This window comes from Atractosteus spatula, chromosome 19 (assembly GCF_055471065.1).
Source record: "Atractosteus spatula isolate fAtrSpa1 chromosome 19, fAtrSpa1.hap1, whole genome shotgun sequence".
Taxonomy (NCBI): domain Eukaryota; kingdom Metazoa; phylum Chordata; class Actinopteri; order Semionotiformes; family Lepisosteidae; genus Atractosteus; species Atractosteus spatula.
In genome coordinates this window covers 9,549,857-9,838,214 of record NC_142724.1, presented here as the reverse complement: position 1 = coordinate 9,838,214, position 288,358 = coordinate 9,549,857, and the positions used below count along the sequence as shown (strand labels likewise).

Here is a 288,358-nt window from a genome sequence, read left to right as displayed (position 1 = left end):
AGTGACTCATATCTCACCGTGGTCAACCAATCAGGGACTGGTAGGGCCGAGTAACCCACGTGGGACTCTGATGCCCATGGAACTTTCAGCCAATCAACGAGCTGAAGTTCCTCCAGGTAAAAACAGGCAACACAGGCCTGGAGACTCCAGATTCAACAAGATTCAGATTCGGGAGATTCAGTAAGATTCTGGAGAGGATTCTGTGGACTGTTCTAAAGGGAATTCAAAGGAGAATTCCAGGGCAGGACGGCCCAGGAGCAGAAGGCTCCCAAGGGCAGGACATTCTCGCAGCGCGCCTCCTGACCATCCATAGACTCAGCCCGGACAACCACGGAACGGCCAGTGTGTCCGAGTGCCAGAACTTTCCTTTGTTCTAAGAGTCTAGAGTGGAGGTTGCCAGAGAGTAACCAGCAGCAGGCCTCGTGGACAGGTCAGAACTGTGGACAGCTGAATCACTATTCAGAACTAGCTCTTCATCAGGAACGAACCGGTCCTCTTCCTGACTTGCTGGGATCCACAGTCATCTTTTCTCCTGTGCACAAACTTTGCTAGTTAAAGCCAACACTAACTAGCCGGTCAGTGAGCATCAGCAGCGCACCGTCGCAAGCCGCACAGCACAGCCTGGCACGGAGCCAGAGAGCGCGGATTGGACAGCAACAAGCCTGCAGCTGATTGTTTGTGCCTGCAGGAGATCTGAATCCCCAGAAATTGGATGAGTATTCAACTTCAATGCATTACAGCTCGAGAATTCAATTGTTATCCCAACCAGTTGATATCAATTTAATTCCTAAGAGTTATGTACTTGTTTTGAGTATCTAATGTAGATGTTATAACCAAGTTCATTTACGAAACGGTCTTAATGAATGATATACTGAACGTATGTCCTCTTGATGTGTAACACTTCGTAACTGATTGAATATATACCTTTTGTATTCTGATAACCCTCTCGATAAGATCTGTTAGGTTTACATGCATATTCTATGTATTAATAAATGTATCCTCGTGTATTAGTACCTGTGTGTGTGCGTTGTTTGAGTTATGTCGCATGGTTGGATTCTAAAGCCATCAAAAGAATCAATTTTGTGATTTACTGCTACAATTAATAATTGTCTCAGTAAATGCCCAAACCCTACAGAACTGGTGCCTTCAGAGAGCCACTATGATTACATATTTGGCGTCCCTGAACGGCTATGAAACACTACACCTCTAATAAAAGAAAAACATTCAAATGACTGCTATCTATACCACAGAATCCACAATTGTTGGAGGCAAACAGTCCAATTATCCCGCATTTAATAATGCTGAATTTAAAATATTCCTATTGCATTGCAGCAAAATAAAGTGGTAGTGAAATATGCTAGGCACAAGTCTACAGTACAGGAACATAATGTGGGGATTCACCATCTTTTGGTAGGCTGGAGAGAAATGGGCATTGTCACCAACCCAAAAACACAGGCTGCATGGTAAATTAAGCCAACCATTTCAGTAGCAAATTACAATGAAAGACTGCATTGTGAAAACTTTCAGATCTGAATGGAACAGAGTACCTGATCCTCTTGACTTTCCATTCTCCATTGGGCCGATTCATTTCTTTTTTTTTCAGAAAACCCACTCAAGAACAGACAGATTTTTGAAAGAATCCTTCCCTTCTACGGGTGTTAATAGGCAGATGAGACAGGCACTGGAGCAAATGTAAATGAACTGCCGGGGAGATTAAACACTGGAAGTTCTTTTTTATGTCGGTGTTGCTCCTACTGAATCACTTATTCTTTATTTGTATTCTAAATGTGTTTATAATTTCCATGTAAAATCGTTGGGGGGAAAAGAAAGCAAGAAGAAAAAAAGCCTCATCAAAGCATATTATATGATGAGAGAATTCACAAAACTCATGGCCAAACTCTCATCTGGCCGGGAATTAACAAACCATCTATCAAAATTTCTGTTCTTGTGGTGTTACACGCATGAACAGGCCTCAGTGAATGTGTTCTATTAGTGTGCTTGGGGCTGGAAATTGAGTTTTTTTTTTTTGCTGGAGCTCAGTAATGCATGGTACTTTGAACACAATCACATTAATTAGCTTTCTTTATCTATAATGTTGTTAGTCAGTGCAGACTTTTTGAAAGGAAATTAATATGAGTATTTCTAAACCAACCTGTTTGACTCCTGAAATGCAGAATGTGTTTTGAGGTATAAGTTACTTAAATGGCCTAATTATTTCATTATTGAGATCTATTTAACTCACCAGGATTCAAAGTATTTTACAAATTACTGCATTTACAATACATTAAGTCCTTTATTTGAATAATCAACTAACATAGTTTTGTCTTTTTTTAGCATAATAGTAACACATTGACATAATCTCTGCAAATGCATGCGGCCAAATTTAACTGGATTAACTGGATTAGTTAATTGTATCTCTATTAATTTCTTATATATTAATAGAACAAGATGTTCAGAGTGGAAAGAATATAGTGCTATATTGATGCTATAGCTTGTATTCAGGGCAGGGTGCTGACTGATGCCATACACAATCTTTACAGTAGACATCTGCCACCCTGCTTTCAGGTCTTATGAGTTCCCAAAACTTATGAGTTCAAAAACTTATGAGTTTTTGGAAAAACATGTACTGTACGCGAGAGGCTTAAGAACAGCTTCTACCCTACTGCAGTACGCATCCTTAATGCAATGCCTCAGACTCAATGCACATCTAACGGTCTATTATGTTTTTTTTTCACTTTGATTTGTCATTATTTATGATGTTTGTAATGTACTGTCTACATTACGTGGTCTTGTCTGTGGTATTGTCATCTGCTGTACTGTGTACAGTATGTCCCAAGAGTTCAGTGGGAATAAGAATTCCAATGTACCTGTACATGTACATATGGCAATAAATTCCTCTAGCACTCTACTACTCAACAGAAAAAAAAATCTTCAATCTTTAAGCTTTCCAGGACTAGGGTTACCAGACCCCTGCTTTCTAGAATCTTCTGTCTGTAAACCAGGAGTGATAGAAGATCCGGCTTGGCGGTTCTCCAGCAGCTAAAAAGACTGTCAGACAGACAGCTGCCTTCAGGGCAGAACCCTGCTGCATGAATTCAAGAAGGCATGTCAGTGTCTTGGACCTTCACCTTTCTCACAAAAAAGTCACAACACAAACAATGCAAATAAAGATACAAGAATGTTGATTAAAACGCTTTAATTATTGGAACTCGGTAGCTTGCTCCAAATTAACTTTACTTGTCAATGAGCTCTTACATTTCTCTTTACTTCCCTTTACCCCTTAACTTTTAACTGCAGAAAACTAAAACAATCATTTTAATGTCTTCTGAGTTCAATTGAAATTATAGATGCTTAGTGGAAAAGCCAGTAGACCACCCTGTTAAATGAGAGCAGAACTATTTTAGAAAACAAACTGTATTTATTATATCCTGTATCGCCTAACTCATTTCAGAGCACAGTCCTCGGAGATTCAGCTTGCAGAAAGTGTGCACTTCATAACCAGTTAGTCAACATTCTAATTGAGAACACCTATGAAATTTTTAAAATTCAGAAGGAGAAATGAAAAAAGCTCATATTCCCAAAAGGGTTTTTGAAAGAGAGGCAAATTTTTTTCTAATAGTTAATATTACCAGAGAAGAAGGAATAAACAAGGAAATGCTATCTAAGAAATAGCAAGCATATTTTCTGAGCTTAAAGTAATATCTAATAAACAACAGCAGACTGTGGCAAAAATGTAGCATAGCACACATCATGAAATGGATATTATAACCAAATCAAGCACTCTTCAATATTGTATTTTTTCAATATTGCATTTTTTGTGGGGAGTAGATTTAATGGGATTAGGCCATAGATGCCATCTGACTACTTCACTGAAGTCTGTCAGTAGTTTAACACTTTGAAGACTCATCTCATCAGAGCTCAGAAACTAAGTAAGGTTGGGTCTGGTCAGCAGAGGGATGGAAGACCTCTAGATGACATTGCTCCTATAAGTGGTGAAAGTGGACTAATTGGTATTGCTCTTTCCTCTGAAATTACAAAGTAATGCCCCATTCAGGTGGCTGGAGATTCAGTGCTTTAGGATGTATGCTGTAGTTCAGCTAAAACAGAGATAAATTAACCATTAAACTGAAGCTCTGAATGCCTGTGGTAGTTGAAGACTTGTTAAACTCTTGTCTGCTAACCCCAATTTCCTGGCTAAATTCCACTTACAATTAGTTCAGTTATACTGTCAGGACCACCCTTGCATGCATTCAAGCTAATAGTTTGCAAGTATATCCATTGGACCTGTAACAGTGAAGAATTCAGGACAGGAACATCCAGGTATTGTTGGTAGGGTCGACCAATACGTCATTTTGGGAGACCATTCAGGCTGGTGCTTTTTCTGATTTCATGATTTTGATCTCTTTCTTTACCTTGGAGGGTGAGAACCCCTTTAAATCAGGATTTAAATCAGGACTGGAGCAAGCTAGCATTGATGTAGCAGCGGGTTACATCATCGTTCAACCCATCTCCCAGGGCTGCTTGCTATAGAAACCATTGACTGGAGACTTGGGTTACCTGGAGACGATTTACGACCACGTCTGTTTCAGGTGATTTAGACGCTAAATACTCAGATGTGACAGAGCTCAGGGCTCTGTTATAGAGGTTCGTCAATGAGCCCCTCAAGTTTTGCTCCCTAGTTTCCCTAGCTTTGTTAATTCTGACCTCTCCCTTGATTTGTACCTGGTCTCTCAGATCACCCCCTGCGTTGGTTACTTCTCTGTTCTCTCTTCTCGGCTCTGGACCCAAAAATTGTTATTATTACTACATCTCTTGGATTTGCCTTTTGCTTTGATCTGTGCTTCTCTATGTTCCCTGAATCTGACCCTCTCTTTACTCTGACCATGCTCACTGGATTCCCTTTTGTGCTTTGGACTCTGCTTAGCTTGCTTTCACTATCTTTTAATCCCGCCATATTATCCACGATCTTGGACTGTGCTCACACCCTGGTTTCCCATCCTGCTACAACATGCTGTCTGTCAGTTCACACTTCACAGTTCTCCTCTGAATGTTCTGCCTGCTCAGCCTGATCTCTGTGTGCACGCAGCACTGCGCAAGTCTCTGTGTGTGTGCTGCCTGCTTAGTACCCTGTCTGTGAGCTGTCTGCTGGTTTCCCTGTCTCAGCTGCCTCTTGCCTAGCACTTGGGTTCACTCATCTCCTCATAGATCAACTGCTAGTCCCACCTCAGCAGCAGATCATTACAGTCTCTAGGGTATGATTGCATATATTCCAACAATGAAATATACAGTAGGTGGGTGACACATTTTGACAAAATGCTGGTGTTATCAAATAGAAAGTTATGGATTGTATAGAGAATTTATAGAAATGTGTAATTTTAACTGCAACAGAACTCACTCATGTATTTTTACACCTTGCCAGGTTGTGAACAATGACAAGCATAGTTGCAGGCATGTTATGTGAACAGATGTGGTTCCAAGTTGTGCCCATAACACTGTCTTTTAGTGCCTCTCCACCTGCACTTCAAACCAGCATCGCCTGTCAGCTTATTTCGTTCATGTATTGTGTTCTTTTTTTCCAAAACTGCAGGAAAACCAGTGAACACAGGATGCCTTATGAATTGTGCAGGTCTAGGGTTTGTAATTTGAAAGGCAGACCTATGTTTTTTAAACAGTTGTGGCAACATATGGTGATGTGTAACAATTTCCAAACCCCGCTAACGTGCTCTTGGACAGTCACCTGCAAAATTCAGTCTTCTTCCTGCTCACCCCAACATAGCAACATAATAAAAAAAAAAACCATCTTGAAGTGTTTTTATAATCACTCATTACACCCCACCCCCCAGTGAACTGCTGTTACGATGCAGCCAGCTTTGCATAGTTAAGGCCTATTAATCTCACCCAGCTGAAGCCCTGTGAGTCTGACTAATGCGATTATTGTGTTTCAGGGAAGGAAAGGGGGACAGCAGTAGGGGGTAGCTAGGGAATTGTATTAGGGGACACTACCAGCTGCTACACCAGAGAATGGCTTATCTTCACACTTTAGAGAAACAGGCTCCCAAACAGTTTTAGATGGAAATGAGATGCTGGAAGATAGCATTGGTTGTCATAGAGGTCAGAGCAAAGAATGGGTTGCCTGTTGACTTTTCACAGATTAACTGCATCAACAGAGATGCAAAGCTAGAGCTACAGTGTTTCTGCTCTACATTTGATTGAAGATACTGTCTCCTCTTGCAAAGCCCAGAGGGAGCCCTTACTGGTTCTAATGAGACCATTTAACGATCATTCATGTTTAGCAAAATAGTCATCTAGGACCCTGGCTTTTTTACTCTTCTCCAATATACATATTGAGATCATATTATAGATAATATATTACTGCTCTGCAACCAGTCCAGAGGAACAACCAGCGTTTAGAATATTCAAAATATTGTGCAGAATTGTGGTCATCAAGTTACAAATAAGATGACTCCACTCTGGAATCGGTAAAGAGAACAGCAATCAGATATGTTCTTGGTACAGTCTAGATCATAAGGGAATGTTCCATACTGACAGTTTTATACACAAAGAGTTTTGTCCCTGCTTCCAGTGTTGCACAAGAAATCTATAATGCACATTTGATTACTTTATGCAACCTTCATCATTGGAATGTAAGATGCAGCAGTAAGTAAACTCAGCTTGAGCCACTACATGCTCAATGCTTCTGATCTTCTAATTGTAAGAAGCCATTTTTTTTTAATCTGGAACAAAAGAAGATAATATCTCTTCAGCTCCACTCCATAAATCTGTGCAGAGTATTTCAGTAATTAATTATTTGAGATGGAATAAAGTACAATGCCTTATAATAATATAATATTATTATATAATATATAATAATAATGCCTTATAACTGCCACAGAGGATCCTGGTAAGACAAGTGAGGATGAACTGCTAATACATTCATCTTCTCATTTCCTGCCAAGTTGATCAAAGTAATTTAAGAATAAACCCCACTACTAAAGGTAGTTTTCAAATGAAGAAGCCAAAAGTGGTTTGTGAACTGCATTTTCAGATATTTAATACATGGTGCCTGGTAGTTGGTTTTGATGTCTAACAGCTACAATGTCCTGTCATTTCAGGTCTTATTAAGTACCTTTTTGTGCGGATTATATGATTCTGATTTTTTTTTCTCTGGGCACTTCAGTTTTCCTTTACCTCCCAGCTATGGTACACAATGTAAAGTAGGTGTAATTGACTTTTTTTCAAGTGGCCATAGCTGGGTTAATTTACTGTCTGATCTGTATGAAAAAAAACAAGACACTTCTCTGCCCTGTGTTTGGAACAATTTACATTCAAACAGATGGATGCATTTATACAAAGTAACAAGTGATAGGTTTATTCCACGCTGAAAAAAGAAGAAAGAAAACACAACGATTCGGCCGTGGAGCCTTCTTCAGGTGTGAGAAAGACAAGGCAGTAAGCAAAGGTAATGTAGCGGGAGAACAAAAGCTAGGAGAGAGGAGGAGCAAGGGGCAGGAGCACCTCTGACGGCCATGACCACTCTAATCTCTCCGTCTGTGTTCTCAAAGACGGTTTTCAAAACTCATACGTTAGAAAGACTTCAGAAACAAAATTATCCTGCAGCTAGGATCACACCTTCGCCCTTCTCTTAACAACAGACTACTTCTCTTCTAAATTCTCTCTATTCATTGTAGGTTTCATTTCACACCTCTCTACACCTATTCTGACTTCACACCTCTTGATTGGCCTCTCTTTCTGTCCCCTGCTCCCACCTCTCGCTCCTCCTCTCTCCCAGCTTTTGTTCTCCCGCTACATTACCTTTGCTTACTGCCCTGTCTTTCTCACACCTGAAGAAGGCTCCATGGCCGAAACGTTGTGTTTTCTTTCTTCTTTTTTCAGCATGGAATAAACCTATTACTTGTTCCTTTGCAGCCTACGCTTGCTGATGCAGCTACCCACCTTTATACAAAGTAGTTATGCATCAATAACTAGTGCTGCAGAACAATTTTAAAGGATCTCAATTCTACACCTCATCCCAAGGATAGAACATATAGATGTTGTGTAATATACTTGACTGCTACACAATATGTTAGGGACAGAGATAAGATGTGAACCAGAAACCTTTTGGGAACAAATTTCTTTACCATTTTCCTAAACACCTGGCAACACCTTGTTTCCTGAAACCTTAACCCTCCGTACAAGACAGGCTGAGGTTAGCTTAGTGTTTTTTCTTTCATAAGCAGATGCACAAATATTGTTAAAAATAATTTAAAAAGTTCTATATATCTTTGGAGATCACAAAATTAAGAAAGTAAAGCTTTTAAGATGATCAAGAGGCTCTGAGCTTTTGATGAGGAGAGAGGGGGCTGAGGAGAAGAGACAACCACTGATTTTCAAGGCAACAAAGGGATTCAATCTCAATGGGCAGCATCCACTGTTCTCCTCAATACAGATTAGATAAAAAATGGTTGCCGTGCCATCTAAATTCTTGATTTCATTGCAGATGACATGAGTAGATCAGTTGCTGAGCTGTGGGTGGGCATTTTGTTCTTTTTAACTTTCATCTCTAGAAATAAAGATTTTCTTTTTTCACTTTCAAAGTGGCTTTGAACCGCACTGTTTCTTATTATTAATTTATTGAACCTTGTATTTGTTTGTTGTGCTTGTTTGCCATAATAAATCATCTCATTATTCCGGATTTCTGAGGAAAAAACAACTGTTTTGAGCCTCGGAGAGCATCAGAAAGCAACTGTTTTGAGCATCAGGGAAATTCTAATTCTTGAAGCTAAGATTATTGCTACAGTTTTAAAAAATGGTATCCATGCACCAGTAAGGTCTAAGATAAGGTCATGGCTGAAAAGGGTGTCATTAAAATATTGCCGTGATAAATAATTTCACATGTTAATCATAGGTCATTGAATTCAGGGTTGCTGGTGAGCTGGATCTTATCCCAGGAAACAACAGGCACAAGGCAGAGTACTAGACAGGATGCCAGTCCATCACAGACAAACACATTCACGCCAAAGCCAGTTTTCCCAAAAACCAATTAACCTGCCAGTATCTTTGGACTGTGGGAGGAAACCAAGCATCCAGAGGAAACCCACAAACACATAGATAGAACATACAGTACAAATACCACGCAGAATTGAACCCAGTGCTGCAAGGCAGCAATGCTAACCACTGCACCACCATGCTGCTTTTGATTGATTTGTTTATCAAAACCAACATGGACTATGTGCAGTGTGACTGACATTTAAGTGTATTAATATTATGAAAAATATATTAAGGGATTTATACATTTTTTTACTTACACTATGTAAAGATTATTCTGTTAATTTCAACATCTGTCATTCTGAAAGGGTTTGTGATGTCTGCTCATTTTCTGCATTCAACAGACAAGTTAGATTTTTTTTTTACTTTGAGACACAGATGATTTTGGGATCTGGTGGGGATCTTTTACAATCCCTCAGCTCATGACTGTATTTTCGACTGGTTTGAGTCGCCACATTCAGAAAAGTGCATTCCTCACATTCTCACAGGGAAATCAACGAATTGCTTGCACCTGGAGTCACCAGATCCCTATAAAAGCAGAGCAGTCAGCTATTGTCTCTTGAAAGACCCACTTGCTTAGTAGGCACAGTGAGCACTAAGGATCTGAAAAAGCTCAAATGTTTGAGGAGAGTTTATTACTTATGAATTACAGTGCTCTGGCAGAGTATACAGTATGCTAGGTTACAACCAGCAGCCTTGATCACTTTTCTGTATTGTGACACCAGTAAAAGGAAGGCATGAGTGTACCTGGCCAAGCAGGATTTACCAGGAGAGGGCATTGCCACAACTACAGAGATAATGATAGGCTTTGGTTTGGGGCTTCCATGCGTTAGACCCTATGCCACACTATCATTTAAGGTGGATCTTTCCCAAATATTTTCAGTGGTGTTATGGTGGATTGTATGGCAAATGAAATGGTCAGGAATCTAAAAAAACAGGTCAACACATTGGGTGTTGTCTGTTGGTAATAGCTATCGGCAGTGCTGTAAATGAAATGTTTTTTTACAGTGAATAACACAATAAAAATACGTCAACTATTGCTTTGAAGCAATGGTGGTTTACCAAACCCATAAGCAGTTACAGTACATGTGTTTTTAACAAAAACTTTAAGGCATCTGTTTCTCGGAGCATCCCCAGGCATCAACTTCAACAACAAGTCGTGGAGCTTTACTCTGGATGCCAATGAGTTTTGAGTGAGAAAAGGCCACTCAGTTTTCAATCCTCATGCTCTTAATGCTTACTTGTGATCTTGTGTCCTGTGTGTCATGGCTGACGCATGACCTTTTAACAAGTCTGTGCATCTGAATCAAATCCCTGATCAACTCATTTGTTCAAGAGCAAAGATTTAGCTCCTTTAGGTGTGAGTATAATATTCAGTGTCAGAGGAATTTTTCTGGCCACCACTCTCTGAAATTCTTGGCCGCATTAGATCTGCATCCCTCATTGATGATTGATAATATTAACACCTTCCACAATATTGCTGCTGTTGCTGTTGTGTGGAGAGCAAGAGTGCAGTTCAAGGGCACAGCAAGGCCTTTTATTCCACTGACTAGACACTTGAAGAACAACACAGGTCTTCCCACACAGCTAGCCAGCTGGCAGCCCGTGTCATTTACTTTCCTTTTCCAATCCATCTCTGCATGCTTCATAAGTAGAGACTTAACTTCCTAGTGTGAGGCGGATGCTTTTGCACACCATGTTAACCAATCTGGCAGCTGTTTAGGGACCCTGATTGCAGAGGGCTTTTTGCTTGTTGAAGCACATTGTCGCAAAGGGCAACAGTACATAATGTACAATTTGTTTTCCCCACAGTGAAGAGGTCAAGATGACTTGCAGGAAAGGAAACATACAGAGAATAATCCAAAGGGGGCTTTCTTCTGTTTTAAGTATTGAAAATGAGAGCACACTTGGATGGGTTACTACAGGCAGTGCTATCTAAGCTTACCTAAAACCTTATCTGTAAGCAACAGCTTTCACAATGAGTTGAGAAAACACTGGGGAACGTGGGTGAGGTCAAATCACTAAACTGAAAAAAGTGCTCTGATCCTAGTTGAATCTAAAACCGTGTCACAGTCAATAACCTGTCAATTCTAAGCTAATATTTAAAGTACCATAACGGTACATCATTCCTTCATGGTGTGGCTGTGAGGAGCATGCTAGGGAAGATGTACTTGTTTGCTACACTGTGATATATCTGTGACAGATTTGATCGGGATCGGGATCACTGCAAAATCAAAGGCTGAAGCCAGAAAAACAGATTATGTTGAGACTCAAACCTGCATGCCTATTAGAAATAGAACAGCTGTAATTACAATAGACTTTCACAACTCTACCAAAGCCAGAGGAGCTTTCAAAAGTCCACTGGTTCAGAATTGCAAGCTACAGCATTTGCATGACAATATTTGACCAATTTGACATTGCTTCTCATAAACTTGTAACCGTACGCCTGCATTGCTTTCATGATGTTTCAATGGGCTTTGCCATATTCTGCCCATATTTTCACTCTGTTAGAAAAACCTGTTGGAAAGCTGAGGAGTGGTTTCTTGAGTACTAATCACCTACTATGATGTTTCCACAGCCAGCTGAAGTGCTCTCATGCAACAAGCAGAAAGTCAATCAGCCAATACATCAAACAAGGTCACAGAGAAGTCATAGTCTTGTGAACTGAACTGTTTTTGAAGACTCTTGCAGTGGAACAATGGAGAGTAATGGTTCCCTTATGAAAACCATCAACAATGATCCCCTAGTTTGCTTGAAGCACAACCCATATACACACCTGTGCTTTAGCTGAGTTGAGCACGTCTTAAAAAAAATAAGAGAGCTCTACTTAATTGTTAATGAGTTGTCATTGTAGGTTTTATAAAAAGTCATAGAATTTAAAAATGTTGCAAAGTGGCACTTACAGAAAGTGAACTTTTGTGAGTGCATTTCTAAAAGTTTACAGTAAACTGAGTAACATTTACAGTGAACTTGTCAGGTATTTTTGGTAATGTTTTATTTGAACGTTGCTTCATGATGGCTCCATAATCCCTTCATAACTGCTACATAAGACGTTATAATCACATGTCTAATGCTTTTTAGGAACATGTGCAAATGACATAACATGCATTAGCATAATTTGTAGTGTTGGTATAATACAATGCCATATTCTTGCAGTTTTACTAATCTTTTTGTTTGTTCCCAATGGTCTGTTGAGTCCCCGTGGCCACTGTTTGCAGGGTTTCTTGATCACTTTCATGTAGTGCACCCAACAAAGTTGGTAAATTGGTTAAAAAACAATAATATGATGTACATGATCTACTGATGAACTTAAAGTTAAGATCTGCAGGTGCCCTAGCTTTCCAAGACTGCAGCTGGACCTCCCTGGTTTATACCAAGCCTTAACATACCACATTATTTGCATCACTTAATGCTCTTACTATGTTTTCTTGCTTCTTGTTAATATACTACAGTTTATTCTGGATTTCCTGTGGTGAGCTTTTATAAAAGAAACAGCAGACCATTTCCTGTGTTCTCCTACTCCTCTCAACAGTGAGTGTTTTCAAAGTGAATGAATCACTCAACTTAAAGCTCTCCACCTTGTCCTTCATTCTGAGAGCTCATCGATGTCTATGTAGCCCACTCAATGCCGACAAACAAATAAGGTCAGCGCAAAGTAAATCCAATTCACTTTCGTATGGAGTTAAGAGAGAGCATCAGATCTATTTGTTTGTGGGTTGGCAGCGGCAGTCAGCCAAATGGATGAAGGCAGAAAATGTTAGAAGCAGAAGTTGTTGTTTGCAGCCCAATCCTGTTAGAACTCTCAGAGTTTAGTTTTTTTTATTGCATGTTTGCTGCTTATTAGATGAGAATTTATAAGGTATGGTGAGACAATTATTATGCATATTCCCATGGACAGTATGGGTGACAACAATTTTGTGGTTATGGTCAGTGTTGATAGAGCTAATAATCTGTTTTGTGTAGAAGCAAAGGGAATATCTGCAAAATCTTTACACATGAGGTGATGTGAAAGGGGGCTATTGGGCCCCATTGGGCTCATTTGTTTGCTAGTAGGTCAACGATGCAAAGATCTCTATTTTTTTCCATGAATACTAGGCAGTCTGCATCAAAAGCATTGCTGAACAGTTTGTTCCAGACACCCACATCCATTTGTGTAAAAACATGCAACCTGTTTTCAACGCTCTTAGTTTTCACTTGTGTCCATGGTTTTCTTATTGGTCTTGAAGTACTCCTCTGGATTGGTTTGTCAATACCATTCAGGTTTTTAAATACTCATATTGAATCCTCTTGCCTCTTCCTTTAACACAATAAAGATCAAAATAACAAAAGCAAAGTGAGTTACAATGGAATAAGCAAGAAACTGAAATAATAGAACACAACAACTGAAGCTATGAACAGCTCTCATTCTCAAACATTATCTCACTCTCCAACAAGGACACCTGGGTTACAGACAAGTGCAGGCAGCTGTGGTGTATTCCAATACAGAGGCCAGAGCGCACACAGCACGCAGTGTGTGTTAGTAGGCTGCTCTTTTGAAATCCCCCAGCCCTAAAAGGGAAAAGCAGATCAAGAGAGATCGGGAAATCCGAAGACAAAAGGCAAACGAGATCAAGCAGGTTATGGCACGGGGACTCAAGAAGGATTGAGGCTGATGTTGCAGCCCTGGCCGGCTCTTCCCCAGAGGTGCTCGTCAGCTCCTGATAACCCTTATCAGGGTTCAGCCAGTCTTTAACTACAACAATAAGGAAGCTCTGAGCCACTGAGAATGCCTTCTTTGCAGACATTACTCTAAGCTCTGGAGAGTGGAAAGGGGGCCTGATCTCCAGTGTCATTCCCCTTTCTACTAAGAGGACTAGCTGGGTTGAATTGGAATGATATTACACTGTAACCATGTGTAAAGGGCATGTGTGCTTCTGGAGCCTCTGAGGCTTGTGTTCTCTGTGGACAGGGCTTGGCTCAATAGGCCAGTAATACATACTGTAATACTGCAGATTAAATCGTTTTGCAAAGAGCCAGGATTGGTGGATCAGAAGCACTCCCTAGCAGAGTCAGAAATCTGTAAAACTAACTAGTAAAATTAGAAGCCTTACAAGAAATGTCCCAATGATAGTCTTGAACTAAAACTACTCCCCTTTTAAAGTTCTGTGTTAATTAATGTCATGAAATCAGAAAGGAAACATACAAATTCAGTCTCTTAGTGTTTTTCTTTGGTAGGAATATATACATCAAATATACTGTACATCAGCAATAGCTCTCTTAACTGATGTATCAATGAATGCTGGCAAGTTTATTATCTTTGAAGTGCAGTGCAGTGTTGTTGAACGAATAAATCAGGAATCAAGGTGCTTTAATCTGTGGACAAGGGCTGTCACCACCTTGTAAAATATTCACATCACACTGTCAACATTATAGTACAGATCTCCACCTAAAATATCAATGAAGCCCCAGGAAACAAATTTAGTATCAACAAAAAGCTACTGAAAACAAAGTCTTGTAAGTTCATGCAATGTATTCAGTTAATGGGCACAGCTCTAAAGGGTTCTAAACGTCACATTTTTTAAATTGTAATCCTGGAATACATCCATTTTATATTCTGATCGTTTTTCTGTTATGTCCAGTGAAAGTTGAAAGAAGAAAGTTTGAAAACAGCTGCAACTGCTCATGTTAAACAATATTCATTTTGGCTCACAAAAGAGACATTATCACAACACGGTATCTCTTTCAAAATGAGAATCATAAAGACAATATTGCACCCGTCAGGCTTTCAAATGACTCTGCACTCTGCTAATCAAAGAAGCTGTGTTTCCTTTGATTGTGGTGATAATCTGTCTCCACACCCTTGCACTGTGAAACCAACCAGTACCCTTCCTGGCCTGCTATTAAGATACCTTTCAATTAATAGTTTATCAGGCTGATTTGATTTGAGGAGTTTTCTAATCTTTTCCTTGATCAAATATAAAAGCAACAGTTTCATAATGCAATTATGTGGTCATAATTTAAATTCTACATTGTCATGATAATATGGTTGTGATGTTTTTATATTATTTAGTATTGCAGTATTTTATTTTTTTGCAAAAAATACTCAGAATATCAATTAATCAAGTAATATTGCACAGTAGTTCTATATGTTATCACCATTGTATAGAAACCACACTTTTCTATTTATCTGTTTTGCCTTGGAACTAGATTGTTTTACTCTGTTTCAAATTCTTATGCTACCTTTTAGCAACATGAAGAACATTTCTTAATTCTTAAGTCTTTATTATTAGTTGTTCCAATTGAACCTTCTCTTGCTCTTATTCACCTTTTTAAAATGATGACAATATGGAGTAATTTGTACACTTGTGCTCTTCTCACTCCTCCACCAAAATTAAAAAGATGTTCCTACATTCCTTCTCATTAAATCTTCTGGGACCCATCACCCTGCATGTCAACAGGTTTGTTCTCCTCTTTACTGCTCTAATTCACTGGGCTCAGGCTTTAATAACCGCCATTAGCATTTTCTCTCGGCAGGACTATGCAAATAGAAGTGCTCTGTTTTTTGTGGGGTTTTTTTCAAAGAGTCACCTTGGGCACCTTTAGCTGTTTCTTGAAGTATCCCAGGGAGTTCACTAAATTATTACATGTGTTCCAGACACCCAATACTCTCAGCACCATTTTCAAAATGGGTATGAATAAGCGCCTGACAAAAGCACAATCACAGAATGTTATATGTAATAGAATGTCTGTTTAATTTCTTACAGTTCCACAAGTTGATAGTGGCCCGTGTCATAAAAAGCTTCAATCTGAGATTAGATTCTAGAAGAAACTACTTTATGACCTGGATTTTTGCCTCTTTTGGAAATTTCTCTGTGTAAAGAAGTGCTTCTCTTGTTCACTCCTGTGCATCCACTGCAATAATTTCTTAATCTGTCATATGGCCAGCTTCTTACAAGAGCAAAAGATATGTAACTAGCAAGAGTCTTTTTTGTGTCATGTTGCTTGTTTGGCATATTGCAATTTATTGATGCAAGGGTCTCATTCAAGCATTTCATTAAGTATTTCAGGGAACCATCTTATAGTATACAGTATAAATTAATAATTTATTACTGACTCTCATTAACTACCTTTCTTCTTTTCATATGAGGTATGGTCTCTCCTATAGCTCAGCTGTCTTCTTGGAAAAAATGGTATCTACTGTCTGTCATTAGTTTCTTCTTTTGAGCAGTGTTTCCTGTCTGGCTTTTTGTTTTTATCACCCCTGAGGCTGTCTGAATTGACACATGAGCCTGTTCTGCTGTTGTCATCAGTAACTAACAAGAGGCAAGCTCGCCATCATGACTCTGAGGTCATTTGCATCAGCTTTTCTTTCCTATGGCTCAGCACACTGAGAAAAGGCCTGATCTGCTAGTACTTTACAGTCTATACTTTATTTTACTGTTATACTTTATAGCAATAGCAGGACATGTCACATGCTGTCCATACCCCTGCTTTGTACTGCACTATAATATTGTTACTGGAATTATATTCAAACTTGCTTAGCTGTTATCAGAGCAGGCAAAAAAGAAGAAACATACCAAACAAATCAGCCTTCCAATTAGGTGGAAGTGCACATGGCGGTATTGTATTCCCAATCAACAGATACAAAGGGGTCAATTATCAAATTTGCAGCACTGAGCCAAATCAAACCTGCCGTTAGGAGCATTGGAACATCTGCCTCATTGAGTGGCACACGCTTGGTTAAATATAGTTAAATTCCTGCTGGTTTATTACAGGGGTAGCTATGCTCAGTGCACTGGGGGTACAATAAAACCTAATTGGCAGGGGTATACAACCTGTGAAGGGAGAAGATAATAGCTCCCTGATGCATAGCAGATAAATTAAACAGACTGCACCAGTACAGTACTTGAGAAGGCAGGTACCACTGTGGACTATTATTGTGTATATTCAATTCAATTTACAGAAATACAGTGGTGTGCAAATTTTCTTAGTACATCTCTTTGCTTCTGTGGTTTCGATTTTGTGCATATAAAATCCTAGATAACTGGCAGAATATTGATCCGAAAGGTTGCCAGTGTAAATGGGGCTTGAGCAGCAGCAAGCTTCATTGTAGTTCTGGCGACAGATGCATTTGCAATTTTATTAATCCTTCAAAACAGAAATCTATGCATTGTGAGCTGTAATATAGGATACTGATGTAAATATTGTTTTTTTGCACTATGTAATCATTTCACCATTCAAAAATGTAAAAAAAAATCATAAGACCACAAATCTACTGATAGAATATGAAATGGAGATGCATTCAATATGTACTGTATTAGTATGGGGATGAAATTCTCCATTTGGATAAAGAACCAGAGAGAAAGGTGGGTGTTTGCTTTTTGCTTTCGCTGACCCAATGAATCTTTTGGGGTCAATGAAGACTGAAAACTGGAAATGCCTTATAGGTGGAACAGCCACCACGTCTCTCTTATTTTGTTAAGTCATCAGTAAATGGAAGTTAGTTAATAGCTACTGTCATCAAATATTAACTTTTATTATTTTAAACTGTATGTAATACACAAACATTTCCCTTAAGCTCTTAATTTGTCCTTTGCCATTTTTATGATAGTACTGGGGTATAAATATAAAAAGGGACCTTGTGAGATTATACACTGTTCATCAATCTGCTTCATATATATGTTTTCTCCAGTATGTGAGATGAAGGAAGGAATCTAAAATTCCTTTAAGGCACAAATTCTTACTTAATCAATACATATCCAGATCATATCAAAAGATATTTTGATAATCAACTGATCCTGTTTTAACATAACCTTAACTATAACCCATTTATCCATCTGGTCTCATTTTAGCAATGTTAGCAATGTTTTATTTTGTTACCTAGTATAACAGATGGGAAACATCTCTGATATACTGTAGATGATATATCATGTAATTCAGCTACAATGGTATTGTATCATTAACATAAACTACAACCCATGTTATAGAACATAGTGGTGTACACAGTTGGTATACAAAGATTATTAGAAATCTTTAATAACACTCTTAATTCTAAGTGAATTAATAGGCATTGCACCAGGTGATATAGATGGCATATATGTTTAAATTATCATATAATTAATGTTGCAAATAAACATAATGTTTAGCATTATGACAGAAGAATATTAGAATGTTTGAAATAGAATATTTGAAATAATTGGAGAGTACTATACTATCCTTGATTTTGACAGTGTGCACTGAACAGTGGCATTCCTCAGCAAATTATAGCAGTTGATGTGAATGAGCTGGTTCTGTGCCATTTGGAACAGAGTGTGTTCCTCAATCATAGTCTCTTAGACACAATCCTTGTCAGTGCTGGACTTTACTCATCAACGCCTCCTGCAGTGCTAAAAGAGCTGAAATCAGGGAAGCTGTACAGAGATCAATGTTGTGATTAAGTGAGCCCTGGGAGTCCTCTACCTTGTAGCTTTTGTGTCTTATCAGCCATCCATCTTATCCACTGTCGGCCACATGGACTGAGGCCAAAGCCTGTGGGAGTAAGACTGACCAAAAAAAAGAGAGAGAAGGTACAGAAAAGTAGGAGAGGAGCAATTATATTAACCCGAGTTTCACCAATTCTCATACACAACATAGAAGGAGATCGGGCACTAAAGCAATAGTACTATTTAATCCTTTGACAACAAGGAAGAGGGATTTCAAAATATCCCCCCATGTTAAACACATTCACAACCCCTAGAAACATCTAGGAGAAATCTATTAAACACTTCCTGGTTGCAAGATGGAATTCCATGCTTTTCCAAACTGCATACACTGTTTGATGTTTTCAGTTGCAAGCAGTGGGAACAAAAATAAACATCTTCTACATTGACTCAAAGGTCAATGGTAGCTTGTATTGTGTGGCCCCCAGGTGCATGTTACATCCCGTTTTCCTGGGAAAATGGGCAGCACAAAACAATCCCTGGAGATTCCTGCAAAATGAAACTCCTTTTGGGATTTTGAAATCCTGCAGGGTTTTTTTAAAAAGAAACAAAAACTTCCTCAAGGAAGGGCTGCAGGATTGAAAGCCCACTATGATGCAGAATCTGCCTGTATCCTGCTGGACTGATATTAGCAGGGTATTATGCAGATCTGTTTTAACTAAGGTTTTTGTGTTTGAAAAGTATTCAAAACTAAGTATGCCTGATTAAGTCAGTGTTGGACAGTAGGTTTCCATAAAGACTGAACTAAAATTTGGCAGTAGGAAGAACCCCCCCCCCCACACACACACCAATCTTGTCTTTCACAATAAATTAAAATCAAGAGCACAACAGGGGGTCTGCTTGGCTGAGCCTGAAGTGCTCTTTAGGCTGGCTGGGCATCTTCACTTGAGAAAGCAATTGCTGTTGTCAGAGACAAATTGGTGACAGCAAGCAAGCACAAATGCAAAGAGCTATATTTTAAGAGGTTAGAATAGGTAGGTGGGGTAGGGATGTGGGAAATGGGGGTTTGGACAACCTGATAGGCAGGCTCTCCCCAAATGAAGATTAATCAGCACAGACCGCAGCTTCATTTGAAGGTAGGAATGGGTGATTGAGGGACATAAAGTCATAAGGACATCCCACCCTCCTTGACACCTTATTTACTGATCCATTGGTAAAGTGAGAAAAAAGCAGTTCATAAGAAATAAATTGGAACAGTATCATTTTTTCTGTTTTAAAGAGACCCTTTTCTGTTTTACACGATACCTTTTCATAATAAGAACCATCTCAAAACCCTACACATAGATCAGTTCTAAAAGGGTACAGCAAATGTACCTTAAAAAATCAAGGAAACTTGTATTAACTTCAGAAAAGCACTGAAATATAGTGTTTAATAAATGATTCCATTCATTATATATTTAGTATTTTGTATATTCAACAACCGTAACTATATTTTTTAATCCATTGTAAGAAGGTTTGAGATGTTTTTATAATTAAGGATTCACAAAGCATCCCAGCATCACCAGGAGAAAAGAGCAATGATTTCTTGTTTCTTCCTCACCCCTGCTGAGGTGAAGCCCCATACTGTCTCTTCCTCTGCTCAGAGGGGGTAACTGGATGTGCTGGTGCTGAGGATTGAGTAACACAGTCCCGACAGTTCCCATGGATTATCAAGATTTCTGCCAGTTTATGTTAACACATAAACCGCTTTTTTTCCATGTATTTAATTTATATATGTTTAAAATATTCATCTTTTTCATTCTCTCAGAAAGTCTTGAGCATCCTTATGATTACATAATTATTTAGATAGCAAACACCAGTCCTCAGAACCCTGGTGTATTCTGGTCTTCCTCCAAGTTGAGTTTTTAATTAACTCAGTTCTTAATTTAATGTATACCCATCCATCCATTTTCTAACTGCTTAATCCTAGAAATGGTCACAATGGTAATTGGTAAACAGGGCAGTCCAGACAACAATCCCCTAGTCTGTAGCTGCTCCTGGCAGGCTCCCAGGCATTCCCAGGCCAACTAAGAGATATAATCCTTCCAGCAGGTGGCACCCTAGGGGAGACATCCTTACCAGATGTCCAAGCCACCTCAACTGGCCCCTCTTGATCCAGAGGAACAGTGACTCTGCTCTATTATCCTCCTGAATGGCCGAGCTGCTTACCCTGTCACAGTATGCTCGCATCCCTAAGGAGAAAGCTCCTTTCTACAGTTTGTACCCATGATCTCACTCTTTCGGTCATGACCATCAGTTGGGATGGGCACATTGATCGTCCTGGAAACCAAGAGCTTTGTCTGAAAACTCACCTCCTGCTTCACCACCATGGTTCAGCCCACATTACTGTAGCTGCTCCTCCAACCCACAGGTTGATCTCTCGATCCCCTCTTTCATTCCTGAACAAGACCCCAAGGTAATTTGATAAAAGCATAAATAATGTCCTGTAAAGGGATGGATTTCAAGTTACATAACGTATTCCAACTCTTAGCGTTAAAAACAATTTAAAAAGTTGCGAAAAGGCATTCGCAATTGCGTAGCTACTCAACTGGAGGATTGGCTGAGCCAGGACCCTCTCCCAGCACCTTGTCTCTACAGTCCAGACATCGCTAGTTAAGCCTTGGCTATGTTAAAACCCAATTAACATAGCAGATGTTGGATAGGATGAGAGTAGTGCCCCTAATTGGCCGGTTTGACTTTGTCAGTCAGCATATCCAGCAAACTCCTGATTGCCTGTGGCTTTGCAGTCAGAGATATACAGTTCTCCTGTGCACTGTGGAAGTCGCATGATGTCAAGCGATAACCTAAAAATTTTGAAAGACAATGATCAGAGTCCCTATCATCCCAACGATAAATCAATAACAATAAGACAAGCTACCTGCTGCAGTAAGTACTGGTGAATCCAAAAAGCAAATGTACTGTATAAATGTCAAAATTATTGGTCATTAAAAAATTAAATATGAGATATTACAGTAGGTAAATCAAATATTAATGTAAGTAACTGAAAGCACTGATTAAACAATAAACAGATGACAATGGAGTCCTACACAACCAGACTTGGGAAACCTGACCTAGATTAAAGATGATGGTTTTCACCCACTAGCCCATCAGTAGCATGTTCTTAATATATTCAATCCCAGCTTTAACCTGAATCTGCCTTGCTTACAGTATCTTGTGATGCCTGAGAAAAGCAGGCTTCAAGGTATGTAGCTACTGGCTGCTCATACCTTTTCAGTTCAGAGAAATCACTTAAAGCTTGTCAGACCACTGCAGATACAGTTGTGCCTTTAGTGCTAAAAATAATCTGCAAGGCTTAAATAATTGCTACAGGGTCATTTGTTTTAAAAGATCTCTCATCAACTTGTCTCACCATCAGCCAGAGACAGCAGTTGTCTTGTGCATTAGACTTCATGGTAAGAAAGTGATAGATAATGGTTAGAGGTCAATTGGTTGCTAAGCAATCTCTGCAGGTGATCAGGTACAATATGAACATGCTGCCTGCATTATTAGGATTTGCCTCTTCTATAAGATCACTAAGAGAATAAACATTTTGTTCCAAAGATGTAATAGCTTATAATACTTTGCTGCATTAGATAGCAGTGCTGTAAACTATTAAACGTTCAATGTCTAAAAAACACCAAACTGAAAGAGCTCTATTAGTTTTGCAAATACTGTAGTCAACTGCACAACACACTGAAAGGTCAAACTGGGGCTTGGCTTTCAAAATTCAAAACACTTTACTGTGATCTTTGAGTGTAATCTTTGCATCATGCACAGTATCTTATAATTTACATTGCAATTCAAATGCTCTGCAAAACATTAATATTTGTATCATAAAATATACCACACAGCCCTGTAACCATAATTTATGTGCCTTAGGACATGTACAGGGTACCTTCTGAAAACTGCATATGAATATAAAGTCGGTGTCTGTGTTATATGTAGTCCAGACAACTTGCCAGATAATTATATTATAGATTTGTCCTGTAATATTCAAATTTAGCACATTTGAAAGAAGGTCAAGAAGTACACAGACACACGTACTGTATATCAAGGAATACCATAATTAAGAATAAACTTTCTTATATTTAAAGGGGAGTTTATTCTAAGAACATAAGAAAGGTTACAAATAAGAGGAAACTATCTGGCCCATCTAGCCCACTGAGTTACGTTTATGTAAGTGATCATTCCTCAGCCTAAGGCATGTTACAGATCTCTCCCTTGGTAAACCCCTCAGTGGAATATTCCAGGTTCCACATCCTGTTTACAAAATCCTTTTTGCAACACTATTGCAATCATCATTATTTCCCTTTGGCAAAATCTCTGCTTTTGACAAAAATGTTTCTTTTGACAGAGCAAGGATCACCAATGCAAACAGGGTGAAACATTTCACAATTTAATATTTAATTTAATCGTTTCACGAATCCATATAACTGAGCCCAGGACTGACAACAGGAGACACTCCTTCGTGATAAAATGTTGTATTTTACTCAAATGAACAGAGGCCCTTTGAATTCAATTATTCATTTGTTTGCTAATAGATTATTGATCTAAGAATTTAATCCTGGCATTTCATGGAGGATTTCAGGGAATCAAGTAAAAGTAAATCCTGAAAAGTTTTTTTTTTTTCTTCATCCATTTTCTAGAGACTTCAACCAATTCAGGCTCTCAGGGGAGCTTGAGCCTGACCTGATAAACGAGGGGACCAAGGGTACACCCCAAGAATCCTAGTCCATCAGAGGGCACATACTCACACCAGGCCCAATTCTTCCAGAAGCTAATTTATCTACCAGTATTTTTTGGACTGTGGAAGGAAACCCACACAAACGTCCAGGAAGCTCCACACAAATAGCACCCTAGGTCTGGAATTAAACCCAGGACCCCAGCACTGCATGGCAGCAATGCTAACTATCAGTACAATTACTATTTTTATTATTTTATTTTTTTTAATTTACCAATCTCAGTCCTTTTTGCCTGCCCTTCGGAATTTTAAATCTGTCTCATTCGATCCTTCTTTCATTGATGTGTTCGAATCAGTCCTTTAGGTTGAATTTGTCAATACCTGACTAAACTTTAAGTCCACTGCAGACTTGAAGAATTTAATTCCTTAAATCTGTTAGCACATGGATAACAAGACTCATTTTACCACTTTCAGTGGTACTCATTACTCCAATCAATTATTCCTTACCTACAGTACATTTTGATGGACTTTTTCATTTTTCATCATTTCATTTGCATTTTTGCCTTTATAATCTGCAGTATACCATTTGAATGACTTAAATTTGACTTTTATTTAACACATTATTGCAGATTTGGTGAGTCCACTGTATAATGGTGTCTTCTTAACAACTAATAATAAAAGCTCGTTAAAGAGACACAACCCTCTGAAAAAGTGAAAGATGTCCCGAACCCCCTGAATAGCCTGACCAGACTTTTGCTCCAGCAGATTTAATACTTGTGGTGGGGATGCAGCTCCAGGTCTTACAGGAGTGCAGAAGAAATGGCTGAAACCCTGACTCTGACTGTCTCTGCCAAACATAGTGTATCCAAAAGACAAGGAATTATACTGGAATTAAATTGCAAGTCTCTTCATTAATCAAGGGCCACAGTGGAAGAATTCAAAAGAGGGATCAATATTCAATGGGCAAAGAACAAGTTCCATGATCATTAATAGTAAATACAAAAGCAAGACAGGGTGAAAAATGTTCTTTTGCCTGTAACACCATTGAATTCTTTTTATTTTCCAATTAATATTCCTTGATCTTAGAAATAGTTGGCAGGATATATTAGTTTCAAAGTGAAAGGAGTAACCGAAAGCTATGCAGCGGCATGTACAAACTGTAATACAGAAAAAAAATTGAAAATAACATATGTTGCTCCTTTACAAGTTTAATTTCATGCACAATTATCAGTCCTTAAGGCTAACCCTGTAAAGCGCTATCTCAAATTCTTAATTAATGTGTCGATGTTTGTCAGTACAGGGAATTGTCTGAAGTACTTTGTGAAAAAGAATAAAACAGGATTTGCTTTCATTTCATGTCCAGATCACATAACACCTGTTTCATTAAAGCACCTAAGTTCTTTCTATACAGTAGATAGAAAATAACACAAAAAAGATTTTCTGTGATGTTTGTATTTACCCGAGGCCAAGGAAAAAAATAACACATTGTATGTGCCTTGCTGGTTGAGGAGCAAGTTGAGATTTTGAAGAATACAGTATATCACTATACACTGCATTATGGCTCCTGTGTACAGTAAGTACCATGCACAGACCTTTTCTGTGTTCACATCCCAAGGGTTTTTATAATCTACCTATATTAATTTGTATTCTGTATATTAACGTGAGTGTTAACAGCCTAAAGGTTGTTGTTTGGCTGATTTTACTTACCTCAAATAATATAGTATTTTGAAATCAGGTTTAAAAGGAACAGAAATCAATAGGCTTTTTTAATCCAGGGCCAACACATGCTGATTAACAATCCCATAAACTCTATAGGTTACATTCAAATTATCATTTTGTAAAGGCATGGAATACACTTTCAATAAGTTACAAGTCTTCTTTCAAGTTAGTTATTTAATAAACATTTTTTATTACAAGTTATTAAAACAAGTTTTTTGAAAACTTTAATGCACATTCATCTTATGAGGGCCAGAATTGTTATTCTTGTTATATATTTGTAGTAGATCAGTCACAGATATTCACTTGTTCCAAATCTTCAGATATTGATCTAAGGCTGACTTATATTTCTGTTGACTATGGGTCCCCAGGCACAGAAGTAGGTATCCCTGTCACATAGCATCTTGTATAAATGCATTGAAATGTCTGTCTTGCAATTTTGTGCACACTGTATATCCATAACTGTCATTATGCAAGCTGCAAGATACTACCTCCCAAACAGCTTTGTTATGCATCTTACATTCAAAACAACTGCAGTCTGCATTGCTTGCTAAACCTATCTCAAGCAAGTGAGAACATTTGTAACTCAAAGTTTTCTGTAAAATAACAGTAGTCATTCTGGGGCCTGCCTGTTTACACAAAATGGCCACAGGAAATGAGCCATAGAAAGGTCATTCTCTAAACTCTACCAGTTATAGGTATGAATTTACAGTGGTATTTGTCACAACAGCAAAAGTGCTAAGCAAGGTTGGGCCTGGTCAGTACAGAGATGAGAGAACTCAGAGGGTAAAATGCACCTGCAAGTGGTGTTGATGAGCTGTTGGGTATGATGCCCAGAGATAAAAAATAAACCTGGGGTCCTAACTGTTTTTTTCATTGAGGATTCCTTGGCATTTTTCAAAAGTGTCAGTTTAGTCTGGTGTCCTAGCAAAGCTGGGTGTAGCCCTGCTTGTTTGAAGTAGTGGAATTCTCGAACTTTGCACTTTTATTTAAAAGGTTCTGCAATAAATTGGCTCTGCTGCACCCTGCAGAGGTTCATGGTAGGCCATGTAGCACGCACATGATAGCATTTCCCTTCCTAACCACTACAGTTTGTAACCCAGGGGTGGAGCTGTACACTCTCCATTATGCCCAAATAGAAATACACGATTTACACACAATAACACACACAACAAAGTCAAACAAGTCAATAATAATACATTTCCTGGTACAGTATGTCCTTGTCCAAATATGTACTGTTAGACAATCTCAGAGCTGTCTCACTGCTTTTTCTGCCAACATGTGGTTGCTACAACACATTTAATTTACAGAATTTATTTATGATATTCCTTAATGTAGAGTTTTCTGTGTTTTGTTCCAAATGAGTGTTCATTTAATGTTGTTTACCTCCCTGAAAAAACCATGAAGGAGTTTAAAGAAATAAACTAAAATGTTGTAGTCTTATTTAAATACAGACTTGTGGAGTCAGGATATGTGTAAGCACAAATGACATGGAACTAATCATGAAGAGCAGGGATTTCAAGAGCAGAAGGGGTCACCATTAATCAAAAATGATTTCTCATCAGATAAGGGGGGGGCATGAAATGACATGCTGCCTTGACCTTGAGTCAAGCTACAAAAGACCTCGGCATGTTTATTAAAATTGCCTTTAGAGAAGATGCCATTGCATGCTTTGTTATGGTTAAATGAACAATAACAAAAAATCCAGGAAAAAAATTGCCTTGCTTGGCCTCTCATCTATATTTCCACTCTATAAAACTCAGAATGAACTGTGTAACCTATCAAGCCAATACCCATTTAAAAGAAGCTAATCTCTTCTCACGTCACCAGGCTTTCGGCCCGTTGTCCATTCTGGTTCAGAGATTCATATTCAGCCAAGCTCCTGAAATTCATTACGCTCATTCCATTACGACAAGCAAACCGTGAGGCAGGGGTGGGATGAGCTGCTGATCAATACCGTCAGTATCTGCCGGGTGCAATTTCTGTAGCCCCCTGTCAGTGTGCAGTCTGTAATAGAACTGGGGAGGATGCAGCAATTCATATAGCAGCGAGTCAAGCTCAGGGGGCAGGCAGCGCTTGATGTTATTGGTGTGAGGGGAATGCTAGTGGAAGGCAGCCAAGCTAAGGGCAGGAAGGAAGGTGGAACACATGTAGTTTCTCTAATCCTTGTGGCATTTAGCCTTTGCAGGCTGATAAAAAGAAATACATATCCCGGATGCACTGTCAACCCTTTGAGCATATTCAGCTCTTGTGAGGCATCAAGCACTGGGCTTCGACATGTTGGATCTGAGGAGCTCTCACTCAAGACAAAATACCCACATTAGCTGAGCATACACCACAGTATTTTTGCAAAGAAACTGGTTTCTGAAACATCAATTACTGTCAAGATGCTGGGTTACTTGTGTGTTGGCTTGTATTTTTCCGTACTTACAAATTAATTTGTCGGCCATGAGAGAAAAACACTTATAAACTCAGCTAAGTTTACTAAGTCTTTCTGGTTTTTTTTTCTCAACACTACATTACCTTAGTCTGTACTTTCCAAAACATATGTTTTAATATTATTTTCTTCCTGGGTAAATGTGTGAAGATAAAATTTGATTTTTATAGCTCTGTTTTATGTAGCGTAATTTCATGCACCAGGGATTTCAAAGTGCTGCACACTATCAGAAAAGTATATCCTTTCTCAAATCATGCAAAATCAGTATCACAAATGTAACCACAATAATGAAATATTGGAAAAAAATAAATATAAATGTAACAGTTCATGTAGGAAATAATCAGTCGGGTAAAGTAAATATTTTAGAGACGATTTAAAAGCACGCATGACATTGACCACATAAACATTGTTAGGAGTACAGATCTACACGCTATCTAAAAGCATAGTAAATAAATCCACTTAGTAATGTGCTTTTGTTCAGCTTAATCACCTTATGTTAACTTTCCCCTTAGTTTTTCATTCAATTGTTGCTTTAATTTAAGGGAATTACACAAATACCCTTAAAGCTAAACAAATTGATGTTTGTTCTAGGAACTTGTGTCCTTACTTAATAGGTGTTTTATGTAACAAGACCCCAAAACAATAAGGTCTTCAGGGTACCAAACTCAGTAAAGCAAAATGGTACTGCACTATGCAAATATTATTTATATATACAGTAATATACTGAAATATAGGGGAGTTTTCTACCTAAACATTTAACTGTCAACTGGGAGAGTAAGTCATTTTCAATCCCCTCATCTTCCTGCTGAAAACTTTGTAAGCTTAATCATGATAAAACTGCCGGTGCCTCGCTATTACACTTGCTTGAATATCGGAACACAAGCACTGCTTTTAATTACCTTCTAGCTGCAGTTAAAATAAAATTCTCCTAAATGTTTAATTAGATTAATTGATTAGGAGCATAGTGTGATACCCTAGCCATCTTTTATCCAGATAGCGATCAGGCTAGGATGTTTCTGAAGACAATTTTTCTTTACTGTCTCTTTCATTTCCCTATCTTTATTGTGTACCGTTCCTAACTCTATGTTTTGAGCTAGCCTCTGACACCTTGATAATTAGTTCTGGCATTTCCTTTGCTTAATCTGTTTAAATGTGCTCTCTTCCTCACACCTTCAATACACAGTCTTAGTCTTAGCCTTTTAACTAGAGTGCTGTCTGCTGAGTGCTGGTTATACCCTCTCACTGATTCTTTCCTCTGGCTGTGAGTCTCTTGGTCAGCCTCCTCTTTTTCTCCTAACTCCAGACACCTTCATTCAATAACACCTTACCATGTGCAACAGCTGATTTCCATAACAACTTTTAAAAATGCCAAATATTGTCTTGATTACACAGTCTCTAGGTGCCACAGTAGTGCAGTGGTTAGCATTGCTGCCTATCAGCGGTAGGGTTTCTGGCTTCAATTCTAGTCCTGGGGTACTGTGTTCACATGGGTTTTCTCAAGATGCTTGGGTTTCTACACAGAGTCCAAAAACATACTGTTTTTTTATTATTATTAAAGACAAATGATTACAAAATGGGTTGTAAACTCCCTCTTTATTTTGAGAGAGTATGGCCCAAATCCCCTTTACCAAAGCATCCCTCTGCAAAACTAATCCCTTATTAAAATTAAGAACAATTAATTATCTTTAGATATGGTTTCTTTCATGTCCCTTAATGCAGTGAAAGTGTAGGGATCCCAGTGAGTTGTGTTTGGAATATTTGCCCTAGTAAGGTCTATGACAGTATCATCACATTCCAAAAACCGAGGTGTAAAGTGTTGCTAGTGGCTGGTTACTAATTGCTTGAGCTTTTCTACTTGAGGTCCAAGACATTTAAATACTGTTTTTAACAACACATTTTTTTTTTTAGTTTTTAAGTACTGTTTTGGACCCCTGATGTCTCTGTGAAAAGGTTGACCTCAGGTTTCTCATCGAATACCCTGAAGATTAGGATTGAGTAAAATCAAGTCGACATTCCTCCAGATTCACATGTACAGTACACCTGATCTTCTTTTGACTATTTGATAGTCTCTACAGAGCGAAGAGACTGTAGTGGTGGTACCTCCGACAAAATCATTGAATGTCTTCACTATTCCTGGTCAATGATACCATAAAAGAATTTGCTCCCTAGTTTTACCTACTAAATAAAAAAGTAGAAAAGGAAGAAAAGGAACAAAACAAAGGAGAAAAGAACAGTCACATGATCATAATCAGAGTAATTTCTTAACACCATCGCCTTTGTGCAATGTATATTCATCACAACCACACCATTAGCACTGAGAACATCTTATGATATGTTTTATATTGTAGGCCAAAGGGTGATTAGGATATCACTTACAAAAACATCCTATATTCATTCTTACAACTCATGTTAGACATCTTCACACAGACCAGTCACAAAATATTATACTGCATTTTTTCTGGGGTTTTTTGTTTTTTTTGCAGAATGACATTGGATGCTGAAATTCAAAATAAAATAATAAATCAAGCTCACAGTTTTGTCACTCGAGAACACTGAAACAAGGGAAATGTGCAAATGTGTGTTGCAAAGTTTCCTCTGGTGTATAACTATATATTCTGTGACAGTAATAGGCACGCCTTCTGAGTTCTCAAATAGGAGTTCTCCTTGCAAACTCGATTATAGCCCTTTTTGTTCATAAAAACATTCTAGCACTCCTACTGTGGAGTGCTAAAAATACAAATCAAAAGTTGTAATTTTGAAGGACTTACAAAAATACAAATACATCTGTCTACAGCTGTCAGCTGAATACTGTGTCATTTCTGCTCAGGTTTGCTTTACAAGAACCAGATCTGCAGTAAATCACTTTCATTTATCACCACAGAAATAAAACGATGCCTGGGTATTCTACTGGCTTCTCCCTAAAGTAATTTGCCTGATTGCAAATATAAAGAAGGGTTTATATGTACAAAATTAAACCTTTCATATTCATGTTTGCAATATAAACATTTCACTGGACATAATTAGAGTAACCAAGTTCCTCACAAATGGGTACTAGCACAAAGCTTGATAAAAGGTTAAATAGCTTCCTTACAATACAATCATGATTGAGACATTTAATAAAATAGTAACTTAGTATAAGGTACAGAACTGTCCTCAAAGAAACACAAGCAGAGGACTGTCACACACTTACTGCATAGCATTCCAGCTGAGCTTACTGTAATTAAACCCTTATTATGACAAATACTTTGCTACGTTAAATGATTTTCATCAGAACTAGTTAACATCTAGCTGGATTTTTGTTGTGGTTGCTTGTAACAAGATATTTTTAAGCACTGCACACGAGTTGACAGTGAAGGCTTCTGGTTCAACAGCCAGCAGACACAGAGGTTCCAGGAACTAGAAAACAGCAGATGAGGTAATAAACACAATCACAAAAGAAATTCAGAGGCTACAAGAAAACAGCACTCAAGCAGTCAAGTTCACCACATCGACTGCTGGCATGTTGCTTCAGTTCTGCTGGGCACAGTTTCTCCTGTAATTGATTAAGTTGTTTTTCATGGTTTGTGATTCTGTTAATTTATCATTACAAGCATGGTATTGGGAGGCACTGAGGTGCTGTGGTTAGCAGTGCTGCCTGAAGTCAATAATGGGTGCTGTCTGCATGGAATGTGCATGTTCTCCCCATGTTCTTGTGGCTTCTGTAAAATTACCCCTGGTGTGAGTTTATGCGTGTTTGTGTCTCGAGATGTGTTGACATCTATTGCAACATGTCTATACAAAAGGATTATTGCAAAGTTACCTAAACCTGTTGAATTGCTATTCTCAAGGATCGCAGTGGAGTGCAATATGTTAGATCACATCTACAGTAAGACAATAAGTATGTGCTATCTGATGCATAGATCAGGGCTATTTTATCAACCAGTTTCCTCTCTTCTAATTGCACTGTCTATCTATTCCTCCTATTAAGAACGCAGAGTGAAATTGAGACGTCATTGAACCTCATTACTTTGTCAATATTGTTGTTGCTGCTTGTTTGTCACAAGGCCACATAAAAATAAAGTTCAGCTTGCATCTTGCACCATCTTGCGTTTCTTTATCAGACACAGCTACATAGTTTGCTATTTATTTCTGCCTTCTGTCAATTTATATTAAAATCCCCAAAATTTGCATTAAACTCTTTGCCAAGTTTTAGCAATATTGATAGACCATTAATGCACTCTGATTAGCATCTTTTATTTAATCCTGCTCAATTCGCATTGTAATCCATTTTATTTTAGAGGCAGCTTGTCAAACCATCATCTCGAAGAATTTAGTTAATCAAGGAAGACAAGCTTTCCTAATATTAATGTTCGGTGTCCCAGGTCCTTTTTTGGATGCTGTAACCCTGAGGTAATCAAATACTAGTTTTTATTGTTATTTTATTGCTCATCTTTCAGCTTCTTAACTGTATTTCTACAGAATACAGGTGAGAGAATTAAAAAACAAACCATTTCTTACTTCTGATAAGAACAAACACTTTCACAATTAGTAAATTGTTCTTTAACAGCTCTTAACAAACAGTGTCAGCATATCTTAGTCTGCACAGAAAGAAAGAGTTTATAATCTATCCTCAACCATACAACAAGGAGGCAGTGAGTGGAACATTGCTGAAAAATAAAATTACTTTCACTCAAAAGCTATTTGCGGGTAGAATCCTTCTTTTGTGATTTATAAGCTGTGTTTCAGAAGACAAATATCTTGGGGAATGGGATACATTTCATGCTGGTGGCTGCACAAGCAGAGAACTGGAGAAGCGATTTATGAAAGTCATAATGTTTCTTTGTCTGAATTCTAAATCCACTCTGGCAAACTTTCTATTTCCATCCCTCTGTGTGGCTGGATGATCCTTATACTATTGTAATCAGACATAAGTGGAAATTAAAATTACCATAATTTACACTTTCAATTTTTAAAAATAAAATGTATCTTCTGTTGGTTGTCAAACACATCAACTAGTAAACGCACTTATGCAAGGGTAGTTTGGGTTCTGTGATCCAGAAGTCATGAGATCAAGACTCAGTGTCTATAAGGGTAAAAATGGGATTGGTCAGACAGGAATCTCAAAGCTCTTGGTAAATTGTGACTTATCAGATGCCTAGAAGCATGCAGTGATGTCATTGAGAGACATCCCTCTCCTCCAATCAGTGATGACACACCTGTACATCACTGCAGAGCCTGCAATGTGTCAACAAAGGAATGACTCAATATGACACTACTGACTCAATAAGACTCTATACTACACTCCATTAAATTACAATGCCTCTCTCATATGTGCTTCTCTAAATAGGCAGTGTTGTCTGGCCTTTGTGGTTTAATTTGGAAGTCCATAAGGAGCCCAGAAAAAGAAAGCCCTTAACACTATGGACATTATTTTTTTATATACTGTATGTACTTATAATAAGCCTTAAATCTGTTGTGAGGGGTGAATGCTCAGATTAGTTCTTTTAGGCCCAGATTAGGGTGATTTAATTAACAGAGTGCCTTAGGGATCTGTGTAAGGATCTACACAGATCGTACACAGAACCAGTGAAATCAGCAGATTACTGTGTATTATAATATGAAGATCAAGCAAACACCGTAATACTGCAAAGGAAAGGGAACAACCAGGTACTTTCTCTGGCTCAAAGTAATGACCTATACTGATAGGCAAAAAGAACTTAATCTTTGTAATCCTGAATAGGGGAAACAACAAGGGGACTTGATTAAAGCGTTCAAAATCTCCAAAGGCATTTGCTAAGCGAGTAAGCAAGTAAACAGGAACCAAAGGATACAAATGGAAACCAAGGGGAAGTAATGTAAAATGGTGAAAAGGAGGCACTTATGCAGGTTTGGAACAAACCACCCAGCCATGTTGTCAAAGCCGATATCATCAGTTCTTTCATGAAACAGCAGGATGAGATCCTTGGGTAGAACGGCTTTTTACCCAAACAGCCAAACAGGACAGGAGGACCAAATGGCCTCCTCTCGTTTGCAAACTTTATGTTCTTATGAAAGTAAGGGGCTCTGGAGGAATTCTTAGATTCTGTGTGGAAGAATCCTTGAAACTGTCAAACCATTTTTTTTCTGTAATAAGTTTTCTATGAAGAAAACCTCTACACAGGCTCATAAATATTCCATTGCAAATAACACTGCAAAGGCAAAATCCAATTTATATCAGCTGTGATTACCATTACCCACAACAGCGATAAATACAGAAAAAGACAGTGAGTCACAACAGCAAAATAAAAAGTTCTGTTTTATTGGTTTTCTTGCTTGTTTGATGTGGTGGGAATTGGCTTCAGAAATTACTTCATGACTTCTATTGTATATTAGTTTCCCAGATCTGCCTGTCAGAATACCACTCATTACCTCATGTGAGTGCTCAAAATATATCTCTTTTATTACTTAGCAGCAATTCTTCTAGTACAAACTTTCTAACAATCTCAATTGCAGGGACTTCCTATGTCATTTACATTTCTCTCATCTTAGTTTTCACAGTTGCTCAGTCAGCTCTGCTGCTCCAAAGCTGTGTCCCTACTCCATCTGCACAGACTGTGGTGTTGGACTGACTCAAAGCAGAAAGGTAGCCAGGGTCTGGTGAAAAAGTGCCAGAAGCACCAGATATCCCCATTTCCCACCTTAAATAAAATCCCTGGGAACGCCCTCCTAGTTTAATCAGTGGAGCATTTGTTCGATTTGCAATTGAATAACAATACTGGTAATAGCAGCTGTTGTCCACATTGATCAAAACTTACAATAGACAATGTGTGTATTACTAATGAATTCTGTCATGTTTTTTATGATGAGTTTGCCATTTACTGTAGTTAAACTGATTTCAGTAGGGACAACAATATCCAAGGATTGAATGCTGTGTGAATGCTTGGAATATTTACTGAGAAAAGTTTGGCTTAAATTGCTTGGTTAATGGCCACAGGACAAGGAGGCTCAAATCCCATTCAAACTGAGTGAACCAATGGGTAGCTGCAAAATGGAGATGGGATGGAGCAGGGATGCTTGAGACGAAATACAAACGGAGGCATTTGTGTTGAGTACTGTACCTGTAGCTAGTATCATAACAATGGTGATTAGGTACAGCTGTGTAAGAATGACTTGGTGTTGTTATTCCTCCTGAACTGAAATGACTTCCATTTCCGAGACCAAAATGACCAGTCATTTTAACTAATTCATCAAATTGAGTCAAAGGGAGTAAGCAAAAGCTTTCACAACATCAGTCTTTAGATTCGCTAGATCTCAGTCTTAAGGCTTTTTTGTGTAAATTAAGCATGAATTAACTAAAATTAACACAGCTTAACCTAACAGTTAAAAAAGCAGATAAGACTCAGGAATATGAATAGAAAAAACTTTTTGATTGCTAACTTAGCAAAAACAAACCCAGACTCCAGGTTTTTGGAATTTTATTCTTGTGGGTGGGGAGTATAAATGCACCAAATCATTTATAAAATGACATCTCTGTCCCACATTCACAAATCAGCTGCTTATTAAAAATACTGGTAGTAAACCATTATCAACCCAGGAGTTAGGCGTTTACAACGCCTCCATCTCATACTTAGGCTTTTGATCCAATTAACACCAGAACAAGACTATCCAAACCAGAAAAAAATCTATATTCACAGTTATGGGGTTAACTGAATCAATTTAATTTCTTTAACGCAGAAATATTTTCATTTAAATGAATTCTTGGACTGAGGTGCACATACTGTATCAGACCTGTGTGGGAACCTATAGGTATAACAGTTCCTTTCTCGGCCTGAAGGGTTGAACAATTCACAGCATTTGAGGAGGATCTTCTCAGCCTCAGCAGACCAACAGCTGTGGCAGTTGTTGTTGATGACTGTTTAGCAGTGTAGGAGTCCCCTGAGTTGCTCAGTGTCTTACCAGGGGGCTCTGCATGACAGAACAGGAGAAATAGCAGCATTTGTTTATTATATATATTTCCAGGCTGCTCATCCATCAACAAGAGCGTGCTACATGTTTGTGGGGGGTGGGGGGCAGGGAATGGGGTGCTGTTAGGCAGTGATCCATCTCTCCTGACTTCCCCCTCTTCACTCCCACTTTCTGTCACTGTCTCCGCCTTGTACAAAGCAGTGTGCTCATGCTGCATTATTATTGCAGATCAGTGTGGCATTTTGGACATAGCCCATCATTCAATCATACAGAATGAGTGTCACGGGCTACAGGTGGGGAGCTGCAGCATTGGCCCTATGCAAAATGATCAACTGCTCAAAGTTAGCAATTCCTACAATCCAGCCCTAGGGCACAGGTTTCACTGGTCTCTAATCCATCACCTACCCTGGGCAAGAAGTCATTACCACCAATTAAGTATGCAGATAACTTCAGGGTGGAACGGAAGTACTGTATACACGCTCTAGAAGACCAGGTGATGAGTTCTCTGCTCTGAACCTTCTGTCATCCATATCATCTGTCCCAACCTGTCTGTCACACTTTCTTTCACATTTTCTTTTTCCAACTCTTTCAGTGCCTCTTTTCTTGTGTGTCCCCTGCTGCCATTGAAGATTAATTTTCACTGCTTTTGTATTGCGTGGGTTAACAGATTGAGATCTCTGCAATTTGCATGAGGCTTGATGAAGTAAATTCAGGTGAATTTCTTCTGTAGGCTGATTTCTCTTGTCCATCAACCTTACATTTTTCTTCTAATTTCCTTTACAATATGTTCTACCTTTGCAAATGAAGATTGAATTCACATTTCCACGTTGTTTGCAGTCTTGAGTTTTGTAAGGATTCTGTTTTAGTCAAATACGTTTTGCATCACTTGCATGATGACCTCAAAGGAGAATGCAACCTAAAACCTAAAAAGAATTAGAGAGATGAATAGGATGAAAATTCATGCAATGAATAATATTGGTCAAACAGTTCATCCAAATTGTTCATCATTATTTCAGTCAGTGTCACATTACAATTTTATATTCTTATCAAATTAACATTACAAAAATATGTACATTGATTTTAATAACAGTAACTGTTATAGTTGTTGTAGTTTATTGTAACCTGTTTTTTGACAAGATCTGTGGGTTGTCTGCCTTTATTGTTAGTGAAGTCAGTGTAAGCAGGTAGACTGTGCTGCCAGTTGCTACAGTAACTGTTCATTAACTTACAGCGAAGAGTGTTCAAAGTTCATTAATAGTTGCTTATTGAAAGTTACTACAGTGACCACAAAATATTAAATTAATGAGAATAACATCAAAGTGTTTATCTGTCTGCACTATTCTGCAGGTACTCAGATATCCAGATCACTGTCTTCTTGCCCCTAAATCTCCTCTATCAGGTAGTCATAAGATGTTTCTCTCACACGGCTGGATCAGAAAGCCAGGCTCTGATTTGCTTGTGTTTGTAAACCAAGATGTGGATTTAGTTAGAAATGCACGTACAATCACTTCCACATTTACATAGAACCAGCACGGTGTGTGAGTCAGATCAGGACCCAGATGTACCTTGCAAAAGAGGAAATTCGCACATTTCTGACCAGTTCTAATGTAGGACTGTAAGGGGTTAAGCCTGCCACCTGTCTAGTTCATGACACCATTCCCCCAAGCTGTGCTGAATCAGCAGACCAAGGAGGCATTGTGCCCAGACTTGGGTGGCAAACACTGGCAAAAGGTGAAAGATTAAACTAATCCTTTACCCATCACAAATTAAGCATTAGGCTCTGTAGCCAGACACATAAATAGTTTGGCGTGCAACACTGTTATAATATTTTTAATCACTTCTTTCATGTTGTTGGTGTTGGCCACATAAATTAATGTCTGATGACTCATCATTTTTTTTCCCCACAGAGAATAATGTCTGCGAGAATTACAGCCCATTTCTCTTGGGATCCTGTCTGTGGACATGATTAATTAAGACACTTTTTAACTAATTTCTTATTTATGCTTTGTAACGAGATGTCCCATGTTTTTTTTTTCCTGGCATTGTCAGAGATGATAATTCAGATCTTTTAGGCCCTTTACTGATACGACCTCATTTTATTTTTTTTTTCCAAGAAGCTGTTTCAAATGCGTTCCATTTATTTCGAGACTCACATGCCAACCACATCCTTTCCATTCATTATTTGTCCAGCTGATATCCAGTGGTTTTTAAGAACGATGTGGAATTGTCACCTTTTTTTCAGACATAACTGTCTGGTGAGAACTCCTGTGCCAACAGGGGAGAGAATGAGACACAGTGACCCCCTGGAGAGATCCCAACAGCTGCTGACTCAGTGGAAAGTTCTGATGTCCACAGTAATAGGATGTACCTGAGTCAATACTGAAGGACTGAAACATTTTCGCTTTTATTGTTCCTTCATGAATGTAACAGAAGTGTAATCCACAGTGTTGAAATCCCTGTGCTGTCTATTAACTGGTCTTGTAGCTGCATGCTGAGGGTATCTATTTTGCACGCATTGCTCAATTGCTGTATGTGACACCAGTATGAATCTTTCCTGTGTTACCTCCCAGTGAGGTTTTGAAAACCCTTTTGTTTTGTTCTGCAGTTAGAAAGTATGAAAACCATCAGAAAAATTCTAAAAATTGCGTGTTATTAGGTAAGTACAAAGACAAGTGTTGAAAAATGAGGAGAGGATTCAGCCATCCACCCCTTCATTTTTTAAACACTATTCAATTCAGGGTCACGGGGGAGCAAGAGCCCATCCTGGCAAGCAAAGGGAGCAAGGCGGGGTACACCCTGGTCAGGAAGCCAGTCCATCATAGGGCTCACCTAGACACACACACAACAGGGTCAATTTTCAATTAACCTACCAATTAACCTACCAGTATGTCTCTGGACTGTAGGAAGAAATCGGATTACCAAGGGAAAACCCACACAAACACAAACACATGGAGAAGAGTCAAGCTCCACACATATACAGTAGAACCCCAGGTCTTTAATAAAACCCAGAGCCCCAGTGCTGCTAACCTCTGTGCCATGGTGCTGATCTGAGAGGATTTTCTAACTGCTTCATCCAATTCGGGGGCGGGGGGGAAGGGTAGCATTCCTGTTTTTCTAAAAAAATAACCTATTAGGAAGTTTGTAAGTAACTATGTAGTACATACAGTATATTGAAGATATACTGTACATCAGTCAGCTATGAAGAACAGTGTCAGCTATGTTTGAAGTTGAAAACATGAAACTCTGATGGCACAATATTACTACACCTATATCTGTACTCATAGGTAATGTGGGCTTCTAGGTTTTAACAGTGATACTTTTTTAAATAAAGTTTCTATGACAAAACTGAAAAACCACACTAAAATAGTTATTTTTACTCCTGCCCCTTCTATAATTAAGCATATATTGAAGCTTCTACAGTTGAGCTTCTTGCTGCTATTCCTGTAATAAATGCATATTAGATTTGCTTGGTTTTTTAGTGTAGTGTCTTAGAGATATATTGCTCAATGATCATTTTTATTGGATAACAATCAGTAAAACTGACTACCTCTACTAAATTATGTTTGGCTTTAAAGTCAGTTTCTACAGTATTTCAGCAGAAACTTTAGTATAATATTATACTTTGTTGTTTTTTGTTCTGTAAAAGGTCTGGGTTAGCCACACATTACGACTCACAGAACACTCCACAATACCTGCTGCTGTGAATCGACTGAATAAAATTATAAAAACAGGTTCCTGCGGCCACCAAAATTTTTATGTTATCTTTTGGGATATGTAAAACAGAAATTATAGATCAAGATAATGAATGGCAAACAACTGGAAGCGCAGATGGTGCACTGTAATCTCAATTTAGAAGGTCGGTAAATAATCCTAATTTACAAAAGTGCTGATCAGAATAAATAGAATTAACAGCAGAGGTAGAGGGTTGTATACCATGATGCCTTTGTATTTGTAAAACTTGTATAAATCCCTGAAAAGCATGCTGGCAGTAGAAAACACAGGTGTCTTAGTTTATGGATTGTCTTAAAACAGTTATTGAAAGAAAAAGAGTTTAAAAGAATGTCGACAGCTGAAAACATGTCCCATGACTGAAGTTTATATACTGATTATATACACTGTTACAATGCCCAATCCCAGTTTGAAGCCTCCTGGAGTCATCATCAGTAACAGTACAACAGAACCTGAGAAAAGTCTACAAACAGGGGAGTCCGATAGGCCTGTCTTGCTTGTCTGCGGCACCTTAACAATTCAGCGATTACTTTGGACTGTTTCCAAAAGGATCCCACCCCAAGCAATCAGATTCAACAATGTAGTTAGGCAGTTCACCAGATGCTCACCAATCTCTGTGTAAAAAGCCATGTCTTGTTCTCTGAACTGAAAGATCATACATATAATACTCTTCTCTTTTAATGCCAGCAACTTGCTTTGTTGCTGATCCCGAAGGAGTTCTTTGGATTGACTTATTCCTGCAGATGTCCGAGCACATTTAAGTATTCTAGCCCTAGCTCTGATGAAAATCCTAATGTTATTCTTTCATCTGACCATAAAACCAATCAAGTGTCCATACTTAAAAATGTACCTTGGCAAACAATACTTCAGTGGTTCACAATCCTGTTCCTGGTAACCCGCACAACTGTTGCTTTTTATTCCAATGGAGCCCTCAGTTACACAATCAAACCCTTCATTGACTTTATAATAATAAGATTAATCTAAACTGTTTGTTCCCAGCTCTTAAACATGTTGGAGCTTTAACTGTGGCATTTTGTAAGTGAAATAGAATCCCAAACTTGTGACTAGAATCAAAATGCACAAATTCAATTAAAGCAACTTCTTAGATCAATTAAGTAGGTTTATGGGTCACTGCATTGGGTGAGTCCCATGCTGATAACGGCACCATAAATTGCATGTCAACCTATACCTGTTACGATCTTGGTCTGTTCGTTTTTGTCAATCCAAACCTAGGTGCTATGCTACACACACTGCCGAAGGTGCCAGAAGTGTCTAGAAAGTCAGTGCAAAGGAGGAGATGAGCATCAAAATGACTAATGTGACATTTATGTTCATCCCAGAGGCTCAGCTGGATTTTCCGACCTCTTGTCTGGGCAGATGACTGATGCTGTGAAGAAGTGTTGCTTTCTGACAGCCCTTTCCCTCAAACTATGGCACCTGCTCCCCTCCAAGTGACTCCTGTTATCGTGCCCATTCCTCACATTGTCAGACGGTTACATTTGGTCTCCCTCTTTCTTCTCGTTTTTTACATTGCTCCCAGATCCAGGGATCACATGCTATGATCTATCTGTGCTTCAGCTTGATGCCAAATTTGAAAAGGTAACCAGGATTTTAGTAAAATGCCCAGGCTTTTTAACAGGGTGCCTCAAACATCCTTATGCTGAAACAGCCATGTTTTATTTCTCTTACAACAGACAGATCAGTGACAGAAACAAGTACAGAAGATGTAAATTGATCATGAGATTTATTTTGCACAGTGCTGAGCACTGCACTTGCAGGCTCAGAGGACTGACATGAGTGAGTGCCATCATTTGCCAGCAGAGAAGGGTCTCTTTTTTTTTCCATGTACTAAAATGTTCCGTAATCCGGGTGGAGAGACTTTGCAAAATGCGTCCCTGGCAGCTTGATTCAATTCCCCTGGAGGGAATCCCACCGTTCCTTCACGAAACTAGGAAGCATAATTAAAGAACTATATAAAGACTGAATAGAAGGATATGCAGAGACTCTATACATATAATAATGATGTCCAAATAATGTCTACGGCTGGACTATAACGCCAATAGTATACACAGATCTTAATCAAATAACATCGGTGGATATTAAATGAGACAATCGGGCCCTAAAGGGAGCAGGCAGAGACTACTAGAGCTCCCTGTATTATGGTATTCAGACCTGCTTCTGTTGCCTAGTGAATTTTCATTTCTTTTTAATGGATTGCACTGAAAAAAACTCAGAAGAGCACATAAAACTACTAAAACCTAATTACCTACTGGCTAGCAGCATGGCACAGTGCATTAGATGTTATACTGCCGAGAGGTGTGACCTTACCCAGGCAGGCATATAATGCTAAGAAAAATTAACCATGCACACAATTAATAAGAATAATTAGAGCAATTACAATGCAGAAACAAGCATGGATAAATCACATTTGTTAGTCTGAGTGGGAGATTAGTTTCAAGAAAACAACAGCCTTTTAAGCTGTGCATACAGGACACTCCTTTCATTTCTAAGACAGAACAAAACTCATTTTCACTGGGCATTTTCCAATTAACCTGCACAACCTTGGGTCAGGTAATAGCTGTAAAATGCAACACTGAAGCTGTCATTTCTCTTTTTTAATGAGTTAACACTGCATTTTCTGCTTAAATCCATTGGGTAGTGTGTTCAATACAGCCTTGCATAAAAATACCAAGCAGAGTGATTAACATGGCTGACTAGCAGCACTGGGGTCCTGGGTTGAATTCTGGAAGTGGGGTGCTATCTTTGTAGAGTTTGTTCTCCCCGTTTCTGCGTGGGTTTCCTCCCAGTAAGTAGCCAGGAAAAAAATGGCCATGGTATACAGTAAATGCGTGTGTTTGTGTCTGTGTGTTTGATTTGCAATGGACTGGTGTCCCATCCAGGGTGTATCCTGCCTTGTGCACATTGTGTGCTAGGATAGGCTCTGGCTCCCCTGCAACCATGAATTGGAAAAAGCGGTTAAAAAATGAATTGAAGCATAAACTACCAGCTGGCCCAGGCGGTTTTGGGGACACAGAGTTGCCCCTAAACTGAAAGAAGTGAAGTGTTAAACCTTTGTTAAATTGATACTGAAGCTTAATTACGCAAAAGGGAGGCCATTCTGGGGCACATGAAGGATCTCCACCAGCAGTTTCTTAAAGGATATCAAGGAATTTGCCTGTGCAAGGAGTGGCCTGGCAACTTGTTCCAGTCTCAAGACACTTTAGAGTGTGATGATATCACACCAGCTCAATGAAAATCTTCTTTGATTTGTTGCGGATATGAAATCAACCTTCTGTACATTAAAATCCAGTGAAACGTACACATCACACTAGAAACTCACACTGGACTATTTTCAGGATGCAACTAAATCTGTACTTAAAACTGCAACTAGACAGGTGTGTCCAGGTTAAGGTACAAGTATATTTTTTTCTAAACAAATGTAAGTAATGTTTATTGTTCCTCTATTTACTGTATACCTGTTTTACATTTACTGTAGGATGCATGTCATTAAATATTATTGTAAAAGTGAGAGCTCTGTTTGCAGCAACTTTGTGACTATGGGCGCTAATGTAACTATACGTGATTGCAACTGTGCCACTTCTGTAGCTCATTCACAAACACAAACCAAATAGCATGGGTAGTTTGGTACTGGTTATGTTCATAGCACTATTTTGGGATTCTGGGATTGCCGTAAGTACATAATAATTGAGCCCAACATGCAACTTATCTACTGAAAATAACAGCAAATCCTATGTGTACAGTATGTGGCTGTTTCCTTCATCTAAAATAAGCTTCCAAAAATGGATAGGTAATTTTTAATCTGGCCATAACTGCATACACACTTTGCTTGCAAAAGCTCTTGAAAAACTGTACCGGGTTTTAAGACGTGCATGCTAATTGCTCACAATAAAATGAGCAAAGAGGAAAGAAAATTAAAAAGTAGTAGTGAAAAATGTGGGTGGGAAATTTTTCTTTCTTCCTGGTTAGAAGGCTTATGACTGTTAAGTCCAACAAATTATATCTAAAATAAGGACACATTTATAGATTGCATTTCCTTCTCATTAGGTGCTGTCTAAAAAGTGCTGAATCAAACCAAAATCTATAGCCTCCAGGGGGTCTTCAGTGTAAAGTTTTAATCCGATGTGTTATTTTAGGTGTCACTGTAGCACCTTCCATTCTGTATGACCAAAAATGTGCCTCCTGCAAATCTACAACGAGAACATTGATATGACTCAATTTGTCATAAAAAAGCACTAAACCAAAGTCTCACTTTTTAAGCTGGAAATCAATTAGATTAGAGCTCAAAATGAAGGTTGTGGTGGCTGGGAAAAGGTATTCATGGACCCCTGGAGACACAAATTCCCTGTGAATTTTAGAATAGAACTAAAAAGAACTGCAGAATAGTTTGAGAAAACGGAACTCTTCACACTTTACATTAAAATAAAAAAAAAACTGGCAATTTTGTGTCCGAGTGCGACTACAACAGATAAATAGAGAATGCATAAACTCTAAGCAGTAAAGTGTTTCAGTTTAATTGCTTTTTTTACATCGATTAGATCAACATAAAAATGGTAATAATAATATCACACACAGAGAGCTCTGTGTAGGTGCATAAATAGACAGCAGGGCATCTATCTCTGTGACTCCACTAACTAGAAAATCCTTGGTGCGGAGTTAGAAGTGCAAATTAGCTTCCTCTCAATCAGATGAGTTAGAGAGAGGAAACTAACCTTCCACCATTCCAACTAACCTTCCACCATGACCCTCTTGGCCAGCAAAAAAATAAAAAGCTGTAACACCGTTCATACAGGCATAGCTTCCAGAACATCTCAATAGCTCTTCTACAAAAAAAAAGGGAGCCACAATACAGAACTCATTTTCAGCCATGACTGAGAAAATCACAAGGAGATTTTTTTTCTTCCTTGATTAGAAAAGTTTGGTTTCTAAGATACTGGTAAATGTTTACCCTTTTAGTAGGCGTTATACACAGTCTGTGGTCTTTTGATTTCATGTGTACTGTATGTTTCCAAGTAGGTCATTATTTGATTGTACTTTCTGTGTCATTTGTACCCATTCCGCAAAACAACGTATAGAACCATAACCCATTGTTATGACAAAAAAGGGTAGATTGATTGATTTTAACATCACAAAGGCGGACAAGTCTTACCAAGGCCCTGTTTCCAGCTGCAGCTATTGACTCAGACGTTCTGTTTAGCAAGAGGACATACTATAGTCACTGTGCCATTCTTTTCATCCACAGCCTGACAGTCATATGCAGAAGACATTCTAGTGCATTCCGTATTGAAATCCTAAGGTTTGTCACATTTTGAATCAATTCATGATTTAACTCAGTAAATACTCTGGTTCTGCACTTCCACCATTTTGCATTTTCTAGATTTTACATTAACTTACCATATTTTCTCTAAGCTATCATGTGGTAGTTTACAGTGCTTTAATACATTACACTCGAAATGTATCACGATTAGCCATATAAATGGTAGTGCTGACAAATACACACCTGGGTAGCATGTATTTGTTTTTTACGGGTTATTCTGGACTAGGGCACCTTTTGTGTGGAGTTTGCATGTTCCCCCAACATTCTGATGGATTTTTACTGGCTGCTTTCTTCCTTTCTACCTTTCAAAAGCTTGCTGGCTGGGTTAATTGATATATTTACATTTTCCCTCTGTGCTTGCATTTGCATGCCCCGCATGTCCTGTTCAGGCTGAAATCCTGTCTTGTAGCCTGTGATTTTGGGATAAACTCCAGGTACCTGCAGAATTCTGATAGTGGACAAACGTATGGCCTGGGTGTCAGGTCTTAGAAACAGGTCTGAGTGGGTTTGTGTGCTAGAAAATATTGTATTGGACACCAGTGAAACCCCTCCACTGATAGTGCTTGATTGCTGCAGCTTTCTTGCTTGCAGACATCTCCTCCCCTCTTTCTCTTGCCCCCACTCCTGCAGTCCCTTGTGGTTTCCCCAGCTCTAACAGGATTAATCTTGAGAAATTGAATGCTACCGATGGTACGTCTGTTTTACTGCAGGCAATCTACAGCTTGACTTAATCAACTCATGCTGCTCTCGCAGTCTCTGGTCCTTGCACTGAATCTCTGTCTCTCTTTTTTTCTCCGTATCAGTCTTCCTGTTTCCTCCTCCATTCCCTGTCTCAATTTCTCATATTCCGTCTCTCTCCCTTTTTCTTTCATCTTCAGTGTGTTGGGGGTGTTGGTCCCAAACTGAAGATGTAATACAGTGCTCTGAAAAAATCCCAAGGGGTAAAAAACCAAAATGTGTTCAGTGGATTTGGGGGATTAGCAGCATTTGGGAGGTGAATATTGGGAAATGAACATTGTTTTGTTATCAAACCTGGTTTAGAATCTCCATAGCCCAAGGGTCTGAAGTTCCAGCCTCAGACACCTATTTATGTGGAGTTTGCATGTTCTCACTGTGTTTGTGTGAGTCACTGGGTGCCATGGTTTCATAGTTATACTGTCTACAACCGATTAGCTATTCTAAGCTGTCCCTTTCTTTGTTGCTCTGCAATGGACTGGTATCCTTCCAGGGGAGTAGTATTGATGTGCTTTCACTCCTGTCTTGCTCCCTGAGCTTGCAGGATAGGCTCCATTGTGCCCTAACCTTGAACAGAATAAGGTTGTGTGATAGTCAATGGATGGGTCGAACAACAAGGATAAGGGGGTGAGCTCCAGCTCAGTGTGGTTTCCAGTTTCAAAGAAATGAGTATATTCCTGAGTTTGAAATTTTGCCATCTTCATCCTACAGTTTCTCTCAGGTGCAGTTTTCTTTTAGACTATTCTCTGCCAAAATAATCTTATATGATCGGCTTTAACCTGCTTTTTAGGTTTGGAATTCACTCACATAGTACTTTTGCAAAAATGTAGATGACCTAATCCTCTTGCTGAAGATGAATCTTGCTGTATCTGCTGTAGAAAATAGCAAAGGATAATAATTTTTCTCCATTACTGCATAACCCCTTCACTTAATCTACTGTATCAGCTCTGTGAAAGACAAATAGCTTTTCAATTTCCTGGTCTCTGCTAGTGTAAACTACAAGCTCTCCTCTTTCCTTTCTCAACAAATCTCCATTAACTGAAGAAAGGCAGCCACTGTTGTTTCTTGGTAATGGCAGCAATGTTAAACAGAGCCATCAGTCAGGGAGCTCTCCAGCAGGCTTGACAGAAGGTCTATAGCAGCAACAGGGTTGTGCTAATCCCTTTGGTTAAACACTTCACATCCTTTTTCTTTTCCAAAACAAATGGCTGGAGTGTGTTTATCTTGCACAGCACAGAAGACAAAGAGGGAGGTGAGAAGGATGAGGCCATGTTAAATCATTCGGTGTTGTGCTGGGGATCAGAGTATGTGTCTTTGAGCCTCATTTGCTCTAATTTCTGTGAGGTGATACTTTTCTTCGAACAGGTGTTTAGCTCAGCACCCCTGTTCACTTGAAATTGAAAGGAAAAATGCCAAATTCTTTGATTATAACACTGTAAGGCTCAAAGTTTCCTGACCACAGCTTTTTCTATTGTTCTGGCAGTATTTTCAATATTCTCTTAAAAAGTTTGATACTAAAAACTATCACTCAAAACGGTAACAATATTACTAAAATGTTTTAATTGCATGGAATGATCTGCTGATTTAACTAGTTTAAATGCATACAGGGTTTTTAATGATGAAGTTGTCTTGCTGTAAGTCATATGTGTTTTTTAGCACTAATTCTGAGTAAATAGTGCAGTGTGGCAGTAAGCACTGCAACCTCACAGCTCTAAATGCAGGTCTTGCATTTGATTTCACCTGCTGTGTGGATTTCACTTGTTCTCTTTGTATCTGCATTGGTTTTCTCCAAGTTCTCAGGTTCCTCTCACTTTCCAAAGACGTGCTGGTGACTCTTAATTGCTTCCCATATCCATGGTGGATATGCCCGGTGATGGACTGGTATACTTTACAACTCTTTACTTTACAACAAGCAAATTCCCAAGGATAAAGTGGTTTCTACTTTAGATATTGACGGCTGTGACGCCTCTGAAAAATAACACCACAAGCATTGACGTGCAGTGAAACCAATAAGTGTGGTTTACTGACAAGGGGAACATCAAAAGGCCGAGTTTCTAGTCCTCTTACAAAAGATTTCAAACTTCTCCCAGCATTCTCAGCTGCCCCAACAACTAACAAGTGTTACAAACCCATATTTAAACACAATCCTCCTCCCACTTGCTCAGGTTCTGCCGATGACGCAATTAATTCTTCCTATTTATACATCCATCCATCTTCTAGCTGCTTCTTCCAATTCAGGGTAGTGGGGAACTGGAACCTATCCTAGCAAGCACTGGGCACAAGACAGGATACACCCCGGGAAGGTAGTCATTCTGTCACAGGCCACACGCAGATACGAACACACACACTCACACCAAGGCCAATTTTCCCAGAAACCAATTAACCTACCAGTATGTTTTGGGACTGCCAAAGGAAAGCACCCAGAGAAAACCCACACAACCAGGGAGAGAACACAAAGTCCGCACAAACATCACCTCAGGACTGGAAGTGAGTGTAAGGCACCAGCACTATGAGGCAGCAATGCTAACCACTGCACTACCTATTTATTCACATGGACCCTGAAACAAAAGGACAATATAAAGACTAACGTAATTTGCAAAGATTATTTAAAGAATTTAAGATAGGCAATACGGTTCTAATATCAAACAACTCACAGTGAAAATAAATGGAATTTACCACAGTATGTTAAACAATTAAATCTTTTTCTATCATTCTAAATGGGGGACAAAGAACTTGTGAGTTAAAGAGAAAGTTTGACAACCCTTTTGTATCTGTTCGTAAAGCACAACCATTAACAGGTGATGTTGTACAGCCAGTGTTGTATTAAAGAAATGTAACTTTGCCTAAACTATGTAAAAGCCATTCATAAGGCAATGCTTGCCCTTGACAAATTTGGGTCAGTATTACACATCCTGGTCAGTCTCAATAAGTCAATATGTCATCTTGAAATTATCTGCAATGATCACCGTACATCCTGTAATGTTAAAGTTCACTGTAGTTCAATGGATAGTTAAAGTGTGTCGATATGACTGGTTGTAAGCGGTATCAGTAAAGACAAGCAGAGAGAGATCAGCAGCTCTGTCAGCAAGTGCAAAGCCTGTTTATCAACATAAATAAGCTGACCCATAAGTCACTGGGTCCGCTTTGCTGGGGAACTGTAGAAAATGAATTAAGATATCTGCATAGGCACAGATACTGATATTATGCTACAACAGCAAAAGATTCCCAAAGCAGGCTTGAACACAGAAACAGAAATTCACCATGTCAAGTCTTTCCTTCATCACATTGTCCACACTCCTGGTTTACAACACTGACTCACACGGACTCTCACTTTATGAAGTGAGCGTCTGTACCAGAACCGGTACGATTCCATTGCATCTGTAGCAATATCTGCCTTAACAGTATAAGAGGGGTTACAATAAGAAGAGGCCATAGACCCATGTAGATTGTTCAGATGCCGATAGCTAATTGATGAAAGCATCTTATCTAGACACTTTTCTAAATAATGTCCTTTTTAGCCTACTCTTTTTAAAAATAAAATATTTTGCCTTTTGGTCTGTCAGCACAGAACATTTCTTTGAGCTTGGAATGTATTGAGTCCCTCTTCTCTAGGCTGAAATTCTCCAGGAAGAAATATCTGTTGAGTAATCTAAAATCCTTTCTTGTTGTTTAAATTCTTCACTTTAAATGTACAAATCTAACACTCTGCTTGCCTTTTCATGGCACCCCAACACTGTCTGGAAGATGAAAATTATGTGTCAACGTAAACATCTGTCTTTTTCATAGTTTCTTCAAGCTCTGAATTGCTCCGTTTTCGGCAACCTGAATTCAACACTCCACACTTGTGAAATGTCAGGTGCCCAGACTTGTAATTGTTTCCATTTTTGAACATTCTTTTCTGCTTTGACACTATTTGCTCACTCTATATTGGTATTATTACCTGCAAGCTTGACAGGTTTATTAACTACATCAGAATCTAAATCATTGATAGAAATGAAGAAGAGCGTTAATCATATCATAGATCCCTGTAGTACTTCACTTTGGTAATTATATCAGTAATTTCTTATCTATACTCTCATTTTCTATCCATGATCCAGTTCTCAGTCTATGTGTGCTTTGTGCATACATTACCACTTGAAATTTGGGAAATCATGTTTTACAAGGAACTTTTTCTCAATGTGCTCTGTTTATATCATTTTCTGATCTTTTTCTTCAAAGCCCTCTAACTAGTTAATTCAGCAGGGTTTACCTGCAGGGTGTACTTTTTCTAAATCCATGCTGACTATCCCCTTGAATTCTATTGCTTTCAGGTAATCCTCCATTTTAGTTCTAATTATTTTTCTATATCCTTGTAATATGTGTAGGATTTATTAGTCTACAATGACTTGGTTTGTTTTTGTCACCCTTTCATGGATCCCTTAAGTACAATTAGTAGAATACCATCAGGCCCTGGATATCAGTTTAAGTGTTTCTAACATCTGAAACACTTCTGCCTCTTCTACATTAATATTATTACCGTAAAACCTGAGGCATATAGTCAGTTTCATCCCTGTTGAACATCTGAGAGGAAAAGAAATACTTTATTCATTTAATACATCATATATTTCACTTTCATTGTCTAAATGTTTAACATTTCTATGTCTAAGACACTTCACTTTCTTTTGCTGCTGTAATACTGGGAAAAAGCTATTTTCTTCCCGATTTCTCTTTGCTTTTCAAATATTCTTTTTCACCTGTACTTACAATTCACTATATTTCTTTTATTTAAAGGATTTGGATCCTGGTCTTTTTGAATTGTTTTACAAAGTGTTATTTTTTTCTGTGAAGTTTTTTTGATGGATTTATTGCATCATTAGGACAACAGGTTCCTAGACTTGGATGTAGTTTACTCTACCCTAGATTTAGGATGAAAGTGTACTAGCAGTGACAGCTGGTTGAGTGTTAAATGCTGCTTTAAAGGGCTTTCAGATAATCAATTCCTTCAGATACTTTTTCAACCAGTTAAGAGAAGAAATCTTAAAGGTTGTTTATTACAAGAGGAGATTCCTTGTGTTTAATTCCTTTTCTTCACAATCATAGTTTTTTTTTCTATCATTGTCCAATAATGCAAAAAGCAACTTGTGGCAAAGTGAATCTAGCTAAAAGCTTATGATAAAGAATAGACAGAGATTTGAATACTATTCTATTCAGATACCAGCAAACTTATTTCGCTTTTGATTTGTGTGTGTGTGTGTGTGTGTGTGTGTTTGACAGGATATGGATTGTGTTTGTGGAGGTTACACAGCCACTTTAGCAGGTGAAAATAAACTTTCCTAATAAAATAACCTATCTTGTCAGTTGGCAAGTTTTTATTAGGTTTCCTACATATTTAGTGAAATCTATCAACCTAAACCATGTTTGTGGTAATTTATTTGTCCATTGTCTGACTGTTTCTATCGATTCAGGGCTGTGAGGGAGCTAGAGCCTAGCCCAGCTAGCAAATGGGTCAAGGCAAGATACGCCCAGTATGGGATGCCATCACTCACAGATACGAACATACGCACACTCACACCAAGCCCAATTTTCCCATAAGTCAATTAACCTACCAGTATGTTTTTCAATTGTAGGAGGAAACCAGAGTACAGTACCTGGAGAAAACCCACACAATCATGGGGAGAACACAAACTCCACACAGACAGCACCTCAGGCCTGGAATTACAAGCACTACACGGTAGCAATGCTAACCACTGCGCCACTGTGCTGTCCTGTTTAAGGGGATTAAAATTCCCTATAAAGTACCATTTGCCCCACTCCAGGAGGTACCATTATGTATAGACATGTCAGGCTCTGCGTGATCTATAAGGCCAGGGTACTTGATAATGCATGCTTGTGTGTGCTCCATTTTCTGTCTGGTGTGGAGTCACATACAGTAAAAATGATCTCAATAAAAAGTCCACTATGCACTTTAAAATTATAAGTTTTATCATCACTGTATATACTGTGCTGTGTATAAGCTCCATTTTCAGAGGATCACTGTTCCATTTGCCAAGCTTGTACTGGCCCACCCCTCCGTATTCCATGAAAGCTCCTGATGGGTTTTAAGAATCTGGTGACAGCTTGCTTCTTTAAAGATGTCTGACACAAAGCACACCAGTTGCAGATTTTTTTTTTCGAGAGGTGACGTAACCGCCTTTCCTTTATCTGTTCCCTCCTCACTCTTTTCTTCTTTCTTTTGCCATCTTCCAAGAAACAAAATAATCACCTAATGACATCCTGTCAGCGGTAGATCGCATTAATCTCGGGATAAGCAGCAGTTATCGACAGAGCCATTTTTAATGAAAGGCAGCAAAAAGGCAGCCGGGCCGCTGTAATTGTTCTAATTTGGAGAAGGATCGATAAGTTGGCTAGTGTGCAAATCAGGCAGCAAACGACACAGAAGCATACAAAGTCCTGTTTGCTCGTGAGGAGGGGCGTAAGTCTTTGCATTCTCAAGAATCTGCTGTACCTTGATGGCATGACTCTCCTCACACACATTTTGCTTGAATAATGAAAAAAGAAGTTCTTTTCTTGATACACTATGTACAACTTCACGGGATAACTTACTAAAGTACTTATGGAGGAACTACAGATTTACTGTATAATGCTAATATAACATAATCGATATTAAAGCACAATAAATGGAATACATTGTTGTTATAGTTTTAATACAGGCCTACTTGTGTTCAAAGAAAATGTAATTTCATTAAATATTTACATTCATATCTTTACTGCAACTGTTGATATTGTGATATTCTAGCGCTAAGAAGTGCTGGTCACAGTTCTATGGAGGAGCAGTAAACTGAAAATTAAAGTACTGAAGTAGGGAGCTGCGTCAGCATGCGTAGGCTGCAAAGGAACAAGTAAAGGCTTATTCCACACTGAAAAGAGAAGAAAAGAAACACAACGTTTTGGCTTTGGAGCCTTCTTCAGGTGTGGCACCCCTGTGGAGTTTGTGTTTCTTTTCGGCAGTGTTGTTCTCTTTTCAGCATGGAATAAATCTTTACTTGTTCCTTTGCAAACTGAAAATTTACTGTTTATTAAAAGATGCTGCTCTCCTGTTTTTGCCCTGCAGGCTGCCTCCTAGGGATATCAACCCCATTACACACCACCAGAGAGAAACCTGGCACTCAGCTATTGAACTGAAGGTTCCGTTCCTTAGGTCCCAGAAACAATATTAATTCTAATATTAATATAATTAATATGCATTTAAATGCATTAAAGGATCACAGACACAAGCAACAGAATGTAGAACATGTGCAGATTACAACTTGATTTAGAAGCACCCGTCATTAAATTTAGCTAGGTCTTTAACAAGGGCCGTGGGCTATTTGTGCCATTTTAGCCCTCCTGACAAAACAGTGCATCTGGCTGGCACTAGGAAGCATTAGTCTCCACCATTTGGCTTTGTGTATCATTTGTATTTGTACTACTTAATCTCTACTTTTGATCTGTAGCCAACAATGACTATTAAACTCTAGATAAGGAATCTGGACGTATTTACACAGCCTTAGTTTTGTTCTGGCTGTCATTACATTATGCATTTTATTATCATTGAACCTAAGATCAGACAGTGCAGTGTTTAGCACTGCTGGCTCATTGCTCATGTGTCCTGGTTTCAATCCCATATCCCATTTTCTCCAGATGCTCCAGTTTCCTACCACAGTCCAAAGATATGCTCTCTAAGTTAATTGATCTCAACAAATGTCTCTCATGTGTGGCTCTCAGACTGCAATCCTATCCAGAGTGTATCCTGCCTTGTCCCATATTCTGTCAGGCTTGGCTCCGACTCTAAACAATTGTTTAACAGTGAATATTAGTTATGAAGTGAGCAAAATGCAATACTGTAAATTATGGAGATCAAAGCAAACAAAGCAGTACGACACAAGATCCATCAATCAGTTAAACGAATTACAGAATGACTTTAACAATGGAACTCCGCAACTACAAAACAATATATGAACAACACGCCACTACTACAAAAGAAAATCATGTAAAAGGTGATTGAATTGGAATCAGCTGCAGTAGGTAGTACTGCTGTGGTGATGGCAGTTCAGTGTTTGAATTAATTTTTCTTTGTTCAGAACTCCACCTTACTTCCTCCCCCAGAAAAACTAGAGAAAGGTGACATCTTGCTCCACTCCCTATCAGTGAATAACTGGTTATCTAGGATGCGAGTCCTCCCACAATATTGTATTGTTCTGAGTTCCGTAAATAATGATCTAATGGATATTCAATGAATTTGTAGGGTGACCTTTAATGTCGTGTAAATGAACACAAATGCAGTGTTTAATGACTAGCACGTCTTGTAATTGCAACAGTATACAGATGGATACTTTTGATGAGGCACATCTCTATTACTGGGAGGAAAATGAATCTCATCTATTGGTTTCGTTTTATATGTCATAGAGCACTACATTGTGAATTCATTAAATATCAGTTAAGCCCCTATGTATGCTATTTAAAATAAAGTGGCACCTTGTATTATTGTTTACCTGACTGGGCTGAAATAGGTTCCCTGAAGAGAGCTGTGACCTTGGTGGACTGTTTACAGTCATATTCAAATTTTTGTCTCATTATTATGTCAAGTTCCACTTTTTTACTTTCAAGCGTCAGGTGTGTGTCAGGTTCATATATCATTTAAAATAAATGTAAATGCATATAGGACATACGGTGTTGTATTCATTTTGATTAAATTAAACCTGAAGATATGGTGCTGTCTGTGACCCTGCTCAGGAAAACTGCTTCATTTCAGGCACTAATGCAGTGGCTGCAGGTGTTCTCAAAATGAGGCTCAATTAAACTAAATTGGGTTTCAGAGATTTATTCAAATTAGTTTCGAATTACGCTGGAGTAAATATGCTTACTTGCTCCAGTTTTTTTTTTTTTTAAATGTCAAGAGACTGCAGCTAAGAGGTGGTGCGAATGAAAACGGCTCATCCAAACAACTTCTCGACAAACCGTCTGGGAAGTTAATAAGGGGCTCAAACAGATGTGGGGCTGCTTCTCCCTCTGCCATAAAGAGCAACAGCAGATACAGAAAAATCAAGCTTAGTGCATCACCATGTGTTACTAGTACAACTAGTCAAAGATCTGATTAGCACTCTGGTTTAATGCATCAACCCCAACCACTCCATTCTCTTAATGGCATTAATTATCATCGTGTGCTATTTGTTTACTTTATTGCATGAAGGTTCAATTGTAATCCATCCATCCCTGATCAGAATGGAGAATTCCAAAGCCTATCCGGGATTAATTGAGCACAATATTCAGTATGCTGTACACACACAGCGACATTTGAGACACCACTTAACCACAGCACCAGAGTAAACCCATCTGGACATGGGGAGATCATGTAAATGTCACGCAACAGGTGCCCTAACCCGGGACCCAAGAGCTGTGAGACAGCCCTGCTTACCTCTAAGACACCCTCTCATGTAATAATTATGAAACATATTTTTTTAACTTCACTAACAAGTTTTAATTTCATCTTAAAATCAAGTGCATAGCCTTTCAATATATTAGTTTGCATTCTGCTAACCAGAGGTGTGCTTTGTTCTTTCTTTATGTCCTTTTCTATAATCTGCTCCTTGCTATTGGTTACTGCGTGAGCACAGCTATACTGGCATATACTGCACATATCATCAATTCTGCAAGCCCTCCCAAATAGACAACACCTGTGCTCAGAGTACCTGCAGCTTTGGGACACCCCTCTCCTTCATTGGCTTGCCTGGGCATTGCTGAGGGTGCATAAAGTGTTGATTTTCTGGACAGGTGAGAGTGCATTAGAGATGATGTGGGGAAGACAGTACAGCTTCTTTGGTCCTTTTAAAGTAAACTTCTGAATACTCGGTATTAAACCTGGATCACTTAGTAAGGTAGTAATTAGCTGCACTCTTTCACCCACACCACAGAATCCACAATTACAACACAGTACACGGAGGTAAAAGGCAACACGTATTTTCCATATGAAAAGGAAATAATACACTCCACAGTCTGAGTCCACTGGTTTTTGGGCAGAGAAGGAAATTGGGGTAAATCAGTCAGGGGCTGACTGTCAGCTGGGGTTGGGGCTGACATGAGTTATTAAGCAAGGACTTGAACTGAAACATATGATTTTTTACATAAAATGTAAAAGAATTATCTTACCTTAGATGTGAGTTGTGACCTGTTTCGGTAATCTGCCAAAAACCCAGTGTGCACTCAAAGTTGCTGCAAAATGTCAGACATTCAAGGCAGAGGACTTTGGTGGCTTTAGACCTGGGAAAAATAGATAGTGTCCAATTCATTAAATGATAAGTTTGGATAAGTAGCTGAGAACTTAGGGAGGTGATAGAAGATGGCAGAGTTGACAGAAGAGTTTCACATTTAGTGCATTAAATCAGGCTAATCCATATTTTAGAGACTTACATGCTTCAGATTATAGCTAATCAATCATTTTTGCCAGTTTACAAAAAATGACCCATATTTCTGAGGCTGGCATATCTTATCATCGCACTGACAGTATATGTCAAAGAAGATTTAATCTGCAGTGTGTAATATTGAGTTTTGTGTTATGAGAGCCTACAAGGATTTATGGCACATTCCATTAAAAATGGCATCATTGATACAGGAGTGAAAATGCTCATATGATTTAGGTTAATACGAGAGATTTAATGGTGGTGAGATTCTAAATTGAGAAAGGGAGTCAACACAAGCAGCTATGTCAAAATCAGCACAAAGACCAAAACTCGACAACACCCATGGAAAGTAATTCAAGCTCTTGAATTTTCCTGAATGCACAGTACAGAAAGTATTCTGCTTTCATTGTTGATTTTCTATGTATTTTTCACAAAAACCACATGATAAACAGGAACAAAAGCCATTGTGACTTTTCTCATGATCTTATGCTCTTCTACACCACACAGAAAAAAACAGCATAAAGAGTAAAATCTGAGGAAGATTATGAAGATTATTCGTGTCAGATTTCATTTTTGCATTATGTTATCCTAGCCTATTGTTCTTTTAGGGTATTTTGTGCTTATGCACTTGCTCCAGTTAATATTGATACAAAATCAAATATGTGAGATTAAATGTACTGGAGTCTTCAACCCTGGAGGGCCACAGTTTGATCTTATACAGTAGGTCCTATTATACTATATCTCTGGCTCCTGACGAATTCAGGCAAGGTGTTAACATGGACTTGTTAAGCCAAAGCATGGATCAACGAAGTAGCTACAAGCTCAGCTGAATTGTAAACATGCAGAGACTGTGGGACTTGAGCAGTCTACTCCTGTGTAAGGATGTAACAAGACTATGACATTGAAACATTGTGGTAGCAAAAAATCTATACAATAAATCAAGTCAAAATTATTGCCAGATTTGTTTTTCCCGAAACTCAGAATGTTTCTATAACTGCTCCACTGCAAAAAGGTGGGTGATACTCAGGTATAGCAGCTAGCAAATCTTTCTTGTTTACTGTTTGGTTATGTTTACTCATAATTCCAATGATTATTATGCATAGTATATCAAACATAGTGACAATTTCATGTCAAATGTCAGTAGGGTATTTGTAACTACTGTACATGTTTGCTGTGAAGTACCAATGACAATCATAAATTTATTACACATATATAATTGCACATACTATTAAAATAAATACCAATTAATTGCGTTGCAACTATGCTTAATAATGCTGGAATTACCTGTAAGTACCTATGCAAATGCTAAACAAATGTACACTTAAAACTAGACTAGGACAATGGGAGAGGGTGAGTGCAGTGTCGGTATAAGTTCAATGTTAAAGTGTTGGTGCTGTGATGCACAACCCCAGTTCTGGACAGACAAGGTGTCTGCATGTTTTAATTTCACCTCCACAGCTAATCATTGGTTAATTTGACCATTTTAAACATTTTTCACAGCCTTCCACTGCTGATCATTTAAAGTGAGCTTAGAACACTTGCCAGAATCTGTCCTTTGGGGGCTCGAGTGGTACTGAATATGCAGCTGTATAGTTAAGTGTTACCTCAGCTCACATGGATTAGAAAAACAGAAAAACTGGAGGCAAAAGGCACCGCAAAAGAAGAAACTCCAGAAAGAAGTCAGAAGGAAAATTCTTCTGTGAAAATTCTGTGTGTTCAGCTCCTGTAGACGCCAGTCCCCAGGGACACAATATTACATGTATTTAAACCCCTGACAGCCCTTCACTCACTCCCTGCTCTCTCTCCCCAGAGAACACGGCTGCATGCTGAACAGCGCTGAGTCAATGAGAGGCACTCAGGGCATGGAGTCGATGTAAGGCAATGTGCTGATGGACAGGAGAGGCAGTTCTTAATAAGCTGGAAACAGCAGGGGCTGAATAAACAAAAGATCTCAAAATAAAATGAATTTTAAAACATTTTCTAGCATATTAACTTTACAAATAGGTGTAAGTAATGAATATCATTTTGGACCTGCCATACGTAAAGTGATCCAGGTTCTGTAGCCATGTGTATACCCTGGCCTACTGTATACTGCATTGATCACATCAACCCTTGAATACATTAAACCAATTTAAAGCTATAAAAATCTTGACTTGCTATTCCTAAATGAGATGTAGGTTTTTAACTATATTTTTATGTGTATACAATACTGCTTCATTGCCTTGCCACTTTTTATTATTTTACATGATTATTGAATGCATGTTTATCAAATAGTGTGATATTAATTGTTGTATATCTAAATATTGTAATCACAGCATAACATATCAATTTCATATAAGGGAAATTAAGAAATCACCAGATGAGTGCAATCACAAATCAGGAGTTGGCTATCAAAAGAAAACAGCTTGACTCCATTTTATGTGCTTACACATAAAATCCACAAATGCAGTGGATTTAAATTACATTTATTCTCAGCAATTACTTTGATCAATATCATCTTATCATATCGTTTAACACTTTCTTAACTTCACTTTATGCAGATTCTCATTCATCTCATTTTGATCATTTGGACTCAATTTGAACTCAACTACCTAACACTGAATGAATACTTGGTGCTTTTATGAAATTACAGCAGTTGAGCTAAGTGTTGTGTTAGTCCAAAGAATAAAATAAACTGCTAAAACCAGTTTGCTCACTATTGCTACTACCGAGGACCTGTCTTCCTTTCTTCCCTCTCTTTCTCTTCTCCCTTTTGTGCTTATGCGTGCCCTGCCCTGCCATTTAATAGCATGAAAGATACAATATGTCACGGCAACTGCTGTCAGGAGTTTAAAGCCAGTCTAGGAGTTCGTGAGGACCTAGAAAGATGTTTATTACCCAGAGTTGCTAATTATTAGGAAATATTGTCTGAGGTTTTATGTCACCTCCCATGTTTAGTTCTACTGTCAGCACAGCATCTAGAAGCCCATGACAAAGTCCAGCCCAGTGCTTCAGGGCTCCATCACTGAGCAACAATACGACTTAGGTTCATTTAGCAAAGAAGGAAAGATTTGGAAAATATGGAATGCAGAGAATTATATTCATCCAGCATGAATAAAAATGATCACTTTTGGGGCCAGAATCCCATAAGGACCTCCAGTCCTGATTTACTAAATTGTCCTTATCCAACTTTTTAGTACACAACAAGCTCAATCAACAAACATCTACTAAAGTCCACAAAAATAGTATCATGTTATCTTACTTAAAATTACATAAAGTGCTCAACTTATTCTCTCTCAGAACAGAGCTTTTTTTTTAAGTTCCCACATTATGTTTTCAGTAGTTTGGTCACACTCTGATTAAGGCAGTGAAGAGGCTTTACTTGAGTAACTCACCTGCCTGAGGAGGATGACTTTCCAAGGAGAAGGCCCTCAGAACCATCCTTTCCAAGAAGGACAAGTCAGGGAGCCGCAGGATGAGTCAGAAGGAAATCCAAGAAGCAAAGCTAAATAAAGCTCAGTCAAGAACAAAGTAACTCACAGAGAATGCCTAGGATAAATCCTAGAAGGACTAGGATAAGTGGCTAAAATGATCCCATAGGCTGGTCTTAAATAGTTCACACAGGTGGAACACCCTGATCTGGTAGTCACAGCAACTGGTTGAGTGACAGGTCTGGCGGTTACTGTGGTGATTCTAGTGCAGTTGGTGATACTTCAACGAGAGAAGGTATGACAGTTTAAGTCTACAACACACCTGTTTTGTCTCCTGTTTGATTAAAAAGTTCATAATATTATATAAGCCTTTCAGCGCTAGCCCTGGGGCAAACATTTTCTCTGTAGGCTTTTTTTTTATAAAAACAAGTTTTTCAAAAAATAATTCTTATTTCCTGCTCTGGGTTATATTATTAACATCCTGCATAACTGGTATGTAAGGACTTCAGTCTGAACCTTCTTGTTCAACTAGTAGGGATAAAACAGGAAATCGGTATAGTGTATTTACCTTCACACAACTATGTATGCAGATTTACTAAGGTCAAGATACCAGATTTAGAGGTATCTCTAGCACCTGGTCTCAGCTTACATAGGAAACCAGAGTGCAGTGATCGAACTGCTTTGCTTTAAGGGTTTTCTGTATGCGTGGACTTTTGAAATTGATCGGTATGGTAGCTGTAAAACACGACCAAATCAGCCACATCATGGTCATCCAATTACAAAAGCCTCACAAATCCCAGGATCTCATCAAGCCTTACTTGATAGATCCCCATGAAACAGCAGCCACAGTAAGGTCTGGTTATTTGTTTCAAACACCCACTCCAGCCTCAGCATAAAGAAAATGCCTCCTACTGTGTTTTCACTCCTGAATCAGCATCATACATTTCAGAGAACCATCTTGTTTTTGTGTGGTGGGTGGTTTTGACAAAGTACTAAAGGAAATGAGTCGTGGTCAGGAAATATGGTTTTCCATCAGAGTGTAACATTTGCAGTTCGACACCATTTGCAGGCTAAATTCATTTTGCTTTGCACAATTTAAAAAGCAAGTGATAAGGGCTAAGTACAGAACCTATAGTTTTTCTCCCCATTGTTCGTGTCCTGACACAGTTCAAACTGTTGGCGGCTGAAGTAGGTTGCTTCATTTGCAAGAGCCCAGCTTGCATGGAGCTGCAGATCGGTTCAGGAGGTGTGTCATCAAATACAGCAGTTAGAGAAATGCCTTTCTCTAGTCCCTGTTTCAATGGAAACTCCTGTAGTTATCATCCTTGAAAGTGATATAAATCTTACACTCTTTTCTGAACTCCGTTCAGTCATTTTAGGCACAAGGTAGCCACAAAATCATACCCCTTGTGAGCTGAAATCCATCCTTCCATCCATTTTCTAACTGCTTTATACAATACCGGATCACAGGGGAGCTGGAGTCTTTTCCATCAAGCAATGGGCACGAGGCAGGATACAGTCCATCACAGAGCACACATAGACACAAACACAGATATGCACAAATTCCTGCAGAAAAATGCACATACGGATGGGAAAGGTACTGTAGATGACAGAGAGAAATGTTAATAAATGAGGGAAATTTTCAAAGCATTTCAGAGACAAGTTAAGTTCTTAAGTTCAGAAGGAATGATGACAACCAAACCTTTCACCCTTACTGCTATTGAAGATAAATATATAGTATAGCCATCCATTTTCTAACCACCAATTTTCTTCCACTTAGGAGTGCCAAGGGAGCCGGAGCCTATCCTGACAAGCAACAGGCTCAAGGCACGATTCACATTGGAAGGGACACCAGTACATCACAGAGCACACATAGACACACAAATTCACACCAGGCTCATTTTTCCTGGAAACAAATTAATTAGTATATAGGACTGGGGGAGGAAACCTGAGCACCTGAAGGAAACTCATGTGAACAGGGGGAGAACATACGAACTCAACTCAGACACCACTCCAGAAATTGAACCCAGAGCCCCAGTATTGCAAGGCTACAATTCTAACTGCTGTGCCACCATGCTTCCCTGTGAACTGACATATTAAAAATATGTATAATTATATATATATTTATTTTGACTGTGACTTCTAGATTGTTTCTGCATATGTTGTAATATCTATATAATATGTTTAATTATACCATACTTTTTGCATTATGTCACGTAAAGTTACTTAAAAATAACTACAGAAACTTAACTATGCTCTTTAAGCTCCTATCATGATAATTGGGATACACTTCAAAATACACTTACCTTGTAATTATGCGGATTTTACATTTTGAAATACATGCATTTACATATGTCTCATGTGATCAATATTGTAATTTATGCAATTATTGCTTAAGATGCACAAGTTTCAAATTTAGAATAGCATGCTGTGAAAAAAGTTATTTATAGTGCAGTTACTGGTTTAGGTAGAGGATCATTATGTGCAATTACACATGTAGAAAGGTTTAACTGCATGTTTCAAAATGCAGGTACACCTCTCAACTTACAATAAAGTAAATAATGCATTTAAAAATCAGTCCAACACAGTTACATTTAAATGTAGCTTTACATGTAATTGTAAATACCATACAATTATAAGGTAATTTCAGTGTTAGTACACCATATTGTGATTTATGGATCACAAAAGGGAAATATAAAAGCAATTAACACTGAGAGCTGGCCATTCTTTGAGCCACATTGTCTATTTGCTGCCTGTAGCTGTTTCTACTGGTCATGTCATGATGCTTTTCAAGGGGTTCTGTGACAACGTTAAATTGCTCCAAACAGTAGCTCTGCAGAGAATATAATCTGAGGTTGTCAATATACTTGAATACAATGTTTATCTTTGTCCTCTGGTTCTAGTTTCTTATTTCTCCTGAAACAGTTATTTTGGTGAACAAACTTCAAAATTCATATAACTAGAATTCTGTGAGCAGGTGGCTGACAGCTTTTAATGTTTTATTCGGCTCCAAACTACGTGCCATAGAATGTCTCTCGTGTTGACAAAACAAAACGACTGACAGCACAATTGATTTCAATGAACCTTTTTATAACGCTGTAGCCTACGGAAAAAAAGCAGTAAGCTGATTATTTTAATACTCTAGCAGCAGCACTGTTGTGTGGCACTGATATTCACTCTTGGACCTGTAGGGCATGTGTGTCTTTGGGTTTTCACTCCATTTTATACTCTGAAAGGCTTTGTTTGTGATAATACAGACAAATCAAGAGAACAATTCAGTTTCCTCATTTACGCAATGAGAATTCTATGATACCTAGAAACCTCAAGACTTGCTCCAGGACCTGGAGTGAATATTGTTGCTGTGTAACATCAAATTGCTGTTGATTATTAAAATCACATTCAGCTCATTAACAGTGTCGAATGAATCGTACCAGTTGTTTCTTCACTTTTCATGCATTTATTTGTCAGATTATAAAATGTGTCTCTGACAATGAGGAAGAAGGCAATAGCTACAAAAACAGAAGAGCTGATATCATCGCCACTGATTTACAACTTGTCAGTTTAGGAGGTGCCGATGTCTAAAATTAATTGCAATGCTGGTTGCAGGCATTGCCCCTTAAAGTGCTATCAAAGTATATAAGTGTCCTGATAGGTAGGGTAGGCAATGGTCCAGATTTCTCCCTGGCGTGTAAGATCTAGGCACTTGGTGCTGTACTGTAAAGGTCCCTTTTAACATAGTGCAAGCTTGCTCCAAAAGTCATCGGAGTCATCAGGCTACACTGAAGTGCCCTTCGTTGGATATTTGACAAAACAGGCTTGACTCGATTTTCATTGCTTTTTGGTTCATTCAAGCAGATCCAGACTCAGCAGCCTTAAGGCTTTCAATCAAGACAGAGCTATATTCTGCAGGGGTACCAGAAGTGAAATATCGTCTCTCCAAGGACACAATGAATGGAGAGATGTTCATGGTGGCTATGTGCAGGAAAAAACAGGAGTGATGATGTGAACATCCCTATATCGTTGATAGGAGCACAGACAGCATGTACTGTATACATTTATGCTTTGTTACATTTTCTTGAAAAATATTTTAGCGAAAATTACACCAAGAAAGGTAGACAGATATAAACCATGATTTTTTGCCGCCTTTATAGCTTACTTTTGTCTCTGAGGAAAGCACATTTATGTCAAGGATATAAAGCTTTTGTTTTTAAAAAAGGCAAAAGAATTATTAGATAAAAGTTAAAGGTTAACAAGAAGTTGGTTATACCAGTACACAGATTTTCTCTTCCCAGCTGAAAGGAGTGGGTTTAGAAAAGGTCTCACCAGTTGATGCCCACTGCAAACACCAGTTCATTTATCAAAGAGACACTGGGCTTCAATCAATATGAGTTCAGTTCTTTAGCTGTGGCGGCAGGGACAGTCACAGATACCATGAGGCTAGAAACAGATAGAAACTGTACTTTTACTTGCACTCATCAATTAGAATTGCAGACATAACTAAGTAGACTTCAGAAGCCCTGGTTTTCTTCACTTTTCTCCCCTTTGATTGGTTTATTTATTGTTTAATTTTCTTACTTCAACAAGAGCAATGGATTGCTGCATGTTGCTTTCACATGTTCACTGGCCTGACACAGCCTGAATGGCTGGTTTACTGAGAGGTCCTGCAGAGAATCCAAGTCCCTTGGGAAGTCCCTAAGGGAAAGCAGAAATAGATACAGCAATATGAAGTATGAGGAGAGCTAAAAAATGACTGCACTAAAAAAAAATAAAAATGTCTATTATGACAGTGCTTTTAAAATTAACATGAAAAAGAAGGCACTTCTTTGCAGAGAGTTGTGGATGTCCAAAACAAACTTCTTGGGCACACTGTTGAAAAGGCCTCGGTGTGAGTCGACTGTGAAAGGGGTTGAGGTGAATCTCAGGTCAAGAGACTAGAAACCAAAATAGGACTGAAAGCCCTTCCTCTCCCCTACAGCAACCCTTATGCTATTTAAATAGATTGAAGTTTATTGGCAAGCATTATATGGATTTCTAAAAGGGTCTTTTGATTACCCAAGATGTGTGTAAATGAATTCAGTTTGTCCACAGAAGGTCTGAAAAGAGTATAGCTGTGGGCGTGCAGCACTCTTCCAGCACCCGATGGGGAGAGAGTGTGGGTGGAGAATGGGGGTCTCGCCATCACCCAGGATGACCAGTGGAGCCAGTGCGGCCAGCAGCAGCAGCACTGGGGAAGAGACGCTACATGGCGCACAGTGAACAGGCGCTGCTCCTCTCTCTCGGCTCTACTATCTCTTCTCACTTCTTGCCATAGAAATAAAACAGCAGACCCCCGTGGCAGTTTTTAACAGCTCAGAAATCAGAGGTTTCATTCAAATCTAGGTTCCCTGTCCTATTAGAATATTAGATAATTGTATGCTTCACAGGAGTGACAATTCCTGTTCTAAGTAGTGGAAATAACCCACCCAAGTGGTGGTAAGTCCTGTGATTTTTGTGAACTGCAAGAACAGGACTTTATCTGACTGTCCTGAGAAGACTGATGAACAGTAAGAGACAATAATATTGGTTTCCCTCTCTCTGCTGCAACAGCACACCTGACTGAGAATGGTTCAGTTTTCAGTGTTTACCAAGTTGTACAAACCCGTGTACACAACAGTGAGCTCGGGAGTCCTATATTTCCGCAAACATCACTGAGCACCTAATGGAATCAATGTACTGTATTTGCTTAGATAGGTTTAATTTAGATTTCAAAGATATAATGGTCAATGATGTCAAACACCTATACTGTATAATAAATTGAAATTCACAATCCACATTCCTCATTCTCAGCTCATGTCTTTACAAAACTGAACAATAGTTCAATTTGCTTCCTACACAAAACAGCAGTATTCAAAAACAAGCAGCAAGCAACAGAACCCACAAAGTACCAAGAAATAAATTAGTCATAATTTTTCAAACACAGAATTTCTCCAATAACCCATCTTCAATAAGAAGGCACATCACTCAAATCAATGAAGAAAATTAACTTAAATTAAAAGTAATTTCTTTAATAAATAATGGAAAGATGGATGGATAAGCAGATGGATATATACTGAATAAACATTACAGACATGAGATTAGCAATTTGTTGATGTCATACTAGTTTTATAATTTAATTTGTAATTTAGGGCTGTTCTGAAGATTGTAAAACAATGCTGAGTTTATTAACAGTATTGCAATTGTTGGGCAGTACTTGCAATAAAATGCCACCTGCTATTTGTGCTGCTAGTAATTATCATAAAATAAGATTAGCACATAAAGATCCTTTTATATTTTATAATGTCATAAAAAGAAGTGTTTTCTTGGGTAAATGTGTGTTTGAGGTGTTTTATTAATATAACTTGGGGATGGTCTGAGAGGCAGATGATGGGGACTCAAAGATTATCTTAAATTAGGGCAATAAAATGAGGCATCTCATTTTATTATACTCATATACTGTATATTATACTCATATACTCGAGGTTTTCATAAACTTTGTCTTCATGCTGCCCAATGTAAAACCAAAAATCCTAGGGCCCCCTGGTTTTGTGATCTATCTGTTATTAATGGAGTTCTAATGAAAGTTCAGAGGGATAAGGGCAGTCATACTAATTAAGGTTACATGCTGCAACCCACATCAAATCCTGACGTAATTCCTCAGATTCCCATATATATATATATATCACACGTCACCCTCTCCTCTGCCCCCTCTCTACCTTGTTCACCTTTTCACCAGGCATGGGGATCCTAGCCTTCCTGTCCTATGGCCGAGAGGTTTGCTCTCAGCCAAGCGGGTTAAGCCTATTTTCCACAAACCCAAAAAAACAATTCTCCTTTCACACAATCTTTGGCTTACATCATTCCTTTGTCTTTGGCAGTTATTATAATAATAAACATTATTTTGGCAAGCCAAGTGGGTGTGGGGGGGTGGCACAGTGGTGCAGCAGAGGCCTGGGTTCCATTGTGCACCTGCAGTGCTGTCTGTGTGGGGATTCTATGTTTTCCCTGTGTTCACATGGGTTTAGTTCATAGCCTGCAGTTTCTTAGCCTGTCAGCACAGTCTAAAGACATACTAAGAGGTTAGTTAGCTTCTGGGAAATTTGGCAGACATTGTGCAAGAGCATGTGTGCCCTGTCATAAGCTATCATTCTGTCCAGAGTATATCCTGCTTTCTGCCTGTTGCCTGCTGGGATAGGCTTAGATGGAAGATGCCTTAATCATGGATGTCAGTATTAAATTCCATTTGCAAAGTTTTTAGGGAACACAGGAGATTATTGGATGGATTATTAAGCAAATGAAAAGCGAGTTAAAAACAGAAGAGCAAATCCTAGCAGCTCGTAAATTTGTGAAATCATACCTTTCAGTGCTTGCTACAGCAGGCTGAGACATGGTGCTCTGCTGTCATCTACTGGTCTGAAAATTAATGTGCATTCCTGTGTCTCATCATAAAAGCATAATTTTATCATATTTTTAAAAGTCTGCCTATTTTTTATTCTAATAAAGTGGAACTTTTACGATTGGGTGTATTTTCATTGTATGAGGGGGAAAATTAAAGTCTATTTAAATGGTGTATTGAAGCATAAGTATCTGTAATAAGTTTCTAGTGCTTGAAATAGAATGGTTTGTTCTTTAAATTAATAGAGACTAGGGCAAACTGTGTATGGAAAACTACTGATGCAGAGTGACTTTCAAGAGATTTCTGGCTCATATTAAAGGATCATAAATACATTGCTACAGGTTCTACAGAAGAGTCAGTGTCAAGGTTCAAATGGAGATCACAAAGGGCTTATTGTGTTTGAAAAAATCTGCCCAGCTGTGTTGTTGAAGCTGATACCCTGGGATCTTTCAAGACACAATGATAAACCAGGAAGGACCAATTAATTAACTATCAACCAGGCTATGTGAGTGAAATGGCCTCTCATTTGTAACACTTCTTAAATCCTTAATAATCCAGATGATCCAAGAACACAATGTACACAATAAGGATTTGAAGAGCAGTAGATCAGTCTTGGATCTCATTCACTCAGAACAAAATGTTTCAATATATGACTGAAACCCCAGCAGCTATGCTTGGCACTGTGTAGTCACAAATTATATTCTAGGGGTCGTTTTCCCATTGCAGGCATTGCTCCCATTCTTGATGCAGTGAATCAGAAAAAGAATGTTATCAAAACGATGCTTAGACAAGTGAGCAGGCCAAGCTTCTTTTAATTTTAGATATTCCTAAACCCTCTGTCTTGACTTTTTATAGGACTGGATGAGATAGAGCTTCATTGTGATCTGCCTTCAACTATTGAGTTCACACACTAACAGTAGAACTTTTTGGAACCTGCTTAGATAGATAAGACTTTATTGATGTCCGTAGGAAAATTGTGCTTAGTGCACTGAATAGAGAGTCCCCACAAAGACCTGTTACTATGTTGTTGATCTGTGATGCAACTATGGATAAGCTAATCACACATTTCATTCAATCTGCACATTACAGAAGAGGTCACATGGATGAGGTGACGGATCTTGTCTGCTACAGAAATGACAGCACTCAATTACATTCATCCTGCAATAGCACTCATTGTTCCCCTTTGGCAGTTGTGGGCCAAGTTGTGGTAGAAAAGGAAAAACAGTGGTTTCTGAGACTACAGTTATGAACCAGCAGGTGGGCTGCAATAGAAGAGGGAGGGTGGTGGTCTGTGTTTCTTTGTGATGAATAAAGTTTTGGACCATGAATAAAGTTTGGATCTGTGTCTTCCAAACAGTAATTTTATTATATTAGAATTGATTTTGTAAACACCTGTATGAACACAAATACATACAGTAGAAGGGTGGACCTCCACCTACACTTTTCAGAAAACATAGATTTGATATTTCTTCTTACAGTGGCATACTAAGGAAAGAGGCAAGCATTTCACATAGTCCTGCATACTTCATGTGAGCCATTCCAAAACCATTATATTTACATGTTATTCGAACACATCAAGGTTCTTATAAAATGCTCTCCAGCTCTTATTTCATGTTCTATATGCCTCCCATCCCATTTCATTTATTACCTGAAATAATATAAGATAGTAAATGATTAGTGGTAATCAGGGTCTAAAAACCTCTTGGAAAAAGTATCATTGTGTTTACATATATCAATACATACTTCCCCTTGCTAAGGTGCTTTCTTTAAATAGAGTATGTCAAATTGCTTTGTTAAAAACCTTTGAAATTAAGCAATATGTAAGGGATTACCTATAAGAAGGCAAAGAGATTATCTCATCTAATATCTCATTTTTTACCTCACTTCAATCAATTGGATATCACAATGTTTTTGGAAAGGGACATGTTAAAACAAAATAAGAATCACCATTCCTATTCATCCTCATTGCCAAGAATCACCACCAAAAATCAATTTCAGTATCAGTATTTTATTCTGACAATTAGAATCGTAAACATGTAGGAAAGGTTGCCAGTTATCCGTGTGCCTGCTATACAGGAGCAATCAGACATTCATCCCATGCAGAAAAAGAGAGAAGATAAATACGATTGTGTGGGAGAACAAGGAACAGAGCAGGAGAATAAGGGGAAAAGGTCACTAAGGAAGATAAAAACAATGAAATGTGAGAAAGAAGATATAAGAGGACGTACAAAGAGAGGAAAATCTGGATATTAATTTCTGGGGAATCTATAAATAAATGGCAAGATGTAAAACTAAATGAGTAGAACACTGAGAGGTGGAGGAAAGTGTAAACCCAGTATTAGGATAATTTTAGCTTCTCCTGTCTTCTGGAGTAGGCGTTTTTGAACGCCTGTGAAAAGATCCAGACAGAAAAAATGAGCCTGTCTGCGCCCTTTCAAGGGGATTCAAAGACTACACTTGTAGCAGGCTATAATCACTACAGAGAAAACAAAAATTGTTAAAGAGCTAAATTCCTGTCCACTGGTACAACTGTCACATCTCTAGTCCTTCTTATTTGATCTAGTCATACACCATTAAAAGTTAACTTAAAGGTACTACTTCAATGATAGCCTATAACTTGCTACAACAGTGTTAATACAGAATGTGTGAAGAAGCCTTCTGAAAAGAGTTTTCAAATGGCTTTTTAAAAATTGCAACGGCAATATTCTTCTTTATTGCAAACCCAATGATTATGTAATTGTCCATCACACAACAATATGCGCTTCAGTCATCTTTACAGTTCATGAATTAAAAGGCACTGGTTCCTTGATATAAAAATCAAACTAGCTGTATGGTGAAGATCAAATATATGAATAGATACGTTCATAGAGTTGAAAATTCTAATTCTAAGTGTTTTAAACTCTCTCTGGGAGTTCACTCTCTTAATGAATTTCAGAACTTTAGAGAGATGCTTTTCAAATCATTTCTCTTCTCATTGCCTGTGACTGACTGTGGTACAAAACTATTCCAGCAATTTTAGATTTCCTTAATCTTAACATGTCTTCTCTGTGGTGTACTAAACTTGTCTGGAGTGGTGCCAATCCATTACTATAGTACAGGCTTTAAATGGCTGTATGATAATATATTCTGGCATCGTAACACATAATGCAAGCATAGTAAAACGTAAGAGAGAACAAAAGGTATAGCATATAAGATAAGATCACTTTATTAGCCATATTTTTGCATTAGGAATTCATCTTTTCGCGTATCCCAGCTTGCTCTCCATGAGACACAGACACACAGACAGGGAGAGAAGCTTGGGGTCAGAGCGCAGGGTCAGCCATTGTATGGAGCAGTTGGGGTTAACGGCCTTGCTCAGGGGCCCAACGGAGTAGGATTCCTCTGCCGGCTGCGGGATTTGAACCGGCAACCTTCCGGCCACAGCCACAGATCCTTAGCCACAGTGCCAGCGCTCCGCCCAAATAGAAGTAAAAAAATAGAACTGTACTCTAAAAGTCTGAAATCACCATTGGGATTTAACCTGCTGACCGTTTCCATAAACCTACTGACAACAAATCAGGCATTTCTGACTTGTGTGCCAGTGGAACAGCTCCCCTGGACATTTCCCCTAGTTTGCAAACATTTGATTTTTCTTTTTTAGAAACAATCTGTTCATAGAAGCAAAATATATAATTCTCAAGGACGAATACAACAAGCAACATAAAATATGAATAAGTGCAAGTCCAAAGCTGATGACTACAGCTTTCTGTTTATATAACTGTTCCATGATCTGTGGGCATGTGGCTTGTTATGTGTAGATGCCATAAAAGAAGAAGAACCAGCCTGATAGCAAGAATTTACTTTTATGACAGCTATAAGTTTCACCTCTTAACTTCAGCAGACAGAGGGCAATGGCTGACAAATACTGGCTACACAGTTTGGAAGACAAAGAGAGGAAACAGCTCCCTGATTGTGGAAACAGGTGTATTATGCCCATGATTTTCACTGACTGGCCTCGGAAAATTCACTGGACTATCAATGACAGTGCATCTATAGTGTCACCTCAGCATGAGAAAAAAGATACAGACAGCCAGCAGAACAATCTGTGACACAAAGGAAACTAACTTTAGTGCAAAAGCAACTGTTTAATTGCTCAATCATTGCACTACAGATGCATGTGGAGGTTATTTATTTTGTGGAAGAATTCAACTAGGAAGTGCAAAGATTGCAACTACAAAAAAACAAAAGAGGCTGTATTGGGGAAACCTGCAGCACCAAGACTCCAGATGTGAACATCTGTTTTCCCATTGGACCTACTTGTGGGACACTATTTCCATACCCCTATATAAAGGTCCAGAATGATTACGAACAGGAGATCACTAAAGAAAAGTAATTTCTTTTTAATTTTTCATTAGCCATTCCAGTGCTAAACATAAGCTGAATATTTTTTTTAATTTTATTTATATTTATTTATGAAATGTATGTTCTTAGTTGATAGTCTTATGCGATAAAAAATGGAGACTCCTGGCCTAATTTTAAGGCTGTCTAGCTTCATTTGCATATTGCCACCGTGCTGTGCTTACTGTGAGGATGTAGGTTTAATCTCAGCAAGGGAACAATAAAACTCCAGACTTAACTGCATGGAATTGAGACATGGTCATCACCAGAAACATGCAGAAATACATTCCAGCTTTAAAGAAAACTCAGAATTCACTTAAAATAATCATGTTAAAATTTTAAAAGTTAAGAATAATACAACCTAAGCAGTAGACCTTTAACACTTTTTTTTCTGTGCACAGTTATTAATGTCTTCCACTATAAAGTTAAAAATGATAATCCAGCAACCCAGCTGAGAGCAACTTCTCTCTGCTCTCTCTACAGCTTTATCCTGTATCTGAGAGTTTAAACCAGTGCTGCACAGGACCACATTCATGGTGGCCTGGGCCTTTAAAATACTAACTGCTCAAGTCACGAGAGGGAGAAAAGGGCTCAACAGCCCCTCCTGCACAAATTCTAATCCACTCACAAGGCTAAAGCCCCATGGGTAAAATTAAACCGGTAGTCTATAAGGATCAGCTGAGGTCAACACAGGCATTTCAAATGGCCACCTGAGTTTTCTCAGTCTACTGAGGATGAATCTACTGATGTGAACTAGGTGAAGTGCAAAGAAGAAAAAGTGCAGGACCACAAAGTCAGAGATAAATGAAAATCTGAAATTGGGTATAAACGTGCATGGCGGCAGATGCAGCCATGTGGTCACAGATATTATTGGTGTTTATCACTTACACAACTGGATCAGTGTCTCATGTGAGGTACAGAAAAAAAGGAACAGCCCTTCTGCCATTCATGTGGAAAGGCGCGCAAGGATCAGTGCCTTCTGATATAACTAAGAAAATACAGAGAGGATTTAAAAGAAGTTAAAAGATGGATAGTTGACTGCAATATATACGCTTAAAATGAAGACCCCTTCAAAGATTGACCTAGCTTGAAATGACACAGAGCCTTATCATTCTATGTATTAATTAATTTGCTTAACTGAAAAAGACATTTCACATTTATTGCAAATCCTAACCTCTTGATAATTCAGATACCTTGTTATATTGTGACCTTTAAAGGCCGGTGCTGTGAGAAGAGCCTGAGAAAAAAATCGATCCTCACACCTGACACCTGTCCACCCGACAGATCACAGCCTGAGTCTCTGGAAGTCATGGTCCAGCACATTGGCAGCATTAGACCAAGCGGCGTGCTGAGCCCCATCCATCTCGGATGCCACATCATTGCCACTGGCTAAGCTGTGGTTGGCACCACCGATGGTGGCATCACACTCGGGGCATATCCTGCTAACCATTGCCCCCCCGCAGTCTCCAATGGCATAGACATGACCATTAGGGCACTTGTACCAGTGTCCCTTGGGAAGTCCCATGGCCTTGACAATCATAACTCGCTCTCCATCAGAGATACCCAGCCCACTGCGTGGCAGCTGGGCATCCAGATCTTTCATGGCCTGCTGTGCTTTCTGCTCATCTTCCTGAGTGAATGGCGCGGTGCCCTCCAGAAGCTGTCGAAGGGACAGCACTTGGGCATGAACCGTGGCACTCAGCACATTCCTGCCTGCATGCTGGCAGCGCAAGTTCAGCTCTGCCAGATAGGTAAGCCTCTGGATCTCAGCCTGAAGGTCAGATGCCTGCTGCTCAGAGAATGTCAAGTTCGGGTGCTCCAGCCACTCCAGACATTCACCCACCCGCTTGAAGAATCGATCCATATCGTCACCAGACATTTTCTTCTCTGCTTTGCACAGCTGACCAATGCGATCATAGAAGGCAATCTTGTTCTCCAGTATTCCCAAGTCCCTTAATGTAAGGCTCGTCTCCTCCAGCTGTTCCTGGAGCAGTCGATACTCCACATGGAGATAGAGCTGTAGGGCCACCTTGTCTTTGAGGAGCCTCACCAGAGCCTTCTGCTTCTTCTCGATGGCGAGTGGAGAGCCATGAACCTGGGCTTTCACCTTCTCGATCTCGGCCAGGCTGCGGTTGACAGCAGTGCCGTAGCGCAGGCTCCTGCGGATGGGTGTGCGACACCTGGGGCACTCTTTTAGTTTGATGGACACATGCTCGTTGTCTTCCCCTGGCCCTTCATCCATGTTCATGTAGTGGTCCATGGCGGCGGACTCCACCAGATGACCACAGTCTTCCAGCTGGACAAAGTAAGCTAAGGGGTCATCCTCATTGCCAAAGAAGATCTCTGTCACTTCATTATGGTGGCAAACGCGGCACTTGTCCGGGCAGGGTTCCCCGCACAGTCCGATACAGGGGTGCCCACAGGAGAGGGCCTTGTTGCAAGGCTCATTGCAGGGTGGGCGATCACAGGGCTCATGACAGAGTTTGCTGCAGCGCAGGTGCTGGCAGGACCAGGAACAGGGTTCCACGCAAGGTGCACAGGGCAGGCCACATTTCTTCTTGCAGGCACTATGCACACAGCGGTTCTGGCAAGGCAGCCGACAGGGGGGGCATTCTTGGGTGCAGGGCTCCCTGCACTCATGAGAACAGATGAGTGGGCGCCGACAGGCCTGACGACAAGCCTCGTGGAAGCGGCCCTGGTAGCAACGACCGCAGGTGCCCGGGCAAGGGTGGCCACACTTCAGTTTCTCACTGCACTTGACCCTACATGCAGGGTGCCTCTGCCCCTGCCCTCCCTCTTGCTTGCTGAAGTAGCAGGCATCTTCCTGCTCATGGCCGCACTGTAGTTTTATAGTCACCATCACCAGGCAACGGGATGTGCAGGTCTCCCCACAGACGGAGTCACAGGGGTGACCACACCTCAGTATCTTAGTACATGGAACCTGGCAGATAAAATCCAGTGGGTCCTGGTAGCAGGGCACCTTTTGCTTGTGCCCACAGTACGGGATCTCCTTTTCCACAAGGACCTGGCACTCCTGGCATTGCTGGAAGCACAGCCCTGGGCAGTGGTGGCCCTGCTCACAAAGCACCTTCTGGCATTGCTTCAGGCACTTGAACTTCTTGTGATCCGCGTCATACGGGTGGCACGCACGGGTACAGACGTGGCCGCAATCCAGGCGGAACTCGCAGGGCCGGCTGCAGCCCCCCTCGGGCGCCTGCTGGAAGTCCTGGGCACAGGAGACCATAACGCGAGTGTCGGGATGATTCTGGCAGCACAGGATCAGTGAGCGGCCAATCTGCCCCCTCTCCCGCAAGGTGTGAAGGATGTTGCTCCACAGTTGAACTTTCCCAAACATGCCCATGTTTCCGATGCAATAGAGGCCCTTCTTGGCACGGGACAGGGCCACACAAACCCGATTGGCGATCTGAAGGAAACCCACTCGCCCCTCTGGGTTGCTCCGGACCAGAGAGAGCAAGACAATGTCGTTTTCCTCCCCCTGATACTTGTCTACCACATGGACCTTCACCCCAGCGAACTGGCTGGCCGGCAACAGCTTGCGCAGGCAGTGCAGCTGCCCGGTGTAGGTGGTGAGAATGGTGATCTGAGAGGGCTGGTAGTCCTGGCACATGAGGTAGCGGCACAAGGCGACGAGGAACCGGGCCTCGTGCGGGTTCTGGTGACTGCGGCCATCCTGGATCTCCTGCTCTGGGAACTCGTGCTCCACAAAAAAGAGGTTGGAGAGCAATCCCTGGCACAGAGACAGACAAGTTTTGAGGTCAGGGTGACCGAGCTTCACATGTTAAACCACCTAACAAGAGGTTCTTCCGGCAACTCTTCACACACCGATTAAATTTTAAATAATAAGAAGAATACATTAAAACTGAATTGCCAGTTCCTTACAATCTTATTTTTTATTTGTAAGTAGAAAACAGTATTTGAACCATAAATGTTATTTTTTGTAATTCAGCCATTAGTAATAATTGTTCTGGACAACTGAATGACTCACGACTCAGCATCTCAGACACAGTGATTTTTAACTGGGATTAATGATAAGCAAGGGATATTTAAACAGCAAATTTAATTTGAAGACATTCATGCATTCTTAAGAGAGGATTTCCTCCTCAAGCTGAACAAACTACAATTAGTATTTTTTGTTATAAACAATCACCTATTTTCTGCCTCTATGAAAAGTTCTAAAGCAGTGTGTGACAGGCTGGATGTGACTGTATTGATGCGATTAGTTTCAGGTATTTTTTTTTATTTGGATTTGAAATAGTGCAAAGTGCCATAGCAGTTAGCACTGCTGACTCATTGCTCCTGAGTCCTGGGTTTAATGTCCACCTCAGGAACATACAGTGCTGAATTTCCATGTTCTACCGCGTTCTTCATGGACTTTCTCCAGGTTCTCCAGTTTCTTCACAAAGACGTGTAGGCTAGGTTAATTATCTTGCTTGTGTGTGTGTCCTGTGATCTGCTACCTGGTGGTTTACTGTTACCCTTACCAGGAATAAGTGTCTTTATGATAATAGATGAATCAGAACATAATCACCTACTATCAGTTCTGGAAACGGTATACTAAAAGTGACAAACAAGTGGACAAGTAATGCATGCCCATCTCTGCAGCCCACAATCCCTTTTGGAACTTGTAAACTGACCTTGATGTTGTCATATTCCAGTACACTGGGATGGTTCTCCAGCTCCGAGTAAATGTGGGGAGTCAGAAGTCGAGCGATTTCTGGCCTCATGCGGTGCTGATTGAGTGAAAGAGAGAAACAGTTAGGGTAAATAAGGATCAGGATAAGAAAGATCATGCAGATTGACATAAACAGAAGCATTCTTTCTGAGCTAATTGCCTTGTAAAAACATCCACAAGGCCCAGTCAATTAAGGCCTTGAATTTTTGTGAGCTAGAGAGGTCACAGAGAGAAAACATTTCTTATTTTTTGGTTTAAAAAGTTTGCAAATGAAAGTGGCCAAATGGAAGAAATATTACAGAATCTAATAGTTTATAAAAGTATTGAAAAAGACTGCTGTGAGAATTGTGACATACCTAAAATACCTTGGTTTCCATTTCCACACATTCACAAAAAAATTACTTTTCCAAGCATTTAAAGTGAAGACTGCTGAGATCTAGAAACTCACAAATACTCCCTCACAATGTTACAAAACTCACAAATGTTAGAAAAAAAAACACTTTTTGACCTGAGGAAAATCCATCCTGTTCTAAAGAATTGGATACATAATTCAAGTTTTCAACTAAATGAAAAATAAACCAAGCATAACCCAAGGTAAAATGACATGAGACTACATGGAAACCTCTGTGGTGCCTGTAAAAGAGGGAGAAGGTTGGATGACTCTGCCTGAAGTTCCTTGTTCTCTCCCCTAAGCCAACACATGATTCAGTGCTGTGAAAAATTAATTTCAAACTGGGTCGATATAACCCAATATCACCCTCTTCCCTCATTTTCATTTTCAAATATTTCACTAAAGGTTAAGACATAAAATATGATTTTGTTTTCTTTTGTAATAGGTTGCTTATTTGCAGCACAGTCCTTTTCAGAATAGTTTCATCATGACGCTAGCTGGCCAGATCTTTTGCTGGCGTCTCTGGCCCTGAACAATGTGGGTCCGAGTGACACTGACCTGGTAGTTGAGTCTGACGTAAGGGAAGTCCAGCTTGACCAGCCTCTCAAACAGGGACACCTCCAGGTTGAAATTCTTCGCCAGCTCGTACACTGTGGCACTGGGGCGCAGCTGTGGGCACGAATGGCAAAGGTTAAATGTAACTGCAGCTGAGACTCAGAAAAGCTTTCCTGTGACCTCAGCATGCTAAATGTACATGGTGTCACGCCCTGTACACCTAGAAGGCGCTGCTCTTCTGTCCTGTTCCTAGTTCCCTGTGATTATTCATGTCTTTCCGGTGTGTCTTGTGTAGCCTATTTACTTCCTGTGTCTGCTCTGCTCCAGGCTCAGCAGGGAGGGTACGGATATCCTGAGACCCACCTAGTACCAGGTCGCCCCACGTCCGTGGCCTGAGGGCACAGGTTTCTATACCGACATTGTCTGACCCCCTGAGCCTGGGCTAACCTCCGTGTTGCCCCCTTTTACCGCAGCGCATAGGGTCTCTACTGCTCTCCTGGCCATTCCACGGCTTGCCCTTCCGACATCCGTGACACATGATATTTCAGCAAAGGTTTTTAATTTACATTTATTTATCTTGCTTTTGTTTATAGGTTACTTTCCAATTCCATTTAACTTAATTACTTTTACAGTCTTTTACTATTGTACAGTACCCTGGTTTACCAGTGCTATGGTTTATTATTGCATATGCTGATAAATTGACTACTTACAGTCTATTATTGTTACAAGCTATAATGGTATCAGCACTGCAGTAAATCGCAGTAAAAGCAACAGGGAGCCCATTGAATGCAGCATCAGACAATGAAACATGAAGGTGAATAATTACATTATAAACTTTAATGGCTTCAACATTATTTGCACAGAAATCTATATGTAATAATATCAATCCATAAACCATAGTTCTTTTCACACCGAGGTACAGATTTGGCAATAGGGAGTGTTACTACTGCACAGCACAGCAAGTGTAAGCCATTGATGTCTTCCCTTGATCCACAGTTTCAGCTGTATTTACCTGTCTGTGCTCTCTGATCAATAGAGATGCTCTGTGAGGGGATCTGTGCTTTATGGTCCTGGTGACAATAGGAAGAATTTTGTACCAGCTCTGGGCACCCTCAAGGTAACTCACAGCAATAAATAAGCGTTAATGAGGCTTACAGCTCATCTGCACTGTTATTCAATACTGCCTGAGCCCAGGGAACACTTTACAATTTTCTTTACAAGAGGTTAAATACAGGTCTCTTCTCCCTCAGCTCTGGTTGTTAGCACAAACCTGTTTCTCTGTTACTTTTAGAATCTCTCAGCTCTAGTGACTAATCTACAATTACTGTATTACCTATCTTCCTCCCTCAATGTCTCTAAGCTCTAACAATTTGGTGCATCTCTCTGCTTCTCTCCCCTGGTGCCTGAACTGTGTCCAAACCCTACATCCACCTGTTATTCCAGCAGATAAAACACATAAAAATCACTTTTTATCACTGAAATATGTTAAGTTTGAGTCTCATTTGTTTGTATGTTCAGATTTCAGTTTAAGAAATCTGGGCACTCAATGTCATATCAATTGAGAAAAATACACATTTTATATTTACAAATTATCAGATTCTCTGAGATATGGTAGGACCCAGGACATCTTCATGTTTGTAAACTGTTTTTTAACTGCTTTTTTAAGAAACCCCAGAAACTAGAAAATTGAGATGGAAGCAATGATATTCACCTTAGCCATGAGACCTTTAAAGGTCAAAAGCCAGGTTGATAAAAAAAACAGTGAAATATAATTTCTAATATTTCAAGTCCTGTTTCCTGACACAAGTTAATTTGTTCCTCTAGAATGTGTTTAAAAGCGTACTTTAGCTGGACAAATACAGATTAAGTGAGGAAGCCACTTTTAAAGGCACTATTTAAAATGTTTTTTATTATTACCGTTGTTATAATTATGAATCTGAAACTATTGAAATGACCTCTATTAACAAGGGAGCAGTGGATTAGGCCAACACACTGGGGAACTTTGCCTAATATATGATTAGTAGCCTGAAGCTAGCCCTGCAGCTTTGGAACAGGACCGGGCTCTACGGGGCCTCACCTGCTGGTGGTCTCCGATGAGGATGAGATGCTGGCAGGCCTGGCTGAGCGTGGTGATGGTGTGGGCCTCCAGCACTTCGGCTGCCTCCTCCACAATCACCAGGCGGGGGCGCACCTCCTGCAGGGTCCGGCGATACTTGGCGGCTCCGGTGGTGGTCATGCCGATGACCCGGGCCTCCTTCAGGATGCATAGGTCCTCCCGCAGCCGGATCTCCGCCAGCCTTTCGGCCGCGTCCTGGTAAACCTGCTCGGACTGCAGGGCCCGCGCCCGCATGTCCGTCTGGTAGCGGCTCAGCCAGAGCCTGGGGCACAGAGACGAGAGAGGAACAGCGGGCAGTGCCGTCAATGTCCTTGTAGGCCTTGGGCACTTTTGGTTCGAGGCCTCTTGGGTAGATACATTTTTATGGGTATATCAATTTCTATGGGTAGATGGATGATCAATATGATCTTGGATATTTTATTTTTTTCCGGACAGCCCATCCTCGCTATGCATGTATGTCTTTTCAAGAAGAGATCTTTGTTACAGTCTTTTTTCTTCATTCAAATAAAAAAAGGTCAAGATTTTTTTCAAGGGCCCTTTAGTTGTCATGGGCCTTGGGCACAGTACCTACTGTGCCAACTGGATAATATGCAGCACATTCGTCTCTCTTTGAGGAAGCACTGCTTTGTCCTAATGCAGAGCAGTGGCTGTCTGAACTGCCTTAGCCATGGAGTTCAAGCTGTATTTAATTTGCTACCAAGTGAATGGGTATAGTTCTCCGTCAATGTTACATGCACTATACAAACGTCTGTACAACATTGTGACTACAATGCATTTTCTGGAACTCAATAATGTGCATCATTTAAGTTACAATTTTCTTCCTCATAAGACATTTTTCTTGCCATTCATTTCAACTGTACAGACATGTTGATGTACCCTGCTGTAATGTCTTGGCTGAAAGACTAGTTAGTATAGTAACCCCTGTCACCATCCTAGGATGGACTCAGTTTAAGAAGTTCTGGTCCAGAGGGAGGTGTCTGACTGAACTGACGATACCACCCTAACTTCTCTTAAAGCAACAGTCTAGCCCTCACTGTACATTATAGATTGAACATTAATCATCGCTAACAACTCTACTGCTGTTAAGTGTATTTTAATTTGAGTGGTGTACTGAATTTAATTTTTGCACTCTGAATTAGGAGGCAGAGGTGTACCTTGCAGGACCAAGAGAAATGTAATACCTGTCTGGGTCGAGGAGCTATTTTGTTGGTATCTGACCCTCCGTAGTGCCACACTAGCACAGATCACTATTTGGAAGAATTCTGCTTTGAGATGTGCAACTGACTGTTCAGCAGTTCCACGTGTGTGTTGTTGGCCCTACATTGTGCCCATGTGGTGAGACTGTCTGCACTCCTACCTGTACAGCCTCCAGCGGTCCTTCAGGTTTAGCCTCCAGATATCCCACACTGCCATCTCCTCTTGCTCACTCATGGCCGAGCTTTTCGACAGTTCCCAGCGCACACGCTGCTTCATTTTTTTCTTCTGCTCACGTGTTATCTGCACACACACAAACTCACACAGTCAGGCACACATAATCTGGAGCTGTAAAACCTCACCAACTCCCTCTTTTCTGCTGCTCCCTTTCTCCCTCTAGTAGGCTGGACAATTATGCTAAATAAGACAATAATAGTTACTGCAAAAAAAAAATACATTGCTACACCACTATAGTCCATCCATTTTCTAATCTCTTTATCCAGTACACCAGTACAGGCTGGCAGGACTACTGTAGTATAAAATAAGAGATATCTGAGCAGACCCAGAGAGACACCGTTCTCCTGTTGCATTACCTACACATACCTCAGGCTACAAAACCTCCCTGTCTGACTGAATAGATTGTTCAACATGCAAAATACCAAAGGTTTAAAAGTGGTCTGGCATCAGCACAATATATGATTTTGGTAGTGTTTTTTTCTACCAAAATAAAAAAACTTTACATGATCTTTATTCCAATTCAAAACAATGTTTGACAACATTCAATGACAATAATGTAATCTGTACTGAAATCTTATAATAAAAAAACACCCAACCATATGCTATAGCTTCTTTGGGCAATTGGCAAGTGTTCTGCCTGGGGTCAATACCTGCCAGCCCTCCTGGCTCTGTGTTGGCCCTCTTTCCTCATTCTTGTCCAGGTTCAGGGCCAGCAGCATGCCCGCCAGCTCTTTGATTGCGAAGTCTGCTTTCTTCTTTTTCTGTGCATGACCACGGAGCTCCCCCTCCTCGATTATGCGCTCTGCCTGAATCAGCTCGGCTTCCTCCTCCACCTCTATCAGCTCTTCCTCTTCCTGCCCAGGCTCCTCCTCTGCCTCCTCTGAGAGAGGGCAAAGACGACACAGAGGCTGCCATGCTGTGCTTCAAATGAGCTCCTTCCTGAAAAGCAGTGCCCTACTCTGACCATAGCCACAGTAGTTAATCCCCCACCCATCTTGCAGTCAGGTTACCCATCATTTATCAGAGCTGAGGGCTGGTTCCTTACCAGCATTGTCAGCACCTGCCTCTCCTCCAGTCTGCTGGAATTCCGAGGACCCCAGGCCGAGCCACTCCAGGATTAAAGACTGCTTCTTTCCATAGCGCTGGAACCCATCCCACAGCTGCACACAGAAGCAGACACAGAAGAAATCAGTAAGTTGACACATCTAAAGAGCTGCTTAGACAGATGCCCAGAACATTATTATTCAAGAGTATGAAACTCCAGACTTTTGACATACCCAGTAAAGTGTGCAGTTCCAACAAATACCCCAATGCAGAAATTTGCATGGCCAAAGTACAAGGGTCAATAAAAAGGGGGATGAAAATCAAAATCAAATCCCAACCAGAACCAAAAACCGAACCAAACCATAGGAACTTAAAATAATTAAATAGAAGTCAATCTGAAACAGTTTGTGTGCTAGGATTTATATGGCTTAAAAATCGTACCTACAAGAACTATATTCTTAACAGACAATTGTAATTAAGTTTGAGTGTTTTCACTCATGCAAGCCTTTTTGGTGATGATCAGAAACACGCTGCAGAGGGGCACAGACACTTGTACATACACATAGGGCACACAACAGCACGCCGACAGACCATGCCAACATGTTTGCCACAAGTATGCTCGCCCTAGCGCAGTCTGCTCACTGGTTGCTGGTTGAGGCTGTTCCAATGTCTTTCGGAGATGAACCTCTCCAGGAACTGCTCGTGCATGATGCCTTTGAGAGTGCACTCCAGCTGTCCCGCCTCCTGTCGAATCCGCTGTTCTGCCTGTGCCAGCTCCTTCGTAATCTGGGAGAGGAAGGGGAAAAGAGGTAGACGGACAGGTCACTGTCTCTCAGCCATTTATGTTGCATCAAATAGCCCTTTCCCGAGGAAGAAACGGTGGTGTAGAATACTTTACTAAAGCACAGTGCTTCTCCACAGCTCCAACCGGTCCAGAATTCTGCAGCTCGCCCTGTTCTTTTTCTCTTCCTTGCTTTTCTCATGCTGCTGAAGTATAGTACTTCAGTTCTTCCAAAGGCCCCTTGTCAAGGCACTCATCCAATTCAAAATCCTTGATCTTACTTCTGTCTTCGGTTTCTTATCTCTCCCTTCACTTCCTCTCAACCACCTCTCCTTTCTCCCACTTCCAGATTCCATGCATTCTCCATCTTCGCCCCTCAATGGTGAAATGAACTACCCTCATTGTTCCAGACTGCTCAATAACTGACCACCTTTCTGCACCCTCAGACAGCACCTGTGCATAGTAGTGGGTAAGTCTTTGCATTAATGACTGACAGGCTATATTAGTGGGGACCAGTAGTGCTGGGGGTAAATTCCTGTGATGGTCTGATGTCCCATCCAGGGGGGAGTCATGTGCTCTCTAGTCTTGTTTCTCAGATTTGTAATTTCCAGACTGTTACATGTTCTATTTTAATAATGCTAATCTGCAATTCAAAAAGTTCTGATCCTAATACAAAAGGAGGCGGCCACATACAGCCTATATCTTGAGTACATTGTTTTGTAACATTGACTTTTTTTCCTTGAATATTTATAATGTGACAATCTTAGAATTTTATATAATTGTATTTACATCACACTTTGAAGTAACAACATAAACAACACACAGTTTTACATTTGTGAACAACAACTGAGTCTTGCCCAACAAGGTCTGATCTTGATGTGTCTGTTTGTAGGCAGAGAACGGGTCACATGAGGCCATTTGTTTTTGAAGTATGTAGGCTTCAGGCAGTGTGCAAACCTGGACACCAGAAACACTTTTTTTCACAGCCATTACCAACAGCATAAGGCAAAATGTCAATGTTATACCTTGTGTGTTGCATACCTCACTTTGAAGTTAGGAAACATTAAGAACTAAAAAAGATTAAGTGGCACCTAAACACATTCACATATTAATTGCTCCATATGTCTGCCTTTGAATATCTTTACTGCAAAAGCTCTTGATCCCAACTTTTATGGCAATTAAACTGCTTCTTGAGGACAGATTATCAGAACTGCCATTGTGATATATGAAAGAAAGTTCAGTACAGTAGGTGAGTACTAAAGAGGATCAATCAATATGAAATGAGTCCATCAGGGAATACTGTAACACAGTCTGACGTTTCCTATGCAGAATACACTCTTTGTGAGATGCCTTTTATTTAGTCTACCCACTTTTAAAATCAGACGCCATTACTGGTGGATGCCAATTGTGACACACTGTGTATGGTAGAGCCAACCTCCACGGTGCTCACCTCGAAATATGCCCGGCGGAGGTGTGAGGGTAGGTTCCTGCGGAAATTGGAGCCCCCTCTCAGCTCCCTGAGGGTGAAACGTTTTAGGATGTCGCTGTTGCTTCGGCCGCCCACCCTTACAATCCCTGAATCCAGGAAACCATGGATTCCTGCAGAAAGCAGAGAGGGGAGTCTGAGGTGCTACAATTAATTTCATTCACCTGACACCCTTACATTAACATGGGCTACAATGAGGAAAAGTACTTTTCTATTTTCATCCTATTAATCTGAGCTGCAGAAGTGTCAGTCACAAGATACAAAGGTTAGATAGAAGAGGGAACAAAAGATACAATTAGCCCAGTGAAGCCCAACTGCAGATGTCCAGGGAAATGGGTATAGAGTATAGACAACAGTCAACTGGCATGAAGCAGGAAAAACAGTAGTTTCTACTCGTGCTGTCTGCACACCTGAGCTTCAAGGGTGCCATGGAGATAGTGAGAGAGAGTGCAATGAGGATTGGGGGTGACTGTTTCCATCAAAGACAGAACTGAAAGAGAAAGGAGCTGGAATACCAGAAAGAGATAGACAATGACAGCCAGATATGGAGGAGAGGAGACACAGGGGAGAGACTGAAGACAGGACGTGTGAAGGACCAGAGTGCCAAACGAGGAAGATGTGGGCCTTGTATATGAGCATAAGAGCAGGGAAGAGAAGCACTAGAAGTGTGAGGAGCAGAGGAATCACTTGGGAGAAGTGACCTGATCATCCCAGAAAGGACAAGAGAAAGCAGGGGAAAAGGAGATGATCAGCTACCATAAAATGTTTCAAGCAAAATGATGAGAAGCAATAGACTGGTAATGAACAATGAGAGCTTGGTAAATAAATTAAGATTTTATTTTCTGGGTTGCGCTTAGAATGACACAGTTGCCAGGAATTGTATGTTTTAACAAACATTCATCAGACAGGAAATGTTTCAAAAACAGAGTAAGCCTAATAGAATATGATTATGATATTTTAAATTACTAACAAAAAATATTTTTAAGTTACCCTGTCAGCGTGTTATCAACAGTGAAGGCCTGAGAGTGTTTTGAACGTGGGTGACAATGATGTCCTGCACAAGTCATGTTTAAGCTCTCCCTTTTCCTTCATAGGCCACTCCATCCTATTTAAACTAAGCTCCAGAACCACATGGTTTACACAATAAGCACTGCTTACACCCCTATTCCCTGAATTCCCTAAGTTTCCACTCCTGAAGAACAGCAGCTCTTACCTTCCAAGAACTGGTCGAGCGCATGGTTGGTGTAGCAGACCACCAGGATGGGAGGGGTCTCCAGGTCACGCTGCCACACCTGGGTGTTATTCAGCAGAGCACGAGCGATCTTCAGACCCACATAGGTTTTCCCTGTAAGTGATCGAGACACACTAATCACTAAAACTTCCAGTATTATTATTCATGACTGACTTGGTGATATGGCTAATAATTTCACCCATGACAGCTTTGTTACTAGGGAGAATGCAGAGCGAGCTCTGGCTCAAAATTAAAACAATTAAACAGCAGAACTGTTCACTTTTTTTCACAGTGTCAGTGTCAGAGGACCATGGTGGCTAAGCTATGAGGTACAGATGTGTTTTGTTTCCTAGATTTCCCAACACCAAGTTTTGTGTTATATCTCATTAGTCCTGGAAACAGCTGCTCATGTTCCTCTGAACTGTAGCCTTCCTATTGTACTTGAACTCCAGTATATATGGGAAACAGGTCCTGTATTGTTTCCTCTGCCACTAAAGCTCTCAGTTAAAGTAACTGATCAAATTATTGCCTCAGCTGGATAGATGTAACAAACCCTTCCAAAGCCCTTTGCAGCTAATGATTTAAAAGGCTCACTTGATCCACTTTACAACAAAAAACTGCACAGTCTTAAAAGAGGGTTAAATCCATCCACATAAAAACAGAGAACAGAGTGAAAATCAAGAAGGCGCATGGCACTGCACAGCATTATGAAGCACTATGAGCTTTTCCATTTTAAAAGTGCTGCAGGCTCCAGTACAAACTGTGGAGAAAAAAAAAACTTGAGAAGACAAAAATCAATTCAATGTTATTTCAACTACATGTATCCATCTCCTTATAACCATGTATATGCCAATAAAAACACATCTTGGCAAAATTTGCAGTTTAAATAAAAACAAGTACTTTTTTTTATCTTGAGGGTTTTGGAACTATTCGATATGTGCTTTGATCAGTGCAAAATGTAATATGTTAACAGTCTTCCAGAGCTTGGTACTGGCTAAGACAGCAGCCTGCTGCCCTTACAAAACCTGAATACTCTGCAATGTGTCTCTTATTTGTTTCCATTAAATCAATCTGGGATCTTTGTTCTGAACACTATGGCACTAAAGTAGTACCCAAATAATTTCCTAAAGGCAGCATTTAGGAAAAGCATCTCCAGACTCGGTTTGTGTTCCCGTCACTTTGTCATGCACAAGCCACTTGGTTTCTCTGTCCATTTACCATACTTTACAACCAGTGTTGCAGTGTGAAACATTTACTATGTTAAATACTCTGGTACGGTATTATTGTAGACACGTGATATAATGCCACAAACTGCAGTTTAAATGGAAATAAGAAAGTAAAGCAAAGCTTATTTGAAAACCGTCCTACTGGCATTGCTTACCAGTGCCTGGAGGACCCTGTATGATTGCCAGCTCCTTGGTGAGAGCCAGTTTGAGTGCCCTCATCTGTGATTCATCAAGCCCCAGCTGCTCCATGCTGGGCCAGGCAAGGGGATCCAAAGCATCGAAGGGCATCAGAGGAGCCTTTGCACTTTCCTTGGGTACTGCAATGGCTGACAGGTCATAGTTCCCTCCCATAGGCAAGTAGGCAGGTGGAGACACGTCAGACTGGCACTCGACAATGTACCTAGATGAGGATACGAGCAGTCTGGTAAGTACAAGTACAAGTACAGTCTCAGTCTTGTTAAACAATCCAGAATGGCTTACTATAGGGAAACTAGCCAGTGCTGCCTCATCTGGGACACGTGATGGAAAAAGATGGGGCTGAGCCTTATCAGGATTGATACACTCTTTGAGAATCCTAATGCAACCATAAATGCTGGACTCCAGTGATTATCCCTGGCATTGCTAAAGACACCAACTTGTCCAGTTTTCTAGGTTTGTTCCACTTGACTAGATTCATATATATTTTAATAATTACACTTTTTCATTTGTTTCCAACTCTTAAAATTTTAGAAATAACCACTAGACATATTAGGAGTCACAATTGCCCTTACATTGGCATATTATGTCAATAGGTAATAAGTTAATAGGTGACCGGGTCAACAATACACCAAAGCAGGCTGGGATGCCACCTTTAACATTTAAAAATTCAGCCCTTCAACCATGCAATCATATTTTGTTCAGACTATATTATTCAGTTGCACCCAAACAACCAGCCAGGAAAGCAAAATATCATCCATGTGGTAAACCTTAAAGATGGGTGCTTTTTAATTTCACATGTTGCACTGTGCCTTAATAAGCAAAAGCAGCTGGTATTACTGAACCAGCTTTACTGGGTTTTGCACTGGATAACCCAGCCCTGGTTAAAGATGAAGAGTATCTGTATCTGCAGATTTAAATGCAGTAATTAAGTCACCAGTTGAACAGAAGGCTAGAACGAAGCAACCTGACAAACCTCTGGAAAGGCATGTCATCTCCGGTCATTTCCTGCAGCCCCTCCAGGACATGACGATAGGCCTCAAAGTAGGCAGTGGTTTCCACCATGAGGAAAGAGTGGGAGGCCTGCACCCCTGCCAGTGCCGCCCGGCTCTCCCTGACAAAGCTCAGCTGCACCTGGCCCTTGCACAGCTCGGCAGGGTCCCGATCTGACACCGTGGCAAAGAGGAAGGTGTCGAAATTGTCACGGGACATGCAAACCAGTGACCCATACAGCAGCCTCTTGGAGTTCTGCCACCGGACAAACTGAAGGGGGAGAATTAAAAAGAATTCATGACTGACGAATGATGGTTCTACACTTTTGCAGAACAATTGCTGGTCTCCTTTAATCTGGCCATTGTCAACTGGAGGGTGTTAAAATGTCCCCAAGGTACAGGAGTATGCTGTGTAATGGCTAACCCTCCGTATGTGCCTTTTAATAATCGTACTGACCAAATGGTTAACTGCCTCTTTAGCAGAAGGTAAAGTGTCTGACTTCCAAGTTTGTATAATCAAATTAAAAGCCCATTTAGACTAATTCTAGTCCTACTCCTTATATAGAACACTACAATGATATCCTGGTCTACAGGGAATGCTATTTGCTCTGGCTGTTTTGTCTGCATTGATAAGAGTGCTGAATTTCAAAAGAACAAATAATGGTAAATTCTGCATTTTTCCTTTGTCATTCCAAACGAGACAGCTGTATGTGATGTGTGCTTGCCAAGTGACCAAAATGGAAAGCCCTCTCCATGACACTGACTCCTTAAACCCCAGGTGCTGAACCTGACTCACCTTCAGTGGATGTGGGTCGAACTGCACTTTGTAGGCAGTGCCTGTTGGGGTGCACAAGGGAACAAGCAGCCGGGTGTCAAAGTAGACTCGGATGTCATCAAAGCGCTTCTTCTTTAAGGGTGCCTGAGCCAGGGTGTGTTCTTGGTAACTCTGAAGGAGTTCCCGGATGCCCTCGCGCAGGGGGCGGACAAAGTCTTCTCGCAGGAGACGGAAGTGCGTGTCCAGGTACAGGTGGAGATTAGGATATCTCTGGGAGGTGACGTTGGGACGCAAGAAGGGCTTCTCTTCCTGGTGGATCTCATCAGGATCAGGGTAGATGGTCATAGTACGGTAGTCCCCCTCCCCAGGTGGGGCGTCCTCGTCAGGAGTCAGGAAGGTGTAATTGTCAGAGCGTAGGGTACCGTCCCTAGCCTTCTCCTGAAGGTGAGCAGTAAGTCCTTGAATTTTATCCAGGTTCTGCTCTGTCTGGTCAGGAACATCCACCCCAGAAGCCCGTAGGCCATTGACTGTTGGCTTGAGAAGGGCCACCAACATAGATGCCACCTGGACAGAACTGGCCGGGAAGATACTGACCACGTCTGACAGGAGACTGACAATATTGTCTAAGTGCTTTGGGTATTGTGCCCGTCGAGCAGGGATGTGATCAGACATCATGCCAACAACATAGTGGGGCAGGACAGTCCGTAGAAAGCCTGAGTCCTTTACAGCCCCAGCTAAGTGCTGGACAATCCTGCGATCAGTTCGTGAGCCAATGGCTTTGCTCAGGACCTGGACCAGAAGCTGCACCATGTTGTGGCCCATTTCTGGCTCCTCCAGCAGAGCCCGCAGCCCTGCACTGGACGACAGAGTTATAGCCACCTCCGAGGCCTCCTTTCCAGACAGTTCTTCCAGGGTCTTGTACCCTAGCTTGCGGACCTCTTTGTCAGCTTCCAGTCCCCCTTGATCCCTCCCTCCTCTCCCTCTCCCACCCCCTCTTCCTCTTCCTCGCCCCCTACCCTCACCTCCCTCTCCCCTACCCTCATCTGCACCCCTGTCCTCTCCTCTTCCTCTGTACCCATTCCTGTTCTCTCTCCCTCTACCTCTATCTCCTACCCTTTCCCCTCTTCCTCTCGCTGCCTCCCCATCCCTGTCCGCTCGCCCTCTACCTACATCCCCCACCCTCTCCGCTCTTCCTCTCGCTCCAAGTCCGTCCCTGTCTACTCGCCCTCTCCAACCATCTCTCTCCCTCCCATCATCCTGTTGGTTCCACCTTCTCTCTCCCCCAACTCTTCCTCTTCCTCCAGGGGCCTGGTTGGGCACCCGGTGGTCACCAGCACCTGGACACAGACACAGTGGAAACAGGGGGCTGATGAGTGGAAGCAAAAAACCCTTGCAAGTATGGCAAACAGATATAATGAAATAAAAATCGTTCAAATATATTTGAGAAGCATTTCATTATTATCTTTTCATAAAAGTATTGAATTGCAACTAAGAAACAATGGTCAACTTAACAATGATGTAGCTCTTAATTTAAATGTGGAATTATTTCTGTTTAATGGCTTCTTTAAAATCCCTTTCTGTCTCATAGTACCCCAAGGATTATGAAACCATAAGGTCATCCCAGAATTGTTTGGCCATGCATCATTTTTTTTCCTCCAGAGAGGATGCCCACAGCACAAAGTGACAGAAATACAATACTAGACAGAGGGCTTGACACTTCCTACACTGACCTCCACTGATTACACAGCAGGCTCACAGGCACTCTAGCTGGCTTCAGACCTACCTAACTTGCAAGAGCGTTCATCCAATTGTGCCAATGTCCCTGGATAATCCTGCCACTACCAGCTAAAGATTTAGCACAGATTAAAATCGGTCATCTCCGACCTGCAGTGCTAAATCTCTGTTTCAGATCTAGATGATATACAGATCGAGCCATGTGGAAAAAAAAAAACAATTCTAGCATGAAGTGTTTTTTGAAACCACAATTACCTCTTCTGTGCTCCACATTGCCTCTTCCTCTCCCCCATCTCCTGTTAGGGTTGTCACCATTCATATTTTCTGACACCCCCTAAATTAGGCAGTAGGAAGATCAATTCAAAGACTGCTCCTAGGCGCTGATCAGCAAGGCAATTCCTGCAGAAACCGAGGGAGAGAAGAGAGATTATATTGTTCCAGACGAGGTTAAGAATATAGACAACAGACCGAGCAGGATAATCAATAAATTAATTAAACAATCATAACCCCGCAACTGTAAAGATTATGCTATGAATATATCTGAGCAGTTGGTATAATTACAGGTGCATGAGATCTTTGTTCTCTAGCAGAGATTTAGCATAAATAATAATTTGGTAATAAATCAGGCACACTGAATTAAACACATTTATTAATAATCACAATGACACGTACCAAACAACATACCACAGAAAATACAACATACATGTTACTCTATTTACAAACAAGGCATCTCGGAGATCTACATCCTTCCGACCAGAAAAACTCCAAACTGCTACCATGTATTCAAAATCCTATACAACACCTACACAGGCCAACAAGAGAAACATACCTGCCTTCTAAACTAGACAGAATATGACCTACAGTTAAATACCTCTACATATATATACAAATCTGGATGCTATGAAACCAATGGAAAACCAATCTCCCTATTTTAAAAATGCATCCACTAACCAGGAGATACCAAGGGATTCTATGTACAGGAAATCAGTTTAGTTAAAACAACCGAATGGCAAGCTCTTTTAAAAAGGCTCAAATACTTCACCCGAATCTGTTCTTAACAATTGCACCAGACAAAGACCTCCCTCCTCCAGTATCTCACTTTTCTTGCTTCTGTGTTCTTCCTTCCTCTCTCTGTCCATCCTCCCCTCTGTCTCCTGCCTCTTCTCTTTCCTTTCTCCCCTCTCGCTCTGTTGATGAGTCTTGTCTGAATGATTTACCAGAACTTAATTAACTAAGGTAAACCTTACTATTTCTTTGATCAATCGGTTACAGACGCCCTACAACTCACTGTTGCTTCCTTGCCCTGACGTTCCTGTGAACTGCAAATGCTGACATTAGCCAGGTGTTTGACCATTGTCTTTAAATAATAAACTTTATTTAATATAGCGCCTTTAAAGGTGGCTTCTCAAAGCACTTTATAGAATGAGAATAATTTGCAAGAATAATTTAAATCCTAATACACCTCAGACACCCACTTCCACAGCTGTAACAACACAAAAATATCAAATATATACAGTACCTCTGCATTAAACTAGCCTAAAATACTAGACAGAGGAAATGACACTTCCTGCACTGATCTACACTGATATCACAGCAGGCTTGCAGGCCTAACGATTTCATGCACAGGAGCGTGTTTTTAACTTGTAACTCTTTCTTGGGTCATATGATTAGAGATAACAAATAGTTGTCCTTTTCTAAATTATTTCATCAAACATCTCTTCGAGCAAAATAATTTTTAAATTACTCAAAACTTAAAAGCCTACTGTCTAAAACCTTTCCGTTAAGTGAATTAAAACAAGAACTGGATAATTACAGCAATAAACTATTGCAGACTAATATACAAGTGAAGGCTAGAACATTTTACAACCTTCTTAATGCAAGGTCAGACAAGTCTTTTGATAGGTGTGTCTTTTGATAGGTGTATAGCAGTCGACAGCTGATCTCTGTGTAGGGTCAGAGGACATAGACTGGGATACTGTGTGGCATAATGTTAGTTATCCATTTAGAGCTATACATAACAAACTGCTTCAGTACAAAATTTTAAATAAACTCTATTATACCCCAGAAAAATTGAAAAAGATGAAATGGCATAAAACAGGAATGTGTTCCAAATGTAACACACGTAAAGGATCATTATTGCACTTATTATGGTATTGTCAGCACATACAGTCATTCGTGACCTTCTCCACAATGGGAATGCTCTCGGGCACCTAAATATCTCAATTCCACTTACTCCCATTTCATGTATCCTTGGTGTTTTATCAAAGGTTAAAGTAGAGATTCAATATAAAATTACCTTTTTGAGTCTTTGTATTATTGTTAAAAAAATATATATTGCGAAAATGGGTGGACATTACAGGACCGTCGTACAAGAATGGATTAAAGAGGCTGTATCACAAGTTAAATTTGAAAAGATTTAATATAATTTACAGGGGAAACGTAATGAGTATAGGAATGCTTGGGGTCCATTAGAGAGATATTTGAATGGCACTGGTTGTTAGGAATATTAGTTCGAAGTTTTTTTTAATTTTTTTTTTGTGACTGTAATTTTTTGTTGTTGTTATTGTCTAATAAGAACAAAAATGAGAGAGTGAAAATAAAATACAAAAAAATTCAAAATAAAGAAGTCCTCCAAAGTTGGGGGGGTGGAGGTGGGTTAAAGAAAAAAAAAACTTCTAACTCTTTCTTTATAAAACATAAATCAATGTCAGTAATCACTTTAGGAGTCAGTATCAGATGAAGCCCAATCTATTAAAAACACCAATAAGACCTCTTTAGCACAGCAAATTATTTTTTTATTTTCTTATGACAAGTAGTGCTTCATGAAAGAAAGGTTTATGCAACCTTAAAGACATGTTTACCTTTAAATGTAATGATTTTTCAACACTGGGTACTGCTTAGTGTGAGAGAAAGCATTTCATAAACACATTCATTTCATGATTGTATCATTTTCAACGTTTCGTTTTGACTGTTTTTTTTTCTGTAACAGTTGTAGAAAGGCTAACACATAACTCAAAAATGCTAAAGTAAATAACCAAAATGGAATGCAGGATATGGAATGCAATAATCAGGATCAATAATCAGCCAATATATTGGCTGAAATGTATTGATATTATAGTAAGGAATAAATAAACCTGATTCTTTTTTTCCATGTACAAAAACCTTCCAATGTTTTCTTAAGGTAAACTTGATGGGTCACTGCATCAAGTTGGTAGAGTCTCTGACTACCCCATTTTACTGTAACATACTGTATTACATAGTTTACTAAACAACACATACTTGTTGGATAAACCAAGGGCAACATAATAATCTAAACATTCTATTAAGATTTAAGCCTATAAAATAATATGTTTATGTTTTACAAATAAGTTTTTAAAATATGTAGGTAAAGCTTATTTAGGATATGGAACAAACACAGTTTGACCTCATCTTGTTATACAGAAAATGGCATTCAAACTATCCAAGGGCAGGTACATTATTTAAAACGATTAAAAAGAATGGTCTTATTCTCTGCTAAAAGTTGAAGAGAGGTCCAACTGGGTAGTTTGTCAACTTTTCTTTTCAGCTTCTAGAGCACAGAGTGCAGACACAAATATAACACAAGACAAAAATGCACGTTTTGTTTCATTGCACTGAAATTGATACCACTGGTTGTTGACATGTGGCTTTTACTAACAGTATAATTGGGTCCAATATATTAAATTCACATTTATTTATTTTTTCCTCTGAAAGACGTAGCATTTTATGTGTGGTGATGATTTATCATTGACCTCTCTGCTAAATTGTGTCTTTTGCACTTCCAAACATTCATCTCCAAAAGTTCAGAAGATAAATATGTCATCAGAATAAATGGCAATTGACAGATTGCAGGTCTAATCTAGATAAACATGAGCTGCTGTAAAAATAGGCAACTTCAAGCTTAGCAAATTAAATAATATTTGAAATGCACCGATGTGTAATGATCAAATTTAAAATGAAATATGCAAATAATTATATTTAACAATCAAATGAAAACTTTATCATTTGGATTAAGTGTATTTAAACCCATGCCTCCCTGCCACATTAACATCTGCACTTTTTATCAGTGCTCCAGTTAAACCGGCTATAGGTAGTCTACAAACAAGCATCCTGAAATAGTTTTGTGGCATTTTACAGTATCAGTCGCTTGCTTTCAGCATGTTTCAGCAACGCAGGTGAAAACTTTGTGCTGTGGTTATTGTTTTATCAACAAATTTGTTTGGGGGGGGGGGGAAAGTCTAGTTAAGACGAGAAGAAGCAATACCAACATCTTTGATAGAAGTTGCATTCTGATCAAAATGAAAGTTTAACAAATCCAGCTGATCTGACAGATTCTTACAAGGCAGCATGGGAAAACTATCTGTTCAAGAGACCAACACCATTTGCAGCAAAGACAGAATTACAATATTTTCTGCTGTTTTCCATTTTTGTCCAATCACGCCCTCAGTTCTTTGAATCTTACACCCACTCTTGCACTGACTCATTAGCACACAGAATCTCCCCATGTGTGCACATCAGACAACAAACCATTCCCAGACATATAAAACAAAAGCATATGAACTGAGCTCAGCTACACAAAGGGAAACACAAGCAAATATACGCTTAAATAACTTCAGACCTCCAGTCCTTGAGAACTCAAAGACACAAGACAGGAACAAAACAGAATCTCACAATTTGTTTCACTTTCCATTTCTCAAGAACTGCTGTCAGTGTATCTGTTACAAGGAATTTCCAAGTAAGGAAACCCCCTCCTCTACATAAGCAGAATTACTGTGCCTCTTTGCCTCTTAAAAATTCATTTGATTATATTGTTACAAACTACGGGAAATCAAGAAAGAAAATAATTAAAATAAATAAACCTGTATTTGTACCTGAGCTATAGCAAACATTTGAGGTACATGAGTTCTTTCTTCTCTTTCACAGCTCAGCCAGAAGAGTAATAAAACCAGAGTGAAACTTGTCAAGCCAAATGTTTATCGGCATAACACAACTGCACAACACAATTACTTATTTAATTGCTGGTTCATGCTGGTACAATAGTTTCCTAGTTGCTAACATTATGTTCATTCTGTCACACGCGATGTTGACATAATTAAACATTTTTCCGCAGACGTATATCAATGCATTATAGCAAGATTCCCTTTTTATCATTTAGCAGAAATAACACGTACAATTGTTTCTGAATCAACGTCGGCGTCTATGGTCCCGGCTAATGTGTCTGTACTGTCAAGCTTGCTATGCAATGAGTGTTAAAAGCTACTCTGACGCGTACTGTACCCAATAGGGTGAAAGGATTCAAAGTGGAAAACATGAACATTAGAACACCATCAAATAACGTTATCGCTATGTCGCTGAAAACAATAACTAAACACATTATTTGAAGTACAGAAACGAACTGACTAACGCTTCTTAAGGGTGAACCGGTGCCCAGCCCGGTTATGCTTCCGCAATGCACTGCCAAGTACCATGCAAAAACAATGCATACTCATCTCAGAAGCTACATAGACCAGAACAAGTTTTTCCTGTTTCTCTCGATGCACAGAAACAACTACTAAAGTCTAACCCAGTACGGCTCGGCTCGGTCTCCACGTTGGAGTTAAAGCATTAACGGGATAAATTTGTTAGCTTTGACCCGAACACAGAAGTACATTCTGCCAAGACATTAATAAATAACATACCTGTTTAGAAAGATCTCGTGTCGAGTGAAAAAAACCAAAAAGTGTCTGAGAGTGTACTGTTCAGATCCCCCATCTAGGCTTCATTTTTCAATAGCCTAAATTTAAGTTTATATATTTAGCTGAACCTTACATCGGGCACTCCAGGTAGCAACAGTAAAACAAAGTAGCTTTAATGATTCCGTAAACAAAAAAAAAAAGTCTCCGACATTAGCCGGGTTATCATGTAGTGGGCTGGTTTCTTCTCTCCTTCTCCTTTTCTCGGATATCTCATATATTCATTCGAAGCTGTGGTGTTGATCTAAAACTCCTCGTTTCTGGCTGGGGATATAATTAGTTGTCTATCCGGGATATTCGTCTTCTGATGCTCCGTGCCTGTCCGGTTCAGTTTCGGTTTTCTTTTTTCGTAAATTGCGTAACAGCATCGTCTCACTCCCAACCACATGCTACTGTGACAACAGCCAATCGACACTAGAGCCTGTATTCTTAAAGAGCCCCATGTCATTAAAAAACATTCGGGAAGTTTATTTCTCGCAGAACACTCTCGGAAAAAACAATTCTACCATGACATTTTTGGTTAGATCAATCATGTAAAACTGCCATCTGTATATTTTTAGAAGCAGACTTTCGTAAGGTTAAAAATTAAGGGATGATCCAAGTGTAGTAGAGACTTGAATTAATAATTTAGTTTAACGGAACTGCTCTTGGCAGTGTTTTAAGGTATGTAAAATTATTTGACCAATAATATCTTGTAGTAAGAGCTTTTTCGATTGTCATTAGGTGGAAATGTACATGTATTTTTCATTAGCACAATCAGTGTATGCACTGAAGACGTGATTTCATTTCTAAGCGTATTGAATGAGGATACCAGAAAGAAAAATACTGTAGTGTCAATTTAATAACCTTTAATATACTTTCCCAATACAGCATGGACCTCTGCAGCTTCATTGCAACATCCCAGAATCTCCACTGAATATAGATGTTTTCTCACTTGATCTTACTCTTTCCAAGCAATGCAGATTCTTGCTGTTCTACAGTTTTAGGGATGAATTGTTTGCTCCAGTCAAGGTCATTCTGATCCATTTATCTCCAGCACTCAATCCCATCATTTCACATGCCTCCAACACCCTGTCCCTGAAGACTGCATGGACCTTCTTGTTCTCATCCCACCTCCGATCTCTAATCACCGCTACACAGTTTGGAATCGGATTCTATTTAATCATGCACTCGTCAAAATTTAAAGGAATATAGCACATTAGGAACGAAGACATCCCTGAATTAAAAACTATACCATTTGAAGGAAGGGGGGCTTCTCTTTCTATCCAAAATACTTGAAGGAGCAGGAAGAAGCAGACATTTTAAAAGTGACCACATTTTTAAATGATCTGATTAATAATGAATCAATAAACAGCATACCAAGGGCGTGTCCATCTGTATAAGATGTGACTCAGTTTGATCCAGTCAGGATTTGTCACCTGACTTGATTTACTCAGAACAGAAAGGCACACATTATCGGTGCGGTGGCTCTGTGCCTAAGGATCTGCACCTGTGGCTGGAAGGTTGCCGGTTCGTATCCCGTGGCCAGCTCAGGAATCCTACTCTGTTGGGCTCCCGAGCAAAGCCCTTAACCCCAACTGCTCCAGGGGCGCCGTATAAATGGCTGACTCTGCGCTCTGACCCCAAGCTTCTCTCCCTGTCTGTGTGTCTCATGGAGAGTAAGTTGGGGTAGGTGAAAAGACAAATTCCTAATACAAGAAATTGTGTATGGCCAATAAAGTGATCTTATATTATCCCAACAAAGCAAGTTCCGTAACTCCAGAAGGAAGCACAAAAAACAGTGGATTATAGGCCTTGCATTTGGAACACTGCAATAATCAAATAATGTATACCTCTATTAACTTTTCTGAAAACATTTATTTAACAGTGGGTCTTTCATGGCTAGAACTGCCTCAAAGCTCAGTTGTGAGTCTAGATGGCAGTGGATTAACTGTGAACTGGCGGCCACACTGAGTCACTGGCAGACCAAGGAACTGCAGACATAATGTAAAATAAGGATTTTCTCAGGTCTTATTGTCCACCATTGAAAAACACTCTTCTTTCTCCACTCTGAGACTCTTCTTCATGGTCAAAACATCACTTCTTTATTTCCGTCGGTACCTGAAACACCGAAATGGCAAAGAGGATATTTCAGAGAAGAACAACCTTGCCTACTTGATTATGTCAATAATCTGAACAGAGCACACCACGTTTCCTAGTCAGTGAAAGATCTTATGAAAGTCCTGCCTTCAAAAGCACCGTAAAAGGTTACCTATACTGTGACATTCATAGCAATGTTATGAAAAAAACAAAACCCAATGCTACTTAAAATCATGCTGTAAACGCTACTGAAAAATACCCTACTTGGACAAAATACCAGTTGCTGCATGGCTACAGCACTGAAGAAGAACCACTCTAGACATGCTTCATGTCTCTGCCTCTGCCTTTACAATTGTATAGTGACTCTAAAAAACATAATACCTCCAGTTCTGTAGCTTTGAAAATTTAAGAAATGGTATAAAGAGGCTCAATTACATTTTACTGAGCAATGTCAGCAATGTGAATGCTATAATCACAGTCTGGTCAAAAAATCAGGATGAAAAAAATCCAGCAAATAAAAAAAATTGTATCATTAAGCCTTAAGACTTAAGTGCTGGGACCTAACATGAGAAATGATGCAGAGCAGAGCAGGAGATCATAAGTTTAAAAATTCTTACAACCCTCTATATAACATGGTTTGAATTCACTGCAGTGAGAAAACATGGCAATCTACACTTTTGTATGTCGCAGATTATATATCAAAAGAAAACACATTTCTGCCTGATTCATAACTAGATGGCATCGGAAATCTCAAACTTCATGTCCTGTCATGCTCTGTCCCATGTGACGAAACCATTTCACTGACAGGAGCTGGCTGTGTGGAACGTACTTGGCTTTGGACTTGAAACGACCTCCCTTCTTGTGGGAGGGCAGGCCCAGCCTCTTCCTGTCTTCAAAGGAGGGCCTGGGAAGAGAGAGATCATGCAGTGAATACCGTCATTCCCCCTTCTTTAAATATATGAAATAATTATTTCCATCTGCAATTTATCAAGCTTAACCGCTAAGCATTTATCTAACATTTTATTGGCAAGGAAAGAAGGGATTTTCTTTCTGTAAAACAAACTTGCGTGTCAATCGCAAGAGATCAAGATCCAGGATGTCACCAGATCTGAGCTGTGGTACAACGTCAGTGTAGCATCTTGAGATGCATTTACAAAAGTGTGTTGAAATGATACCCCAGTGTGCCACAATTCGAAAAGGAACAAGAGACATTAAAATTAATGAGGGAGTCTGTTATGCAACTGAGGTTATATTTTGTTTCAAGATGAAACTCTTAAAGAGATACAAGCAAGTTGTGCATAAGCAGTAAAAGTTAACACATAAAACATAAAATGTTGTATGGGCCACTCCTAGGTAATTATGATGATCACAAGTTCAAGAATATCTTCACTTCTGTACTTCTCCTTTTGGACAAAGACACTTCTTTATTTTTAAGATTTGCTACTCTGTGCCAGCTATTTAAAGAAAAACAATTCTGGACTGTGAACCGTGTGGGTGCACTCTGTCTTCTTACAATATAATCTCTTACTCAAAACTCAAGCTGTTATGAACAAAATGTAATTCTGGCCAATATTTTATCTGAATTTCTGTTGTAATTTCTGCCTTTTAAGGTGAGGGGATTTGCCAGAAAGAGTCAACCAAATGAAAAAAAAATGAAATTTTGAGTAATATGAATATAAATAATATGAAAGCTAACTTTGACTTTGATTTTCATAGATGTAGTCATAAATTGATGATTTTACTTTCGCCAACACAGTTACTATTGATTACAGTACTCATTCCGTGCTACTAAAGTGCCTTCTGATATTAGTCATTAATAGTATTAAAGAAACATAAAATGGCCGTAGATAATTAATATTGAAAAGCTCTGGAGCTGATTTAGATACAATTGGTTTCACATTCTGTTACCTACCCCGCACGGTATTGTTTCAGAGCCTTCTTGCTCGTGTTAGTCAGCTCCTTGTCAAACACAGACTTCTTCCCAGACTGGCGGGTCTTCTGCTTCTCTGCAAGAGGTCAAAGAGCAAAGACCATCAGGGATATTCACTCAAGAGACCTCTCTGGACAATCTCAACACTTCCCATATGATTATATGGCATTAGGGAGTGTAGGAAACATAGCATGGTGGGAAATACTTCATTATTGCAGTTCTATATGTGCGTGGAGGTATTTCCCTATGGCTGAGGATATATTCCTTTCCACCAAGATCCACCTTTCTTCAAAATTTTCAAAGACATCTTGAAACCGACCAACTAATTTTCAACAGGAACAAAATTGTGACATTCCTACAGCCCTTTACCTGTGAGATAAAGAACAAGATTCTCTTAGTCCACAAAATTATACCCAGGAAGTGAACTGAAAGGTGAAAGAGACACTTACCATTTTGCACTGGCTCATCTTCAAGAATGGCCCTAGCTCGTTTGGGCTTGCGATCTCGTTTGGCCACCCTCTCTGCATACATCTGCGCTTTCAGTATCTCAAACTGGGCTCGGTCTTCTGCCTGGAGATGAGGGGAGAGATGCACGGAATGCTGGGAAACTCGTAGACTTCAAAATCTACAGGACAAGACTGTTTAGGTGGCAGAGTCAATGCAGACAGCAATGTGGGTCAGTGGTTAGAGACAAAAGAGAGAGAGAGGGTAAGGAGGCTGGTGGATAGAGCTGAGAGACTAGAAGAGAAGATGAAACCCAGAGGAGGTGTGGACTGGTTGTTAAAGGTTATGTCAGCTCAGCCTTATGGGAAGAAATCTTACTGTCATTTCTTTCTTCTTGCTCTCCTTGACGAACTTCTGTCTCTTCTTCTTGCTTCTCAAAGCTAAATCGAATTCCTGTAGGACTTTTGTCACTTAGAAAGAGGGAGAAAGAGAGGGAAAGGAATAAGCAGAGACCTCTTTAATTCATACAGAAGTAGCATACAGCTGCTTCAGCCCCTGAGTTTCATCTCCTAGGTATAGGCATGTCAGACATTTCTGATCATTAACCTGCTCAGAGTTGTTTAGACAACTACAGAAGGACAGCAATTAAATCAACAACTTGAAGACAGGCTGAAAAGTTTCCCAATTTACTTGTCAACAGTACAAAGCTATTTGCATGGCCGCTCCAAAGAAACCCTGTATTAGACAAAATAAGGATTTCCAGGAGAACATCACATTAGCCTTTGCGCTGTCAGCAGGAGCAGGTGCTTTAAAATACACCTTGCCCCCAGCCTGCAAATCGGAAAAGCATCAGCTCTTTACTTCCCAAAGTGTGCTCAAATGGAGTTAGTGAATGCTCAAAATGAAATACTTTAACAGCTTTTAACAGAAAACGCTCAAGTAGAGGGCAGTATTTTCATGGAGAACACAGATGGTCTCCATTTCTAAGCAGCAGTGAAATCCGGAGTGAGTGACAGCAGTAGGTTTGAAGCGAAAAGAAAGAAGAACTGGCAAATGTTTCCACACCGCTGTCCATCGGATTTCAGCACGCCCTCCTACAAGTTTGCCTCAAAATCCCCTCGCCTGCTCTCCTTCTCCTGACTCATGTCCATCACCAGTGCTGCCCCCTCCTCCCCTTGCCTCTCTCCAGACTCACTTCGCTCCTTCTTGCGCTCCTCATGGGTCTGAAACCACGTCCTCTGTGGCTGTGTCTCCTCGCTGGCCTGGGTCAGACGCTTCTGAGCTGAACTGATCTAAACCAAAAGCACATACATACAAGTACATAGAGCCATAATTATTGGTGCACTTCGAAATCTTAACGAAATACTGTTATGCTACCTTATCTTGTATACTACAAATTTGATTGTGGAGCTTGATTGCAATCGTAATATTTTTATCAAAAAATATCATTGATCTTCATTCAATGCCCTTGGATATGAAGGATCTCCCGGATAATTATAAGTTCATATTACTGTCTTATACATGTACACTCCTCCTCTCCTTTCTTGGATTCACTAAAGAAAACGCTAGCTAACCAGCCTACCAGCCTAATAGCCTCCTAACATTTGTAACCTTTCTTATCTTACAGTATATCCCAAATTTGAACATTTCTCTCATCCACAGCACTCCTGAATATCTTGGCGCCACATGGAGGGATGATGCCTCTCTCCCTGATGTCACTGCAAGCTTGCAGGCACCCAGCAATGTTGCAGGAGGAGCTGAGAGACTACCCAACTCATGCCAGCTCCACCCTGGCAATGCTCTGCCAATACTGCACCAACACCTGGAGTCCAGGTTAGTCGATTCATGCTCAGAGTGCTGCTGCCTGGGCTGTAAAACTCCATCTACACTCCAAGAGAGAGTCTTAGTGCCAGGCACTCAGGAGCCTACTGAGTATTTGTTTTTTAACCCACACCCAGAGATGATATGTAAAAAAACACTAAACAGCAAAAGGCTTGATTTCATGTTTTGATGAGTTAAAGAACTTCATAAATGATAACTGTGCTGGAAGAAAAATCAGAAGTGATGAGGGTTCCCCTGAAACAACCAAAGAAAAGCTACTTAGGATAGCTGCTCCAATGCCCTACCTGAGCCTCTGACTTGATCATCTCGCGCTCTTCTTTTTCCAGTTGCATTACTGAGTAAATGTCTTTCTCCAGCTTCTCGATCCGGTCGCGGAATTTAACTATGACCTCTGGAGGACGGAGAGAGAGGCGGAGAAAGACAGGAAGCGGGAAAAGACAATAAGGGAGTTTTACAGCCGAAAGGAGGAAGGCAGTGTGGGGAATTAAAGGACAAAGACGAGAGAGAAGATGACAGGAAGAGTAAAGAATCCACAAGAGGAATGGGACAGCACACGAAAAAAGAAGGAATGAAGGAAGAGTAAAAAAATGTGCAGAAGAGAATTAAAGGTGAAAAGGAGGTAGAATGGGACAGGAAGAGAAATTCATTATAGGATAACACAGCTAATTTACATGAAACATACATCATTCCTAATTGCAAATGTTAGCAAATAGCACCATGCATCATACAGCACAGAATTAGCTAAGCACAGTTATCCCTAAAGAAGACTCATAACTCTACAAAGCCCTGGAAGATTCAAGAGACTTTGAAAAATAAACTACCTGGTTTATTTTTGAAGGAATTGTTATAAATGGGGTGTCATCCAGGTACTGAGTGAATACAACACATCACTAACAAAATAAAGGTTGATCAGCCATGATTTTCAAGTAATGAATCAATTGGGTTTCTCCTTACATACCACTTACTTTTTTTCAGAAAGGGGAGCTTCTAAGGAGAGAAAGTGTCCAAAATCAGAGGATTGCACCAAGAGGTACAATTTTCACTTCTTCTGTCTTTACTAATAGAGAGCTGAAACTCAAGCTGCACTTAAAACTAGTCAGGATGCGAACCCTGACGAGACCAGAGACAGAAATGAAACAGCTGAAGATCCTGTGACACAGTGGGCAATAGTGCTGTAAAGAGCAGAAAAATGGCTATAAAACTCAATTTTTCTGAAACGCAAGATGGAATTAGTGCAACTCTTACCCTGTGGCACCACCCGGGCTTTGACGGGGGCCTTGGCTTTCTTGACGATCTCCTTCAGCATCTTCCTCTCTGTCTCCCCCACCAGCGAGACGGAGCGCCCCGTCTTGCCCGCGCGGGCTGTGCGCCCCACCCTGTGCACATAGTGCTTGATGGTGTTGGGCATGGTGAAGTTGATCACCTGGCAGACCAAGGAAACAGCAGCTGGCATCAGCCTCTTCTCCTCCCCACATTCCAGGGCAAGAGTCGATTATTTTACTCAACAGAGTCTACGCAGCATGGTGCTTAAGTCTAAACAAAAAGGGTCACTATCACCAATTAAAACTACCAAGATAAACCATACACCACTGAGTGCTTTAGAACAGAGAAACAAATGCCACATAAAGACATCTTTAATTCCATAACAAGTCACTTTCCATGTTTACAAGTATTTTTATATCCCTCCTGCTATCCACCTCACTCTACCCAGCCCCTCCATCTTTAAGATTAACCACAATTGTCATCTCTGAAGCAGGGGACTGAAGCACAGCTGTGCAAGACATTTTGCAAAAATAAAAAGCATTTCTGCCACTTTTGCCAATATGACACGACTTCTCAGACCTCATTGTTGGACGTCCCTTGTATTAGTGTACCGTCAGTTTACCCTTGCCAGAGGTAAGGGGTCCATCAGTAAGAGAGCAAGAGAAAATCTCACCGTCTTCACCCCATCGATGTCCAGCCCTCTGGCTGCTACATCTGTGGCCACCAGGATGTCAATCTGCTCATCTTTAAAGCGTCTGGGGAAGGAGAACAAAAGGCACTTCAGAGTGTAACCAAACAGAAAAACGTACCTACCCAGCAGGCTGGGTTGGAACAACAGATAAACGCTCCCCAGTGCAGAAAAAAAAGAAATCGGCACGAGTCCAGTACGTGCTTAGGGCAGGTGTGCGTGGAGGATGCTGGGATAGGTGGGCAGCTTCTTACCGCAGGGCCTCCAGCCTCTGGGTCTGCGACAGGTTCCCATGCAGCTCCCCCACCTTCAGCCCCATCAGCCCCAGCAGGATGTGCATGCGGTGGGCCTGCTTCTTGGTCTGGATGAAGAGCATCACGTGGTCCTGGAACGTCCGGGTTAGCAGGGCTGATTGAGACAGACACGCAAGGGGTCAACAAACACACACGCAGCGGGTCAATGCAGTCACACTTAGCAGACACACACAACTACAGAAAGCAGCGATACTCTTAACTCAAAACTCTGTACAAAACACAGGTGTGCCCCAGAAGAGCCAATAGGGAGCAGTACTACCCTCTCCTACCCCGAAGCTGTCTCTGTCTCCCCCCACCACCTATCCTCACCACACACGACAGCCTCTCTGTCCCCCTCACGGGCCGGTCTGATCCGCACAAACTCCTGCCGCAGATAGGGGGCCACATCAGTGTTGCTGTTCACAAAGATCCTCACTGGCTGCTTGAGAGACACTGAGGCCAAGTCCTTGACCTGAGATGAAGAAAAAAAGAACAATGTCACTGAGACACAGCTCAAGTCATCTTGGGGCATATGAATTGTCCGTTGTGAAAAAAGAAAAAAAAAAGAGAACAGATGCACAATGTCCATCGTGACCCATGCTTCTCTTTTAAAAGCATTTAAACGTAATCAAGTAATGCCACAAGTAACGGTTGTGAACTATAACCCAGCATCTGTATGGTAAAGTTCAGAGGTATGTCAACTTGGTTTCAGGCTACTAATCTAATTTAAATGGAATTGGATAGCCAATATATCTTAACATTGTTCGTCCTAATGAGTACAAAATCCACAGCGACCATCATATGATACAGGCACAAAAGTGCCTCATCTTTAATGGGGAATCCGTTTCTCTCTGCGTGACAGATGTCTGTGTCTCTTAGTCTGTGCCTGTGACTGGCCAGCCAGTACCTCTTCGCTCATGGTCGCAGAGAACAGCATGGTCTGGCGCTGGTAAGCACACAGCCTGATGATCTCCTTCATCTGCTCCTCGAAATACTCGTCCAGCATCCTGCAACACAGCACAGTGATCACAAGCTCCATGAGTCGTACCCTTGGCCAAAGGCTTGCTGGCGTGGAGCATTCAGGAACACCCCAAACCGAGCTCTCACACTGCTACACGACCAAGATTACTACTTCACTTCCAGTCAACATAACGGTGCATTCGCTCTTGATTTACGAGTGGTGTTGAAGACATTATGCAAATAGTTTTATATTAAGACAGATCCGCATTACAGAACATAATCCTAATCCTTACTTTTGTCTTTGTTTTCTTAGCCAATTATCTAATTTTAAACAGAGTGATGCAATCTTCTATATCATGCAGTCTAAATGTGAGAGAGAAACTTTTAAATTATGCCAGACAGACTGACAAAAGGCATTATGAAGAGCTGATATGATTGACCAGGAACATTTGTTTTGTCAGGCAACACTATCATTGTGACATGAAAATTGTTTTAACGAAACTACATTTGTTGTTAAGGTAAATAACTAAAACCTGAAAATGGTAGAATGCTTAAAGCTCTTTTTTGCCAAATGGTTCACCTTTCACTTCTTCCCAAATCGCCAGTTTACACAATACAAAAACTGCTGCAGCGGTTCTTCAGTGTTTAACCGTTAATAAGAGCGTCCTAAAACAATCTAATCCCAAGTCCATCACAAAAAAACACATTCCATACAATCAAATCTGTTTCAAATCAAAGCTACAGAACACTTAAATAACAGAGACAATAACATCAGGAATTCCACTATAACAACTCCAAGCTGAAGAACCAACCCTTCACTCAGATTAATACTGAATAATGTACTCGTGGGTGACATTTCTTGAATGAATACAAAACATTAAAAAGGTAACGAACTGTGACACATTCAGATTTCCTTCCCCTCCTGCCACTCAAACATACCGGTCGGCCTCGTCCAGGATGAGGATCTCAATGTGGCTCAGCTCGAAGCTGGGCGTATTGTGCAGGTGGTCAATCAGTCGTCCAGGTGTGGCGATCAGCACGTCTGGTCCAGCCCGCAGCGCGGCCTCCTGGGACTTCAGGTCCAGACCACCTGACACAAAGGAACAAGACACAGGTTGAGAGCAATCTACGTCTGGAATAAAAACGTGAACATCCTCAAATATGAGCCTTGTGACTCCAGACTTGGAGCGTGTGTGCTGTGGAGAGGAGGATAAAGGGTGTGTGATTACTCCAGCTTACCCACTGCCAGGCAGGTGGTGACGCTGGTGAACTGTGCCAGCTGGCGGGCGACTGAGTGCACCTGGATGCCCAGCTCACGGGTCGGCACCAGGACCAGCACCCGGGTCACCTGTGTCTGGCGGGGCTTGTAGATCAGTCGCTCCAGGACTGGCAGCATGAAGGCAGCCGTCTTACCTGAGAGAGGGACAGAGGGGGAAGGAGGAGTAGGAGGGAAACGGACCAGGAGCATGGTGAAAGATGGTAACGGAGTGTGAGAGAGCGAGCATGTAGGCAGGAGAGATAAAAGAGGGCAGGAGCAGGGAGACAGGAAGACAGAAAGCAAGACATGGAGGAGAAGAGAGAAAGAGACAGGGGAAGCAGAGAGAATTAAGGAAGGAAAGCGAGCAAAGAAGAAGAAAAAAGGCAAGAGGAGGAAGGAAGACAGAGAGATGATGAACACAGAAAGAGCTTCAATATTTACTGCAAAAAGTCAGAACAAATATCAGAAAAGAATTACATGGATGATATTTAAACAAATGGGTAAATCTCAGTGCTATACTTAAAAGTTATGTTGGTTATTCCTGAACATGCAATTTGCTAATCAGCCATGTTGGTTTTTTCATAGTCCTTAAACTGCTAACAAAAATGTAACATCAGTATAACCCCAAATTGCAAGGTGACTAACTGCTGAGTCAGCCCTACAAAGCAGAAGCAGAAAATAACCCTATATTTCACACCTACAGAGAAACCCGTGCCATACAAATGTCAAGAAAGCATTTCTCCCTAATGCAGTTTGCTACGCCTAAACCTCCAACACAATTTTACACAGAAAAATTAAATTTTACTTTCATGCACATGCAATCTGATCTGTGCCTACACTTTTAGAACACTCAATGCAGCTAGCTGCAGATTACGAGTGAGACAATTTGGTCAGGTCCTTTTTTCCAGAATGGGTTTATGGTAAAGTCCTATTTATATGCACATCATCCTTCAAGGCTTCTAGTGGTACTCAGTTAGCGGTTTCATTCCCATCCTGCTCCCAAGTAACTCACCTGTCCCAGTGGCTGCGCAGGCACAGATATCCTTGCCCAGGAGGCCCACAGGCACACAGGCTTTCTGAATGGGAGTGGGCTGCTTAAACCCCATTGCAGTGACAGCCTAGGAGAAATAGTCAAAAGGCTTTTTATTGGTCAAACCTGGATCTGTGCTTTGCAAACATGCAGTGACGTTTTGTGTTCATATACAGTATCTGCAGTGTGTGAGTATTAAGAAAGGGTTGTGGGGATGAAGCGAGTAACCCAAGACACTCCTTAAATGGTGTGAAGTGTGAAGGACTGATGCTGAATCTGGATGGAATGTGTATGGCGCAGAGAGTGCAAACGCTGATAAAGTGTGCATTAGGATCTAGATCTGTTTATGTGGATGAATAACCCGATAAGAGATGGCAGTTTCAACAGCCTGGAAGGGAAGCAAGGAAAGAACAAGAAGGACCGCAGTGAAAAATGAAACAAAGGACAAGTACTGCATGGCATAAGCAACTCCTTGAAGAAGTGTGTAATAAGCGCAGGAGCACATGTGAAACACATGTGTGACAGCATGTGTGAAAGGTGCGAGTTACAGTGCATAATGAATTAAGAGATAAGATCACTTTATTGGCCATATATAATTTCTTGCATTAGGAATTTTTCTTTTCGCATACCCCAGCTTGCTCTCCATGAGACACACAGGCGGGGAGAGAGACGCTTGGGGTCAGAGCGCGGGGTCAGCCATTTATACGGCACCCTTGGAGCAGCTGGGGTTAAGGGCCTTGCTCAAGGGCCCAACGGAGTAGGATTCCTCTGCTGGCCATGGGATTTGAACCGGCAACCTTCCAGCCACAGGCACAGATCCTTAGCCACAGAGTCACTGCTCTGCCCCTAATTGGTGTATTTGCATTTCAGTTAAAGCGCTGTTCAGGACACATTCATGTCTGTGTTATTGTGTGCAGGTTTTTAAATCAACAGCAAAGATAGGAGTGCTTTCACGTGGACCCACAGGAAAGATGTGTGCCACAGGCAACAGCCTGCTGGATGTGTCTGGGGGGGGTAGGTGATCCTCACCACACAGCACACCGCACACCGAGCATGCGTGGCTCACCTTGAGCAGTGGCCTGGACAAGTTCATCTCCTGGAAGGTCAGGCTCTCGTCGTACTGTGAAGCATCCTCAAAGAAGGCCTCAGGAGGCTAAGGAGAAACATTAAAAAAAAAAAATCATTCTCAGTGTTTATGTAGGCCATTTCATCCCGAAAGTTCCCAAAGAGCTGTAGAGGCAGTAGAGGGACTCACATCATTAACAACCGAAGTGCAGCACACGGTGGAATGTTACACAGCAATCATTCCGTGCAAGACTGCACTGAAGGCCTTATTAGATACAGAGGAGGTAAGTAATTAAACTACAGTGAGACATGCAGATCTTCTAGACTGAAGTAGCCCAGGGAAAAGGGGACAGCAACCCTACTCCGTGACACAGTGTGCAAGATATTTAATGACTACAAGTCGCCATTAACTCTGGACTCAAACAAAAGATAGCTATTATAGCTCAGGGTCATTTGTCACTATGCAGAGGCACTGGAGTGGAATTTCTGAAGGAATAGTGCCACCTGCTGGTCAAGCCACATTACTTTCTGCAGCAACTCGCCCCTTCTTGGTGGATGACGACGCAAGAGCTGACCAGTTCAGGTTTTAACAGCAGGCAGACTCAGTACGCTGGGGCACACTCTGCTTTTTCAGGATTTTAACAGTGCGAGTTATTTCATCGACACCTACAGGGCAGATATGTGCTGCCAGAGCCCAGCTGTGTCGGGTCTGCTGACGTAGACCAGGGGAGGTGATCTCAGCTCACCCAACAGCAGCAGCCCAGGTAGCTGTGTGGGACAGCTGTGACCCTGTGGTGTTTTCAGGAGGACTGGCGTCAGTCCACCTATCGCCAAATCTCCTATATCTCCTAAGGTAAGTAAAACAGCACAAGGTCTGACAGCATACGTCAGTCAAGGTGTGTACCACTCCAGGGCTGGCACCGATCACTGCAGTATAAAGTAACTGGCTGGTCCTGGGTATAAAGAGGAGGGAAAAAAACTATTGTTCGATTTAAAGGGGGGAGGTTGGACACAGCTCCTCTCTTACCTCTTCTCCATCCTTCTTCTTCTTTTTCCGACGGTCCTTCTCTCTCAGGGTGTCTGTGAGAGGAGCAGGGAAGGTATGCATTAACTCTGTACCTGATGCTAGATTTGAACACCGCTTAGGCATTACTCCCTCAGTGACACTTGTAAGCAAAGATGTTGAGTACAAAGCAGCCAATGCATGTAGAATACCCTTTGATTACTCTTCTACATGCTGTCATCTGAGAACCCATCACCCCAGAAAAGGAAGGGAGCTGTATATCATCACCACTCTCAAACTAGACTGCTGTAATACCTCAGTGGCATGTGTACATGACAACAGTACTAAAAGACACGAATATCAGAGCGTTTGCAAGCACTCTGTTTGGTCCAAGCACTCTACCTTAACTACTGGACTAACTACTAAATACTTCTCGTCACATGCATACGTACACGAAGATGCACCAAAATCCATAACGTAACGCTGAAACACCACCCAGCTCCTACCTGATGTGCACAAAACACCTTACACTGACAAATAACACACAACCCCACACATCCTCAGCTCTATGCAAATGCAATGTAACACACATATCATTAATTTGCTAACATGTTATTTACCGGCTTTGGTCAAGACCTCTTCATCAGCTGAAGAAAATTCTTCCTCCATTTCACTGTCATTGCTGGCTCCCTCCTCCTCTTCCTCCACCTCCTCATCATCGTCTGTCTCTTGCTCCTGACTTTCTCCTTCTTGCTTGGCCTCTGACTCCTCAGCATCTTCTTTCTCTTCCTTCACTGCTTTCTCCTATGCAAACAGATGATACACACAGATACACACAGTTTTCCCCTGCTTGATAAAAGATTCCTGTGCACCACAAATGCAGTAAGAGTGGAAGTTCAAAGGTGAGACGAGGATTTCTTTGGAAAGTGGAGCCAGTTATTCAAAACTTTATTACTGCCACTGGCGCTGCTACTATTGTTGAGACGGCTCCTGTCATAATTGTGAACAATCCTGCCCTCCCGATTCAAAAAGACCGGCCACTCACCTCAGTTCGCCGTTTCTTACGGACTTTCTCGATCTTCTCATCCAAGGTCGTAGGAGCTTTCTGCGGAGGAGAGGGGGAGGATAAGTTTGCCACCTTGCGCTCGGTTCCAATTTCTAACTCTCATCCTGGACTACGGTCAATGGATCCCCCGACACAAGCACTGTCCACTTTCTATCATGTGACAAGCCCCCAGTGCAAACAAAAGAGCCAAGTGTGAGAGGAATGACTGACGTAACCTTCAAGAACAACCTCAGTGCTGCCTGGACAGGCACAGAGGGCTGCTGTTGTGCCACCAGCTAAGAAATACCCTAGTGCATTTCAAAGCCCCTGTCTGGCAAATCCCCATCAAAGTTACGCATTCACAGCCACAGGGAGTGCTACTGCACAGTAAAATAACACCCTGAACCCAAACCCCATATCACATTCAGACAACAGCAAGCCAACGCACTCACCCTCTTCTTCAGCTGCGCCATGACGTCTGCCATAGCCCAGTCCTCGCTGTACAGGCCATCCCGCTCCCCGAACTCAAAGTCGGCGCTGAAGTCCCCCTGGCCGTGCTTTCGAAGGGCCTGCCGTTTCTGTGCCAGGACAATGGGCTGCTCCTGGCGGAATGGAACAGAAGAAAGATACACATGAGAGGAGGCCATTATACCGGGTGATACTTAGTAGTCAATCCACTAGTAAATAACTTGTCCCTGGTTCTCATCCAGCCATTACTTGAAAGAAGCCTGGGTATCGGCTTTGACAAGATGGCTGGGTAGTTTGTTCCACACTCCCGCAACCCTTTGGGTAAAGATGTACTTCCTTTTTTTAGTTTTAAACCCATGACGTTTCTACATGTTTCACTCTTTGCTCTGAAGAAGTCCACTCGGGTGAAGGGAAAAGCAGGACCTCGGAGCACTTTACGGAAGCTCCTAGCCACTAGCCAGGACCCCCTGAAAACTCTCACAGCTGATGCACTGCCTGGCCAGTCTGCTCGACCTTCAGAGACCTCTGGTTCTAACTCCCTAGCTTGTTAACGCATCTTCAGCCAATGTATCTTCTTGTTTAAAATCAAAGAGAAAGCTAATAAGTCAAATTCACTTCAGTGGCTTCTGCTCTTGAACCTGAATAAGCTTTTTTAGTTATAATGACACACAACAAAAAGGCACTATTGGTTAATTGAAATAAATTTATTACATTGGCGATATGTCACTTTTTTGATAGAGAAGACGGTTACCCGCACAAATGTGTACTTAAAGTAAGGACACAGCTGAAATTAAAAAAGAATAGATACTGTATAGCAAATGCTATGGTACACATGAAGTGTTTGTAGCGCAAGTCTCAAAATAAAGTTTAAAGACTTTTAATGACCACCCTACCATTTATATATAACATATACAAGGGGGTATTTTATATACAAAATACATTTCAATATTGTTAAAAACTGGATAAAACGAAGATACTGCTACCTAAACTGACTGTTAACTTACAAAAACAAAACGTGAATATTTTGCCATTCTTTAACTGGGAGTTTGTTTTTAATTTTCACTAGCTGTGAAAGTGGCAGTTTTATATTACATTAGCATGCACATTGAATATATTGTAACGCTTACGGCCGTCAGGTACTGTGTAAGAGCCGGCGTACCAGAGCAGGTGACGTCACCGCCCTTCCCTATGATAGCAGGACTACAGCTACTGGGCTGGAGAGAGATCTCTCTTTAGCTCACGGGGCTAGGTCGCTGCAGAGAGACGCGGAAGTCCCGGGTTCGAGCCACCTATACTTTGGGCCGACCAGATGCGGCAAGGGCGCCCGCCTGAGCCCCCGTTGCGTTACATTGGTGTCAGAAGCGGGGTGGGATAGCCCTTCGCCGGGGACGGCGATTTAAGCGGGGGAGAGTGTAACGCTTACGGCCGTCAGGTACTGTGTAAGAGCCGGCGTACCAGAGCAGGTGACGTCACCGCCCTTCCCTATGATAGCAGGACTACAGCTACTGGGCTGGAGAGAGATCTCTCTTTAGCTCACGGGGTTGGGTCGCTGCAGAGAGACGCGGAAGTCCCGGGTTCGAGCCACCTATACTTTGGGCCGACCAGATGCGGCAAGGGCGCCCGCCGGAGCCCCCGTTGCGTTACAATATTTTTGATACAGGGAGTGTCTATTTATGCCTTCAGCTTCATTGGTTTCTATCAATGGGCTATCCTAGAACTAGTTAGGATTCAAATCAATTAAAATTAGGTAGCCTAGCTTTTAATCGAAATTGCAAACTGTATTTGGCTAGTACGGTAATATCACCAACCCCTCAAAAAAAACATACCGTCTCGTCTTCAGATTCTGTTTCGGGTTCCTCGGGTACTTCATCCTCATCAAGAATGGTTCCGATCAGATCCAAATCCGCCAACATGGTCTCGCACCAATCTGGCTGCCCTTCAGATTGGTTAATCCAACAGTAATGTATATTTCAAGCAATTTCAACAGGTTTTGGGATGCAGATCTATAGTACAAAAACGCGAAGGTGGGACGATAACAGCTGAACCCGAGAGCTACTAAACGTGAATTCTAATCGTTTCCCCACCTCATCGAATACAAATATAAATCAACGCCCAACTTTCTCAGAACCTCGTCGTGTAGTTTATTTAATTCCCGGTCCCGATCCACGTCGTTTCTGCTCGCTCCCCAACTACACATGCAGTACTGAAGAGGGTACTGCTTGGGAGACGCACACGTGTGGCTCACTATACGGAAGTTGGTCCGCCTGCTTTATCATTCCCCTCCGAGGCTGGCCCAAAACCGGTCCTGAAATACTATCGTTCCTACAGCAACAAATGGGACTGAGATATCTCACGACACCTTTTACACTTTCCGTTCTACGTCTTGCACACATTACGAAATCCATATGCTTTTAAGTAGAACTTGATAAAGTCGCTTTCCATCGCAAAAGTGTCCCATTTAAATCGGAAAAAACATGTAACTCGATTCTTCCGAAATTGCGTGCTAATCAGTCAAATTAAGATCGGGAACGGACAGGAACCCATTGTCTCAATCCCATCAATGTCTATAAAATGTTTTACCCATGTTCATTATTCATAAACAAGATCACATTAACAATAACAATGAGTCACTTAAAATTAATATTCTATATATAAAGCTATGTAACGTGTTAACCATGAACAAGCTTGCCAAGAAAGTCCCTCATTCACCAATAAGAGAAGTCACTTAACCAAATTAATAGGATTGCAAGTAGCTCAGTTTAAGAATCAAAACTCACCTTTGTCATCAGAGCTAGGGAGCAACTTCCAGAATCCTCTGACAATTTATACTCATTTATTGTTGGGTAAAGATCAGTAACTAGAAGAAAACCCATGCATTAACTTCTTTCACCTTTACCAGCAGCAAAGGGCACGCTCCTGTTCTCATTCATGTGGGAACCAACGCATGCTCCAAACCACAACCCTTTTGGCTTTCAAACCACTCGCTCACACAAAAAATGTTTTGGTTAGTTCATACCTAAAATGAAAACATTGCATATTACTATTGACCAAAACAGTTTAAATCTTTGAAAAAGATTGTCTTTGAGCTATGAAAAAAAGCCATTCTGTTGGCAATGACAGCAATTACTGCAGCTTGTCCCCCATCTCTCGTGTGTTACTCCAGGTGCACATTTCCAACACATGGCAACTAGGTTAGCTGGTGCCTAAATAATCTGACAGCATTATGAATGACTGGCACCCCTACCAAGGTGCAGTGCCATCTTGTGCCCTTTTCTCCCAGGATAGTCTCCACGTTACCATGACTCTTAACATGAATTAGCAGCTTTCTGGTGATAGGTGGGAGGACCGCACTCTCATCTGGCACTACAACCACTTACTCCAGGTGTTGGTAGCAGAAGGTCAAGCAAATTCACAGTTTCATACACAGAGTAACAGAAATCTTGAAAAGAGAACCACTTCATGAAACAGAAATGTCCAAAACAATTTATTTAAAAATATTACACCAAAATAAAAAAAAACACAACTATACAAGAACTTGACGCAAAAAGCAGAGTCCTGGTGCAGGGGGGTTCAGCTCCGGGCGTCAAGCGACAGTCTGTCCGAGATGCTCAGGGCCTGGGGGGGCGCATTCCTGGAGGAGGGGGTCCTGAGGCAGATACACAAACAAGAATGTTACTGATGGCAACATGCAAGCCCTATATCTATGCAGCATTGCAGTTGTACAGGGATTTTTGTTTGAAAAGTGCTGTATTTGTAATTAAAGCTGTTACAAAGCTTAGAGGAAGATAGGGCCCCTCAAGGAATTGAATTTCAGACAACAAAATTCATTCAGTATTAAAAGACTTGAGATGCTCGGAAAACAAAATTAACTGGATGGCTGCTGGATGTCACAGGCGGGACTGATCTTTAACCACAGAGACCACAGAACCCAGAAAAAACTAAAGCACAACTGGAGGAGCCCAGACAGCGAGCAGGGTCCAGCCTCGTTGTTTGTAAGGACACGGCGGTGCTGTGCGCCTAACCTCTCATCCCAGGGGGGGGTGGTCTCATCCCCGGCGGGGGCATGCCCATGGGGGCTCCGCGGCCAGGAGGCATGCCCATCGGTGGGCCCATCGGGGGCCTCATGCCAGGTGGAGGGCCCATCATACCTGCGGTGGAAGAGAAGCAGGATCTTCAGACTTCAAAACGGAGAAGGATGTTTTCATATGATAGTTAAGAGACTTAATACGATACACATAGATGTCTTTTCTGAAGTAGCCTATATCCTATAGAGACCCGAGGACAACCAAGTCACACACTCCTGGCCTCTGCAAGGGACTGCTCGGTTATTCTAGCACATTTACATCGATAAATCCCCAACTCCTAACCTTAAACACTGCAGTATAGCCACTGCAGACAATGATATCAGCACCACATTTATATCAGCCCTAGATTTTGTGCTCTAAATGTAAAGAAGGCAGGAGCTCAGTGTAATCCTGCTTCAGTAGACTCAGCATCAGAATCAGCTCGATAATGAAATCATCACAGCTCCTGCCCACTTAGAAAAACCTCCCTTCGGCTTCAGTGCAATACTTCAACATGTTCACACCAGTGAAAAGCCCGTGTATGAAACAAGGGTTTCCCCCCCCAAACACCCTAGACTTCAAGGTCACCCATATTATTCCCCGCTACCAACTTTTAGTAAGTAGAACACTACTCAGTAATTAGTCCAATAAAAATAAAATGACTTTCCCTGGCAAACTGAGGCTACAGCGTCTTGGCTTTAGCACAACCACACACAAGCTGAAAAAAGCGTGTACCTGGTGGGGGTGCTCCGCGGCCCATGGGGGGTGGGGGTCCACCTCTTCCTGGGGGATACTGGGTAGGGGCCCCTGCAATGCTGGCACCTGCTGCTGCCGCCGCTACCGTCCCCCTGCCCTGTGGGGTCATCACCTGGAAGAAGACCGGGAAGAGCATTCAGAAAGAGCACGCCATAACCTCAACAAAAATGGACCCCTGTCAAGGAAGTCTTATGTGTGAGCAAGTTATCCATTGAGATCCTGGCCATTTAACTGAAATCAGCAAGCTTTTATTTCTGACCCTTCAAAAATACTTCGGCCAATCAAACCAAGACTGAACACCGCAGGAGAGTGAAAGTTCTTATTTGCTCGTAACCAATCCATAAAAAATTAAAACAAATTCTATAGCTCGTGAAGCAGGTCTCCAACTTTGGCCCTGGAAAGCCCCACTTCTGAACATATTAAATCATTACTTTCTAAAGTAGATGACCTGAAGGTCACAAACCTCTCTAAACCTCAAAGTATTAATGTTTCTTGAAAAAAAAAAATCAGTCAATTAAACAAATCCAAATGTTCCTAATCATGAGAAATAGGTACACTGGGCTTTACCAGACCAGGGCTGACTTTAGGATTTATCAGACTAATTTAATTCCATCATATCTGACCTCTAATCACTACAAGAGCCTCTATTACTTGAAAGAGCAGGCAAATATATGCAAACTATTAAAAGTGCTGGACATTGTTACTGCAACCAAAACTAAAAAAATGAATTAATTCTAAGAAACCATTAAGGAGCTGAAATGAACGGTACAAAATGAGATGCTGGGGAATCAAAGGTAATTCAGTTTGAAACCAGTTTAAATCCAGTTTAAATCCAAAGATTAAAATTTGCACTATTTTAGGGACGACTAAATGAAAATCAAATCAAGAGCAAAGTGCACAACACAAATTCTAAGCAGCGGTTAGCAAGGAAAACTAACTGCCTGACAAAAAACCCTGAAGAATCCCACAGGCGGATGGTATGTGCTGTCACATACGTTGCAGTTGCCTCCAGTGGGCAGTGGGAGAGGGAACAGGGATGCAGGGATTTATTACCTGTTGCGAGGGGCCTCCCACGCCGCGGACAGGGCCTGCCAAGCCAGCGGGTGCTTGTGGCATTGGAGCTCCTGCAGGAACCCCCCTGCCTGCCGCACGGCCCACACCAGGACCTCCGGCCACGCCAGCCAGGGGCACACGGGCAATGCCAGTCTGCAACACAGAAGCACAGGAACCCCATAAAACAGCAGCCTTACACAGGAGTGGACCGAGTGCAAGAAAAACTCACATATGCAAAGTCACGATTTACAGAAAATAAGGATTCTGCACACCGTGCATCGCAGGTTCAGCAATCCTGCCAGCTCCACACAGATTGGCCTGAGGCCCTGATCCGTTCCAGGCTGGAGCAGGATTGAAAACACTGAACGATTCTGGCAGGATGACCACAACAGGAGGTCAACCTCTTGCAATTTTAGAACACAAACAAGCCTCCTTTAATTTCTTAACTTTTAGAACTAGAGTTATACCAGCTAATGGGATCTTGGCATTAAGGGTAGGGAGACAGACAGACATATGCATCCTTTAAAAAAAAATGGAGAACAGCATCTTGACTTGAAAATGTGATCTTTAGTGCAGAAGAGCTCACAATTGTTCTCTATGGGGGCACATTTTATTGAGCCAATTCAATTAGAAAGAACTTAAAAGGGAGTGCCATTGTCTAGAAGCAGTGCTGCAGATCTGCTGAGCAAAGGGACAGACTTACGTCTTTGGGTGGGGGACCCTCCACGGTCATTGACACCAGGTTCTCACCACGAAGCAGCACCAGCCCCAAAACCCTCTTCTCCTCGCGCTCCGGCTGCTTCGAGTTCTTTGGCCTAAAAGGAAAAGCCGTCAGGTGGGACTGGACTGCACATTTTGCAGCGTCACACACTTTAAACTGATACAGATAAAAGTTGCATCCACCCCCCCATATGAGCTGCTATTAGGCAGAACAGAAAACTATCACCATCACCACAGAACAGATCAAGACAATATACAAAAGTCCATCTGAATGGCAGCTTTATAAACATCTCAGGTTGTGGATGGAAGGACGCAGAACTCGCTCATAACACTACAAACTTCAGATTAAGCCAGAGGAGGCTTACTGTTGGACAGTTGGCCAGGAAATCCCAGACAGACACTTCAAACCTACTTCAGTGAGGCAATTATCCAAGATGAATCTTAACCAGTTTCAGCTAATAATATGAAAAGGAGTGGTGAGGTGAGAGCAGTTCACTGGCAATGTACTGGGAAGCAGATGCCCTCCACACACTAGGTTGAACATAAATTGGAGATCTAAGCTTGTTATACAAGAACTCAACAAAAAATGTTTATTTGTGACCATTATCTTCGCCAATATATTTGTAATATTATCAGAAGCATAGTGGTGCATGAGAACACCAGAGACTATAAAGCCACCAGAGCCTCTTACTTGATCTTCCTGAACTCGTCGCAGTCACACAGGATGAGGTTCATGTGTTTGTCAAAGGCCTTGAAGGTCCCAATGAAGATGCGCCCATCCTGAAGAATACAGCGCATCCTGTAGTCGATGTGCTGCAACATCTTGCTGCTCTTTCCCACCGTCTACAAAGAGAGAGAGAGGGGAAGCGATCACATGAGCTGTGAAACTACCAAAACAAAAAGGGAAACTTCGGGCCTAGAGCAGTTCAGGTCTTCTCAGAAACAAAGAAGGATTAAAAGACCAGAGAAACGAGTATACTGCACCTTTACCTGGACAAAACACAGATTTCACACCACTTTCCCAGGGAGCTATAGTTAAATAAGCTTTGCTTACTCAAACTTCACTAGGTAATGGACAGGAGCATAGAGTAGTAAGTCCACTTTACTCCCCAATACACAGGGATTTTAGCCTTAAATCCGTATTTTTAAAGTTGGCTTGGCCATCAAAATAACTTCACAAAGGAGCACGCTAGAAGCAATATGACCATATTATGTGATGTATTATAGAACTGATCCCACATCTAAATGAAACCTATTTTAATTAACCACCTGGGTTGTTTGCAGCCAGAAGTCCCTAGAACGAACAACCATTGCTAGCACATACAACCGTGGTGTTACGATGCTTGCTCGCTTCCTTCACTCCACGGGACACGGTGTTTGTGGCATGCCGTGCAGACTGAAGACAAAATCGGTTATGTCGAAGACAATGGTTGTACAACCCAGCTCAACGGTGCACCGCTCATCACCACAGGCCTCATTTCAAGTGAACACTTAACGGCGTGAAAGACTATATATTGTAAGCTGTATAATTTAATGCATCGAAGCCCAAAACGTACCGAGCTTTCTCCACTGACGACGTGGAATAACCAAAGTCACCGTTTTGCAAATACACATGTAACAGAACGGCGACGAATCGAAACAGTTTGGGCGACCGTGCAAGATTTTGTATTCAACACAACACGCATCGGCTTCATTCATTACAAGTTTCTGGGGATGCCGAGGCCGTACTTTCGAGCTAACCTGTAGTTAACTAGAACCCAGGTTCCGAGTTACAGTTCAATACTGTGTACTCGGGAAACGACAGAGCGGCATAGACGGGGTTTAATCAAACCCAACACAAGCGCGCCCAACAATGGCCTTTCCCAAGCTAAAGGTAAGTGACTTTAACAAACCCATCAATTTCCTAAAACCCAAATACCTCGGAATTACAGAATATATGTTAACCTAGAAAATGTCTAAGACAGTCTTACCATGATTGCGGTTCTGATGGCTCCGATTCAGATCGGATTACACCAAACGCTTAAAAAATTGATCCGCGGAGCTAGAGCGCCGCCAGGACCTTCTTTTAGGGGGACATAGGCCGGAAGTGAGTGAACGGGTAGAAGAGGGCCCCCTGGAAACACGTACCACATCATCGTGGTTCCTACGGTCATGTAAAAACAAGTTAATTTTGTGACTCATCAGTTCTGAAAAGGTCAACATACACAGAAAATTAAAGACGTTCAGGACTTTGTTTTCTTTCTGCATTGGTGAATATCATATGCACAGACTTGAAAAATAATATTTTGGTGAAGGAGAGGCTTCCGCCGGAACCAAATGCGGGAGCAAGGAAGCGCAGCAGGTGGTGTCGTATGTGTGGCGCAAACGGACAAAAAGTAATTGGAAGGCATTGGCGCAAAAACTGGCTTCTGTGTTTATTATCAGCAATACTGGAAGTGTTCTTGGCTTTTACGTACTGAGCGTCTCTGTCGAGATTTTTTAGCAATTTTAACATTAATATTATGTCCATAATTTTTACTGCTCAGTAAGCTTAAAGCCAATATCGATACTATTGTCACTTTTATATTGTTGTCACGTCTTGGCACTCAATATGCATAGCTGACCAGTCTCTGAACCTGCACGTAAAATGTATCAGATATAAAGGACATGGAGACTGACGGATGTTTTAGAAATACTGTAGATGATTGCGGTCATGTTATTGATTATTGTAAAAGGTGTGCTTTTGCGCATCTTTCCTAGTCATACCCTATATCTTGCCTGTGTCCCTGTTTGTTTCATCTGGTATTTAGTTGTGGTTCTGGTCCATCTGTTTTCTAAGCGCTTTATCCAATACAAGGTCACGGGGGAGCTAGAGATTATCTCGGCAAGCAACAGGCAACCCCAATGGGACCCCAGCCCATCACAGGGCACACACAGACACATACACACAAGCTAACACTTGGGTTAATTTTCCCAGAAGCCAGTGAACCTACCAGTATGTCTTTGAAGCGTGGGAGGAAACCAGAGCACGGAGAGAACATACAAACTGCACATAGACGGCAAACCAGGTGTGGGGGTTGAACCAGGGCAGTGTTGCCCTTGTTTTAAATCTCACCCTGTGAATCGGTACCGACCACAGAGCTGACAGTCTAAGTGAATGTTCTTGCTGTGTAACCAGTATTCAAACACCCGGGCTATACTGTTGCATATACTAGGACTGGAGCTATGGAATAATGTAGTGGTACTGACATGAATTAAAATAAACAGCAAATTATTCATCTTTATAGTATATCAATCACCCACTAAAAAAGCTCCAACACTGTGTTGTTGTACTCTTAATCTAGCACAGTACTTACAGAGTGCACTACACTAGCCCTCTCGTAGTCTTATCTGTTCAAGACTTAGAAGGTACAAATCTTTCTATACATCATCTAACTGAATGTCCTATCGTTCAAGGAAAAAAATCCTCCTGGTCGTTCTTTTCTGAACAATTCCTACCATATCAATTTTTTAACTGATTTACTGAAGCATTTAAGTTGTTATAAAACTATGGCTGCAATGTGACTGCAAGAAGGTTTCTCACCAATTGCCGCGCTTTAGAATATGCAGTCTGTCCAGTAAGTACATGATCACAATAGTAAAAAGAATTACAGGTAGTCTCATCCACATTCTTATCTTCTATTTATTCTTGGGAATATTCTAAAAACACAGCCACTAGACATAAAGATGAAACTACTGCACCTACAACCCATATTGTATGATTCTCTGTTCGGTCTTCTGTTATAACCCTCTATCCACAGGTTACTGCCGATTCCCAGAGAAGGACAGCAAGGACAACGGTGATACCTTTCACTCTCTGTTTATTCACACAAACTCTTTACAGTTGCCTCTGTAAGGCAACATAAAGTATACAGATATTAATCATTTATTTATATGTATATTTTGTAACACTTTTATTTCCTTTTATTAACAGGTCATTCACTACCGTCACTAGCATTAACACAATCATAGCTACTGCGAAGATTTCATATGAAACGGTACCAATTACAAACACCCCTTTCCAGGCTCCCCATATACAAACATCTCTCAATCCACACACTCTGTGGCAAACAGCAGTGCTTAAACTGTTGAGGGCAAATATTAGGCGATTGTCTTAGGATTTGGCAGTAGCATTGGTTGTCCAGCAGAGGACACTCCATTCACTTTATGGCCCTGCATAACCGCGGGTAGGAGAGGTAATGTTCATCCCAAGCTACATTTGTTTTAAGTTGTGCTCTCAGTCAATTAATTGCACCATTTATTAACTTGATTAAATGTGGCTGCTAGGATTGAGACAACTACTGTATCTTCTCTTGTTTTCTCTGGATGAGATGTAGTCTGTAGCAGGTACCCAAATGGGTGGACTGAGGCAACTGGGGTAAAGTACCATGCTCAAGGGTACAACAGCAGTAACCACAGCAGGGACTCAAACCCACAACCTTGCAGTTGTCAGCCTGGACCCCTAAGCACTACTGTATGCTGTCCCTTCCCATATAAACCGACATTAAAACGACAATATGGCAGTGTTCTATAGCCTTTCTATTTGGGTTACATCGGAAACACTAATTTATACAAACTACGCCCCTTCTAATAGTTTTGTCTGGGTCAGTCTCTGAAAGGGAAAGCGGAATCAACAATGTCTGTATGTTGGAAAGCCGCATGAAAACTTTTTTTCTTCACGTTTCTAGTTCAGATGAAGTCTTGTGCAAAACTCTGCCGAGAGCTGCTGCTTGCTGTGTCGCAGGCAGTACGCTGCATCATGCAGTTAGATGGTACAGGCTTCTCAGGGGAAGGGATACAGCACCCTTCTGATTCTACACAACTACCCGAGAAGAAGTTCACTTCGATTTGCACTTGTGTATCAGCTATCCCACTTTGAAGATACATCACGGAATTAGAGAATGGATTTGGAGGAGCTATCCCTACACATGTGAGCAAGGGTATACAGAATTCCCATTCCCAGTAGGTGTATTCCAGATACTCTGGTATTTAGAAAACTATCTCCATGGAAATTTACTGAGTGACATGAGCAGTTTGGTGCTCCTTCCATGTGCAAGAAAAGAACCAAACTGAACATAGATCTCCCAAACCAGCTGTCATACTGGGGAGATTTTTGAATTGCCAGTATTAGTTAAAGGTTTGCCTGCCAGATGCCCCTTTAAGAGCTCAGAACAACTTGACATCTTCAGTTACAAAAATAGACTCTGTTCTCAATTACAAATAACAATAGTGATACTGAAACTGAGAGAGGGAGAAGAGAGACTGGTCAAACTAGGCAGGCAGCCCTAGCACACCGCTTCTTCTTAAACATCAGTTCATCATGACTCTAAATTTTCTTTAGTAGGATGTTTAAGATTGAGCGTTGGATTTCTGACTTTTCTTCAAGATTGTGTTTTCTTTAACTAAAATTTGGAACAGTATAGCACAGTTCACAGAGAGTGTGCAAGCTGAAAACATCTTCTTCTGTGAACAGGAAATTGCACTCTGAAAAACAGAAAACACACACACATTTCCACAGTTGAAACACTGCTGTGGTCTACATTCTCTCTACTTCTCAGTGTGGAATTAAGCTCTGTTCAGAGGAGGGGCTGGTTGGTTCTCAGAAGGCCTGCTGTTGTGGATGAACTGAAATCAGACAACATGTTCCAGTTATGAGGTCCTGCAAAACAGCTAGGTTAGACGATTATCAACCGGGATGCAACATCTCTTCAAACGGGTTACATCCTTTCCTGTGCCATCAAAAAAGGCATAAAAGCTATTTTGCCAAACCACCCTCCCTGACAAGTAAAGCCAAGTTCTGATGTGGTCAGCTGACAATTTCTTTAGTGTTGAAGGACACATCAATATGATTTACAGCCCCTCTTAAAGTAGCAGTGCTGGGTGTATTGTTATATTGTCATTAAAAGCTGCCTTTATTCTTTCCTCACCAGTTCTCCCTTCCTCCCTTTCCCTTTGTCTATTGATCTCCCTCTCCCTCATCCCTCCCGACCCCACCATCCCTCACCTGTCCCCGTCTTCCCTGTTGCCCATTACCCCTCCCAGATCCATAAAGCTTCCTCTACATGTTCCCTTCCATCTGCCTCCCTCCCCCACCCTCTAGAACTGCTTGGTTCCCACTCCCCCCCCCCCCCCCTCAGCCATAGTGATAGGTGAAGTTGTAGGTGCTGGGCTCCTTGGGCACGGGGGGCGGGGCCTCGGGGATGGTGATGTTCTCCAGGTCGAGGAGGCGGAGCTTCATCTCCATGCTGATGAGGGTGTCAAGGTCGCTGCGGGTCAGATCGCTGCTCATCTCCCGGCCGAGGAGAGCACACAGCCCGTCGGTCCAGATACAATACTGATGACACACGCACACACAGGGAGACAACACCCTCCTTTCAGATTCAAAAATCTGTAATGACCCACGAGTCAGAAACATGAGTTTGGATTTGTGTTGAACCCATGTAAGGGCGCAGAGGAGGTGGAGATGAGATCTGCATCCGGTCAGTGAGCACTGCCAGGTCATCTGGGTTTTTTCAATGTATGCACACAGGGCAAAGACACTGTATGGAGGACTGACACAGTTACAATACAGAGAAGCTCACAAGACCCTGGCCAGCCAGTGGGTTTGCTGTTCTGCCAAACACAAATGAAACACTCCCTCAAACCCAGTGCTGCTTGTGAAATCCTGGCAAGTGATACTGCCCTCTGCAGCCTAGAAGACGTCATGTTATGTGCATCTGTGACACTATTTGATGTGCATCTAATGAGAAGGACTTGAATACACATTTCACAGGTCATCGCTGACACAATGGCAGGACGTGCCAGAGTCCAGGGAAGACTGAGGGGGAGAAAAGAGTGAGGTAGCGTTTGCTGTGTTGTGCGTCAGGGTCTTACCTCATACTTATTGGGTGCAATGAAGTTCAGAGCCTCGTCGGGATCGTACAGGATGGAGAAGGCGAGCTCCACAACTTCCTACACAAATCACACGTGTGTTAGAACAGACCACCCCACTGCGCAGTGGCTGCAAGCAGTCCTTTTCATCTCTTTATACAGTACATGCATGAATACAGTACATCACACATGTATTTACACACACATATTGTATAAAAATATATTGCATGGTAGGGAAGTACAGAACTGATCCATTTTACAATGTAAAAAAACAGTCAGAATACACCAATCAGATATATGACTTAAGGTGCCTGATTAGCGTATACCACACATTGTTAAACTGCACCTACTCGTAAATGTTGTTGACTCTCTGATTACAATCTTCACATGTGGAGCATAAAATATTATTCTGAACTGACTTCCTGAAGATAAAAAGCTTCCACAATCTGTTAATGTGCACACAAGGGGCCAAAGAGAAACATGCAGCTTTTGTGCCAGTAAATTCTCCAATTAATGGCTTTATCACTCAATTCCTACAAATGCAACAGCCTTCATATTTCATAGTTACAGTACTTAACCCTGAAAGAAGGATTTCTTTCAAATCACAGGGTTTAAAAGAATTTGAAGAACTGATAAACACAGCTGGTCAGAAGAGCTCGGGCTGGGAGTAAAACCCTGGACAAACTGCGGCCCTCCAGGAGGGGATATAAACATTTTCCAGACACCCTGTATAACCTACAGGACGATCTCAGTGATTTACTGAGCAAGGCAAATGAACCCAGATCCCCCTTTCCTCCTCTTTAGTGCGCCCGCTGTGTCCAGCGTGAGGGTGGCACCTTGTTCTGTTTCAGGGTGCTCTTCTCCTTCATGTGAGGACAGTCTTTTCCTGTCACCACTGACTTGATGTCAGCTACCGGAACTAAGAGAGAGAGAACATGAGGACAGATGAGAGGGAGAAAGAGACACACAAGGGGGAGACTGCCAGACTGAGAGAGATGCTAGAAAGGCTAGCCTTGCTTTCCTTCCCCAGTATCTACAGATCCAGACGCTAGTCTCTACTCCCCTATAATCACCCATCTGCTCCCCCATTCATCCCAGCTGGAAATAAGCTCATTATTTACACAACCCCCCCACCTCCTTTAACAAAACCTCCCTCCCTTCTGTTAGGGAACTTACTCTTGTCAGTGAGCAATTCGAAGGGCACCTCCCCCTGGGGTGGCTCCTCCAAGTCTCCGTAGTGCAGAACTTTGTGATTCAGAGACAGACGGCAGAACCAGAACTTCTCTGGAGAGGAAGACAGGTGGTCAGTGCCGTGTGTATGAGCATGGTCAGTGTTGTGTGTATGAGCATGGTCAGTGCTGTGTGTGTACAAGCATGGTCAGTGCTGTGTGTGTATGATCATGGTCAGTGCTGTGTGTGTACGATCTTGGTCAGTGCTGTGTGTATGAGCATGGTCAGTGCTGTGTGTATGAGCATGGTCAGTGCTGTGTGTGTACAAGCATGGTCAGTGCTGTGTGTGTACGAACATGGTCAGTGCTGTGTGTACGAGCGTGGTCAGTCCTGTGGGTGTTTGAGCATGGTCAGTGCTGTGTGTACAAGCGTGGTCAGTGCTGTGTCTGTACGAACATGGTCAGTGCTGTGTCTGTACAAGCGTGGTCAGTGCTGTGTGTATGAGCGTGGTCCGTGCTGTGTGTACGAGCGTGGTCAGTGTCCTGTACCAACACCATACAGTATGTACGGCGACAGCACAGTGATCAGGATGCACCTTGTCTCCGCCGGTTGCCAATCTTGCGGAAACAGCTCCCCTCACACAGCCTGTTCAGACGTTGCTGCTTTATTAGTTCCAGGATTTCCGGTTGGATTCGCTCCCGCAGCTCACTGGAAAGTGGACAGAAAGACACTATATCCACTGACTGCAACAGACAAAGTCACTGAGCTCACAGGGGGTCACTGGTGCATAGCTGTACAGAGATGGAAACAAAGGCACAGCACTTTCAAGCATTCTAATTACCTGCCAGCCCCGGACACAAGCTAAACACCTGCGTCCTTCACCCCTTTCGTTTTATTTGGAAGCTAAACTTTAAGTTCCTTAAAATATCTGTAATTTGAAAATGTCCTTTTTTGACATGTTTTAAACCAACAGATACTGTATAACCTAAAACTGAACTTTTAAAATGTGACCATTCTACCTCGTTTGAAGAATAAAATTTTAATGTGCTCTGTTTCTCTGGTTTGTGGCCAATCTGAGAAAGATAACTAACTGCACATTATCATTGGTGTTATGGTTGATCTTATATGTCGCACATTAAATTAAATATTCTCTTCTTAAGAAGAGACCTGATATCATCTGAGAAAAAAACAACGTTTTAGTCTTGCAAACAACTGGAGTCACATCTCCATCAGTACTGACGAAAGGACTCCAGCAGCAAAGACATTATCCTTCATAAAATGCTCGTTTATGGGATCTGAACTATCAGAATATGACTGAGATGATTCCATGGTGTGAACGGAAAAACCATGTCTGAAGGGAAACGTGAAAATAAGAGCTGGGTCCCCCCCAGGAGACTCTGGCTCAGGCAGGGGAAGCTCACATGATGGGGGGGGACTGGAAGTCGTCCTGGCTCATCCTCTCGGACTGGCGCAGCCGCAGGATCTCAGAGTAGCTCAGCCCCCGAAGCTTGCTCTTCAGCTGGTCCAGGGAGGTGGGCTTCATGGCCAGGGCCCGGGTGATCTGCTCCCGGACCACCTGCATGACCTGGGCAACACGAACAGCACCGGATCAGGACGGGCAGGCCCCCCCTGACAGTTTCATGACGGCCTGCTTGGATGAACGAGAGCCTGATAAAATCCGAAACCATGACATTAATAAGCTAATATTAAAATTTGTTAATTTATCTAAAAAATATTTAGTTAAACTGAATGAACTAGTGAAAAACCATTCAAATGAAGTGCGATGATACTCTCCGTTTCCAATGCAGTACATACATATACCCACACTGGCCAGAACGCTAGGACTCTCCGCCTCCACTCCAGTCAGATGAGAAGGCTCTTTCAGCAGTAGACTGTGTGCTTGGCTAAAGAACATGAGACAGCCTCACATTTCCAGTCCTGGCCAGGACAATTCCTAGATCCCAATCCACTGAAAACTGGTAGACCCAGTGGAAAGTACAGTTCAATCCCACACACCATCACCTTCTTCACAACATCAACTCAAGGCAATCCTGCTAGAAAAATGGGATGGGACAGGCCTACATCTTTCTTAGATCTCACATCTTGTTTGTGCTGTTTGCACTTGTTGGGCATTCTGAATATTTTAGCACTTAAAAGATGTATACTTTCTGTCTTAATCAGTATTACAGTGTTTACAACTGTTACAGTGTATGTAACAGCTTTCAGTTCAATGTACCAGCCTCATAATGTGCTACTACACAACACTCCACTAAGAATGTCGCAGTGCTGTACAGAAAGGAACTGATAACATATTATGCCACTGTACTTTGCTTTCTCTCCACTTTTAACAGTGTAACACACACACAACGCTGGCTCCTCACAGCTCCAGCGCAGGCGCTGGGAGCTGACCTTATTGAAGTCCTCTGATGTGGCCCTCATCTCTTTCCAGGTCTTATTGAACAGCTGGATGCAGACGCAGAAGAACTCCTCCCAGGCGCGGTCGTGGGTGAAGAACATGGGGTGGTAGTCATTGCAGCCCTCGTTGGCTGAAAACAGAGACAGATGACTGCGTCATTCCAGCCCTGCCTTCATACAGGGAGGCAGTGCCAGGGGGCCAGTGAGATCCTGGCAATGTTGTGAGCTGCTGCAGGCTGGCACCCCTGCTCCTGAAACACGCAGAGCTCAGACCTGGATGGAGGTATTCTCTGCAGCACGGCAGCGATGAGTGTGGTCAATATTCAGTTTCAGTGACGATCTGGGGATACCTATTAACTGGAATGTTTGATGCATTCCAGTGCAGCTGGATTGATTACACAACCTTCACTTAAATTACATACTGTAACAATAGGGCTATTTGTGTTAAAATCCTGGAGTGGCTTGGAATGTGTCAGATTTCACTGTCCCTGGTAAAGGGCATCAGTTGGAGCTGTCAATAGCCATGTAGGGGGAATTGGCAGAACTCATGTAATTGGGCTTCAGGGGTGTGTTCTGTTTGAGTTCTTAACTAAGTGAAACAATTTTTTCTCAGAGTTCTGCCCATTTGACAATGACCGTCACATATGATCCTCTGCAGGCTGTGGCTCTGACCGGCAGATTTTTGGGTATAGAGCAAACTCAGACTGCAGTAGGAATTAATAGTCTCTGAGGCATGCCGCCCTGCAGCGTGATATTGCCAGACCTCAGAAGAATCAGAACACTTGGTGTGGTACTCGGATATGAAGCAACTGAGAAAAATAAGTGTTGTTGGTATTTGGTGCAAGGGGCCTTGCAAACTTGCAAACTCCCTTGAATTTTAGCGGGGATATCATTGTAAATAATGGTTAGAATAAAAAAAAAATCAGTGTAGTCCAGCACAGAAACCTTTCATCAGTGTGGAGCATAAAGCTGTGCAGCAGTGAGTACCAATGTATCATCAGTCAGAGCTGCACAAGCACTAGTACAGAGTGTAGCACTGGGTTTAGTATGAGGTACAAGCCCATCCTGGCACAGGCTATCGGGTGCTATGGGGAGTGGGCATCGTTAGCATCCCGGGTGGTAGAGTGTGGTACTCACGTAGTTCTCCGACCTGCAGGATCTCACACAGCATCTTGGTCAGCTCAATGGCACAGCGGCCGAAGGGACACTCATGCTTGTCCTCTCGGCTGCTGTTCTCCAGGACAATCTGGGCACAGAGACACAAAGGACAGTAACACGCTGCTCAAGCACTGCTGTACCGGGAGGGAGTGCTGAACCCAGCACCCAGTGGTGCTCCTACTTTCCCACACTGATCTCCACAGAGACCCACTCCTGGCCATTAAGCAATGATATTCATTTCTCAATATCAATGTTAAATACCAACGCTCTTGAGTAACCAATGTTACTGCTTTGATTCTCATCTGATGACCTATAATAAGGTAGAGAAACTTAGAAATCTTACAGGAGTAAACAAACTCACATACCACTCAACAGTGAAATTGTTCTGCCTCTTTAGTCCAGATGTTTTCCAGTAAAAGCACACATACTGAGTACTGTAACACGATATACTGTTAGGATGAAATACTAACGCCTGAAATTATTCCTCTGTGGAAGGGAACTGCAGGAACGCAGCTAACAGTAAACAATAGCTGTGTACAAGCTGTGGCAAGATGTCTATGTCTGCTCCATTGAAATCTCTAACTTTTCAACAGCAAAACAGCTCATTCCCATTCCAAATATGTAAAGAAAGTCCAGGTACCCTACAGCTCATTCTTTATGGTGCATTATATTTACATATTTAACAGCTATATCACCCTTCAACTCACATCTGGGAACCCACTGAAGCTCAACGGGTATGAGCCTGGCCAGACTCTGGCTGGGAGACCTCATGGGAACACTAAGGTTGCTGCTGGCAGAGGTGTTAGTGGGACCAGTCCTAATGCCCCAGTATAGAATGGGAAATCTATATAGTAAAAATCAGATGTAAAACCAAAGTCCTGACTCTCTATGATCATTAAAAATCTCAGGGGGATTCTTGAAAAAGAGTAGGAGTGTCACCCCAGTATCCTGGCCAAATTTCCCATTGACCTTTACCAAACATGGCCTCATAATAATCCTCGTCTATGAACTGGCTTCATCACTCTGTTCTCCTCCCCACTGAGAGCTGGTGTATTCCACTATGGCTGCCATTGCATCATCAAGGTGGTGGTGGAGGGGAGTCCCCATTACCCTTAAAGCGCTTGGATTTCCAGAAAAGTGTTAAGTATAAGTAATTATTTCTAACAGCATTCTAGATGCACCATTCACATCTCCACTGAACAGCACTTGATTTTTTATGTCAGCCTTGTCTTTTCCCACTTCAAAAAGAACACAAAACTTTCTAAGTGATTGCAACACAGAGAGAATACTGCTTGTTCTGTAAGAGTCAATTTATGTACATCTTTGTGTTTATTATTTTCAATGCCTGGAAGTGTTAGTGCTGCAAGCCTACCCTGATGTAGGTGTCCTGGTGAACTTTGGCGAGATACAGCATGTTGTCTAGGGCCAGCATGCCTGGAGGGGTCTGGGTGAAGTCCATGGCGGGGTTGATGTGGTTCTGTGGAGACGACACAAAACACGTCTCAAAATCTGTCTGTCTGTCTCAAGAGCTCTGATCACCTTCCCCACAACGTCAGAACTTTCTCTTAAAATGTAACTGAATTGGAGCTTTATGGTACAGCAGGGCTTAAACATCCATGACAATGAATCCCACTGTTAATTCTGCTCAGTGTTAATCAAGCCACAGTACTAATTAGATCTCGGTGATAGCGCTCTCACAGTGAAGCCCAGCATTTTGTAGTCCTTGGTGTACATCGCCTTGCGTTTCTCTGTGCTGCTGTTGGGGTCATTATCACCATCGAAAGCAATCCTGCGCAGCTCAAAGATGACGTCCCTCTGTGCCTGGGGAGGAGGAGAGGCAGGGAACAGCTGTTCAAGCAAGAGCAAGATGGAGAATCCCCAGCCCTGGGAACTCTTCAGCTGCTCCTACTTCTGACCTGGCCATTCATCTTCGAGGTCTGCACTATTTCACACTGTGAATGAAGCGCTCATGTCCCGATTTCCTCTGAATCACAGAATACAGAACCTACAGATGAGTCTCAGACTGCTCCAGCATGCACTGGTAGGAAAGTGAAAAGCAGATACAGTATGTCATCTGAAGTTAAATAAAGGCAACAGAATGCGTTTTTTGCTAGTCCGCCTCTATGCACAGCAGGGGTCCAACTCCATTTTGCATTTGTGTATCTAAAAAGCGCAACGAATTGTAGGCACAGTTTTTTAAAACACCTGATCACTGGGGTCCATCTTGGTCATCATGCGCTCCTCCAGAAGGTTAAAGGTCAGGACCTGGAGCACATACAGCTGGTGTGCCATCTCTGCTTTGATGGGCCGATTCCCGCGAATGATGTGCTGCAGTGAGAGGGCAGGAAGATGTCACTCAGCATGCGTCAAGTTTGACAATGCAGTTGCATGACTGCAAAACAGGTTTTATGCACCTGCTAAGCATTTATACAGACACAAAACACACTAATGTGAACCGGCACCAGAAAACAGCTACAGCTGAACAGGATGGCACATACAAAGATAACCATATAAACAGACACACGCATATTATCAGGGTCTTCTGATTTACATTGCAATCTAAAATAAGAATAACTCAATCAGGTTATTCATAGGCTGTGTGGATTTTGTAAAGAATTGGTTTCTGGGGCACTCTTATGCATGGCTTAGGGATTTATCCCTCTTGTGAACTACAATCATCAACGTTGAGAGATGACAAGAGATTTCCTATTGTTGTACTTCTGGTCTGCATTGTCTGGTTTGATATAATCCCAGACTGCTGGTCTGTCTCTGATAGTGAGTGGACACGTAATGTTTCCTGTTGGATTCATATTTCTTAATAGTGACACCTGAGGACTGTGATTCTTCCATGAAGGGTAATTTCCTGTATATACTAATATATTGGAAACTAGTAAACATTTAAAATCAAGACCCAGGTCACAAGATTTTGAAATGAGATGTTTATATACAGTAATTAGAGTTTACTTGCTGTAAAAAAGTTTTTTCAATATTACTGCAGATGTCCTACACTCAGAATGTATATTCATTAAATGATTGTTTAACTATTATGGTGGATACATGGTCCAGAATCATGTATTTCTTCAGCAATCTGGCAGCTCCAAACAGGTCTACAAATACACAGACAGTTGGGCAGAGAGAACTGGTGTCCTTCTGCACCTACACTCACATTGAGGATGATTGACCTGAGATGTTTCTGGGCTAGGGTGCTCGCCATCTCCTGGAGACAGAAAACAAACACACACACATGTACAGTGTCATCGGGGGAAAGGGGTTGCTGGTAGAGAAATGCAGACTGGGAAATGTAGTTTACAGCTGTGCACCTCACATCAGCCACCTTGTGTCTTGTTTTAAATGTAGTTACAAAAACAGAGGCAGACCTTTTTGTCTGGGGTCTGCTTTACTAAGGAAAGATGAAACCTCATCATAAGGTAAGCAGAAAGAATGACAAGTCTACAGTAATTATACAAATTTAACACAAATTATTTTTTCCACAATGGAATAGGGCTGGTTAAACTGTCATTTTCATGTACGAACAGCAGTCAAACTACTAACACAGGGTGAAAGGCTTTCTCTTGATTGTTATCTTTATTATGTTTGTGGCACTGGAATATTTGTGGCTATTTCGCTGACTGGCCCCTGACAACAGTGTGAAAATGTTCAATTTCTGTCCTTTAAATGTACACAGCGGTTCACAACCGCTGATAGTGAAGGCACTAAGGGATGTCCACATATTTCACTTCAAATGTCTAAAATAACAACATTTCACTTAAAAAAACTTCCTTGTTTGTGATGTATTAATTGCAAGATGAGATCAACCTTTTTAATTTAATTTTCTGTCAATGGATTGTTATCAGTATAATCTCCATCAGAGAAAAGAGGAAACATATTCTCAGGATCCTAATCAAAGAACATTTCATGAGCTGATTTACAATCTATGGAGGTTGAGGTTTTGGCTGAAATTTTAATGTACTGTATCCAATATGGCATATGGTAACCAGGGATACACTATGCATTTATATTGTAACTAAATTCAATTCCAAAATAAATAATGTAGTTGAGAACTCTGTACTTTCAAATACAGTACATATGCATTAACAGACAAAATACTGCTATTTTCAATATAAACATCACAATCAACTTGCACGCTCACAAAAATCATTGTGTGGCTAGTTTCAGTTACTGCAGTGTGTTGTCGATTGCAGTCACTGCTCCGAGATGAACGTATGGGTTAATAATGAGCATGTACTTATTTTTAGACATGCAGGCTGCCGACCCATGGACAGAAAGAGCTTCCTATCAAAGGGACACATCATGTTGCTGAAGCTTTTTGTGTCTGATTTGCGCAGCTGGTTTCTACTGGCCACGTGCTTCTATATTTGCTACACTATTGATTATTCTCACAGTACACTTCACAAATGACCCATCATCAGCTCATGCAGAGTAGCTTTAACTACAAACTTTGAAGGGAATTTAGGTGTGTTCAGTATGATCACCTCTTAGACATCCTTTAAACTTCTTATTGTGGTCGATAGTCCCTAGTCAGCTGGGTATGCTCTGTTCACGGGGTGCTATAGATGCCTTTTTTTTTACATGTTTTTGGGACAGCTCAAATTTGTTTAAGTTTTGGAAACTAGTTTCCACTGCTTTGTCCGCTACTCTAAACATGGATATTCTTTGCTGTTACCCTGTATTCCAGCTAAATTCCAGCTAAAATTCCAGCTCCAATCTTAGCCTCCCACAGCAGCAGAAACAAATCTGATTGGCTGTTCTAATTTCAGCTACAGAATATTAGCGCTGTGTTGGCAGTCTCCTGGATCACTGCGTCCTGTCCTATCTTGACATCCTTTATATGGAGTTGTCATATTGGTTATTGGTTGATCAAAACAATATGTGATATCATTCAGTGAATGTGTCTCTGTATTTATATAATTAAAGAGATTCATTTCAAACAGTAGTGCAACATCAACACATTCATGCATTTCCAAAACAATCATCCTCCAAGAAACAACAAGTGGTTAACAATAGAACAGTACTTCTGACTTGCTATAAACATGTGCAGTACCTCAATCCACAGCAGCCTAAATCATAAAAAAGAGCCCTCTAATCATTACCTAAGCTACTTGACATGCAAGGAGAATTTCTATATAACAGATTGCCAGAAGGGTCGTTTTCAGTCTTTAATTAATGAATGGTTGAAGAAAAGCCCTGTAGATTCCAAATAAAGGAACTGAATGTAGAAAGGGTGTTCCTGCATTTCATAAATATGAAAATAAAAAAGCAAAGCCCCTATCCAAAATTTAAGTCCAAACAACTCATTGCAGTCTATGCTCTGGCTTTTTCATGCTAGAAATGATAACATTGACCAGATAAACAAAGCACTAGAGGTCACAAAAGTTCATTGATACATCTGTTACCTGTATACCTCCAACATGAACTTGCTACGATTTTGAAAGACAGCTAGCCTGTTCTCAATGTCTCCAGGAGGTGGCACCTCTTTGCAGTCTCTTTCTACAACTATTTCTTGAGATTCATGAGACAATGTTCTGCCACTGTCAGCTACACAGGATATGGTGGAGCATTGGCCCGTCGAGATCTTTCTAGTAACGTCAGGTTAATCGTTGTAGGCATGACAGTGTCACAGATCTGCACCACACAACATTCATGAGCACTGACCTCTGACCTCTGACCTCTGACATGTTCTATCCGTCTATCTAGTTGCAGCACAGGCTGGAAGAGAACAATGGTAGACGTAGAAATGGATCATGGCACCGGTAGTTTATTTATATTTGGATGATGGCTTCACTGTGGAATAAAGAAAACAGCTCAAGCCTCCCGAGCGTCTCAGCCAGTAAAGGCACGCATCCGAGCACAGGTTGAGCTCTGTGGGTTCAAGCCCAGGTGAACTGAGGTTCCAACAGCCGGGGCGCAGAATAGGTAGTGTGGGATTAACTGGCACACGCTCTCTCGGATCTCAGAGGCGCACTGGCTCCCGGCAGCCATGCACTGCTGTTGGTGAGGGACACTCCTCTCCTCCAATAGATCTGAACCTCCAGCGCAGGGCTCTGCTGCCTGTGACATTTTCAAAGACCAGTGTCTGCCTACATCTCCTCATTCTCCCCTGTATGAGGTTCAGTTGAGTCATGTAAAACTCGCAACTCTGTATTCCAAGTTGACTGAGTATAACTAAAATAATTGGTGACTAAATTTAGAACAAAAAAACTCTAGCTGCCAGCAGTGGACCCCTGCTTGCTTTATGTATTCACTTGACAATGGCGAGCAGAGTGGACATTCAATCTCCAATGCCTTTGAATAATGTGCATATGAGTAAGTGCAGGTCATCTGGTTGTAACATTCGCACGTGTCTTCTACCAAATGAAATTTTGGCAAAGCAAGGAGCTTGTGCTTGGCATTAATCAGAGATGAGAAAGGCACTCCATGTGAAAAACTTTGTGGGTTTAATGAATGTTTCTTTAATGGATTACAACAAAAGCTGACAGGTATTTATAATTTTGACTCATACATTGTAGATGAAACATAGTGCATTTCTTTTAGACTTAAATATATGATGGAAATTAAATTAATGCAGCATAATGTCCAGAAAAGTGCCCAATTAGCCGAGTTTAATGCAAGGAAATGGCTGACAACATTCAATGTGTTTAGAAAATGAACAGGTTTTAAATCGTGATTACTGTAAGAACATATCTGCCCACCAAGCAAACAAACGACAGCTTTGATTAGAAATTAGCTTACTTTTTAAGTGCGCAATGACACTCTGGAGCTGAGATTGTCACAAGATGCTTTTACTATCAGAGGTTATTGGTAGTGAAAAAACACCCTGAGAAGGCAGGAAATCCCATTTTACAATTGTGGAGTCTTTAACAGGTTCCTCCCCCGTTTCATTCATTACAGACAGTGTAAAAACTGTTGGAATGTAGTCATTAGTAAGTCCCCCGAGCCTCCTCTGTCAAAGTCTTACACACTGCAACTACTTAATAATCTGGCTCTCAAACAAACACAGAAGGCTTCGGTAAAATGAGAAGCAGCATGTTCATGCAGATTAAATTACACATGAAAAACTGCACAGACTGCTGGGTTGGAAACAGATGTTCGGTGCCAAGCTACAGCTGATCTAGTTTGGCGTTTCACTGTAAATTTTAATATTTATTATATGTTAACATTAATAATAGCCTATTAAACCAATACTGTACAGCTCCACAGAACATGTTATTAAAGCATTTTTGTCAATGAGAGCAGTAACTGTGTGAGATCACTACTTATAGGATGAATTGGTAGTGGTGGAGGGGAGTCCCCATTTCCTGTGGAGTGGAGTGTCCAGAAAAGCGCTATATAAGTGTAAGCAATTATTATTAATTAATTATAATTACCAAGCCAGCTTTGAGTATGGACATATTTGCCAGATAATATTCTAGCCTGTAACTTATTTTTTTCCAAAGAACACAAATTAAATTCAACATTAGAGTAATGTTGTAGGGTGTGTGTTAAAAAGCCATTATTGACTAGTTTGTATGTAAAAATGTCACAGATGAAGTTGTAAAGATAATAGCTGTAGGAAGATTAAAAAATGTAAATAAAGTTCATGACTGTGCAAGCTCCCAGTAGATACTGTCTAGTGTAAACAAGTACAGAATATTATACAGTATGTAGGTATTTAAAGCATACACTACAGATATAAAACAGAAAACAATGAGCTTGAAGTAGCTATTTATGAAAAAGACTTTGGTGCTCATGTTGACATGTGAATCAAAACACTACAAAAGTACAGTTAAAAGCATAAGATTTGAATCAAACGCAAAAGGCTTCAGCAAAATGAGGAGCAGCATGTTTGTGCAATTAAATTACATGGGAAAATGCACTTGTAATTACCTTTAAAATGCACTAGTAAGGGTAGTTAGAATATTGTGTATAATATTGATCACCAATAAAACAGATATTGTTACCCTTGAATCAATCCAGACCATAGCTTCCAGATACACTCCTGGACTTAAAGTCTAATAACAGGCCAAAGAGGCTGAACTATTTTAGTCTTGAACAACCAAGACTATTAGAGGCTCTGATTCAAGTATTATAAATCCTCCAAGGCACTGAGAGAGTTGAAACACGAACCAAAGGACAAGGGTAGAAAGTACATAGAACTGCATTTCAGAGGAGTACAGGGGGCACCTCCTGATGCAGAAGAATTGTGAGAGTATAGAATCCCATACTGTGTCCAGCCATGAAGTGAAAGCCGATACTCCGACTTCTTTCAAGATACAACTAATCCTTGGATCAATACACTGCTACTGTAACTTCAAAACAGGGCCAAATGGCCCTCTCTTCACTTGTGATCTTTCATAGGTATATGTAATGTAGGTGAGGGACCCTCTGGACGTTCTGTGAGGAATCTCCTAGTTCCCTAGGCTCTAACATGGGAACAGCAAAGGTGAAGTAACAATTCTGGATCATTGTGCGATTAAAGATAAGAGGAGAAAACAAAGGGAGAGAAGTTCATGTGAAAACTACTAAAGCTGTAAAATTTGTGCTTGTTTTATTTTCAACAATTTTGCCCTGGAGAGCCCCAGGAACTAGCAATGAAGTGTTGCGCTGTCTGAAAGACAGCAGCCCTGAAAGCTTTTCAGTCACGTTTCCACCACTAGAGAGTAATGAAGCTCGCAGAAGGCCAGTGGGCCTTTTGTCATGACATTGCCATACGTTTCTATTTTCAAATCCCTACAAAAGATACCTGCATATGACCAATGAAAGAACATACTGGATTGCCTATGTAAAGATATCTAGCTACGTAGTAGAACTGAACTGTCTTGCAAAGAGATTCAAAGGCTTCCTACAGTTTTCAGAAAAGAAAGCAGGAATATTATCACAGTGAACGTGTGATCAATGTTTATGACACTGAAACGTCTAGTGTGATCAGTAATAAGTGTGTACAGACAGCATGCAGTAAGCATTGAGAGTGACAGTGTGCACAGAATACTGCCAGTGTGATCAGTGTGTATTAATGGCATAGCACTGCCAGTGTGATCAGTGTGTATTAACAGTGTAGCACTGACAGTGTGATCAGTGTGTATCCACAGTGTAGCACTGCCAGTGTGATCAGTGTGTATTAACAGTGTAGCACTGACAGTGTGATAAGTGTGTATCCACAGTGTAGCACTGCCAGTGTGATCAGTGTGTATTAACAGTGTAGCACTGACAGTGTGATACGTGTGTATCAACAGTGTAGCACTGACAATGTGAAGAGTGTATTAACAGCGTAACACAGACAGTGTGAAAAGTGTGTATTAACAGTGTAGGACTGACAGTGTGAAGAGTGTGCACAGTATGAACAGTGGAGCACTGACAGTGTGTACTCACAGTGAGCTGCAGGTCCAGGGGGTTACTGTGCTCCTCCTGGGTGGCGTATAAGCAGGGATGCAGGCGTGACAGCAATGGAAACAAAGAGCGCTCACTTACACACAGGCATGAACATGGCTCCATGCACACAACAGAACAGCACAGCCACAGCCCCCACACAACCAGCAGGACAAAAGGCTAGAGAAAAGCAAGGGCCCATGTGAGCAAAGCAAGAATCCCCTGATCTCATTCTTAGCTGTTCTAAAATCAAGAGGACTTGGATCCCCAATTTGCAGAGAACACTGGCATAGCTCTCATTGACTGTACAGAAGGCTCATAAGTGCACAAGAGTCACCGCAGTGCAGTCCTCTGAGGAAACAGCAGGCAGCACACCCAACCCCAGCAGTGCTCAGCCAGCTGTATTCTGCTCCTTGTGGAATTCCTGTGTCATCTAATGACCTTCACAAACCAAGGCCCAGCCTGCATTCTAACAGGTCTTCATCAGCTGAACTGCTCGGACATCCTAAAATCCAGGTCTCTTCATTCTAGCACTTCTTCTCAGCAGCTTATAGCTACACTATATTTAGGAGTTTAGAACAGTGAAAGAAACCGTTAACAAGCCCTGCAGCAGAAAAATTGTGGGCCGCATCAATACAATTCAAAGGAGGGGAAAAGCTGAGGGCTCACTGCAGAACTGGTGAAGACAAAAGATTTCTATCAAAAAGAAAAAAAGAAAGAGGATTAGGACAACTGAGAGAATACTGAATTGATGTTCTGCCATACGTGTGACCTAGAAGTCTGTAAATGCTCCTCAGCAATGCCTCTTACAAGTACACTGTGAAATTACATAAGTAAAAATATACATTACCATCTTGTTCATATACTTGTTTCATGAAGCCAGACACAGAGTTAGCTCTGGGTGATCAGCTAGGGACTGCCATCTCATTGCAGATCTTTGGTACAATCATCTGCTTATATTTGATCATTAATAAACACAAATCCGTCATTTAACACAATGTTTACAGGGACCTAGATGTGAGCAATTCATAACCATTTACTGCTGCAGAGCAAAGGAATCCAGCACAGGGAGAACAAGGAGGGCCAGGGACTTTCACAGGGTGAGCAGTACTAGGCTGGGAATTCAGCACCTTACAAGCCCTTACAGCCCAGCATCTTTAACACCGAGATAACTCGTCTGCTTTCAAGGCATTGACCAGCACCACTACAATCCTGCTGTGGAAGACTGGTATTTGACTAAGTGGGCTAAAAATAACCCTGAGGCACTATTGCCCACCCACTCTCTCCGCACACCTACACTCACATCGGCAAATAATACGACCCCCTCCTCACGGACAAATAGATACAGCCCTCTGTATTTGTCAGCAGGGCTGAAGCAAGGAGCGCACAGTGAGAGGTTAGCCCATGGCACACGCTGAGAGAGAGAGATACAGGCAGGGTGGTGGCATGGTGGGCACGAGGCAGAGGGCACTGACCTGGCGGCGGTCCTCGGGGGCCTTGAGGAAGAGAGCGTTGATGAGGGCGATGGCATAGGTCTGGATCTCCTGGTTGGATCTGCAGGTGTACAGCAGGACAGGCACGTGACATGAGCTGGAGCTGCAGGAGGTCACGTTATTCTCTGTTGCTGTCCGATTCCCGTCACCCAAAGCAGCTATTAAAATCAAACCACTACGATACAGTATCGCCTTTCCGTCAAGTTTGTTTTTTATTGCTTGTGCGTACGAATGTATTTATCGGAAAACAAAAGCAAAGCAAGGCTGGGCCTGGTCGGTATAAGATGGGGTGCAATCCGTAGTTGCTGCTGGATGTGTTATACTGTAGGTACACCACTCCACCCTCTGCTGCAGAAAGGATCAGTGACACTTGTATTGAAAGTGAGATATCAAATTGAGGTCCTGTCCACACACAACTGATGATCCTGTGGTCATATGAGGGAAGTTATTTTTTATCAGATGATATACTGCATATAAAAATAAACTTATTGCTTACTGCAACACATTATCAAAGAAATTAGCAGAATCAATATGATCATCTGTAGCAGATGTGCTTACATTGTACTGAAGAGATATGACACAGTACATTCATTATGCTGATTAACATTTGTCATCAATGGGGTGGATCTAAAAGGAGGTGTACTATGAAAGTCACAGGGCTGCCATTTGTACGATCACTATTAGAAGCTGCACGTCTGCATGCTCTGGACCAGGTTTCAGATGCTGCATTCTGGGATCCTGTCTCATAAAGCCTGGACAAGCATGAGCCTGTTCACCGGTCTTGAAGTCCTAGATGCCAGAAATCATCGCAGCTCATCCCAAAATGCTCAAAATTGGCAAATAGGTTAAGAACAACACCCTCTTATCCTACATGAGAGTTGCTTTGACAGGAGCAACATGAGGATGTGCACTGTCCTCCTGGAACGAGCCTGCACGAAAGGAGGTGGGTTCTGTCGTGTCTGGACACTCCTGACCACATCAACACACTTGAACCTCTCCAAAGATGCTGCTGTGACTCTTGGGCTCCCAAATTGTGGCCTATAATTGACGGAGCATGACTGTGTACAGGACTGGTCAGAAAATGCTGGCTTTGAATTTCAGAGACAGTGAGCACCTGTACGCTGACTTTGTCCAGCCTGATGGCTGGCCCGATTATGTGGTTCTCTTGATAAGCCGGGTGTATTGGTTCCATCCTATGTTCTTCTTCTTGATTTCTGCACAGGGTCTTGACATTCAACAGTGTAAATTGCCTCATTTGTGCCCAATCAGCTCTCTCATTAATGAAGCTATTTAACGCTTATTTTAACAGTCAAAGTCATTCAATTGTATCATGGTCCTCCAAGAAAGATCAATGAATAATTAAATTAACAACAAAAACATTTATTCAATAGCTGTACATATCATAACTTTGACTTATATGAACAGAAAAGCAAAAGGATTGCATTGTGATTGGACAAGGAGCTAATCTCACCCTAACCTGGAAGGGTGTTCATTCAAAGAAATATAAATACATCTGTGTCATTGATCTAAGCTATAATGTCCTGACAAGTCCTAACGAGAGAAACAACTGTCCAAGAATGCTTTGGTTTAGGGTGGATTGTGTGGAAAAATATTTTATGTTTTTTCTGAAATGATGGAAATGATTGGCTTGTGGTGAGTCCTGGGAGCTAGGCATTTCTTTTCTTATATTCTCTCTTGGACAAGCTTGGTTTCTTCTCACGCTAGCTAAACTGCATTCATGACATTTCCTATTTTTCACAGAGTCTGTCGGCTGTGTTTCCCCGTGTATACTCACACTTGCAGGTGGGCAATAAGCTGCCCCACTGTGATCTCCTGCGCCACCCGGTGGTAGAGGCTGTGACTATTCAGCACCATACTCTCGAGAATAGCCAGCGAACGCTGCAGGATGGACACGTCAACCATGGGCTGATTGACATAGCCGGCAATCTGAGGACAACAGACAAAGAGGGTTGGAAAGGTGAAGAAAGCTGAAGGAGGAAGAGGAAGTGTCCCTTCACAGTGTACACATGCTTGACACAGACAATATTCAGTGCATTTCAAATATATCCTTCTGTGTTCCGTAGTGTTACTGTACATCAGCAAAAAATGTTTGACTCTCGTTAATACAGTATTTGAGCCTGAACGTGAAACAAAAGTGGAAAAAGAGAAGAGAGACAGAGTCAAGAGAAAGCTGAGGAAGATAAGGACAGAGAAAGAGAGAGACATTAGGAGAAAACAGCAGAAAAGGATAAGAAGAGTGATAAGGGAGAGAGTCAAAAAGGTGAGTGGATGGAGACAAAGTGTTTAGATGTTTTTTGATAAGAGGGAACATGTAAAAACTGGGAGAGACCCACACAATGTGAGGAAAGAGGGAGGTGTGGCAGGAGACAGACAAGAGGAAAGATTGATGACTATAAGTCTCCCAGGAGGCTTGGCTTGTAAAGGTGCTCGTCGGAGCGCAGGATGAGATCTAGGACCATGGGTTCGAGCCAGGCTAGAGGGATGGAATCTCCCGAGGTATGGTGAGATTAGATGGCCAGGGCTCCCTCAGGCTTCACCTGCAGCCTCCTGGGCACTGGCAAACAGGAGGAGCTGCTGGCGAGGAAGGAGTTTCTCCTTCGTGGTGCAGAAGCTCTCAAGGAGATTGTGGTGCCTGTGATGTGTTAAATGACAGATGGCTCAAAAAAGTCTGTGTGTGGCCTCCCTGAGGAGACACTCGCCACTGGCAATTCCAATCTGGCTGGGTAAAACACAACTTTGTAAAAAGTGAAGTGGCAAGCAGAGGGAGGTGGTGCAGAAAAAGAAAGAATGATGCAGAAAGACAAGTGGTGAGACAGAAACCGAGCAGGGCAGAATGAGAGACGAGAACCAGAGCGAAAAACAAAAGCCTCTTTCACCGTCAGTATGCAATTTCGAGATTGAAAGTAGTTCCTTACAATTCATTACATGACAGATTTCCCTGATAACAGCTCTTTTCTTATCAAAACAGGGGAAACTAATTAAAAGTGGTGTCTTCAGCAGATTGACCTCTGATGTTCAATGACATGTATAACATTATTACATTTGCCAATAACAAGAAAAATAATGTGTTAATTTACTATCCAAGCGATATTTCTGTAAAAAATAAACTTGTTACATTCTCACTGTTGAACACCTACATACAGTATGTAATATTCACTGTTGCTAAGTTATTCAGCATGTCTAGTATTAATGTTCTCTTCAGTGTTTCTATGGTTACAGAGCAAGAGCTGAAAAGCATGTTTAAGGAAAAGCCGTTGAGCAGATTAGACCAGTGTGCTTTACAGTTGTTAAATCAAGATGGGCAGGAAATGTCACCATCAGTCACTGAGGTCACTAATGTCACGGTGGTTTATAAAACAGTATTCTTTTCACCTCTGCACATATTCACACTGACATAACACAATGCACGACCTCTTGATATTGAAAAACACATCAAACATCAAACTTAAGTTTTTTTTTTCATTTTCTAGCATATATTCTAATTAATCAAAAATAAATATTTTAGCTGATATTCTGAATTTTGTTAAAAAGTAAACTAAAAATGATGTGTCCTGATATGATATGACTACTAATAACATGATAATAGTAAAAATATTACTTCAGTGTGTGTCGCTGGCACTGCAGAGTTAAGCAGCATGCCTTAAATAATAGAAAGAAACCACAGTCACATGAACCTTGTTGTAACACAGACATATTAAGGGCTGCTTCTTATACTTCATAACTTTCAAGAACTATGTTTGACATAAATTTAAAAGCCTGTACTAAATCATAGATTTTGCTAAAAGGTTAAATCTAGCAAACAATGTTATGACTAAAAAATAATATATAACCATTTGTTTTCACTTTTTTGAGAGTGATAATACTGAACTCTGATTAATGATTCACAGCCTGAAAGGAAACAAGGGGGGAGAGGGCAGAAATACAGAGAAAAATGGTCTTAAGAAACCGAGGGAGAAAGAGAAAAGTAGAAAAAAAGAAAGCCGAGTCAATATTTGTCTCAGAGAGAGAGGACAGTCCAATGATGAGACAAACAAAGAAGGACAAGGACAGAAAGATTGATGGATCTTCAAATCCTTCCTATCATCCAGTGGTAGGTTCAGATGGAAAGAAAGTACAATTCCTTCTTTCAATTTTCTGCCTATCAGATTTCTATAATAAAAGCCCATGTCTGTGTGCAACAGAAGAAATCTAATTAAATAGAACTTCTTTATTGTAAAGAGCTCCAACATTCAGTGAAAGCAAAGCCTTTTAATTTAGAGACAGAAACACTGTTCTTGGAATTCATTATTTTCAAGATTAAAAGAATTTCGCATTCAATGTGAGTTATTTAACTTGGTAGAGGGCACACTGCAGAGCACTGATCTAATGATACTGCAGTCTTAATCAAGCCTTTTGCTGTAAGCAACTTTTCTATTCCACTGACCAGCTTCCAGCAGGTACTATATCTCTATACTACCATCAAACATGCTAGATATAAGCATCTTTCAAGCTATTAGCACTACAGAGACAGACTCTACTGCCTTTATATTTTAAAAAGGACAGGAAGCTACCATGCTTTTTAAAAAAAGATGAAGAGACCTTCCGCATTGCCAAAATTAATTAATTTAAAACATAACTTATCATAAAATTAGAAACATGTATTGTTAAATAATTAAAGAGTAGTGGTATCATGGAAAACCAGATTAAAAATTGCTTTTCCTCTTGAGCAGAAAACAAATTTTAGCCACTTTGCTGCAGCTGTTCATTACATAGTTATACAGCTATAAAGCAGATCAGAATTCTACTGGTGTTTTCTAAATTCATAAATACAAAATGTCCAGGCTGAACAGCATCACGAATCACGAACACGGAGCATTATTTCTGATACTGTTCAAAACCCGGGTGCTAATCACACATCCCCAAAACCCAAAATAACAAATGTTATATAATAAATCAAATAATTTATTCAAATTGCTTCTGCAATGCAGAGAACCTGACGTATGTGGTTCAGCTACAGTATATAATATGTTAATCTGACATTGGATTTTTAAGGGATGTCTTTGCTCTGAGCAACAGAAATGCTTACATCCATCATTCTTTCCATTTTTTATTCACCTCACCACCACCAGTTTATCCAGAGTTTACTCATTTGCCATAGGCTGGCAAATAAAGCAGTGACTTTATGATCACCGATGATCACTGTCAACACTGCAAGCTCAAAGAAAATGGCAGTACAGAGGACTGCTGCTGAACCTCTAACTAAGGGACTGGTTTAGGTGGCTCAGCCAAGCCAGTCCCTTCTACCTGTGGCCTTCCAGCTGCACGCTGTTCGTCACACAGTCTACATTCATACCAGGAATCTGGTAATTACAGGACAAAGCAGATTTCTTATCTTGTTGAGACACCCAAGCAAACAGAAACAAAAAGCAACCCGACTCAAAGCTGGCCTTATCTTCCTCAGTTGCTAGTCATGACTTCAGCATGAAAAAAAATTAACGCTGACACCATCCACCCAGTTTTTTACCACTTCGTCTAATTCAGATGAATTCAGGGTTAAGGGGGAGCTGGAGCCTATCCCAGCAAACAATGGCCACAAGGTGGGATACACCTTGGATGGGAAACCAGTCCATCACAGCGCACACACAGACTCAAACCCAGACACACATACTCACACCAGGGTCAATTTTCCCAGAAGCCAATTAATGTACCAGCACATCTTTGGACTGCGGCAGGAAACTGAAGCCCCTGGAGGAAACACACTTAAACAGGGGAGAGAACATACAGACTCCCCACAGATAGCATCCCAGAATTAGCCACAGCAATTCTAACCACTGTGCCACCATGGTGCCCCTGCAGAAACCAGCACATATTTCAAAACAAAACAGTTCTTCCAAGATCAAGAAAACACAATGACACACACACAGACAACTGGCAACAAAAGCAATTAAAAACCCCACATTTTTATGGATGCTTCACCAGCTGTTTAAATTTAAATTAAAGTCCAAGTTAACTGCAGAGAGTAGTTATTAATTTAACTCCGCAGACATGTCGAAAGGAAAATATTCATTTCCACCTGGGATATACTGCAGCTTTCTCTACATTTTACATCTTGTACTTGTCACCATATTCCACTCAACGCTTGCTGAAAAGGATATAACTCAGGACATCTCTTATTCAGCTAGAGGTGTAATGGCAACAGGATGAGAATAATAAAATACAGTACATTAGAAGCTGACTCAAACAGGAGCAAGACGCAAACCCTAATTAAGAACCAAGCAGAAGGAGGCTGACATCACCAGTCAGCTTCATGCTTCAGGTATGGTAGAACTTTAATTAAGAGCCACTATTCTGTAATATTTTCAAAGGGGTGTCATAAGATCAAAAATAAAAATCCCAAGGCAAGAGCCAGACTTCCCACATCCCAAATATTGGAGCACATCACTACAAATCGGGAGATTTGATTTAAATCCTAACAGCGCAATTATTCAATTAAATGTGAAGCATGACATTTATGTTTAATTACTACTATGTCAGAAGATGTTACAGACATATCAAATATGACAGTTGAAGAATCCTATTCTTAAGCTAGAAATATCACAGTAAAGACATACAACATGTTTAAAAGCTGCTCCTGATTGCGTAAGAACCAAACCTTCCAGTTTTCCTGTGATTAACCTTTAGAAAACTACCGAGTGTATATCAAAAAGTAATTCCAGTAAGGTCTGTGATTTTTTATTGATGAACACAACCATGTGAAACAGTTAAAATAGCACGTCTGGTGAACATTATTGGAAGACAGTCCTTAGATGAAATGTCAAACCCTGTTTTTTAACAGGGATGTGAAGGATCACTGATACTTAGTGAAGCCTAGGCCTGGCTTTATTGCTTAAATAGATTTTGGCTCTATGTTCACTGACCTATGCAGCTTCAGGTCCCTTAGTTTTTGTTTGTTTGATACCAATACAGCTTGAAATCCTCTACTGCCTCTTTATGTCTCGACTCACTGCGGTGACTCTGGGCAGAATGAGGAAGGGCAGACACACTCCTGCAACTTGCTTTTCCATCATTCCACACACTGCAAGCTCCACAGTGCTTGACAGGACAGCCGTACAGCATGGAGTCAAGTGTTTCAGAGATGATATTTGGAAGCTTTTATTAGCTGAAAAGAGAATAGGCTCACGTATGAAAGGATGTATATCTTTCTCATCGGTATTCACCAAGGAAGAAGACGATAACATGTTTCAGGCTGAGAACAGACAGAGTTCGCTACAAAACCGAAGAGGCAAAAATGCTACAAATAGTAGGATCACTTAAAACCCATTCTCAGAGCCCGATGGTATTCAACAGCACAAAATAAGAGATTGTTTGTACGACTGTTACCAGAAATCACATAAGACAAGGAATAAACATGGACTGGAAAATTGTTAATACAGTAAAACACATCCACAACAAGAATAACAAAACCAAACCAAGTAATTGTGGATCAATCTTACTTCTAATACTTGTATGGTAATGGAAAAAAAATGAAACTAGAGGATTATTTAAAATGGAAAAGGATTCTAGGCTTTAGTAGATGACGAACAAAAAATAAAGAGAACAGTGATCCCTTGCTGTACAAGCAACTGTTATACAAGTTATAATTTATATGAGATTAAGAATCCAACCTGTTTTTTCATTTAACAAGCAGATTTTCACTCTTAAAGATGAGGTCTCGTACAGCACTGCTGAGATTCTTCTCTTAACACATCTTCCTGGATGGGGGATACTCTCCTTTTAAACTTCTTTTTAAAATAAAGGCTTGTATGTGTTAAGTACATATATAGTTGCTAAGAAGTGTAATGATTCTACTACAGTACTGTACCATAAATAAGGTGGAGTGTTATTGCTCTCCTACCTGTTGTTATTGCTAATGGCTTTAAGCACTTTACTCAAATAATTAACCAGGAATTTTATTGTTTTCTTACTTAGGTACTGTTCTGAGCTGTAATAAAGTGAAGATCGAGGGAACATTTTTGAGTTCTGGAACCAATCAGAGATTATAACACGTGAAGTAATGGGAATTTACCTTAATTAATTAAGCTCGTATAATGAGGGATTACTGTGCAGATACAGGGGTGAATACTCAAACTGGAATGACATACAGTACTTAGTGGAATACCTAGGCAAATATTTAGAACATGACATTAAATATAGACAAGTTTAGAGTGCAAAGCTTCAGGTAGCAGAAATACTGTGTAAGAGAAGGAAACATGAACTTAAAGGTGTTACATATGAAATTGACTCAGGTGTTTAAGTAGACATTTCCCTTTTTAGAATGATTTAGAGAAAAGAATAAAAAGACAAAAGGAATGTTGGGACACATAGAGACATGGGAATAAAAATTGAATTGTATAATGCAGTAAATTCATGCTGAATTTTTTTTTTAAATATAAAAAAGATATTTCTGTAATGGAATTAACCCAGAAACCATAGTGAAAAACAAGTTGAATGATAGAAGAAAAAACATTTTTAACAGATGAAACATAGCTTTTTTTAATAAAAGGGTTGTTAAAGTGTTGCTAGCAACATACCAACTAGATGATCTGAACAATGATCCTTGTCAATCCTTGATAATCCTTTTGTTTGTTCTTAACAGGCTACAATTGCTTTTGAAGTTTACATAACGCACCACTTTCATAAAATAAATGTGAAACATCACTTGGGTAAAATTCACTTAAGATTGTAAGGATTTTCATCCATTTGCAGGCTTACAAAGTTTGTCTTTAATGTGGTTATGTAATTAGGAACACGCTAATTAAATACAGGCTCTTTTGTCTTCAGACAGATGACAAAGCCTGGGTTCAATTACACATCTTTTTTGTAACTAGAGGAAAATTTCATCAAAGGTAGTTTCTCTTGGGAAAACCTTTAAACTTTCTATTATAAAAGACGAGTGTCAGGACATGCTTCTGTAATAATACAGTGAGGTTCTGCGACATGGGTATCCAATTACACTGATTATGTCAGATTAAGGGCTACAATGACAGGACACAGCTTTACTGTGGAATGGAGTAGACTCCCAAGATGTAACACTGTAAAATGTGACAAATCCTTTCAAACAACCTGTGGATAGCCGTGTGTCTTTTTACACACCAGGGGTGGTCTACCATGGTCCTGCAAAGCCACAGTCCAGCAGCTCTTACAACTCACCCTGGAAGCATACATTTTCAAAGACCTGATACAATTTTTTTGACCACTGAAACAAAGGACCTTCAATAGGGAAACATCCATGGAGAGGTCAGATAATACATTATGCATCAACAAGCATAAATAACAGAAAGGGTAGAGGATAACCAAGAAATGGAAATTAGGAAAAATAGATGTTTATTTTTATGACAGCATGCCCAACAGAATACTTAGATAAGTTATTAAAACTGTGCTGTTTTCCATTCAAGGAAATGTTAGAAGTTATACATTTCTAGTAACAGCACACTCCTTCTGTGTGCTTGCATATGTTTTGGGGCAGAAGTGGTTAACTGTTTTAGGACAGCTCAGGACACTTGCTAATTGCTTTCTCAATCTGACCAGAATTTGGGAGTTATGTAACATGTTAATTGTCTATTAATTTGCTGTTTATTCTGTGTGCATGTGTCTGGATGTATCATAAATTCTGAAATTCCTTGAATCACTAAATGTAGTAGCAGTAGCACTAAAAATGGTTACTGAACACTTGCATTTTATGACAAATGTTTAATTTGCAAGTCTTAATTCATCACAGCTGTGTTATTAGCTTTTAAAGGGGAAGAACACCTTTTAAATTGCTAAGTGATCAGAAGTTTTGGATAGTCAAACAAGTTGAAAGAAGCACAATAATACAACCTCTTTTGAACTAAAAGGCTAGTGTTTTATCATAGTATTTTGCATGCAGCAAAAATGAAACAAAATATCTTCAAGATATCACAGAAGTCTCCAGTCTTGACAGCAATGATGTTATAACCTTGCCTCTGCAGTAGGTTATTCCCATACCTCTGGTTCCACAAAATGGTGCCCCAATTTGCTATTGCTCCATCTTAACCTTAATGTTCCAGCTCTGTACCTCCACCAGCCTGTTCAGCACACTGCACACTGGGTGCCATCCAGTAAATCACAGTGCACAGTGTGGACATCTTCCCCACTATTTTCACCCGGCTTGGACATCAGCTAAGCAATCTGTAAGTGTGGTGGTACTGATCTCTCTCAGGCTGCCTGGGTTCTGAAATAACCTGACGTTCCCTGTTCACTGCAAATTGTGTTCCCTCCAGAAACGCACCAGGAGGACACACCGTGCAGAACAGCGGAATATCTCAATGAAGAGGCATTTCTGCACGACTCCGTCTGGAAACGGGCCAGCAGGTGCTGCGTTCCCTGAGGTTTCAGACATGGCATGCAAGCCTTAAAGTCCACAATGGGGACTTCCTCCAGGACTCTGAGGTAGAGTCAGGTTGCTGTATGAACCCATCATTTTCAGGTTATAGACCCATAAAAACAAGTGACAGGAAAGACCACACGGCGGTATGGCAAAAAAACATGGGCAGAGCATTGAGGAGGGACCACAATGCAGCAGTGTCCCCTAGTGGCCAATAACCCAACAGGGTATAGCAACTTAGTGGCATTGTAGGCTGACCTAAGACTGACTCCAAAGTGGACCTTGCAAGTATGAGAAACAGTTTTGCTAAAGACATTGAATTATACCGGAAATTCCAGTCTGGTACAATATTACAAATACAAGGAGAGAAAATAAAAATCTAGAGATCTACTATGTTTTAAAGCTAGGCATGGTTGTGATGCTTTAAAAAGAGACTTTAGGTGGGCTTCTACATATGGGGATATGTATTTTGCAGATCATGAAGCTTCACAATAATTTGTAGAGCATTTTTAAAGTAGGTGTGCCTCTGTAGAATGCTGTAATTGTGTCACAACAGCTACTGAGGAGGCAAGTCACCTGGTTGGGCTACACCTGGGCCTTATCAAACCAGAGCAATCAAAGAGAAAAGAGTGTGGAATTCCACGTAAGGATGAGTCTGGAATAGCTCACATGGATTAAAAACGCCCCTGTAATTAATAAGGAGGCTTAGAATAGAGCAGCTTAGAGCGAGGCTGTCAGTCAGCTCTTAGAGTCAGAGAGGAAAAGGTCTGTCAGGAGTGCCAGACGATTTCCATGGAGGAGCGACTCTGGCCAATCAGGATCAGGCGTGCGAGAAGGAAAGAGTAAGGGCTCTGTGCTGTGGAGTGTATTAACTAACAAACTGAGTCTGCAAGCTGGATGGTTAGGGATCATACTGGGGCTGTACAGGCAGATGGAAGTGTACTCTGTTTACCAGGCCCAATCACAGCAGAAAGAACACTAGAAGGAAATGAAAAGGTGAGGAGCTGGGATCCCCTGCGAGAGCTGACGAGCTAGAGAAACCAGGGGGCACCAGAGAGCTGAGACCCGGCTCGAGAAGATCCGATGAAGAACATGGTAACAGCGGCACCTTGGCTGCTAGACAGACACTATCTGCACAGCACATCCCAAGCGAGGAAAGGGAGCAGCGTGCTTCCTCTGTGTCTCGTGAAAGTGAAGGGGATATTGTGAATGAGAGCAAGGATCATGAAGTGGCAGAGCGATCAGCAGGAGCAGAGTAACAGCTGCAGATGAACAAGCAAAAAGAGACAGCTTTGCTCAAAGAGGGGCTGACAGGGAAAAGAGACAGAAGAGATGCCCTGGGCAGAAGGGTAAGAGAGAAAGAAGAATCTATTCACACGTACTAACCAGGGATTAAGGGACAAATCAGTGGTGTTATGAGACATGACTAGTTATACAGTAGAGTGGGTTGTGGGCCGCTGATGTTAACTTGCTCTCCGCCTCCGTTCCATTGGGCAAGAGGTGATCAGGAGTCACACTGGTTGCAGTAAAGACACCTCCTGCCACCAGTGATAAGACTTGGCCTGTTAACTTGGAACTGTAACTAGGGAGAATTCCAGTTCCTCTTCTCCACTAAATTTAGACCAAACTTCTGATTACCAGAAAAAAAGTAAATGTGAGCAACAGCTCAAAAGAGAATTAGTTTCTAAACAGCTGGGACTAATTTATCAAGAAAACAAATCCCCATACAAGAGTTCATTTTCCATTACTTTATTTTTTAGACCAAAGACAAATATTGTAGGTTTCAGTTACTATCTTCATCAAGGCTAATACAATATTTTTCCACAGCTTTTCACCTTCCTTCCACTGGTTAATTAAACACTTCAAATGTAACAATGTTTTTTTTAAAATACGCTATTTAACATGCTTGTTTCTCTGTCTGATATTTCTGTCAGGAAACCACATCAACATAAAATCTGTAAAAGGCAAGAAGATAAAGAAAACCATGACTGTCTTTGTGTTTGCAGAGTCTTGGGATAATACAAAGCATTTTCTGGATAGTAAACACTTCTGAAAAAAATCAAAACACCCTGAATTCAATGAGTTGCAAATAGCCACTCCTACCTTTAATGTATTAAGTAAACAGCTTCTCTAACACCATTAACACATATTACCCTAATTTGCCAGCACCTGTATAACAAAACTCTTTACTTAAAAAATTAGGGGGCATGAATATATTTGCAACATGCATTCACCACTGCTTTAGACTGATGTCACCTGATAATTACAGTACTTCAAATACAGACAAATAAACACCACACTTGAACAAGCCCAGCATCTGTTTTACATCATTTTAAACACCGTTAGTTAATTCAAAGCAATATGATACAAGTCTTTCTGCAGCATGACCCATTGTAACATGTACTCATACAAAAGCTTAATCAGAAGTTGCCTTCACAGAAAGGACATCTCTGTGAAGCAAACACTGCCTAATTGATACTTAGCGAACAGGAAGTGAGTAATTTTTCTTTAATACTTCAGGAAAGTAGGAGACACAGCAATTCTGCAGGACTGTTCTATGATTGCCAAAACTGAACGTATTCTCAGTGGAGTTTATTACTGTCATATTGCCTTAACAGTGAAGACGGCAGTTTTCAAGACATGAAGACTGGTGATTAAAGTCAAGTCTTGTGCAGTTACAAGATATGAGGATAACGTGTATACAGTTATCAGAGGAGAATTCTGACTTCCTATTCCTATTCCTCTCCAGAAATACTTCCTATCGTGAACTGCTACCTTTGTGTCAGGAAATTAGGTTTTCCTCCTTCCTCCTGGAGCCCAAACTTATCAGATGTCAGAAAATGTACCTACACTGGGGCCATATAATAAAAAACAGGTCACTGCTGAAAAAGAGGCACAGATCCCTCTGGATGCTTAACATGGTTATAGAAGGGGTAGATGCTATGTATGGAAGAGAATACCATGTTTCAGACAAGACACAACAACTACATAGAATTCTACAGATACGGTAATTGTAACAAAAAGAATGGCATCACTGGCATTCAACAGGATATGAGCCAATTAGTGACAGCCAGTTTCTTCCCCCACTCTACCCACACCTATAGTGTGTACATGCAGACTCAGCAGGAGCTGTGTTGTGAAGCGTTTTGGGTTCTGAAATGCAATGCATAAGCATTAGCAGCTAGTGTATGAGACCCAAGCAAAAGATGGCTGGGCCTCAAGCTAGTTCATAAACAGTTTAGACACTAAAAGCGAGAGACACTGAGCTCTTCTTTTATATACTGTATTTATATCAACTGCGGCACCAGCCTTGTGTTATTTCAAACGCATTAATACAGTCTTTGAACTGCATATTAGATATTCTGTCAGTTTGATACTACTACACTGGGTGTTATTTAAAGTGTTTAGATTTAAATACAAGTACTGGCTTGTAACAAGCCAGCTTGTAAAATTCTAATACATCTTTAATACATCTTTGATCCGTGATTTAAATATCAAGATCATTCAGCAAGCGATTGCAGGAGTTTTTTAGTAGTATGTTAAAACATAACAGTCAAGGCTATTCATCAAACAGAATTCATTCTGAAAGGATGGAGCAGAACTCCCAGACAACACACAGCAAACACATGCTGCCTTCTATTTGTGCTGTTGTCCCCATGTACTGCTGTTCATACAGAAGAACTCTCAGACATGCTGCCTTGGACTGGTGCTATTGCCCCCATGCGCAGCCAAAGGCACCAGCTCCTGTGGCAGAAGACACAAGCTCACTCACCTGTTTGATGAAGGACAGGGAGATCAGATCCCAGGACACGATGCCGTGGTCCATCAGCTCCAGGAAAGCTGTCAGGGTAAAAGCCAGCATCTCCCCGAAACTACAGAAATAAACAGAGTGATGGTCTTAAACACATACAACACTGCATGTGCTCGTTTGCGTGACTCACTGCGTGTGCATGACTCACTGTGCGTGTGCGCGTGTTTGGGTAATTCACTGTGCGTGTGCCTCACTGCGTGTGCGTGTGGGTGTGACTCACTGCGTGTGCACATGTGGGTGTGACTCACTGCATGTGCATGTGGGTGTGACTCACTGCTTGTGCACATGTGGGTGTGATTCACTGCGTGTGCATTTAGGTGTCACTCACTGCATGTGTGCGTGTGCATGACTCACCGTGTGTGCATGTGGGTGTGACTCATGCGTGTGCCTGTCGCGCAGCGTGTGCGCGTGAGTGTGACTCACTGCGTGCCGCTCTCCACCAAGCGCGCCAGCACGGCAATGCCGTCCATGTTGATGAACTCGGTGGCGAAGGTGGCGTCGGCGGACAGCTTGGCCAGCTCCTTCAGGGCCTCCAGCCGCGCGTCCATCCCGTGAGACTGGATCCTCTCCAGGAGCTGCCGGGCGGCGCGAGTCTGCAGATCACACAGGCGCGGCCTGAGCGCACAGCACTCCCAGGACCCTCCCCACACACCGCGACTCTGCACCAAGACACACGCGCACCCAGCAAGCCACCGTGTGCACTGGGCAGCCACGCGCCCCGTCCGGGCACGGTTCTCCTCCGGCGCTCCTTACTTCTGCTCTGACTTACCATACTACAACAGTACCGCAGTTAAGCAGGGTCCACATGTGTAAGGCCTACTGTATATAAACCTACACGTAAAACATACTCATGGTACATTACATGCTTTCGATGTAACACAACTGCACTACTAAGTGAAAGCAAGTAAACTGATACAAATGTTTAATGATATTAAATTCCAAAGCTCTCCATTTCCCAGGATTACTAGGATGCTGTGGAATCCATGAATGATTGTATGATGTCAGGCGATATTCCAACTGGCTAAGATATTTTTTGATTAATTCCCTTTACTTTTTTTTAGACAACAAGTTCTCACTTAACATTGACGTAAACCGGAGAAAATGACTCAAACCACTGGCAAAAAAATAAAATGAAATTGAAAGCTTCATTTTTAACCTCGGCCCTTCTTTTTTGTGAATGCAGAGAGGAAGGCGGGAGACTCACAGGGGAGATTGCGAGGCGAAGGATGGTCCCATTCTTGATTTCACCCCGGCTCTGAAACAGACCACAGTGAGTTAGCGTGGGGCAGTTCCCTAATAACTAACAACTGGGCGTGTGTCCCATCCTGCGATACCAAGGGAATAATCCAGGCTCCACAACACCCGTACATACTACATACTCGACACTCAGCTATGGCTTTGCAAAGCCTGTTCAAAAGAGTTCAGGGGCGCAGACAGTACAATTTAAGAATGGTTAATATGACAGAAAAGTGGACATCAAAATTACATAAACCAACTGGAATACCAAAATCATATATCACACGGCCAGTAAACAAGCATTGATAGCACACTTTTATTGCATGAACGGTAAGCAAACACTGATTCCAACACGGATCTTTCTCTGCAGTGCTGCCGATTTAAAAAGAGCTAGTGAAACAGCTCCTGTAAAGCAGCAATACTGCAATGGGTGTAGCGTATAGCATGGAAGTACAGCCAGACTAAGGAAAGCAGCTCTTCTGGCTTAGTGAGTGCATAAGCGTGCCAAAGTCTAGGAGACTGAGGTTTGATTCCTACACACAGCTCAGTCCAAAAGCTTCTAACTTCTTTGGCACCCAAAATGCATGAACGCCCAAACTGCTGGTGTCCCTAAAGACTCCTGCACATAGGCTCATTAACTCCCACTGGACCAAATATAGTTTTGTCTTAGTAATGCATAACATAATATCACAAAAAACACAATGGCAGGCCCTCTAAGCAAAACTCTTTGGTGTGCTGGTAAGGCCAACAGGGTCCCACGTGTGATAGAGGAAGACACAAGGGACAAGAGAGTGATCCCTGCCATGGCGAAACACAGTGACACCCAGAAGTCTTTGCTGAATGCTTGTTCTCCTTCACTGCTCAAGAGAGAGAATGAGAAGTCTGGACGTGGGTCTTTGCCACCCCCACCTGCGGCGCCATGCATCATTTGACCACAGGTGAGGAAGCACTGAGTGGAGGAATGCAGAATCTCTCCCTGAGCGCACTGGAAACCAGTCACGGGAGTCACCTTGGATGACTCATCCCAGTGTAACTCTGGCAGCCCTCTGCCAATTGTGCACCCCTGCTTAAAGAATCACTTGGGACCCCAAAAGAACTAACACCTACACATGGCTCCACCACGACTATAGGTTTCTATGATCTTGACAGCAAAGGCCCTGCGGAACCAAAATCAGACAGTGAAGCGCAGCAGCCCCTCTAGGGCCGGGCGCTGCTGTGTCTCTGCACATCACATCAGCCACTGCCCTAACAGAAGTGTTAGTACTCGGACACAAAACTAGATGGCTTACAAGTGTATTAAATATTTGCACTTGGAAGGTGAGCACGCTGCAATATTCTTATATAGCTTGTATAATTAACACACCGCCTCAGACAAGTCCTAAACCACCATATGTTTTTGATATTGGTGTGGTGTGCAGTCCCCTTGAAGTTCTGGTGCAGGACATTAATAATTTAAGCCGATTAGAACAGAGTGACTAGGCCCAAGGTTATAGCGTTTGTGGTTCACCTGGGGACTCTCTATAGTGTTTTTTCTTTATCATTTATTTGCACCTTTGCAAAGACAACTATATTTTTACATATGAATCAATCACAGCCTTTATTGGCTGACTTGAACTGGATGAAAGCATGGACCCCTTAATCACCTGCACTTCTGATACAGGTCTAAAGAATCCAAGCTCATATCACGGGTGTTGTGCTCTAGACCACAGCCAGTGATGCACTGCACTCCAGGGACCATCAGGGCCCAGACACAAGGAGGCATGTGGGTTGATGAGAGGGAGACCAGTTGCCTGTGATCTTATAAGAAAGGGGTCGATGAGGAGCTAGCAGGCGTCCTACAAGCAAAGAGGGTGAAGGGCAGATCTGACAAATGCCACCCAGCCCCATCTTTCTTATCACCCACCTAGGGCAATGTTCAGGAGCCACTCTGAAGAGCAGAAGTTGGGAAGAAGAAGTGAAATCATAATTATTAAAATGGTCTAATTTCTATACATTTTAGAGGGCAAAGCTTTAATTTTAAGCCAAATAATTACAAAGCCCTTGTTGTCTTCGGAAAGCATTACATTCAGTACCTCAGAGTATTTAACTATGTAGGATTTGACCCTTGCAAATTCTTTGAAGCAATTCTTACAGCGCATAAATGATACCAGTTACCATATGGCAATTGTGTACTAATCTTCAAATTAAGTCAAATTAGTGCTGACAAAATCCGCCTTTTTAGCTGTGAAAAGAAGTAGCCACCTGAATTGTTCTTGGCATCCCCCATTCATATGAAAACAGAAATACAGTTTTCAAATCTAAGAGTACACGTCATTCATTTACAAAAATCTTCCCAACATTAGAAGTAGCCTCACGTACAATGTTTACTTTGCTTTCTAGCAATGGCTAGCTGTACAAAGTGCTGTGGTAACTGTTAGAGGTAATCTCACAGTTAAATGGTGTGTCGCAATGGGGCTATACAACTGTAATAAGCTAACATGACACGGATTGTATGGTACAAGGATTAAACTCACCTGTTCTGTGATGTAGAGTTGGGGACCATCAGCATATCGCAGAGCAAACTGATCAGAGCCCGACAGAGACCAGCTACAGAGAAGAAAGCACAGCCTCAGCTCAGACTAGTTTTAAATGCAGTCACACACAGAAGGAGGCACAGTCTTTGCAAGCATGACAGAACCCAGGTTTCTGTATTTTCAAATAGCACAGAATTGTTGCTGTGAGTCTGGCGGGGTTATATATCTACATTTTATTGTTGGCAATCGTCATGTGAGCATAAATTAAATGTGTGGATTGCAGGCCATTTCTTCCACACAGCAGAAATAAGCGAACAACCTGAATTACTTGTTCTGTTCCTACTTACTGTAGCTGCTAATTATAAAATTAACTGAGTAGCAAACTGCAAATGCCCAAACCCCGAGTTTACCAACTTATGCTGTAGATTTCAATAATAATAAAATAAGAATAATAGGTTAGAAAATGGCAGGATGAATAAGAATAGGAAAGTTGCAATTCAACAATCTATCAGTCCTTTAGCATAAAACAAGAAATCTATTGTTTATCGGAGGGGGTTTTAGCTGATTATGCTTAATGGATGAATATAGCAAATGCATCTGAACACTGTGAACATAATAGCTGACTTCCTTTATTTATCAGAACACTGCCTCCAGCACAACAGGTTGTTAGGACAACTAATAAAATTAGGACTACCATCTGTTTGACATTCTTTCTAACTTTATTAAGGTTGAGGGTATTGTGGAACGCTGCTAGCATAATTATAAATACAGTTAATCCTGCCGGTGGCTATTTCTACATGCATATTGACATCTTGTTCTTTATTATTACATACAATTCAATATCATGTATGTATCAATAAAATGTAAGTTCGTATTTTACAAACTAATGTATTAACTTGATTTTGAAAAATCCTCTCAGCTGCATTGAATTAGTAGTGTTAACAAAATGAATAACAGTACTAATTATCACTACTGAGACATACAGTACAATTCCTAACCAACAAATCCAATGCATTTTTGTAGTGCTGTCATTTTTAAAGATTTCAAACATATATATACACTGAAGGGACTAAAAACTGAACAACAAAATGAGTAATGGAGGCAACATTATTTCGTACATTTTTTACATCTCTCAATATATACTTCATATCCCACACAACCCACTGTATCCAGTGTATCTACAGTGTGTGACTCAGCTGAACCTCTTTGAAGGTTTTTCACAAGATGTATTTTGTAGTAAATATTTGAAAAAGAAAACCGCTTGAAGCTTGCATTACCCGCCTGTCAATAAATCATCCACTCTAATACAGTGCAAGATGGTATTTGTAGGAGCTAAGTTATCCCAGTCCCCAGTTGAAGTACATTTTAACAAGTAGTGAACCCCTTAGAAACAAAAGACTGGAACAAAGACTCACTATGGTGATATGCAGCGTGTTTTACATGGAGCTGCACCAGAGAAAAAGCCTGTAACCCACTGGTGTGGTTTTCACTCATACCAATCCACAGCAGAAGATGCCACTCTTGAACCAACAGTGATGTACCATAGATGTCAAACTACAGAATGTTGACACAACATTAACAAGGAAAACAAAAGCTAATATACTTTTTATTCTTTAAGGGTTTAGTTTGGCTGTACAAGTCATTATAATGAGAATGAGAAGGAACTCAACCTAGCTCCTGTCCTACGCTTCCTGAGTCTGAAGTGAAAAAGACAATGATGGCTTCAATATTCAATAGCTTCAGTATTTCAATAAGACTGTCCAGGTGACGGAGCACTTTCAACCACCAGAGTATTTAGGTTTTAAAACTCCCCCAGGTCAGACTTTGAAAACCAGACTTTTCATATAGCTCTGAGATCATGTTTAAACCTGTACATGCTTCTGAATTCAGTGTTGTGATGATTAGTCTTCACTAGCCCTCTCTACAGACATGTTACCTAAAACAATGAAAAATTTTCACCTACAGAACTCAGACTGAGACAACCCAGGGAAAAATATAAGACTTGATCTGTACAACACTTCCACTGCAGATTGTACAAGCCAGACATTCTCATGCAGTTTATATGAATGCAGCAGGAAAGCAATATGTCTAATATACAGTATTTCATGATGTACTTATGAAATAGTATTAGACACCAAGTATCTAGAGTGAACTTGCTGTCAAATATCACCAGCTCAGAAAAACTGAAAAGGACAGAAATGCTAAGCAGTCAGATTCTTATCTCCCTTCTTCTCAAAAAAGCTGTATGGTTGCATACTTTATGATGTCCCCCTCCATTGTATAACTTCCAGGAATAACTGAGGTTTGCAAACATTTTTGGCCATCAGTCATTTGTTTGGTGGTAAAATTAAAATTAGATCAATTCCTGTCTCAGGATGCTTTTAGTGGAAGGACTGACTCAGAGCTAACTGCTGCTAACACTAGATAAATTTGATATTTTATGATTGATTTGCTCATTACAGTTAATTTATGCATCTAAATGCGTTTTTACAATCTGATTATTTTGTTGTCTATATTCAGCAGCAGCAATTTGGGTCGTGTAGGGTCAACATATTTTTATTCTCTCCACTGAAAGATCTTTTCACAGACAGGTGCCGCAATGACCACTAAGGCACCCAGTGCACTTTTAAGCACTTTTAAAAACAAGAAAGAATTGTGAAATGGGACATGGCTGTGGAGCTTTATTATTCTATTTGCAATCTGCATTGCGTCTATATTTAGTACCAAATACTGATTCTTGTATCTCATATTTCGTACTGAAATTCTGCATGATTTTTCCTACTGTTATTCTCTCCACGAATACGCAAAATTCAGAAACAGAAGGCGAGAAGGAGGTCAAAAAAGCCGATGAAAGAGGAAAAAGAGAGAGGGAGACAGATGGTGGAAGATTAAGAGACGAAGAGGGCTAAGACAGAAGTCAAAAGAGAAAATCAAGGGGAGACACCGACCGCAGAGGAGGAGGACAACGTGTCAAGAGAGGGGAAGAAACGACGCAGGAGGAAACAGAAAGTGGGTGTTGGAGAAGACAGCAGAGGGCTGTGGGGAGGCTGCGATACAGAGAGGGGGTGAGAGAGAGGAGGGAAGAGGCACTGTAAAAGCAGCAGTGTTAGACAGAAGCAGTGTAATTAGGGTGATTATGTAAGCAGCAGACACTTCCAGAGCTGAGCCTGGCTTCCATCTGTGAACCATTAACCCTCCTTTATTACAGCCTATTAGTTTGGGGTGAGGGGGGGCTGGTAGGACAGTTGAATCTTTTCTTTGCTGCACAAGCAACACTTCTAAAGCAGTTTCTGCTCAGCCAGGCGAAAAGGCACACAATAGCCTTCACATTCATGCTTGAGTCACTGAAGGCAAACGTAGTCCTGGACACACCACAAAAATTTCTCATTCAAAATATTTTGCAGTTACGTTTGACTTAACGCGGGCCTATGCCAGTTACATCAGAGTCAACTATAACAGTTTTACCCTTTCTCTGTGAAATTAAAATGCATGAAACAATTCTATTACTACATGTTGTGATAGAAAAATAATAACTGGATTATAAATAATTTATTATGATTAATGTATTTGGGTGATGTTTTTATGCAAAGAAACCTAAAATTAATAATGAATTAACTGCGTTTACACAGTGCACTTTACTGCAGAGGATGTCAAAATGCTTTACACTGAAAAGCGGGATCACTGCATCCACTGATGAAGTGCAGCTCCCACCTGGGAGACACAAGGCAGCCATTATGTGCCAGATCAGATAGACAAGTGAGAAATTGTTTCACCACATGAATTAAGGGAGAATTTTAAGAAAGCTAGATTATATCAACCCAGAGTGGACTTTAGCCAGGATTCTGGGATCAATACACCTGCTTCTACAGAGTCTGGGATCTTGAATGACCAAGTAGGCAGGACTATAGTATAAAATCTCATCCAACAAATCAACAGCCAACAGCACCTCCTCAGCTCAATGTCTCTGCTTCAGAGAGAAGAGCTCTGAACTTAGTGGTATTTCCATGGACCAGGGAAGGTAAGCACAGTGAAAACACAGGAGGGACTTCTGTGTTACAATACAGTCAAGACAACCCTCGTACTCGTAGAAGAGAGTTGAACACAACACTCTCCCTCCGTTCACACTGTGAGCCCATCGCACAATCGCCTTAATTGAAGCACCAGGTGGAGCTCAGATGCAGCTCTCACTGATATCACAAGGAGAGGCTGACCTTCACACTGCCACCCTCAACAGCACAATTGTGTACTGCTCCCTTGGGAAACCAAGCTAGTCTCCTAATGACGATGCCCACTCTCAGACTAGCACACTCTGGACTACAGGCCCAAGGTTTTCCTCTATGCTATGAAAATATTTCCATTTGGAGCGGTGGCACTGTGGCTAAGGATCTGCACCTGTGCCTGGAAGGTTGCCAGTTCAAATCCCGCAGCTGGCAAAGAAATCCTACCCCTTTGGGCCCCTGAGCAATGCCCTTAACCCCAGCTGCTCCAGGGGCACCGTATAAATGGCTGACCCTGCGCTCTGACCCCAAGCTTTTCTCTCCCTGTATGGAGAGCAAACTGGGGTATGTGAAAAGACAAATTCCTAATGCATGAAATTGTAAATGGCTAATAAAGTGATCTTATCTTATTAAATACAGCGTGTCAGTCGCAAAAGACCGAGAAAAAAGTCATAGCACAGAGACCTGCACTTATTTCAGTATTTATCACAAGACAAAAATGAAGAGAAAAGTAAGGAGAGGACCAAGGACACGAAAAACAACCGCTCACACAATGCTGTTGAAAAAATCCCCAGCAACAGTATTTTAGTAAAAGTACAGCCAGATCAGCCAACTCTTTTAACTCTGTACCCACTGACATGTTTAACAAACCACTTTGGTTAATAATAATTAATAATTGAAGAGTCCCTGTAGGAAGCTTAAATGCTCCTGTTTGATTTTTGGACAGAAGGAAACCATTTTTTTTGTTGTCGTTGTTGTGGTGGCAGAAAATTCCTTGTGACGATATGTTGAGGTCCTTACCCGTCACACACCTCCCGGATGATGGAGGAGAGAGGCTTCTTCTGCAAAAACAAACAGACTGGGTGAGTTTCAGATGCCCCACCTCCTCTCCTGCAGCCCCAGCTGGTTCGAGAAACAGAAGGAGACTCGATATATTGAAATGAAAGGTTCACATTCTCCGAAATGTAAAATTCTGAATTCATAATTTGAGGTTTTTTATACAACTGTGTGGCAAATCTTTTGTGAAAGCCCGTTATGTACAGTACTTTTATGTATATGTACACATTCTAAACACAGACCGACCCCCTCCTCCAAAACAATATTGAGCTCCTCCACAAAAAGTGGAACGACATGGTGTTGCACAATGTTGGCACCCATGGATTCAAAGCCATCCTTCTTAATAACCATCCGCCTCAATCTCTGTATTGATTCGCAAAGTCATGATGCAGATGTTTGTTGTTGGGTCTGTCTGTTTTGAGCTTGGAGATGTACAACATTCACGTTAATATGGTAGGGTCCAGTAGGCATATTACATTTTTCACAAATATGTCTTGATTTGATAAATTCTTGTTCGTAAGATTAACAACATCAGAATGAAAGTCTCATCAAGCTCATCTTAACTGCCTGCGATTAACATCAAACCTTAACAATAATATCCAGCCTTAAAGTGTTTAGAGGTTTGCTACAACACGTTACAAGCATACTACAGTATATATAATGTGTGTACATGTTATGACAAGTAACCGTACATGTAAATATTCAAAGATATGTTTATACTTGGCATTTTTACCTTTAGACAATGAGTTAAGGCAATAAAAAGGCAAAACCGATTTTTAAAAATGTTAAAAATGTTATGACAAGTTAAAAATGTTAAAAAAGTTCAACTGAGAGATATTATATTACAATTGTTTAATTTACTAGTAAAAGCTCAATAAGAATTTTGAAGATTACTTCTGTTACCAAGTTCCAAAAATGTTATTACTGGAATTGCTTTGGAATCTTACTTTAGAATTTGGCCCAGTGAAGAGCACACAGGTAGATTGAATTAAGTTCCACCCCAAATGAAGTGGTTGACAGACTGAAGAACTCAATGTTTTCAGTCTTCAACACAGAACTCCAAAGTATTCAAAGTTCCTCAAGTGCAAATTCAGAGTGAGACACACCAGAGGCCACATGTGGAAACTACAGAAAAGTGAAACTGGAATTAAGGACAGAAGGTATTTTCACACAGAAAGCTTGTGGGTGTCTGGAATAAACTACCCAGCCATGTTGTCAGAAGGAATACCCTGGCTTCTTTCAAGACACAGTTGGCCAAGATCCACAGAACAATTACATAATAAGAAGCAGATAAGAGAGATGGGACAAATAGCCTTGTCTTGTTTGGAATCTTTATATGTTCTGTCCATCACAGTGGTGGTGCTATGCTGCTCCAGTGTAGTGAGTTTACCTTGAACTGAATGAAAAGGTAGGAAGGAGAGGGGAGGCTGAGAGACAGAGCGATGAACAGGGTGAATGTAAAGGGAGTGAGGCTGACATCAGAACTAGGGGAGAAACTGAGAGTTACAGAGAACGTCCAAGAAGAGGAGATTCGACAGACCGAATGTGGGAGGAAGGAAAAGAAAGAACAGGGTCAGCTCAGAGAGAGGGAAGAGGCGTCAATATATACACATGTGTGGCTGTTTCTCTTTTACACGCTGTTTGTGTTCTTCGTCCATGGCTGTGAAAGAGGTGAGGCGGAGGGCAGAGTGTGCTAGCAGTCTGTCTGTGTGTGTGTGTGTTTCAGGGAGGGGGAGACCTGTGTTGTGTTTCTGTGTGGAGCGGCTTGCACGTTTTCTGCGAGCTGCACTGTTTCTGTGACCATCTGTACTCTATTCGTCACCATATCGGTGTGTTGAGGTTGGGTGGGAAGCCTTGGGGTTTTTGTGTTCTGAGATTTTGTTTCAGTTATGTGAAATCCGAAACTGCCCCTCATCTTCTTTCTGCATACTCCTCACTTGTTACTCTACTAGGCTCGCTGCTGTGTTTCCCTGCAATGTGCCAGGTGCCCCTTCTCACACTGCAGGGCACACAGTGACCGCAGGAGAGGCAGTGTGGGTGGAAAGACTCATGCAGTGCCAGCAGAGTACCCAGTCCAGAGACCCTAACCCACCAAACTACAACAGTGAGCTGTGTGTCACCATCTGGGGAATCCTGGTATCAGTCAGCTAACGATACAGCCCAGACCTGACTCACTAACATCTGGACTACAGGACTACATCCACTGTCAGTGGGCTTCATGCATTCATTAACTGTGAGCATGGAAATGTTCACATTTGCTTCTATATGTATTTTTTAATACCGACTGCCCCTTGAATTAGAATTTTACTGTGAATTTAATTCTGTCGTCAGTTGCAGGTACCTAGATTATTCAATTGCAATTTGGGGTTCTGCGTTTCCTCAGTCATTACATTTAAAAATCTCAGTGTCACTAGAGTTTGTTCTTGCTTTTGAGAATACGTGAGAGTTCTGGGAAACCTCTGGGTGACAGCGAGGGGAAATAAAAGCATAAAGATGCTATGAATTTCTATTAATTATACCACACAGGTTTTTTGAATATTGCTATTTCAATTTGTTTGTTGCCCAGTTTGTGCTAGCCTTATTTTCTTTTTATTCAATATGTTTTACTTTATCTAAATAATTGTCTCTTATACCAACACACAATGTGAATGCTGTAGATTGTACCTGTACAAAATGTTAAAGCTCAGGTCCTCTAACAAATAAAAACTAACATTTTATCGGTTTATCGATTTATCGCATGGAAACATTGTCTCAGCGAAAGACAGAAGAAGTACGCTCTGTGAATAAGGAAGGAACTTAGCAATGTAATGTGCTTGTTAAGAGCAGATCACACTTTTACTGTACCTGGCCTCACAATAATAAAATCTGAAAGCACTTTACCAAAAGGCTGAACACTGAAGTTCAGGGAGTCGGGGGCAGGAAACAGACTTTAACCTCCACAAAGGCTTCAGCCTTTAAATGGCAGGGAGGGGGATATTCGGGACACTGGGACAAATTGTTAACAAGTCCCCAAATGACATAACAATAGGCTAATAATCCCCATCCATGAACTGGCTTCATAGCTGGTGTGTGGTGAGTGTACTGGCGCACTCTGGCTGCCGTCACATCATCCAGCTGGGGCTGCACACTAGTAGTGGGTGCTGGTGGTGGTAGTGGGATTCCCCATTACCTATAAAGTGCTTTGAGTGGAGTGTCCAGAAAAGTGCTATATAAGTGTAAGGAATTATTATTATTAAATGAGAACCAGCTCTGTATTTTCTGATCATGGCCTTGTGAGCCTTGTGCGCAGGAAGTGATTCAGCCCAGCAGTCCCTACTCGTCGGTGGCAGGACTGGTGCCACTGACCCACCTGGTCAATCTCAATGAGCTGGGCGTTGGCACCAGGCCACTCGATGGCCACCTTCACGATGTCGGCCGGAGGAGGCATTGCCAAGGTGCTGCTCACACCACGCTGCAGGACAGAGAGACAGAGAGAGAGAGAGACGCGCGTTACTGATGACGTCTTCATCACTCCCTCGCTGAGCTGCCAGCCGCACCACTGCCACAGACGAGACATGCCGAAGTACAGGGAAGAGGAACGGATCAGGCCCCACAGGGAAAGGCAGATGGCAGGAATGGTTGGCAGTCCTGGAAAGTTGTCTGTCCATATTTTCTAGGAGGGAGCCTCCGGTCTCCACTCATTCCACAGCAGCAGGACAATGAGCAGGACGCAGTCTTGTGCGTGGGGACCGAGCTCACAGAGGTGGCAGGAATGTCCAGAGACCCAGCTGAGGCCCTGGCTTGTCCTGGGCCTTTCTGGCTTCATCTAGTTCAGGAGAGGACAGGCTCTGTCTTACAACTAGAGAGACATCCACTAAATTTCCAGTCACACTAAGCCAAAATATGATCCTGGTACCTCATGATAGGATACACGATGCCTCAACAGGGTTTGCAATTTACAGTATAATTGGCAGGTGTGTTGAAGTATTTTAATACAAATCTATTTTTACACCTGATTTTCCCTAAAAAAGACAAGTTACTGAACAACATCTGTGAGGAAGCCAGTTCAAGAGTAAACCAGTCCAATATAAGACTTTCTTTTTTATTCTGATCCATTCTGATTTTTTAAATGCAGTTAACTCAGCAGAACTGTTCAATTTCCCCAATGAATTTCTGCATTCACTGCTCAAACACACTTTGTGTGGCCATCTGTGCCAGACCCTGTATGATAGGCATCAAAGTCTCAATCAAACTACAAAGTGAAGACAAAAAATGCACCTGATGTTATCAGCACGTAAGCCTCTGTTATCACTAAATGGATTTGTTTGAGGCTGTGCTGTCCAAGGAGATACAAATTCAGCAGTACTGCTGCATTATAAGCTCAGCAAACTAAAATTGTTACCTTATGCAACATAGGACATTTACATACACTAACTGAAATAAAAACACTCTTACGCACAAAAAACACACATGCACCCATAGATGTCTGGGTGATCCTGAGATCAGTCTATCATCAGATACACCTCCAACCCATCCTGAGATATTAATGTCCTTTCCAGCTGCTGCAGAATTCCTGTGGTTAAAGGCTAAACTTTATTTCCTCCCTAAGGAAAACCAACCCATAATCTGTGCCAGCCCTGTTCCTGCCCTGCACTTCCAGCATGTTTCAGTAAAAGCTTTAAGAGCCATGTTACCTGAGGGTTTGCTTATATCTGGGATTTAGTGCTTCCAGCGCTTGTCTTCAATAATTGTTTAAGATGGATTGTCACTGCCGTTTCACCCCCATCAATTTAATCCTGACAATGTTTTAGCAATTTCATGCCACAGCAGGAGTTTTTAAACTGGGAAAAGACAGGCCTGCAAACTTTTACACTCAGCATTTGATGATTCAATTGAAAAGAGAGTAGGAGTTTAAATATTGGTTACAGAACATACACAATAAATACCAATCGTCTCTCTAACCCTCACAAATTGTACAAGCTGTATTGTGTATTGACTCATTTTACACTGCCTAGCAATCTGGAAGGTATCCCTCTAGAGCTGTTCAACCAGTAAAGGTGCTTGGTTTAAATGCAGGTTTAGCCCTGTAGTCCAGACACCTCCAGTTTAAACCTGGGTTACATCATAAGCTTAGCATGGCTGCATCAGGGGACTCACACGGTTGAGTACAACTGGCCAAGCACTACCAGCAGTGGGTGGACGAGAACTGGCCAACTGCTCTTGGATTACCACTACCAGCGACCGCTGGTCCTGATAGCAGCCTCTGAGCTTGCAGTGTCCTCAGAGAGGAGAAGCCCACTTTAACTGTTGCTGCCTGTCCCCTGCGGCTCTGTGGAGCTTACCGGCTCCAAAACAGTGAATGGCCTGACCATGGTCCCATCAAAACATCAAGGAGATACTACAGACATCTCCTTGTTCCCAGTGGCAAATCCTAACTGGGAGGGCATATAACACAAAATGTACACTTACCGGTTTAAAACCCAACCTAACACACTGAACAAGACAGTATGCAAGCAGTGAACTTGCAGGGAGGCAATCAATATTAACTCTATAATCAACTAAAGCATTATTCAGTGTTTGCTCTGCATTCCAAATGCTAAAGGGCCAAGTGGACAGGTCTTCAAACCTCATTAAAAAAAGAAAATATTGGATTATTGCCACAAAACTGCAAAAATCAATGGTATCAATCTGAAAACAATATATGAGAAAAAAGATCTCAATATACAGTATACAGTATATACACACAGATTCCCTACCATATACCCAGGCTTTATCCTAGCACATTCTGTAGGATCTGATGCACACAATTCAAGCAGGAGCGTAATTTGGTGGTAGAAATTCTATAGGGAAACTAGACAATAGCTATAAATTTAGATATAAAAGGGATTTTCCCTCTTTAACTACAAACAGTGCAGGACTGTACAATGTACATTATTGTACTTTCTGTTCTTACTAGTATTTTGTTCATGTTTCCTTGTACACACAGCCTATCATGTTTTGATAACTTGATCAGGAAGGCTGTCTTGGTTAACAGTGTGACATACAGTATTCTACTAAGAAATCACTAATGATAACAAACGTTATCAAAGTTAAACTAGATGTTTAGATTATGTTGCAACTGTAAAGTGTACAAACACTGCACTTTAAGAAAATACTGAAAAAATACTACCTTTGTAGTGCTGTGCTCTTGTCTGACCTATACAGCATCTCAAAGAGATAAAAGTAACAGTGTGGGCAGGAGCTGGGGGTTATAGGAATACTTAAGAAAGCCAAAGAAACTCAAAGACTGATAGTCTTAACAGTTGTTGGGGCTGAAGAGTTAAATACAGGGGAGATCCTAAGAGTCCACCAGCACTGGCTGTTCAGATCTGGCCATAATAAACTGTGATGTGCCAGACAGAGTAGGACGGACAAAATTAATGTTAGTGAGTGGGTGATGAGAGACTGTGTTTGTGAGTGTGTGGCTTGCTGCCCTTTGCAGATCCTTTGTGTTTGGTTTAGTACGCCCAGCTGCATGACTTTTTGGATTGTGTGCGCTTGTATACATGTGTTTTTGTACCATACCATTTTTTAGCCTACATTGCATATCAGTAGAAACTCGCATGCCTGCGCAGACATGAGCTGGAATCTCTATCGAAGTTTCAATCTGGATGGCGCTGCCTGTACTGGAATGCTAATCAGGTCTAGGCTGTGTCCTCCACAGCTCTCAAACTGTAAAAAAGCTGTCATGCAATAAATTTAAAGTACGATATATTTTACTACAAATATTATATAGTATGTCTATATTGCAATACAAATCCAAACTACTAAAGAGCTAGTCTAGCATACACAGAATACCACGTAATCCTGAAATAATCTCTACAACATTAAAAACACAACCATCCCAGCACTTTCTACTTGCACTGATGGAAGGTTCTATCGTGCAGAAGGCCTCCACTTGCAGCAGAGCCTGGGCTCCATGACCTAGATATCACTGATTTGAACCCCGGGCAGCAAGATGGTGATTCCTAACAGTGGATGTATAAAAGGAAAACCTTCCATTGCTAAACACAATGCCCTAAGGCAATGGCTTCTCTGTTTACAAAGGATTGTAACGGTTATTATTGACTTTTCAGCAACTTTTTGTTTTTTGCTTTTGGTGTCTTGTTGCACTTGGCAGTGGGAGTGGGAGGTGGCGATAATAAAGCCACAGGTTAAAAAAAGTCCACCAGCTACATAAGGTGTTAGCAAACACACGTTTCTCAGTGTGTACTTACTGTAGATGTGGTTGAGCAATGCAGAGCACCTCTCATGAGTAGCCACTGCAGGTATTAACATTGAAACAACGTACTAAATGCACAAGCGTGGGTCTCTGTATATGCATGCATGTCATTGCAGACTACAGAAGTCTGGTAAGGGTTTCAGTACAGAACTGTCACAATGGTTTCTCCCCAACTGTGAAAACTGAAGTACTGTAGTTGATCAAACACATCAGTGCACAGGCAAATACAGTATATCACTTGGGCACAGGGCAACCTTGCCTGTTATCTTTTACTGATAGAAGCTGAAAACACAAAACAAATGAATCATTTTTACATGCATTCAATAATTATTCTTGCATTACAAAGTGGCATGCCAAAGACTGCTGATTATCCTTTAGAGAAGAAAAGAACTCCACTCTAATGTAGCAGCAAAAGACAAAGAATGATTGAGGAATGAAAAGTTCAAGACTATGACCTTCCTGCCAGCAGGAGCTTGCTGACATCTGGCTATAAATGTCTGCAATAATGATGAGCTCTTTTATTTGCACAAACATATATACTTTACGTGCACATACTGTACACACACACACCCCTCAGGTACAAAGCTATAAAACAGATCAGAGACAGCCTTGCTCAAAATATATATTTATAAACATACTATCAATATATAAATTTTTAAATATTCACACCCTATATTTGAAATGAATTCGCTAAAAATCTTTACCACTTCTGAGACAAAAAAAAGTCGTATCAGTCACATAATTATAGAGGAACAAACTATTACACTTACTGTTTCACTGAATAACACTGCTGGAGGCAGAGGCTGTCAACACTCACGTCTACAACAGTTTATATATAATTTTGTTTTTGTGCTTTTGATGGTACAACCGAGAACCGAAAAGCACTTGTGTGAGCGGGGAAAACTGAGGAGGATTATACTATAAAAAAAGAAGACGCCGACTTGTTTAAAAAGCACAGCATGTTCAGACTTTCAAGGACTGGAGGTTTTCAAAAGCCTCAATCTCCTCCAGCTTCTTTTGTGCTGCGACTCAAAGCACATAGACGTGGCCACCCCCCCTCTGCAGAGAGAAAGAGTGAAGCGGCCCCCACACCAGCACAGGCACCAGTTTCTTCTCCAGGCACAGCTCAGCCCCGGCACCAGTGCTGCCAGAAATCAGCTGGGCCACTGCATTCTCCAACTCCACTCCAGCTGCGTCAAGAGTTAAAAGCGTTATTTCAATCACCATCAACAGCTATTCGGCTGGTGTTTTACTTCTGATCTGCTCTGTTCTGGGGGTACATGCAACTCTGGCATTTTTTCTGCTCAAATCTCTTATTTGCATTTCAAAGTTGACATTACATCAGGAACAGTCTTGTGAAAAAAGTCCAGAAGAGGTTGATTCAAGGACATGTCTTGGGGACATAAATCAATGTGACACAATGCTCTGATATTACTAATGCAAACTCGTGGTCTAGAGTGTTCCCCTGATATACTTCCCCCATATCACATTAACACATTCAGCCCTGAATTTGTTACTGAAAATTGACACAATGCTCTTTGTTATGGTTTGAAAAGCTTTATAGCTTATGGCGCAGAATAACACTGTTGAGTTTAATCTTCTTAGTTTAACAGGAACACAGTGGAAATCCTACTTTCCCATCTTGTCAAACTAACTAAAAAAATCTCCTTTTTTTGTGCAAAAGCTTACTTACAATAAATGTGTATAGGAAATAAGGCTCTTTTCCATGTGCTCATGTTAAGGAGCCCCTGGTCTTTATCTCAGCGCCATCATCCATGCAAAAATTCACAATCAGATGCCCACCTATTGATATGATCATGATGAACGGATGATAAAACTTCATTTTAAACTACTGTAAAAGTCCTTTTTAAATGATAAAAATGATGCAGCCAAAATAGTCCATATAAAAAAGGATCCAAACTGTCCTGCTGCATACTGCCGGATCTGAGTAGTCAGTTTGTCTGTGAGCTGGTACTTGCATTAGGCCCCTGTGCTGTTAACCTGCAGAGTATAAGTAATGCGATTGTATAATTCACTGTACATCACCTCACCAGTCAGCTGAAGAAATAATTGAGATTACCCCTGTACGGTTATATACAGTAAGTCAAGGCTATTGTGCACAGTAACTACATACTGTCACTCTCATCAAAAGCAAGGTCAGGCTCTTGATCTTGCTGGCTCATGGCGTTTTGCAGCCAGGCGACAGACAGAGCACATTAAAACAATATTAGTCGTTACAGATGTTAACGCAATCGCCACCCCACCCAGGCTCAGTCCTCGGTGTGTGTGGGGGAGGGGGGAGGAGTGGGGTCTCCCAGAACGGGGCTTGTTCTGGGAAACAACTGCACCCTGACATCTGCCAAACGAACAATGTCTGGACTCTGCCCAACAGACTTCAGAAAAGGGCTATGTTCCCAGAATGTGCTTGTCTCTGGGGGCCCCAGCCGGGCTGGAGCAGCACAGTCTGGAGTTCTTGAAAACCTTCTCTGGGATCTCCTGATTTTGTGCGACTGCTTTTGTTGTTGTTGTTGTTAACGCTTCCCTTCTCTCTGGTTTTTTGGGGAAATGCCGAGCTCAAGATGGACCAGCTTTCGGCTCAGAAGACTCACCGCCACTCCAGAGAAGCCAGAACGCAAGCAGTCCCCATGTCACTGACGATCTGGCTTGCGCGTGTCCACTAATTTTTAAAGGAAAGGTCTGTATTTACAGGTTTAAAAACACCAGCCAGACGATCAGTGATATCACACTGGACACACACTGTTTTTCTCCTTTACAATCAACCAATTCTTTTTCTAAAAACAAAGGAACTGTAATTAACTGCTGTGAGTGCCCAGACAACACCCCACCCCTGTCCTGGGGTCACTTAAGTCTAATCTGGAGTTTCACTATGACCCACACCGGACTGTGAGTCAATCAGTCTTCATTCAAACCTGCAGCCTCCAGACTTTATGATTCACTGAAGACCGAGAGGCTGCTGCTAAACTGCACACTGCACCTGTGTCCAGTCCACAGTGCTCATCCCCTGGTCCATACGATCATATTATCTCACAGGGCCACAGGCAGAGAATCCCATTTATAGAGGTATGTCACTCTGCTGGTTGCCTTCCGTGTCCAGACTTCTGTGTGGAATCTGTATGTCCTCTAGTCTCCACATCTGTGTACTTTTCTCCAGGTTCTCCACTTTCCTCCCATCCTCCAGGGACAAGGTGGTTGACCCCTTTAATTTGTCCCTGTGACTGTGTGTGTGTGATGCGGGTCATGCCTCGTGCCCTGTGTGCGCTACCTCAGGCTTCTAGAAGATGAAGCAGCAATGAATAATGTATAGTTATTAATGACTTGTATCTAATACAAAGAAATACGCATTAATCAAAATGAAGGTCCAGGGGTCTAGCATTATGGAATCTTCCCCTAAAGGGAAATACTAAATGTATTTCCAGCAAGCAAGAAAAAAGAGGAAATTACTGAATTAATATATCCTGCTATTATGTGGCCACGGTTATGCATCAAAGACTTTTGAATAAGGTTGGGAAAAGGCTTAATGGCGATCTTCTATAACGCAAACAGAAATGTTCAGTGATCAAGCCAGGATTCCAGGGGTAGGAAAAAGGCATCAATTAAAAAGCACACAGCTGGGATGGCTGCTCTGTGTCAATAAATCAGACGTTTGCTGAAAAGAAGAGACAGGAAGGGGCAGGAAACTGAGTTAAGGTCCAAACTGACACATAATGACACTGGAACACAGGCAGGGAAATTCTTGCAAACGGGAGCAGAACCTTTCACACTCTGAAAAGCCCTTATACAATCACAGCCACCAGCAGCATTTGGCAGGCCCACCACCTGGATTCATCAAGCACTTAGAAATGAAAATCCTTAATGATTAATTTCCTGGAAGATCTGCATTGTCCTTTACATTCATTTACACTTGAAATGACTAAAATACAGATTAGCGCTGCTTATGTTATTAGCACATTTCTTTTGCAGAATTACGACTGAAAGATGGCACCTTCCACAGCTACAGCATGTGACATTATGGAGGTAGTGGGCTGGAATTTCTCATCCAGAAGGAGGACTGCCACCTACTGGTCCACAAACGTCACTACAGTCTACAAACAGTGTCTTTGGAGCTCCCTAAATCACTTCACACGCTCAGCTATGCTTAGATTCTGAAGAGTGTTGAAGGCAGTACAGTTGTCAGCACACTGCAGTTCCTGTTCCTCGGCCTGGACACATATTTTCAGTAGCACTGCAATAATAGAACCTATATATGTACAGTGTCTCTGTGTCCCACAGTATGATCTACAAGCCTTTTTGCAACACCTTTAGAATGGAATGGTAGATATTTTGGCTAATAAAGCATAAACTACACGCAGTGTATAGAGAGAAGCTAATTAGCCTTCAAGTTCATTAACAATTTAATCCAGTTTTAGGTTCTGGATATTTCAAACCAGAGGGCTTTTATTAGAATGAAATGCTAAATTCCTTACATCCATTTTCTAACCACTTCTCCCAGTTCGGGGTCAATTCAGAGGGAGCCAGTACCTATCTTGGCAAGCAGCGGGCGCAAAGCAGGGTACACCCTGGACAGGTTGCCAGTCCATCACAGGTCAGACGCAGACACAAACGCACACAGACACACAGCAAGGACAATTTCCCAGAAGCTAATGAACCACCAATGAGTCTCTGGACTGTGGGACAAAACAGGAGCACTGAGAAGAAACCCGTGTGAATACAAAGAGAACATACAAACTCCACACAGACAGCTCCCCGGGCCACGGTGCATCACTTTATTACACGTGGGGTTAAAATAATGTAACATCGCTTTCTGTCATATCCAGAATTCTGTGCTCTCTTTTCAACCCATCTCCAAACAAGAGATGCCAGAAGTCGCCACTAAGTCGGTCAGAAGTGAACTGTAATAATAAACAAGCTCTTATTGGCTCTGTTTAGTGAGCAAGTACTGCTGTTCCATGATGCCTCAGCTACAAAAAAATGTTTCCAATTATAGATGATGTGTGACTTAATTGTTACATAAAATTAGATTTTTAGTGCCTTTAAAGAAAACGCAAGATTAAATGTGCCAGCTATTTTTTTGTCCATTTTGCTAACTTATTAGCAAGCTTATAATGCTTCTAATAATAACAAGTTTGCATTCTTTCAACAAAGACATTCTTTTTATTGTCAAATTTAAGCTACATCGGTTTCAAAATGAAAGACTTTGCTTTGGATTATGAACAATTCAATCCTGATACAGAGGTGAATTCAAACATCACATTTGATCCAGGCTGAAGATGGACAGAAAACACAATGCAGAATTTTGGTAGGTACTGTACAATCTGAACAATACTTTACAACCTGCAAAACCTGAAATGGGTCCAGCAGCCAAAAAAAGAGAGTCCCATTTGCTTCTACTGAGTAGAACAGCTTATGTAAGAACAAAGATCTGACGTTGTGAGAAAAAGCAGAAGATAGAGACGTCTTTAACAGATGGGAATGGAGCTCCCACTGTTGTTGATGAACTGCGTCTCTGCATGCCGTCTGAGTGACAATAGTGCGATTGTTTGTAGAGAATTTCATAGCGAGTGCTTTTACCATTTGAGGACTGCAACCGTACTTCAGTGGTAACGATAACTATACTGTGTTCTCAGTACTGACATCTCCAGGGCCTGTTCAAACATCCATCCCAGCTAAAAATGACATAACAATTAGAATGCTGAAGATTCGTGACATATTAAGATATATTTAGTTACAGTATCCAATGCATATACTGCTTTTTGGTTCAGTATATGAGTTTATCGCTCTTTTTGTTACTTTTATCCATCCATCCATTTTCTAATCGCTTAATCCAATTAAGATTCACAGGGAAGCTGTAGCCTATCCCGAGCCAGCAACCGCTGCAAAGTAGGATATAGCCTGGACAAGACAAAGCACACACAGACACAAACACTCACACCTGGGGCCAGGTTTACCAGAGGTCAATTAGCCAGTTAGTCTCTGGACTGTGGGAGGAAACCGGAGCACCCAGAGGAAACTCACACAAACATGGGGAGGACATCCAAACTCCATACAGATAGCACCCCAGGAGTTGAAAGCAGAGCCCCAGCAATGCTAACCACTGCTCCACTGTCAACCCTCTTCTCCTTCTTAAATTCCATCTGTTTATAGTCGGCCATGTATTGTGCACAATACTAAGACCTTGTTCAAATGATTTCTTCAATTCACAGCCTTGACTGGTCCGATGTGCCAACCCTTCTCACAACTATAAAGCCGACACATGATTATAACATATTAGAAAGACAAAGAATGACTGAAAAGGAATATTGTAATAAGCAGTTCTTCGTATAAGAACAGAAAAAGAATGATGGAACATGGACAAAAGTGTCTCAGGAAGGGGATGAAGAAAAAAATGTAGATGATGAAAGGAAAATGCCTCACTATAATGCACTAACTAGATAATTCACTCTGCTATATATCGAAAAAGAAATTAACAACATGGCTAAGGATGAGGAAAGAAAGTTCTATGTTAGTTTGTGTAGCATAGAATAGCATAGTATAGCATAGAAGAGGCACTCAAGAAATCTGCAGGTCCTGAAGGAATTCTACCAATTGTACAAAGTGAAACAAAAGATGTTATTCATAGGAACAAGTAATCGGTTTATTCCATGCTGAAAAGTGAAAAAAGAAAACAACTTTTCGGCTGTGGAGCCTTCTTCGGGTGTAAGGTGTTGTACAGTATATGTATATAGTATATGATGTCAATTCATATACTATTAAAAAAAATTCAAGCCCGGGCCGAGCTCAATGACTGAGGCGCTGTGAGGTCGAGTCTGGGTCATGTGACCAGCTGTTGGGTTTTTTACGTTCCCATTGGCAGTTTGGAAGAATTTCTATATAACTCACTTTGCCCTGAGCTACAACTCAGGCACGGTACAGAGTAACGCCAGATGAACGCTCAGTGTCGCGTCTCTCGCTGGCACTGCGATGCCAGCGAATGAGTATCAGTGGCAATCGCCCAGCATGGCATTTCTAGAAAGAATGCAAACCCATCGACCTGAAGTGAACTCTGCTTGATTTGTGCCGTACGTTTTTGCCAAGACATCGAGCATTTCCGATTTAAAAACATGTAAGCAAACTGAAGCGTGGGAAAGTGAAGTATTTGCCTTAGTGGTCTATGAATTGCTTTTTAAAGAGAATTACTGTGTTTTCACGTGGGTTTGTAACTTTAAATGCAATGGCTCAGGAAAGGTTTCTAAGGGAGATAATATCTTTAATTCTGTAACTGAGCTGGAAGGAACAGATGATATAAGCAGTATTTTTTAACCTTTTTTTTATTTTCCGAAAGACAACCCACACAGAGGGGCACATATACAATGAGAGAAAGCTCACAAATTCAAAGGAATATAATAAGTCATTTGTCCTCTGAGCAATAAAACTGTTTTAAAAAGGTAATTAAATGTATTCCCCCCCACTTCCAATTTATTTATTTACCAGTAATGAACTGTTGTTGTGATTTTATGCAGCTATATGTGATTTTTGTTATGCTTTATGTGTGTATGTATTTTTTATGGAAGAAGTCAAACACAAGAATGCAGGGTGCTGGACAACAAATCTATTTTTTTTTAAAAAGGCCATTGACCCTCCAAGCCATTTCTCCACATGGAGCCAACTCGTATTTCTCTCCGTAAGAAGGATTTCTGAAAATGTATCTCACCAAGTGCAAACTAAGAGAATCTCCAGGTTCCACCCAGCCTTGTATTGTAAGACAGATCTTTTAAACTGCAGGTTATCTGCACATTTAAAAAATTATTCTAATCATTTTCGTATAACTGAAGCTTCATTCTGATGTCTACAGGCTCATGTTGATATTTACATCGTGCAATACCCAATTCTGCTGGAAAGACACAAGGGCTGTATTTACGATGCGCTTATGGAAGTTGCACTAAAGGTCACCCTGCAACTCATAGCTGACAGCCCACTGAAGCTCAGCAGGTGTCCAGTACCTGGATGGGAGACCTCCTGGGAAAGCTAAGGTCGTTGATGGAAGAGGTGTTAGGGGGGTCAGTAGGGGGTGCTCACCCTGCAGTCTGTGTGGGTCCTAATGCCCCAGCAAAGTTACGGGGACACTGTACTGTAAAAAGACACCGTCCTTTGGATGAGACATAAAACCGAGGTCCTGACTCTCTGTGGTCATTAAAAATCTCAGCGCAAAAACCTAAAAAAGAGTAGGGGTGTCCTGGCCAAATTTCCCCCTGGCCTTTACCAATCATGGCCTCCTAATAATCCCCATCTCTGGACTGGGTTCATCACACTGCTCTCCTCCTCACTAATAGCTGGTGTGTGGGGAGTGTACTGGTGCACTCTGGCTGCCGTCACATCATCCAGGTGGGGGCTGCACATTGGTGGTGGTGGAAGAGAATCCTCTTTACCTGTGAACCAATACCTGTAAATAATGAATTATTGTTGTTGCATTGTTGCTGGTTATTGTCTTTCTTTCTTACGAGCAAGCGCCAGTATGCTGCCCAACAGAAATGCAGTCAATGCAGACATGTGGGGAACACTGAATTACTCACTATGTGCAGCTCCAGGAACTGCCTGACAATACTGACAGACCAGATTGCGAGCAGTTAAGCCACCAATCCCCTTTGTCATCCTCTTACACTTGGCAGTCCTGGCGAGTACAGGAAGAGAACAGTGCAGGAATGCCCCTCCACCGGCCTCCCCTTGCACCACCACTGCAGGAGAGCCCACTAAGGCAAGAGCACAGTCGTTCTCTAGAGCTTCTCTAGGGCACCTCAGTCCAGTTCAGGGTCTAACAGCAGCAGGCCCTTGAACACTCTGCACCGATGAAGCAGGAAACAGATTGATGCCCAACCATATGACAACTTCATAAGCCTGTCCGTGCAAATCTATCCAAAACAAAGCAACAGGCTTGACCTATTCTATCCTGCACTTGTGATTGACTCGTATAGAGCAGACCCCAGCCTCCTCAATCGGCTGGGCCTGCTATGCAGTTACAGGCTTATCAGTTACCGTGACAAAGTGAAAAATGCTTTTTAAGCCTCTTCCCTTTTGTTACTGTAGCACACGCAGAACTCCACTCAAGTGCAACCTGACTATATGGTATGTTTCTGTCAGCCTGCAATCAATGAGAAGAATGATAAGAATGATACTGAAAAGATGATCTGAAGCTCATTTTCGGTTCAAATAACTGTAGGGCAGCAGGGGGTTTATCTCGTACGGTTTTGCGACTGGAAATCCTAAAGCCCTAAATAAAAATTCTAACTACATTCTGGTCTGACTGCAGAATAACAGAGCCGAGCAACTTGGGAGAGAGATCACACGCCAGGTGTCAGAAGGGGATGTAGCACCAGGAACTTTTAAATAAGGATGAAAAGCACAGGGGAGCACGAAAAGCCTTCATCATGCAGCAAAACATGTAGAGCGCAGACTGCTGGGTGATATGTACCACATCAAATCAAATCAAACTGTTCCAAAATCAAAATGGAATGTTTAACCTGTACACAGAGACACTGAAACAAGCAAACTGAAAGGTACACTACTTGTAACACTCTCACAATCTTCTGAATTCTGAATGCTGGTACAAATGAATGCCATAGCTCACGTCACAGGCAGCCACAACACTGGAAATAGCACTGGTGCTATTGGATCATCCCATCCCTAGAGTAAAACAGGAGAGACTGCAGGGCTGTAGGGCTGTGTGGTTTCAGTCAGCTCAAGATATGTCTAATCAAAGCAGTAGCTCCTTCACAAACACATTATAGAACTATACGGATAATAGGACTTATTATTTATTATTTTTGGAGGAGCAAATATGAAGTAACTATGATATGTGTACAGAACTTTACAGTATGCTATCTATGTTATGTTACTGTGTACTGTCAATGTGAGGATAAAATGTCCACATACAAGACATGATGTGGGGACATCTGTTTCTAAACCAAGTCATAGCTTTTTAAAAATAAAAGTGCCAAAGCTCTTCTTTCCAGGTCTATTTCCACCCTGTGTGGAGTTTAATTTCCAGGTGAGAACGGAAACAAGAACAAAAAATAGAACAAGAATCAACGGACAGATCCCGCAAATCTAGAAATATCAATGTGTTTCTTCATACTGTAAGTACAGAGAGAACATTGTTCATTCTTCACTGCAACCCTAAGATATAATAATAGCTTTCTAGCTCCATACAGATAAACTGTCTCCTCTTTTAGTGCATAAATATCTACTACAGTAAGTAAGGGACATGGCTATTCATGATTAATTCAAAATTGAGATAAGGGGAAAATAAAAATACATGCCAGCAATGTGAACACAGGAGGAAACCATGCATTACTTTGTGTACAGTCAACTCGGAATCACGGACTTTTATCAAAAGAAAAGCTTGTATGATTATTTTCATTCAGATATAGACTCAGAACCTTCTCCTGCAGGAAGGCTGATATGTATTCGGTGTTCCTCTCGCCCCGCTGTTGTCCAGTGGCTTCACAGCGGTCCACGAGGGGGGCGGGTCGCAGCTGCAGTGGCCACGCCTCCGCCCCCTCCTGATCGCCGTGGAGACAGCTTACGTGAAGCACCTGGCTTGTAGTGAGGGCTCTGGCTGCAGCAAGTGTTCTGGGGTATTTAAACCCTGCTCTATCTCTCCTCGGCGATCCGGCATTGATGTTTGCAACACTTCACCTCCAGAGCCAGCATCCTGGTGTCCCGGCGTCCAGCCTCCCAGCATCCCAGCATCCACTGTCTCATTGTCCAACCTTCCAGTGTCCCATTGTCCAGCCTTCCAGTGTCCGGTGTCCTGGCGTCCAGCCTCTCAGCAGAGCCCTTCCTGCTCCTGGCTTTCAGTTCTCTTGCTTGTCCTGGGCTCCGCTGGGGAGCTCTGCCCGCCGCTGTGCTGTCCAGAGGATTCAGGGTGCTGAGAGGGACCAGGGGACGGGCACACAACTCCCGTCCCGACGGACTCCAGGTGCTTTCCCAGAGGACTGTGTTCCAGGAGGAAGCTGTGAGAAGACCCCCTGAGGGCGTGCGACTCGAATCAAGCCTCCGGAGGGACTGCACCGATTAGGCACGGTCTAAACTCGAGGGGCGGTGCGGTGGCTCTGTGGCTAAGGATCTGCGCCTGTGGGTGGAAGGTTGTCAGTTCAAATCCCGTGGCCTGCAGAGGAATCCTACTCCATTGGGCCCCTGAGCAAGGCACTTAACCCCAACTGCTCCAGGGGCGCTGTACAATGGCTGACCCTGCACTCTGACCCCAGGCTTCTCTCTCCCTATCTGTGTGTCTCATGGAGAGCAAGCTGGGGTATGCGGAAAGACAAATTCCTAATGCAAGAAATTGTACAGGGCTAATAAAGTGACCTTACCTTCCCTTACTCCCCAGCTTTATAGAATTGGAGGCCACACTTCATTATAGAAACGTCTCCACTCCTATTTCTAGAAGAACAGTGAATCAGCATTTGGACATCAAGTGACCAAAATCACTAGGATAACTCTACCTGCTAGTAGATTAATCAATAAGACACAGATCCACAGAAGGAAATTATCACAGCTCAGAGATGGTCATCAACACAGGATACTAATGCCTCTTTCCCGGCTACAGCAGAACTGTATCTCTCCAGGTAATGGCATTATACTGCAGATTCCTATTTTATGCTCAGGTGGTCAAACTATGCCAATCCTACTCTAATAGAGCACAAAATAGCCAATTAATGATGATGATCAATCAGCTTTTATCTAGTGGCATGTTTTACAAGAAGTTCATAATCACTGTTCCATCAGAAAGGTTTTGCCAATGTTCAGGAGAGCTTCAGAATACTTTGACCATATGCTTTGCTGTGTATTGGAATTAATTACAACACAGGAAATGTTACAATGATACTGTACTGTATGTGAGTCTACTACCACAGTAAAGAGTTTCATGTTCAATTAAAGGACTACAAAAAAAATCTGCCTGGGAAAGTTCAAAGTCAGATCAGCAAGCCTGAATACATCCCAGAATGAAAGATCTTAGCCTAGTTAGCTTGGAAATTAAAACGACTGTTGTGGGAATTGGACTGGATTATGTAAAATCCAGAAAGGAACAGACAAAATTATTCTAAGCAACTATTTCCAAATTGCTTGCATCTGTACAAGGAAAAGATTACCCAAGTGCACATATATTTACAACAAAAACAGAAGACAAAGGCAGTTTATAAACAGTTTATAAACTGAAACCTCCTAATTATTGCCTTTATGGTTGAGGCAATTACTATTACAACTATCTGTATGAAACTACAAGGTGACGTAGATTTTTACCAGTTTTACAGCAACAACTGGAGTGAAGTAACTCGCTCAAGGATACACTGGCAGAAGACACAGTCAACATCACAATGAAACAGATCACTTCATCAGTGGAGCTGTGGGTCATGGAGACTTTAGGTGGTAGTGCTGTTATCTTCAGTCCCCTGAGTACATTTCACTGGGCCGTCAGTCCTGCTTCACTGAAGAAACAGAGGCCTCAGAGAGCTGATAATCATGCTGTTCTCTCCAGCAACTCAGCAGCTGCTTCTCAGTAGCTGATCCCTGGAATGCCATTATCCGGCTGTACAACAGAGCTTCTTGCCTGCCTGCCTGCCTGCCTGCCCCCTCCCAGCACCTTCATTGACATTCATCCCCAGAGCAGCACAGAGCCTGCTGGAGCTGGCAAAAACACTCAAGTGGGCACAATGTCACAAACCCAGTGCAATCAGCAAGCTCACCGAAGCTGTCTGAGGACATTACCACCACTGACCTGTTGTTCTACACAGCAGAATCAGGTGTACATCTCCAAAAGCGGCAGATGTGAATGTTCATCACAATTCAGGAAGGACAGCAGCTGGACTGGTGAGGGCGTCTAAAACTCTAAAATGTCAGTGACCTAGCTTCATTTCCACCGGAATTACAACAAATAAACCACAACAAAATAGGACAACTCAAAAATACAGACCGTGTAACAGATGGTTTAAGACATTTAACACTATGGTGCTAATTCTGAGCCACATCAATTTGCCCAGAGTACGAATGTGATTAAATCAGTCATGGGGGCGCTTCCATAAAGTATAATTTTCAAGATATGTTTGAAATAATTTAAAAAATGTTTAACTAGCCTGCGAAGTGATTTCTAAAATCGGATTTGGGTCACTGAACACATCTTTTAAAAAAGTCGACAGAAAAGATGTCACGTATCCACCTGCTGAACTTTCTAAAGATACAGAGGGATTTGGTTATACAATAGGCTGTAATTTCACAAGCTAGTTTGTTCCTAGAGCTGGCATCTTTATTTTAAGACTGGCCTTTGAACTCGAATGCTTTTTGCAAATGCAAATTTTGTGACCTGTTTTAAGAAATTTGAAAACATGGAATTATACCATATCTGGCCAAGCATATCACCCATATTACCACAGCAATGCTTAAGACTAATAGTTCACATTCAGGTGGGTGGTAGGAGTACTGTCTATATTTCAGATTGCCGGGATAGACTCTGTCTGCCATGTGACCCTGTATTGGATAGAAAATGGATGGATGGATGATCTAAGATTATGCAACTGTTACGCATTGTGCTTTCTGCTTCATTTTCTAATTGAAACATTCTACACCTTTTTATTACTTTAGATTCCCTGTTACACAAAGCCTACACACTTCACTGCGTACAAACATCGGCTTGTTTACCCAAATGCAATCGGTTCAGATCTGGTAAATACAGTCCAAAATAAGCAGTGGCCAATCCTGTAGGAATTGGCTTCTACATCTTTCCATCACGATCCCCACAATTTTCTCCTTATAGGAGACCATTGGGAAAATATCAATATCCACACAAGACTAACAGCAAGCAACTGTTTCTTTACTTAAGACCTGGAAAAACCTTAGATGTGTGCAGTTCAGCAACAGGTTCAGCTCAAGTTAATACCACTCAACCTGGAAGACCCTATGGTTCATGGGCAGAACCCAGTTTTCTCCAGGGTTCCCCCACTTCTGCACATCTGTCCATTAACTTTTTTTAAATGCTGCTCTTTGTGAAAGCCCTGGTCGTGAGACCTGGAGGTGATACGAGAAAAAGGAACACGTTTTTAAACAGGAAAAAAAATCTCTGATCAGGCCACTGGGACAACAGTCCGAAGGGAAAACAAACACGGGGAATGAAATGAAGTGCTGGACTGGATTCCTGCAGCTGGCCCTAGCGGCCCCACTGGAAGTGTCTTTTGTTGGAGCCTGGAAAGCGTTGGGGTGAAAGAATGGGGAGGGGGGTGTTCCTCGGAACCACAGCAGATCCTGAAGCTGCAGCAAAATGCGCCAAGTTGGTCCAGAAAAGCCGGAAAAGCCAGGGATTGTAAGCAAAGGCGACAACGAAGAGAGAATTGAAAACAGATGGCCCTGAGCCTGAGAAAGTACAGTCCTTCTTTTAGCAGGCCTCTCCGTGAGGCAATAAAGAGAGTCTGATTGCGGCTCAGACAGAGCACACAAGGGCACATCTCATAATTCCTGTTTTTCCACCACCAGATTGCTCGATGGCCTGGTGTAGGGCGATCTTGTCTGGCCACCTAAAGGAAGTCTGGTTCACCACAGTTCACTTACGACTCAGAGAATGTGATGGCCCTAATTATAACACTTAAACCCCTAACATAAGCTTGTGTACAATAACAGCACAGAAAAAATAACCCTATTGTCCCCTTTAAAAAAAAACAACTAAGAACCAATTCATTCCATTTTTGTCAGCTGTCAAATCCTAAATGTAAACTGAAAATCGCATCTATGTTGCCTGCCTCTTGTATATTCTTTTCCAGACCGGCTCAAATCTGGGATTGAAAATTATACTGGGTTAAATTAAAGTTACGTTACTTAATGCGAGGGTAAAAGAAACACGGGTTAACCTTTCCTGCCTCCTAGTTTTAACAGTGAGTCACTGCTCTTGAAGATAAGGAGGTACTAACTCAACAGTAAAATTCCCACTATGTGCGGCCTCAGTGAACAAGTGTTGTCCAAAGTGACAAGAAGCAATGCTGACTAATGAACTGGACTGTCACGGAACACAAAAGTAGTCACTGAGGTCACAGTACAGGCGTACAAAACCACAGACACTGGCCAGAGATGCCACTGTGCCAATCAAGATGAAGCACAGCACAGCAGTGACATTAAACCATTACACAGCCATTGTCAAGAGGTCAGCCATTCAGCCACTGTCAAGGGCTGTCAAGAGCTGTTTGCTTTTAGCAAACAACGTGAATGCTAACTTACAACCCCATCAATAAAATCACACTGTTCGTCCAAGAAAGCTTTGCCTGTAAATGTAAGAGTAATGTCATTATTCCTCACGATAAATCTGTTTATAACCCAACATCAAACAGAAGCACCACATGCATTTCAAAACAAACGAGATGCTGAAGATGCTTTTCAGTCTTCGTCACATGACATCCCACCAAACGCGGCCATAAACCATCTCTGTTTTCTAGTTAAAAAACTCGCCGACCTCAAGTCTGCTATCCTCTTCCAGTGTAAACATGGATTTCAATCCTCCAGCGTCCCAATTTTAGCAATATTGAGGAGTGTGGATACACGGCAAAAACACCCACTGAAATACGTTAGGCAACAAAGCAAAACTAAGATGCAGAACAGGCAACCACAGCTAATGGTTCTTCCCCCTAATCGAGTCAGCAGATTCTGTTAAAAGTTTTGTTACACGTTAAAAAAAGAAAACTTGGAAAAGCAGCACGTGTTTTGATTTCTTTTTTTATTGACGGCGTTGGCACACAGATACTGTACATGACACGTTTGGTGCCAGACACAGATGAGAGCAAGGATGTGCTCCTCAAATACACATTCCACCTGAATTTAAGAGAGACGTTATTCCAGCAGGGTTTCAGAATGGACTGTGAGACACCACCAACTCCTAATTATACAGTTTGTTGTGCCAAAGAATAGCAAGTTCTCACAAGCACAGACTAGCAGTTTTATGACTCTGAACAGCCTTAAGACCACTCCCCAAAGAAGAAATTGAGCAACAAGCTGCAGTGCCTGTTCAAATCTGGGCTGAGCCATCCAAGATCATGGTAGCCTAGAGACGATGCAGCCTCCAGTCCAAGGCTGGCCTAGTGAGAGCTGCATCTGTGCCTTGACCGTACTGCTCGTGTGGTGGGCCTGCAGTAGGGAAGAAAGCAGAAGACACTCATTTGGTTCCACTGGTTCCAGCTTGGGTGTTAATGCTCAAGGGCTGGGACTTCAGCAGACCAGTGCTACAATGCAACTTTGTGGATAAACAGCTAGAAAGGAAGTGATCCATATATTTCCATATTATGCAAAACTGCATTCAGAAATTATGCCCAAGTACGGTAACAGAATGGGAGATTTTTTTATGGCACACCTTGTTTGAAGGTACCCCCAAGATACGTAAGCATGCAAGCCCTCCAAATTTCATTCCAACAAGAAGAGACGTCAGAAAAGTGTCTGCAGAAAACAATCCACTGCTCCAGCTCCCTCCCCTCTGTGAGTGTTTGCGTCCGTCTGTCCTGAGATGGACAGGCATCCTGTCCAGAGTGTATCCTGCCCTGTGCCCGTTACTTGCAGGGATAGGCTCCAGCTCCCCAGCTGCACAGTACTGGATAAAGTGCTTAGGAAATGGATGAATGAGAGACACTATGTCTAATTAATGGTGTTCTGTAGATGCCTGAGTAATGGAAAACCATACTGTTTAATCAATTTTAAGTAAACATACTAGAATAGTCACCAATGAATATCACACGAGACTGTAATGAACTCTTGTGCACCAAATGCTTCCTCTGCATAAATCCCATGGCATTTGCTAGCTACCACAGCACTCACAGAGAGACTTTATCATCTCGGTAGAGTTTTGCACACCCCCCACCCCCCACCCCTAATAAAATGAGGGACGGGAGTGTGCAAGCAGCACCCACCCCCTCACAGAGTGTAGGAGAGTGGGCTTCCGGATCAAAGACTCTGCTGCTCGGCTGGGTTACCATAGCAACCGCATCCCTGAGCCCACACGCTCTGCACAGGCACTGACCTACCTGGAGTGTGAGCACAGCGATGCGTGGTGCAGGGCTGCTAGGCTGGAAACTGCAGGGAACTGGGGCCGCCTCGCTGATCGCGATTCTGCCAACTCCGACGCGACCCCCCAAAAAAATTACGAAGGAACGCACTGCAGACTTGTCAGCTGCGAGATCAGAGTGTCTGCCCCGGCTATTGATTTCAGGCTGTGCCCATAATCAGCCCCAAATGAGAACAGTGTCTAACAATCTGAAGAGATTCTGAACAATCTGAACTTTCCAACATACTTTATTGTCCTAGACCACTTCCTTGCTGATTGGGTGTGGAGTTTATTATGTATTAATTTATCCAATAATACGGACTGACACAGGGGAAATGGTCAGAAAAGGCATTTACACAAGTTTAATAAAATGAATAATGTGACAACTAGCTTCTACTCCAAATTAATTGCACATTTTTGAGAAAACCGTGACTTTAGTGTTAACCATACATATTAACAGCTAGTTTATTACCGCTTTATAACAATTAAATTTTCAGCCCCTAAACGAAATTGTGACCAAAACTCCACATGCATACCCTTAAAGCCTACAGAAATCACACAAGGAAATTAAGACAGATAAAGAAGGAAAGCTCATATTCGTCCCACTCGTCATAAAGAGGTCCAAAGACAAATTTTTTATGTTGCTTCTCCATCATCGGTAGCCCCTTCAAGGATTCTTGCAGGATTTCACAAGGATCTCCGAACACCATGAAAGAGAAGCAGAATTTCAATAGCCTACCAAAGGAGATCTCTTGACCCCAAAAGGGTCATCTGACAAAGGTCAGTTCAAAGTGCAGCCTGGGCCCTCCATCTCGCACCAGCTTGTTACCAAAGAGGATTGCACTTCTATTCAGAAACACGGTCTTAGTGTTGTCAACATTATACAAATTTGGTGTCATAAACTATGATATAGTAATTATGTTTTATGATGGTAATTGAAACTCACCAAATCTGACCACAGATGACACATTCGGCAATTAATAGCAAAGCACTGTGGTAACCAACGGATATGATAGGATTTGTGCAAAGGAAGAATTGGTGCACAAGAGTTTATTAAAGTTTTGTGTGATATTCATTGGTGAGTATTCTAGTACATTTTGTTAAAATTGATCAAACAGTATGGTTTTACCACAATACACATTACATTATTTGAGCATTTACAGAACACCATTAATCAGACATAGTATCTCTTCTGCATCCATTTTCTTAACCACTTTATCCAGTGCAGGGTCATGGTGGAGCCAGAGTCTATCCTGGCAAGCAAGGGGCACAAGGCAGGATGCCAGTCCATCGCAGGGAAGACACAGCATGCACACACACACTCACACCAGGGCCGCATTTCTCAGAAGCCACATAACCTACCAGTATGTTTCAGACTGTGGGAGGAAACTGGAGCTTCTGGAGGAAACCCATGCAAACATGGGGAGAACATGCAAACTCCACCCCAACAGCACCCTAGGGTCATTTTGGGACTCAAGGCCCCAGAGCTGTGAGGCAGCAATGCTAACCACTGCACCACCATGCCACCCAGCAACATAGAATCCTGAACTGTTTTACAGAGCAGGCCTTTAAGACACCAGAGTGAACTACGATATGAAGCAAAGGGGAATTTATGCTGGTTGTGTTCAATTTCATGAGACACAGTTACTACACTACATATTGGCACCTATGCGTGAAATGCATGCACGCACCCGGCCTTCATAACTATTGAAAGACAGAAAGACACAGGAGTTTATAAACTCAGAAGAGGTATTATTAAACAAATACCGTTTAACAATTGTCAATAAGCCATCAACAACAATCTCTAAGATCTATAACAAGTTGTAGCACTCTTTAAAAGGAAATCTCTCAAACCACATTATTGACAAAAAGTACAATAACAAAAATAAAAAACAAATGCACAGCAAATAACTGACAGCTGAAGAGTTGTGATGGCAAACGAAAGACAAAATAAAAAGCTACTGCCACAACTATTTGCAAATTACAACAACAACCTACTACTGAAGGAGCAAAACACTTAAAAAAAGGGGAAACTGCAAAGACAATGAATGAGACTCAACACAAAACGTCTACTACATCGGACAGACTACCAGATACAAAACAGCACACTTAAGAACGAAGCAGGACATGAGGTACCAAGGAGCACACTTACTCAGTGTTCATGCACTTACAACAGGCATGAGAACTCTCAAGAAACCAAGCTGAACAAACAGTTCCAAAGCAGTAGACACCCTAAGAAAACAATCGCCCAGGCCATGAAATAGACCTTGAAACATCTGGACAGGGGGATAAACGTGTGGAACATCAGAAAGGAACCCTGGAGAACGGGGAATATTCGGGAATGTACACGGGAAATAAAGTGAAGAAGATGGCCTGATTCCAAAGGCACGACTGTGGGACACAGCTCTTTCTGAGCAGCCTCAGCGTCGCAGACAGCACATGGGAACCCAAAGGCTCTTTCTTCTTTCCTCCAAGGAGAGCTTTACAAAGATTAACGCTGGGGGATGAAGTGTTCTCCGCAGGAAAACAAACAGGGGTCTCGGCAGCACTGGACTACATAAGTCATGGCAGAGCAGGCTGTCAGAAGATTTCGACACTGGAAATGTCCCAGAGGGCTTATGTTCGGCATGGGACATTGGTACAGTACACTTCATTGGGGCTCCTAAGTGAAGCTGTGAAACCACAAGGTCTCCAAACAATTTTCTAAAGAGGCACAAGATAAACATCTTGCAATGGACTTCTAAGGCACCAAAGGTACATTGGACTGAAATGTTTCCTACCCAATTGGGTAATAAATGACCCTTTAGGAATCACATACAATCAATCTCCTTTAAAGAAGCATGGAGACTGCAATGGGCTTATTATATAAAGTAATTAGCAAAGGGTTTTATCTATGGCAACTTGAACAGGGCTACCAAATTTCCAGTTAAATATGATCAATTAGTTATAATTAATTATAAGTTGCACTGGATCATTTGTCTCAATACTTTTATCATACTGCACTTTGAATTGAAGTCAAATTCACACAAGGATTCTGTAAACTGCTGCATTACCTAAGCAAAGGTACCTATTTTAATACTAACAACCCTTCACAACTCAACTCGTCTCATTACATCTTACTAACCACATTATTATACAGATTTGGTCATCTTCATGAGCTACTTTAAAAAAAGATATAGTGCATTAGCTAATTTCAGATGCAGGTTGCGTCTGCATCCACATTCTGAACAGGGCGTTTCTGATAACACTTCTGACTTGTAAGAAGGGGGTTTCAAGCTACTCATTAAGAGTTCAAGTACCATCCCACTGTGGAGGCTTACCAGTGTAATGAATAGATGAATTACATTTCTTTTAGTTTCAATGGTGGGACATACTTACAGGACTAGATCAGAACAGAGTGTAACACCTACAAACAAAGATTATTTTTGGCGAGACTGGTAATCGACATTGCAAGCAATACGTAGTACTCGGTATTAAACGCAGTGGATCATAGAAGTTTATCAATGTCACACACCGTAGTTCACAGGGTTTCACTATGAGGACAGCCTTCTGAACAGAACGATAACAATGTAAACTATCCATGTTGTGGGCTTCAATTTGGCATTCGAAGCATATTCCATGATCTAACATTATTTTGCTGAGTGGGAAAACAGACCACACGCATTGATCCAACACTCTCCGGAAGATCTGACACCAACAGCCTAAACACAAATAAAGGCATTTCTTGTCCAATACCCCGACACAGACAACAGAAAAAACGTGTTTCATGACCATCGTGTAAGTGCTATCTTTTCCGCAAAGCTGACTGCTGACATTGTAATAACAATATCCTTGTGAGGTCTCAACCTGATAATTGGCGCTAGAGAGGTGGACAGACATACAGAGAACACAAAATAATCACAAACATACATTTTACTCCTATGGTTCAACTCGAAATTGAAATCGATATGGCAAATTCCCTTGAGAAATGCATAGAACAATTTTCAGCAGCGTTTGCTGTCATAACTCAAAGAACTGTGAAAAGATAACAAAGATCATTGCAAAATGCAAGGCAGTATTCGCTGTTATTAAACATAACTGACCTCGTACAGCTGCCCGCAGGATAGTGATTTCTATTAGACGACAGCGACAAGGTGCTTCATTTTTAATCTCTAGGCATAATGCGTTACCTCTCCGTAGAGACAATACCATGTCGCCGATTACTTTCAGTGATGGATTAAGAAGCGTATTTAACAAATAGCACTTTTGTTTATAATACAGAGTAACAAAATTCAGTTTTGTTACAGATGATCTAAAACGTGGCTATAGTTCACTGACTGGCGAATGTGCACCTAGTCGCAAAGCGTTCGACTGAGCAATTCAATCAATAGAGAGGGACCACAAAAAGACGCATGCAACAGATTGGATATTTTACGCCGTCACAAGACTGGGTTTCAAGCATCTTTCCGAAGACAATGTGTGCAAATAAAACAGAAACGCTAACAATACGTTCTGAAAATAATCGTACATGCACATAAGATTAAATGTCACGTTACTTTAAAGAGATCACTCTCCCTTAAAAAAAACATTTAGAGAAACAAAAACATTCCAGTATGAGGCTACTAAATAATGAATCAATTTAAAACTGCCAATAGTGTAGTGAACATTTCTTATTGATAACCGGGGGGTAGCATTTCAAAAATAGTGCAAGACTGGGAACGTTGTGGTGCACCTTGATTACTTCACTTATCAGCAATTAGTCGACAGGATGGTTTTGCAAAGAAAGATAAAGAGCCAATGACTGAAAGACCACTCACCCCATTGATATAGATGCCTCCGCTTTCTCACTCCAGCTGCTGTATGTGCTGCGAGTAACTCGCGGCGTGGTGACACAGAGAAAGGCAACACGCCTTGAGGGCGGGGATACAAGAAATACGGGCAAGTCATTGGCCACAGCGGATGTCCATTTAAAATCACCTATAGCGATTGGATGTGACCTTGTCTTCACCAAAGCAGGAGTAGGTTGCATCCTTTTATCCCTGGACTCCCTGGCAGTGGGAGAAATGGAGGAGAGGTGCTGTAAATGTGACTTATTTAAAATGCACAAAAAGCGAACAAAAATCGTTTGAATATCTTTCCTGAGAGTTACTCTACACTAACCACAGATTATGCAGCTAAGGATTTGTGGGTAGGAGAAGTTTTGAGGGTTGCAGAGGACATTCGAACTTGCGTCCTGGTGACAAAATCCTGAAGTTGAACTCCACCTGCCGTACGAATAAAGAAACATCATCATAGCTTTAAAGGCTTCAAATGAAACAGCTTGATCGGTGCAGAGGTGCTGGAACATTACTGATTCCCAATATTGATTACTAAGCGTCAAAAGAAAATGGGGCGTATTTATTTTCTAGATATATTGATATATTTCTATATTCACGAAATGAATTCATTTCATGTCAATATTTCGCAGATAACTTCAGCATCAGCATAAAGTGCCTGTTCAAGTTGCTGGATGATAGTTTTTCCTGTGTGGATTACAGGATTTTGACTTCCAAGACCAGGAAGCTGAGAGCAGCAGGGAAGACCTCTTGTAATGGGGTTTGAAGCCAAGAGGAAAGCAGACTGTGGCAGGTCTACCTGGCTCCACCACTGTGGGCTGAGTCACTTCACATCACCTGCTCCATGCCTGCCTGCTGATCAGCACCTTTGCAATGATACTGTAATCCTTGACAGGAGTCACTGATGCTTCTTAAATAAGAACAAAAGCACCAGTTTTGTAGGTACAAGCACAGAAGCCTAATCATAGAAAAGTGTTCATAAGATTTAAATATTGATCATATAAAAGGATAAAGAAATAGCAAAAAAGGTTGCTTATTTTGGAAATGTGATGTAAAAACTCTGAAAACACCCAGATGCAAATATAGCTTTTTTTTAATTTGCAGATTTTTCTCAGTTGTCTCATGCCACTCCAGTCCAGTAATAATAACACTATACAGTACACTGCAGAAGAGAGATGTATAATCTAGTGTTTAGATAGACATCTAGAATTTACTCATTTTAAGTGGTGTACATTTAACACAACAGCTGGGTATTATGTGGGATTTACAGTGACATACTGGTTAGCATTGCTGCCTGGCAGTGCTGGGGTCCTAGGTTCTAGCGCACAACTGAGGTGCTCTGCTTTCCTCCCATAAATCAAAGACATACTGATACATTAGCTGGCTTCTGGGAAAACAAACCTTATTGTGTGTGCATGTCTGTGTGTGTGTGCCCTGCAAGATACTAGTGTCCTATCCAGGGTGTATCCTGCCTTGTGCATGTTGCTTGCCAGGATAGGTTCCAGGTTCCCCACAATTCTAAATCAGATAAAGTGGTTAGAAATTATGTATTGCTGAAACTATTATATACTGCTGCAGAACCTGAGCTCAATATATCACCATGTGAAGAAAGTTCCTTAAGCGCACATCTAGACCAGAGTCAATTCCAAAACACTGCAAACTAATCAATGAAATATTTTTAAGAGGTTTATTTAAAGAAATATCAAAAGAACATTTTACAGAATATGAATGTCTGAACAGTACTTTTTGGCAACATAGCAAACAACAATACTTGTTGAAAAAGTGCAGCAAGTGTAGACAAATTATCTCCAACCACAATACTACTTCCACACACTCCCTCATTCCCACAAAATTAAACAGCAGAACATGTAGTAGAAGTTTTAGCCAAAATTAAATTATGCATGGCAACCAGCCTTTGACAATATATGAGATGTGAAATACAAACATCCACATGGATTCAGCTAAATCATATGATGCTCACACAAACACAGGAATAAGTCACTGATCCCCATCATTCTCACAGCACTCTGTCTGAAGAGTCCATTTTTTTAGATTAACAGATCAATCTTGTCCTCTTAATCCACCTCTTCTATTGTGGGCCCTGACCCTGCCTGGGTCTGGCTTCCTCCTGGCATGCCTCCTGGCATCCCTCCCTGGTACAGCTTGGTGATGATGGGGTTACACACTTTCTCCAGCTCTTTCAGCTGGTGCTCGTACTCCTCCTTCTCTGCCAGCTGGTTCGTCTCCAGCCAGGCAATGGTTTGGTTGCATTTCTCAACAACCTTCTTCTTCTCCTCCTCGCTAATCTTGCCTTTCATGTTTTCATCCTCCACACTGCTCTTCATGTTGAAGGCATAGGACTCCAGGGCATTCTTGGCAGCGATCTTCTCCCTCTGGGCATCGTCGTCTGCTTTGTACCTCTCGGCGTCCTGCACCATTTTCTCAATTTCCTCTTTGCTCAGCCGGCCCTTGTCATTGGTGATGGTGATCTTGTTCTCTTTGCCAGTGCTTTTGTCCACTGCAGACACATTCAGAATGCCATTGGCGTCAATGTCAAAGGTCACCTCGATCTGTGGCACACCTCGTGGGGCAGGAGGGATACCTGTCAGATCAAACTTGCCCAGAAGGTTGTTGTCCTTGGTCATGGCTCTTTCCCCTTCGTACACCTGGATCAGGACACCAGGCTGGTTGTCTGCATAAGTAGTGAAGGTCTGGGTTTGCTTGGTGGGAATGGTAGTGTTGCGCTTAATGAGGGCCGTCATGACTCCTCCTGCAGTCTCGATGCCCAACGACAGTGGAGCCACGTCCAGCAGCAGTAAGTCTTGCACATTCTCAGAGGTGTCGCCCATGAGGATGGCTGCCTGCACAGCTGCACCATAGGCCACAGCCTCATCGGGGTTGATGCTCTTGTTCAGCTCCCTGCCATTGAAGAAGTCCTGCAGCAGTTTCTGGATCCTGGGGATGCGAGTGGAGCCTCCAACAAGAACGATGTCATGGATTTGAGACTTGTCCATCTTGGCATCTCTGAGTGCCTTCTCAACAGGCTCCAGGGTCCCTCTGAAAAGGTCGGAGTTCATCTCCTCAAAACGAGCCCTGGTAATAGAGGTGTAGAAGTCGATGCCTTCATACAGAGAGTCGATTTCAATGCTGGCCTGAGAGCTGGAGGACAGGGTTCTCTTGGCTCTCTCACATGCGGTGCGCAGTCTCCTCAGTGCTCTTTTGTTCTGGCTGATGTCCTTCTTGTATTTCCTCTTGAACTCTTCCACAAAGTGGTTGACCATGCGGTTGTCAAAGTCCTCCCCACCCAGGTGTGTGTCTCCTGCCGTGGCCTTGACCTCAAAGATCCCGTCCTCGATGGTAAGGATGGACACGTCAAAGGTGCCGCCACCCAGGTCAAAGATCAAGACGTTGCGCTCTCCTCTCTTGCCCTTATCCAGCCCGTAAGCGATGGCAGCTGCTGTGGGCTCATTGATGATTCTCAGCACATTCAGTCCAGCAATAACGCCGGCGTCTTTGGTCGCCTGGCGCTGGGAATCATTGAAGTAGGCAGGAACGGTGATGACGACATTGGAAACTTTCTGTCCCAGGTACGCCTCGGCAATCTCCTTCATCTTAATCAGGACCATAGAGGAGATCTCTTCTGGGTAGAAGGTCTTATTCTCTCCTTTGTACTCCACCTGCACCTTGGGCTTGCCTCCATCACTGATCACCTTGAAGGGCCAGTGCTTCATATCCGACTGCACAACAGAGTCTTCGTACTTCCTGCCAATCAGACGCTTCGCATCAAAGATGGTGTTATTGGGGTTCATGGCCACCTGATTCTTGGCTGCATCTCCAATGAGCCTCTCTGTGTCAGTGAAGGCCACATAGCTAGGGGTGGTCCTGTTACCCTGGTCGTTGGCGATGATTTCCACCTTGCCATGCTGGAACACCCCCACACAGGAGTAGGTGGTGCCCAGGTCGATCCCAATAGACACTCCCTTGGGTGCAGACATCTTTCTGGTCACTCTGTTACAGTAACAGACAAGGATAATACTGGGTCAGCATTGCAGTCTTTAAAAGTAAGTGAAGCCTCTATGTTTTTCCAAATATTATATTTTTCATATATGGCTTTTATCATTTTTATAATGCGATAGCAGTCAGTTTTGAATAGTTGATAAATCTCTGAAAAAGTACCTAAAATATTTATAAAAAAACGAATAGAATATTTTAATGTATACTTCAATTATAAAACTATAATTAAGATAAATATTTTTCTAATATTTACATGTGGCTACAAGAAAGTGTAACACTTTATTGTAATATTTTGATTATTCTTTATAAACACCTCGCCAATAAATCATTGTATAAATGAAAAATTATAGTCTGTATTTGAAAACGAAGTGCATTTACATGCATTTAATCTATGGATTATTGAAATCTATTGAAATGATAACTTTTTTTTATCATCCTCAGCTTGAAAAAGAAGAATGCCCAAGGTCAAAGTAATCAAGTGAACATTGTACCAAATCAGAAATAGGTCCAAAAAGTCCAAAATGAATACATCCTGAACCGGACGGGTCTCTTGTATTCCTAAAGTTACAGGTCTAAAACATGATGTAACAATGTCATGAAATTCAAGAACGATTAAGTCAGAAAGGCAAGATGAACTTACAAAAGCGGTTACTCTTCCTAAGGGTTAAGGACGGGCGATTCGTTGGGAGGCTGTGCTTTCCCCTCGGTCAGTCCGTCTGGGCTTCAGCGCTGCGCTCTGGCTTGCGAGCGGAGCGGCGTCTGGTCTATTATACCCAGCGCCCCGCTTCCAGAACAATCCAGTCAGTTCGCCGCGCTTCGCCGTCTCTCTCCGGGCAGCGGCGCCGCAGAAACATCCAGGGGCTTCGGTGCGAGTCCGCGGCTTTTACCGGGACCGATGAGCTCGGTGCGATTCTCTCGTAAAGCTTATTAAAAAAGAAAAAAGAAGTATTTTATTCGCAAAGATGAACCGACGTGACTGTACTTTTAGGCTCCAGACACACTATTTTAAAGTTTTAACCTTCCTAACAACTTTTTTTTTTTAATCGGAGATGTGTTCTCTTAAAACGACAAGAAAACAAAACGAATGTTGTTGATTTGTCACATAAAAGAGATGCAAATAAGAGTGGAGTTATCATCACATTATTATTATTATTATTATTATTATTATTTGCAGTAGTAGTCCTGGTGGTGAAAATATAGATTTATGTAGTGAGGATCTCAAAACATTAAGTCGTAGTATTCGTTCATTCTCTATTATAAGATATCGTTGGATGTTAATTATAAAACTTTGGAACTGTAGGTCATGTATTTCTAAACTTTGAATATGTTGGTCTTGATTTCCTTTTTTTTTTTGTTTAAAATTGGGGTTGACAACTGGTGACGCTACGAGACACAAAACGTTTTCAAGTTTCCTATCATTTGAGATAAATTACCAGACTGATCAAGAATGAATTTCTCGGTTTAACGAAGAACAGCGCTTTAACACAGTAATTCAGCACTATAAGTACAGCTGCAAATTCAATATTTGCGGAGGTGGACAGTTATTTACCTGGGATCACTAATGAACAGTAAATTCGTCGTAACGATTTGAGGTCTGTACGTTATGAATGACTGACTTCAGCTCCAACCGTGTTCGTTCATTGGTTACCTTGTCTGGAAAGTGTACATTTGCCGGCGCTCCGATTCGTCAGTAACTTCCGGTCCTTTCGAGAACATTCTCAACGGTTCGCCTTGATTTGTCGTCAGAGACGACACATGGCTACTGTTGTCAAGGTAAACAAAAACGTGCGTTTTTATTGGTCATGACTTTACCAGAGGATTCTGGAACAGCGGATGGCGAGTTAAAAGCCAGGCTGCGGCTACAGTACGTACCAGAGTCAAGTGCACTGGAGACCTGAAGTTGCGCCGGACAGGAGCTGGTCAGGGAGCTTTAGTGGAGACGAACACAGACGGTAAGATCCTGCGCAACATTAGAAACTTTATTATAAACAATGATGCGTACGACTTGGAACTTTTCAGTGTTTAATTTAAATGGATTCATATTTGTATGACAACGTAGTTGATAAAACAAAATAGGAAAAGTGGTGATGTTTTAATTCTGCTAGTATTGGTGCCTTTTCTAACGGTGACTTGTAAAACAAGAATGGCTTATCGTGTGTTGAATTGTACCTTGGCGAATAACGTAATAGCACCCGACTATAGCACGTAATCGACTAAATATTTCATAAAGACATAACGTTGTTTGATTCTTGTGTAATCCTGTTTGGATTATAAATGCACTACGAAGTTGATTTTTTTTATATATTCAGAGAGCTGTCTGTTTTTGTCCGACATCTGTCTGATTTGCTTTTAACTTCAAAGCGTCAAATACTACGCATACAAATTAATTTCTGTCTGTGGTCATTTGGTAGTTTTAATTGTATGAACACGGAAAACTAATAAATACAAGCCGTTTATCGTGGTGAAAAGGAGGATTATGATTATTTAGAGAAGATAATTTCGTAATTTGGTGAAGTAATTTTCACCTTTTAGTGTAGTCTGCTATGCTCTGCTATGCTCTGAAGCTGCTGCACGTTATCCTGGTCGGTAATGCACTTCAGAATGGTTAAAAGTAGCTTCCTCCCATCTGTAAAATGTGATGTTATAGTAAATATGCCCTGTGTGTAATTTAGTCAGGACAGCAGGGTTAACACTTTATGAACAGGGACAAATCCCTTTTTTGATGTTTAAGGGCAGATATAAAACCGATGTCTCAAATTTTGAATATAAATTATTTATTTGGTCACCTTATTCATAGAGAAAGGTCACATCACTCTCATTTGTAAATCATGTAGACCCATGCACTGCACTTCATTGACTGTACTGTTTTTTTAAATACAATATGTATTATGCACCTTGATGATTTGAACAGTAAAATTTACTCTGTATTTACAGAGACACAATACAGAGTAACTACAAGAATGTCTGCACCCAAGGGAGTGTCTATTGGGATCGACCTGGGCACCACCTACTCCTGTGTGGGGGTGTTCCAGCATGGGAAGGTGGAGATCATCGCTAATGACCAGGGCAACAGGACCACCCCTAGCTATGTGGCCTTCACTGACACAGAGAGGCTCATTGGAGATGCAGCCAAGAACCAGGTGGCCATGAACCCCAATAACACCATCTTTGATGCGAAGCGGCTGATTGGCAGGAAGTACGAAGACTCTGTTGTGCAGTCGGATATGAAGCACTGGCCCTTCAAGGTAATCAGTGATGGAGGCAAGCCCAAGGTGCAGGTGGAGTACAAAGGAGAGAATAAGACCTTCTACCCAGAAGAGATCTCCTCTATGGTCCTGACTAAGATGAAGGAGATTGCCGAGGCGTACCTGGGACAGAAAGTCTCCAATGCCGTCATCACCGTTCCTGCCTACTTCAATGATTCCCAGCGCCAGGCGACCAAAGACGCCGGCGTTATTGCTGGACTGAATGTGCTGAGAATCATCAATGAGCCCACAGCAGCTGCCATTGCTTACGGGCTGGATAAGGGCAAGAGAGGAGAGCGCAATGTCTTGATCTTTGACCTGGGTGGCGGCACCTTTGACGTGTCCATCCTTACCATCGAGGATGGGATCTTTGAGGTCAAGGCCACGGCAGGAGACACACACCTGGGTGGGGAGGACTTTGACAACCGGATGGTCAACCACTTTGTGGAAGAGTTCAAGAGGAAATACAAGAAGGACATCAGCCAGAACAAAAGAGCACTGAGGAGACTGCGCACCGCATGTGAGAGAGCCAAGAGAACCCTGTCCTCCAGCTCTCAGGCCAGCATCGAAATCGACTCTCTGTATGAAGGCATCGACTTCTACACCTCTATTACCAGGGCTCGTTTTGAGGAGATGAACTCCGACCTTTTCAGAGGGACCCTGGAGCCTGTCGAGAAGGCACTCAGAGATGCCAAGATGGACAAGTCTCAAATCCATGACATCGTTCTTGTTGGAGGCTCCACTCGCATCCCCAGGATCCAGAAACTGCTGCAGGACTTCTTCAATGGCAGGGAGCTGAACAAGAGCATCAACCCTGATGAGGCTGTGGCCTATGGTGCAGCTGTGCAGGCAGCCATCCTCATGGGCGACACCTCTGAGAATGTGCAAGACTTACTGCTGCTGGACGTGGCTCCACTGTCGTTGGGCATCGAGACTGCAGGAGGAGTCATGACAGCCCTCATTAAGCGCAACACTACCATTCCCACCAAGCAAACCCAGACCTTCACTACTTATGCAGACAACCAGCCTGGTGTCCTGATCCAGGTGTACGAAGGGGAAAGAGCCATGACCAAAGACAACAACCTTCTGGGCAAGTTTGAGCTAACGGGTATCCCCCCTGCCCCACGAGGGGTGCCACAGATCGAGGTGACCTTTGACATTGACGCCAATGGCATTCTGAACGTGTCTGCAGTGGACAAAAGCACTGGCAAAGAGAACAAGATCACCATCACCAATGACAAGGGCCGGCTGAGCAAAGAGGAAATTGAGAAAATGGTGCAGGACGCCGAGAGGTACAAAGCAGACGACGATGCCCAGAGGGAGAAGATCGCTGCCAAGAATACCCTGGAGTCCTATGCCTTCAACATGAAGAGCAGTGTGGAGGATGAAAACATGAAAGGCAAGATCAGCGAGGAGGACAAGAAGAAGGTCATCGAGAAATGCAACCAAACCATTGCCTGGCTGGAGAAGAACCAGCTAGCAGAGAAGGAAGAGTACGAGCACCAGCTGAAAGAGCTGGAGAAAGTGTGTAACCCCATCATCACCAAGCTGTACCAGGGGGGGATGCCAGGAGGCATGCCAGGAGGAGGCTGTGGTAGCCAAGCACGGGCAGGCTCAGGGAATGCCTCCCAGGGGCCCACCATTGAGGAGGTGGATTAAAAGAACTGATACAGGCAAAGTTATATGAAGCTTGTAAGCATGAATGTGATGACAAGACCTGCTACTAAAAACTTTCAAAGATAGTTGTGCAAACATTGCTAAAGAAACATCTGTTCTATAACTGTAGTAATAAGTTGTTATAGAAATTGTGGATTCATTCATTTATGATCATCAAATGTTGTCATCTCTTAAATCTGTGTACAGATGTATGTTTTTGTATTATATTTAAAACGTTTCTCATTTGTAAATCCAAGCACAGTATTTAATTTTTCCTAAAATAAAACAATTAACAGAACCTTCAGTGTTGGTTGTTTCCTGCAGCATACAACCTTTGGAAGTGATGGTAGGGTGGAATGTGGGTCACTGGATTAGACCTAAATATGCTCTGCAACAGAAGTTGTGTTGCCCTCCATGCAATTCCTGCATTCAGGTAAAATATATTTCACAATTATGCATTGTGGTGTACAGGGTTTCATAAGTTTGACCAGAGAACTCCCTTTCAGAAAACATGCCCTCCATACTGTAGGTGTCTGCAGTGAAAAGATTTATATTGTAATATTTTGTGGGATGAGCACTCCTTAAAAGTTGCCTTATGTGCATTATAGTAATCCTGATGTAGACATGGTAAAATTGACCCGTTAATAGTACTTCACAACAGAAGGGGTCAGTAATGAAGAAACAAATGCTGCTGCTCTGCTTTTTAGGTAGGGAATCAAATTGACTTTTTTTACAGCTGGGTCTGAGGTTTAGCTCTAAAGTATTAAGTAAAAGTTTTTTACTCATATCCAGCACAATCTTTTTAAATTACAAAAGGCCCGTGATGTATTATGGTGTTTGGTGGTCAGCACAAAAGAAATACTGTAAAGCAACAAGGTTATTTAGCCTATAACCAAGTGTCACAAAGAATGTAAGAGAACCTTATTTTCCCAGGTGCCAATTGTTTAAAAAAATCCCACTAAAATGTCACATTAACCCAATTACGACGTTTAACACCAAATAGGAAAAGAATACTACTGGCATCACCTAATTAGTTCACCTTCCAGTGCAATGGAATTGTCTCTTTCTGACCAACACTACTATCTCCATTCTCTAACATGGTCCCCTCTATTTTAAAATAACCATAAAGCATCCTGCCACAGATGCCCATTGGACCTTTAATCTTAGTAAATCCAGTAAGGACAACATCTGGAAATAAATGCAGTTCTGAATATCTCCAACCCAGCACATATTACTGCTCTCACTACCTCACAGGTAAGGAAAGGGGCTCAGGCTTGTGCCGTCTGATCTGTCTGTGCTGTTAAATCTAGAATAAGAAAACAGCTCACACAACACAGTGCTCTCATATGATGGTGCCAGTGTTACGCAAGGTTTATTTTGTAATGAAACCAATAAAACCAGCAACCTTGCTAAGGAACATCGTTGCTTCAGCTTGCTGCAGCTGCAAGCATGAAAGTCTTGCTAAAGAGATACAAAAATCTAATTGGCCCTTCATTACAGCTGCTATCTGACTCAGAAAGAAACAAAAAATCTTATTACTCTTCCCAATGGCGGGCAAACAAAATTGGACATTCTCAAGTGTGCTAAAACATTAAATTTGCTAGTTGGCAATATTCTCTTAAAAGACTAAAGAAGGTAGTTTATGTGCAGATTATAACTAAAACTGCGCGTTTAAAAAATATATTTTAAAATGGTTGTGATAATGAAACATCAGAATTGATCGAGATGTTTCTTGATATAGATCTATCACAGTTCAGTTATACATGCAAAGAGGTAAAAATCAGACAAAAGCAAATAAACATAATAGCAAATCACCATTGTATTTGCAAGGTTTATACTTTCTGTGAAGTATCATCTCTCATACTTACATTTAACAGCAGCAAAAAAATATCTATCATTTCTCTGGTTCCACTTAAAAACACTCACCAATAAAATGAGGTAATTGGATACAGGAGAGAAAAATGGTTTAGCCTTGGTAAAACCAGTCCACTGTACTTGAAAGTAATAATGGCAAAATGTGAAAGTCAGCACCTGATCTGCCACACAGACCAGGCCTACCATTAGGTACCATTTTTGGCATTTAAGTCATTATAAGGCAAAATCCCAACCAAGCAGCAAAGTGCCTTGCAGTTTATCTAATGGACACAGACTCTACAAGACCCAGACTGTTCATATCCTGTTACCCAGGGCTCAGAGACATCTGTCCAGCACAGGGTCCTGAAATCAGGAGCCTGCAAGACTCTTCACCGTACCAAGCTAGACATGATCCTGGCAGAGTCTTCCTCAGTGTACGATCTCCCGCTCATCGCCCTCCTCTTCTCCCTCACTGTGGTGCAGGAGAGGCAGCTCCAGTTCAGGGGCCCCACCTTTACTAGTCTGCAGTCGGCTCTGGGAGACCTTTCCTGCAAGACATAGGCTGTTAACATTACCGAGGCAATACTGGAAAAGCCAACCCGCCCTAAGAAACAAACCACAGGAGACCCACATTTAGGGTGTCCATATTCTTGAAAGAAAAGGACAAAAAGATTGAATTCTGCAGTGAGTTTGAAGCCAAAATTCTCAAGACAGTAGAAGGGGTCAACAGCAAAAAATTAAAAATAAATCAAGAGTGGTATTTATTGATTTTGACCGATCCTTTTTTGCTCTAGACAGCACCCTATTCAGGCCAGATGGCGCTCATAGGGACTTGTTATTCCTTAAGTGTTTATGGACTTTACATTCTTGATTTCTGTATTGAAGAGGAAAAAAAAGGTTGTTTGGTATTCTGCAGCTTTGAGAGCCATTTTATACAAGAAATATGAATCCGACATACTCAAATCAAGAGAAATCCCTTACCCTTGGAGTAATAGGTCTTGAGCCCCACATGAAGAGAGATGCCCGAGAGACAGACGGCAAAGCCCAACCAGTTAACAAGACTCATCCTGTCTCCCATGAGTGCTGCAGCCAGCAGCAGTGTGCACACTTCCTGTGGACAAAGGAGAGAAAGGTCAACACAGCAGACATTCTGAATATTAAAGAACAAGTAGTAGGGTTGAAGAAAACAAGTAATGGTTCGTTTAATTTGTTTCTATTGTCCATATTGATTAACTTTCATGGATTTGGTGCTGCAGTTCAGTGTACAGGTGTGCACTCAGGTCTATAATACCTATATCGACCTAATACCGTTAAAGAACTATCCACAAATATGCACACCACTCTCTGGAGCCATTCTATGAATCGTTCAAAGTTATGGATAAAATATCCCATTAACATTGGCATGTTTAGAATTTAATCCACACACCATGTACAAAAAATCTGTGGATCTCAAGATATTTCATTCTTAATAGTGTTACACTAATGTTACACTACTTAAATAGTGTTATCCCGGTATCCTGGCCACATTTCTTATTGGCCTTTAACAATCATGGCCTCCTAATAATCCATATCTATAAATTGGCTTTATCACTCTGCTCTCCTCCTCATTGATAGCTGATGTGTGGTGAGTGATGTTATCCAGGTGGGGCTGCACATTGGTGGTGGTGGAGGGGAGCCCCCACTACTTGTAAAGCACTTTCTTTGGGTGGAGTGTCCAGAAAAGAGCTATATAAGTGTAAGGAATTATTATTACATGTTCTTTCCATATTTGGACAGTTTATTTCTCGGTTGTCTGTATGCATCTGACACCCACAGAAATTGCACTGACTGGCTAAGGTACTGGAATGTGCTCAAGCAACACGTGTGTTGTACAGTATTGTGGTGCCTGTTGCTGTGCCCACACAATGTTCCTCCCACTCAGTTCGGAGTGTGTGAGAGACACTGGTCATTGGCTCACCTTGAAGATGCCGGCGATGGAGAGAGTGAGGCTGGAGGTTTTGGAGACGAGCAGGAACTCGGAGAAGCCCAGCCCGAAAGCCAGGCACCCTCCTACAGACAAGGTCAGTAAGGAGTAGAGCAGGGGGGGCAGTTCACTGACCCGGAACAGCTTGACAGACACACACAGACTCAGCCCTGGAGAAACATTCATTCACAAATCAACTGCAGATCAAACCTGATCGTAAATACTTCATACAGTGATATGAAAATAAAAAACTTTCTTCATAATACTACTAATCTAATAAACACACTCGGTGATATTAGATAGGGAGGTGATAAAATGTAACAATTATCTCTGGGGAAAAAAAGTGTATGAACAGAAACAACAGCAGATCTTATATTGCAACTAACATTTTAACAAGCCTTTTCTGTTTTTAGAGATACCTGCCAAACATCAAACAAATTAAAGGAGAAATTCAGGAACAGCGATATTAATATCCATCAAATTGATCCATCAAATTATTAAAGAACAAGTAGTTCAGTTTGCTGATATGAGAGAAAGAGCACAGAGTACACAGATATGATCCTTCCTCCTTTCAGAACCAGTGCTTGACTGCTCCACTGGAGGGCACCATCTTACCTTCATTGTAGAGGAAGAGTGGAAAGAGTCCGATAAGCATGAGGGGCTGTAGATGGTACATGGTGTCCACTGGGTTCTGCAATCCTGCAAAACAACAGCCCCCTTACACAACAGACTAGTAAACAGAGCTGTTTGTACTGGGGAAGTTAAATAAACACATTCTGATTTTGACTATTCAGTAAAGTGCTCTTCTGTGTCTCAGTGGGACAATGCAGTAGTGCAACAGCCTGACAGCACCTTCAGGATTGGCGCAGCATTTCTGGGCTCAGTAACTCACCCAGCTCTGCCTTCTGCATGAGGATCTGCGTGAGGGTCCAGCGGATTCCTCCAATGAACGAAGCCAACAAAACCAGCACGAAGCCCTCCATGTTGAACTGGGTTGACTCGTAAGTGAACATGAAGAGGCCGCTGGCAATCAGGAGCACTACTGCAATCAGGAATGGGTTCTGCAGGCAGTGACAGGGTCAGAACCACAGGCAATGAAGACAAGTATGGCTTGATCACATACGCATCCAAACTGACCTCCATTTTATGCCCAGTACTGTGCTCTTTTACATCCATGAGCATGTAGCAGTTGCGAACTAAGGTTGTACAGCTTCTGTCTTGGAAGCCATCAATGATGTTCTATTAATTTTGTCTGAAATCTGTATCTTCCTTTACCTCATTATGAGCTTAGTCTGTGCACTTTTAGTTCATCTCCTAATAAACAAATACCTATACACACTAAAGAACACAAGGGACTTATGCATTTTTAAAGGTTGGCTCAATTTCTATTTTTTTTTACCATTTATATATTAATGTTCTAAAGAGAACACACTGCAACACTGCTGGCATGCGATTAAAATGATCAAACTAAATTAGACCAGTTTTGAAGTAGCTACTCAACATCAGGTTTAAAATTATCTGTAGATATTCAGTTTTGTTAAGTAAGGATTCCTTATGCTTAAATCCTTCACAAACAAAGAAACATACACACAGTCTTGACTATTGCAGGTGTTCATTATACTAATCATTCAGTGCATTGTCACAGCCTCGATATTTTTTCCCGAGGGCAAACATACCGGCTCCTCTAGTCTGAAGACAAGCGAGAAGAAGAGGATAAACAAAACAGCTGAAGACTTGGTCATTGTGTACCTGAAATGAAGGAAAAGGGAATGGACATCAATTATTTCAAACACGGCATTACCACACCTGTCACTTTAACAACACTGTTATCAAATCAGAAGGTTTCGTAATAAAAAATAATAATAATTTGTCCCCCTTCCCCAGAATAGTTCCCCAAGACGAATTATGAATTATTTCATATTTGAGGGACAAGGACTCTGTCCACTGCTAAATGGGAAAACAAAAAGCCCATCCTCACAGCTTTAAAGACTGTTGACTTCAGTGCTCTGTGCAGGTTTTCCAAACCAACTCCCACATTACAGAAAACCTCTCACACACCTGCTAGTCACAGGTGGCTACATTGGTTACATCTGTGGCAGCTTTGACGCTTCAGAGAAAGAGAAACTGCCACTGGCACGTTTGGAATTTGAGCACTACTGTATGTGTAACACAAGTCTGCAGTTTTCCTCACTATTTCCAACAACTGGCAAAGAGCAGGCAGTGTGGATCTCAGGATTAAGACTTGGAACACAACTTCAGCTGAGTGCAGTCAAAATTCATTGTCTAGCTGGAAAAGGCTTAAAATACACTCATTAAATGCTAAATGCTGACTTGTGCTGACACATATAAGACTGGGATGGTCACACCTATTTTCAAGCAGAAAAACAAAAACAAAACTAATGTGCATGAGGAAATTAAACCACTTATCACAGTTTAAAGGGCAGCAGGGATGTTATAGTTGAAAAAACAACCATATATTTACACAGTAGTAGCTAAAACGATTTAAATGGCGTTTTTTTTTTTAATCACAGTGTATTCAGCTTTATTCGTTTTGAACTTAAAATAACAATTCAGGGTTTAACCTCAGGGAGTTGAATCCACAGGTGAGTGAGAAGGACTGAAGACCAATGAAGGTGTTCAGATCTCAATGCCAGGCAAGTATGCAGCAGGAACGTCTGCATTCTCCACAAAAGAGCAACGAGACATGCTGAACAACACCTCACACTGGGGGAGAGATCCCTAAATGACTGACGTCAGGAAAAACACCCACACTCCCACCCTAACCTACATCGGGGGAGATCCAGTTTTAAGAAAATAACACATGTTGGGGCATTCCCACAGTCATGGTGTGTCACGTGTTACTAGTACCCCAGCTCAGCCCCCCAGACTTACAGGCTGATGGTGATGAACAGAAAGCTCCAGTTGGACAGGCCAATATCCAGGGCCGTGGCCACAGCTAAGACAAAAAAAACAACAAAAGAAAATGATATCCTCATCATATCCTCGCTTCTGTTCTTCCACTAGCTCAAGGCATTCCAGATTGCCAATTGAAAGATTAGTAAATGACAAAAAGTGGCACAATTACGAATACAAACTAAGTAGAATTTTATGCACCCACTAAATTCACATATGATGTATCAAATGTAACAGATTAATTAAAAAAAGCATCTAGCTTCAACAGATGTACTTAATTCATTATAGCATCAGTATAGCTAAAAAAGATTTCACTATTTGTATAACCATATGGATCTAGTTCACAATTCAATAAATAAGGATAGTCAGGCAGCCCTCTTACTGCTCAGTAAAGTATCCTAGATAAAGTGTTTCTTAGAGCATTCCAGTGGGAAAGAAGGCCAAAGTCCTCAGAGAACAATGCCATCCAGATCTGGACTTTACCCAACGTGTGATAACTCCCGAACAGCCTGCACAACACGTCTTAGAGACGCTGAACAAACTCTGGGCTAAAGAGGAGCTGCATCCGAGCAGTGTGGCACTCATTCCCTTGTCAAGCTTCTGCGGGACTGGCTTTTCCCCAAGTCTGAATGTCTCTGGGAATGCAGGAGCCCAGCAATAACAGAGATCTCTTAAATCAAATTCATATTGACACAGAAACACCCTTCAGCATCATAGCATCTTCTGAAAGCAAACTGTTTCTATTATGAACGTGAATGTTAACTAGAGAGCCATCACACGTCATGAATGCGTTCATCTATCTCCTCTCTTGTGTACAGAGAGCCGCCTCATCACTGCTGGCGCTTGAGCCACATCCCGCACCTGTGGGAGCCACCTTGGTGAGGTACTGTGTCCAGGACAGCAGCACGCGGGGCTTGCCTGTCCAGCACTGCATGGCGGCCCGAGTCAGAGCCGATAGGCAGAAGATCATGACGAGGTGCACCAGCGTCATGAAGAGGGGGAAGTGGAAGCCCTGCCAAGAGAGAGGAACACACACGTGACCCCCAGGCTGCCCTGCAGCGTGCACCAGCACTGCCGTCACAGAGGAGGCTGAGCAGGCAGGCCAGGGCATGGAGAAGCCCGCGTACACAGTATTTACCTCTGTTACCCCAGCACCTTCACAGATGTAACTGACTGACAGCAAACAGGTCAACAGCAAAGAACAGAAAGACTAAAATGTGCTCGTCAGCTTATGACCTGGGCAGATACACAACTGCAACTAACGGTGACTAATTCTATAGTCACTTTACATTAAAACAAAACTGTCATACTAAATCAATACTAGCATCACAGGATGCCCTGTGTTTTCCTTTGTACATTTTTGAGAACCTAGTTTATCAATCACAGGAGCGATAGAAAAGTATTTAGTCATGGATTTATTCTTCTTGTGAAACTGCTGAAGAACAGGTACAGCACTGTACATGAGCCTCATCTTTAAACATTGAACGGAATACACTTACACCTACGGTTGCCTTACCGTTACTGTTATTGCCGGTCGACTGTTGAATCTTTAAGCATAAAACCCTCAAAAGCGTTTAGCCTGTGCTTACATCAAATATATTTGAATTTGGAATTACACAGCAAAATGCGGGAAAATGTATCATTTGAAGGGAAGGAGAAACAGACCGCATTTCTGTGTCAGTGCACACGGGCATGAGTGTAAAGAGGACGGCACACAAGCCACAGCTAACAGAGTGAAACATTTATGAAGAGAGTCTTGTTGCTGGCAACGTGTGAGCATCATTATATTGTTTATTGTAAACATCTCATTTATATGCAACATTATCTCATTTAAACACAAATATTGCAATATTTCAATGCAATATTGTCTCATTTGAATGCAAAACATTTTACTGCTAATAAGCTTTTGCACATCTCAGGTGGCGGTTCACTCGCAAGCCGAGATCCACTTGGCAGGAGAGGAATAATTCAGCACTGCTCAGCCTGGCCGATCTTGTTTTTAGGCTGGGAGACGTCTATCGAGTACACGCTACTGCGCCAGGCCCCGAGGCCGCCCCGCGTTCACTCAGCCTCCTACCTTCATGAGCCACTTGTTGTAGAAGGTGATGCCGATGGAGAAGACGTAGTAGAAGAGGACGAGGCCCACTGTGCGCGCAGCCCTCAGCAGGAGCTGCAGGGGCAGGACCATGGCTGCCACTGCGCGTTAGGAGCCGCGCCGGGAGGGAAAGGCCATGGCGCCTCGTCCGGTGCGCTCAGCTCTCCCTCACCCGGCTGCCGCTGAAGGACAGGTCATGAGGGCATCAGGAAAGGGAATACGCACCGCAGAGTCACTCGGCCTCTACTTGAGCCCAGAGCAGGGGAACACCATCCGCTATTGCAATATAACCCAACCATCCCGGCCACAAACTGCGCTCTGTCACAGCAAGGACCGCCGGACTCAAGACCAGCTTCTACCCTGCTGCAGTGTGCATCCTCAACAACAGCTAACGCCAGGGCCCCAGACTCAATACACTCCTGCACTCAGCACTTTTTACATAGTCTACCCCACCTTTTTTTCCTGTCTCACTACTACATATTTATTTATTGTTCCACAATATATTTATTGTTCCTGTTGTCTACACTGTGTAGGGCTGTCTGTTGTACTGTCTGTCCCGAGAGATCAGCGCGATTAAGAATTCCAATGTACTGTACGTGCACATACAGTATGGCACTATGCACATATGGCACTTTACTGTCTGTCGGGACCAGAAAGCCAGGGCTTTAAAGAGTGACCTCTTAAGGAGGGTTTCAGAGGAGAGGGAGGGAAGAATTTCTGTTAGAAGCCGCATTAGACCGCCCAAGACTGATGAGTGATGACGGCAGAGAGACTTTCAATCCGGAATCGAAAGGGACATGGCCCGTTTGTCTCCCTAGGAGCAGGACGTGAAGAGTGGCCTACGATAGAGCAGTACGTGCTACATTACTACTCTGAAACCATTCAGGACATAAAGGGAGCAGGTGAAAAAAAAAACAGCACTATGGTCTGGCTTTACTTGTGCAAACCGAGTTCTTATTTACATGTGATGCAGTGCTACTGTAAACTCACGATAGCGGACACTTTATCGGCCCGCTGTGAAAGTCCGAAGTGAATGACAATTCACCAGTGTCGGATAATAATTGACCGATTCTGTTCACTCACAGTTATTTTATCAGCCTAACATATAACATCCTAATTTGTCCCATTAAATAATTAAAACTAGTGAACTTAAGCTGTAGCCCGGGTTACACATTACAAGTCACACTGCCAGCAGGCAGATACAGAGACATTTCGGACACTGAGTAGTTCTTTCAATCTTATCAAGGAATATAAAACGTATGCTACCATACTGCTAATATAATAAAATCGCTGTGCACCAATATTTACCTGTTGTAGAGGTGGGGCAAATTACAGCAAGTACTTACTGCAGCAGCTGTTTCCTTTCGTGATACCTCGTTAGGCCGTAAAACCGATTAAATACAGGTTATTATCATTGTAACAGCGCGTAAGCACAAGAAGTGATTAAACCACCGTAAAAACTACCGTACAATGTTTAAAGTTTAGTCCTCTTTTCAGGTACATTACATGCGTAGCTCCGTTACCGGCGTGAAGAGAAACGTATTCTGACGTGTCCTGCCGTGCAAAGCATGTTGGGAAGGGCTGCCGCGATAAGTATGGTTACGGCAAGACGTTTACCACCTACCGCCGCCATTGCTGGTTACGGCAGCAAAGATACAGCAGCTTTGGTGCAACACTTTACGGTACTCCCTCTTTCTTAGTTTAAGAAAATTAAGTCCCAGATTGTTTAGGACCACAAAAAAATACTCATCCTTTCATAACGGTTTGAGCGTTTTATATTATAAGGGCAAATCTGACTTCTGAAAGAAATGATGCATCTCTGACTGAATGAAAACCACAATCCAATGTTTTTTTTAACAGAAGGGATAAAAGCATAAAATAGATATTACTGTAACTTGTAAAATCTTGCTTATAAAATAGGAGCACTTTGTCAGTTTGCTGTATTTCCTTTTTTCCATGCAAACAAAATTATACCACTTTAATTGACATTTTCTAGGGATGTATTTTTTTATGTTGTATATCTCGTCACATGAGCAATTGCTACGTGAAGTGTTGTAATTCCCTATTTTTTAAAAAAAAATACAATAAAAGCAAAATATAAATACATAAAATACAAGCAAAATATAGACACGTCAGTTGCGACACAGCAAAGATAGCTTTCGGGTTTGCTACTTGAAATATTATTTTTAAAACAGCTTTGGAAGTGACTGGATTTGACTAATTAAAAGTAATGAAAATGGATTTCAATACATCAGCTTTCTGGGGATTGTAGGGGTTGAGAAAGAGTGGTCTTCACAGTAAATGGTTCAAAACCTATTGACCAGAGGATTAAAGGTCCAAATTATATGTTGTGTACTTTATAATTAAGTCTGTTTGTATTCAAATTTTAACTTTTAAGAGCAGAATAACCTGTCCTGTACTACCAGTTCTGTCTAGTACTCCAGGCCAAATTAAATTCAACATAGGAATCAATTTTCAGGGATTCAAAGCTTTAAGTAATGAAAATAGATTACATGCAAATCAAAGCACTAAGGGGACTCTCTTTCAAAGATCCTAAGAACTGTACAAATTGTTAAAAACATTGGTGGCCTCTGGTATTCTTCTAAGGTGTGATATTGTTTGGCTCAGTCCTCTCTTGTCAGAGGAAACAGTCCACAGAGACGAAGTCCTGAGTAATGGCTGTGTGTTTGGTCAGTGCATCTTTAAATATGTGGGTGTTGCATAAAAAGCAAATAATCCAATATCATCAGTTCACTCAAGTTTGGAGCTGCAAAGTCTTTTTCCAGGTAACACTACAGAATCTAAAAGTCAAGGTTGCTAAAAGACATACACCAAGGCCACCAATACCATACTTAAATATACACTTTCACTATGTTACATCAAACTGATGTTACAACTACACAGTCATTTAGAAAGTCTGTAGTCTAACTACCCATATACACCCACGAAGGCTCCACCACTGTTTTCCTGAAAGGTAAACTGCACATGATACTGGAACTTTTGTTATTCACTATGAATCATCAGGAAATTAAAGTCAAAATGTCAAACACTTTAAAGGTTTGAATTACTTCCAAAATGGGGAAAAAAAGCCATGCAAATTAAGAAAACACTGAATCTTTTATTTGAAAACATACAAAATCCAAAAACAAACAAATATAAAGGGACAAAAACATTTTCAATTTCTCTATTTACATATTGTGTCACACATGCTGTGATAGGTCATATCCCCAAGCCATTACCGACACATTTAATAGTGTCTGAGTATAAACAGCAATTAGCATACATAACTGAAAAAGAAACCTCATCCATCATAAGCAAAAGAACTTGCACCATGTTTCACAGATAATAAAAATCCAAGGACCAGAACATATTACTGAAGATTCACAAGGTTTCCACTTTAATGAAAGAAGTGAAAAACTTTAGTACTGTAAAACAGACAAAATAAATACATCTGTGTTAAACCAGTCCTCTTAATCTACCTCCTCAATGGTGGGCCCCTGGGAGGCGTTCCCTGAGCCTGCCCGTGCTTGGCTACCACAGCCTCCTCCTGGCATGCCTCCTGGCATCCCTCCCTGGTACAGCTTGGTAATGATGGGGTTACACACTTTCTCCAGTTCTTTCAGCTGGTGCTCGTACTCCTCCTTCTCTGCCAGCTGGTTGTTCTCCAGCCAGGTAATGGTTTGGTTGCATTTCTCGACGACCTTCTTCTTGTCCTTCTCACTGATCTTGCCTTTCATGTTTTCATCCTCCACACTGCTCTTCATGTTGAAGGCGTAGGACTCCAGGGCATTCTTGGCAGCGATCTTCTCCCTCTGGGCATCATCGTCTGCTTTGTACCTCTCGGCGTCCTGCACCATCTTCTCAATATCCTCTTTGCTCAGCCGGCCCTTGTCATTGGTGATGGTGATCTTGTTCTCTTTGCCAGTGCTTTTGTCCACTGCAGACACATTCAGAATGCCATTGGCGTCAATGTCAAAGGTCACCTCGATCTGTGGCACCCCTCGTGGGGCAGGGGGGATACCCGTTAGCTCAAACTTGCCCAGAAGGTTGTTGTCTTTGGTCATGGCTCTTTCCCCTTCGTACACCTGGATCAGGACACCAGGCTGGTTGTCCGAGTAAGTAGTGAAGGTTTGGGTTTGCTTGGTGGGAATGGTAGTGTTGCGCTTAATGAGGGCCGTCATGACTCCTCCTGCGGTCTCGATGCCCAATGACAGTGGAGCCACATCCAGCAGCAGTAAGTCTTGCACATTCTCAGAGGTGTCACCCATGAGGATGGCTGCCTGCACAGCTGCACCATAGGCCACAGCCTCATCGGGGTTGATGCTCTTGTTCAGCTCCCTGCCATTGAAGAAGTCCTGCAGCAGTTTCTGGATCCTGGGGATGCGAGTGGAGCCTCCAACAAGAACGATGTCATGGATTTGAGACTTGTCCATCTTGGCATCTCTGAGTGCCTTCTCAACAGGCTCCAGGGTCCCTCTGAAAAGGTCGGAGTTCATCTCCTCAAAACGAGCCCTGGTAATAGAGGTGTAGAAGTCGATGCCTTCATACAGAGAGTCGATTTCAATGCTGGCCTGAGAGCTGGAGGACAGGGTTCTCTTGGCTCTCTCACATGCGGTGCGCAGTCTCCTCAGTGCTCTTTTGTTCTGGCTGATGTCCTTCTTGTATTTCCTCTTGAACTCTTCCACAAAGTGGTTGACCATGCGGTTGTCAAAGTCCTCCCCACCCAGGTGTGTGTCTCCTGCCGTGGCCTTGACCTCAAAGATCCCATCCTCGATGGTAAGGATGGACACGTCAAAGGTGCCGCCACCCAGGTCAAAGATCAAGACGTTGCGCTCTCCTCTCTTGCCCTTATCCAGCCCGTAAGCGATGGCAGCTGCTGTGGGCTCATTGATGATTCTCAGCACATTCAGTCCAGCAATAACGCCGGCGTCTTTGGTCGCCTGGCGCTGGGAATCATTGAAGTAGGCAGGAACGGTGATGACGGCATTGGAGACTTTCTGTCCCAGGTACGCCTCGGCAATCTCCTTCATCTTAGTCAGGACCATAGAGGAGATCTCTTCTGGGTAGAAGGTCTTATTCTCTCCTTTGTACTCCACCTGCACCTTGGGCTTGCCTCCATCACTGATCACCTTGAAGGGCCAGTGCTTCATATCCGACTGCACAACAGAGTCTTCGTACTTCCTGCCAATCAGCCGCTTTGCATCAAAGATGGTGTTATTGGGGTTCATGGCCACCTGGTTCTTGGCTGCATCTCCAATGAGCCTCTCTGTGTCAGTGAAGGCCACATAGCTAGGGGTGGTCCTGTTGCCCTGGTCGTTGGCGATGATCTCCACCTTCCCATGCTGGAACACCCCAACACAGGAGTAGGTGGTGCCCAGGTCGATCCCAATAGACACTCCCTTGGGTGCAGACATCTTGTTTTTTTCAGATTTTCTACAAAACACAAACAGTTCTGTTAACCTTAAGCTTTTCATGACGGAGATCAAATATAATGTCATGACATATCAGAAATTGAATGCAGTTCTTCAAGTCTCAGTATGGTAAAACTAATGAAGCATTCCATTTGTCTAAAAAAGAAATCGTAAAACAAACATTTTTATTAACAAATAAAGTTGAATTATTCAGTAGTTCTGTAAAAGGCCTCCATCAATGCCGTTAAATGGATCTTTTATCCATTTAAAATTGAAATTATGAAATTGTGTAAAAATAGAAATTCTTATAAAAATTTTAAAACTTACTTTTTACATGTAAATGTAGATTTGCAGAGTAAAAAGCTGTGCCTTTAGTAAATATTTAACTTCTTATAGACTAGGTTTACATTCATTTTAGAAGGGCAATATATAATATATAGATTTTTCCACATTGCCCTTTTTGGATGTTTTAACTCATCTCAAAGTTGGGCAGACTGCTTTTTAGAAAACTAAAAGTTTTTAATATCATAAAGGCAAGTGGCACAGATGAATACAGATCAGGCAAGCTAAACGCCAGTTGGGCTCCATCTGTACTTTGTTTTATATTGACCCTTGTGGACACTAAGAAACGCCTATTGTCTTTCAGAAATGGGTATTGAAAGCAACAGGACTGAATGAAATGTTCTACTGCTATACGGGTGGGTTGATGTACTGTATTAATTTTAGCGAACGTTTATAACGCCAAGCATTTGGTGTTAAGCAAGTACAAATTACATGTGCCTTCATACTGAACATTAGCCGATTGCTTCTCAAATGTTTTCGAGACAGCTGTACGATTAATGATAATCGAAATACCCCCATTTCAATGGAGTACAATAATCACATCTACAAGATTAAATCTATACACCGAAGGCAATAACTACATTTCGATAAATTGAAATCTATTAAAAGTAGTACCCGGAGAAGCTTGGTTCACTTCACTGAGCTTAATTTTGAGAGACAGCACTTAGTGAATTTCCTAATAATCGCCACAAGCCACAGAATATTAACGACGATCAAAAAAAAAATCTAAAAGTGGTATATTTCACATTAGAGATTACTAAACATCTGTGACTAAAACCTGACAGCCCATACTTATCTACCGTCACACCGACATGCATTGTAAAACATAGAAAGTCCAGTTAAAAACCACACACCGAAACTGCAATAACAATTTAAAAAGCCTCCAAATTGATATACATACAACTGGCATACGTTCATGTAGTTTCCGGATCTAACAGCAAATGTACTTGCCGTCTGTTTAATATCATCTTAAACTGCCCTGCTGGGATGAATGAAGTATTTTGAATTGAATTAGTAAAATACTTTCCAGTGCGACCCCGGACGGTAGTACAAGAACCAAGCCCGATGTTCATTTAATTCATTTCAAAACTTACCAGATCAGCGAAGGTCTTTCAGCTGCTGAAGAGAGAAACGTCGCCTCGTCAAGCGTCTTGGCTGTCCTCTCACCGGTTTCCACTGCGAAGCGCCCTGAATGAATACCATCACCGAGCTCACGGTCCGCCTTAAATAGTTACAGCGACCCATTCTAGAATCCTCACCGGCTTCGCTAACCAATGACGACGCTTCGTGGTTTCTCTGGCAACTGCTAGAACCTTCCTGCGCTTTCTGGCGCTCGAGAGTCTTTTCTACCCATTCATTCCGTAGTGCTTGTCGGGGGCGCGCGCGTTGGCAGGCGGTCCTCCCACAGCCGGAGGTGCACGCGCTTGGACCCGCTCTAAAGCTGATGCGGATGTCACGACTGCTTTTCTGGCATGTTCTAGCAATTTTTACTGTGCGCTGTCTGTTCAGCACAGTCTATCCCTTGTTTCATACTCTCTGTTGTACAGTACGTTCGGGTTAAATTTTTTTATTACTTAACTACACATTATATGACATTAATGATTGAAATTATTGATTGACTAATGATGTGATTCCTCTATTTGAAGAGGATATACATCTGCTAGTCAGTACTCGGCGTTAAAAGAAACGTAACGTACAACTATAACGCTTCAATTCAGGAAGGTTTTTGTAGCTGTAGCGCCGAAATTATATAGAAGGGAAATTACACAGAAGGAACATTTTATTTAACTCATTAAAGCTTTCGCAGTTAACGGTTAGATACGTTGTTACATAGGTACACTAAGGTGCGTTGTCGTCCTGGACAGTATCCTACTAGGATGGGGGCAGCAGGCGAGGTCCCAGGAATCCATCGGTATTTTGCCATGTAGTCAGTCTGCCATTAATCAATATAAGTGTGGAGAGTTGAATTCGTTGAAAAACGTATTCTTGAAGAAAACCGAGTGCAGAAACATAAGTAGGTCGATTAAAGTCATGGGTTAGTGCCACAGATTTAGGAGCACAGTTACAAGCAGCACAGACGATGACTCTCACCCCCCCTTCGCTTGCGCCGGTTTGTGCCGTTGAAAGTAGCGTTTTTAGCTGCTTTCCTTCCCGAGATATGGCGCTTTTTTCAAAGTTGTACAGTGTGAACTTGTGGTTACAGTACAGTACAGGAAATGCGGTTATTAAATGCAAATTCTCCAAACCACCGAAACAACGAGAGAAATGGAGAAATAAATTGCAGGCATTGTTATCCTCGCTTTCAGTACTTCAGCGCCTGGACTTCTCAGACGGTTACTAGTGTCACGTGACTACCCGGAAAATAAGTCGCTATATCTCAGACGCTGGGAAGCTGTTGTGAACGGCTCAAACCGGCACAATCGGAGCACTAACGAATACGGTGGGTTTCATCATTTGTGCTGTGTGTAGGGGGGAGGCAAATTCACGGAGATGCTCAAGCTGGACTGAAAACCAACAGACTGAGCAGTCAATCTGCGAGGGCCAGGGCAAGGAGCTAGGGCTCTAGAAGTATACTTTCAAGAATTGTTGTATATGGGGACAAATCCAAGCTCCACATTTCGCATCTTGCCGCTTAAAGTACAACACATTGACACAAGAATACCCATAAAAGACTGATGTGTTTTTTTTTAATAAACCCAGTTGTCTCTTAATATCCCTGATGGTCATTGTCGTTATTCCATGCTAAATAAGGCGGTTCCTTTGGGAACAGTCATTTTATTGAGGAGAGCTACAGAATGGCATGTTCAGCATAAATCCTATGGTGACTAAGCTATAAATGTATGATCCCACTCAGGCCAGGAACCCAACTGAACAGAGAAATGTCTTCGTGATCACCTTCCCTGAATAATGAAAGTGACCTCTTCCTTTCACAGAACTTCAGACTGAACAGAGTTGCCAGTGACGCTGTGTGACTCAGGCTTTCTCAGATTTTGAACACTTAGTAAGTGTGTGTGGGCTCAGAGAGTTTAGCCCACACTCCATAGCGGAGGACCGTGATGTCAGAGTTTTCCACGAGAGTTCGCCATGAAACAAGAGCCCTGGGTCTATAAACTCATCTCTGCACCAGAGCGGTAATACAGACAGTGACACTGAGTCTGTCTGAGCCTGATCCAAGAGGAATATGAAAAAGTACACTTGCTCAGGCTTTCTGACAATTTACAAAGATTTATCATTAAAGCTGCTGCATTTCACCACAGTGCAACGTTTGCCATTATATTCACTTTTTAAAGTGCTGGAAAATGTTCTCATTATTTCCTCATGTAAAACCCCAAATCTACAATGAATCAGTCTCCACTATGCACTGTACCATCATCAGCACTTTTTAGTCCCACACTAAGCTAAATAAAATTTTTGAATTTATTCACCAGAACAAACTGTACTCCATATGAATATCACTTAAACATATTTTTTATGATGTGTGATGTATGATTTTTTTAGATGTATGAGATAATCCGTCACATAAAGGTCAGTTTGACTTATACATTTTGTTTTTTCTTAATACAACTTTTCTGGAGTGTAATAAAATACATGGGGGATTATTGTTTTGTAATCTAAGGGCTTTACATAAATTCATCTCTTTTTTTAGTTCAGCCCTGAAAGCTTTATAAAGCAGTTAAACTGTGGTGCCAACACTGTGGCTCTTTCATTCAAACTACATAAAAAGCAGGAACAGCTTTCCCTGTGACTCATGATTCAAAAACTGAGCACTTTTAATGTCCTCGATCTTAAATTTGAAATAAGAAAATACATTATTATTTCTATTGTTTTTTTGGGAATCACAAATATACAGCCTTCCTGCCTTTTATACTGTACAACTGCATAAAACTCCAAGCTGCATAAGGCAAAAGGAGTAACACTGTATTTCTCACAGTGGAACGTGCTCTTGTTAATTGCTGTGGTTTCTAAGTAGTGATTGCCCTGCCTTCCACGTACATACACAATAACAAACTGAACAATTTAAGGAAAATAAACGATTTTTAGGATTGTACTCCCAATCCCTGAATCAGATACCCTCCTGCACTATTTTGCAAGGATAATACAGACTTTTTATTGTTATGTTTATGTAAGCGCCTTTAATAATGACGTGTCTGTATCCTACATCCGATGTGTAACGTTCATCAAATTGTATTGTTATTACTGTAAGTCATTTAAAATAATTTCTCCTTCGCAATTTTCATCACATTCAACGATCTCCGATGTCAGACATTATTTCCATTCGCTGTAAAGTTTATCAGTTGTAACTGTAATCATCAGAGTTAATGAAATGTTAACAGTTTCAGTTCATACTAGGCTCTACATGTTATCCAGCTGTTTCAGGTTGTGCAGGAGAGTTTTTTTTTCCGCTAAAAGTCCCCGACATGTAAACAATAACACGTAATTTCCGGTTTCTTACTGAAACGAATTCATTGGGTAGCCAATCACATCGCACACATTCTCTGTCTGGGTCCAATCACATCTAAGGTGAATGACGTATTGTGACGTCACCTTGTCCCGATTGCAGTAACTTATTGCAGGTTTCGACTGTTTTGGATGAACGTTACTTAAAATTTGTCTGTGTTGATAAATTCATAAGGAATAATATGTTTGAAACGGGAATTCGGTTCCGGGACTGGTAATTCTGGATTTATTCAGAAGATTACAAAACGCTGCGTTTAAACGGACGTTTCCTGTAGGTAAGCAAGCAAGGCCTAGGGATTGTACCGTTTTCTGTCTCTTTCCGAAATGCTTGAACCGGCTGGTCTGTTAACAGACGTTTTAGTTGCAACTTTCGGGGACCTTAGGGGAATGATTAGAAGTCTGTTACAAATGTATTGTTTCGGGGAGTCAAGTTTATAGAATCCGGGGGCATCAACGGTGCGTAGTGTCCAACAAGTCAGAGTGATTATTCCACGTACCCACTCGAGTGATTTGTGATGTGTTAGTTTAGTATTATAGTTACGAGTTTTCGGTTTTCATTTTTAAACCATCTGCAGACGTTTAGCAGGTAGTGTCCTCACTAGACTCCAGCAAATCGTTTCAGTTTTATACTTTGTGTATGTGTTATGTTGTCATTATTTACTATAATTATCCTATACTCTATAATACCCTATAATACTATAGTTGGGATTTATGTACCCTGCATCTCTGTCCTATTGCAGATAATCTTGTTGGGATATGCAATGTCATAACTGGCTATAATAAATGCGCAGTCATATGCGTCTGTATCAGCAAATTGCAGGACACGTTAGGCTAATCGGGCTCCGGATTAGTCATCAGTGTCATCAGCAAACTGTGTTGGAGAGTTTGCTGAGGCAAACCGTGAAATAGCTGTGATGTGGGGGGAAAAAGCGTCCGGTCTTATTTCATAATTAACGGAGTCTTTTAGACATTGGTGGTGGTGGAGGGGAATCCCCATTAACTGTAAAGCGCTTTGAGTGGAGCGTCCAGATGTATTTAACTGTCCTGCCAAATCCTGAACTTGACTGAATTTGTCACTGATGAATTGTCCAGTATGGCAGTGAGCAAGCTCTTTATTCTCTGAACTATAAAGAGAGTTTTGATCTGATTATTGTGCCTCTAACCTCTGTACAGTGTTTCTCTATTCATCTGTATTCCCCAGAAATTCAGCTTTTCCCTGAAAGAATGCTGATTAGCCCTTGCTGACAGCCTGCTTGTGTGTGAACTGCAGGGGCCTTACCCAAGTGCTGGGGTGTTGGACAGTCGGAGGGAAGGGGGTCCCCTATCTTCGTCCCGGGGGGGCTCTGATCCCCCCTTCGTCTCAGCGCGGCCATGGCAAGTCACTTCCGCAGCTACATCTGGGACCCTGTCCTCATCGTGTCTCAGATCGTACTGATGCAGTGCATCTACTACAGCTTCCTGGGCTTGTGGCTGGCCGGCGTGGATGGCCTGGTGCAGAACCGCCGCTCCCTGGATCAGATCTTCAGCTACGAGGTGTGCCGACAGGCCTGCACTCGGGGCTGCATGAAGCAGTTCCTCAGCTCTCACACAGATCGGTGTTCTGCTGGGGGGGTGGCATAACGGACACTTGGGAGATTAGCGTTCAAAATCAGGGAAACAACTACAGAGCTTTGGAATGTATTAGAACCCAGTAAAAAGAAATGTCGAATCTGATTTGTGTGGCAGGAAAAGAGAGTTGTTCTTGCACACGGGGAGGTTTTCCTCTGTGGGGATCTGATCAAAAGAAAGCTGTTTTTAATTAAGACAGTGGTCCCTTGACTGCATAACTAATAACGTGGCAACTATCTCATAACTTTCCCCAGTTTCTGGATTAAGTAAAAATGTCAGACCCCATTAATTTCAGCTTCTAAACTCAGTACTTGGTGGCAGAGCTCTATTGGAGTGGGTAGGGCAACTGGCACATGGAAGACTACCTTCATTCATTTTTAACTGCCTTGGAAAAACTTGCTCCTTTTTCAGATTTTTTTTAGCTTAGATTACATGTAAGAGTAATTTGTTCTCATTTTAGACTTTTGTGTAGCACGTTTTGTACTAGACTGAAAAATCACTGAAAGTCATCCATCTAGTCAGTAATATAATGTCCAGTTGAATAACAGTGGTTCAGGAATTTAGGAAAGAGATGATCTTGTATAATATTCCAACAGTAAGAGGGTAATAATACAAACAATGCCCCTTTAAAAGAACTAACCTACCAATATAAGATGACTGAAATCTGAGTAGAAGCCACTGAAAATCGTGAGTGATGTACTGCCTGTGCAGGGCTGTCATGATGGTGCAGTTCTGCTGTTTTCACAGGTTCTTGGGTTTTCTACACCTCAAGGACGACTCTCGATGATGGCATTTATCCTGAACTCGCTCACATGGTAAGGGAATCTGCAGCTCATTGTCACTTTTTCTGTGGTCTCACGGGATAGAAGTGTACTCTGATTTGAATAATGATCCATTTCCGATTTTCTGGCTGCGGGATTTTATGGGGAAACAACACGAAGTGCTGAATATTTTAGAAATGTTCTGTCAGTTTTGCTCAGGCCTTGACGTGTGTTCTGTTCTGTGTGATCTGGCAGTGCGCTGGGCCTGTGGTTCTTCATCCGCCGCGGGAAGCAGTGTCTGGACTTCACTGTCACCGTCCACTTCTTCCACCTGATTGGCTGCTGGATTTACAACTCCCACCTCCCTGCTGCCCTCTCCTGGTGGCTGGTGAACATAGCATGTATGGCTTTGATGGCAGTGATTGGGGAGTACCTGTGTATGCGGACTGAGCTGCGAGCCATCCCAGTCAACAGTGGGCCCAAGTCCAGTCTCTGAGGCAGCAGGGATGTCTGCAGGGGCTGCTTTGTACCCTTCAGAGACTATGAACTCAAAGCCTGGGGGTGTCCTCCAGCCACCCATGTAACTGGCATACAATTTGTAAGTGTGGTGGGACCTATCACTTGGCCAGTTGGCACAGATACGATGAACATTACAAGCAGAGCTGCACAAAGCAATTGTTAGATAATTTGGTGTTCTGAAACCCTGACTGAGGTGAATAACATTAAACAGCTGCTTTGGGTTTTGTTTTGTGAAACAGAACCTGAAGGGAAGAAATTAAAGAAACAGACTCACTTGGCAAGGGGAGGGAGTTCTGCAGTCTTTTCCAGATTTTGTCCTCATTAAATTTGAAATGATTGTCGGTTCAAAGTTTTCCTTTTTGATTGCGTGAATGGAATACCCTACCCAATACACATCTGAAATCAACCTACGGAGTCTTTTGAATTAATTTATAGAACTTTCTGGTCAACCAAATTTAATAATTGTTTCATGCAGCTCTAACAAATCTAATAAGCAAATAGGTTTATGGTCAATGTGAAAACTCTGTATTTTGAGCTTTTCAGCACTTTTTTTCCCCACAATGAGCTATTACAATGTGGGACATCTGGTTCTCTCACCTCATCTACTTTTAATACTCTGTTTTGCTCAGTGTTGGATTTGTTTTGGGAGGACAATGGTGATTTAAAAGCAAAGGGACAATATTTCATTTTTATCAAATGGCCATTTTCTAGGCTTTTATAGTTGACTACAAGGTCTTATGGACATGGGACCACCTGAAATGGAAGTAAATTAAGCAATTTTAACACACCACCCTCCTGCCCCGGCATAAGTGTGAGACTCACCCTGGTCTTCCAGTCTTGGGTCTTACAGACATCCAGTACTTCTTCTCTGTGAATGCTGTGGATATTGGGTGCTTTCCTTTGCTAAGATTTTCAAAGAGCAGTGTTGTTGATTTTATTAAAATCTTGTGGGAGAGAAATCAAGCTACCCTGTATGCCAGTTTAAAAGTCTTACTGTTTAAACTACAGTAAGCGGTTTAGCTTAATAGTGCTAATATTTGACAAACCAATTGTAACAGTATTTTGAGGGCTCATTTCAAACCTGAGCTGTGTGCCCTGAGTATGAGCTGATTTCCTCTCTTCTTACTGAAGGGTCCTTGTGGCCCCTTCGTATCCAGTTACAGCTGTGTTTTAAAAGCTGAGTGACTGGTGTTGAGCAGGTTAGCATTAATATAAGCATAAAATGAAAAAAGTGAGCTAAGCACTTTGAATTAACAGGGCTAGTGTTAAATGGCAAGTAATGGCAAGACAGAAAATGCAGATTTTGTTTATCCAAATCTCCTCAGTTATCAGTATTTTGACTTGTAGCTGTTGGTTTCTAAGCAGGAAAGGGAGGGATTTTCCATCCAATGTGTGTAGGAGTCTGTGAAAGAGAATAGGGTCTTTTCCTGGCTAACGTGACTCCTAGGAGGGGGTGGTACCTGGAAGTTTGTAATGAGGTTAGGGAGAGATATGCCTCTTCCTCAGTCGCTGCTAATGTCTCCTGGAGACCCTGGGGGTGCTTGTGATAAGACGGATGGCTCTATCAGGTGGATATATTGGAGGTGCATTGAGGTCCTTGTTCTGCCTGTGCATTACAGGGACTGTAGACAAAAAAAAATGAGTCAAACAGCTGGAGAGGAAATGCAATACCACTGTCAATTCCATAGTTCTATGTAAAGAGTTTCTATTTGCTTAATCTCCTTGAATCAATCACAACCTTTCTTTCTTAGTAATTACATACCTTATGCATTGGGATGTTTTTCAACAAGCATCTCTAATTTTGAGAACCCAGAACCCCAGAAATAAACTCTCCTGGATGTACATAAAAACATTTATTGACAACTACAGTTCATATGAGCCTGAAGAGAAACTTGATGCTGTATACCGAGTTTCTTGGTTAACCCCCATGTTGAACCTAACACTTTGGACTACTTTGCTGTTTTATATGCACCTGTCGTGAGCCCTGCAAATGCTTTCCTCTTGCAGCATTTTGTTCCCAAATTTGATGGAAACTGCAGCCTGGGCTGCGACTGGTGCTGAGATTCTTAAAGGCTTTTTGACAGCGGCACATTTTCGTTACTGTGTGAGAGTACCCTGGAGGTTATTGTGAAAACCAAATAAAGGTCATCTGTAATGCAAGTAGCATTGAAAGGATGTTTGATTCTAGAAGTCCTTGCTCAAATGAAGTCACACGATGGTCACAGGTGGTTTTGGTTCTGTGGGGGGGGTGGGGAAACATACAGGTGGCTGTGCCCCACGCTTTGACACCCATCCTTTAGGATCCATCAACATGTTGGGTTTTTGCTTTTTGTGTGACTATAAAAATGATTTGGGATAAAAAATAGTAATTGAATAATCCCCAGCTCTCCAGCTCAAGCTGTGTGGTTTGAGCTGGCTTCCAGCAGGCCTGTAGGGGAAGTATTTTTGCACTGGCAAAATCTCTCTGTCCCCCTTCCACATCATGATTGTATTCACAGATGAGTCACTAAGGTGTTTAGCATCTTAGAATGAGCAGCTGTGTTAGCCAACAAAGGTTTAGTATCCGAAAATATTCTAAAATCCCAGTGCCCAGACTTGGGAGTCTCCTAAGTCAATCCACTTGTGCTTTTATAAGACAGTTTTGAGGCTCCATACTAACTCACTTAAGGTGGGAGATGATACCTACTGTGTTACAAAGAGCTGGACTACTGTATATCCTATTTCAGGCTTTCCCAGCAACATGCTCAGGCAGGTGTGATCTTGTTAATTGTCTCTGTGAGGCTGCCTGGTATTGTTACAGTTTAGCTCTGTTGCCATGGTTCCAGAAGTGCCGTAAGATCTCTTTTCCTGGATCTCCAAAGTCCCGCTGAGTCTGGCTGTGCTAAAATCTGTCTTTGGCAACCACTGTGCCTTGGACTCCCAATGACCGCGTTCTGAAAAGGATGACTTGTAACCTCTTAATTTTACAAGTCTTTTTCCTTCATGACTCACAGGACTTTAGTTTATTTCCTGCCCTTGAGTCCGATTATAGTTATAGAATACAAAGGCTTGGCCTTGGAGACTTGGTGATTTTCATTCCAGTTAAGCTTTTTGTTCCTTAACTGTGCCTTTTGTTACCTTAAAGACCCAAGAATAAGCATGTCTTTTGCCATTGGTTAAACTGGTCTACAAAACTTGGATGCTTGGGCATCCCCCACTGCTATGTCTGGATGCACCTCAAATTTCCCATTATGACAGAAAATGAAGTTAGCTGTTCTTGTGTGTTTTATGTATTCTGACCTCATCAACTGTAAAGGTCCATCCATCCATTTTCAGCAACTGCTTTATAGCTGGAGGGTTGGGGCATGCCAGCAGGCACAGGGTTCAAGACAGAGCTTCACCCTAGCCAAGGTGCCATTTACTGGAGCACAAACACCATTTTCTAGCAGCAATGCAGGTTCAACACTCCCTGAGCTTGGATATCTGAGCTCTGTTTGCTTAAATGTGGTATGTGTGTAACATACACAGTTGGTGAAGTAGAAACTGTCATCCTGAGCCAAAACGGAGACAGAACATCCTTCAGGACACTGTTTCATACTATAATTGACATTTTGTAATTAAGTTGTGGTCGTCTAACCTGACCTTTCATGCCCGCTGGTTTAACAAATGCCTTTGGTTTTTCATTTTGTCTTATTGTGCTTCTACCAGATTTTTATATACAATACATCCATTTATGTAAGCATAGAAAAGCTGGTTGCCATATCACTAATGTCCACTAGATGGCGGTGTCTTAAAACTATCGGTGCTTTACCCACAGAACTTTAAAATGTTGACGAATTCCTCATGAAAGCTTTCTTTCGGCAATCAAGTGCTGTTTATTTGCCTGTTTAACCATAAATGTTCAAAGTAATGAAACAGCATTACTTCAACAAAAATATGATAAACTTTCTTACTCTCTACTCTGGTCAGCTTTGGCACCTGGATTCCAGGCCATTAGCTTTACTGCTGCTGATCCTTAATTATCATAGTGTTGTGTAGCATCAGGCAGCATGATGGCACAGTGAGTAGCATGGGGCTGAGGTGCCGTCTGCATGGAGTTTGTATGTTCTCCCTGTGTTCATGTGGGCTTCCTCCAGGTGCTCTGGTTTTCTCCCACAGTCCACAGCCATGCTGGCGTGTTAATTGGCTTTGGTGTGAGTGTGTGCCTGTCTGTGTGTCTGCCCTGTGATGGACCTGAACCCTGCTGTTGCTTGCTTGCCAGTATAGGCTCCTGGTTCCTAGTGACCCTGAACTGGGATCAATCTGTTACTTATTAGGAGGATCAAGCTCCTGTAAAATTGTGGAATCCAGGTTGACCAAACTTGCACTACATCCAGCTTGCTGATCCATTCAAGAGTTGTTAGAAGACCTTGGTGCACATTTCAGAATATATCTCCAGTACTGCAATATATTTCCACCTATATCTTGGCCCATGTGGACAATATCACAGCTTCAAATGTCATCTAATAGCACTGACAGTGATTACCTCATCATCCCAGTCTGTTTAAGATGCTCAAATGGCCTAATAACACAAATACACTGGATAACAATGCCATCCTCCTCAAGTAATATGTTTGTGCTGATGACTCTTTGTTCTCCACTGTTGTCAATCTCAGCCTCTAAGCAGGGAAAGATATTTAAAACAGCAAAGAGGATCAAACCTGTGGTAGCAAAACGAGACTCCTGCGTTCAGAGAGGCTATGGAGCTGTACCAGTGAGATCACTTTGTGTGCAGCAATTTCTCTCATTCCAAAATAATGTTTTTTCCATATACTGATCTATTTCAGTAGATCCTGCAGTCAGGCAAATGACAGTTATGGGCTGACTGATCGAGCTGTGCACTGAGCTAGTTAACAAAGACAATGCAATTGCCAGGATTACTCAATTATCATGAGTTAAGTTCAAGTTCAAGTTTATTGTCATTGTACTCATATACAGGTATGTGGTATAACGAAATGCTATTTAGCTAGCTCTCAGACGATAAGTAGTACAAAAAAACAACAATACAGTTGTATAATAAAAGAAAGACAGAGACAACAGGAGTGTGCAAAAACAACAACAGGCAATGTGCAAAACAACATCAGATGTGCAAAAACATGCATCAACAGAATGAAATGAAAGGACAGAAATTATTGGGAGTGAGCTTTTCGACATGTAAGGTAGAGGTAGATTTCAATGTGTTTTTGAGTTTTTGGTAAGAAAGAAGGCACTGTGAGGTTCAGATCATAGGTGAGAGGTGAGGTGAGAGTGAGAGAGTTACATGATTACACTAGAGCAAAACAGAATCTGGAAAACTGTGGCCCCAAGCTACCAGTAACCAAGACCTCCACTGCAACTGAGATTGAAACAACATCCTGACGAGCCACCTGACTGAGCCCATTTCAGTCTTTTCAGTCTGTTCCAGTATTCCACTGAGCCCTCCAAACACTAAAAAGCCTTTAGATGAGACACTTCTGAGAGTTAATGAAAGGTTATGACTGGTATTGTGGTTTAGACGTTAGAAAACTCCACACGTCTCTTTATACTCCTGCATGCTAATTCTAATGGGATGGACAAACTTCTTACCTTCCCTGAGGGAAAACAGCCTAGTCCACAGAACATGAATTACATGAACAACATACCTGCAGGGGACTCTAAGCACACAAGCCTATTGTCCTTTCAGCCTCTGAAGTATAAAGGTACACATTCATGGAAGGAAGGCCCTCCCTATTCAACGGCCTCTAGGTAACGATAACACCTCACCCTGTGTGCATAGTCCAGAGCCACAGCAATTAAATCAAAACTCTTATTTAAATAACAAAATAACACTGGCAGCCAGACACAGGCTGTATTAAAGTACAAGCGTCATGTGATCTCAAGCAGAGCATTTAGTTCAGATGTGTTGGCTGACAACTTCCAGTTTGGGTCACTGTGCAACACATCCCTCGTCTTTCTTCTTGATCTAAGAGCTGGTCTCCACAGTCATCGCTGTGTAACATCCACCACCTCTGTGTCACGCCCTGTTGTTGCTACTGTACAGTATATCACTGCAAGAAACATCCTTTTCTTGTAATGTAACATGCTCAGGCAAATTTTCTATAAGCTTCCTTTTACTTTACACGCGCCCTCTCTCATTTTAAAGTGCCTATTTCTATGAACTCCACTCAGCCCCTTGTACTCCACACTGACCCTTGCAACCCAATAATATTAATATATTTTGATGGTAATACCTTATATATATATATCATTATTTTTATATTCTGCATTGCCATCTACACTGCTCTATTATACCACTCTTTCTTAACCCTTCATATTACCATTGCAAGTTGCTTCCTGTACAGTAGTGTCAATCAGCATCAGTAATTCCCATTCCTAATCTGGAAGTTCCCTGGATTACTAGAGCAACAGCTCCTCACGCTAGTTTTTTTTTTTTTTGCCTTTGCAACGTGAAATGAACCAAGAGTGTAAGACCCTCTCTGGGTGGGAAGATAGTCAGGATAAACTCCATAGCAAGGCTGGCACCAGTTTACACACAGCAGGATGGGAGCAGTTGGAGTAGAGTGTCTTGCTCAAGGGTACAACTGAAGTATCTGCATTGGGGTCTTGAACCCATTACCTCCTAGAGATTACAAAAAAACCGAACAACCACCTGAGGTTTGAGCCCACAAGAGGACTGATAAATACAAAGCTCTTTTCTCTTAGTGTGTGGTATTTCGATTTGCGGCTTGTATAAAAACTCTACTGCCCAGAAAAAGTACCGTGTTTCCCTCCTGTCTTAGCATCTTTGCATTGGCCTCCTGTTCAGTAGAGATGACATAGAGGCCCTGCCTTTGACTAAAAATGCTTCAAATGAACACGTTCTCCAATATCTGACTTTTACTTAGCCTACTTTTTGTAGTTGCCAGCTGAGAGCAAAGGATGGGGACTTTGCTTTTTTAGAAAACCGAGATTGCAGCCTGCAGTGCGCTAAGCTTTTAATTTCTAGACTCCTCTGCTGTGGTGTGTACAGGAGGCAGCCGGATGCTGTTTTCAAAATAAGATCAAAAGTACATCTTCATGACTGAGGAATCTTCAAGGAAAAATGTATCGATCTACTTGGTAATGTGTATTATTTACAGAAAGAGCCAACTATTTTTTTTGTTGTTTTTAAAACAAGGAAAAATGCATTTTTATTACAATTTGCATTTTAAAGTAACAATCCTCTGGATTCTTGTGAAGGTTTTACCTCTCTGTCATGAGTCTTGAAATGCTTGATGCAGTGTTATTAACTGAAAAAGAGTTTGCTGTATTATCTCCAAGTCTAGCTTAAGTCCAAGGTGCATTAGGACTTTCATTTGTTTTCTGGTTAGGATTATATGACAGTATGAACAATTATATTGCATAAAAACATATTACATTAAAAAGAAGGAAGACTCTGTTGGTAATGACAAACCTTCTAGATCCTGTCCTTTTTGAGAATATAGCCTCTTTATCTCTTTGTATGAGAAAATCCAGTGATCATACTTGCATTATACTGCTTACAGATCCATCCAGGCAGAAACCTTTCATTTTTATTATGTTTTTTCTTTTCATAAATGAGAATCCTACACAGGTATGAGCTCTTGAAAGCTTAAGTAATATTTTTTAAAATTTATGAACTTAATATCATCATAGCCGGTGAAAAAAGTAATGTGGCTCTTTACTCCACAAAGGATTTTAAAAAGGCAATTCTTGATTAGAGCAATATTGTTTATAATTCTGAGACATGCATTATTACTTAATGCGGTTGATGACTAAGTCAATTTAAATATTAGAAATGCAATTGGATTACACAGATCAGAAATTATAAATTCCAGGATAAATAAAAAACGTGATGTGCAATATTAAATAGAACATTCAGCAGGATATACAGTAGCAAAACCCAATTAGTCACAAAGCACATCATGAAGACAATGCAAGATACTTAGTGGGCATAAAATTTTATGTAATACATAAAGTGTAATTGTGGAGGTATGTCTTAGTGCAGTTATAACAGAAACCTGGAACAGCTGCTCAATAATGACCCATTTATGGTACATTCAAAGATCCCATTAAGTGACAGGGGGCTCCAGTCTAATCCAATGCCTCAACAGCTCCGATTGTGTCAAACAGCGAGAAAGTTTTTCATGTAGTCACAGAACCAAACTAAGAATGTGTTAGATATTAGCAATATTTGAAATTTCCAAGTTAAAGGGAATATTTTTTTTTCTCTTTTTTAGAGACCTCCATGTTTTTTTGTATACAATTGTATTGGTTTGATTTGAGCACTTTTACTATGGTTACTATGGTATGTGTTCTCGTACAGTGATTGTCTCACGGTTTTTTGGTGGGTTTGCAGTGGTTGGACATGTCTCATTTAGTGTAGGCTCATCACAACGATGTCCCCATCTGTGCATTTGATGTCAACAGGGTTGTCTCAGCTCCCCTCTCACTCCGATCGGGTACTTTAGAGTCGAAGGCGAGGGTGAGAGCTGCACCGTTCCTTCCAGCAGCTGCCTTTTCGTATTTCTGCGTGTGTCTTTTGTGTCATACGTCTTTTCATATTATGACAGAAAAAACGAATTGACAGTTACGTCTCCAGTATGTGTTCAAATATCAGTGGGGGAAAACAGAACGCACTTCCTTCGCACAATTCAACAAAATGAGTTTCTCGAAGATTCCCCCCCTTAATAAACGTGCCGCTCCAACACCTTCAGAGGAAAGAAAAATTAAAACGGTAAAATTCAAAAGCAGATCTGGCAGTTATCCCGAAGAAGAAAAAGAAAAAAAGGCAAGTGGAAGGGCTGTATGTCCCTTCCTGCTCTTCTCCTTGAGGAAGACCTGGAGCTCCGAGAAATGGAGCTGTTTTGTGCTCTGCTTGGGGGGCATTGATTTTGCTGAGAACATGGTGCCGTATTACTGGACTCCGAGCAAGAAAAAGGAGAGAGGGAATCCATGGAGATTACACTGGGAAATAATGCACGGATACATATATAAACCCCCACATACACACAGCCCCAGTTCCCTTGGGGCTCCCCCATGAGCCCAGTCCCATTAACACCTCATCCAGTTCCAGGCACAGGGCAGAGGGCCTGACAGAGGGAGGGGGTGCGGCAGATGGGATGGGATTAATTAGAACCTGATTGAGCGGCACTGCTGGGGGCTGTAATGTGTGTCCTTGTTATTAACAGCACCTGGGCCCATCTGAGTGCCATGGGGAGGGCAAAGAGACGTCAGACGGGGGGGGGGGGGACTGGACAGGCAGGGGAAGCTCCGAGCTAAAGGACTAGGAGAGGTGGGGGATGTAAAGGGCTGATGCACAGATCTGAGGGATGAGGAGAAAGAAAAGAAAGAAGAGAGAGAGGGATGATCTGTAAGGGATGATGGTCCGAATTAAGGAAGAGAGACTGGGAGACACTCTGTCTGTAGTAGCAAGGGCTGAGGTAGGTATTGGAAAAGCAGTGGGGGGACAGAGAGAAGTACTGAAGTAGTCAAGATCAGAGCTGGGGGGGGGGGGCAGAGGAGGAAACACCTCTATCTGCTAAAGTAAGAGGAGGTTAGAGGCAATGGGGCAAGAGAGAGCACCACCATGAAACAGCACTCACCAGTTTACAGTATGTTCCAGTGCTAAATGCCACCATGTGACAACATCTATTAAACCAACATAACCTTCACTTCAACGTTCAAATAAATCCTGGCTTGGTTTGAAACCTAGACTTCCACTGCACTGACTCTTAAATCTGTGTGCTTGCGGAGAGCTGTTGGGGTATCGACCTGGATGTAGTTATAATTACTGTACAGGAGGCAGCTGTTTGTGAGGTCAGACACAAATTCCAAATGTTCAAGAAAATTAATACAGAGATGCAAAAACTCCTCAAAATAAGCTGTTGAAATGAGTAAAACAAAGACCGGCCTGTTAGCATGTTTTCATATTATGATAGGAAAATAATTAGAGAGTCACTTGTCAAGTTAAAGTATGTGTCCAGCTATCAGTAGGAGACAGTGGAATTGTACTAAATTAGTACATTTCAGTCTAACAAATGTTCGAAGATACAACTAGTCTTGAGGTCCTTGAGGGCACACAGCAGCACTAATCAGTGCCTATGTATGAGTAGACGATGTGGAAAGGAGTGTACTGGACTTGAAATTTAAAAACATTCTAAGGCTGTGAACAATGAAAAAGAATAATTGTACTTTTAGTTTCCAGGACTCCACTACTTGCTCTTTAAGAAGGGATCGATTAAAATAGCATCAGTGAAAACACCTGCATGGAAACTTGTTTAGAATGAAATGAGGAAAGGGAATTAGAAAATGAGAAATCTCTTTCAAATCAGGTTACCTTTCAGTGCAAGAGGAGCAGTGCATCGACGGGCTGAATAATCACAGCCAGGCCAATTTGGAGAGATCAGTTTCTGGTGAGCTTGGGTATGTTAGTCAGTATGGTTATTAAGGGTTAGTCAATACATTTTCTGTCACTCTGCCCACGACCAGTGCCTTCTCAGAAAGGAGTAATAGGGAAGAGATTGTTTCACCTGCCTCAGAGCCCTCCACCCCCAGCCTCGGAGGATATTGGCCCAGATTAATAAAGTCGGCAATTTTTATTGATGATATCAAACCAACCTGCCACCCACTCCTACCACAATACACTTTGAGTCAGTGAAAACTTCTGCTAAGAGCTTTAATCAGCCCACATGCCTTTCAATTTCAAAATGTTTTCTTCCCTTTAAACTTGAAAGTGCCTAATTGACACTGTAAAGGTAGCCAGCATACAGTATATTGGTTTCTCACTTCTTTAATATGTTTTTTGTTCAGACTGAAAAGTCTTAAGGTTTTCTCATATTAAAGATGAAGACAAAACAGCAGACACTCTGAAAAGCATTATTTTATCTGCTCAACAACGGCACAAAGACATCAGTTGTTGATAAATCCTTTACTGCATGTGAAGATGTTTACTCTAGAGATGCTGAGTCACTGGAAGGTTTTATGATTCTAGAGATTTAATACATTAATGAAGAGCAATTGAGCGAAAAGCAAAAAGTTTCTTCTCATTAGCCACCATTCTTAAATCATTATTTGATTATCACTAATGCCCAGGTATGCTACATTGCTCATCATCTACAGTAAATCTAAAGTTATTTAAGAAAATGAGGATTGTAAATTAAAGCAGGCAGTTCAACCCATTTTGTCTATTTGGTACAGGTACTGTAGGTTGTTACTTATTGGTTGAAAAGGTTCAAATCCTCCTTGAAGAATCCCAGGTGAAAAACTTCAACATCAGGAGTGAGTCACCTTTTGCTAAGACACTCTGACACTGAGAGATTTTAAAAGAACACTGAACCAATCGCTTTCTGTGAAACTTTTACACAAGTATATATCAACACATTCTAAAACCCTGGATAAAACTGCTGTGGATCCAGAGTTTCAGTTCCAGTTTGTTAGCATTGTGCTTGAACAAAATGTAACACATACAGTTGCAAAGTGTTTACAGGAGCACTGTTCCTCCCAGAAAATGATTCCTGGATACCCATTTGCCTCAGAAAGACATGACCATAAAGAGACTGGAAAAAATGAGGGAAAGAGTGTTTGGATTCATAATATACAGTCTGTAAATGATACAACTGACAATGAGAAAACAATATAAAATATACAGTATGCCTGGCATAGGGTCAGGATATAAGGAAAATAATGAATCCTCTCTTCAAGTTTATGATATTGATTCAAGCATTCTGATCATGTAATATTCAGGATGAAAGCACACTTCCTCTTCCTCCTGAACAGTTCTATAGTATTAGATTCTTGTTAGTCAGCGTGTCATTCATTATAAGACTATTATAGTGAAAGAATTTCCCATTTGCAATAATTGTTCCAATTATCAAAAATGAATGTTTCTCTCTTAACAAACAACAATAACCTAGAAAATGTAACAGTATTAATGGGGCCCAGTGAAACATGCATACAGGAATACAACAACTTGCTTTGCAGCTTCAAAGCATAAATATAATCTCAGCGGTCGCTTGTTTTGTGTGAGGTACTGTACATTTTCTATCTAGCAAAGCTGTGGTATCATCTGAATTGCAGGGATCATGGACAAATTATCTAACATGAGTTCAACAGACTGATGCCTCTTTACATGACTGTTGACATGTCTTTAGTAGCTGCGTAATGACAAAACAAGCATTTTGCTTTAGTACCTACAATTGTTTCCATTGGGTGGGCCATTGAAATTAAAGAACCAAGATTCACCCAAGGTGCGTCAAAGTGTAACAGAAACACAGGAATGGCCACAGCAGTGGGAAGAAGGCATGAGCTAATTTCTAACAGAAACAGAATGACACGCCTGGTTTTGACTGTAAGCCCATTGGAGAAATTAAATCATACATAAACCCAACAGGGGTTCTTCTAGCCATTAGTACACTGCAATAGGCTTGCAAATCACAGAAATGAATCTCGATTTAAAGAAAACATTAAGAAGCAATGTGTACATTTCTGAGGAAAATGCTGACAAAGATGCCGAGATACAGTGGCCCTGCTTGTATGAAGGAAAAGCCTTAAACAAATGGCCCTGTTACAGTTACATCGACTTCCAGTGAGGAAATATGTTGCCATAGAAACAGAGGCCTGCTGCATGCAGCAGTTTGCAGTTTGACACTGTTTACACATTTCTGCATGAGGTGACAGAGGAGGGTTTTCTCTTTCTCATGAAGAAGTTTCTAAAATATTCTGTAAGACTGCCAGCATCTGAGGATTACAGAGAATATCCTTCCTAAAATCTCACATGTTGATTTCCAGCTTCAATACAGAGAAACAACACATGGCCCAGAGATGGTGACAGAGAAGAACCAAACCTGGCACCATCTTAAGACAGCTAATCGATTGTTAGGGCTTCGCGAAATAGGCCGCAATAGCGCTCAACACTACTAACATAGTCCTAGAAACGATTCTGACTGGAAGAAGCCTGTCGATTCAATAACGTCAGGAGACATTTGAAATCGAAATCAAGGAACGTCCAAAACAAAATGTAAATCTACACTGTGTCTGCAGAGCTCTGCACTCTTCCTTGGTGGACGAGCTTGAAAATCTGTGACTGCCGTTTCCACTGCCGACTCTGTTGCATCTTTTGATGTGGAGAAAGGGGCATCCTTGACAGGTACAAGGGGCACCGGACAGACAGCCATGTTGAGGGGACACCCCCGAGTAGAATCAAGAAGACATCTCGAGAAGCAGTGCGCTGAACTTGAACCATCAACAATTCAAATTATGTCGGAGAGTGACATATGAAAACAAAAACTATGGGGATGACACTGAAACTGCTGCAGTGAAGCCGATTTCTAGTTTTCAGTCTACATTTCCTGCTTTAGAGTAAATTGTCTGGGGATTTCTCATGTACCCATCTAATCTGCTGTGTGATGACCTACTTGTGTAACAAGAAGCAGCTGTCAGCTGTGTGCCACTACAGAAGGTCTTGGCTTAAATGGTGAGTGAAGTGAGTCCCCTTCTACCTGTGTATCACTATAGGACTGTAAGCCCTGTATAAATGCAATGCATTATAACTTAATCAGCAAATGGCATAATTAAACATCTTACAGATCAGGGGGATCATGTAGCTGCATGCATCCCAAATGCGTGCTCAGATGGTTTGTAAGAGCCCTTTAAGTGACAAAACATCTTATAACAATGACCCAGGCCACCTCACGCCCTACAGATCCCTCCTCCCTGCTTTCTCAGGCCACCTCCGAGACTGAACTGCTGCTGCTGTCTCTGTGTGTGCGTGTGTATCCGTGTTAATGAAAAAATTACAACGCCAATTAGGCCCAGACAAGAGGAGCGGGGGCCTCCAGCAGCAGTGGTAACACGATTAAGCTGGTGTCTCTGCAGTGCGGCGGGACTTGCTCACTGCAGGGCTGGGGGCTGGGAGAGAGGCAGCAGGCAAGCGAGCAGCAAGGCTGAGCTCCTCCACAGCTGAGGGCACATGAGCCACACCAGGCAGGACCAGCCGCACCAGGTCAGTGTTAGCCTGGCATTGTCAAGTGCAGGGCTGCCACCGTGAATCAGAACTACAGTGTTGCCACCGTGAATCAGAACTACAGTGTTAGTCAGGATTTACCCAGTGAGAACAGTCCTGCACCATAATCCAGGGTCCTGAATGGCCTCTGATGCCACGTTGATGCTTGTTGGCCATGTCTCATGGACATCAGCCTCATGCCATTCTCATGGCGACTCAAAACAAAGAAATGGGGGCTTGCAAAAGTCTTCAGACGCTTCCGATGGTGTCCCATTTTGTACGATTACAAAATGATGCATACACGTTTTTTTAAACATAAGATTTTATTCACAAGCTAAAGGATCAAGCTGTAGACTAAGGGTTAGATATGTTCCAGCAGATGTCAGCAAAACCTAAAGAGGAAAAAAATGAAATATGTTCGTTGCATGAGTATTGACACTCGTGAACTCAATATTTGGTGAAGGCACCTTTGGGAGAAATTACAGCTGCGACTCTTTCTGGTTAAGTCTCTATTAACTTTGCACACTGCCATGGTGTAACAACTGTCAATTCTTCTTGGCAGATTTGCTAAGGCTCTCTCCAGTTGCTAGGTGATCACTTACAGACAACATTTTTCAAGTCTTCACACACATTTTCAATGTCATTCAAGTCAGGACTTTGACAAGACGCTTGAGGACATTCACCTTCCTATGCTTAAGCCACTCCAGTGTCACTTTGGCCTTATGCTGTGGATTCCTCTGCTGCTCAAAGGTGAACTTCTGTCCTAGTATGAAGTAACTTTCCTCTAAGATGTATCGGTACTTTGCTCCATCTATGATCCCATCAGGTGGAACAAGCTTCCCAGTCCCTGCTGGTGAGAAGCAGAACTATAGCGATTCTGTTACCACCATGCATGACAGCAGGGAGGCTTTTGACTGAATGAGGCAGTAGGGGTTGGGTTTGCTTCAGATGTAACACGTTGGGGTCGGTCACGTTTAGACCAAAAAGTTGTCTGATAAGACAGAATTGAAACACAACCTTCTGCCAGGTTTGCAATATCAATTTTTTTTTGTAACTCTCATTTGAGATTTTTGTTTTCTAATTGCATACAAGCAATTTTTTTTCTTTGCAGAGTGACCCAGATATTGTTGACCTATGAACATTTTCTCCTGAATCAGCCACTAAGCTAAGTAACTCTTTCAAAGCCACCATTGGCCCCAAAGAACTATACCTAAACTGTTTTCTTGAACTATTTCTTTGAAATATTTTATATCCATCTCTTGAGGTCATAGCTGTTGCAAGTATTGAGATTTCACAAATTCAAACTATTGACAACGTTCTTCGTTACTTATTTACAGTATGCCTTGTGTTTGGCAAAGCATTTCCAAAGCACCTGTAGTCAAAACAGCAGCGTTCCAGTAAACAAGACATAACCGACCATAAACACAATTTTAATTAAAGGTTATCTTCTTTTCCCTTTCACCTGCAAGCTCTGTCGGGATTGGTTTAACAGACGCCACAATAGCAACAACACCCCCTCCCTTGTTCAGACCATTGGTCCCCGTTTCTGTCACGCAAAAATGCTCCAGCATGTGTAAAACTAGAGGTAATTCACAATAAACTGCTCTTAAATTAACGGGCGCTAATCTACTGTACACGCGTGACGAACAGAAGTATATTTGACATATAATTTGAAATGAAAGGAACATTTTCGTTTTTGTTAATTAACGTAACAGTAATTCTCTTCAAGTGTTTTTCTTGAGAGCGTGCTGCGTGTGGAAATCTGAAATGGTACAATTCAGGAGTAAATAAAACTAATATTGTTGTTGTGTCTGCGAGCGAGCGAGCGGCGCTGTCACGGGCTGTGCGCCCTGTAAATAAATTTCTTTAATGGTACAGCCCCGAGCCCCTCTCATAAATCTTTCTTCTGTAATCAGATTTTTAGCAGCCTGCCGGGAACCATGAGAGCTGCCAATTCATCTTCCCGCGTCACTTTACACCTAATAAAATAGAAAATACCACTCCCCCCACACCTTCTGTATTTTTATTACAATTGTAACGTGTTAACCCTTTATTGTAAGGGCAAAACCAGGTGCAGCGCACCACATCGGTGTACTCAATCAATAGCCTTTTAATACTTATTATCCGTTTTCAACACAACAAAGACTACTAATACATTAGTTTCAGTCACATCTAGTAAAACACAAATCATTTGCGAATTATTCTCAAGGGGCGGTGTGTGTGCGGGTGTCAGAGTAGCTGTCCTCCGGCTGGTGAGCAATTTTGATATTTTTATTAAGGTTTTTCCTAATGTGAACACAATGTTCAGCACGTGTATTACAGAACTTCCCGTCTTCCTATACTGTAGGTTTACTCGCAGGGGCTAACGCTGATACAGGTCTTGAGACCTCCGAGTTCTGTTGTTGAAGAGAGGTATAAAAGAGGAGGTTAGAGTAAGAGGTTACATTCCAGTGTCATTCTGGCGGTTTAAAGGGCTACCTGCTATTCTTGATCTGAGCGCAAGCGACCATATGTGGAGCTCTGCTACAATACCACAAGAATCACTATCGGCGACACTCCCTGCTCTGAAGTTCTGTACAAGTGTTATACACTGTGTTGCTTCAGTGATGAGTGTTGAAGCATCCTTCAATAAATGTTTAGATGAGATCGAGTATCTATTAACTAGATGGGTCAAATGACCTTGTCTCATCTGCAGCTGTTCTTACGCTCTTTTTCATATAATTTTGGGGGAACCAGATACTATGATCGTACCATCTATAGCTGCCGTCTAGCACATCATTAAAACTCAGGTGGGTAGCTGCATCAGCATGTGTAGGCTGCAAAGGAACAAGTAATAGGTTTATTCCATGCTGAAAAGAGAAGAAAGAAAACAACGTTTTGGCCGTGGAGCCTTCTTCAGGTGTGAGCTACACACCTGAAGAAGGCTCCATGGCCAAAACGTTGTGTTTTCTTTCTTCTCTTTTCAGCATCGAATAAACCTATTACTTGTTCCATCATTAAACCTCACTTGCTCAGAATGTGTCTGGCTCTCCAGATTCACCCTTATAATGCTGTAGTTTCTGTAACATCCGTTGCAGTGTTTCACCTATTGCAATATGTCCTATTCAGTTTTATACAATCTATCGTTGCCTTTTACAGCCAATTTTTACACTTCATTAACTGTTCTGACTGCAGAACCATTTCAATTAACAGTTTTAACTACTTAAAATGTATCTGCAGTGAATCTATTCTAAATGTCCAATATTTATTTTTTGGAACCTGTGGCTGAAATGGCATAGAAAATAAACGTTTGGGCCCTTGCCAGGTTAGGGTGAAAAACACCACAGACATGTGGCTAAATTGATCATTTTATTTGTTTTTAAATGCAAAACTCCAGAGATTTTAGCACGTGGAAAGTGCCTCATATAGAGGCATTGGCTAACGATTTGAAGAGCCCACTAAAATCTGCTGGACTTGATCGTTCACCTGCCTGGTATTTAAGTGTGGTCTTACAAGAGTGGATCTTGGTTCGCTGCTACTGTTGAATAGGTCGGATCAGAAAACCTTTAAAAGGAAAATGAAAAAGGGAAAAAACCTAAAGAATGCTAAACAGGTTAAATCTAGCGTCTCTTGGCTCCTACGCTGCCGCCTACCCTTAATAGAATTGTGCTGTACTGATTTTCCTTTTTTTATTGGTCTCCTTTTCCATCTCCCTTATTTCATAAAGCTCCTGGGCTGGCACTCGAGCTCGATCTGTCTCTGCAGCACTGCGTCGGGACTGCAGCTGAACCGCAGGTGAGCAGAGAGCAAAGGGGCCAGGGCAAAGGGAACAAGAGCTCAACTCAGGCGTCGAGCTGAAGGAGTAGTGAATTCTGCCCCTCTCCCGTCCTCTTTTTGACTTCAACCCTGCCTTACTGCCGCTGTATCAGCGCATAACATGTTTGTCTGACTCTTTGGGAATCTTCTAGATATGCTTTCCTTTACAAGCATCACTTTTATTGTTGTAGGCTGAGGTAATTTTATTCTGTAGACAAGAAGCACTAGACAAAACATAAGAAATGTTGCACATGAAAGGCTATTCAACAAATTCATTCAGTTGTTAGTAACTAATCTCATCCAGCCATTTCATCACCTTCAACAAAATGACTGGGTAGCAGGTTTACACAATCCTTTGCATAAAAAGGGCTTCCTGTAGTCAGTTTGTATCCTCTGTTGATTTTAAAGATGCAGGATTGAAATGTGGACAATATCCTTAAGGCTTTTGGATGCTTGAATCAGGTCCAATTTTTAGTTTTCTTTGTTCAACACTAAAATGTTCAGTTCCTATAGCGTTAAACCAGGAACAGTATCTGGTGGCTCTTCTCTGTATTGTCTCCAATCTAGCAATGTCTATATGCAATCAACAACAAAGTAGGACGCACATGACTAGATTATACCAGATGGAAGGATGTGTTTGACGGAACTGTGTTGGGCTTGAGGCTTTGTCAGGCTTGTATCGTGTTCAAGCTTCTCCTTTCCCTGGGTTTATCCTCATTTATACTGTTACACACTGCAATGAGACTTTTTTCATTAAAAACATCAACTAGAAGGAGGTGGGTATCATTAGTTGAAAACAATCATTTTAAGACAAGAAAAAAAGTTCTCCCAATATGACTACTAAAAAAAGTTTAAAATAGAAATCAAAGTTCTCCCCTCCCCCCCATTATATTGCTTGTATCATCCTGAGCATTAATTATCTCAGAAACAAAATTAATACATGTAGCTCTGTCAAAACAACAGCATATTTGAAATTAGTTTTTTTTTTCCCAAATACCAAAACTCATTGTACAGCGCTTTCCCTCAGAGGAGTTTTATATACGGCCATTCTTTATAGCGTACTGAAATTAAAGCTTGTTCCCACTATTTTCTCATGGGCATCTTAATAAAATATTCTTCATGCTGAGACTGTTAAATTGTGATGAATCAGTGATCAGCTTGCAGTAGGTGAGCTTAAAATGTCTCCTGAGGCATGAGACCAAGACTTCGTAATTGTGGTTATATGTTCCCTTGTGAAACTGAATAAATAAATAGTTGTAATACTTTAAAATGCCTAATTACATTTTTCTTTCTTCATGTAAATATGGTTTTACCTCATTTAAACTAATATAGGGAAATCATTATTGATACTGAAAAAATACAGCGTTTCACTGCAATCAAACGTCTGGCAGAAGAGAATAGACAGAACAGAAAGAAATTAAAAAATACATATGATTTTAAATTCAATTTTAAAAACAAAGCACAAAAATAAATAAAAAAAAACATATTCAAAGTTCTTTCTAGAATCAACGATCCATCACGATGCAATGGAAGATTGACCATTTTTAAATATTCCCGAATCAGAAGCAGTAAGAAAAAGATCTTAAAGTTTCTTGGGAATTAGATCGCACCCAGGATCAAGCAGATACTGCCTCTGTGTTTTATTCTATACTACACCCAGAACATTAAAAAGCAGTTATTCATCAAGTAGACAGGAACAGCATTAGAGTATTACTAACAAGAATTAGGAGTGTAAGAATGACTGGACCATGTCCTAAAAATCCATAGGTCACCAAACCTGGCCTTCAGAACAATTTTGTGGAGATTACCAGACTCTCGGTCACTGCTGTCCTCTGCTCCTGTTACACTGAGCAACTGCACATCTTTTAGTGACCAGATCCTGTTTTAGTGTGCTTTTGTTTCGGATAAAGCAAACAAAGCTAGTTTACTTTGTTACTTTCCTTCCACAATGAAAACAGCTACTAAGACAACATTTTCACTTTGAAATTCCCCATCATGAACAGTCACTTAATAGAATTGTCTCTCTTTACCAAGCCTTCTGACCCAATGCTGACATTGACCCGAGACACACCTCCATCCTGGCAGTCGAATGCCTTGATGTGGTCCTGTGCTCTAAACCACAGTAAAGGCATGTTATAGCAACAACACTGTTAAAACACTGGGAAGACTGTAAACCTCCTATGGCAATCTTACCAAGAGATGAGAGATCTCACAGTACTCCATCCCAGTTTACAACACTAACCTGTTATTCAAACACTGTAGCATCCCCACTGCAGGGCTCATGTTTCAGAGGAACTTCTCACCTACTAGAAAAGGCTGAATTAAAGAGTCCGAATGGCACGAGGACCATTCTATTACAAGGAAGGCCACCTACAGTAACAGCCATTTTAACTCTTTGCTACTTTAGTTATGTCCTTATGATTTGATTGACTTTTTTTTTTTAAGGGAGGATGAAGGATTCGCAAAGTCAATTAGAAAGAAACAAATATCAAAACACCACCCAAAGTAAATTCCAGACTCAGGCCTTTCAAACAATTCCTCCAGCAGACACCAGCTGTGCAATTTGCAATTAGCAATCTCTACAGTGTGCTCTTTAGGCAAAACACCTACATTTCTTGACAAGACTGAGATCTTCACATACCTTTGCAGTGTAAGTGAGGGATGGCTTTCTTAACGGGACTTTTGAAATATTTTTTCCCCCCTTTTCGTTTCGAGAGCCCCAGCCTTCTTCATCAATTAGGATTCAGAAAGAGGAAATATTCCCGCACGCAGACCTCCCCCCATCCCATCCAGATGTGCAAGTGCAGGACTGCTGGCTGCCGGCAGGCCAGTGCGTACGGCTTCACACAGCCCCTGTAAAGGAAAACAGAAACAAGCCATGCAAATCAGCAAGCTGTTCCAGCCAGACTGATGAAAGCACAGCCCCTCCGGGACAGAGCGGGGCCGTAACGAGAAAAACTGAACACGCAAATCAATTGAGCAAGGTGGTTCGGGCAATTAACAAGCTGATTAAAATCAGTTCAGCTGGGGCACAGGTGGGATGGATCACCCTGGCGTAGTGTTGAGAAGGGACACAGCATTAGAACGTCACAGACATGCGGAAATAAATCATAACGTAAGAGCTCAACAGGCATTCAAAATACTTAACAGCTACAGAATTCACTTGTCGACTACACAACACACAGGAAATCTACAATTCGGAGAAAAGATGGCTTGGCCCGTGCAATATCAAGGCAATTCTGTAAAAGTAATGGGGGTGACGTTTTGGCATGATACCATTACTTTTTTTAAGTATGTTTTCCAATTGCGTTTTTAAAGACGTTTAGAATGGCCACTTGGTCTTTATTACACCCAGCTAATTTGGCATCTCCAGTTGCGTCAGTGGACACACAGACGGGCTCCTGCCGCCCACCAGTCCTTCTGCTTATTAATCGTTTGACACCTTGTGAGCTCCACAGTGAGGTACAGGACATTCAGCACCGGCTGGAGGAGAGGTGCAGCCCTCAGGACCATCACCGCGAGCCCGCAGGTGTTCGGGAAGGTGCCCCAAGGTGCACTTGGCTGCACAGATTCACTGGGTGCAGGGGTTCCCCTGGAATAATTCCAGTCCAATCTTATCCCCCTAAACACAAAACCAATGAGAGCCTTTCAAAATTAATTGGGGAATCCCAGTCCCCAGAGCTGGTGGTCTCAACCCATCTCTTCTGTATGAAATTACATAGCAGTAAGTATAGGGAAGCAATAGGAATACTTGTACAATGCAGGTATTTTTTTTAAATTAAAACTTTTCTTTTGTTACTGCAACGACAGTGTGTTTCCAATGCGGTATGGGAGTGCGGCTCACTCGGGAGGCTGAAGAGAAACCCTGTTTTTTTTCCTGTAATGCTCAGACAAGAACGAATCACCTGGTGCTGAGAGAGGCAATCGTCCGCATCTCGTCGACAGTCTCGCTTTGTTAAGCGGCTGGCGGGGGCTCATTAAGTTGTTGGTTTTGGTTATGTTCCCCGGCGGTGAGATAGACGTCTTGTTTTCCGCCTCAGTGAGCGGAGAGACTCGCCGCGTTCGCTACAGCAAGCAGAGATGCGCGCAGCGGCTGCGGTGGATAATTACCGCAGACAAGGAGCGGCTGCGCACGGACAGCCGGGCGGAGGAAGGCGAAAGTGAGACAATCCGGAGCGTTTTCAATAAATAATTCGAAGGAGAGAGGACTTGAAGACTAAATAATGGCTGCTAGGTTCACATAATATCCGTCGCTTCTCATGGTGTTTCAGCAGAAATTATACTGTTCGATAACGTGCTTGTTCTCAATAATTTAGAACTATAACCCTAAGAGACATCGTTCTGCAGCCTCGGGTCCAGTTTTACAGGTGATGCCCCCAGCTCTCACCTGCTTCTTAGAGACTGAGAACACTTTTGAGGTAATTGACCAATTAAGCCCCGTTAAACAGTTGCAGGTCTTTAGAAATCGTTGATTTAGTGGTGACCTGCTGTAAATGCGGTGAACTGTGGCTCCGTAGGACCTGGGTTGGAGATACCTGCCCTAAATGAGGTACAAGATTGAATCACAAGATAGTAAAACTCCTTGTCCTGACTCTTTGTGTTCCAGGTGGGAAGTTATAATTTTTACCACAAATATCTACTACCATAGTCCTGAGTTTTGGTTCAAGAATAATAAAACCTAGGATGCAGAATAAGAGTAGTTCTATATTTTAATAACAGATCATTCTGTGTTATTTTCGAGCAATCACATAGACATTGCATTATTGTCCAATCGGAGCTGCACAACAGCACAGGGAGAGGAATACATTGATCAGTGAAGAGAACTTTGTCTTGTAATTTAAATACCTTTTCTTGCCCAGTTTCCTTGTTTTAAATGCCCCAAGCAGACCCTAAGTGTGTGCAAATTGGTTTTTAGCTACAGTACAATTCTTTCCTTGTCAGTGTGCCAGTCTATATAGCATGGCCCAACCCTGACTGCATTTAGAAGACCACTTTCCTATCCTATTATATACAGTATATATATTGTATTTGACTTCAGTTATTGAACATGTGTTCAATAACTTGTAATAAACAAACTTGTCATGGTCCCTACTTAATTCATGTACCTGTGAATATATATTCTTACGCAGACTGGGCTAATACGTTGTTGATGGTGCAGATTTTTGGCAAGAAGGATGGAATTTTCCCTGCCTTGCCCCAGTTGCTTGCTGGGATAGGCTCCGGCTCCCCTGTGACCCCAAATTGGAAAAAAGTGGTTAGAAGATGGATGGATGGCTTGAGTCTTTTAACACAGTATTTCCATTTTATTTCGGCACTCATTCCCTGTTTCTCCTTCCGCGTTTTCTTCACTGTCAGGCTTCCAGCCAGATGTTTTCCTGCCATTGTACATCACACCCCTTCAAGATCTCACACATCTGGAACAGTGCGAGCTGCCAGGGGGGATCACTCTCGGGACATATGGGAAAAAAAGCATATGAAGTGTCATAAACAAAGAGGGACAAATTAGCCATACCTCCATAACTCCATTCACAAATTACAGGGCAACATTCTAACCTTTCAGCTCCATTTGCTCCATGTCTGTAAAATTTGAATGAGCTAATTACTTGCAAAAAAAGAAAATGTGAATTGAATTCACTTTCCATGCCTGTTTTTAACAGTATACTGTATCTGTAAGAGTTTGCAATTTCTTTGTGAAAGTATGATCCAAAATTGAGGAAAATCCCTTTACAAATCCCTCTCTTAGTCCTCAGTCAGTGTGGAGCTCTCCTGTAAAACAGAACTACCCAGAATGCACTGTTGTCTGAATTCTGGACTGGATTTAATCAGTTTTATTCATGTAGTGAGAATTTTGAGTTGCTGGAGGCTTCTTCCAATGTAACATATCATAGGGAGTCTGGAATTTACATTAATAGCTGGCTCTTATCTCATGAGACCTTGTATGACAGCACATTCTTCCTCCCACCTGAATGTTCTAAAGGGACTATCCAACACAGTTCCTAGAGGTCCTCTTGGTTTTTGTATGTGCCAAACAAAATAACCTAATGATCAAATTATTGTTTCAAATGAATGTTTAATATTTTTACAAGTTTTTTTATGGATGATTGTGGTGCAGTCACTTCAAAACGCTTTCAAGCAAGGAATGAATAGTTTTATTTTCCTGATCACTATTCAGTTAGACCAGTTCAAGGGGTGATTGTGCAGTGTACATTGCTGGATCCTGTACAAGTCTTACTTATGTTAAAAGATCAGTCTGCAGCTGGTGTAAAAAAGTATATCTGGTGCAATCAATCCTGAGTTGAAAAGATGACAGAGAAAATTGAAACAGAGATCCACACACTGACTGAATCATTAATGTCAGGAACCATGAACTGTACTTTGTGGTGAAGGGGTTAGCCTGCAATCAGAAGACAAACAAGGCATATTTCACCTCATCTAAGCATGGCTGAGGCTGAGGGCACTGGCAGATCATTGATGGGGTTGCAATTATAAACAGCATGGTGTTCATTGGGATTATAAGAAGACGTTGATCCACAATGTTGCATTTAAGCAGGTAAACGTATACATAAGATCTGTAGGGCAGACTCTCGGCTTTTAATAATGATGGGACCACTGTTAATAACTAAAGGAAGAAGGTGGCAAATTGCATCAAGCTAATTTGTATCTTGCACAGTATAGGGTAGGTTGGCTACTGTTTAACAGTACACTGACTCTAACCTTTCTTATGTTCTTGTGAGATTAAAAAGGGTTGAGTGCCTTCTGCATGCAAGTAAAAAGCTATGAAAGATGCCCTGTAATTCCTTCCACTTTATGACATTAAAAAGCCCTTCTTCTCCTCAACTCCCCCTAGGGACGAACGATTTATTGGGTCCCTTCATGTGATTTACAGTCCAATGTGAATGTGTGAATGCGCTTAAAATCTCATGGGATATTCAGATTGATAGTGTTCTGGATACTTAGAAAGAAGACACAGATACTTGCAAACAGGATGCCATCAAGCTTTGTCATAGAAATATTTAATAAATAGATGTCTTCTTTAAAGATTACATTTAATTTTTATTTTACATTCCTCAGCAATTCTTCAGGAAACGCTGCTGTTGTGTAAGTAATTTCAATAGTAATCAGAACTTGTAGCTTCGCTAGAAAGTGGTGCAGCATCCTTTTTCTGATGTAGCTTTTTCTGCTGCAGGAGTTTTCACCCATTGTTTCTAATTTCAGTGGCCAAAATACAGCATGAGAAACTGGTTGGACATAATTTTAACCATCCCCAGGTTATCATCTGATCTCAGAGTATTGTCCAGCACACCTATTCTAATCTCAGAGAGCCAGCCTTGGCTCACTCTTAAGTATTACTTTAGAAGTGATACTTCTTATTGGCCCTGAAAATTCACAGGGATTTTCTTTAACAGATTGTGTTGTATGGGATTTTGTATGCATACTGTATATATAGGTTTAAAATATAAAATATAATTAAATGGAAATGTTTATTAAGATATTCTTAAATGTAGAAATATAACACGAAAATATATTTTTTTCATTATTTCTTTTCTGCATACACTGCATTTTTCTTTGATTTTTTTAGCAGCTGTCAGGGGACATAAAAATCTTTGAAGACTTGGCAGAGAACACACAGCAGAACATTTTCTTAGTGGTCAACTTTATCAGGAGCTGATTACAGGGACCAGGGGCTGAACTGAGCTGCTACAGCAGCAGACTTCCTTACGTATTATTCCTCACGACCAGTCCTTGGTATTATGACTTATCTGAAGGACAAGGAACAAGGAGGGTAAGACACTTGTGAAGCGGTAGCACAATGAACACTGAACTGATGGCAGATCTGAGGCTTGAACCATGACCATTTTGGTCAAAGGCCATCCCATTCAATGATGAAGAATAGCAGCAAAATCTACTGTCTATCAATCAGCATCCAGAATTAAAGAAATTCACTTGCAGTTTGGGAAAGGTGTTCTTTGGGTTTAACCCACATTTTTAAAGATGCTCAACAGATACTGTAAAATATCAAGGGGAAGTCAGTGCTAATGACAGTCAATTGCTGGTTTCTCTGAATAGTAACCTGTAACATATGGTTCCCCTTTTAGTGTTCTCTGTAGAAAAAACGGGCTTTATTTTAATGTATGGGTGTTTATGGTTGAGGCTATGTGATGGCCAGTCTGTTCGTTTATTTTCAGGTCAAGTCCTGTAGGTCATTCCTACAGATCAACTTGCACACTCTGAGCATCTCCCTAGAACATGAGGACACCCTGTTTCCTTCTGAAGGTCTGCATAGGCCACTGCCAGCTTTACCCATGGAGGGTACTGTGGGTCTCTACTCCAGCCCCGTGTTCCTCAGCTCACCCACACAACAGAAAAAGGACAAGGCACCAGAAAGGACTCTATGTATCTAACACTTTTCAAGACAAAACCATGCATACGTCCACATTAAAAGAAACAAAACACATAGTTCTACAAAATAATAACCATAATATCTGGGGAAAAAAGAAAATCTCACTTCTTGGCATTCCACACTTGGGAAGACGAGGGTACTTGGCATTATGAGAACTGTAATGCCAATGGAATGCACAGCTGGGAGCTGCCACATATAGACAAGCACTCTAGTGTGCAGCTAGCAAGTGCTCACACTCCTGGCTTTGGAGCTGTTCACGTATTGGATTCAGTGTTTACAAATGTGAGGTTTTTTTTACAATGACTGTGGGTACAGTTGCCTGAAGCTGATACTGTACAGTTTCAAACTGGTGATTAGAATTTGCAACAGAAACACTGCACATAACAAGTCTACTGACACATAGCAATGTCTCCAGGACTGACAGTCCAGATGTTACCTCGATCACTAATAGCCATGACTTGAAATGTTATTATTATTGCGAGATTCGTCATCAAATTTCAAATGGACTTCTCCATACCTGCAACTTCACTAGTATGGAAAATGTGGGAAACTTTTCTCATCTAGAAGATCTTTTAGAGGCTAACTTGCATGAGTATCAGATTGAATTTACTATACTGTATATGTAAGAGATACACTACATGGAATCCCTACATGAATCTGACATCTTTTAGAAATTAAACAAATAAAGGAAATGTGGAACCGCAAACCTCATTCTGGCTGTTCTTTTAGAGCAATATAAAAAGGGGAAAGTTTGTATCAGTGTTCCATTTCACTGTATAGCTTGATATGGAACTGGCAGAGACGCCAAATGTGCTGATTAATAAAGCCCTTTATGAACGTGTGCCTGAGGTAAGTTTTGGCTTCTGATATCAGCTGAAATGGGCAGTAAGAACAAATGTGTGGGTAGATATAAAACAGAGCACCATACTGCTAGTTAAACCTTTATCAATATACACAGGAATATAAAATAAAGGTGAAAATCAAGTTTGAATTGGACACGCATCTACTGAATATTTACTTTGATACAATAACCACCTACTTTTGACAAAACCCTTACACATCTAACACCAAAACGCCAAACAACATCTGGTAGCACAGCTGGATCGGCCCTTTTAGTCTGTCTCAGGGATTCTCCTTTCTAGTTCTCCAGAACCTTGTCTTATGGTTTTCACTTGAGCACCTTTTTAATTTTTTTTAAAGAACGAGTATTGCCAATTGTTTTTTTATGTAAATCTCCAACTGGGGTCACTGCTGCCACTCTCGTATCAGTACAGAGGGGATTAGACTGATCATCGTGCAAGTTTGTTCACACTACAGTCCAACAGCAGGGTTAAACATCAGATGCAGGACTATAAACTGTTGCAGCTTACATTGATATCAGGCCAACCCACTGCTATGAGCAGCTGTGTCCAGTTCCTTGGCAAATCTCTCTCAGCGTCACCTTAAAATGTAGCCCAGATTTAAGGCATCAATATCTACAGGGCAGATCTTCCAGTCCACTTCATTGCATTCCTGTATTGAAACCAACTACTTATTTCTAGAACTAATTTCAAGCATTTTAATTTAACAACTTTAATGTAACAGTTCAGTTGTTGTTTTGTGTTGGATTTTTTTTTTCTTTAGATTTTTATGCATTATATTTATGCCAGGAAACCAGAGAACAAGAACTAGTAGCAGAATACTGTTCAATCTGTTCCGCAATTGCTGGATTAGTTAATTATTGATTCTGTATTAAGTGTCTAACCAACTCTTGAACAGGCTGCTGATTAAAGATGTTCAGCCACTGGCGGGAATTGGGATGTATGAAACACTTCCAAAATAAGCTTCACTGAAATAAAAACCAGAAGACATGGGGTGCTCAGAAGACTAAGACTGAGGAATCCCAGTTCTACAGAATCACTTTGCATTTTTTCACTTTGCACCAATTGGTCAGCCTGTAGATCACAGCCTTCTCCCTCCATCCTAATATTTTGAATCCAGACTTGTACTGTATTACTCTAGTGTTCTGAGGCCTGTGCTAACCATACATGTGATCATTGACCCTGTCTATTCCTATTTGTTAAACTAAAACCATGTGACTAAATCTAGTAGGAAAAGTGAATGAACTTCCACAGCTATTTTCGTCCATTTCCTACAGAAGAGATTGAAAGACTGGGGATCACACTGTGCAGGGGAAGGAAGGTGGCACAGGCTGTAGTCAAACATCAAGAAACAGCAGGTAAATATTTTCTGTTCCTTAAATAGTAAAATGGGGCAAAAAGCAACTATTCAAGAGAACAGGGTCTTCTGGTTTTCTTTCGAGTCAAGTTCTCTTCTCCGTTGAGTCAGCTGTTGTGGCAGTTCCTCAAGAATAATGTGAGCACTGCTTTTAATAAATCAGTGAAGAATGATCAGGTTCTCCAGGACTAGAATTAGAGACCCAAGGATTACAGCTGTAACTGTTCTGATTACAAACATACTTATTGTAAGAGGATGGGTTAACCAATACCTTGACCATGAGTGCCAGTGTAGTGTATATAGCAGGCGGTGATCATGTCTGACCAGGATTTGAACCCTGTACCTTGTAAGCATCTTACCACACCCTAAATTGCAAATAACACTGTAGCAGAGCAGGGGTCTGCCAAATCAAAAAGTAAGAGTCAACGTAAGAGACTTCAACACCATTGGGGAGCTTGAGGAGGTGATATCACTGTACTAGTCTCATCTTACTCATGATGAGACCTGTCACGTGTGTCTGCAGTGTTCACAGCCTCATGCAGCAGCTCCGGCTGAGGTAGTACTCCTTCTGAATATGACTTCTGGGGTCTGCTCCCTTCCCCTCTCCTCTGAATGGTCAACAGGAGAGGGGGAAATACATATATAGAGGTCATCTGTAGAGATTTAATTCGCATGAAAAACAGTATTAACTGCAAAGCCTGCAACCCCATGTCTTTCAGTGCCCATTGTTTAGAAAAGGACTCTTGGTTTGGCTTCTGTCTTCCATCGCCTTTACCTCCCAGCCATTGTGAACTGATTCTGTTTGGGAACCATCTCCCATGAGTTCAGGCAAAATGATCGTGCACCCACAAAATGTTACTGTTTGAGAACATTAGTATGGTGCCATTGGCTGCATTTGTAGTCATAACTGGTCATGAGAAGGCTCTGTGTGCACATTCAGAACATCTGTAGAATACAGGAGGACAGAAAGGAACACATTACAGGCCCCTTTAAGGGGGTCTCACCTCCAGCATAGGGGGGAGACAGGAAAGGGGGAGTTACTATCATATACGTTCAGATACTACTGAATATCATGAGCTTTCACAATCCCAAGGTGAATTAAATCTAGGGTCAGAGAAGACTGAACTGCTTACTTCTAACACTTTTACTTTCCCCACAGGTACATGGAAAGTCCTGGTCAGAAACATCTTGGATCTATGAGGATCTATGGAATCACAGCTGATCTCTTCATGTTAATTGGTTACCAGTTTAGATCTCTGTACGCAAGAGCTGGGTCTTTTTAAAGTGCTAGGGTGCTTATATCGATGGGATATGACTTTTGGAACATTGAACTCTTCAGATTTTCATTCACCAAGGCTATTTGATATGAGGAAGTACAGCCATGTACTGTATTTCCTTTTAAACATACAACACGCACACTTCCCCTGGAAAATCTGGATATTTGGTTTCTCTGTACAGGTCCCTTCACTCATAAAAGGGGACAATATAGAACAGCAGAGAACATGGCTGACTTCTGTGAGGAATGGAGCTGACTGTGAGGTTGTGTAGCTGCTCTTAATGGAAGGATCAAGAAAAAACACAAACTGCAGTAAAACAACATACCACATAACTAACCGTTTTCAAGTTGGAATCCATTCCCCAGATCTACATTCTCCCCCCCCATCCCGGCCAGAAATGACACTCAATGGGTCTGAGATATGGCCTGGGGAGTCGCTGTGGCTGTGTGGGGCCTATAGTGGGAGCCAAGCCAGCGCTCCCAGAAGCAGCAGGAGCAGCAGCAGAGGCAGAGTGCATGAGAGCGGGCCCAGCTCTGGGGCTCTGCTGGGACTGCACAGGTCAAAGAGGCTCCCCTGGAAGCGTATCTTCTTGGAGTCTTCCTTCAGCGTCTCCCAGATACGCCCCACCTCCTCCTGACACTCCGACAAGGCTGTGGTGGCACACAAGTGGAATGCCTCCCAGTGGCTGAGAAGAGAATAGCACCCCACAGTCATCTATTTAGAGCGTAGCACAAAATCAGCAATTAACTTAAGTTGTTGGCCCTGAGTCCTTTTTCTATTCGTGGACAATCAAAGCTGTTTAACACTGCTGTTATTCCTCATTGCACATTGTTAGCATTTCACTCTGAGTATTTTATTTTCTAGAACAACAGTAGGCCTGTTAATTGATATTTATTGGGTACACGTCCACAGGGGCTCACTGATCATACTTTTCAAAATGTTTTCAAATACATGCCGAGTTTCAGTCCTTTGATTGAGAGTTGATTTGATTTCACTCCTAAAACGAACACTGTGATAAGGTACTATCTCATGCCCCACAGTGTTTGCTACAAGCCAGTAAAAATAAAGAAATTGTGCACTTACCTGTGAGTTGATTCGTATTGTACATTGCAACAGCAGGCCAGCCAGGAAAACAAAACATGGAGGAAACAAAGAAAAAAGGGACTTTTGAATATTTTAGGTTGTTTGTTTACTGCAGCTAATTCCACTCACCTGCATTCAGAGGCAAAACCACTCATACAGAGTCTTGGGGACTGCTTTTTCTATCCATGAATAAACTGGTGTTTAACATCAATAAATTACAATATTTGCACAAACAAATTATCATATTATTTAACTCACAAATTACAAGAATAGCTGCGTGGGCATCTATGTCAAAAAGGGTTATTTTTTGTGTTGCTTTCTAGGTATAGTTATGTAAAGGAGCGATGTGCCTTTAAGAGACTTGTGGGCGGAGACAGTGGGCGGAGATTCCCATATAAAAGGCAGGAGCTGAGCTCTGCTGGGGAAAGAGAAGGTGCTCTGGACTGTGACTGGCTGAGTTGAGCCTGATTTCTGGCCCCAGGTGACATCACAGACAAGTTCCTTGAAAGCAGAAGGCAAAGTTTCAAGATGTGATCTACTTCTTGCAGAACATTTCCACATATAGTATATGTAGAGAGTAATTATGACAAAATGATACAGCTGCTTTCCTGACCCTTTTCACCTTTGCCACTTACCAAAAAAAAATGTCTCTTTGGGTTTGTCAGTACCTTTTTTCTGCAATGAGATTTGCATTTTTTAAACGTTTAAGAATTTAGAACTGAATTTACAAATCAAATGAGATTACAGCCAAAGCTGTAGCAGTATAACCAGCCCTAAGGGATTAAATGTTCAAAGGTTAATTTACATTCCAAGCAGTTTACCATCAATGCTCTTTCAGAATTAATTATTGGTGTGCAGTTTTGTTTTGAATGTTGTGTAATTAATAATAACCTAATAAATTGGGGGTTCTTAATGAGGTTGATTTCTTTAATACATTTTTCTACCAAAAAATGTATACAAATCATGACTTAAAAATAGTGGTCATGAGAAATACATTAATAAAACTTATTAATAACCTACAGCTGTCGAAATCAGACTATTCCCTTGTCCATCTTTTTGGCTACGATTTCTTTTAATGGTCTCTCAACTTTCTTTCCAGATCCAACTCCCAGTTACCTCCCAAACTACAATTCCCATAATCACCTGGCTTCCAATGTGTGCGACTGTGCTCCACTACAGATGCATAGTGTTGGGCAGACTGTGTGTGGTTAATGGAAGTAATGATGAAGGAGCCACCCCAGAATCCATTTTTGTGAAGAATTCAGTGACCAGCACCCCCACTTCTGCACCAGCCTCTTCTAGGGTCCCCCAGCTTCCTCCAGGCCCCCTTATTAGATTCAAGGGGAGAACTACCCTTGGATGAAATATGTATAGATTGTTCATACAGTATATAACACACAAAAGCCGTGCAGATTTCATTAGCACAGCATCAAACGCATCAATTATCCTACTCTCCACCTCCCAGCTCTCTTCCTTCCTATTATAATGCAGGATTTTCTCTCTCAGTGCAGCTTCTCACTCTAATACCATCTTTAGTATTCCCCTGCACAAACCTTAATTACCTCCTAAATACTCACTCTGTCATTCACTACACTGCCTGGGGCAGACCCAGTGGCCCAACCCACCCCCGCCCCCATCTCTGCTGAATCCCCCAGTACACCGTCCAATCCTGTCAACCCCGATTCGTGAACGTGAGCTGGCCGTCTTTGCGGTACACCCCTGGGGGGGGGGGGGAAAGCCATCTGTTTTTAATACTGTCAGGACTGAACTGCATTCTTTCTGCACTAAGGATGTGTGGGTTAGAGGTTTTTCACTGGATGATCAGCTGACTAAAATAATTATTAATGAAGACATGATACATTTGCTGGTTGATCATCTTCCTGTTTTACCTTTGTCACACACATGGGTGATGCGCACTTGTTTCCTGACCTCAAAGTCGGGGGCTGTCACAATTTCTTTTCATCCGGGGAATTCAATCAGATTGACTAGTGACTCCACCAACAGCGGGACAATTGTGCTAGTTGTATAAACAGTTGCAGCCAGCCACTGTGTGTATACTCTCTTCCTACACTTGACCATCAAGTCCAAAACCATGCTTGCCGAGCTGGTTATGTAATATCTGGACGGCCCCCAGATTTCAATGAAAGACATTGACTGTGGGTAATTTCCCACAAAAAGGCATCGGCTTCGTAATGTAAAACTTTGCGGCTCACCCACGCCTCTTTCCTCACCTGCAGACGGCCTGCACTCCCCGCTCGCTGTTCTCGTCCTCTTGGTAAGTAGCCATGTTGTCTCCCAGTTTGAGCACGCAGTCAGAGAAACCCTTGTAAATGTTGCCACACTTCACCTCTGCTGACACCCCGGCCACTGCCAGGAACACTGCTGGGAGAGGACAGGCTCATTAGCTTGGGGCACATCTACACACACTCAACCACTCACACTCTCCCACCCACACACTCTTACACACCCAACCACTCACATACCCACACAGACTCACACACACGCACACCCAACCTCTCACACACTCACACTCACACCCACACACTCTCACACACCCACTCACACACACCCAACCACTCACATACCCACACAGACTCACACACACGCACACCCAACCTCTCACACACCCACTCACACACCAAAATGCACACACTCCCAGGCATGCGCACACATACCCTCACTCTCCAACTCATACTGTAGACAGGGAGCTGCACAGATGCTCTAAGAACACACACATAGAGAGTAAAGATATGTTGTTAAACCTTGATGGACAAAAAGTATAAATGCAAACGAATGGATTTGAATGCAAACACAGAGTAGAAGTAATATTGCTAAACAGCTTTTACATAAGTTACAATGACTAACTGAAGAAATAAAACGTATTATTGGATGTCAAAGATAATTAACAAACATGGCATGGATCACAGTTCTTTAGACCACAGGTCTACAGTTCCTGGGTAAGGGCATGGAACAGGATACTCCTGTAGGGACCAGAACCCCTCTCACTGTCCCTTGCTTTCCTTCAGGAGCCACAAAGATTGCACAACTGGTTGTACTTCTCCTAAAAATCCTCCAGGACCGCTGAGATATGCTGTAGGTACTTTGCACAAGTATATCCTCATTTAGAATACTGATTATTGTTTTGCTGCTATGGAATCAGTTCAGACAAGTGTCAAGGTACACACCCAGACTCAAAAGAACTGATCTGACAAGCTAAGAGGACAAAATCTTTTTTAATCTTGAATTGGGTTATCAGTGAGGAGACCTAATTCAAGTATTCAGAATCCTTAAAGGACTTGACACTGTTCATCTTGGGGACACTTTCAGAAACAACATGAAGGGTAAGTAAGGGGAAGGAGATTAAGAGAATGGAAGGCATTTCTTTACACAGAGGGCAGTGGGAGTCTAGAATGAGATACCAGCCTTGCCCTCAAAGCGAATATCATCACCTCTCTCACGAAAAGTCTGGATCATGGACCTTGAAATGGACGAGCAGTTGTCAACTTTATGACGTTTTTATGAAGCATTGCTAAGTGGATGGATTTGCACGGAAATAAAAGATGTCTGACAGAGAGACTCTACATTCTGATAGATGGTTCACAAGCTTCTTGTCAAAATGTAGGTCAGCTCCCACCCTGTTGCAGACACAGATTTAATGAAATCCCAGATCATTCATCCATCCCTTTCTGCTTTCTTAACAAATAGCAACGAGATACTTCAAAGTAAGTTTTATTTTTTGCAAGCAGCACACCCCTTTTATGGCTGTTTAAATGAGAAGAGAGCCTGTGGCTGGCTGGAGTGAAACGGCTGTAAATAATGCAAAGGCCCATCGGAGCACTGTGTCCACACGCCATTCCCAGTCCCACAGCTTTCAGCAGCCTGAGCAGAGAGTCGCTCCATGGAGCCCAGGGGAGGGAAACTACAGCCAGCACAATCAGCAGTTTAGAGAATTACACAGGGCTTAAGGTATGTCTGTTAGCCCAGTCGCCAATATGACAGTCTGCTGCAATCTAGAAAACCAGTGAGCCTCCTGAGTTTACCATCTCATTCAGAGTAAAAAACAACGTGTTTCAATAGAGAACAGATCCCCACAGCATCAGTTTCAGGTCCATTTTATACAATATCAGTTTTCTGAATGAACTTCTGAGTCAGGGCCTGTGTGATAAATGAAGGTGAACAATTCCATTCTGCCTTGTTACAGTATGCTCTTCATTGTACTTGGTGTTATCTTTGTGCCAAGCCTGCTTATTGAAAATGGCTGGGATATGCATTTGCTTAAATTAAAATTATTTAAATACATTGTTTCCTCATAAGGAGAAGAACACATCCTAGAGGTTATATGGTCAGTTAAACAACATACGTTAGTAGTTTCCTCTTGGTTTTCACCTTATGTGCTCTTTATGTGTAAGAGTGTTTCACAAAAGCACGTTAACACATGGAACTTAAGATCATAATTCAATATCATCACATTGCTTTCAATAAACCTTATCCAATTCTGCGCCATGGTGGCCCAAAGTCTTTCCTGGGAAGCATTGGGCGCAAGGCAGGATACACCCTGGATGGGATGCCAGTCCATCACATGGCAAACACAGACACACACACGCACGCACACCAGGACCAATTTTACAAAAGCAATAAAAATCACCTCAGCTCTTTCAGAAACACAACATGAAACACATAACCCCACACATGCACTGTGTAAATAATAGAGGAGCACAATTATTCATAATGGTTCCCAACAAGCAAAACATCCAAAAACTAAGAGCAGAACTCCCGATGTTAATTTTTTGTTGTGCTACTGTATATATTTTACGTATGTTGTTTTATCATGCTGAGTGGTGTTGAAAGAGGTATGATGGTGGTTTTTATCATCCTTCATGTAAAGTGTTATCAGTGCTTTAAGACGATATTCATCTTTCTATAGAGCTAGTCTTAATTCCTGCAATTTATTGTACTACAAACTTTATTTCAATGCCATCTTCCTTTTACTAAAAAAGGGTTTTTGTTTTTAACCAAAATGGCTTTTGGATGATTTTAAAAAATGGCACCCCAATTACAGAGTTAATTTCATTTTTATTTCTTTCAGGAAGAGAAAGATCTTCCTCTGAAGTGTGAATCCCAGCTTCTCCTTGGTTTCCACAGTAACATTACCGTGAATGCTGCAGCAGAAATTAAAAACAGAAAAAGCAGACAGACACCAGGAACAACCAGGCAGGAAGGAGGAAAAATCACTCCAGCTCTTTACAGAAACGGTATTCAAACCCAGTTGGTCTGGTTTCCTTTGTAGGCAAATCATTTACATAAATCGGGTCCACGAGGCCCTGCAAGGTCTCAGGAGGAGTTGAAAATGCCAGCCCACCAGCAGTCTGGGGCAGTTCCACTCTTGAGCAGATGCATTTCAATATACTTTATTTAATTAATTAATCTGGCTCTAAGGAGACATCACAGGAAAAAAAAATCATTTTAATGTGCAAATGCTATACAAAATCAGAAACACAAGGCAGGGAATTTAAATAGAAAACATGATAATCCTGTGCTTATTTGAGGGGGAGAAAAGTACTCCATACTCTAAAAATGATTTACAGACTCGAATAAGGCACTTTCAAAGCAATGCTGCTGTATTCAATTAATATTCACTTCCTGTAACACTTCCTATCCACAATTTCTCATGACAGACCCTCAGCCTCTCAACTCCTTTGAAGGAAAATGCCACTTGCTTTTGGGAACGCAGAGGAACAGGAGGCAGGAGCTGGAGCTCAAACAATAAGCCTTCTGGACACAATCTCTCCATCTTCAAATCCAGAACAGAGTGAAATGATTTAAGAGTTTTTAGGACATTGGCCCTATTCTCTTAATCCCATTCCTTGCAGGTATTTTCGCTGCCTTCCCCTGATAATTCATCACCTCATTACTTTAGTCTCAGTTTTGTCATTTGTTATATGCAAATGAGCTTCTCTCTCAGGAAACCTCTTGGAACATTTCCTGCAAAGTGCAGCGAATGTGAGTTATTGCCTGGCAATCCTTCCCTTCAGAGAGTGCATCCCTATTCCATCCCAGCAGCAGAGAGAGGACAGAACGAGTGGATGTCAACTTCTCCGTTCTTAAGACACGTTCTAAGAGGCATGTCAAGAAAATTTCCAGCAGTAGTACCAGCAAAATGAGATGCACTGTATAAATAAATAAGGAAATGAGATATAAGATGTGATGTTTGATCTACAAGGAGCCAGTGATCAGGTGTTGCTGGACAATCAGATCAGATGTCTTTCAGGTGCAGGGTGATTTCAGAGTGGTGCTCAGCACTTACTCACAGCTGTTTACAACATTTTTTACCTACAGTCTCCTTAAGGAGGAAGGAGGAGTTTGGGTTTTAGAAGTTAATTGTTTTAAGGTCAAATGAGTCCAATCACCTGATCTTGATTACTAATTCTTTCCAACCATTTCTTTCTAAGCCCTGGTAGCATACCTGAGTAGCTTGTTCCAGGCTCCCACAGACTTATGTGAAAACCTCTTCTAAAAATAACAGACCACTTTCCTTTCCAGAATTTATCAGTTTAATTTTCTCAAGACACACACAAGTGACAGACAATACAGATAAATTATTACTGCAAAGAAGCTGGTGTCCCATTTTTGTATCTCTCAAGAAGGCACATATTCTGTAGAAAAGTGGGGTGTATTTAACAGTTTGGCTTAAGCGGCATTTACATTCTCCCCACTGTAATCTAACAATTGTACTGAGAACATCAAGTGTCTATGAATGTGAGCAGTTCTATTTGAAATGGAAAATGCTGTTTATTGTTGAACTCAGCTCCAGTGATGTGTCAGTCAGTGCCATGTGGAGTGGACAGTACACACAGAAAACAAGGTTAAATTCCAGCACAATCACAGTGACCACTACGTAGTAGAAGACATTCAAGTAGGTAGCTGTGCCAGCACGCACAGGCTGCAATGGAACAGGTAAAGATTTATTTTCCTTTCAGCATGGAATAAATGAGACAATACTTCAGCAATGGGTCCTTGACACCTGAAAAAGGCTCAACCTGCCGAAATGTTGTCTCTCTTTTCTTTTCCTTTTAGCATGAAATAAACCTTTACCTCTTATTATGAGGGTAATGTTGACTCTAAACTGCCAGATACTAAATCGTCACTTACCTACTGTGGATAGCTGAGCCCTATTCAGTCCTTCTGAATTGCTGTCATAGGACAGTTCAAAACATGTACTGTGCTAGCTTTGCAAAGTTTGGTACCTTATTTTGCCCTCCGAACACAATACATTAACCTTTCCAATACTACTGTAGGTTCAGGAGAAAAGTATTCCTTGCATCAAACATATCCACAACTATACTGTTTCTACACTGTTTCTACTGGGATTTTCAGATATCGGCTAGGACAATTGTTTTTAACAGGACAAAGCAGAAAAGGCTTTTAAGAATCACCTTGCAAATGCATAGTACCATGAATAGCAAAGATGAGTCAGAAGCAGGTACACTGTGATCTTAAAATTACTTTAGGGCTGCTCTTACACACACTGTTACTGACAAAAGAAATGACGTACCAAATTGTGAATCATCATTCAGCAAACACAAAAAGTGAAACTGAACCAGTTTGGGTTGAGCTTGGGTAGCTCCAGAAACCAACAACAATACTTTTTCCAATCAGATTTCACACTGCAGCTTTTAAATTGGTCAGTCTTGGGCTGTAATAGCAATGGGAATGTATAACTATAGCCAATAGACAGTTTAGGTCTATGTATAGTATAGACAGTTTATAGCCCCCTGTCATTATCGCTTCAGTTATATCCCAATATATTTACTATTCAGAGTGTAACTCTTCTGCGACTTTCCAAATTTTTGCCATTTTTCCATTGGAACAATGATTTCTAAATGCCTTGTAGTATAAATACTGAGCAGTCACTAAACACACACATCTTTATTAACAGAACCAACTGAGTAAGCCCACCATCTAGTTTTTCTGTAGCCCAAATTAGCATAACACATCAGGCAGCAAAAATGACTGCCCTGCCGCGGCACACTGCTAATCCCCGCACACTTCATCATGGTACTGCTAAAGGGGTTGCGAAGCCCCCTGACGTTTCACCACACAGAGAGGAGGAACTGCTGATGAAAAGGTCAGCATCTGCTCTAGTCCTCACCCCGAGGAATGCACCACAGAATTCCTGAAATTCACGCCGAGATGCCGCCCGCCGCTCTCCGATTATCATTTCCTGTACCTTTACTCTGGCTTTCTGAGTAGTTTCGCCGTGTCATATTTTAAAATGGTGGCGCAGTGGTTAGCATTGCTGCCTCACACTGCTGGGGCTCTAGCTTCAGTTTCTGGGGTGCTAACTGTAAGGCATTTATGTTCTTGACTAGTTCTATGACTAGCATCCCATCCAGGGTGTATCCTGCTGTGCGCCCAGTGCTTGCTGGGATAGGCTCTGGCTCCCCTGCGACCCTGTATTGGGAAATGGATGGATATGAACAGTCAAGGTGACATGAGTGTTAGCATTCCTGCTTGATATCTCTTGAGTCGTGGGCTCAGAATGGAGTGAGGCACCAAACTGAACCCAGGGCCCCAGCACTAGTGCTAACCACTGCGTCAATGTGCAACCCCGCAACAGAAAAATTCAAATTATGTTCTACCACTGCGATAGCAGAAAACTGTGATCTACAGTTTCCATATTTTGCACTAATGTAGGACCTAACAGTAATTCATTATATCGACTGTGCTTTACTCAAGACATTATTGCTCAGTGGTACTTTTTCTCAGTCACGCCCAGTTGCCTTATCTTTCCATACTTTTGTATTATTTTTATAAATTCTTTTTGTATTGTTTCATTAACTCAAATGAACAATAATTTGTGGACTTTCAATGGTGATTGAAACATACATGCTTTGTGTTTCACATTTTCAAACAGACTGTGAAAGACTGGAAGAAAATCACACACATTTGTACCAATGGATAAATAACTGTGTCTACATCCACCTTCTTACAAAATTAAGAAGCCATTGAGCTTATATAAAATAACTTTTGATAAATTGTGGAGTCCTCACACCATTTACAGGTGTGAAAATGGTCACAAGTTACTAACCCTTAAATTTACTTTTATCAAGTCCATATGACTTTTGAGATATTTTCTCAAAGTTTGTCTCCACATTCATAGCAATACATGCAACACACAAAAATCGCGAGGTTCCTAAATTGTGATCATCACAAGAAGTGCAAATTTACAATCTTCTGTCCTAACAGCTGAAACCTTCTTTCAATGAGCTGCTGAGGTGCCATTCCAGTGGATTAAATCGCACAATTTAACAACAGTTTTCTCCTGGCAGTGGTGAGGAACTAATGTTTTGAAGAAAGTATTTACAGCCCTTCCAATAGAAGTGACGCTTTTGGTGTAACAGCAGTACATGTACAGTATATGGAACCTAAAGAACTGTGGGATTGTCCAAGCTCAGAGAAACCAGTTCATTACATCTCATGTTACATTTTATAGAGCTCTTTTGAAACCCAAAGCAACTTTATCAAACAGTAATTTGAGAAGAACTGTCTGTATGAATCCCCTACATTATCTTTAAACAGCAATGATTCATAGCCTGACCAGCTTTATCAGTTTCCCATGAAACCACAGGTTCTATGCAAATAAAGGCCTCCAATCCCACAGTCTTTGGTTCTCATTACTGACCACCAGCAAAGGTACATTACTGAACACATGCAGTAGAAATACCAGTGACAAGCAAAAACATGTACTGTATTGTGAAAGTGAAGACCATATGTATATACAGCACATGTTACAATAACAGGTAATTCAACAATAACCCATCCATCCATTTTCTAATTTTCCACATCCAATACAGGGACGCAGGGGAGCCAGAGCCTATCCCAGCAAGCAACAGGCCTATAGCAGGGTACACCCTGGACAGGACACCAGTACCTCACAGCGCACACGCAGACACGCGCACACCAGGGTCACTTTTCCCAGAAGCCAATGAATCTATCAGTACAGTATGTCTTTGGCTTGAGGGAGGAAATCGGAGCACCCGGAAGAAACCCACACAAACAGAGGGAGAACACCCAAACTCCACGCAGATACTGTAGCACCCAGAAACTGAACCCCGAGCTCCAGTACTGTGAAGCAGCAATACTAAGCACTGGGCCACTGAACTACCCGTTTAACAAGGATGAAATCCCTTTAAGGGCTGACCTACTGACACAGCAATTGTAGTTAGAGTAGTCTGTCTTTGACTTGCAACAATTCAGAAAAAAAAATATCAGGACTTTCTGAATCATCGATTTAAGCGCTCTTATCTTTATTATTATCATCTAGCTGAATGTTTATCCGAATAATAGCCAACATCAGTAACGTGTCAGACAGGTCTATCTCTTGGTTGTCGGGGATGAATAACTTACTGAATGATTGGTGGCCCAGCTGTCAAAGAGTACACCCTGGGGTTTAATCACGCCTGTTCTACACCAGCTGGTACCAGAGCTACCGTGACCCGGCCGCTCTCCGGGGACTGCGCTCGGAACCTCCCGCCGTGCAAGTTTATTCCAAAGGCGGTGCGTGTCTTTTCTGCCCTTAGTTGGATTTTATGTTTTTTAAATGTACTTGGCACAACACGGAGTGACTCGTTGAAGTATAGACTCTCTTTTCGTCCAGGCTCCTCTTAATCGTTTTCACAATGCTTATGGACATTTTCATTTAAAAAAATCCAACAATGACGCATTTTGATTACATGATGTTGCGCGTACAACTACACGATTTCCTTCCAATAATCACATTTTATGTGTCTATATGTAAAATCACAAGTCGCATTGGTGTTATTTACATTGCATTCATTTAGTATTTTTGACGAAACGTAATTTAACCGAAACCTGTTTACAAAGAATCTTGAGCTCTATCATCGAGCAAACAGCAATTTATACAGTAATCAGTAATATGCGCCTGAAGATATCTAGTGATTTCGTTAAAACAGACTTGTCCGTTGTGCTGAAGCTGAGCACTCAAAGCTTTTAAATACACATTCTATTTTACCGGTCTAAGAGGAATACAAACGAAACGTAGGATGTAATTCGATTTGTTTCACTGAAGAAAATAGTGAAGTCACTGTTAATTTGATGCTTTATATGGGCATTTATAGCCTTCGGAACAAATAACACGGAATATATGAGGATAGTTTAAGTACGAACACGACAAGAAAAATATTGCCTTTCGTATTCCTGCGCTTCAAATGTATTGATACAGGCCGTTTTGTATAAGCGGTTAATACCGTTTCACATTGCAACATAACGAATAGTTCATGTTTCGGAAAAAAAACGTAATGACATTTTAATCGACAAGTGGAGAGTCCCATTTAAACGACAATGTAGTACACAGCCCGATTAAATATACGACGTGGAAGGAAAAAGTGTTGTGAATTAATCACAGAACAGTCTCATATGTACTTGATAAAAGATGTATAATTATGATTTTTTTAGATCTTTAGGAAGAAGATTATGTCTTCGTTTATCTCCTGTTGAATTAAATAGATCTACAGTATGTACCGAGACACAATGCATTTAAATGCTTATTAATTCATTTATAATATATCGATAGCAAAATCGTGGTCTTTTCAATTACACTTGCAATAAGCATTGTTATTATTGCTAGAATAACATGGGGGAAGCATTTTGGTGTCAATTTAATTCCCGACAAAGGCGATTAAAGGCAATGCACGCAACCTGCATTAATATTTAATTCGGAACTGTAGTCTTCCCTAGATTAATAAGATTTATAATGCAAACAACATTCGTTATCTTATTTAATGTGTTCAGCTAAAGTGTCTGCGATCACTCCTGACGTAAAGAATCTTATTACACAATTAAAACAGCTCATCCGACTGATGGCACACCACGTTCGATTCACCCTCAGCGAAAAACTGCAACGACAGAGAGGAAAATACTCTCCGTTTATTATTGGTAAAACAGTTAGGATTGACATAGCCGAGAGGAAACAACGTGAAACCAAGAGTTAAGAGTTAAAACATTGCCTGTGCTGAAAACCACACGGAGCGGTCCTGGTTGTGCGGAATTAAACAGGAGCAGCTGTGGAGAAGCTAATATTGCCACTAATTTGACATAGACAATTCCTGTGGGAATGAAGATAGCAGGAAGAACAAGTAATAGCGATCAAACGCAGAAAATCTTGCTTCCGTGCCCTGTGTAGCAACTCCCGACAAATCATCCAAATCTGAGCCGTGCGAGTCTGTCCTTCGCTCTCACACTTATTAACGAGGCTTTTAAATAACAGGAACCGAGCGGCAGGCTGGGCGCCAGACAGAACACGCACTGCTTGGTTAGGGCTTATTAAAGCACAGCGCTTACAACCACTCTGACATAAGGGCACCAGAACAGCCAACGAGGGCTGCTTTGCAAACGGGCCTAATTGACCCATTGGTGGATTGTGAACCATAAATAAAAAACCGCGACAGATGGCAAACAGCACCTAGGATGCCAAAGAAAACGCAACTCCTCCAATCCCTTCTTTCGCTTCAGGCACGCCTCACGGATTCATGGAGTCAGCCTGATTTACACCGACGACGAACACGCTTCGACCATTTCCGCTGGCTGCGAATCACACCCTTTAGAGCAGTGCGCTCTGCTCAATAAATAATACAGACTGGCGCAAACGGAAGAAGCATGTAATGCGATTTTCACAAACCGCTAGAAGTTTAGCGTGTAAATTAAGTTACCAAGAGATTATAAAAAAAATAGGCCGCTTCAAAATTCTGCGAAGGTTCCCGATTCACATCAACACGGTTTTTTTCCACAAAGTGAAAAAACAGAATGCTCCAGAAGGTCCCTTTCTTTTCACATAACTTATAACGTAAGGCATCTGAGCACCTGAGCATTTTAAAACGGAAACAATTTTCATTGCACCGTAAGTATGGCGAGTGCTATAAAACCCTAGAATTATTTAAGGCGGATAAAGAAGATGTGAAATGCTAATTGGTTTAGGTTAAGAGGTCATTCTTGTTTTAGCACGCTGTGTCGATTTTAAGGAACATCCTCTCTTCAAAAAACGTTGATTAACAGATGATCAATCAGATGGAAATTGATTACAGAAGTCGAACGCACGCCCCGATTTTCAATCCTGTATAAATGGAAATTCTAAAGCTCTTTCTAATCAGGGCATGCTTTCGTTTGTTAACCAATAAATATGTTGTCTAAGGGAGGAAAACAATTAAGTTCTAAAATTAAGAGCACAGGGTTGCCTGATTCATGCGGAATTACCAATTAATCAATATTACAAAATCACTATTACCACAAGGAGCTTTCTCCTCAATACCATCATACTTTTGATATAGTATGTTTCTGGTCTGGTTCTCACTTGAACCCCAAACCTGCAGTGATTTTATTGTTTTATTTCACTACACGAATTCGATCCGTTTTGAACCATTGTTTTAATTCTTCCAATCTAGTCCAAAAACGGGACTTCAGAGTCGAACATTTCTTCGTGCCTTTGAGAAGAAAGTGATTTGATCAGGCAGATCCCAAGTTAGACCCGTGCGCTAACACCACGCGCGGGCTTCTCGGACCTACAGCGATTGCAAACAGTAATCAGCCTTAAAAACCATGGGTAAGAGTTGTTTAAGAATATGTGGCAATTAACGTGAAAAAAATGCTCTTCAGGCGTAGTTAAATACAAAGATTTGACACAAAATAACTCATACAATTTTAATTCCAATCTGTAATGCTATGTAAGCGTTCTTTTTGCGCTACATTATTTTTTTTTCCAATTTGAACAAAGAAATTTTAATGTACATCACCGAAAGGTTGAATATGACCCAAGTTTAAACTAGTTAGGACCAGTGTTAGGACAGTGTTAAAACACTACTTACGGAAAGTGTTAACAGGGAACATTGGCTGAATTTGTGATAGTGTACATAATTTGTGATTGCGATAACACTGCTTTTAAAGGACATGAAATGAAAATGATCGCTTGATTAAAATAATCTATTGTAATGATGAATAAATATTCAAGATAGAATTTTCGCTTGAGATTTTTAATATTGAATAAAATAAATAATGCTTCCCTTTCCCAACAATTCGAACAGGCCGTCTCTGTAATTTAATTTTTCACACCACGGGCCGGTAATTGAAATATTTAGAGCAAAGGCCAGCAAATTTATGCAGATACGAAAGGTTGATTATATGAAAAGCACACACCTTAGACTGCTAAAGGCAATAGAGGATTTTTCGATCGCGGACTCTCTTTCTGAAACAAAAAAGCGCTTGAGAACGAGGCTTAAACAATTAATGGAATTCGTTTCATCACGATATACACCCCAGTAAACCGTGAATTATTTAATGCCGAAAGAGTCATCGAAAGACCTATGTTTGATATGGGCCTTGAATTGATTTTTTTTCCATCAAATGGCGAATTACACGAACACGCACGAATTCCTTTAAAGACAGTGCTGCATAGACAGCCTATATTTCTGCCTCGACGCTGGCACCCGCCCCTCATACTCCCTCTCCAGGAGCCACTTTTAAAGGATATCATAAATAATTAATATTCTGCCATTAATAAAAAAAATATTCATAGTACTCGAATGTTCTCTCCGAAAGATCTAAGAACGACAAAACATTTCTCTAATTTCCCCTCCAAATAAAGATTCCTAATGTAGTATATATAATTTTGAAACGCAAAACAGTGTTCTGTTCTTTAAGCGCAGTAAACTTGCTCTTACCTAATGCAAGGACTGCACTTAATGATGAAGTCTCCGGCGTCGTCTGTCCCATATCCTTTCTTATTACTGTTATTTTAAATCCTACTCGCGGTGCACAGCTCCATCTCGGAAAATGTAACAAAACCGAACATACTTAAAGATTAAAAAAAAAACAATTAAGCGGAACTACCGATAAGCGAGTTTAAAAAGAAAACCCTTCGACCATTCGCAGGTGAGTGACAGAAGTGAGTTGCAGGGAACTTGTCTCCAAAGACTGAAAACGGACCGCAAGACTTTGCTCCATTCTGTTTTCACGGGAAACCCTGGATCTTTCCTATTTTTGCGCACTCTCTGCGCTGCAGCAGTTTTAAGTGTCTCTTTCCCTCGGTGAAAATTTACGCACTTCGCTGTCCTTCCTGGAGTATTCCAACGCCTGCCACGCGTTATTCTAGCCAGTGCTGCAGATTTAGGAATTACACACGCTTTTGTCCCTCCACCGCCCGACACCAGGCTTTTCCCATTTTCCCCTTACATTCTAAGTTGAAAACAACAGAAGGATTAAATACAACATGTAAAAACAATGTAAATTCGCTAAATCAATTAACGCGCCTCTTTGTTATAGCCTAATAGGCTGTTATTGTTCTTTAAAAGTCAATTTTTAAGAGCGATATTTGCATGTCAAGGTTACTGGTATGAGTAACTCCCAGCTGAAATCCTAAATCCTCGTGACGTCCTCGTATTTTTGTGCAGTGCTGCAATTTCCAGCGTTGTCACCGCCCGGGAGGTTAATTTTGTCTCTTTTTTTTATCTCGCTTTTGAGTGAACTGACGGCGTGAGTGTGAAGAGACAGGGTTACTCTCGCTGTGGGTTCTCTCCCACATGCAACTCCCCCCCTCCTTCCCTGTCCGTCTCTCGACTTCTCTCCCTGTCAGACTCCGGAGATTGATCCCTTTGAGTAGATTTTAATAATTTATCTCATCCTTCTGCCACAGCAAATGCTGCAGAGGTCTGAGACGGCTATTGACTCAGCCCCCCTTCTCTCCTCACCAACCCACTCCTGTCCTGTCTTCGCGAACAAGGAGCTCTCCTTTGCCTCAGAGCCCGTTACACCGGGCGGTAGCCCCGCTTCTGGTTCACTACGCGCTTAACACAGGGGCCGGCAGCCGAAAGCGGAGGCGGTCCGTTTTGAGTCCTGGCACTAAGTCACCACCTCCGGTCTCTCCCACCTTAATTGAAATGTAAGAGGTGGCAGAACGGAACGTTCACCCGCTGAACTCGTGTTGTTGCCCATTGAAGCCGCTTTCACACAATGGCATGTTTTAGATCACATACACAACGAGAAAGCTAAGCGCGTTGCATTTTGTATGATGTAACTTAGATTGTATCGGAATTGCGCCTACATCTTTTCCATAGTTTAAAGAGAAAAGAGACGGTGATTTTATTTATGTTAAACGAATATTTTCGTATGCAGTTTCTTATTTTAGGTTCAGAATCTATACACTGCAGTGGTTATACATACAATAGAGGCTTATTAATTGTAACTGCTCGTTCTCTGTTCTTAGTCGCGAAGAAAACGTAAAAGCCGGAGATAGTGCGTGTAAATTACATTTGTGGTATTTAGGGATTCGGGTAAGCAGAGACAGATTCTTGTCTTGTTCCAGACGTTACGCAGACAGAGGTGTGAAGCGGGGCTTGTTCGAATAATGGGTTTGTTGCTAAGATAAGATTTTTTTTTACCAACATTAATTTTACAACAGGACCGTGACCAATTACAGACTGGTCACATTCGTAATCTCAGTAGAGCTATCGAGTCTGTACTGCCCTCTTGAAGGAGCCGAGATAAATAGGCTGATATAGTGTTACTCCTGAACTGCGGGCACTTCTTGGGCTTCAAGTTGCTGAAGAATCCGTTCTGCAGTGCACGGGAGTCCGCTTTCACATGGTTGTGTAGTTGTCGATCAGCGCACAGCGCAGAAAACCAGAAGACTGCGATCCATTTAACACAACTCCCTTGTCCCCCTACTGCAGGGCTAGTTTCCCACCAACACCGTTTTGAGCTTCAAGAGAGGATGGGAAGACTCCTGAATTTGGTTGTTAGAGTATAATTGACTAAGAAGTTATACCTTTGCATGCTGAGTTTTAATTAGGTTTATTTAATCTGCGACTTCGGAAAACGCAGAATCCACGTAACCCTAGATTTAACAGGTCCTATGAATTTGATAGGTTTGACACATTTTTTCATTTTGAAGGCATCCTCTTGGTTGTTCGCGCAACTGAAGCGCTTAATATTCCAGCAACGGGCCAGATTTCTTTCTCTACAATTAACATGTATTAAAATCACATTTTACCCCTGAATAACCAGGTGCCTAAATATCACAGTTCTGTTATTGAGCCTAATTTCTGGAAAATCTCACGTCGCAAGCGTATCGTACTGATTCAGCGGAACAGACATTATTGCCTATAATATAAAGATTCAAAACGCAATAATATTATACAGGGCTGCGAAAAGGAATATATGGTGCCACCCTGTGGACTGGTGGTACAGGAACATGTCTAGTCTCTAGCTCAGCTCTTCAACTGGCTGTGATTTCAGCTCTAGAGGATATTAGGTTGTGTGTGAAACATGTACTTTTTAAAGAATAACTGCAAGTGAAACCGAAGGAGAGGATCAATCAATAAGGCAAGGATACATTGACTCTTTCTTTATTGAAAGACTGAACACACCACATGCCACTTGACCAAACAACCTTAACACTGTTGGAGGAACACCACATTTCTCATTTGATTGAGAACCAGATGATGAATACTTGTGGATAAGAATAACCGATCACAAACTGTTTGATGTACTATATTCTCCAGCTGCTCAGCTGAAAGTTACGTCATCTGGCACATTCACAAAACAAAATGGCAGTTTCAAAACAGTGGGGTATATATCTTGGTGAAGAAGAATGTGTGCTTGGTGGAACTGCACTATGATTGTCACTCATCTCCGTGAATTCGAGACAGTTTTAATCTGAGCTGCATCTCAGATGGTAATAGTTATAAGTGAGGCAAACTTATTTTCTCAATGTGACTTTTCTATGCAGAACAGAACTAGTTTTATGGTTCCTGTGGCGTGGACTGCTTTCCAATCATTTCCCTGAACTGATACACTGCCCCATGACAAACTGGGAATAAAAGCCCCATATTACATAGCCACGACTGCAAATCAAAATACCTCTTTACTCTTTTTATAGAATTAAAATTCTCAACGACTTAAAAAAAGAACCATAACACTTGTATTAATAGTGTTTAAGAAAATGGCTTAAGCAGAATGGCTTAACACAGTCCTGTGGAGAACAGAGCAGACAGAAGCCTGAAATACAAAGAGTTGGACCTGCGCGAATGTCAGTCTAAGTTTACATTTGATTGAAAGAAAAACTCTGCCAAAAAAGCAGGCTAACACATAGTGAGTGGACTGTCAAACACTTGCTTAAACAGGAAAAAAAAGACAGTCATGTGCATTACCCATGTAAAGCTGATAAACAGCAAGAGTGGAACTAAGAAATAACCTGATTCCTGTGTGTCGAGATTATGAAGTGTTTTTGACTCGGTGTAAGAATGAATAGCTGCCTTCAGGGTCACGGTTCATGGTCATTGTACCCACTGTGGTCTAGAACACATGGAAGACTTCTGCCCGTGACCAGAGCAGGATATTTATAATGGTATCTAATCACACAGAAAGATCAGCCATTCAATTGTTGTTAGTATCTCTTGAGCAAAAATGAAATGGGCATCGTAAGTCAAAAAGGCAGAAACAGGCCCATAACCTCAGGAGAGGAAAAAAAAACCAGGAATTTTGAAAAGTACTTTCTGCGTTTCTATTATTCAAAACCACGCCAAAGCAAAGCTTTTTAAAAATGCACCTCTGGGATACCATTGACCTGGCTGCTTTAGCAAACTGAAGTTTTGTCGATCCAAACTGAAAACAAATATTCAAAAGCAATACCAGTGTAGAGAGTATTCAAAAAAAGGTACTCCAGGAAAAAGGAAGGTCTATCCTCTGGACATACAGGTGATGAAATCTGAACCGACTCCCCTCTCAGTAAGCCTTGCTGGTATACTTACAGAGAAATGTACCCGCCACCTTTCGCAGATTACTGTGTGCATGAACCACGCACATACTGATCTCCATTTGACAAGCACAACAGGCGCTTTCGTCAGGAGGACTCGGCATGGGAGAAGGATTCGTGAGTCGGGGACAGATTTCAAAGTTCTCTGGCAGTGGGGGCAGTTTGGGCTGGTCAGCTCATTTTTTGGGGTGGGTTGAATGGCAGTTCCCCGGGTCTCTCCACACAAAGGGGCAGAGGGGCGGGAGAGCGTACGCACACAATGGCGGGGTGGGCGTTTACTGGTCCGTTCCGGCTGCTCTCTTGGTCCGCTTTCGGGGAGAAGCTTTTGGGGAGGCCTTGTCTGCGGGGAAGAGAGTTCAAGGCAGTTTGAGACTCTTAGCAAATGCATATTGTTCAATATCCAGAACTTTACTTTCCACTAACAAGAGCGCTGACAGAACCCTCTGACTTTATTTTTCTGCTTTATTACACCACACTGATCCAGTAAACCAGTCCCGGCAGAACTATTTAAGCAGGCTGTTTCCTCACCAAAGTAATTTAGAGATGCTTTATAATGGAAACCACGAACTCTGTAGGCTTTCAGGACCAGAAATACCCGTTTCTCTGTTAAATGGATCAAAGTTGTACACTGGCCAAAGCTTATGTCTTGATTTAAAGTTCCCTGTGGGATCCCAATATGCTTTTCGAATAGGAGGGGACCCACTTCATCCAGCACTGAAGAGCTGCCCCCATCTGGATGACATGTAACAGCAATCCAAGCAGCCCCATTACACAGTGCTACACCCGCTGACTGCTGACGACCCCTGTCACAATGGGTAATCACTATAAGGTTAACACATTACAAGCCTTCAGATTCCCACTGAAGACAATTCATAAACCTTGCATAATAGAGGTGTGAGTTGAACAGAGAAGGCAACACAGAGGGCCACTGAAGTTGCAGCTACTTGTAGCTCATCTTGCGGACTAGAGAGTGCCGTCATCCTTACTTGCGCTCTCTAGAATTAAATTAAAGATGTTGGTGCTCAGCATTTAAGGGGAACTGCAGGCCCGTTTCTCAGAGTGGTTATGAAATCTCGGTAACAAAATAAATGAATTGATGGCATAGAATTTTTTTTTCAAATTACAAATAAACATGGAGTTAAAAAAAGTAAATAATATTTGTCAGCAAAACCATCTTGATGTTGAGAGCAATATTTATATTGGAGTAAAAGAGATGTGATGCTTCCTTACAATGGAATAAGGCTGCTTCACCTCACTGGACATTTTGTTGCCTTATTCTGAATGGCAGAATATGGCGCTGCCCATACCTGGAAACTTTGTATATTTGATTATGTAAATTGGAGGTTTTACAAGTTACTGTGTACGTTAAACTTCCATTGTGGTTTGAAATGCACTCATCAATGCTGATTCTTTCTAACCCAGAAATATAAAAATAGCATTGCAGCTCCCCTTCTAAGATTGCAGGAAAATTATTCTATTGACCCAGACTTTGTTTTCCAAGTGTTAGATCTATAGTGAGCTGTTTCATAGTTAAAGCTGAAAAACGGCCCCAAGAAATCCTTTGATTCATAAACCCTGTGGGATTTTTGACGAAAGAGGAGGGAATTCTTCCCATATTCAGCTTTAATTAATGGTTCTACTCATAAGCCAAACTTTCTACTGTTCACTAGACTGAATGGATGATAAAATCTGACAGCTGATGCATAAAAAACAGCAATACACAAACTATTCCTCGATCATTTTAAAAATACTTCCAGGAAATGTAATATCGTGGGGCGTATCATTTAGCTACCGGACTTTAAATGAAATGGTCTCTGGCATTTCCTTTCTTGTGAAGCTTGCCGTTTTCTGAATCGCCCTTCTCCCGTAGACTGCTTCAAGCTTGTCCACTCCGATACAGAGACTAGAATACTGCCCCTGCCGTCTGAAGAGCTCGAGTTTGGCCCAGGTACTCACTCATGACGTTGAGGGTCTCCTGGGGAATCCAGCTGATGTCCACGTCGTTCAGACCGCCTGTGCCTGTCTCCACCTTCCCCGGGACTCTCTTCCTCTGCAAAACACAGGCACAGGGTCAAGCTACTAATGGCCATTTTCACCATTCTGAGATGCAGCTTGATTAATATCACCATACTCCTGTCTGAATTGTGGACGAATATGATACTGAGGAATACAAAATCTTGGTCCTAACCTTTGATTGATACCATCCATCCATTTTCTTTGTCCATTTCAGGGTTGGAGCCTATCCCGACAAGCAATGGTCACAAGGTTAGGTTGTCCATCGCAGGGCACAGACAGATACATACAAATCAAATGCATACACACCAGGGCCAATGTTTCCAGAAGCCAATTAACCTACCAGTATGTTTTTAGAAGTGTGGAAGGAAACCGGAGCACCTGGAGGAAACCCACATACACATGGGGGGTGGATACAAACTCCACACAGACAGCACCCCAGGCAAGGTAGCAATGTGGACCACTGTGCCACTTTGATTGATACAGTTAAGTGAAATTACATTTGCTGCCTTCAGTGGTGTAGCACTCTCAAGCTCCTGCTTTCCATCAATTCTAAATACCAGAATACATACCGTCCTGGACTCCAGCACCTGGTAAAGCCCAAACAAGATGAGCGCCACAAGTCCGGACAGGAACACATACATGAACACCCTGTAGGGAGAACACAGGAAGATGTACTGTACTATGCTTCAGTCACAAGGCTGCAGAATTTATAAGGCTTCATACACACAGCGTTTTAATGTGCGAGTTCCAGTCTAAGCATTACAAAACCATCAAAACACAAAGGGCTTGAACTCTCAAATCCCTGGTTTTGGATCTGTCTGGAAGCCTTTTAGGTCTGCAATTTGCAGGTTTTTAAAGATTTTTTTTTATTTTTAGTCTAGTCACAGAACACGAGGACATTTGGAGGACTTTCCATTTACAGTTGTCAGTGTAGCCCTTCGGATAAATCTCCTTCTGTGAAGATTTCATTAAGCCAACTGCCATGACGCAAAACCTGCGTGTCCCAGAATGCCACAAACTGTTGGCATATACAGTATATACCACACCAACCCTGTAGTGGGATCTCATGAACCAAACCACATCTTTCTTTTAGGAGACAAGATGGTGCAGGAAAGAAATCCTTCCTACATTCCTAAGGGTTTATTTCTAGTATGCCATTCGATATCCAAGAACGGTATATTCTGGGAATGCCACGAAATAAGGCTTTTCTGTACAGATTTACATGGGGACCTAGAGAACATATTTGAAAGGAATTAACCTTTTACATTTGAGGTTCTAATTTTGGCAAGCTGGATTTTCACTAAAGTATTACTGATACATATCTGTTTGTAAAAAGACTACAACAAGAAGGTGGATTCTCCCAGATTAACCAACAATGAACAGTTGGATTGAATTAATAAATGAAATTTACCTAATGGAAACATTAACATTTTTACTTAAATTCCAGACGAACAAATTTGTCAAATAATGGTCTAGATGGGTTAAATACATTATGCTGTTAAAGTCTGAATTTGTTGAGATACAGAATAACTGAAACTAGAATTGAGAATATACATCCACATACTTTTTTCTTTTCTTCATAAATCATAAAAAAACATATCTTCCCCATTTTGAATGTACTGTATATAGTTTCGTTAGAAGTAAAATATTTGTGAAATATTAAAGGAACAGATAAGAACAGGCTAAATTTTCATGTGTGATGTACAGTGCCTTGCGAAAGTATTCGGCCCCCTTGAACTTTTCAACCTTTTGCCACATTTCAGGCTTCAAACATAAAGATATAAATTTTTTATTTTATGTGAAGAATCACCAACAAGTGGGACACAATTGTGAAGTGGAACGAAATCTATTGGATTTTTGAAACTTTTTTAACTAATAAAAAAATGAAAAGTGGGGCGTGCAAAATTATTCGGCCCCCTTGCGTTAATACTTTGTAGAGCCACCTTTTGCTGCGATTACAGCTGCAAGTCGCTTGGGGTATGTCTCTATCAGTTTTGCACATCGAGAGACTGAAATTCTTGCCCATTCTTCCTTGCAAAACAGCTCGAGCTCAGTGAGGTTGGATGGAGAGCGTTTGTGAACAGCAGTTTTCAGCTCTTTCCACAGATTCTCGATTGGATTCAGGTCTGGACTTTGACTTGGCCATTCAAACACCTGGATACGTTTATTTGTGAACCATTCCTTTGTAGATTTTGCTGTATGTTTGGGATCATTGTCTTGTTGGAAGATAAATCTCCGTCCCAGTCTCAGGTCTTTTGCAGACTCCAACAGGTTTTCATCCAGAATGGTCCTGTATTTGGCTGCATCCATCTTCCGCTCAATTTTAACCATCTTCCCTGTCCCTGCTGAAGAAAAGCAGGCCCAAACCATGATGCTGCCACCACCATGTTTGACAGTGGGGATGGTGTGTTGAGGGTGATGAGCTGTGTTGCTTTTACGCCAAACATATCGTTTTGCATTGTGGCCAAAAAGTTCGATTTTGGTTTCATCTGACCAGAGCACCTTCTTCCACATGTTTGGGGTGTCTCCCAGGTGGCTTGTGGCAAACTTTAGACGAGAATTTTTATGGATATCTTTGAGAAATGGCTTTCTTCTTGCCACTCTTCCATAAAGGCCAGATTTGTGCAGTGTAAGACTGATTGTTGTCCTATGGACAGACTCTCCCACCTCAGCTGTAGTTCTCTGCAGTTCATCCAGAGTGATCATGGGCCTCTTGGCTGCATCTCTGATCAGTCTTCTCCTTGTCTGAGCTGAAAGTTTAGAGGGACGGCCAGGTCTTGGTAGATTTGCAGTGGTCTGATACTCCTTCCATTTCAAGATGATCGCTTGCACAGTGCTCCTTGGGATGTTTGAAGCTTGGGAAATCTTTTTGTATCCAAATCCGGCTTTAAACTTCTCCACAACAGTATTACGGACCTGCCTGGTGTGTTCCTTGGTCTTCATGATGCTCTCTGCGCTTTCAACAGAACCTTGAGACTATCACAGAGCAGGTGCATTTATACAGAGACTTGATTACACACAGGTGGATTCTATTTATCACCATCAGTCATTTAGGACAACATTGGATCATTCAGAGATCCTCGCTGAACTTCTGGAGTGAGTTTGCTGCACTGAAAGTAAAGGGGCCGAATAATTTTGCACGCCCCACTTTTCATTTTTTTATTAGTTAAAAAAGTTTCAAAAATCCAATAGATTTCGTTCCACTTCACAATTGTGTCCCACTTGTTGGTGATTCTTCACATAAAATAAAAAATTTATATCTTTATGTTTGAAGCCTGAAATGTGGCAAAAGGTTGAAAAGTTCAAGGGGGCCGAATACTTTCGCAAGGCACTGTATATTGGTAAATTGGTATTATTAAAGAATTGTTGTGCAATGTCATCTGTATTTAAAAAGTTTCATCAGTTCTCTTAAAATAAAAAATTAAAAGAAATCAACAACCAGGAAAGCAGAGGACAATGCTGTTGCAGCTAGGGAAAGAGCTTACGTTTCTCCATCCAGACCTTCCTCCAGCTCGGTGATGGTGACTGTCTGGTTGAATATGGCACTCTGGAAGACATTGCCCTGGGCCGGAGAGAAGATGCCAGTCACGTCATTCACAAGCTCAACAACGACCGACTGTGTCCTAAGACCCCCCAACACACTCTATAGACAATCCTAGCGACACAAACTGTGATCTTTGTCCAAAACGTTTAATATTATGTATTTCATGTTTGCTCTGGGGGGGCCATGACATGCAAGCAGAAGTGAAAAACAACATTTTGGACTGAGATCCATCATCTGGGTGTGCGATTTCCTTCCTCATTATTAACTAAAAGGCCCCAAGTCCTTTCTTCTAAAAATATTAAAAAGTCTTCAAACTATGCAATGGTAGCTCAGGAAAAAACGCCTTGGACGAATTTCATTATGTATCACAGTTTGTGCGAACCTTTGGGCGTACTTATATTAACAGAAACACAAACTCTGGGCATGATTAAATTTTGCTTGTGTCCTTCGGTGAAATCTAGGAACTGGTACTTTTTGCAATATTGAAAATTTCATTAGCTTGTGCTCGATTTTGTATATCTGGAAGGCAACATTTATCATCACACCTATCAAACAGTTACAGAAATTTCCTACAGCAAACCTGTCTTTCGTCTCCTTGCCTCTCCTCTGCAGGTCAGATCTGCTTTCTAGCAGCTGTGCTTAAGTGTCATTTGCGAGGGCTCTGTGAATGCCTGTGCAGTGATGCTGGAGTGCCAATGGCTCTTTTGATATTTATTCCATCTCTGCATCTTAATTACAGCATTGGATTGAATATTGACTTATCTGGCACCGATTCCCACAGGATCCAGGCCTGCAGCCTTTGAGGATATTACATTTGCTCATTAAATTGGCAGGACTGCGGCCCCTTTTGGAATCGGGAGCGACCATTGCCATGGTGAACTGCAGAGGCGTGAAGCGGGCCTCACTCCCTCACCTCACTGTCCTGGTAGTTGAGCAGGATGACCAGTCCGAAGGGGCGTCCAGCCATGGGCAGCGCAGGGATAAAGGAGTACTCAAAGGATGCCTGTCTCTGGGGCTGGACCAGCGTGCTCAGGGGCAGAACTGTGAACTGCAACACAGAACATTTTAGGGGCTCTCTCAAAATGAACATCTGCGTCCAATTACAGGATCTAAAACAAACTCGGCTGCATTCCCAGAAAATACGCAAATGGAATAAGGTGTTTAGGAACAGCTAGTGTCTGGCATCTGCACTGTCTTTTTCTTTCATTCCTACTTGCAACATGAACATATTGCTTGCATCAGACGTGGTGAAAATGAACTTTCAGCTTGTAGTATTAAGGGCTGTCTCCTTGATTTGTTAGAATCCTGTGTAGTATGTGGGGGGAAAAAAATGCCGCTGGCAAACAGCAGGCAGCTGTTTCCTGTAGTTTCTGAAGCAGCTGGAGCTGAAGTAATATCATGACACTTCGACAATTCTCTTTGTCTTTGAACTTCGAAATGTTCAAGGTGTTCTTGCAAGTATTGGCTGGGGCTGTAAATATTCTAAGCAGAAACTGCAGCAGAGTATCAACCAAAGCAGAGTGAATGTGAGGCAGCCTGAAGGGCAGAAACACAAGGAGGGATGCAAAGTGCCAACGCGACAGACTCACATTCTGAATGTAGAACTGGTAGTCCTGGGGATACCGGAAGGAAGCCTCCAGTGACTGGACAGTGAAGTCTTGACTGCCCTTATTGGTGAAGCCCACCAAGAACTTCACAATTTCATTGGCTGGGAACTCTGGAACGCCATCAGGATTCAGACATCAAATTAAGAACACCCAAGCTCACCAAAATAAACAGCCATTTAACATACTGTATACGCAGCTTTAAAAAAACAGAGCTGTGCTGAAGAGGCCATTAATGAGACACAGGGGTAAACTATCATCAGACAAATACAATTACAATTCTGAAAGCTCTATATCATCTCCATCTCACGAACAATTGGAGCCAGTGCTGGAAAGAGGTAAAGTATTCTAAAGATGTCTCAGAGCACTTAAGCACTGGATTGCGTAGCGTCTTTGAAGTGCAAACACAAACAAAAATTAATATGGAAAAAGTCTATCGCAGTGGAAATGGAGTCTCTAAGAAGCAGAAGGGAGCAAGCAAGGAGGCTCTTCAGGAAATAAACTTATTGCAGCTGCTTTTCTAGCTATTATTAAAGTTATGAAGGACTGTAAAAAAAGCAATGACATGATACAACCATCTTACTTATTGGGGAAACCAATTTTTATCAAACTCTAACTTTGTCACATTATAGTTTGCCCAATTTGAGCTTTTCCTCTGGATTCAAAGCTGTCATTTTGCCCCAGTACAACCACAACAGTTATAAACGTAATCCAATGCTGCTACTTTTTGCACATTTTACCACCTCCTTACCAGACATAAAACACTCTGCGCAACAGTTCATTTTTTAATTTGTCCAAATTGTCTGTACAGTATCTACTGGATCTTTACGTCTGAAGAGCAATGAACGTGCAGTGTGACTTCCTGTGCTTGTGAACTTCGTGGCATACTTGAAAACATTGCAGACCGCAGATGCTGGGAAGCATGGAGCAACCAAGTGAAGTGGCACCTACCTTCCCCGCTCACAAAGATAATGGTGGTGTCCACATCGGGGTGAGAGGTCACAGCAGCTTCCACAGGATCACCCTGCTCATCTTCTGAGTCCTAGACAGAGTCAGGCACTCAGAGTAAATTACAGATTCGCAGCATCAGTGACTGACAGCTTCCAAGCAGGCCAGGTCTTTTTGAACATACTTCTAAAACTGAAAAAACTGCAGATCAAAATATAAGAAAAAATGTAAAGGGGAACTGTAATGCTATTTCTATATTTCGGAGTTGCACGGTAACTTGTAAAACTTCCAATTTTCATCACAAAATAAGATAAAATTTCCATGTATGCACAGTGCCATTTGTCGTCATTGTCTGCAATTCAAAACGAGGCAACAAAACTTTACACCATAAAGAAGCAGGCTTCTGAATATATCTCTTTTAATCCAATAGAAATGTTGCTCCCAAATTTGAGACCGTTTTGTTGACAAATACTACATATTTGTTATTTCCGCATATAGATCACATTGGAAACTTTCTGCAGTGAAATGTCTGCTGCACAACCCGTACTTACTCGCTCGTACATCATTTGTTATTACAGTGACTAGTGAGCAGGAAGGGCTGCATCACGTTTCAATTCGTGGAAACTCTCGCACTCGTGCGTGGCGAGACCGGGGCTTTGCAACAGCATGGTGGCTTACAATACTTCACAAAGTTCAAAATCTATTTTGTTACCGAGATTTAATAACTGATCTGAGAAATTGGGAATGCAGTTCCCCTTTGGAGGGGGTGGGGGGGGATTGAAAAATGTTTTGAGGACGAGAGAATGCATTTGGTTTCTTTATTTTAACTTTGAAAGAAGCTTTTCATCGAGGCCAGATTTTGAACTGCCATGTGAGTAACTCAGATCACCTCCACAACTCACAACCAGCGCCAGAGCAATCAAGACAAGGCGTGCTTTCGGAAACCCACGCTGCCAGGCCATCTGCTTTTCAGGCTTCAGGCAGAGCAGCACAAACACAAACAGCACAGCTAAGGTGTAAGAGCAAACATGACCCAGCTCTCACCGACAGCACACATGGCAAGCTCATGGGATTCTAGTAAAAAAGCAGTGCCTGGACCTTGCATCAAGTCAAAAACACCATGGCTAGCTTCTCACTGCCACAGGAACTGAGGTGACATGCGGAAGTCAAAAACACTGAAGCTGGGTATGGGCAAGGAATCACTAAGGGTAAAGATCTGCTTGCCACAACAACAGAGACCAGGCAGAAATCCCTCTACCCTCCATACAGTAATGTGCAAACATCCAGATCCTCTTCTACTGTGATGACCAGGACATCAGAGCCTTCGGAGGTTCATTCCTTTGGTCAATTATCATTCCCATTTCTAGCAACGGTTTCCAGTGCACAAGGACATCAATTACAAAGCAATAACTAAATCTCGGCTTTCCAAATATACAGTGCGTATGTTTTCAATTCAAGATACAGTACCTGCATTATTGGGAATATTTACCTCAAGAGAGCAGGAAACACCTTAAAGTCAAAATAAGAATACCAGGACATATTCCTAGTGTTTCTCATTTTGGGCATTTTTTTTTTCAATCAAGCGATGTAACTGCAACAGTTTCTAGACTAGACGCAACATTTGACAAAATGGAAATATAGCTTGCAATGATCAGAATTATACTATTTTAAATTAATATGGATGATAGGAACACTTTATAGCCTTTTATGAATAGACTTTGCTAAACTGTGATCTAATGGAAATGCAGTCAGTGCTAAGTGCATTTTAAAGAGAGTTATAGTCTAGTAAAATAAAAGTTGAAAACGTGGAGCACTGTATATTCTTTGTTACCACAACTTTACCATCTTCAGCCTTATACTGTTTCTAGTGTTTGTGTACAATGTTAGGAGATGCATTTTCATCTTCAGAAACAAAAACACAAAAAAGCAAAAACAAATCTCAATATACTGTATTAGCGGAAACTAATGTTTGACTAATGATTTTACTGTTCCAACAGCATGAAATAAAATATTTTAAAATTAATAAAAATCAGAAACAATACTGAATATAATTTTAAAGGCAAAGTGATGCCTCAACAGTGCTCAAATGAAAGACATCTCTCACTTCTTGGGAAGTCTTTGGAAACTTCTACCACAAAGCAGTCTATCAAACCAACCAGAAAACCACACACTATAGCAGTTAACTTCAATGAGAACTAGAACACAATGGGCAGCTTATTAGAGACAGGCATAGAAACAGTTAGCCAGTTCATACTTGTGCCATGTTCCTTTAGGAGCCAATAATGGTTTAGTGTCTTAATTCTAAGCCATGGATCTTTAAATTAGCATCTGTATAGGAAAACAAATTGCTGATCAAATTCGACCAGAGTGCTAAATGACAGGTTTTCAAGACTGATCAGAGGATAAAGATGTCATGTGCTTGTTCACTGGGGATCCAACAAGCTGTCTCCAGCTGTTGTCCGCCCCTTACATTAGTAACAGTGTCCTGCTGGACAGGATGATGGCTCACCAGGTGCCGCATGGCAGCCCAAGAACCCGGTTGTCACCTACATCAGAGATGTGAGTCTCTTCTACCAGGGCTTCTTCGTCGTCTTCCTCTTCCTCCTCATCTATCACAGAGTCTGCAGTTCCGTCTCCCGGAGGCTCACTTTCAGCTGACACCCGTCCTGTGCAAGAGAAGGGAAAACAGGAGGAACAGAATCAGCTATTATCAGCACTAACAACCCTTGCTAATCCTGCAGGCTTCCCAGAATTCCCCAGTAGGCTTACGTTGAGGCGGCAGGAGGCAACTCTAGAGTATGAAGAGTCTGTCTTTTAAAATGGAGTTAACACTTGGCAACTCCATCTGCTTTTTATCCCCTTCATCCAGTACAGGGTCGTGGGGGAGCTGGATGCCAATGGGTGCAAGGCGGGGTACATCCAGGGTAGGACACCAGTCCAATGCAGGGCACACACACAGACACAAAAATAAAACGCACTTACAGAGGAAGCACTTGACAAGCAATGACTTCTAATGGCTCAGATCAAGTGTAATAGGCAATTGCCAGTGTGACACTGTAGACAGTGATACCAATGCAAGTGTCTCATCTTAGGCTGTGGGATAACTCCAAATGTAAATTCTCCCCTGTGTAGTGTGTTACTTCTACCGCGTGAGACAGCCATACAAGAGCTTACCTAACCTGGTCCTCATGACCTCATTGCTTTCAGGTGCTCAGTGGACCTCAGGTGTTATTTACGTCACTTAACTCACGTTTTTCTCATGAAAACGTTCTATAATTTTCAGCTCCTTCAAAGATCGGAAACCCATTTTCTGGAAAAATCTGAAGCCCATCCACATTATACAGAACACTCCAGTTCTGTTGGAAGTGCCAGATACAGTACATTAGCTTTCTTCCCTTGCTAATTGTAAAAAAAATAATTCCAATAAATGTATCTATTTCATTGGCACTGAGTAGTTCGCCAATACTGCCTTAAGTTTCATAACACAATCAGATGAATTCAGACGGAACTCAATTCAATTCCGTTTAAATAATTTAATAAAGTTGTCTGCCACAAGATCAGAAATCCCAATCTTTACGTCTGCACACATTACAGGATGGAAATAAAACATTTCTGCTCGTTCGCAGGGGTTCGATGTGATAACTGTTCAGCGTCTATGAATAAGGATCAACCCCAAAACGTATATTCACCAGAAAACACCAATAAACTGGTTTCACGCAACGTCTAGTACGCTTGCTGAACTCCTTGTTATATTCACTGAAGTGCAGTGTAATTGGTGGATTTGCAGCAGTAACGTTTCGTAGCAGCAAAAGAAACCGCGTTAGCTCAGAGGAGCCAGTCTTTCATTCTCTTAGGACACGTCACCAAAGCTAGTGAATGAAAACAGCCAAGCAGAGCAAAGTAGTACATCTGAAAGTTATCTAATTTAGGGAAATCCAAATACATAAAATACGCCATGGATACCACATTCATATTTCAGCACTTCCTGTTTTTAACTTAAATGAATGTACCTTGTTTATAATCTCCCCAACAATTTAAGTTTACATGCTTACTTGGAAGAAAACTTCTGAGAATGATACTTTGTATTTAACAACATATAATTTCTAGTTGTCAGGAAAAAGAAAAACCGCCTCGGCAACTTTGTTTAACAGGGACGCAAACTCAAATGAAAGTTTTAGTGGAGAAAACGGATTCCATTTGTGAATTCCCCCTCAAAAATAAATTGGGTGGAAACTGTCCGAGGGATTAAAGGGCATCTAAGCATGAAACGTAATAGGCATTATTCCATGCTCAATTTCTCCATGTAGTAAAACTTCCACCAGCTGTGAAAGAGCGCACATGTTTCGGAAAAGGCAACATAAACAGTTTATTTATTTGTTATCGAGGTAACTAAAGTCACGTATTCCAAATTCACTACTATAACAACACACGGGCTCCAGGCTGATTTATCCTTACAGTGAGAAAACTGCAAAATGCTGCAAACAGAAAGCGGAGACGCTCTAAAACTGACAACTCCGGTCAAGTGTGCCACGTCTATACATGCTGAAGATGCCACAACTACACAGTTACTGTAGGTGTAACAGCTGGCGCAGATTATTTCCGGACTCGGGTTCGTTAAAATACAAAAATATATATTTTCTTACCCACTGAGCCGATAAGGGAGCATGGGAATGCCAAGAGAAGAAGAAGAATTATTTTTGACCCCATCTGAAACATTTTCACAGCTGTTAAAAGCGCTGCAACCTCGCCTCTGCTCCAAAGTCTGTAGTCTGTAAAAAGAAGGAGGCCAGGGCGGAGGGTGGAGACTTCAAAACTACTAGACCCGCCTCTCGATTGTAATCAAGACAGCAAGTACGAAATCAGCCCTGAATTTCAAATAGCGCTGCGTTGAAAGCTACTGTGACTGAGAAAGATTACTCATCCACCCGCAGAGTTAGCAGGCGCTTTGAACTGAATTCAGCCCAGTGTCTTTGAAGCTTTCTATACGACGCAAGATATGAACTGTTATATTGTATTCAAATACATTGCACTCGTTCAACAGTATTTTATCGATGCAAAAAATCTCAACCAGATGTTTCTCGAGGGATTAAAATACAAGAACATAGAAATGTTACAAAAGACCAGTCCCGCTTTAAACGTTTAGTTGTCACCTTTAATTCCTTAATTGTGTTATTTTAAACTCAGGGAGTTGCTTCCAGACCCCAATAATCTTCACTGCATAGAATCGTCTCCACTGTTCTACCATGAATGCTCCTAAACTTAATTTCCCCTTGCAGCGCACGGTTTTTGTCAGACTCTGATCCTGATCTTGAAGAAGTCCCCAGAGACTCTGTCAGTGCAGTCATCTCAGCTACAAACTATCCAGGGTTGTATTCTGTCTTATGCCAAAATGGGCTCTGGCTCCCCCATGACCTTTATTTGAAATAAAGCAGTTCGAAAATGGATGGATGTTATGGAATTTGCAACCCTACCTAGTTTTATATTATCTGCTCTTATGTCAAGTCTCTTGATCGCACCAGATCCACGCTTACTGAAAAATTATGATCAGCACAAATCCTAAAATTAGACCCATAAAATAATGTATTTGCCTTGCACATTTAGTCAAAGCAATTTCCAGTTGTACCCATTTACAGATTTTGGTATTTTGGGGGAGCGATATGAGTACACATCCTAAACAGGATTTTTAAACTCATAACCTTCCAACTACAAATCCAGAGACCTCATCACTACTCCATACTACCCAGCTTAACTAGATCTTTTTCCACATGAATCCATGACTTTGGATTTCCAGTCTCAGTCTGAGGGTTTGTCTTTTGAGTGGCTCTACGTGTGCTGTGTGTCTTAGCTATCCACTGCTGTAGTTACTTACTCAAAGAGATCTAACTGGTTAAGAAGGCAAATTCTGCCTCTTGGAAATCCATGGTGACTTTCTGCTATCTCCTTGCTTTCATTTAGATCATTGTCTAATTAGGGTCCTCTATTTTCCCCATTGCTTTAGATGGATATAAGGCAGTTTTTGGCCTGTTGTTCCTTGGTTTGATTTTGCCAACCCAGGCACTTTAAATAAATATGCACAGAACATACTGTACACACTGCTGAGCAGATATTTTTAAACTCCATGTTTTCTTCTTTATGCAGAAACACAATTCTACAGTTATATCCTATTATTCTATTGCCTATTTTGTTTTTAGTTAAAAGGGCTTTTACTAAAGCTTTAGTTTTAAAGATATATGCAGAAGAACAAATAAGGTTAATGACAAAGAACACCTGCTAATGAGTCAATTAGATTTGAATGGTAAATTTGATGGATGAGCTACAGTACTACAACATTTTATATTGGCTGCTCATGTATAATTTATCCTGAGTTGCTCTGATTGACTTTTTTAAAGATTCTGATCAATGTGAGTTAAAGACTGCTATAGCCTGTTTCCTTCCTGCCCAAACTGCCTTAATGACGGGCAAGGTTGTAACAGTGGAAAACACGAAAAAATGATCAATTGTTTATGTTCTCCTGATGTAGAGTATCTTCTGATCGTGTCTAAGATATCTAAGACCTTTGCAAAGCAGTGAAGATTTACAGTTTTTTAAAGATAATCGTAAATACAATTATATGGGAGTAATCCAACCCATAAAGGTTAATTGAATAAATGAATAAGTAAATCATACATACAAATATTTATTAATAGTAACAAATTCATAATTTCATTCAATCAAATTCCCTCAATGATACCTAATAAACAATGTACTTGGGTCTTCCTGTAGTTTCTTTCAATTGGAACATGAAGTAGCAGGCTTATAAAAGTAAAAAGATCTTATTCATCACTGGTACTTTACCCTTCATTGTACTCTCCATATGGTAAAGAAAAAAGAAAAAAAACTAAATGGCCTCAGTTGTCACGACTTTAAAATCCATGTAAATCTATATCTTAAATAGATACATTTTCAGCTACATCACAAGTTTTCCCTAAATATATGGTATGTCAAGAGAACAAGTACAAGAGAACATATTGTGTTTTATTATGCTTTGTTTTTTCAATAAGTTTGAAGTCAATTTATGAGATGTTGGTATATATATGGTACAATATTTTTAAGGTAAAACATTTCCACAGATGTAAACCATCCCAGTCTGGGTAAAAAGGTGTGCTCCTCCGCTTATTTCTTTGTTGTCATGGCTCACAAACTGTTGGACAACATCGAGCAGACAGGCAGAAGACTTTCAGTGTATCAATGACTGTGTGCTTTATTCTGCCACAGGGCTCGTTCTGTATGGTAGACTTTTCAGCTCTGGTCCTGTAAGACCGGTGTGTCAGCTGGGCTTGATCGCTGTTTCAATGAAAGTGGTCATCAGATCAGTGCTTGATCAAATTGATTGCCAGCTGGGTCACTGGAAGTCGGCTGGGAAAAAAATCAAGTGGCCAACGGCCTTCAAGACTCCAAGGGGTGAGAATCAGTGTTGTACGAGTTCTTATGTTCAAACTGCAGTAAAGAGAGAGAGAGTCTTTCTTATTCCCAAGTGGGGGAAAGTTGTTTTACAGCAGCAGTGTTGGTGTACAGACGGACAGAAAAAAAACCACGATAACAACCACACGCATACATATTTACATAGAAAATTACATACAAAAAGTATTAAGTAACAATATGGCTACAGGTACTGTAAGAATGAGAACTTAAATCTGTTGGGTTTGGTGTTGGTTTTGTTGCATTCTGATGGGAGTAACTGGAAATGATAAAACAAGGGGTGTGAAGGATCGTCACAGATTTGCTTTACGTAAAACACGTGTACGATAGATGGAGGAGAGGGCTGGAAGATCAGCACCAACAACCTTCTGACATATTTTCACAAGGCTGCCCAGTTTGTTCTTGCCTCTCAGATTCAGGTTGCCAAACCAGCAGATCAGGGTAAAAGTTAGAACAGATTCAAGGAAGGACCGATGGCACAAAATCAACAATGAATCATCAATGCAGATCAGTATTGGCTTTGAAATTTAGCTCGGAGTTCAGAACAGTCCCCAGGTACCTTTACTGTTCTACCAGCTCCCCTGAATCTCCTCCGATGTAGGTTAGGGTGGGAGTATGGAGGTTTTCCTGAAAGAAAGACAGAAATCGTCTCCGTACAATAAAACGTAATCTATTCATGATGAGAATGCTGTCTACTTACTAGCGAGTGTATAACAAATGAAAGTTTTACAAAATACGCTGTAGTAAGTA

At 41.4% G+C, this 288,358-nt stretch overlaps 11 protein-coding genes across 18 annotated transcripts; 2 read left to right on the top strand and 9 right to left on the bottom strand.

Moving 5' to 3' along the window:
* Window positions 1-67,616: 67,616 nt before the first annotated feature.
* Window positions 67,617-95,410, bottom strand: znfx1 (zinc finger, NFX1-type containing 1). The gene is made up of 15 exons (XM_088937613.1): window positions 94,998-95,410; window positions 89,557-89,700; window positions 87,589-88,904; window positions 86,777-87,063; window positions 85,761-86,005; window positions 84,362-84,493; window positions 83,113-83,261; window positions 81,524-81,667; window positions 80,883-80,997; window positions 80,488-80,717; window positions 79,764-79,903; window positions 78,368-78,668; window positions 76,294-76,404; window positions 75,307-75,402; window positions 67,617-74,399 (listed from the first exon to the last, which is right to left on the bottom strand). Exons 2-15 carry the CDS (start codon window positions 89,618-89,620, stop codon window positions 71,937-71,939), a joined length of 5,793 nt encoding a protein of 1,930 aa, XP_088793739.1. The 5' UTR covers window positions 89,621-89,700; window positions 94,998-95,410; the 3' UTR covers window positions 67,617-71,936.
* Window positions 95,411-96,892: 1,482 nt separating this feature from the next.
* ddx27 (DEAD-box helicase 27) lies at window positions 96,893-112,669 on the bottom strand. Its single transcript, XM_088937444.1, has 21 exons — window positions 112,246-112,669; window positions 110,404-110,553; window positions 109,952-110,011; window positions 109,527-109,710; window positions 108,931-108,983; window positions 107,905-107,991; window positions 106,821-106,926; window positions 105,790-105,963; window positions 105,490-105,640; window positions 104,498-104,597; window positions 103,921-104,062; window positions 103,552-103,705; window positions 103,283-103,364; window positions 102,592-102,769; window positions 101,631-101,737; window positions 100,700-100,796; window positions 99,883-99,974; window positions 99,510-99,630; window positions 99,043-99,136; window positions 97,960-98,034; window positions 96,893-97,151 (listed from the first exon to the last, which is right to left on the bottom strand). Exons 1-21 carry the CDS (start codon window positions 112,330-112,332, stop codon window positions 97,136-97,138), a joined length of 2,310 nt encoding a protein of 769 aa, XP_088793570.1. The 5' UTR covers window positions 112,333-112,669; the 3' UTR covers window positions 96,893-97,135.
* A 1,221-nt stretch (window positions 112,670-113,890) lies between these two features.
* Window positions 113,891-119,108, bottom strand: snrpb (small nuclear ribonucleoprotein polypeptides B and B1). Its single transcript, XM_088937125.1, has 7 exons — window positions 118,983-119,108; window positions 117,704-117,855; window positions 116,996-117,107; window positions 116,293-116,445; window positions 115,219-115,351; window positions 114,442-114,567; window positions 113,891-114,065 (listed from the first exon to the last, which is right to left on the bottom strand). The coding sequence occupies exons 1-7, from the start codon at window positions 118,983-118,985 to the stop codon at window positions 114,028-114,030; spliced, it is 717 nt and encodes a 238-aa protein (XP_088793251.1). The 5' UTR covers window positions 118,986-119,108; the 3' UTR covers window positions 113,891-114,027.
* Window positions 119,109-120,836: 1,728 nt separating this feature from the next.
* elmo2 (engulfment and cell motility 2) lies at window positions 120,837-191,648 on the bottom strand. 2 transcript variants are annotated; one of them, XM_088937123.1, is made up of 23 exons: window positions 191,593-191,646; window positions 165,847-165,948; window positions 162,462-162,502; window positions 157,444-157,516; window positions 154,899-154,949; window positions 154,118-154,287; window positions 153,656-153,755; window positions 141,295-141,446; window positions 139,482-139,560; window positions 138,010-138,045; window positions 134,317-134,370; window positions 131,810-131,860; window positions 130,849-130,971; window positions 130,342-130,464; window positions 130,016-130,120; window positions 128,623-128,731; window positions 127,480-127,616; window positions 126,492-126,655; window positions 125,666-125,778; window positions 125,077-125,184; window positions 124,737-124,819; window positions 123,904-123,981; window positions 120,837-123,364 (listed from the first exon to the last, which is right to left on the bottom strand). In XM_088937123.1, the coding sequence occupies exons 2-23, from the start codon at window positions 165,922-165,924 to the stop codon at window positions 123,164-123,166; spliced, it is 2,229 nt and encodes a 742-aa protein (XP_088793249.1). In that variant the 5' UTR covers window positions 165,925-165,948; window positions 191,593-191,646; the 3' UTR covers window positions 120,837-123,163. The 2 variants fall into 2 exon arrangements, with proteins under 2 accessions (XP_088793249.1, XP_088793250.1); XM_088937124.1 differs by lacking the exons at window positions 134,317-134,370; window positions 138,010-138,045 and having other exon boundaries at window positions 191,593-191,648.
* A 1,635-nt stretch (window positions 191,649-193,283) lies between these two features.
* Window positions 193,284-196,542, bottom strand: LOC148818057 (heat shock 70 kDa protein-like). Its single transcript, XM_088937110.1, has 2 exons — window positions 196,265-196,542; window positions 193,284-195,618 (listed from the first exon to the last, which is right to left on the bottom strand). The coding sequence occupies exon 2, from the start codon at window positions 195,603-195,605 to the stop codon at window positions 193,686-193,688; it is 1,920 nt and encodes a 639-aa protein (XP_088793236.1). The 5' UTR covers window positions 195,606-195,618; window positions 196,265-196,542; the 3' UTR covers window positions 193,284-193,685.
* Window positions 196,543-197,500: 958 nt separating this feature from the next.
* Window positions 197,501-200,823, top strand: LOC148818056 (heat shock 70 kDa protein-like). Its single transcript, XM_088937635.1, has 2 exons — window positions 197,501-197,576; window positions 198,559-200,823. Exon 2 carries the CDS (start codon window positions 198,585-198,587, stop codon window positions 200,526-200,528), a length of 1,944 nt encoding a protein of 647 aa, XP_088793761.1. The 5' UTR covers window positions 197,501-197,576; window positions 198,559-198,584; the 3' UTR covers window positions 200,529-200,823.
* A 1,048-nt stretch (window positions 200,824-201,871) lies between these two features.
* On the bottom strand, window positions 201,872-210,913 carry slc35h1 (solute carrier family 35 member H1). 3 transcript variants are annotated; one of them, XM_088937625.1, is made up of 10 exons: window positions 210,659-210,913; window positions 209,333-209,532; window positions 208,117-208,267; window positions 207,235-207,298; window positions 206,019-206,091; window positions 205,235-205,403; window positions 204,958-205,041; window positions 204,337-204,512; window positions 203,361-203,490; window positions 201,872-202,927 (listed from the first exon to the last, which is right to left on the bottom strand). In XM_088937625.1, the coding sequence occupies exons 2-10, from the start codon at window positions 209,441-209,443 to the stop codon at window positions 202,809-202,811; spliced, it is 1,077 nt and encodes a 358-aa protein (XP_088793751.1). In that variant the 5' UTR covers window positions 209,444-209,532; window positions 210,659-210,913; the 3' UTR covers window positions 201,872-202,808. The 3 variants fall into 3 exon arrangements, with proteins under 3 accessions (XP_088793751.1, XP_088793753.1, XP_088793752.1); XM_088937627.1 differs by having other exon boundaries at window positions 210,820-210,896; XM_088937626.1 differs by having other exon boundaries at window positions 210,697-210,868.
* A 1,535-nt stretch (window positions 210,914-212,448) lies between these two features.
* LOC148818054 (heat shock 70 kDa protein) lies at window positions 212,449-216,372 on the bottom strand. Its single transcript, XM_088937578.1, has 2 exons — window positions 216,198-216,372; window positions 212,449-214,783 (listed from the first exon to the last, which is right to left on the bottom strand). The coding sequence occupies exon 2, from the start codon at window positions 214,762-214,764 to the stop codon at window positions 212,821-212,823; it is 1,944 nt and encodes a 647-aa protein (XP_088793704.1). The 5' UTR covers window positions 214,765-214,783; window positions 216,198-216,372; the 3' UTR covers window positions 212,449-212,820.
* Window positions 216,373-219,615: 3,243 nt separating this feature from the next.
* On the top strand, window positions 219,616-224,609 carry sys1 (SYS1 golgi trafficking protein). Of its 4 annotated transcripts, none has more exons than XM_088937412.1 (4): window positions 219,616-219,832; window positions 220,832-221,094; window positions 221,917-221,984; window positions 222,186-224,609. In XM_088937412.1, exons 2-4 carry the CDS (start codon window positions 220,933-220,935, stop codon window positions 222,424-222,426), a joined length of 471 nt encoding a protein of 156 aa, XP_088793538.1. In that variant the 5' UTR covers window positions 219,616-219,832; window positions 220,832-220,932; the 3' UTR covers window positions 222,427-224,609. The 4 variants fall into 4 exon arrangements, with proteins under 4 accessions (XP_088793538.1, XP_088793535.1, XP_088793537.1 ...); XM_088937409.1 differs by having other exon boundaries at window positions 219,616-219,836; XM_088937411.1 differs by having other exon boundaries at window positions 219,634-219,836; window positions 220,735-221,094.
* A 25,665-nt stretch (window positions 224,610-250,274) lies between these two features.
* Window positions 250,275-269,044, bottom strand: LOC148818052 (neuritin-like). The gene is made up of 3 exons (XM_088937296.1): window positions 267,948-269,044; window positions 255,450-255,600; window positions 250,275-252,820 (listed from the first exon to the last, which is right to left on the bottom strand). Exons 1-3 carry the CDS (start codon window positions 267,997-267,999, stop codon window positions 252,589-252,591), a joined length of 435 nt encoding a protein of 144 aa, XP_088793422.1. The 5' UTR covers window positions 268,000-269,044; the 3' UTR covers window positions 250,275-252,588.
* Window positions 269,045-270,613: 1,569 nt separating this feature from the next.
* Window positions 270,614-284,937, bottom strand: LOC148818051 (translocon-associated protein subunit alpha-like). Of its 2 annotated transcripts, XM_088937108.1 has the most exons (10): window positions 284,794-284,937; window positions 282,701-282,816; window positions 280,154-280,244; window positions 279,188-279,315; window positions 278,512-278,646; window positions 277,540-277,616; window positions 274,624-274,702; window positions 274,227-274,277; window positions 273,995-274,088; window positions 270,614-272,378 (listed from the first exon to the last, which is right to left on the bottom strand). In XM_088937108.1, exons 1-10 carry the CDS (start codon window positions 284,864-284,866, stop codon window positions 272,314-272,316), a joined length of 909 nt encoding a protein of 302 aa, XP_088793234.1. In that variant the 5' UTR covers window positions 284,867-284,937; the 3' UTR covers window positions 270,614-272,313. The 2 variants fall into 2 exon arrangements, with proteins under 2 accessions (XP_088793234.1, XP_088793235.1); XM_088937109.1 differs by lacking the exon at window positions 274,227-274,277.
* Between the last annotated feature and the right edge of the window lie 3,421 nt (window positions 284,938-288,358).

Bases quoted from the DNA above. Each gene is read 5' to 3' on its own strand.
- LOC148818051 (XM_088937108.1), bottom strand. From the start codon at position 284,866: ATGTTTCAGATGGGGTCAAAAATAATTCTTCTTCTTCTCTTGGCATTC. The intron at 282,817-284,793 runs GTAAGAAAATAT...TCTCTTGCACAG, and splicing joins CTCCCTTATCGGCTCAGTGG to GACGGGTGTCAGCTGAAAGT. The intron at 274,089-274,226 runs GTTAGGACCAAG...TGTGTTTTGCAG, and splicing joins ATGGATGGTATCAATCAAAG to AGGAAGAGAGTCCCGGGGAA.
- ddx27 (XM_088937444.1), bottom strand. From the start codon at position 112,332: ATGTTGGCGGATTTGGATCTGATCGGAACCATTCTTGATGAGGATGAA. The intron at 101,738-102,591 runs GTAAGAGTTGCA...TCCGTCCTCCAG, and splicing joins AGCCCGGGTGGTGCCACAGG to AGGTCATAGTTAAATTCCGC. The intron at 98,035-99,042 runs GTAGGTAACAGA...CTCTCTTCCCAG, and splicing joins CTGAAACAATACCGTGCGGG to GCCCTCCTTTGAAGACAGGA.
- sys1 (XM_088937412.1), top strand. From the start codon at position 220,933: ATGGCAAGTCACTTCCGCAGCTACATCTGGGACCCTGTCCTCATCGTG. The intron at 221,095-221,916 runs GTGTGCCGACAG...CTGTTTTCACAG, and splicing joins ATCAGATCTTCAGCTACGAG to GTTCTTGGGTTTTCTACACC. The intron at 221,985-222,185 runs GTAAGGGAATCT...GTGATCTGGCAG, and splicing joins ATCCTGAACTCGCTCACATG to TGCGCTGGGCCTGTGGTTCT.
- znfx1 (XM_088937613.1), bottom strand. From the start codon at position 89,620: ATGAATGGTGACAACCCTAACAGGAGATGGGGGAGAGGAAGAGGCAAT. The intron at 80,998-81,523 runs GTGAGCAGACTG...TTCTGTGTGCAG, and splicing joins ACAGCCTCAACCAGCAACCA to CTGTGGGATGGGTTCCAGCG. The intron at 79,904-80,487 runs GTATTGACCCCA...GTGTGTGTGCAG, and splicing joins AGAGCCAGGAGGGCTGGCAG to ATAACACGTGAGCAGAAGAA.
- LOC148818057 (XM_088937110.1), bottom strand. From the start codon at position 195,605: ATGTCTGCACCCAAGGGAGTGTCTATTGGGATCGACCTGGGCACCACC.
- slc35h1 (XM_088937625.1), bottom strand. From the start codon at position 209,443: ATGGTCCTGCCCCTGCAGCTCCTGCTGAGGGCTGCGCGCACAGTGGGC. The intron at 207,299-208,116 runs GTGCGGGATGTG...TTTTTGTCTTAG, and splicing joins CACCAAGGTGGCTCCCACAG to CTGTGGCCACGGCCCTGGAT. The intron at 203,491-204,336 runs GTGAGCCAATGA...CTTTGTCCACAG, and splicing joins CCATCGCCGGCATCTTCAAG to GAAGTGTGCACACTGCTGCT.
- LOC148818054 (XM_088937578.1), bottom strand. From the start codon at position 214,764: ATGTCTGCACCCAAGGGAGTGTCTATTGGGATCGACCTGGGCACCACC.
- LOC148818052 (XM_088937296.1), bottom strand. From the start codon at position 267,999: ATGGGACAGACGACGCCGGAGACTTCATCATTAAGTGCAGTCCTTGCA. The intron at 255,601-267,947 runs GTAAGAGCAAGT...GTCCTCTCCCAG, and splicing joins AAGTGCAGTCCTTGCATTAG to CAGTGTTCCTGGCAGTGGCC. The intron at 252,821-255,449 runs GTGAGGAAAGAG...TTCTCTTCTCAG, and splicing joins GGAGTGCAGGCCGTCTGCAG to CCACTGGGAGGCATTCCACT.
- LOC148818056 (XM_088937635.1), top strand. From the start codon at position 198,585: ATGTCTGCACCCAAGGGAGTGTCTATTGGGATCGACCTGGGCACCACC.
- snrpb (XM_088937125.1), bottom strand. The intron at 115,352-116,292 runs GTAATAAATCCC...GTCTTCTTCCAG, and splicing joins TGGGAGGCCCCTCGCAACAG to GTGATGACCCCACAGGGCAG. The intron at 114,066-114,441 runs GTTAGGCGCACA...TATCTGCCTCAG, and splicing joins ACCCCCCCCTGGGATGAGAG to GACCCCCTCCTCCAGGAATG.
- elmo2 (XM_088937123.1), bottom strand. From the start codon at position 165,924: ATGCCTCCTCCGGCCGACATCGTGAAGGTGGCCATCGAGTGGCCTGGT. The intron at 141,447-153,655 runs GTGAGTGAGCTT...TGTTGTCCTCAG, and splicing joins CCCTGTCCTTCATCAAACAG to ATTGCCGGCTATGTCAATCA. The intron at 127,617-128,622 runs GTGAGTACCACA...CTCTGTTTTCAG, and splicing joins CCTGCAGGTCGGAGAACTAC to CCAACGAGGGCTGCAATGAC.